This window comes from Chlorocebus sabaeus, chromosome 10 (genome assembly GCF_047675955.1).
Source record: "Chlorocebus sabaeus isolate Y175 chromosome 10, mChlSab1.0.hap1, whole genome shotgun sequence".
In the NCBI taxonomy this organism is placed as follows: Eukaryota; Metazoa; Chordata; class Mammalia; order Primates; family Cercopithecidae; genus Chlorocebus; species Chlorocebus sabaeus.
The window spans coordinates 108,869,952-109,158,309 of NC_132913.1; the positions used below are offsets into that span (position 1 = coordinate 108,869,952).

The window sequence follows — 288,358 nt, forward strand, 5'->3', positions numbered from 1 at the left end:
AGACCTGTTTATAGGAAGAGTCAGGCATTTTATTAATAGTAGAGAGAAGTGTGGCAGGCGCCAAGGGTATTGGGGGACATTGAAAAGATCAGTCTGGACGTGTAAGTTCATGAGCAGTGGAGAATAATGCTGGATAAACCAAGGAGATAGGTTGATCATAAAGAACCTTGAATACCAGATATAGGACATTGAAGCCCTGCCATGTAGGCAGTGGTAAGCTGCGAAAATTTTAGACCAACTCTGTGATGTGATCTGAAAACTAATGTCATCATCAGATTCACAGAAAAAGACGATAAGGTGCCGACTACTCACTGGCTCCCACGTCAAGGCGCATAACTTGTATTTCTGAGGCAAAGCATTTACTCTGTTCTAGAAGAAATTTAGGGAGGGGAGTGAAAGGAGAGGTTCTGTTTTGTCTCTTTTTCTGGCAAATAAACAACCTTCTGATGGAGGAAGGGACTCAGTGAACTATTTTTAGCCGCCTGCCAGTGGACCCCCGTGATAGAAGACACGGACGTGTTCTAATAAAAGATTCAGATATTCTTCTCAGCCAGCTCTGCACGCTGTTTAAGTAAACATTCTAAAAATAATACAATAAACATATACAACCAGGATAGACAAGCTGTGAATTGCAAAGTGATTTAAAGTGCTTTCTGGTTCATTTTGGAGATTTCTTTGAATTTCAGCCAAGAAAAAGTCACCATCGTATGTAAGGGAAAGAGGCTTGAGAGAAGTTTGGAGGGACTTCTTCTTGAGTATATTTATACAAATTGGATTATGACACTCAGAGTCTTCCCTTGCTCATCAGGAGCTGTTCCCTAAGAAAGAGCAGAGCAGGGTGGCCAGGAGCAGCCTGTCACAGGTCCTCCACATCCACGTCACACATCCTTACTCCACCCGACCCAGAGAGGCATTTCAGCACATGACTTTGAAGTTGAGGAATGGAGATGGAAATGGAGCAGAGAAAAAAAGCTGTAGAGTGACTGGCCCTGCCTCATCCACACCCCAGCCTCATCCTTCCTCCTGCTCCATCACCAGTTGGCCCCACCTACCATCTGCTTTCCCTGCTCCCCGCCCCCCAGACGGGTCTCACTCTGTCACCCAGACTAGAGTGAAGTGATGCAACCATGGCACACTGCAGTCTCGACCTCCTGGGCTCAAGTGATCCTCCCACCTCAGCCTCCTGAGTAGCTGAGACTACAGGCACACACCATGACATCCCACCTTTTTTTTTGTAGATAGAGAGTCTCAGTATGTCATCCAGGCTGACCCCAATCTCCTGGGCTCAAGCAATCCTCCCACCTTGGCCTCCCATAATGCTGGGATTACAGGTGTAAGCCACTGTACCCAGCCCCTGCCATCTGTTGATTGATACTATAGGACCATGGTCTAAGGCGTTCTCTGTGCCACAAGACTTTCTTAGGTGAGGGGGTGAGGGAAAGAAGCCAGCTATGGTGCCAATGCCTTACTCTTAGGTCTAAATCTCTGTTACTAATTCAACTATATTTGCAAGAGTTACATGAAAAAACAATTTTTTTTCCTATGACTGTCCCAAAGTATTATACCATCATTGCTTCCAGTGAAAATACTATGCATCTATACGGACAATTTTTTTTTTCCTTTTCAAAATATATTCAAATTTTGAAGGTCTGGACTCCCTTCATGCTTTAGTTAACCTAAGACTGAGGTGATCATTCTGCTGACAAGTCTGGTTAGTAAAAAAAGAAACAACAAAGAACCGCAATGGCTAGAAAAGTAAAATATCAGACATTCCAAAATTATTTTCCAGGCTCTTCTGCTGACCTCCTGGAAAAACCTCCGGTTTCCTTGGAGTGCTAGTTAAAAACCACTGCTGCGCTGGCCTCCAAATACTCTTTCTTACATATGTAGCCAGCCTCCCACCCACGGAGCCCAGCCATCCCGGCAGGTGCAAGCACTCGGCATTGCAAATGAATGCAATTGGATGGAACAATAAGTAAAAATAAAGTTCATCTAGAACAGACATGAGACAAATCTTCTGGTGTCACACCCCCCTTTTTAAATGAAATTGCTTTCCGCTCCCCCCTTTTGAAAGAAAAGTCTGAAAATCAAGCACTTTGCTTTTTTGGGGTTTTGCTTACTCTAAATGATGCAATCAATCCAGCCCTGCCTCAGATGACAGCGTGGAGTGACAATATCCAATCCCATCACTGGTCCTGCCAGCTCTATCCCACCAGAAGCCCGAACCTCCCCTGAAAACTCATTTACGGAAAAATACAATCAAGCAGTCTCCAAGGGGCTGCCTCCTAGGGAACTTTTGTGTCATTGCCTTGAGGAGAAAGAACTTCACCTTGAGCTGGAATAAACTGACATTCCCTACATGGTGTCATGTGCCTGATTGAATGCAGAGAAAAATAAATCCAGGCTGCCCAGCATCTCTCCAGTGAAGGTTATGTCGGAGCAAGGAGGCAGGCAGGAAGACGTTGTATAGTTACCGCACATGGCATTCATCTTTCTATGATGATGGATCAAGAGACAAAATATTCACTCTGTTAGAAACAAATTGACAAACCCAGGGTAGAAAGCCAGCAGCTCATTATCATTTCAAAAACTGAGCAGGGGTTTGTGCAGGGAATAGAAGAAGCAGAGATGAGAACGCAAGGACACGTGTTCTCCCTGTAAGGGCTTGACAGAGCGAAATAAATCAGCCCCATTGAAGACACAAAGCAGCCCCCAATGGGCAAGTGAGTAGGGGACTGTAGTTACTCTCCCTGAAGTTTGCAATGTGCTTTTGAGGCTAGTCAACTGTGGAAGAACCCAGAGGAAAGACGGTAAGGATTGGAGGGGCTGCTGGGAAACAAGGAGCTGCCCTCGCCAGAGTGTGTGGGCAGAGTGCCAGCTGCATGTTGAGCAGAGCAGGGCAATGGATCCTGAAACCCCATCCTGGCACCTCACAGTGGTCTCTGACCACAGCTAGTCCATGAGCTCGCTGCAAGGTGGATTAGCAGGGCAGATGATCCGGAAGCTCGTAAGAGTCAGCTGCCACCTGCAAGAGCCAATGTGTTAGAGCAGAGAGAGCAAGCTGCTGAAGGAGAAGGAGGAAGAAAGCTGCGAGTAAAGCCAGCAAAGCGGCCATCAGCCATACTGCACAGCAATGGACAGGGCAACCACGTGACTTCTTCTCAATCCAGGGATCTTTCTGTTAATAATTAGACTGGGCATGGTGGCTCATGCCTGTAATCCCAGCAATTTGGGAGCTGAGGAGGGCAGATCACTTGAGGCCAGGAGTTCAAGACCAGCCTGGCCAACATAGCAAAGCCCCATCTGTATTAAAAATGCAAAAACATTACTGGGCATGGTGGTGCGCGCCTGTAGTCCCAGCTACATGGGAAGTGAAGTATGAGAACCACTTGAACCCAGGAGGCGAAGATTGCAGTGAGCAGAGATCACACCACTGCACTTCAGCCTGGGTTACAGAGCAAGAATCTGTCTAAGTAAATAAATAAGGCTGTATAATTAGAGTAGACTGGGACTGTCCTGGCAAATCAGGATGGAGGCATCACTCTAGTTATGGACAATGTCAGGAGAGAAAATGGGAGTGGCATCATTTTAGCCCTTCTTTCCCTAAAACATATCTAGGCTTCTTTTCCCATCCAACCCTGTGGTCTACAAAAGGAACAGAAGATTCTACCCCAACTGGGCAGCATCTGAGATCAAAGTCAGCCCACAAAGATGGAGGCTCCTCTCCCAAGTGGTGTGACACTGAAGCCACTTCCAAATAGAGACAGAAGGGTGGTTATTGGGTTAGACAGATTTAGGTTTGGGTCCAGACCATGGCATTTACTTAACCTCTCTGAGCCCATTTTGTCACATCTAAAATGAGAAGTCGAGATTTGTGTGGGGCAATTGTGAGGATTCAAGAGAGAGTGTATGCTTACAAATACCCGTGTGGCTTGCCCAACGTCATGCTCTCTTCCAGTCCCAGGTATGCATTTACATGTATCATTTCTGTCAAGGCAGAGTGCCTGGCATCAAGCAAGTTTTCAAAATGTGTCATTAGCCAGTATGATCTTCCCTCTCCAGCTACATTTTTGGTTCATTATTTGCACTACTATGAGAAACATGGAGGACAGTTATGAGCCAAATACTGTCACTGTGGCTGTCCTAGAGGTCTTGTGATCAAATTATTTCACAATTAGATACATAGATACAAACTCTGATACATTATGTGGAGAAAAACAATGCGGGGTAGTGTGAGAGGGAATCCCAGGGTGAGTCTCCTTAGACTAGGCATTTGGAGAAGGCCTCAGAGTAGACAGCACCTAAGCACTGTGTCCCGACCCCCCAGGAGGAGACAGCCCTGGAGAAGTGGGTAAGGACCCTCCAGGATAAGGGGAAGTGCGGATGTAAATATCCTGACCCAGGCAAGGACTGCACACATTGGAGGACCCTGGGGAATGATGAAAGCAGAAGGAGAGAGGAAGAAAGGGAGAGAGGGCACAGGATGGCCCCAAAGTGAGTCCCAGCAGTGGGTAGTAGCCACACCATGGAGAGCCTTGATAATTACTGACTCGATGCATTTTTGTTGTGTGCCTTCTATATGCTTTTTTTTTCTTTTCTTTTTTTCCTTTTTTTTTGGGACAGAGTGTGGCTCTCGCCCAGGCTGGAGTGCAGTAGTGCCATCTCGGCTCACTGCAAGCTCCGCCTCCCAGGTTCCTGCCATTCTCCTACCTCAGCCTCCCAAGTAGTTGGGATTACAGGCTCCCGCCACCACGCCCGGCTGATGTTTTATATTTTTATTAGAGACTGGGTTTCACCGTGTTCGCCAGGATGGTCTCAATCTCCTGACCTCGTGATCCACCCGTCTCGGCCTCTCAAAGTGCTGGGATTACAGGTGTGAGCCATCACGCCAGCTTTTCTAGGCACCAAGTGTTCAAATTTAATAAAGCAGAATGCAAAGCCATTGAAGAGTTTGAAGCTCTGAAGAAACATGAAGCATGATCTATTTACTTTTTAAAGTGTCCATTCTAGCTACTGAGTGGCAAATCAGGGAGGTGGGGGAAAAGGAGGTGTAGGAACCGAATAGGAAACTCTAGCTGTAGTTTGAGGAAGAGTCTGTAGTGATTCCGACCAGGGTTATCTTGGTGGAGCTAAAGAGAAATGAATGGATGTATTTGGATGTAAGGGTGTATTTGGAGATGATGACAATGGGTCTTGCTGATGTTGAGTGTGAGGAGGAAGAAAGGGAGGTATCAAAAGTAATTCAATACTCTAAGATTTGGACTCCTGAATACATAAAGACTGGGAGAGACTTAAGCTTGAGAAGATTAAAAGTGCTTCCTGGTAGTAAAATTTCAGATATTTGTCAGATAATAAAGTGGCTAACTCAAGTGGGCAGATGTGTATATAGATCAGAGGCCCAAAGGAAAGAGGTGGCCTAAATGTGCATCACTGGGAGCAGTGGGAATATACATGTTATTCAAACATGAGGACAGATGCAACTATATGGAAACCCTGTAGAAAGAAAGAGATCAAAACATGCTACAAATTCTCATTTCTTCATCCCATCACTGACCTCAGAGTTATTACAAAATAATAATATTTGTCATTTATCTTTTAAAATTCTTGTAAGAGTGAGTTTGTATCCTTCCTTCTTTGAGTAGTATGTGTTTTGTTTTGTAAAGAAATTTAGGCTTTTCCTTCGTAATTTTGCTTTTGGTACAAGTTTAGAAAGTCCTTGCCCACTACCAAGGTTTTAGAACAAAATCCTAGCAACCCAGAAGTTTATTACAGCATTATTTATAATAGTAATTTTTATAAAAACTAGAAATAGCCTGGGCATATATCAATAATTGATTCGTTAAATATGTAACTTTACATAATAGAATGCTCTGCAGCCATTAAAAATATGCCTCTATTTACCGACATTGAACCACCTCTATTATACATTTAGTGACAAAATAATATAAAATATAATTACAGAAAAATTTCCTTTCTGGAAAACTGTTTCCATATTAACAACTATATTTTTATCTATTGCTGTTTCTTTCTGTAATAAAAGAGTAAACATTTTATTTATGTGTATCTTATCTCCCAATTAACTCTTAAGCGTTTATATTCTCTTCATATATTACCTATTCAAGAAATTAATTAAATTTTATAAACATTAATAAGTGATCACTTATGATTTTTAAAATGTGTACTACAAATAATGACGACTAACATTTGTTTAGTACATACTGTATGCCAGAATTTGTCACAAGCATACATCAATACAAAAGAGTAGAGAACTGGCAACATGTATTTCAACAGATACATAATAAAGTTATCACTGCCCTTCATCTAATTGGCAAGTCAGAAATTTGGCTGTTGACTGCCTTTTATAAAACTGTTCAGCTCTCTTCCTGGAGGCTATCAGGCTAGGAGCTTTCCTCCCTTTCATGGCCAGGGGCAAACATTTAAACAACTCAGTATTGACTTTGACAGCCTTCCTCTTGCCTTTTTGCTCCATTCTTCATACTGTAAATATCCAGAAACAGCTAACCTCTCTCAACCTCAGATGCTGTTACTCAATAGACCCCCTTCTCCTCCCCAATCCAGAGTTCTCATCAACAAATCCCCTCTCTACCAGCAGTGAGAAGTCTTATTTCCTTTGTGCAGCTAGTCTAATCTAGAAATTATGGGAAAGGCAATTGGATTCAATTAATTTATTCTAAAGTATTAATAACTGACAGTCCTCTGACCTTCCTAGAGCTATGTGCATTGAAAATAAAATTAAGATGTAAAGGGTAGAAAACTCCAAAACCCAAATGGCTGTCATTGGTGGAATGTTAACTAGTATGCCAACTGAAGTGAGCTGATCCATGCAGATATCCTTGGATAGTCCTGCTCTGCCTAATGGTCTACCTGGAGGTGGAGGCAGGAAGGCGGGTATCCGGACAAGGAAGGTGAGAGAAGATAAATTCCTTTTGTTTGTGATGCTCTTGATTTTCATAGCTTTATCCTTTTCTAAAACCTCAAAACCCACAGATCCTCTAAAATCCTCCCATTTTGTCCTGTTTTGTTTTGAGCCCATTTTCCCATGTTGATGACAGTGAAGTTCTGTCGGTAGAAGAGCATTAGCAAGAGGATTGGGCTCCTTGTGCCTGAAAGTGCCTGTCCGTACGGAAGGTCAGGATGATGTGCAGCGCAGAGCAACCCCAAACCATTTTACCCATTTCTTCTCTACATCCAACCTCCCATTTCCTGTCTCCAAAGAGTCTCACCAGATCCTAAGTTGGCCAGGCCTTGAGAAAACTGAGAAACCACACTGTTTTGGTCAAAAAAAACAGATACAGAGAGCTTACATTTTTCTCTTCCATTAACATTCAAGTATTTTAATGAACACCAGATTTTACCATTTGTTCCTAGGGGAGGATATTTGAGTTTTCTGTGGCTTATTTTATTTTTAATATTTAAAAATCTTTTCCCTCGATGAGGTATAACCATAATTGCATTTTGAAAAGTGGGCAGCATTTGGTTACTGGAATTATTTTACGAATATGGTGACAAAAAATTAACTCCATGTGTCTTTTGTAAGGTGCTTTATAATTTTTTTTAATTTATCAAGACCAGAAGGTTTTTAAACCAACCTGGATTCTGTAACGTGTGAATACCAACGCACAATGACTTATAAGAAGTCATTTAAGCAGATATATAGAGAGAAAAACTCATGTGCAATATAAAGGGTATTCAAATTGTTTCATCTAACCACAGAGAAGAACAAATCATCCCCAAAGTATAAAGTGGTTTAAAGACAGGGAATTGAGAACTAAATTTGAAGCTGACATCTTGACAGCCTCATGACCTAGTTTCAGGCACAGAGCTATACACGAGTGACAAACGAGGAAGAAAGAGAGATAGACTTAAGGATCCAGAGTAAAAGAAGAAAAAGAGAAAGAGGGTGATGTGGTGGAATGAGGAGAACAAAAGGCATCAGGAAAGAGTTAAGAATAAAATACTATAACAGAAGATGGCAGGTAGACTGATAGTCTTCAAGTTGTTCTTTGGTTGGTGGGATCAGTGCATAGAGAATGAATAGTATACATTTGAATATTATTACATTTGTAAATATAAACTTACATTTTGTAATGCAAGAGTGACTAATGCGCTGTCCACTAAAATGACAAGCTGGTGAAAACTGCAAGAGGGGAGATAAGTTTTATGTTAATTTTTTCAGTTAAAATAGCTAACACTAGGCACCACCAACATCTGTAGATTACTTTCAACTTCTGTGTTCCTGTATGGGTAGACATCACATTGGAGAAGATGAATTTCCCAGGACTCCAATCTGGAGTTTGTGGTCAGTGGATCTTCCTTTTTTTTTTTTTTTTTTTTCTTGAGACAGAGTCTCGCTGTGTCGCCTAGGCCGGAATGCAGTGGCGCAATCTCGGCTCCCTGGAACCTCTGCCTCCCGAATTCAAGCGATTCTCCTGCCTCAGCCTCCCGAGTAGCTGGAATTACAGGCACACACCACCGTGTCTGGCTAATTTTGTATTTTTAGTAGAGACGGGGTTTCACCATGTTGGTCAGACTGGTCTCGAACTCCTGACCTCAGGTGATCCACCTGCCTCGGCCTCCCAAAGTGTTGGGATTACAGGCGTGAGTCACCGCGCCTGGCCTCAGTGGATCTTCTTAAATCTGTGTCTTTCCTTTTGACATGGAGATGGTCTCAAATTTTGCTTTTTCATCTGTGTCTTTGGGTTTAAGAGACAACATCAGGGACCCCCAAAAAACTAGAGGAAAGAGAAAGTAGACTGTGGTATTACCCGGGGTTAGTAGCTAGTTTGTATTGCAGCTTTCAGCCGGACCCAGAGTCCCACTAGTTTTAAAAAGTGGTTCAGCAGAAAAGTACTATTTGAAGTTTTGTTTACTATTATAGGCAATCTTTCTGTGTGTGGGTGAGCCTCGTACACAGTGTCTACGGGACATCAACCAGTCAGATAAAATGTGAAGAATGCACTCCCTTAGGTAGGTATTTTTAAAGCATTTTGGTATTTTTCGAGATATGTGTGTGTGCGTGTGTGTGTGTGTGTGTGTGTGTGTGTGTATGGTTGTGGTCTTCAATTTAAAATACTCCTTTTGATATGAATTTTGCTAAAAAGAAATGCTTCCAGAAGGTTAATTAAGGTCAGAAGAGACCCCTTAGGATCATCGTTTCATAGATAACTAAAGGATTGGTTAAAAAGTATCAGGCCGATCCTATAGGATGAACTATGTACAGTTTTCTAGCAAACATGCATATGTATAGAAAATTGTTAATAATACATAGTCATCCCTCAGTATTCTCAGGGCATTGGTTTCAGGATCCTCTGATATGCCAAGATCCATGAATGATCAAGTCTCTTATATAAAGTGATGTAGTATTTTCATATGACCTAAGCACATCCTCCTGTGTACTTTACATCATCTCTAGATTAGTTATAATATTTAATACAGTGTAAATGCTATGTCGTTGTTCTACTGGGCTTTTAATTTACATTATTTATTCTTTTTAATATTTCTGATCTATAATTGAAGTCTACAGATGGAAATACCAACTTTATAGATACATCTTTCTGTTTAGTACCACACTTTCTCATTTCCAGGCCCCACCCTGGGTTGCTGGGGGAAAAGGCAGAGATTAGAATGCCCTGGTGATTTTCCTATAGATAGCCTGAGAGTACATTTTTGAGGTAGCCCTCAGCTTTGATCACTGCAAATTTCAAAAATGAGTAAAGTTTTTCTGCCTCCACTAACTAGAGTTCAACAGCGTAATTTTTACTCCACTCATGCTTAGGTAGAGAGGATCATGGGGCTTAAACATGGTGGTCAAAGGCCCTAATAACAACAGCTCCTCCTCGAAGAATCCACTGGTGTTTAAGGTTTAGATTTTGATGACAGCAGAATCGGTTAGGTCTTTCCTGTTAAGAATCTAACTGCTTCTAAATTTACCCAGATGTAAAGGAGTCCCGCTTGGGAAAAACAAGACTACATTCTGTTTCTGCTAGAGATTCAAATATGCATTCCTGAGTTTTTAGAAGAACTTGGATGTGGGTAGATTCTAGGAAAGACAAGAGTGGCTCTGGGAGTGAGCTCACCACAAGCAGGGAGACTGTACACTAGTCCGATACAACATCCAGTTCTAAGGACCATAGCAAGAGAGAACTGAGATGCTGCTGGTACAGCATGCAGCGGGTCCTGGGATCCAGCCTGGCACAACCAATCAGGCAGCACATGCACCACAGGATGGGAGAGAAAGCAGCAGCAGCCACTCTCCTATAAGCCACAGTGGTGGGACTCCCAAACATCGCCGTGTAACAGCAACAGCAACAAGATGAAAGGAGGTTAAGCCCCGCCGCAATGAGGCAAGTTCATAACATGAGCCAGGTTTGAGCTCTAAGGAGCCGGCACTGGGTATTGCAGCTTAGTGGGGACTCTATAAACAAACCTAGGAAAACTCCACGATGTTAGGAGAATGGGAGGCTTAAACAGACTGTACCTCCTGACATCAATCAGGCGAGGTGTTTAAAGCCAAAGAAATTGTACATTAAGGTAAATGTAACCCATTTGTACTCCCAAATAGGGAAGGATAGGTGGACTGGTTCCATTTGCAGGGTTTTCTTTTTTTCCTGTTGACTATGACCCAAAGTCACTCAACAAAGGAAAGTCTGAAGACTTAACTCCTCTGAGCGACTACCTTTAAATGCTCAAAATTCCTTTCATTAATAATCTCCATCTCTGCCTCAGAGACAGAAGGGCTGTTTCTTTTAAAGACATGCTAGGATTGAGGGTGAAAAAAATATAAACATCTTCCAGGTAACGTTTTACCCAGCACACTCTCTCATTACTCAAATGCCCATTCCTGTGGCTGGGCCTTTCCTACCACTTAGCAAGGCTTTGATGTCTAACAGCTTTGTGGATGTTACATGTGTATTTCATTGTGGAGGCCCAGCCCTAGCCTTCCCACATTCAGGTTTTGACAAGCAGAACCTCAATGGATTTTGTCCAGTGCTTTATTTCAAATTCCGTTTAATGTCCCTTCAAGGTGGTTTCAGAGTAAATGAATGAACTGAGGTTTTATTTAAATATAACTTGAGTGTTATATTTACTTATTAAATATAACATATATTTATTATATTATATATTTATATATTATATTTATTATTATAATATATTACCTATATTAAATATAACTCAAGTTATATTTAAATAAATATATTTAAGATAAAATTTGGCATAACACAAATGAAGTATTTGTGAGATAAGTATTCTGGCTAGGGCTTGGCAAACACTCTTTTAACAAGTCAGAGAGTCAATATTTTTGGATTTGTGCGCCATAGAGGCTCTGTCACTAGTAAATTCTGCTACAGAACCATGAAAGCAGCGTAAATAAAACATAAACAAATGGATGTGGCTGTATTTCAATAAAACTTTATTTGCAAAAGCAGGCAGATGGCCCATAGACTCTGGTTTATTCACACCTGTTTCAGGCCCTTACATTCTTTTTTTTTTTTTTTTTTTTTTTTTTTGAGACGGAGTCTTGCTGTATCGCCCAGGCTGGAGTGCAGTGGCCGGATCTCAGCTCACTGCAAGCTCCGCCTCCCGGGTTTTTACGCCATTCTCCTGCCTCAGCCTCCCGAGTAGCCGGGACTACAGGCGCCCGCCACCTCGCCCAGCTAGTTTTTTTTTTTTTTGTATTTTTTTTTTTTTAGTAGAGACGGGGTTTCACCGTGTTAGCCAGGATGGTCTCGAACTCCTGACCTCGTGATCCGCCCGTCTCGGCCTCCCAAAGTGCTGGGATTACAGGCTTGAGCCACCGCGCCCGGCCCAGGCCCTTACATTCTGACACAGCTGCCTCTGTTTTGTTTTGTTTTGTTGTGCCTTTAACAAAGGTAGCTGTCTTTGAAATTATAAGTGACCCATGAGTAGTGACAATAGATTTCAGAAGATGAGCGTGCAGTCATTAGAACTGTGGAATTAGCATGAGATTGCTAAACAACAACAGCAAAAAACTAAATTTAGGAAACAAATATTTCCTCATGTCAAAATCACAAAAGTGAAAATCTATACTAACGTAAATTCTTGGTATTAGAAATATAAAATAAAGATCTGGTAAATATGTAGCTTAATTATAAAATCACACACAGACACACAGTGAAAAGGGTGATGCTGTACAGAAACAATAAAGGAAGTACATTATGTGAATTGATGAATATTTGAAATGCATAGCTACAATAAAGTCGCGTTTCCACATGTAAGCAACAAATCTGTGTCTCTTGATTGCTGATTAAGTCCATACATTTTGAAAATGATAGACATAAACAAGTAAAGCCAAAGAGAGAAAAAAATAAAACAAAAAGTGGAACTCACCTCATTTTGCCGTGATCTCTGTCTGTGACAACCACCCTCAAAGCCTTACGAGTTGGAGAGAAAAACTTGGCTATTAAAGAAGCCAGTGGGCCGGGAGCGGTGGCTCAAGCCTGTAATCCCAGCACTTCGGGAGGTCAAGACGGGGGGATCACGAGGTCAGGATATGGAGACCACCCTGGCTGACACGGTGACATGGTGAAACTCCGTCTCTACTAAAAAAAATACAAAAAACTAGCCAGGCGAGGTGGCGGCCGCCTGTAGTTCCAGCTACTCGGGAGGCTGAGGCAGGAGAATGGTTCAGGATAGAAAAAGGTTCTCTCCCCCAAATTCTTCCTGTTGCCTCTTTATAGCCCACTTCCTCCAACCCTAACCCATGGCAACCTCTGATCTGTTCTCTATTACTCTAGTTTTGTCTTTTGAGACTTTCATTTAAATAGAAGCATGCAGTATGCAATATTTTGAAACTGCCTTTTTTCACTCAGAGTAATACCTTTGAGATCCAACCAAGAAATTCCACATATTAATAGTTTATTCCTTTCTATTGGTGAGTAGTTTTCCATTATATTGCTGTAGCATGGTTTATAATCTTATCACCACTGACAGACATTTGTTTTTCTTGCAGTTTCTGATGATGATAAATAGAACTGCTGTCAACACTCATGCACAGGTTTTTGTGTGAACATAAGTTTTAATTTCACTTGAGTAAATATCTAAAAATGGGATACCTAGTTATATGGCAAGTGTATATTTAGCTTTACAGGAAACTGCAAAAACAGTTTTCTAGAGCGGCTATACCATTTTACACTCCCAGCAGCAATGGACAAGAGTTTCGGTTGCTCCACATTCCACATCTTAACCACCATCTGGTATTGGCAGTATTTTTTTAAGTCATCCCTAGTAAGTATAGTAGGAATTCATCATCATCTTTAAAAAACAAACATTTATTTTTTATTGTCTTCCTCTGAGAATCTATTTTATAGTTTTCTAGAAATTTCTTCTGACTCCCCACTCTGTTCTAAGTGCTAGAGAATCTATGCCCTAAAGAAGGTCAAATTCACTCCTTCAACATGTTTCTTTTCCCCTCATTTTTGGTGATCCCAATCTAATTGTAGACACGATTTCTCTTTCAGAAGGAGCAAACTCATTTGGGTGGGTAGTGCTGGAGAGGAAGCTGTTAATGGGCAGTGAATCACCCACTTTGAAGCAACACCCCTGTTTGCCAGGGATCAGTCATGTTCATGCAGGTGTGTGTGTGGTGTTTTTGAAGAAGTAGAACTGGATTATCCCAGCATGGTAGTGTACCTACAAATTATAGTACAAACCCAGGCTTGCTGTCTAAAGGAGATTTGTAACAAATACAATGTATCTTAATATATGTTGACAATCTGTACCATAATGGGATTACACAAGTAGCTAAACTTGAAAGTCAAATTGGTATTTGCATATCTAATTCTTGGGCTGAACCGTCTGTGGGCTAATTAACAACGATAATGAAAAGAGGGTATAATTTGGGATTTCAATGCAAGGGATATATTCTGAAAATTGCCAAGGCAGAGAGCGTGGAGCGGAGAAAAGTGCGGAGGGAGATGGTGCTGAGAGACCAGCGAGATATTAAATCTGGCTGCGGATCCAGTACGTTGTTTTCCATTCTCTTAAAGTGAATTTTGCAGTAGCCTAAAAGTAAACATAGGAAAAATGGGGAAGAGGTGAGCTTTGCAGAAGTGTGGAGGTGAAAATGAGGAAACTGCTGTCATGACAATGTGCATGGTGTATTGTACAGAAAGTGTTTACATTTTATTCATTGGAGGCTTTCAAGTTTATAATATACAGTTTAAAAATAGTCTTGAAGAAGGACAATTTGACGGGATTGTATAGGATAACTTAAGGGGAACTAGTTGGGAGGCTCTTGAAATAATCTTCAACTAACCTTCATTCAGACTCTACTTTGTCCCTCATATCCAGTCAATCTCAACTCCTTTCTCTCACAGTCACATCCTTCTTACCTTAACTAACACTTTGGAGCTTCAATCCTGGGTTATTCACGGTTCTAAATTTCCTAAATTATTCTCTACTAAAGAATGTGTGAAAAAATTATCTCATGTAGACACCATGCATGCAGACAGTGAAGGGAAGTGCCATAAAATGTTTTTCTCAATAATATTTTCAATGTAAACCTTGGTTCCTACACTATTATTTCCCATAAAAACAAGGATTCAAGTTCAGTGTGAATGTGAATCAGTGAAGCCACTCAAGCACTGCTCACTGCTAGGGAGGCAAGCCATTGCTTTTCTCAACACAGCCCAGCAGTCGTCCAAAACCCTTCGTACAGACTAAGTACCTTTCTCAGGGCTAGTTTCTCTTGATGGATTTGAAGAGAGGGAGCTACTAGAATCTAGACATTCCCAGGATCAGGACTCTGAGAAATACATCAACAAAGTCTATGAAAATGACTGGACTCAAAATTCCTGAATGTAGCACAGGGCCTGTTCATAGTTATTTAAGGTGTACTTAATAACTTGAATTGGATCTCACCAACTAATTTGAGGTAACAGTTTTTCCTGCTCTATTTTCTTCTTTGCTATCAAAACAAGTAAAAATGAAAAATTATAAGAAAAAAGGTTTTTTAAAAGAGAAAAGCACTAACAAACCAGATGTAGAACTTTGAAATAGCTATAAAATGCTTGGTTCATGCAGACACAGTTGTCACAGGGCCACATGATGATGCCGCACATGGTATGTGTATAAATCTCTGTGGGTGGTCAGTTTGTTGATACATAATCAAATCTACCTTTATTTAGAGTTCAGAGGAAAATTTTCCAACAGAAATCTACTGATTGGCCGCCAAGATCAATTTTTCATTCACCCTTATTTTCTACCTTTAAGTAGCTAGAAACAATACAGAAGAAACATTTGGGAACAAATCTTTGACCCACCTTGTCTTCATCAGGCCCTCTGTAATGACACACACTTGGTCAACAATCTCATAATAACATGAAAAACTCCAAAAGTCAGACATTGTTAATGCCCCTTTTTAGTATTATTTGACGTTACCAACCCTCACCCAGCCAGTGACCCCCATCAATCAATAACTCAGCTATTCTACATTTTCTGAATGAATCTACCCATCTGACTGATTAAAAATGAATAAACCAAAATCGATGTATTAGTATCAGATAAAAACTGTGTTAGCATGGTCTTTTCAAAATATCCAAATGTAAAACTAACCCCATCATTTTGGAGGTAGAATGGCAGGCTCAACTTTAAAAATGAAAAAATAAAATGGGGTAAGATGAGTGAGCGAGATACCACATTAAGAAATACATTCTATGCCTTCACAGTTCATCTCTCTATCTAAAGCGGATATCACATCCAGTGCTGCTACACAAGGTAACCTAACCAGTACCAGATTGACCTGACCAATCCACATTAGTAATGATATCTAATTTTCCTACTCACTCAAGAGTATGTTTTTAACTGGCTACATTTTTAAAAGCTTTTACAGAATCAATTCTATTATCTTCAGTGTTTTGGCTACAAGACTGAGGAGGGAAAAACAAAACCCTCCTTTTTGAAAAATTGGAGCATTTCTCATTATGTTTCCATTGTCAAAAACTGAGTTTGAAATTTTAGAAAAGTTGCAAAGAATTACACCAGTCTCATGCATTTCCTCCTTTTATTTAATCTCATTTGTCTCATATAATCATGTATCTGTATATAATTCATCAACAGTGTTATCAAATGGAACCCTGATGACACCAGGGTAACTATACACTCACAAATATTTCCAGTCTTTGTGTCTGAGGCTACGTGTGTAGACGTTTACCATTTCCATTTGCACCAAGTCTTAGTGTATCTGGATTATTGGATTCTAAAAGGAAAATTAAAGAGGGATGAGTTCGGAGTCTGCTACTCATTTGGTACAAAACCTTGGGCAGGACACATCTTGAATCACAGCTTCTACTTCTATAAATGTTGAGATAAGAGGAAGCTAACTATGCTAGGTAATCTTCAATGCTCCTTCCACCACCAGCAGTCAAGACCCCAAAGATAAGTTTCTTTTCTGTTGTCACCAATCACCTGTAGTTATTTACATGCTTAGCAAAAAAGTCAAAAGACGGTTAATTTCACGGCCCCATTCTCTTACTTGTGCTCCAGCTCCTGGTATCTCTGAATGATTTCCACACATAGTTCATCAACCCTACGATGGTTCCCTAAACAAAATGTCACACTTAGCTCTTTGAGATTGTTGAATTCATCTTTTTTTTTTTTTTTTTTTTTTTTAACCACCCCTCTGCTCCGATTTCATAACCTTGAAAATAGCCAGGCGGCCTCCTTGCAATCACTTCAGATTAATTGGCTGCTGTTTATTTGTGAGCGTCAGGCCTCCCTACTACCGCCATCTGCTTCTCGTACTCAATGTTTCACTGTCTATCACTGCTCAGTGTTACCCCTGATGGGGGTGTCTGGCCACCGGGGCAAGGTTTCAGCCAAACTTTAGGTCAGGTTTCTTCATGTTGACGCTCTGAACAAATATTTGTTGGAAAAAAGACCGCATTTTTTGAGAGAGGAATAAAAGTATAGACTCACGTAGAGTTTATGGTTTCTATTAAATTTAATAGAAATTAAATTTTACCTGTTTATATTAACTACCATTGCATTGACATAATAAAGATTAATATAGCATTTATAGTTCTTTTACTATCAGCTGCAGTGAATGACTGTTCATAATTGGGCCAAACTTTTACCTTCTTGTCTCCAACTGGCCTTTGTAAATCTGAGAGGAAATTGTGAAATTGACTCTCAAAAGACTTCTTTTACTAGGAGAACACCCCTCAGCCTCTCCAAAGAGTTCCTGAGTGGCCTTTGAGGTGAAAGACCCAGCATAGTGGCTGCACGCTGGAGGGGAAGGGTCTGTCCGGTGTTCTCAGAACAGTTTCAAGTATCCTCTAAGAGGTGCATGGAAGGATGAACCTCAGGAAATGTTAGTCCTGCCCATCCTTAACGTGGCTCATGGTGTCAGTCCAAAAGAACTGCCTTTTCTACTCTCAAGAAACATGAAGCTAGAGTCCTCCCTGAGGGAGAAAGAGGCAGAGAGAAGAAATACTACATCTATTTCTAACATTACGCTTTTAAAAATACTTGATGGCTGAATATCTTCTCCCCAGCCACTGCCCCACAGATTATAAAACCATTCTGCCCAAAGTGGAAGGACTTAATATTTGCTCCATGTTTTGAGGTATTAGAAAGAAGTTTTCTCTGTAAAGAATCAGGCCTCAACTAGCAGCCAATAGTGATTTTATGCTGCCTTCCAGAGAGCCTCAGCTGCAGCCCAGGAATTCAAACACAAGTGGAAGTGGGAACTCAGCTTGTCTCAATATCAATAAATTGTCCTTATAATAAAAGACAAGACTTGTTTGCCAGACCTATGAGGCAAACATATCTGTTTTGTGTACTGAAGAAAACCGGTCCATGGACAGTGTCACTAAATGAAGGCAGAAGCCTTTCATGCTGGAAAGGCCTAATGAGAACCGAGGGTTGCCTGATTTTACCAAATGCTCTCAGATGCCTGCCTTCAAAAGATTAACTGTTTTGTATCCACCAGCAGATTGCCCCTTTTTAGCTGGTCCTGAAACCTTTTTAAGCCTTGCCAGTCCCCTTGCCGGGGCTTGATACCAAATCGAGACAAGCTGATTGACGCTGATTTGGGGTTTATGCAAACAAAGCAGGAAGAGTGCATTTCCACCTGATTTTTTTTTTTTATGGAAAAACATCGGACCCTGGATAAGCTCATTTATAAGTGGAATCTTGAGGTTTATTTATGTTAGTCAGTTCCTTAAAGAGAAAGAGAGGGAGAAGTTGATTGTCTTTGCTGCACAGTTTCATAAAACCACTCTGAAATGGAGCAAAATGAGTTGTTTCCAGAACAAAAACAAAAACAAAACAAAAAAATGTTTAAGTCTCTATAGGATCTTGGTAAGTTTGGTTGGCTGGCACAAAGAAAATAATTTAATTAGGAAAAGGAACTAGGAAATTGCATTAATTTAGTGACTTAAGTATGAAAATTAAAGAGAAACCTGCACATTCTGCACATGTATCCCAGAACTTAAAGAATAATACAAAAAAATTTTTAAAAAGAGAAAAAACATACATCAGCTAGATAAATGTTTTTTATTCATAAAATATACAATTTTCTCATTTTCTCTTTTGAAATCTGGAGAGTTTACAAGGGTTAAGCAGGAAGGGCTGACCTTGTTAAAAGTGAGGGTCTAAGTTCGCTGTGATAGGTTTATTCTCTTTGCCCACTTGCCTAAGACATTCTCTTTAAAATTCAACTCTTCTGTATTTCTTCTCTTTTATTAGAGGCATAAAAAGCAGACACCAGATCCCTGAAGTTAAGATCATGATCGTTTAGAAGTCCCATCTTGTGAAAGGGCTCCAGTTGGCTAGTGCAGTGGAGTGTCACAGATAGAGCATAGGCTTTGGAAGCAAAAGCCCTAATTTAAATTCGGACTAAGGCATTACTTTCTGGTTGACTGCAGGAAAGTGTGTTCAGCTGCAAAATGGGAATAATCATTCTCATCTCAGAAAGCCATTGGGAAGACTAAATGAGGTTTGATTTCATCATTTGTGAGCTGTTACATGGTGCCTGATACAGGCGCCTTCTCTAGGCTCTGAGTTCAGAGACAACAGTGAGGCATGTATTGTTTTCTGTTATTTCACATGGGAGCAAATTAGAGATTCTCCTCTAATCCTCTTTTCCATAAAACTAGTCCATAGATCTTGTGCTCCTCTTCCAGCTATTGTTTAGAAGCAAATAGAGGGGATTTGTCCCCTTAAGTCATAAAAAAAAAAAATGTTATTGGAGGTGCCCGAGAGACACAATAAGAATATAGTAAATACAGTAGAGTATTAGCTGAAATACAAGACACCAAAACAATAATATTTTCAGTTTTTCCTTTGTCCCACCTTAAAATAAGAAAAACAAAATGCTAGGAGCAAATTTCTCATGAATACAAAGATACTCAAGTTTCTAAACCCTCACTTCCTAGACTCCTCTAAATCAGTACTTACTTTCAGGCTTAAGCGTATATTATTTTCCCTGAAGGCGGGTCCTCAAAATCATATAAGCTTCAAGTCAACACCAAGATCCACCCTGCAAAAAATTATCTCTAATTAAGTAACCTCATCTTATTTCTGTTCCCTTCCCATACTGAAGTTTTGGTTCAAATTTTGAATGTGGAATCTGGAATCTGATGTGCAAAGCAAACAAAAGAAATGAGATTGCCTGATGAACTGGCAAACCCTTTGCACTCCAGAAACGCGGTGCACTCAGGGGAATAACAATAGATGATATTTAGGTATTCCTCGCTCAATTATAAAGCACTATTTTAAAACATTCTAATTGACAAATAGCATATACGCAAAAGAGTACACAAACCATATGTGAATAGCTAAGTGGATTATTACAAATTGAAGACATCCTTGTAACTCCCACTCATGTCTAAATCTAGATCATTACCAACTCCCCAGAAAGCCCCGCTGTGCTGTCATTTGTGTATCTTCTCAAATGTTTTATTTGAAAAACGTCAACCCTTCAAAAAAGTTGAAATAGCACAAAACACCTGCACACCTTTTAGTTAGAGTCATCAATTACTAATAGTTGGCCACAGTTGCTAGCTCTTGTGCTCCCCTTTCCTGCTGTCTCTTATTGAAGTACTTGAAAAGTATCATAATGAGACAGGAGAATAGGATCTGGAGGCAGAGAACCTAAGGCTGACTGACACTGACTTCCTGGAACTAAGTCAAAAGGAAAACCCCAACTTTCCATGCCCAAGTAACAAAATGACTGGAGGCTCCTCCCTTTGCAACCCACCCCTTTTGTGCGTGACAGATGAAAAATTGAAAGTACCTCTAATTGGTCTCCTCCCATAACAAATCAGGGTGGTTGTGGGCCAAGTCTTTGTATAGGAGACTATACGTAGGAGTATAACTTTGCATAGAGTATAACTTTGCATAGGAGTAATTTCAGCCCCTCATTGGTCACTTTCCACAACCAATCCGATGTTTCCATAGGGTGTGACTTTGTAACTTCACTTCAGCCTCTGATTGGTCACTATCCGCATTCTATCAGACTGATTGTGGGTCACTACTTCATTTACATAGGGTGCACACCAAGTAACCAATGGGAAACCTCTAGAGGGTCAGGAAATTCTGTAACCAGGCCCTTGAGCCACTTGCTCAGCCCACTGCCACTCTGTAGAGTGTGCTTTTGTTTTCAATAAATCTCTGCTTTTGTTGCTTCATTCTTTCCTTTCTTTGTGCATTTTGTTCAATTCTTTGTTCAAAGCACCAAGAACCTGGACACCTTCCACCGGTAACAATAACCTTACTCCTAACCTCATTCCTAAAAATTACATATATTTCCAAAAAGCAGGCCATTCTCCTATATAATCATTATTATGATAAATGTTGATTCAGTGACATTGTCTAATATCAAATCTATATTTGCATTTCCCTGATTGTCCCCAAAACTTGCTTTATAGTTTTCTCCCTATCCAGGACCCAATTAGTATTTCTGTATTACTTCTGGTTTTTATGTGTCTTTAGTCTTCTTTATTTCTGAAACAGTCTCGCCACCGTTTTCACCTTCAGGGCAGTGAAAACATAAACGGTCTTACCGAATGTCCCAGAACTGGGTTTCAAAAGTGGATCTTCTGTTTTTCTTTGTTATTGCTTGTGTTTATTTCTATACCTGAGGATGGCTACTTCAAATGTTACAGGCAAGACAAGCCATATAATTTATGGGAGCTGTGCAAAACGAAAAGACAAGGCCTCTTGCTCAAAAGGCAGGTGGAAATTGTTACTTAGGATCCTAAAATAGGCAGGGCACAATGGCTCACACTTGTAATCCTAGCACTTTGGGAGGCTGAGGTAGAAGAATCATGTGAGCTCAGAAGTTCAAGACAAGCCTGGGCAATATGGCAAGACCCCATATATATACAAAATTTAAAAGAAATTAGCCAAGCATGGTGTCACATGCTTGTGGTCCCAGCAACTTGGGAGACTGAGGCAGGAGAATTACTTGAGCCCAGGAGGTTGAGGCTGCAGTGAGCTATCATTGTGCCACTGCACTCCAGCCTGGGTGATGGGCAAGACCCTGTCTTAAAAGAAAAAAAAAATAGGCCGGGCGCGGTGGCTCAAGCCTGTAATCCCAGCACTTTGGGAGGCCGAGACGGGCGGATCACGAGGTCAGGAGATCGAGACCATCCTGGCTAACCCGGTGAAACCCTGTCTCTACTAAAAAATACAAAAAACTAGCCGGGCGAGGTGGCAGGTGCCTGTAGTCCCAGCTACTCAGGGAGGCTGAGGCAGGAGAAGGGCATAAACCCGGGAGGCGGGGCTTGCAGTGAGCTGAGATCCGGCCACTGCACTCCAGTCTGGGCGACAGAGCGAGACTCCGTCTCAAAAAAAAAAGAAAGAGAAGAAAATATATTAACATATAAGGCTTCACCTTTAAAAATGTTTTCTTACTATAAAACATAATAGGCTGGTGGTACTATATGAGTACTACTGTAAACTTAAGAAATTGTGAAAAAAAATCTGCTATTGTAATTTCAGGCAATACAATAAATACTAATAAACTCAATACTTTATTAATAATAAAGCTAATATGATAACTTGATTGGTCGTAAAATTTTTCTGGCTATATTTTCTGCCTATTCCCTTATTAGGCCAATTAAATGTATGCTTTTAGCAACCTCATCTTCAATAAAATTGACAGCAGTCTTTCTTGGCAAATGAAAGATCATAAATTATTTTTGATAATTTTTAATTTTCAGAAGGATATTTCTGAAGCAACTGTTACTAGAGTTATTGAGTATTTTATGGACTATGAGAACATTAGGAGAAATCTTTAATAAATTATTTTGAAATACAAATTTTGGTATATCTATAGCTGATGATTCTTGAGATATAATTTTTCTAAAATGTTTAACTCACAATGTTTTACACAAAGCAGTTTTGTGTAAATGTGAATTTGATTTTAAGTATACATTTATATAATGGCATTGTAATGTTTCCTCTGACAATTTTTGTAATTCATGGAGGTCATATAAGAAACCAAAAGTAGCTTCATGATTCATGTATAATTCAAACACCTGTTTACAGGTTATATCACTGTAGCTTCAATTACAAGAAAATATTCACCTTAAAATTGTTTTCTTGTTAATAGTTGGTTCACCCCAAACTTCATATGAAAATAGGATTATTTTCCATCAAATGTGATGATCTTTAAATTTAATTTCGGTTTGTAAGATGGTGGAGATTTGGTTTGCAATGGTGCAGAGGTTTTCAAACCCAGTACTATATGCACACACACACACACACACACACACACGTAAAAATTGTGTCAGAGAAACAATTGTCTTATTTTATTTTATGTTATGGGCTACATATGCAGGATGTGCAGGTTTGTTCCATCGGTAAACGTGTGCCATGGTGGTTTGCACGCATTAGCTCTTTTTCCTGATGCTCTCCTCCCTGACAGGTCCCAGGGTGTGTTGTTCCCCTCCCTGTGTCTGTGTGTGGAGAAAGAATTTGTAAAAATCCATAGACAGTAGAAGTTGACTGCATTATTTATCCTATTAGATAAAACTGATATCATATTTCCCTGTACTCCATTAAAAAAACAAGAATTATGATGAATATATACATGGATATATTCATACTTACATTGTCAAATAAAAAGAAAAACATCTCACAAAACAGGTCAATGAATTTCCCACTGTGGATAGGAGCTATGAGGCCAAATGCAGATATATTTTCTTAGCCCAATTTTTGTTTGCAATATGAAGTACTTCTTTCACATTAAGACATCTGTCTCCAACACCTTCTCCTTCCTTTCCTTCCAACTCACAAACTTCCATTTAGCACAAATACTGTACAATTGGCTGCACAAATTCAATATTCAACAGCTATAATTAGGATCAGGAGAAAGAAATGAAGGCATATTTTTCTTAAAGTAAAAAACTACAGCTGAATTCATTTTACTTAGCAGCAATTAAAACACATTTGTGAATTTATAAATATTTTGTAGCATGGTTCTACAAGTGTTTCTAATTTGAGCAATGACAGGTGCTTGTTGTTTAAAATAAATAGCAATCCTGGGGTCTTTTACTTAGGATTCAAAAATGTGGAATAACTAAATTGAGTGCCAGCTACATTTAAAAAATAAATTGTGCTACTTCCTGCTCAGTGAACTCTGACATGAATCAGAGTAGCAGGTGAAGAAGTGCCTACTATGTGCCAGGGGCTATGTTATTTAGTTGCATTTCATCATCAGAAAAATTCTGAATCTTAGTTGTTAGTAGCCTCATGTTATAAGAAAGGAAACTGAGCTTAGAACGGATAAATGGCTTAGCCAAGATCAGATTGCCAAGAAGTGGTAGAGATGAAGTTTGAGCACAAAGTCAGACCCTTTCCCACAGAAGTAGTCACTGGTGTTGATCCTTGTCTTTGCCAACCACAGCTCAGCTGAATACCCGCAGGAGCTATCACAGTACAGCAATACCAGTCTTACATGCAGTTTAGGAAGAGGAAGAATTGTGGGTTTCCAGTAAACGGTGATCCAAATGTCTTTCTGTGTTCATTTTTAGGAAGCAATTGAAAGATTAAATGTTAAGCTCTGAAGTCAGGCTGTTTGCATTTGAATCCCACCTCAGCCACTTCTTAGATTATGAATTTGGGTAGGTTTCTTAGCTACTCAAAGCCTTGGTTTCCCCTTGATAAAATGAGGATGCAATCATCATCTACCCTATAGGACTGTGTTGCAGATAAAATTAGATGGTGAGTAGAATTCACTCAGCACACTGCCTGGCACATTATGAAAGCTCAATAAAATTTAGATATTATGATGCTGTTCAATTTAAAGGGATCTTTGGGAGCATGCCCTGCTTCCAAATATTATATCTACTCAAGAGCCACACCTGAAGCCACAACAGGACAAATTCAGTCTTAGAATCACTAAGTCCTACAGCCTTTTAAAGAATCAGTTCAAGCATCATTTCTCCCGAGAATATTTCCTTGGTATTCCATACATGTTTGTCTAGCATTCTGCTTATCGGAATATACACAATATTTAAATAAACTTCATTCTGTCACAATGTATTATGATGTTTACTTATGTGACTTTTGCCTTACCTAGACTGTGTGCTTTCTGAGGGCAGAAATTCTTTCTGTCTTACCCATCTCTGGACACGGTTAAGACTTTTGGCCCTTGCCCTAACTTGCTGGCACAGGGTCTTACCTCTGCAGAGCTGTTCCTCTCCCTGCAGAGAATTTCTGAGAGTCCCCAAAGTACTGTTCTGTCTGCTCGGCACCATGGCCTTGCTAAGGACTGTGGGACATGGCTACCTCTCTTTCTGGATATCATTTCCTTTTTCTATCACTGGGATCTCCTCCCAAGTGCTGCTAGAATAGCTCTTGGCATCCAAATTGCGCAGTATCCTGTGAAAAAGTGTGGAAGAATCTTGTCTGTTTGTGTTATGCTTTGTTCTTGGGTTTCCCAAAGCAGTAGTGGAGTACAAATGGTGGGAAAATGGGAGTGGTCCACCCTAGGTGAAGGTAATAGAGGGTATGTGTCTGCAGAGAATTTGAAAATAATAAAACTAACTTAAAGTCAGTCTGCTTTTTAATACCACTATGTGCCAATCAATCAATCAAACAGTGATGGTAATAAACTACCCCTCCCTGGAAAAAAGAAAACCTTTAGTTGATCCAATTTCTAAACAATTGCTGTGATTATTGAGCTTTTAATAATAACAACAGCAGCAGTCATATATGCTTCAAATGATCAAGCTTTGTTACTTATACCTTAATATACATGGCATTCTACATGGAAGTTAACTCAGAGAACTCTCGGTCGTACAGTCAGTTTCCAGACATACAGGCTCAGCTATATAATTTCCTTTGAAGAGAAAGGAATGGTTTGGAATCGGTCCAACTCATCTTGGGTGGAGTTTATGTCCCTAATCCCTTGAATACTGCATATTACTCAGTGTAAACAGTAGATTCAAAATAATGATGGCATGTTGATTGTAAAGATGAAGAGACAGAACCTGACTTATTTCAACTCTGTCATTCTGTATGATCTCTTAGAGGTTTTGTGTTTGAAATTTTAAAACAGCAAAGCATACTATACATTTTGAGTCAGTTCAGTAAGCGCAAATTTTAGTTCATACATTAAATATCTTACTGAATTTTAATATTAAATTGAAATTGTAAAATTCTTTTTAAACTAAAGAATGAATCAATAAAATAATGATTATTAGTACATGATAATGACTAGCAATAATTTTTAGAATAGGAAGGAAGAATCTTAAAAAGTAATCTGCTCTGTGCTCTGAGTATCAAATATATTATATATGCCACGACAAGCATGATCTCTGGGCCACCAAATTTTACAAATTTAGAGTAATCTTGTAGATACCAAAAACCCCAGTTGTGATTATTAATTTTATGCATCAACTTGGCTAAAGAATGTGCAGACAGCTGGTAGGTGTGTATGTATGTGAGGTTGTTTATGGAAGAGACTTGCATTTGATTCAGTAGATCTAGTAAAGAAAATTGCCCTCACCAATGGGGTTTGGCATCAACCAATCTGTTGAGAGCATGGATAGAAGATAAAGGCAGAGAACACATGGATTCTGTCTGCTTTATTGAGTTGACACATCCATCTTCTGCTCTCAAACATCAGAGCTCCTGATTCTTAAGCCTTCTGATTAACACACCAAAATTCAGAGCAGAAACAGTGAAATGTAAACTGGAGACAGAGAACAAAACCCTTGCTTCTAAATCAAGCTTGCCCTGCTCCCCATATTCCTCCATTCTCAAGGCTTTTTAAGATCTAGCACAAAGATTCTTGAGGGGCCTGTTCCACTGTTGCTCCCACATGCACAGATATATAAACACATGGCCATTTATGCCACTTAGACTCTTAGACTCAAGCTGGGACTCTTCCATTTTTGTAATACCAGGTCAGGTACTGAGCCCAAACAGAGCAGATATACAATGATTGTGAAATGGATAAGTGAAGGGATAAAATGTGTGACATTAAACTACACCAGCAAGATGGTGTTTAATCTGGTCTATTCTTGACTGGATGAGGAAAGGCAAAAGAGAAGGATGAGCATCAGGGAGGTAGCAGAAAAGTCAAGGAAAGGATCAGTAGGTATGGTGCAAAGACGGGGGAGGTTTAGACCATGTCTCAGGCTGACCAGACTGGAGCCTGAGTGGAGTTTAATTCCAGATACTGTTCCTCCAAATGCTGGAGTTGAGCAACATGGGAAGTCCCTTTATTGTTGCTTTTCTATTCCCATAGCTTCGGGTTTTATGCTTTGCAACCATTAATGATTTTTTCCTCAAGGCACTCTGGTGAGATCTCACAAACTAGGAAGCACACAGAACAAGATCAAGTGCCTTGCCAGGCCTGTGGAGCACTTCTGGGAGTGTAAAAGTAACTGGCCTCATAGTTTACTCTCCTGTGCTCAGGTCCCCATGGCCCTCTGTTAAGCCTTTCCTGTTAGAGGTAAAGAAGCACTGTGTGGCCTCCAGGAGTCATCAAACATGCGAATCTACTCACTTGTGCTTAATAATAATTGAAGAACTTCTGGAAAATGAGTTTAGCTTTTTGAAAGTAATGTAAGAGAAAAGAGAAAAGAAGATTTAAATACAAAATGTTGAGTCCTGACTTAATTTTTCCTTTCTAATGAAGTGGTAACTGGGGATTAGGCAAGATGGTATTGAATCCATCATTTTGAACCTGAGGATATTTGGTTCTTTAATCTATCAATAGGGCAAACAGTTAATACTCAGCAAAAAGGAACTTAAGACTTCCAGAATTCTATGGAGACTGCCAACCATGAGCCTCCCTGTGGTTTGAGCTATGGCATCACTCACTACCTCCAGAGTCCCTCCTACAACCCTGATGCCACCCTCAGGGGCATTCAGGAAGGCACAGGCAGCTCCATGTGCCCCTGTAGGATTACCATGTCTGTAGCCAGAGCCCCACCCACTTCACTCCTACAAACAGACCTAAAATAATCCCCAGAAATGCTATAATCAGAATTTATGATATACCTTTATCTAAAAGGCCATCACAGCTAATGTGATCATGCTTTAATATCTCTGTTTATGTTAGCTACTTCCAGGAGTTCAAGATTCAAGGTTATCTTACTACTTGAGTTTTTGTTCTTCAGTGGCCCTGTAGTCTCCTAATCCTACCTCATCTTCTATCCCTCCCTGGCCTCCCAAACCCATTTGCTCTTTTATCTGGAGTTAAATCAATTATTGACCAAATTCTTTAACCTCAACATTTCCTCCAGGTGGAATCTGACTACTGAGGGCACTACTTCTCCAACAGCCCTCACCAGCAATGATGTTTTCTACTGCTCCTATGTTCCCTGGGGCCTGGACATGAGGTAGCATTTTCCTTGCTTCTCTTGGCCACTTCCACCCAATTCCCCATTTCTCCTTTCTCAAACTCGCAGGCTTCTCTGAGTCCCATCTATCAGGCAAGCACCATTCACTACCCCTCCTTGTGGTGCTTATCTAACAAGTGTCCAATTAGACCTCCATATTTATTGAAAATGTTAGGACCCAGATCACTGCCTTTCTTACTAAAACGAATCCTGTTCCTGTCATCATTCTTCGCAGCTTCAACATCTGACAAAAGGATTCACCTATTACCCTGGCCTATCACTTTTAGCTACAGTTCCTTTAGTTCACTTTAGCCATCAACTCACATAATCTTAACAGCTTGGCTCACATAATTATCCATAAATGTATCACCTCCTTTATCTTGATTTCAAGTATTGTACTATCTGACCATCAGCTGTATCTTTCCACCTCACATATCCTAATATGTCTCCCATTCTAACATTTCTTTGATCTTCATTGGGACTCCAAATCTATTGACTTTGACATACCTGTCAGTCCTCCTAGTGTCCTCATATCTTTCCTTACCTAACTTAGATTCCATAGATCACATAGTTTTTAATGGGTCAGGAATTGGAGACAGGTTGGATAGTTCTCCTTTTGGTCTCTCATGAAGTTGTAGAAAAGATGCCAGTGAGAACAACAGTCATCTGAAGTTTGAACTGGGACTGGAGGATGTTTGCAAGTTGGCTCAGTCACATGGCTGTTGGCAGGAGTCTTCATTTTCTCACCATGTGGACCTCTTCATGATGCTACTTGAGTGTCTCCACAAAAGGGCAGTTGACCTGCCCCAGAGTGAGTGATCCAAGAGGAAGAGAAGCAGGAAACCACAATGCCTTTTATGACCTAGTCTTGGAAGTCACACACCACCACATCTACCATATTCTGTTTGTTAGAAAGCAAGTCATTAAGGCTGGGCGTGGTGGCTCACACCTGTAATCCCAGCACTTTGGGAGGCTAAGGCAGGTGGATGATTTGAGGTCAGGGGTTTCAGACCAGCCTGTCCAACATGGTCTGAGATGGGATCAGACCCCATCTCTACTAAAAATACAAAAATTAGCAAGGCATGGTGGTGAGTGCTTATAATCTCGCTACTCAGGAGACTGAGGCAGAAGGAGGAGTCACTTGAACCTATAAGGCAGAGGTTGCAGTGAGCTGAGATTGTGCCACTGCACTCCAGCCAGGGCGAGCTAGACTATGTAAAAAAAAAAAAAAAAAAAAAAAAAAGAAGAAGAAGAAGAAGAAGAAAGAAAGGCATTAAGTTCAGTGTACACTCAAAAGGAGAAAAATTAGTCTCCACCTTTCGAAGACAGGAGTGCCAGGGAGTCTGTGTACATATATAGAAGAACCACACCATTATACACACCATTTTATAGATAAGAAAATTTATGTACCTGGGGGTCAAATAACTTGGCGACGGTCACATGGTCTCAAACACGAAAGAATTTTTTATCTTGCTATGTAAAGTCCTGATCAGTGGATACTTCAAGTAGCAGCTCAAGGACCCAATATGCTTCCATTTTTTGGTTCTACCATCTTCAGTCCATGGCTTTCAAGGTTGAAATTTTTGTCTGCATCAAGCCCTGGAAGGGAAAAATATGAAGAATTGAACATGTGAAGTTTTTATGGGTCAGGCTTTGGAGCGACAAAATATTATTTCTGCTCAAATTCCACTGGCTAGAGCTCAGTCACATGGCTACACTACTTGCAAGGAACGTTAGAAAATGTAGTCTAGCAGTGTGCTTAAGGAGAAGAGGAAATTGGTTTGGTGGGAAGTTAGTAGTCTCAGGCCACACGCAAATCCCATGCTCGTGCTAATAGCCACTGTGATGTGAAAGTATGAATATTTATGTGTTGGTGAGGACAGTGTGTCAGATGAACGTACAGGTAGGATCACCAGTAGCTTTCACAAATAGAAGCTTTGTGACTTTTTAAGATAAAATGGCAAAACAGTATCATACATTCAGATTGTTTCTATGCTTTTTATTGTTTAGTCACCTGTTTGTTGATTGAAACCACTACTGAATACACATATTGATTCCATTATATGTCTAAAGATTTGTTTTCTAGGGCATCCTATATATAAACATATATATACAGCACATCCACCGTATTCTATTTGTTAGAAAGCAAGTCATTAAGGCCGGGGGTGGTGGCTCATGCCTGTATTCCCAGCACTTTGGGAGGTCGAGGCTGGTGGATTACTTGCGGTCAGGGGTTTGAGACCAGTCTGGCCAACATGGTGAAACCCCATCTCTACTAAAAATACAGAAATTAGCAAGGCATGGTGGTGAGTGCTTATACTAGGATTTTTCATCATAACATGGAAATTAGGTTCATTTGGAGCTTTACTTTAGAATTACCTGGAAAATGAATCCAATCTCCCACTTCGTCTTACAAATAACAATGTCCAAAACCTCTGGATACAAATTAATCCGTGCTAGTTCTCCTGTTTGCTCTGGAGTTGAGCACCCTGCAAAGTCTCCCCCAGGTATCTCTTAGGTTCTCAGGGGTGGTAGCATCTCGCTGTGCTTAGCAACAAGTACATTCCCACTCCACTGACGCAGCCTCTCACCAAGGTACCAGGCCACTGACTGTAAGCACGCGACCTCTGGAGGAATGCGGCTCCACTGTGCTCATCAGTTCTCACTGACAACTACCCTCATCCCTGAGAATGCCAAAGCATTCTAGTCACAGGTCTACTATTTGGACTCTCAAACTCATGAAGTATTTCATGAATACACGTACTTTTTTTTTCTGGTTTCAGCACTTTGCGTAGATAACAATACTGTTCAGGAAATCTTAACTCCTCCCTCCCTCCTGAGGGAAGAATATGTTCTCACTCATTGATGTTGGTCTTAGACATGTGACTTGCTTTGACCTCATGGTGGGCAGAATGTACCTCCTTCACCCCTTGAACTTGAGCATGACCCTTGACTTCTTTTCACCAATAGGACATTAGTGGCTATGACACACACAGGAGCTAGAAATGTGCACGTGTGTTTCAGCTTAGTCTATTGCTCGGCTACTTTTGCCATGAGACGAACACGCCTCATAGAGCATCTGGTCGAAAAAGGTTAGGAAGCACATGATATACACCTGGATTTAACCTGCAGAGCTAAGTCAGACAAACCCAGCCTAGATCACCTAAACTCCCGCCAAGCCATGGGTGTGTGAGAGAAACATAAACGCTTATTGCTGTATGCACTCCATTTTAGGGTGGTTTGTATGAAGTGTTTATGTGGCAATATCTGACTGTTATACTCTCCCTTGGTCTCAAAAACAGTCCCTCAGGCTGAGACATGGGAGTAAACATCAGTCCCTCCATTCCAATGCTTTTCCTTCCCCTCTGTGCCAGTCAGACACTCCAGGACCAAACCAATCGAAATGAAACAATGACCTGAACCACTGTGGAACTCATCTAGGATATCTTGGCGTATTTGACTAATAGTGACCAGCTCATATTCCACGTGAGTCCTCTTGTAGAATTTCTTTAAAAACAGCATTTGGAAATTAAGCTTCAGAGCAAGTTTTCACTACCACCCAAAGACGCAGGCTTAACATTTCCTTTTAGAGAGAAGTTTACTAAAGTTTTTTTGTTTTTTTTTTTTTTTTTTTCCTATTTAATTAGGCTCTCATGAATCACAAATCTTTCACATAAGTGAACTTACCCTGCAGGGTTAGTGGTATCTTTTCTGGCAAATATTTTACAAAGAAGGCGTTTGTTTCAGAAATAAATGTTTAATTTGGATGAATTTTCATAGCCACAGTGCTTGATTCTGATGAAAATGTTTGCTAGCAGAATTTCTGCTTTAGAACCATTTGTTTCTATTATGTTGACAGAAAGAAAATTTGGTTGGTGGTTGTTTGGGATGTGAAATGGTTTTGTAAGCATTTCAGCTTGATGCCCAGGCAGGCAGTCACAATAATTCTTCTTCAAATAAATGGGAGCCACCATTTTTATATTCATTACTTCAATAAGAAAAGTTTAGCCAGTGAAAGGATTGGCAAAATACTGCATCATAAAAATCCTGAAGTAAATTGCAACAAAACTTAGTACACTGTAAATATTTTTGCAAAGATTTGGGCAATCTTTTCTTTCTATAAATACTTGTCTGCACAACAAAGGAAACGAAAAGTCAAAGGAGAAAATTGTGTTGTCTCATTTATAGTTGGGGGCAGCAAATGTTATTGAATTCAGCAGAACCATATTGTGTGCTTCATGCGTTATACATAAGCTGGAAAAGTGGAGTCGAATTTCATGCAAACATATTAAGCAACATAGAAGTGACTTCTGTAATTAAATCATATTTTTAATCATCAAAATTGAAAATAAGAGAAAACAACTTCTGAAGAAGTCCAGGGTCAATCAGCTAAATAAACTAAAGTCATTCAGTCAACTAGCATTGATTAGATTTTAGCAAGATGGAATTGACTTTGCTCCAACTCCACCCACTTCACAAACTAATTAAAAAAGCACATCAGAGACATCTTCAATCAGCTCAGGAAGATAAGTGGGCTTCAAAGCAATCAACTACAAAACTCTGTCAAGAATAGCAATAGATTCTCAAAGAACTTCAGAGAGCTTTCCCAAAGTTACTCATGTCAATCAGGAGAACAAAACCCTCAGGACAATATGCTTATAATTTTGGGGAACATTTTTGGACAATGTGTCTGACTGATAAGAAAGGGAAACAGACACCAGCAGAGCATATATTGGCATCCAACATCTCACCCGACTTCAGTCCACCTAAATTCGCATTAAGCCAGAGTAATAACAATGCTTGGATCAAAGGGCTTGAAGGGTCATTGGACAAATCATTTTAAATGTCTAGAAATGTACGATCACATATAGTCCTTAAATAGAAGAGAGGATTATTAGATTACCTTTTGCAAGGACCACCATCTGCAGATCAGTAAAAGGCCTTGCATCGTGAGTGCTTCGTTCTCTTTGTTGTCCAAAGCACCAGAGAACATTTTGTTCGTTTTTGAATAGAGTGAGGAATAAAAAACTTTGAGTTCATTCAGCGGCACTAGAAACGCTTTCTTTCAATGTATTTTCATTTCCAAAGTACTGTAAGTCTAATTTCTCTTTTTTGTAAAATAAAAATTTCTGAAGTATATGATAATCATACAAATGTATGACAATAAACAAGATATGAAAGCACTCAGTGCCCCATTATGTTTGTTATTTTTTGTTTGTTTCTTGTTTTTTATCTGACTGTATTTTGTACCCCTTAACCAACTTCTCTTCATTCCCCACTCTTCCATCTCCTTCCCAGTCTCTGGTAACCATCATTCCACTCCCTACCTCCATGAGATCCACTTTTTCAACTCCCATATACAAGTGAGAACATGCAATATTTGTCACAGAAAGACTGATTTATTTCACTTAACATAATGACCTCCCTTTCTATCTGTGACAGGATTTTTTTCTTTTTATGGCTGAATAATATTCTACTGTGTATAGATATACACCACATTTTCTTTATCTGTTCATTCATTGATGGACACAGGTTAAATCCACATTTTGGATATTGTTAATACTATGGTCTTAAACATGAAAGTGCAGATATCTCTTTGATATATTGATTGATTTTCCTTGGATGTATACCCAGTAGTAGAATTGTTGAATCATGTGTAGTTCTATTTTTAGTTTTTTGAGGCCTCTCCATACTATTTTTCATAATGGCTCTGCTAATTTACATTCCCACACAGTATGTACGAGTTTCTCCTTCTCTGCATCCTCACCAGCAGTTGTTGTTTTTTATCCTTTTGATAATGGCCATTGTAACTGCGGTGAGATGACACCTCATTGGGGTTTTGATTTGCATTTTCCTCATGATTAGTAATGTAGAGCATGCATTCATATACCTGTTGGCCATTTGTATGTCTTCTTTTGAGAAATGTCTATTTAGGACTTTTGTTCATTTTATAATTGGGATCTTTCTTTTAGCTATTGAGTTGCTTGAGTTTCTTACATATTCTGATTATTAAGTTCTTGTCAGAGGGACGTTTGCACAATATTTTCTCCCATTCTGTACGTTGTCTTTTCACTCTGTTGATGATTTTGTTTTGTTCTGCTTTTTTGCTGTGCAGGCACTCTTTAGCTTGACATAATCACATTTATCTATTTTTACTTTTGTTGCCAGTGCTTTTGAGATCTTACCCAATGAATCTTCGCCCAGACCAATGTCTTGTAACATTTCTCCAGTGTTTTCTTTTAGTAGTTTTCTAGCTTCAGGTCTTACATGTAAGTCTCTACTCCATTTTGTGTTCATTTTGCATTTGATGAAAGAAGAAATCTAGTTTCATTTTTCTACATATAGATATCCAGTTTTCCCAGCACCATTTATTAAAGAGACTGTCCTTTCTCCAGTGTATGTTCTTGGCACCTCTGTCAACAATGAGTTAGTTGTAAGTGAATGAATTTATTTCTCAGTTCTCTATTCTGTGCCATTATTCTATGTCACTATGTCTGCTTTATGCCAGTACCATGCTGTTTTGACTACTATAACTTTATAATATAATTTCAAATAAGGTAATGTGATGCCTCCACTTTTGCTGTTTTTGCTCAGGATTGCTTTAGCTATTTGGGGTGTTTTGTGGTTCCATACAAACTTTAGTATTTTTTTTTTCTAGTTTTGTGAAATGACAGATCTCTACAAGGAAAACTATACAACACTGATGAAAAAAAAATTGAAGAAGAAACACACAAAAAATGAAAAGCTATCCCATACTCATGAATTGCAAAACTTAATATTGTTAAAATATCTATCCTACCCAAGGTGACCTACAAATTCAAGGCAAACCCTATCAAAATACCAATGACATTCTTCACTGGGAGTCTAATTTTTTAATGAAAATATCTACCTACTCAAAGCTCTATTCTGCTGACAGTCTTAGGTAATAGATTCAGGAAAAACCTGAAAACAGAACTTTCTTTCCTTTAACCCTTAGATAAAAACAGTAAGAAGAGGAAGAAGAAGAAGAAGAAGAAGAAGAAGAAGAAGAAGAAGAAGAAGAAGAAGAAGAAGAAGAAGAGGAAGAGGAAGAGGAAGAGGAAGAGGAAGAGGAAGAGGAAGAGGAAGAGGAAGAGGAAGAGGAAGAAGAAGAAGGAGAAGAAGAAGGAGGAGGAGGAGGAGGAGGAGAAGGAGGAAAGGAAGGAAGACAAAAAGAGAGAAAAGATACAGAATAACATAGGAGGTTACTTTATTTTTATTTATTTATTTATTTAGAGGTGTAGTCTTGCTCTGTTGCCAGGCTGGAGTGCAGTGGTACAATCTTGGCTCACTGCAACCTCTGCCTCCTGGGTTCAAGTGATTCTCCTGCGTCAGCCTCCCGAGTAGCTAGGACTACAGCCTCGTGCCACCAGGCCCAGCTAATTTTTGTATTTTTAGTAGAGACAGGATTTCACCATATTGGCCAGGATGGCCTCGATCTCTTGACCTCGTGATCCGCCCCCCTCGGCCTCCCAAAGTGCTGGGATTACAGGCGTAAGACAAGGTGCCTGACCAGGAGGTGACTTTGTATATTTATATGGTGATGGTTTCATGCTGGCTTGCTGCTTTCCAGTGGCAGTCATTTCTTCTTTCTTCTGCTTCCTCACACACTTTGCCTCATTGTATTTTTTTCTTCTCTCTCTCATTTCTATCTTCAATGTCTCTTTATTTGCAGATCAAGTCTTTACTCAGGATTATAGTTGCTTTATATGTGTGAAAATAGTTTTAAACCACTCCAAAAATAATAAATACACTTCTATCAAATACCGTGACTCAGTGATTATGAGGCCACATCCGGAAATAGTTAGAAAGGTGGGGTAATGGGAGCCACTCAGGATGCTTCAGGACCACAGCCATTTACCAGCTATCATGGAATTACTTAGATATTGTAACAACAGCTACAGCAGTACCAGTGTGTGTCTCCCAAGTATCAGTGTTGCCTTTCTTTTCTGTGTCCATGTATAAACATTCTTGCATTCAGAAACTCATACCTAGGAACAAAAAAATTTAGAGTATATGTTGAATTTGAGAGCTAAAAAAATTTACAGATTACAAAGTCCAAGTCCTTGTTTTAGAATAAAGAGTTATGCGTGACATACACTCACAAAGCCTTGTGCAGCAGAGTTCAGGCCAGATCCAATGTCTTCTAAATGTGCCATATTCTTTTTCAACAACATCAAGCTGAGAGTGCCTATTACACTAAGTAGATTTTCCATCACACCGGTCTTCAGTTGGAGGAAAATCAATTTCAGGCTATCGACCAGAGAATTAAAAGTCTTACTTAAGATGTTAAATGTTACTGGTTCTCATGAAAACACAAATCTTCTCTATATCCCTCTCCTCCATCAAGACATTTGGACAGAAAGCAGTAATGATAGGCAACTTATACAAAAAGGACTGCTGAAACTTATGGAAAGCAATGATTTCACAGGTCTAGTTTGTGGAAACGCCACAGGAAATTAACTAGTGGACCACATTTCTCTCCAGTTCTATATTCACTGCACTTTAGAGGCATCGTGTTATTCTAGAAAGTGCATCATCTTTGGTAGCAGACAAATATGGCACAAATCTCAGCCTGGAGATTTTGCCAGCAGTGAAAACTTGGGCAAGTGCTTAATCTATGTATTTCTCATTTCCTAGATTTACAGAATAGGCCTAATAATACTTACAACCTGGTTGTTAGGATAAATAAGATGAGAAATCTATGTGTCACCCATAAGTCACAAACTTCACCTGCCTGTGGCTACAAAATAATGTTACATTTTCTTTTCAGGTCCAAACTATCATCATTCAAATCCACTCCAGCCAACTTGTGGCGACTCTCCTCCTCAAAGTTTTCCAAGAGTTTTCCAGCACTCCAGCCTCCCAGCTTCCTGCCTCCCATGTAGTCCAGAACAAATCTGTCAGTTTCTTCCCCTTGCCTCTCCTATGCTGTGGACCATCATCATGATAGCATTGGTCTTCTGAACAGCCATTTTTAGAACAGCCCTCCCGCTGCCACCCCACTGCCTTCTCCCTGGGCTTTTTCTGACTTTGCTGCTTAACCCGATTTCCCTAATCACAACTGGGAAATGACTATGGAGGATGTGGTTTGCCCCAAACTTGACTGAGGCTTAGAAATTCAGAGAGTACTTTATAGCTGCTTCCAGCCCAGATACCCAAATTCTACCTTAAATGTCAGCAGGTGAATGCCCTGCCTGTCTCCCAGCCTGCCTGCTTGCACAGGGGCCCACTAACTCTTACCTCTGGAGGACTCCTAACACTCTCATGCCTAGAGGCTGGGACTGGCTCTGTTTCCCTACTTGGGACCCAAGAGAAGAAAATTGTCTTTCTCTTCAGCGATCCAAGGTCCAGATGTGTAGCCCCTTCCTTCTAGGATGATTGACAGTGATTTATCTTCCATTCAGGGCAAAATCATACCCCATTGCTCATGGTCTGGCCCAATGGCTCAAATATAACAACTACCAGAGCCAATGTGAAATTTCCTGAAGTCTAGTTTATTCAATATTCAATTATGTCTTATGTAGGACAAGGGTAGCTCAGTCCACATCACTAAGACCAGCCCAATATTTTATTTAGTTTTCATCAAAGTGATTTTTCTGGAATGAAATACAAAAACATGACAAAATATGCATTGCCCTTGCCATGGTCTGGTCTCCTATTTTGGTCTCGTTTGAACAAAGGGTCAGTCCCCCCCCCACACACACACATGCATTTGTATACATACAAACATTCAAGCATAAACATGTGCACATGCAAGAGATCTAAGAGAAAAAAATGGAAGAGGTCCAAAGACAAAAGATAACATAACCCCCCAAATCAGAAACTTTCTAGAAATGCACAGTCGATGTGGTTTCAGCTTAAAACACTTTTTGACCTTCATCCCACCCAAGGCATATAGTAATATTTATGGCTATTGTAATTTATTATTATTATTTGGATAAGTAGGACACAGTAGTAGTAATTTGTAATAACCAAACTAAGTAAATGGAGATCAGATACTAAATCTTATGTGGTAGTCCTCAGGAAAAAAAAAGCAAAATATGGCTAAAGTTGCAGAGCATGAAGATACAGAGTTACCATTTCTTACCTAATTATCACCACACACCATGGCCACTTTGCCAACTATTTACTTTACACAGTAACCTTAAATGTTAGACATTATCCCCACTTTATGAATGAGGAAATGAAGCAATTTGCCTAAAATGACCCAGCCAGTAATTTGTGGAACTACAGTCCATGCCTAATCTATTTGACACAAAGGTCAGTGACCTTTCTAATATCGCTCAATGAATTCTTCCATCTGCCTCATACCTGGACTAACAGTACATGATGATGAAGAAGATGGTGATGTTGAAGACAAGAAATAAAAAGAAAGAAGACAAGGACTTCCGATAGTTTATAACGATTCACATATTTAATGTAAGAATACTTGTCAAGGGGAATGACAGCTTTATTCTTTTTTTAAAATTATTATTATTTGAGATAGGATCTTGCTCTGTCACCCAGGCTAGAGTGCAGTGGCATGATATCAGCTCATTGCAATCTCTGCCTTCCAGGCCCAAACGATCTTCCCACCTCAGCCCCCTGAGTAGCTGGGACTACAGGCATATGCCATCTGGCTAATTTTCGTGGGTTTTTTCATAGAGATAGGTCACATGCTATGTTGCCCAGGCTGGTCTCGAACTCCTGAGATCAAGTGATCTACCCTCCTGGGCCTCCCAAAGTGTTGGAATGACAGGTGTGACCCACCATTCCCGGCCTCAGCATTAATTTTTTTTATTGAGTTTCAATGTAATAAAAACAAATCACAAGGATGAATTCATTCATTCATTCATTCATTCACATAATTCAGCCAACACTGACTGAAGCAGCTACCATGTGGTTTATCATCTTAGGCATGGAGATATGCAAAAGAGAAGATTCTTACTTTTGTTAATCTTGCAGTCTAATGGTGGAAGCCAGCAATAAAATCACTAAGTACTCTACATTGTTGAAAGCACTCTAAATAAGGTAAGGGCAAGGTGATATGAGTAGTCACCCAGCTCAGAGAATGAAGAAAACCTCCATGAGGCATTGACTCAGGATCCTGAAGGAGGAGTAGGTACTAACTAGGTGGACACAGTCTATAAAAAGAGGAAACAGCATGGGTCAGGCACTGAGATGTGAAAAGGCTTTATGCCTTTGGAAAATTCTAAGTAGGTCTCTTTGAAGCTGGGATAAGTGATGTTTGCACTTGTATTAGTCTGTTTTCACATTGCTATAAAGAACTTCCTGAGATTGGGTAATTTATACAGGAAAGAGGATTAATTGACTTACAGTTCTGAATGGCTGGGGAGGCCTCAGGAAACTTGCAACCATGGCGGAAGGCGGAGAAGAAGCAAGTACCTTCTTTAGAAGGTGGCAGGAGAGAGAGAGCGCACACAGGGGAAACTGCCACTTTTAAACCATCACATCTCATGAGAACTCCCTCACTATCATGAGAAAAGCATGGGGGACACCACCGCCATGATCCAATCACCTCCTGTGAGGTCCCTCCCTCAACACATGGGGATTACAATTGAAGATGAGGTTTGGGTGGGGACACAGAGCCAAACCATATCAGCATTCTAAGGCTTCGTTTCTTCATCTTTGAGTTAGAAATTATAAAGTACCTTCTTTGTAGAGGTGAATGGTTTGTTTGAACTAAAGTGACTTAGTTCTTGGCACAGTTCTTGGTCCTTGTTAAAAGGTTCTATGAAGGTTAACTGTTACAATTATGTAGAACACTGTTGGCCCTGGTGGCTTCACTTTTGGTTAACAGTAACAGAAATACAGAAAGTCTCAGTCAATTTGACTTAAACAATAGTTTCTGGATTTCTAATGTGAAAGGTGAATGAATAAGCCAAGCTTCAGGCATGGCTCTCTGAGAGACACATCCTGAGGTAAGCTGGTAAATAGTTAACAACCAGCTCTGTGAGGACAGGAAGAGGAGAAGGAAAAGAGAAGGAGAAAGGAGAGGAGAAAAAGAAATAGCAGCTCTGATTTTTAGTTTTTGCAAAATTCTGTGGTGTAAATACTCCTACCATGGCCAACTTTGAGCTGCCAAGATGACCTTAATAGGCTCATAAAACTCCTGAAATCTTAATATTCAGCTCTCATGAGGTGGAACAAGGTGGCTCCAGTATCCCTATCCCACTGGGTCCAGCTGTTTCCTCGAGATTATCCTCACCTCCATGTCACCTTCATCCTGGGAATGGCTTTTCACATGATCCCAAAATGGTTGCTGGAGGAAATGGAGTCATGTTTTAATGGGAATGAGGAAAGGGGCACACACATACGCACACGCGTGCGCGCACACACACACACAAATGCTTGTCACATCATGGAAAAGAAGACTCAAGTTTCACTCTGATTGGACCACCTCTGAGCCAGTCACTTGATCAAGGGCTTACTACGGTTCAGACCCTTTAGGGTAACTTACAGTTGGGGATGGGCCAGTCTCACTCAAATGAAATAAAGCGAGAACATGGGTTCTCAAAATCTGCTAGCTGCCATTAGGAAGAGAATCAAAGGGGAGCGAATACTGGGTGAGTTACCAGCAAAAACCCGAGATCCCACCTAGAGAGTTTATGCCTTACTGGGAAGATAACACAAGGATTTTGGGCATGTACATCCTTGGAAAATCACGCTCCCTGTATGAGATGCCAACCCTCACTTTAAAAGCAAGCACTATTTCAGCTGGGCATGGTTTCTCATGCCTGTAATCCCAGCACTTTTGGAGGCTGAGATGGGCAGATCACAAGGTCAGGAAATCGAGACCATTCTGGCTAACATGGTGAAACTCCACCACTACTAAAAATACAAAAAAAATTAGCCAGTCATGGTGGTGGGCACCTGTAGTCCCAGCTGCTCAGGAGGCTGAGGCAGGAGAATGGCGTGAACCCAGGAGGAGGAGCTTGCAGTGAGCCAAGATTGCACCACTGCACTCCAGCCTGGATGACAAAGCAAGACTCTGTCTTAAAAAAAAAAAAAAAGGAAAAAAAAAGCACTATTTTTAAGATCATGAGAGTTTACATCAAGGAAAAATGTTTATTATGCTAGCTCAGTTTTTAACTTCAGCAATTTTATAAATAAGACCTAACTTATAAAGAGGCAATTTATGAAGATCTTCTTATTTTACAAACGAAAATGTATTTTGATTCTCTAAGTTCCTGGGATATTTTGAGGGGGAAAAAGATGAACTCAATTAAACCTTAACTGAATGGTAAATGAGGTGGTGATTTCATTATGTCATCCACAAGATAATACATAAGCAAGAAGAACCTGGGGGCAATTAGCCCGTTGAGAGATTCTAATATTTCAATAAGTCACCGAAATAAATTCTGAGCAATTTAAAGAAGAACTCTATTAATTGCGGTATTCTCTTTCCCATATTAAAAAAAAATGGTTGCACGAGTTTCTTCTTGCCTTTTCCTATCAAGTATTTCTTGAACTTCTTTGCAACTTTTTAGCCCCCTCACATTTGCCTCTGGCTGATTTTAAATTATGCTAATCGGAAGAGAAGAAAATGCTGGTAATGGAATAAAATGGAATACTATTTCTTATAGCATCTGGTGCAATCTGAGCCATTTAAAAGTGCATCTTATGGAACAGAGCTCTGAATAAGCAGTGCCAGTCTGATTACAAACAACATGGGTCTCATTAGAATATGTCAATCTGATTGCTAGGTAGTGATACACTGCAGATTACTAGGCCGTAATTGCCTCTTACATATTATGTGTATAATATATAGTTTCTCTGGGTGTATGTTAAAGCCACTTTCTCTCATGGCTATCTTTTCCAGCTCTATACAAAGAAATGCCTATGTTCCACTAAGCTGATTTTAACTGGGGTCCGTGGGTCCTAATTCTATTTTCTTCTGAGTATTCATCAAGTTTTCTACAGCAGTGCAATAAACAAAGAATTATGTCCAGAGCAATTGCCAGAAATAAGATATGTCAGGGGTCTATTACCCACTCAACTGGGAGCCGTCAGTGGCTCAAGGCACTTCCTCCAAAAGGAAAGGGTAAAATAACTGAGGCTAAAGCCCACTGTAGCTCCATGTCTTAATTTGCTTGTTGATTTGTGTCATGCATTTTTTCATTGTCAAAATCCATAACTGGAAGAATGCAAACATCTCAGCCCAGGTCATGACTTTGGTGCAAACTGTGCCCTTCATGGATGTAAAATCACCTATGTGAGCTCTGAAAGCAGGACTTCAACATTCCCACTTTCCAGGAGCACAATCTCTCCAACACTTGCTCTACACGGTACATACCCTATCCCTGCCGGTACTACAGCCACCTAGCCCAGCAATGTAAAAAAGCCAGTCTCCACTCAGCTGCAAACCTTACTGAATACTTGGAATATGCCTTGGGGTGTAGAGGTAGAGGATTCAAGAGACTTGAACTTTTGTATCGACTGTAAAGCTCTAAGTGGTGCAACATGGGGTGCGTCTGATTGCTGCTCTTTCAGATTTTTCATCGGACACTCCAAAGAATAGATTTCCAAAATGTATTTTAGAGAATTTTTATTCCATGGGGATGTTAAAAGGGATTCATTTCCAAATAGATTTGCAAAAGATTAGGTTAAATTGGCAAAAATTGGTTTCTTTACGACAGGGCTTCTCAGAGTCTGTAATATACCAATGTGCCTTATGAATCTACAGAAAAGGGTTGTGAAATACATCATTGTTACTCAATCTTATTAGGCCATGGAGACTTCCGTGCCCTAACCTATCTTCCGCTGAACAATGCTCATTGACATCTTATCAGCCTAATGTCATATCTAAATACCCACTCTCTGTTGTGCTACATTTGGACAGAATCTCCGGCCAATGGACTCATTCACACAGCCTGACTGGTCCGTACAGACATCCGTGTTTGTAGCTCCTGCTTTCTATAGTAGTTTTCCATAGAATTGATTACACTGAATTCTCAGTGTAATCTCAGACATCCTGACAAAGTAGGGAGCACTTTCTCACATTTTAAAAGTGAGTAAACAGAGTTTCAGGGAGGTTAAGTGATTTGCCCAAGGTCACACAGCCAAAAAGTAGCCAAAGTGGAATTCACATGAAGTTTTTTATTACATCATGCTCAGTTTCTACCTCAGTTAATTTTCCTCTTGTCTTGGGATCCATTTTTGCTTCTATTTAGTTAATAACTAGTCTCTCTTTGTCACAGGCCACCATCAAAGTGAAGAATGGCATTTGACAAGTGCTATCCATGGCTTTTATGCTTAGAACACCAAAATGATAATTAAGGAAAATCACTACCTTCTCCCCAGTTATATATCAGATGTTTGTATCTTAGTGATAACAGAGTATACTCTGCTTTTAGCAAAAAGTAGAATATGGAGATGAATTCTTACAAAACGTAGTGTGTTAGATGAACATTGTATTTATGTTACAGTTCTTTTCCACTAGAGCTTACCAAAAACAAGCAACATGACAAATCAGTAAAACAATAAGCTATTCGGCAACAGAATAGTCAAGCAGCGTTTAGGGAAGAGTGCAATGACATATAAACCCGCTCACAATGGCATATAGCACTTCCATCAAACTGAAACATACCCACCTGCTAAACTGTTTGATGAGATAGGATGGAGCAACTTGGACTCATCACTGAGTATGCCAGGATGATACAGATGTTAGGAGCAAATAGCTGGAGTCCAGCAGCTTGTGTTTAAATCACAAACTCTAATCCTTATTAGCAGCGTAGCCTTGGACTTGCTGTATGCCTTACTGTTCTCACCTATAAAATGGGGATAAGAGTACTTTTAACATAGGCTGTTGTGAGAATTTAGAGTTTAGTACCATGTCTGGTATTCGGTGAGTGTTCAAATACGTTAAAAAGAATGAAATCTTGTAAGTGTGGGCACTAACTCCAATTCTTATGAAGCCTTAGATCAAGGTTTTAAGGTCTAGCTCAGCTGACAGATGTCAAGGGGCTAGGGTGATGTGTTCTTGCACATTTTAGTTGTATTTTTATTTTCAAAGGAAAAAGAATGTTTTACATCTCTTGCCTGGTATTAGGGTTTATTTTATGCTCCCCACCCACCTCCTTCCTCCTAGGGAGACTGAGTGGCTAAGGGAATTTAAACCACGAAAGGCAGGCACTTTCATGTATAAACAAAAGATTGTGCCTAGAGAAAGTATAGAGATCTGCAATGCAGAAGGGCAAATGCAATTTCTAAAGCATCTGGATAAATGAGGATGTGAACGCAAATGTTAGAGCAAGTCTGAATGTTATTCGTGCTTCTCGGCATCTCGGGGAAATGACCATTTGACACTTGTGGGAGATCAAACTCAACGCTTGTAGATGCATTCACTTCTCCCAAACACTTTCCCTTTCTCTAGGTGCATGCTTTTCCTTTGTACTTGTAGAGACTCTCCAGCCACTCAACAGTTTCAGTTCCTCTTCCTATGCTGACAAGAAAACAGATTTCCCACCCCCCAGGAGGTTATGTTTGGTTTGCATGATTGGGTTCTGGCCAATGAGATAAAAGGAGTCAAAATAGAAGCCCTTTCTAAGCCTGGTCATAAAGGTTTCAAGACAATTGTCCACACTCTCTTCCCCTTATGTGATGCCCTTGGTCAAGTAATGAACGTGGCAGCATCACAGTTGGGAAGGAGCTTGGATCCATGAGTCACTGCATGGAAAACAGTTGCCAGGAAAATTCTCTGGATCTTCATCACACTGTGAAGTAGGTTAGAAATAAATTTCGTCTGTGAAACCATTAAGAATATGGGGTCATTTATTAGAAGCTTGCATTCATTAGCACAAATGATACGAAATGTGACGTTATACTACACTAAAATCAATTTCAAAATTACTACTAAGTTTACATGTGGCTGGACATTGAGTGTGGAAAAATAGACATTGGAGACTTTGAAAGGTAGGAGGGTGAGAAGGGGCTGAGGGATGAGAAACTACTTAATAGGTACAATGTACATTATTTGGGTGATGGTTAAACTAAAAGCTCAAACTTCACCACTATGCAATATATCTATGTAACAAAACTGCACTGTACTCCTTACATTTATACATTTAGGCAGGGCGTGGTGGCTCATGCCTGTAATCCCAGCACTTTGGGAAGATGTGGCGGGTGGATCACCTGAGGTCAGGAGCTTGAGAACAGCCTGGCCAACATGGTGAGACACTGTCTCTACTAAAAATAAAAAAAATTAGCAGGGTGTGGTGATGTGCACCTGTAGTTCCAGCTACTCGGGAGGCTGAGGCAGGAGAATCACCTGGACCCGGGAGGTGGAGGTTGCAGTGAACTGAGATCATGCCAGTGCACTCCAGCCTGGGCAACAGAATGAGACTCCATCTCAAATAATAATAATAATAATAATAATATATTTAAAAAATTACATGTGGCAATTTTGATACCACCCTACCAGCTCATTTTAGAACATGTAGGGAAAAATACTTTGTGGGTTGACATTCTGTCTTGCTAAACAAGTGAGGGAGAAAATGCTGAACCTAATCCCTTTCAAATCACAAATATGCCACCAACTACCATACATATTAATATAGTTAATTCTAGAGAGCAGCTTAAGTAAGGCATAAACACAAAGTAACCAGACATGACCCAGGTTCTGAATTCTTTTTAAGACCCATGTTTTACAATGCTGCTGGTAACACTGAAGGCACACCCCTGCCCTTTGAAGCCAGATGCTCTTAGGGGCTTTAGCTGAGATACTAAAATAAAACTTAAACCTGATGTTCAATCATAGGGACTTTGCCAATTGATAATTTAATGAAATAGCGTCACGAGGAGAGCATTAATCCTTAAAACTGTGGTCCTTAATATTTTTATATCCCATAGCAATTTAGAATTTGATGAAATTTTGAAAACCTCCCCATCAAAACACATATACAAATGTAAAAACTGGCAATTGCTCAGCTTCTGGGATGCTGCTGGACCTGCTGGAGCACCAATGTACCCTCAAGGATCCATGGATCCTAGGTTGAAAGCACCTGGCAAGGATGGGTAGCTGGTTGTTTGAATCAGTGACAAGGATGTAAGAGAGGAAACTAGGGATATTGAAGAAGAAAGTTTATATCATCAAAAAAGCTACCGAGAATCACCACCATTTGTTGAGTTCTGGCTGGATGTCAGACACTGTGCTAAATGTTTCAATATATTTAATCTTTTTAAAGCTCTTGCATTGTAATTATCATACAAGCAAGGAAATGGGCAGAGAGAAGTTAAGAGACTTGCCCTAGACTGTATAATTAGTAAGTGGCGAAGCCTGAATGCCAACCAAAGTCTATAGTCTTAATTACAATGGTCTAAGTCAGATTTTCAAATGCATTGTTCTCAAGGGTGAAGAATCTTTAGAAGATAGTAAGTTTTAACCTCTAAGTATGGTCAATTGGAATTTAAGATTTTTTTTTTGTTTTAATTAAATGACAACAAATAATTAATTCATTTAGGCACGTCGTATATATAGCAAAAGTTATTGAAAAGAGACAACCAGATTGCAGGGTTGTATACGGCAACTACTTTATTATTTTCAAATGCAAACTCTCTGCATTTAGTTTGCTATTTTACAATTTTACAAACTAGGTATAAAAGACCATAAATAAATGACATAAGTTATGTGTACCTAAAGTTCATGAAGGGAAGAAAAATACCTTGACAAATTAAAACAAAATAGAAAATCTATGTCTAACTCAAGAAATCACTCAAATTTTGGAACGTGTGAACCGAACAATGTTCTGTTAATTTCTTTTTCAGTATGAACTAAATTATAATATGCCTTATACATTCTAATTTTAACCACAGTCCTTGCATATTCCAACATACTTAGAGTGATACAAAAAATAAATGCACTCTTCAGTGTGTATCAATGCTTGATGTTGTTTGGAGAATGTTAAATAAGTGAAAATATTGCTTCTAGAACTTTCCTTTACAGGTCAGAATTTAAGTGTCTTCAGACAAATATTGAGGCTATACGGGTGTACGGATTAATACACATATCCTTCACAGATTGAATACAAGAGGTCTCAGAACGCACACACCAGCAGTGTAGTGAGCACAGCCTTTCTTTAAAATAAGAACGTTTTCAACACACCAGAACATTTCACTCGTAAGATTGCTAAAAAATAACTTGGGGCCTGCATACACAAGGTGAAGCTACTTGATTTGGTGCAGTGGGGTAGTTTCCCGCTGCTCTAGAGATCGGCACATGAGTTAGCATTGGAGCTCACTCAGCCACGGCTTGCTCATGGCTAGACCCAGACCCTGAAGTTGGCCTCCTACCTTTACCTCTGGAAAAGATGATCTGTTCAGAGATTCAACCTCATTTCTTTATACATATTTTTCAGGCATCAATGCATAGGCACATCCCTTAAAAAACATATTAAGGTCCCCACAAAGGGGTGAATTAACTTTGTCACTCTGGCATAGAATACAATGCCACACACCCTGTCAGAATGTAATAAATATTTATTGATGATTTTCTCTACTTATTCAACAATAAATGGTTCAGAATCTATTTTTTTTCCTCATTTTTCCCTGATTTGATGTTATAGCTTATATAAATGGCCACAGTTTCTGCAACCATAGCTTAGGATTAGCAAGGCAGCCACTCAGATTATGAAAAATGGCAGTAAGTTGGCTGGAGTTTGGTATACACTATCTCATATCAATACTGAATCTTCACACTCTGGAGCTCTGATCCTAGAAGGCTGATGCTCTTGTGAGGGCAATAGGAGTTAGCTGCATATTAATTACTGTAGAACTTTCCTGGTAATTAGGGAATCTGAAATTGCCTGAGGCCATTTCATCCCAACGACCTTAACCTCAGGAATCACTGGCATGTATTTTTCTGTGATATTGGGAGACAAAGTATTAATCCAGGACACACCATCTCAAAGCTGACACACATATCTACGTTCATCTCCAAAAGTATATGAATTGCATATATTTGTTCGCATTCAACAAGTCCATTTATGCAGGAAAACAAAGGCTACTTGTACTCCATTTGGGGTTACCAGACACATTCCATCTCCTTCTCTCTCTCCGTCAAGGAACTGATGATTCAGATGAGTTCAATCAGAATGTGTAATTTTGACGATGGGTTGTCACCTGAATGGATTTATATTTTAAATTACTTCACCATTAAGGTGAAAATGCCTCTGTCCAAAGCTGTAGAATTCTTATTAAGGTTAGTGTGACGGCTACAAAATACACGTATAGATCCAGGATGCTGAACATCTCTGGGTTGTCTTTCCAAGGGGACGGTCTCCAGGTCCACTGCATCATGTGGTTCTTCATCTTGAAACTGGTGGAAAACCAGAACTCTCCAGGTGTAGCATTCCACAACATTCACGGGTAGTCCTAAGCATGAGGCCACACATACACACATCCACACACAGACACGCACGCATACACACACACTCACACCTATGTACACACATCAAAAGAGATAGTCAGCTCATATTTAGTCTAAGAAAAAAATATATTTATATCACTGCAATGGCACACCCTGGGTAAAATGTTACTTCCGCAATGCATATCATAGGCAGCTCATGGAACTGGCTTTGTTTTGTGTGGTTGCACCTGACCTGGTGTCCATAGTAAGACCTGTAGCATTTGGTCACTTGCTGCCACACCAGTGCAGCAGTGACATACAGGAATGAAATATGGAAATACATATAAATAAAACCGCAAAGAGTCCGGGGGCAAGGGCTCTGCAGAGCTGGTGCTGTGAGACAGTGCATTCCTCAGTGCAACTGGAGAACAGATGCTGAATCTTAAGTGTTTGCTGTTTCTTTCACTGGGAAAGGGGATTTGAAAGTCACACATTTATTCTTTTCAGGTATAGGTGTTGTTTCATCAGTGTCTTTGCCCCAGAACTGGCGTAACTGAAGCAGAAGAAACACATTTAGACGGAACTGAGAAGGGTGTGTTCTGTTTTCTTCCATGGGTTTTGTAATCAACAGGAAGGGCTGTGAGGCCAAGATAGCAGAATCCACTCCCTGTAGATAAAAGAGCAAGACTTTAGACAAAACGTCAACCAACATTGTGAGCCAATTGTCAACCACTATTGTAAGAAGGAATATATAGGTTCACAGAAGTTGGTATTCTTCAGTAAAAGTAGTTCAGTGGGGAGATCAGGAACTATACTTTCCTTTTCTGAAAAATAGCAATTAGAAAAACAAAAAGAATGTTTACTAACAGCTTAATTACAACTCTGAGATAGGCACTATTCTTATCTCCATTATAGGGATGAGGACATTGAGCATAAGGAGGCTAAGTACCCTGCCTAATGCCATACCCTCTGGAGTGGCAAGGCTGGGATTAGACCCCACAAAGTTCTAGTCGATATTTATGCTTTAACCGCTGTTGAACAGCCTGTCTATGAAATGAAAATCCTGACTTGTTTCAGTTCACAATCTACCCATAGTCAACAATAATGATTGAAAAATGCAAACTAAGAAGTTAAAACAAGAGAGTAACTCCTGATAAACTGAAGTATCTAACGCAGCGAAAGAGCTGTACTCTCTACATGTAAACAGGCGGGAGAGAGGGAACACGGGACACAGGGAGAGACTTGCTCTGTCAATGACACAGGTCTTCTAGGCTCAAGCCTCCTTCCGCATACCAAGAACTAATCCGCCTCAGGCTGGAATTCTAGACATCAGCCTGGAATCGAACAAGGCTGGCACGCAGCAATGGAATCATCATGGCTCCTCATTGTCCATATATTTGTCAAATGATCAACTCAAACCAAAGGAAGTTCCCTTCTTTCATTTATAACAACCAACTATCCAGATTACTTATTGGACTATACCTCCCACCGCAGTGACCATGTTTAGCAGCTGGTGGCCCCAATCAAAGTGCAGTAATTTAGACCAACATGCACTTTTATAGATTACTTTGCCTATTTTATCAAATCACTTGTTTGTTTTGCATATATGTACATTTATCATGTAGAGAATAAAATTTATTTTTTTGTGGTAAATGACCATATTTAAAATTGTAGAAAACACTTTAGTCTATTTAAAGAGAGATAAATAGTTTTCTGGCCAGGTGCTGTAGCTCATACCTGTAATTCCAGCACTTTGGGAGACCAAGGAGGGAGGACTACTTGAGTTCAAGAGTTTGAGACCAGCCTGGGCAAAAGAGCAAGATCCCGTCTTTACAAAAAAAAAAAAAAAATTAGCCAGACATGGTTGTGCACACCTGTGGTCCCAGCTACTCAGGAGGCTGAGGTGGGAGGATTGCTTTGGCTTGGAAGACACAGGCTGCAGGTGCCATGATTGTGCCACCGCACTCCAGTGGCGACTGAGTGAGGCCCTGTCTAAAGAAAGAAAGAAAAGAAAGAAAGGAAGAAAGGAAAGGAAGAAAGAAAGAAAGAAAGAAAGGAAGGAAGGAAGGAAGGAAGGAAGGAAGGAAGGAAGGAAGGAAGGAAGGAAGGAAGGAAGGGGAAGGAAGGAAGGAAGGAAGGAAGGAAGGAAGGAAGGAAGGAAGGAAGGAAGGAAGGAAGGAAGGAGAGAAAGGAGAGAAAGGAGAGAAAGGAAAGAAAGGAAAGAAAGAAAGGAAAGAAAGGAAAGAAAGGAAAGAAAGGAAAGAAAGGAAGAAAGGAAGAAAGAAAGAAAGGAAGAAAGAAACAAAGAAACAAAGAAAGAAAGAAAGGAGGGAGGGAGAGAGGGAGGGAGGGAGGGAAGGAAGGAAGGAAGGAAGGAAGGAAGGAAGGAAGGAAGGAAGGAAGGAAGGAAAGTTTGCTCATAAGTTATCCAGAAACAAATTTTATTTAAGCAATTTAAAATTATAAATGTGGGTTAGGGTATTACTACCCACATCTTGAAGAAGCCATTTGTTAGCCACTAAGGCTGTTCATTTTGACAATTATGTAAAAACGACAGAAAAGTCATCAAATCTACTTTCTACCTGTTTCCTCTCTGGAAATCAGTCAAGTCCATCAAATGTAGTTTTTGAAACCTGAATGTGCAGGGATTTCATCAGGCAGGCAGGTATTTGAAGTATAAGGAGAACATGAATATGATCTTAAAACTCTAGAGTGTGTTCCACATCCTATGGACACACAAGGTTGATGATGGTTTCTTTTACTACTAGAAATTCTTAGAGGAGAAGGAATGGTCTCATAAACACGTGTTGCCTTTCAGTCTGCCAATTCCTTCTCCACTTAACATCTGGATATCAATAGATATTACTTAAACATATTTGTAATATTAAGTGGACAATTTGGGGACTTGTGTGTATGCAAAAATGATTGGACATTTGAAGTGAGACGTACGGGAATGTGAAGACTTGTATCTACTTAATGCCAGGATAACAGTTGAGTGAAACGAGCCTTCTCCTCACCATTGAATTCAGGCAACTCCTTTAACATGGGAAATTTCTTAAACAGAGACCAGACAAAGCATGTGGTCTATGTAGGGTCATGAGTTAAAGATAATTCATTGTGACTAAATAAACAAAGGCTTGTTCCTTTGAGTCAGTCGTGACGACATCCAAATGTCTTTACCATCCAGTTCTTTTCATTGCAACAGAATTTTACTTGTGTGTATCACTGTCTTTCCCATTACAAAACAATAATTTTATAAATGTCAAGGCTAAATAATGCCTGTTTATCCTGCCAGCATAACTTGAAAGGTCTACCACCATTGTATAAATATGTATTTACCTCCAAACTCTCATAAATCCATTTAAGTGAAGAAGCTTCACTGCATGACCCCGCCCCCCACCACTGAACTTCATTTCACCCCACTCTGGCATGTTGTAATAAAACAATTGGGGTCACAAGTGAAAGACAGATGAATAATACTTGGACAATGTTGGAGGAAGAAGTGCACCTTTCTTCTGTGGAACTCACCGCGTTTCACTTAAGAATATTTCATACACACTTGCAACACCACCATGCATTAGGAAAGGTGTTATTATTAAGGTATCATTATCTCTCTAATTTCCAGGTGGAGGAACTGAGTTATAAAGAAAAGTGGAGCGAATTTCCCAGTGTCAACATTTCAGTTGGCTTCAGAATCCATAGCTGTCCGGATGCCAGAGTCTGGCTCTGCGCCCTGGGAAACAATGCATCATTCCTATTGTTCTCACAGTTCTCTTCTGAAACTTCATGGAGGCAGTGGAGAGAGTTAACACTTTTACTGTTGCTGGATATTATTTAAGGCACTTGGAAAGTCCTTTTCTGGCCTTTGCATTGGCCTTGACTCTAATATATGCATATGTTGAAATTTTTAAGATACAGAAGGCGACCTTTGAATAAAATAAGATTTCATACTTCACCTCTCTTTTGATCCTTCCCTGATTACTTCATTTACAGAAATACCTGCTGAGCAGGAACAAAACAACACCAGCATAGTATATAATGTTAATTTGTTAGGCTATTTCAGAATGGACTTGTTCTCTTTTGAAATGGTCTGCTTTTAATATGTTCAGTGTTTAGAAAACACCTTGTCTTAAGTTGTTGACTTTAAGAAAAAAAAAAAACTTTTAATTATTCCATGTATGCAAGGTAACATTCTGTTGTAGTTAAAATATAATGCCAGCTGGGCGCAGTGGCTGATGCTCTGGGAGGCCGAGGCAGGTGGACTATCTGAGGTCAAGAGTTCGAGACCAGCTGGGTCAATGTGGTGAAACCCTGTTTCTACCAAAAATACAAAAATTAGCCAGGCATGGGTGGTGGGTGCCTGTAATCCCAGCTACTCAGGAGGCTGAGGCAGAATTGTTTGAACCCCGGAGGCCAACGTTGCAGTGAGCCAAGACTGCACCACCGCACTCCATCCTGGGCAACAGAGTGAAACTCTGTCTTAAATAATAATAATTATTATTATTATTATATTTTTTACCAACCAAGCAAAAAAAAAAAAAAAGTCCTATATTTTTCAGCTTTTAACATGAATATCCAGAACTCCTAGACTTCTGCAAAAGTAGTGATAAAACAAAAATTGTTGGAGTAGTTTTAAAAACAAATTTCACATTCCTTCTGAACAGAAAAGCTTTTACAACTCATGTTGCAAAAAAGGTTTTTACTAAACTGTCATGATTTGACAGCATCAAATTTAACATTCCTTGCTCTATAAGAAATAGCTTTCAGGATACAACCAAGGGGAAAAAAAGGTCGTTAAAATCAGCAACTCTTGTTTAAAAGTGATAAAAATGAAATAAAAAAAAAAAAGAAAAGTTAAAATGTGTCCAGTCCAAAGTTATGTCCTTTGCTTCTAAGAATGAACAAACTCAATGCCGGGATGTAAAAATAGAAGCATTGCAAGCTAATAGGTTCATGATGTGCAGTGCATTTTTCAGTAGGTCAACTTTCTGATCATGAGGAAGCCGAGGCGAGTTCCAAGTCTTACCACTGGCATCTTGTTAAATCCTCTTTGGCCCTGTGTGGGGACAGAGTTTCCTGGAGCAGGACAGAAAATGAGGCTAATGGAAAAGTCTCCCCAGTACTTCTCCATTGAGGTAAACTCTCCAAAGGAGAGAGAAAGACTCCTGTGCTTGCTGCCTGGTGCCCAGAAGATACTCAATAAATATGTGTGCCACGAATGAATGGCACCAAAGGACAGGAGGAGCCCATTGTGATGGAAAGCACACAGCCAACAGCCAGCGAGTGTCTAGGACCATCCCTCAGAGCCTGACCTCATCTGGTTCATATGTCACTTCTCCCCGGAAGAATAGCAGGGAAACCATACTGTGTTTAGTCTCCTCTTTCACTCTCGTAAAAGGACTGAAATCCCAAAAAACGTCGACACAACCTGAGAGACGTGAGAGAGTATTTTTCTGTTTTCAGTATTTTGAATGAGATCGAGTTTAAAACACAAAAGAAGTTTTCACTGGAGAAAAATTCATTCTCAGTTTTTGGACTTACCTTGCAGATCTGGGGTCCCTCCTTTAAAGGAGCGAAGTGTGAACGTTCTCTATTCCAGATTGTCACAGCCCATTATCCATAAGATAGTTAGGACAAGTTTGTAGAGTCCTAAAATAAGACTTTATATGGCACAGCCTCAGGCCCAAAGAGACAGACCTCATTTGTCCAGTTAGGGATTATGGGGCTTGGTTTTTTGTATATATATATTTTTTAAATCCACTTTCCCTTTCTTTCCAGCCCCCTGCGTCATAGGAATTCACCAGGTGGCTTGAGCACTGAAGAGGCAACACTAATGAGTCACGTCGCTTTCTCCTAGGATTTTTTTTTCCCCCATGTTATGAACCAAGCCCTAAAAGCCACAGCTGAGTCCTTAAAAAATGTTCCTGGGCATGGTCTTCATTCCAGTGAAAGAGAGATGACTGTAATTTATGCCACAAACAAAATACAACGGTTGTAATTCCACATGGAGAGAGAATCAGGGATGTCTCAGAAGCTCAGTGTCCGGCAGCAGATACAGCATCAAAACTCGGAGGCAGTGTTCTATTTCTATAGGTACATGTATTTTACAGACTGGTGATGAACAGAAAAGTACTTCTGAGAAACGATTTGTTCCAGGTCTAATTCAGATGACCGGCAGTCATTTCTGTAAGCCCCACAGGTTCAGCAATCTGTACACCAAGCAACGCTGCAGACATTTTTTTAAATTTCTTTAATTTCAGAGGGCGAAGACGAAGTAAAAAAAGTGCAGTTCTTCAATTAAAGTGCATGGATGAGGTAAACTAATTTCAAGAGTTTTGAGTTTATTCAGTACTGGCTCAGACAGGAACCATTCTGCCGTGCATCTGCTGCATTTGGGTTCGCATTGCCTGGACGCTGCTCAAAATCTTATTCTGGTGTGTGATGGCTGTGATACCAATTCTTGCCAGGTCCCTGTACATAGGGCGACAAAAGAGGGACAGAAAAAGTCATGGGGGCTGACAGTCTCTTTTCTAGGGCTTCATGCAGACACACATTTGAATCAGCCACAATTAATACAGCACAACAAGGCAGGTGTATTAAAATGTTTCATTAAGCAATTTAATGCAACAATGCAGCTACTTTATAGAGGCTGTGTAAAATTACACTCAATCAAAACGAGAGGCATTCTAGTTTGTTTTTGCTTTTTTTAAAATGAGTAGGATGATTATGCAGCTCAAAGCAAAAAAAAAGAAAATACTATTAAATCTAGATTTACCCTTTTGTGTTACATCGTTGAGTACTTACTCCTGGTTCACGTGCACCACAGCCTCTAGTGTGGTATAACCAGCAGCTGTGAAGTTATCCTTATACCGGTCCATTTTAATGGCCTGGAGCCAATCGCCCACTGATACCACAGCAGAGAATTCAGGGGAGCTTGGATCCAACAAGGCAGTGTTAGGTCTAGAAACAGAACAAGAAAATATAAGCAGAATGGAGCTACCAGAGAGACAAGAAGACTGAAATCTGATTGCCTCAAATTAGGCAAGGAGAACCAAAAAGCTAAGAGAAGGTTTTAAATGGAACAACTGTTGTTAAATGTAACCATGCGATATTTTGCTCTTAACTTCACAAAGCTGCTAAAGCATATATCAATCATCCTATTTGTTCTTAATTCTATTTCCTGCGCTTGTTTTATGTGGCCCTCTGAGGGCATTCATGCTCATAGCAGGTCTTTTAACACCCAAGCCTGGGGTGAAGACTGGGAGAGCCCTCATGGCTGAAACCTGTTCAGTCTTTGCAGAAAGAGTCCAATCCCTGCCAGCACTGAATATTACAGACTTTCGTTCAGCAACTATGGAAACCCTAGTGAAGTATGAGTAAGGAAAACTGCGAGCTTGCAACCTGCCAGACTGGATGGAAGCAGAGAAAACAGCAAGAATTCAAGTCCAGCATGCTCCCAGCCAGGTCTGCAGGCAGACTTGGGGCATTCAAACAAACTTGGGACAGCAGGGAGTTAATCCCCTCTTTAATCAACCCATGCCTGACCAGCACGAGTGCCAAGGCTGGCAGAAGAATGGCCACTTTGATCACTGTTTGGATTGCGGAATGTGCTTCTCGTATTCCCTTGCTGGGGTTCCTGAATAATGATTTCAACAAATTCAAAGCACTTCTTATTAACTTATTTATTAGTTTACTCATTTCTTAGGCCAGGTGTTTTCTATTAGGTCACTGTCACAAGCAATTACAGGTAGGAATTCTACCTTTCCTAATGATATTGACACATAAAAAATCATTTACTAATAAAAACTATTAAGAGAATTATAGTTAGTCATCCTCATCATCCAATTGCTTAATAATCAGAGTTGGGCTTCATGGGGGTATTTTATACTACCTTTACTATAATAACCTGTAGAAAAATACTGCTACTTGTTAAGTCATAGTTTTTGAACTTCTGTTTTCCCTAAAAATTACAGAATGTGTTTGATCTTAACACTTTGACCTGATTTTCAATGTGATACTATATTTAAGTACGAACATTTAAATCAGAATTATATCATTACTACTAAATTTTCAACCAAAAAACCCTTTCCTTGTAAAAACAAAATTAAGTCAATATAATGCTTTAATTTTCTACATAGCAGAATTAATCCAATCCAATTTTTTACATTTTAATTTTCATCTAAATCGACTTGATTTGTATTTTTTATATAAATATTTTAACGAAGACGTGTTTTATCAATCAGTTTCATGTCCAAATAACACCTTGGCATTGTAACCCTTCTTTTGTGTCCATTATTTCAATATAAATTTGATTTTCTAAGTATAATTCTGTAAATGTTCATAGCAAAAATAATCAAAATGTAATTATTCTTTCAATTTTGAGTCAATAACAAATGTTACCACATAGAATTTTGGACATTTAATTGAGTGTCACTATAAAGCAATAATATTTGTTATTAGACAAAAGCCAATAGTTTGCATTTACTTCTGACTTTAAGTCAAAAGCGTTAATGAGGAAAATGTAGGCTCTGAGCAGTGACAAGGTCAAAATGACCTTACAATGAAAATATCTTCACTCAATGTCAATAATTTTAAGGGTTGTTCTTAAGCTTGTTCTGGAAGCCTTTGTGTTCTTGGTGGCACACCATGACATTAGCCTAATTTTGTGCTGAGTCACATACCATGTTATACTACGTCTCATTATAGGTAAGCCATAATAAGCTTCAAAGCTATTTAAGTACCATCAGCGAAAAGAATTTAAAACTGATAATAGTGTATCTAATACCTCAACTTGTTTTGTACCTTGGGGCAAAGCAGATGCTATGTGGTAAGAGTGGTTGAATGACTTATGCTAACAGAAGAAGTACCAAACACCATAAAACTGGCCTTGAATGGACCCTCAGAAAAAATACATGGGCTCTGGTGCTGAAGATCTAACAGGTGGAAGAGAAGTCAGCTAGATCTGGAAAGGAGGCCTTATAGTCATCTATTTCACCCTCTTGGAGAACAGAAGAACAAGAAATAGCTTCACAATAGTAGGAGACTTTTTTTATTTTTTAGTTCACATAGTGACCAAGTGGCAGAGGTGAAATGTTAATTCAATCCTTTTCAGTTTTCTCTGAAAAGAGCTAGACCATTGAGGATTTTGTGTAGTGGCTAATGACAGGGATTTGAAAACCTGGAGGAGAATATCGGGTATCTCTATCTATTCCACAGTTCTCTCTCTTTTTTTTTTTTTTTTTTTTTTTTCATGTAATGTGTACTCCTTCTCTTCTAGGATCTTTAGTCTACGTTTTCAGGAGAAAGATGAGAGGAGAACACCACAGGGCCTGCAAAGATTGGAAGGGCTTAAATACTGTGGGAGAAAATGTCCTATTTTTAACACAGGATCATGATGAAACAGAAGCCTGTGAGGAGCCCAGATTTGGAGATGAGTGAGTGTCTCACCTCTCGCAGGCCTGAGTCACCTGGTCTATTATGCCTGTATTCTAAAATTATTTAACTGATAAAGATGGTCGACACCCTTTCAGAAGAGACTACTGATATGTAGATATCCCGAATCTTATACCAGTAAAGTCCATTCTCCATATAGAAAGTCCTCACTGAACTTGTAGGACTTACAGTATCTTTATGTTCTCTACAGACTGATATGCTTCTTCATTTTGCTCATTCCAAGAAGATAAGTACCTCTTTTAGGTGGTCCAATCATTTTGGTCTTTAAAATCATTCCCAAACATTCATCTGCATGCTTTGTAACTCAATCATTTCCTATCTTGGCCCTGTTTCCTCCTACTCTGAAAGACTCAGAAAAGGGAAACCAGAAGAACTGAAAATTAATGAATCTCTTTCTTACAATTAACACTTTATAAGTCAACTTAAAATTGCTGTGCTTAGAGACTTGTCTTCTAATCTTTATTTCTTACTATTCCAATGTTTCGGCCCCATTTCAAAATATAGCTGATCTGAACATCTTCTAAAAGTACATTTCATCCCTCTTCCTAAATTTCAGGTCTGGCATCCTAAAATAGGCACTTCAGTTATTTCTTTGCTATTATTACTTTTTAAAGCTTTTTCCTTATAACTATTTGATGCCTGACAGGTATTAGGTTATTCAAAATGCTGAACAGAACTACCTTAAATACTGTACTAATTGAGAAAGAAGCCACCCAGGTTGCAGAGAGCCGTGAAGTGGCCTCTGATGAAAAGGCAGGAATTTAAGTGAGTCACCACTTGTCTGCCTCCTCTAACGTGTTCTTTCATACATCACTATTAAGTAAGCATGGCTGACCTGGAGCTCTCCGTCCCTGTCCTCTTCAAGCTGTTGGGGTTGCGGATGAGTTTGTCCAACATGTTGACAATCTGCCCAAATTTAGGCCTGTCGCTTCTCTCCTTCTGCCAGCAGTCTAGCATCAGCTGGTGGAGTGCAATGGGGCAGTCCATTGGAGGGGGTAACCGATAGCCTTCCTCAATGGCTTTAATCACCTATGGAAGACAACAGGATCGTACGTTAAGCTGCCAGGCAAAGCTGCTGTCAAGGTTCACCCTTCTGACTGGCATGTTTCTTGTGCATGAAGCTGCCAGCAAGCTGGAGCCTGGGAACAGCTCCAACTCCTTCACATGAGCCAAAGCTAGACCTGAGTATCACTGGCAACAGGAGAGGGAAGCCAGCTGTTGCTATGAGATGTACTCTAAAGGGAAGACGCATCAATCATCAATGTTCCCAAGTGGCTAGACCCCAATCAGATCTGCAATGTGGTGTCAGTTTTGGTGATGGCCCTCAGAGATCACATGGCCCTGCCCCCTGCCTCCAGTCCCCTGCCCCGCTCCATTCTGCTCTTCAACATTAGCACACCTAAACACTCTTAGCAAAAGAGACTCTGACATAGTGCTAAAGACCTCCCTTGGGAAGCAATTAATAGCTGTCTCCAAAATGGAATTTTCTTTCCATCCTTTTAAGCCCCCATCCTCTTACATAGACAGCTAGTGGGTCAACACCAGAGTCCAAGTCCAGATGCCCAGCCATTTTTTCTTTTGGATTATTTTACCCCTAGACACCAATTCTGAATTTCTTTCTTGGTCTCAGTTGGCTGTCAGTCAACCCTGTTAAAGGTGTTAGTAGATTTTTTTAAAAAAAGTAAAAAACAATTTAAAAAATTCCTTCTTTTGGGGCATTTACATTTTGAAGGAGACCCTCTCACATCTAAGGAAGGAAGCTACAATGGTAGATGATAATTGTCTTATTGGCCAAGACCATCGAAAGTGCCCAGAGCAGTCTACTTGCCTAGTAAGTCATCAATAACTCATTCAACAGTCTCTTTGCTGATTCTAATTTTTCTCATCTGTCTTAACAGGCATTAAATTATTTTCTTATAGACTTTTCTCTAACATCCTCCCCCCACTTTGGGGTATAAATTCCAATAAAGTAATATGGTAGGACATACCAAATTTATAGAGAATTACTTCACAGCTTTTTGGCTACTCATTATCTTTGTTTATGGATATCCTCTGAGGTGCTTTTATTTGTTTGGGAGTCTAAAATTTTATTTGCTTTAAATCACTCCATTTATTTTTCTTTCTATCAACATGATAGCTGCCAGGGAAATAACCAGTGGTTGAGCCATCCCAATGACTTCATTGGACTCACCCTGTGGTGGGTCTATTGACTGCTCAGAAATTGGCCTTCGACAGAAAACAGTCTGTTGGGTCCAGTGTCTTTCAATTAGTATGACTGTGGTCTTCCTAATAAGAGCACTGTTTCAGTTTAACAAATCATCTTGTGATTTATTGAGCCCTCTGATCCTTTTTCTCCTATGTATTTTGCCAATATCATGTATCAGTATCACCTACTTTTCTTTGTAAAGCAGACTTCTCTATGCTGTCTTATTGAACCTTATTCTATTTGTTTCTAGCAATTACACTACGTCAGTTTGATCACCTGGGTTTCTTTTATCTTTCCAGGTGCATGGTGTTGACTCTAGACTTGATGAGAACATTTTGCACTGAATTGAGGAGAATGAAAGCAGTATTGGGCTGACGCCAGGGGAACATAAATTGTTATAACCCCTCAGACTGATTAATGCTCTTTCATAAGCTCCCTATCCACTGCCAGCTTGGAAGATGGCTCACAGGTTAGCAAAGCATATTTTCTCAGTTTACTGCTAAATATTTTGGGGGGCAGAGGATTAAACCAAACAAAAAACTTGCTAAGTTTGACATATTTTCAACAGTTACTTTCACTCCATTTACCATATGCCAAATTAATTCTACACATCAAAGTAATTCTCCAGATACACTTCCTATTGATTCCTGTTCTACATAGAATCCAACACAGAGACAAATAATAGATCAATATTATTTGTGAGCAAGAAATGGCTTCAGATGCCTTTTCATGGATAAAGCCAGAGAACTGAAAGTTCAAAACAAAAGAACTGTTTTAATATATATGTATATAGAAACTGCCAAAATTACAGATCTGAACATATTTAGGGTGGAAAAACTGACATCTTTAGATTCTCTGTTCTTACGAACATTTGGTCATGACTTCAGTAAAGAAAAATAAAGCCTAAGTATCAAATAATTACAGTAACTACATTTACTATTTGCTCATTTAGGTTTTTTGTCTTTGTCCCTCTGAGAGTCTGTAACCTGAATCCAAACGTGGCTACAAGAAGCTACTAGAAGCTGTCTGCATAACATAATCATATAAGCAATAGATTACATGCTATTCACACCTCCATAGTCTTTTTCCAGCCTGTAATTACTATGACTTAGGCTAGCTGCTTTCTTCCTACCTGCTATGAATCTTCTGTTATAATTCACAGATAATACACTGTGAACACTACCATTCCCCTTAATCTGGCTGGTCAGCATAGAGAATTCTTTTTGCCCCACCAGACACGGAGTGCATCATTTTCTCTATTGCTCCAAACATTCTTTAATTGATAAGGCAGCCTGCATGCTATTTCTTAAGTGCACCTGGCTGTAACCGTCAAGGCTGCACAACTTCCTGTTGTTGGAGGAAGACAAAGCAGATGGATAGGTAACATTCCACCACAAAGATAATTTTTGAAAAGAAGTTTCCAAAATATAATTCAAACTGATAAACTGAATACCTTGCATTTGTAAACCCTCTCTGATAATGGCCTACCACATACATAAAAATTTAGGCAAGTTCAAAAAGTATAGGTAGCCATTTAATTTTAATACGATTCCCAATCTTTCCAGCACTAACGTAAACTTTTCCAGGATTAGCTAAAACGTGTTCTAGGAAGACCCCCTTGATCTAGGGCTTTCATTTACTTTTTTTTTTTTTTCTTTCTTTCTCACTGGAGATGTTTGTAATTAAATTCTATTACTCTGGAATCTTATTAGTGTCATTATTGAATCCTTTTCTGAAATTGCAGTCATCGTGGATACTCCCTTACGAAGTAGTCCAGATGGTACATTTAAAGGGATGTGCATAATTTACCAAGGGTCATTGAGTGAAGCTTTATTTTAGAGTCCTCAAGGGGCGAGCTCTAATTACAATGATGCCAGCTTTAAAATATTCACTAGTTTTCTTTCAATAAACCTTTCATGTCTGTTTTATCATATGTGAAATTTAGTTTTTCATAATCTTTGCATTTTCTTAAAATTCAGTTTCATTTTGTTTTACTTTGGTTTTGAAAGTTCACCAAGTAAAAATACCATCCCATATTTTTTATCTATGCATCTATGTGTGTATCTATCTCCCATACTGTACCATGTAGGCCATTTAATTCTTGTCCTTGAAATCAATAGTCATTGGTTATAATGTTGAACTAGCTTGCTAGATATATCTGTATTAAGAAATTTGAGTTTAATGTGTCATTTCAAACCCTGTGCTCACTCCATCATACAGTAATGCAGAACTTCCTGAATCTCAATGTGAAAAAATATATTTCAGAACATAGAGACTTACATCTTGATTGGACATATCCCAGTAGGGCCTCTCCCCGTACGACATCACTTCCCACATAACGATTCCATAGCTCCATACATCACTTGCTGATGTGAATTTACGATAGGCAATTGCTTCTGGCGCAGTCCACCGGATAGGAATCTTGCCACCCTGTGAACATTTGAGCCGTAAGTTATTCCTTAAGTACATCACTGATGTGCCATTTTAGATTCTGAATGTAGTTCCTGCTAGCCAAGCAGGACAACAGCATTCTTGAGATAGCTCTCAAAACAAAAGACACTTGTTCATTTTAACGCAAGTCTTCCAGGTTAAGACAGTTCTCATATGTTTTCTTTACTCACAGGGAAGTGACTAAGTAATCTAATTATGTTTTTAAAACCTACCTATTATCTGAGCTCTGCTTAAGGCAATATTCTAGAAAACAAGAAATCTCAGGTTTTACAAAATACATGTTATCCACGGGGTATCAGTGATATGTAGCTGACATTTGTTTGATTTTTTGTTGGATTCTTTCACCCAGGAGCACAAAGGAAGGCAATGCTTCATACTGCTTCAAAAATCACGAATGAAGGAATCTAAATATGAACATTTCTATCCAACACAAGTTTACCTCCCCTTATACAGCATGAGAAACATGCCCAATAGCTAGGGGATGATATGATAAATAGGCCTTTAGAGAAAGCCAAATAATACCAGACACAAGAGCTATTACTGACTTTAATGGAGTAAGGACAGGATTTTAGTTGTTATTAAATTAAAAAAAAAAAAAGACTTGTAAAATGGTAAAGCAAGTGAATATTACCCAGGAAAAGTTTCAAAATGTACTTTCTTTTTTCTGCCTCAAATGTCTTGTTTGTTTATGCTTATGTTTAAGGTATTTTCAGTCAGGTTTTCAATGTCCTAGGGTTCCACCTGGGGAAATTAATTCAAGTCTAATTCAGACCCTTGAGGTATCCCCAGGGCCATCATTTAAAAGTTTTCTTTGCTTTATTAGGTAGGGCTAGGAAACAGGACAATAAATTGTACTGGAAATTGCTTTGATACATTGCAGTGAACTCTGAAAACCCAGTGTATTGCAGTCATCCTTGTTACACACAGGACACTTGTACTGCATTCCCCCCTGCTTAAATATTTGTCTAAGGTTTTATCTATGTAAATGTATCATTCTAGAAGCCTCCTTTAACTTTTCTTTCTCCAACTACTGGGAAAAAATAAAAGATCTTCAACATTCACAAAGATGTATTCTTTTCTAAATGAATGGACTTGGAATTCAAAAGAGGACAAGCATAAGAATCAGAACTGGCGCCAAAGAAATAGAACTATACCCCTGATCCCCCGACAAAATAAAAGGCTCAGCCAGCCAACCAACCAAACAACAACAAAAAACCCCCATTGCTTGGGATTGCAGATGCAAAATGAGGAGTGCTAAAAGGAGAAAATGGCTGGTAACTGTCAGCTTCGTGTTGATTTTAACAGTGTCAGTGTTAATGGCCAATAACTGTTTTATGATTCTGTGTTTATTCCATTAGTATTTTATATTCAGATAGTGGAGCTAAGATAGCACAGCCATTAACTGTGTACTTAAAACTCTTAACTGTGTCTTAATCCCCGCTTATCTACCAGTGGTAAAATGAAGTCCATTAGATACTAGAAAACCTTGCATGGTATAAATGTTTTATAAATCCTGTATATACATTCTGAGATTTGGTAGCCAACCAACTAGAAACATTGCTTTGTCTCATTTAGAATAAGGATTTTTTTTAAAGAATACAAAAAAGGCAAATACAAAATCTAAAACAAAAACAAAAACCAAAAAAAAAGGAAGAAAGATGCAGGAAGACAGCAGGCAAGTACAAGTGCAAAAAAATAAATAAGCAAAGCTACCTCCTGATTTTCTCAGTAATTGATCATTTATTATATAAACTGATCCTTAATGCTTGCTTCTCAGTTAGCTCATTTTTATTTAAGACACCGCCTTATTGTTCATTAACACTTTCTCCCCACTGCCCCCCCAAAAAAACAAAGAGGGAAAGATAATTCATTTTGCTTCTAGTTTGTGGCTGTTAATATTGTCATACATCTAGGGTCAGCTTCGAAATCCCTCTTTTCTTGGAAACATGGTTTAAAAATGGACGCAGGAATACGAGGAGCCTTTGAGGCACGAGAAAACGTAAGAAATAAAAGAATTACAAAGGGCTTCAATCTCAAAGTGAGAAGAGAGGAACAGTTTCACCAGAGTGAAAGCCCAGATGTCACCAATCTTTCTTACCCTGGTAGTGTAAGCTGCTTCCGGATCATCCTCAAGCACTCGGGACATGCCAAAATCAGACACTTTGCAGACCAAGTTGCTGTTCACCAGGATGTTCCGTGCGGCCAGATCACGATGCACATAGCTCATATCAGATAAATACTTCATCCCAGACCCAATGCCACGAAGCATGCCCACCAGCTGAATGACTGTAAATCTGCCATCATTTTTCTGCATAGAAAAGGAGTGAAGAACAATCCCATTACCATTAGGCCAAATTAATTCTCATCAAGCATTTATTACTTGGATCTTTTTGGATATCTGTATCCGGTATGCAGTGAAACTCAACATGATTTCCAGGCCCTTCTGACCAAAGTCACTAATTCAGTAGCAGACTGTACCCTAGGAGCTGGGTTTGCTTCCTGTGACAGATGGAAATTATCCAACTATAATGAATCTATGGCTCAAACAGCTCCACATTACAGGAATAAATCAAAAACTACCCTCGTTGAACATGGATTATTTAACAGCCTTAAAAATCACATCATTCTTGATTTTTCCTCTTCTTTCTTTGCCCCATAAAAAAAAATCCACGAATACCACCGAACAGAACGAATACAAGGACTCTGTTAGGAGTCTTCCAAATACCAACATTCTTGGGTCTAATATAAAGTAGTCACATACCCTGAGGAATGCATCCAAGGAGCCATTCTCCATGTACTCTGTTATGATCATTACTGGTTTACCTAGAGTTTTCAGAAAGAAAAACACAAACCTTTGATGAGCACTGCAGTTAATGAGATAAAAATGGGCTGTGCACAATTTTACTGCCAAGACACCTGTCTTGTGTGATCTAATTTAATTAAAACAAGCCAAGCTTATGCCTCAGCTGTGGGGAGCTAGGAATGAAATATTAAAAGGACGAGTAGGTTTAAAATTCCATCTGGATAGTTAACCCTTTGGGTGGCTTGTTGACAAGGTCTTTAACTAAAGTGGCCTCTCGTATCCAGGGAGCAATATGAATGGATAATTGCTCTCTCAAGCAAAAGGGGAAAATGATAAATGGGAGGGCCTGTTTCAATGCAAAAATAATCTTTAGGATAATTAATTTATTTTGTCCCCAGAAGAGCCACTTGTAAGAAGCTAAGGACATCAATAGGCAGATCAACTTCTTTTCTTTATTTAGAGAAATCCATGTTTCAGGGAGCAGTAGCTATGTTGAATCCTTCCTTATCCAGACACATCTTAAAACCAGGCATGCAGCCGGGTTCGGTAGCTCATGCCTGTAATCCCAGCACTTTGGGAGGCCAAGGCCGGAGGATCGTCTGAGGCCAGGAGTTCGAGACCAGCCTGGCCAACATGGTGAAACCCCATTTCTACTAAAAATACAAAAAAAAAAAAAAAAATAGCTGGGCGTGGTGGCAGGAGACTGTAATGCCGCTACTCAGGAGGCAGAGGCAGGAGAATTGCTTGAACCCAGGAGGCGGAGGTTGCAGTGAGCCAAGATGGCGTCAATACACTCCAGCCTGGGCAACGATACCAAGACTCTGTCTCAAACAACAACAACAACAACAACAACAACAAACAAGCATGCGACTTCTCTCCACTGTCTTGCTCAGCTCAGGGGCTCTGTCCTTTCTCTTCACTTTCCCTAGCTATGAATAAACTTGCTTTGGTCTGATTCCTTAAACTGCCTACCTCAAAAAACAAACAAAAAAACCCAGAACAGTCAAAGGAAAGGTTCAGTAAATTATTTCATCTGAGACAGGAATTTAAATTCAGTACTAGAACATCCTGGTTCCCCCCATTCTGCAAAGAAATCAAAACGATTTTAAGCTCTGAGCAGAATGAGGTGGAAACAAGATTTTCACTGAACTCCTCTTTCTGAGGATTTTAGGACATAAGAATCATTCTTTACTTTCTTGCACAGGCAATGAGCTCAAGGTCTGAAATTCCTTCTTTCTAAAGGGTATTATTGCAGAGTGGAGGGTGGGAATCATGAATTTTTTTTTTTTTTTCCCTAAGAGAAGGATAAAATAGGTCCCTAAAATATTCCTTTGGGAGAAAATGAAATGTCAGTTTGATACACCAAAAAATATTCACGCTGGCAGGGCACAGTGGCTCACACCTGCAATTGCAGGACTTTGGGAGGCTGAGGCAGGTGGATCACTTGAGGCAAGGAGTTTGAGACCAGCCTGGCCAACGTGGTGAAACCCCGTCTCTACTAAAAATACAAAAATTAGCCGGGTGCAGTGGCACGCACCTGTAGTCCCAGCTACTCAGGAGGCTGAGAGAGGAGAATCACTTGGGCCCAGGAGGCGGAGGTTGCAGTGAGCCAAGATCGTGCCACTGCACTCACGCCTGGGTGACAGAGCGAGACTCTAAAAAAATTAAAATTTAAATTTAAAAAATCATACTTTTTATTGCTGCATCTGCTGATTATTTAGACTTCAGTCTAGAAAAATGGGCTGAAATATTTCACCGCTGAAAAGCATCCATGATTATTCTAACGAAATATATTTTCCACCCAGTGATTCCATCAGCTTATAATTTCTGGCATATAGGGAATGGGGAAATTTTTCACTTTAGGGGCAAAAGTGTTGAAGAGTGGGTTTTTAATTCCATGAAGTCCAATATATCAATTTGTGATATTTCTTGATTCCTTGAGTTTTTGATGTTGTGTCTAAGAAATCACTCAGAGGCGAACACTTTTGTATTAGAAAATAGTACCATGGACATGTTATTTTTAAGTGAGGAAAGAAGGCTGGTAGAAAAAGTGGGAATCTTGGTGCAGACCAAAGGTGAATAGAACCGCTTTTAAGTCTTTTCTCTTTGCCATCAGGGGTGTGCTTGCCGATCCTCTATCAATAGAAATAGGAAATACTTAGTTCTCAGATTCATTTACCCTCTACATGTGTGACCACGGTTTTCTACTTGAAAAAAAAAAAAAAAAGAAAGAAAGAATTTTTTTTTTTTTTTTTTTTTTTTTTTTTTAAAGAGACAGAGTCTGGCTCTGTGGCCCAAGCTAGAGTGCAGTGACATGATCATAGCTCACTGCAGCCTTGAACTCCTGGGCTCAAGGGATCCTCCTGCCACAGCCTCTTGAGTAGCTGGGATTCCAGGCACTAGTCACCGAGTTCAGCTTGTGACCATAGTCTTCTGACAGAACAAATGTGCCTAAATGAGTTTTAATCAACCTGCCTCAATCAAAAGATACTTTGTCAACTAATGAGAAAGGGCAGCCTCTCATGGCTGTGCATTAACACCTCCTTGCATTTCACCAGATCCCTCTGGAGCTGTGGAGACTACAGGAGAGGATCCAAAAGCAAGGGTCATGCGGAGAATTTATGGTCCTCCTGCCAATTTCAAAAGTTACTCAAGTAACTGCTGGTAATGAATTCACACGCTTCCACTCTACCCTTTCACCCTCACACCTCCCTAGTCGGACGCTTGGCACCATCTTCACAATTTTTCTGCATTCCTTTTTCTGTTTATTAAAAGTATCCATTTGTCAGAACGTTTATGAGCTCTACAAGAGAAATAAAGACCAATGTCTCCATAAGCAGAGGGGCTTATAAAATAGGCCTGGGCTGGGCTCTTGGATAGAGGAGTCTCCTTCCCTCCACTAGGCAGGGATGCAGTGGGGAGGAGAGGGGTGGGGGAAGGGAATAGCTTCTCCAGTAGAAATTTTAAATCATTTTAATTCAGTGACAACTGCATTATGCAAATGCATCCAGTCGTTTATAACAGTTACAGCTGTAATAGCTATGCGTTTTAGAGGCGCGGTGGGACTTTAATACAAAGATCCCCTGTTTCTTCTCTCTTCTGCAGAGGTGCTAGGAAAATCACTGTCTGCGACAGGAAAAACACCCTAAGCTGAACAGAGCCTCCTTTTTAGAAAACGGACCTGCAAAAGTATTTAAAGGGAATGTTATCTTTTAATTAAAGTAGTGAAGGACTCTGGGCAGCCCTGAAGGCCACAGGCAACAGTAAAATATCCTGTTTGTAAAACTAATCTCAAAAAGCAAATAGAGCTATTCTATGCTAATTATAGCCTTCACCTCAGGCAGAAAATTATATATCCTTCGCATCAAGGTTCCTTTTTGTTTTTTTTTTTTGTTTGGTTGGTTTTTTTTTGAAAGATTCTGAAGATGGGGAAAGATGTACCTGCTTCTTAAGACATAATAGCACCATTGAACACATATGAGGTTTTTTTCTGAAAAAATTTGCTATTGTGCTACCACCCAAAATATTCTATTTCATCCCCAAAATAACCTTATAAGGCAAATGCTCTTTTTACCTCCATTTTACAGATGAGAAAACTGAAACAGAAAGATTGAACAAGCAGTCCAAGGTCACAAGCTGTAGTAGCAGCAGAGCTGGTATGCGGTCGTTTGTCCCCAGTCCAGTGGTTCTCAAAGTGCGATTCCCATACTAGCAGCATTGGCTTCACCTGTGGTGAGCTCTCTAGCCCTCCAAACTTACGGGCCGCACACCACCTGCTGAATCAAACCTCTTAGGAAGAGGCCCAAGAAACTGTCCTAACAAGCTTTCCAGAAGATTCTCACTTATGTTTGAGGACCTCTGAACTGAATAGTGTATACTTTCTCTCCCATTTTAGTTAACCACCTCTTTTCTTCTTCCTAAGGATTTTGTACTTTGTGTCCTACTAGCCACTTGCCCTAGGTCTAATGTCTCATTTTTTCTTTTCTTTTTCCTTTTCTTTCTTTCTTTCTTTTTTTAAGTAGAGACAGGTTTCTATTAAAAAATAGGTTCAGGTGCCTCTGTCACCTGGACTGGGGTGCAGTGGCACTATCACAGCTCACTAGGAATGATATGGACAGGAGGTAGGGAAATACTGGGTAGAAAACGGTGGTTCCCTGCAAAGGCCCCACCTTCAACCCTGGAAACCATGGGCATTCGGTTGGCACAGCTAAACTCCATGGGAAGATTATCTTCCTATTCCTATTCCTATTCCTTCCCCTTTCCAGCTCCCCATTCTGCTGAGAGCCACCTCCATCACACAATAAAGCTTATACATTCACCATCCTTCAAGTCCATGTGACCTGATTCTTCCTGGATGCCAGACAGGAACCCAGGTACCAAGAGGGGAGGGTGAAAAAGGCTGTCAACCTGACTCTCCACTAAGCTGGTTAACACTTAGCCATTTGCAGATGGCAACTGCTAAAAGAGCATTGTTTGTAACATACACCTTCTGGGGCTCCAGAGATCACTGGTGACCACTCGCCTGGGCTCCTGCAGGTGCTAACCTGTGTGCTTCCCCTCCCACAAAAAGTTTGAGCTCGGTGGCCAAGCAAAACAAGCCACACCCCATTGCAAGTCCCACAACGAGTTCAGGAAACTTACCCATCTCAACTGTAGCCTTGAACTCCTGGGCTCAAGTGATCCTCCTGCCTCAGTCTCCTAAGTAACTAGGACTACAGGTGTGAGAGATTGTTTTTCTCTTTAACCTACCCTCCTCCGACTGCTTCACCCCACTGGGGTGGCTATATTGCCGTTACTCTGCACACGCTGAGTGAAGATGCTTTCCACAGATACCTTGAATCAAAGAAGAAAAGCCTTGGCCTTCCAGGAGACATAGCCCCAGGCTTACCAGATCCTTGACTTGTAGGGTATATGAGGGCTCCTGGAACAGAGCCACCTTAAACAGGGACTGCCTCAGCTGTACTGTCTATGTGGCACTTTATAAGTTGGTCTTAGCCAGCCTTACAGACGTATTCAGGGTTTGCTTCACAAAATGCATCTGTTGAGCTGTGTCGCATTTTAACTGAAGCGTGGTTCACAGGCTCAGTGAATGCTAATGGACTAAAAAAGGAAAGTTCAACCAGGTGTTACTGTAAATAGGTGCTGAACTGCAACAGCCATAAATCAGGCAGAGCAGACAAGCAAATCCCCCAATATATTAAAGATTCCCAAGCTTCACCCTCTGCATCTGGAACCAAAGATTCCAGCACAAGGTGTGGCCAGGTTTTGTTGTGCTTTATAGGAAAAGTCCTTAAATTTTATTTTGCTTACCATCTGCTTGTGCCTATCCTATGACAATCAGTTTGGCCTAGCAAACATCTGAAAGATGGCATGGCATACCAAAAATCTGCTATATTAATTTCTCTAAAATCTCACACAAGCTGCCTTGGAGATTGGGTATCAGCCGAAACCATAGACCCATTTAGAGCTGACTACAAGATTAATGACTTGTCCTGCACTGATTTCCTCCTATTAGCAATCAGTGGGTCTGCGCCATCTGTCATTTCCCTGGAAAGAAAATGTGTGTTTAATTTCCCAGTAACTTCTAACTTGGCTTTGTAAAGGGGGTGACCCACGTACATTTAGTGACCACGCCTTCCAAGTGAATGATGTTCGGATGGTCAAACTGTCCCATGATGCTGGCCTCACTCAGGAAGTCTCTCCTCTGTTTGTCTGTATAACCAGCTTTCAGCGTCTTGATAGCCACACAGATCTCTCTCTTGCCAGGCACTTTGAGACGCCCGCTGCATACCTCACCAAATTCACCTTTGGGAGAGAAAAAGAATCTATGATGGACCAGAAACACATTCAAGATGAAAGAATAATAGCTAACATTCCTTGAGTGCTTCTTACATGCCAGGCCTTGCGCTAGTGCTTTGCATAGCAGATTATTTCACAAAATCCTCCGTGCAACCCTGAAGTAGATGCTATTAGCCCCATTTTATTAGAGAAAACGAAGCCTTAATTAAAAAACCCTACACAAAATCTTACAGTTAGTAAGAAATAGAGTAAAACTTTTGAATGCAATCAATCTGATTTCAGATCGCATTAAGTTTCTCTCTAAGAATAAAATCAAAATCTGTACTAGAGTTCTTTATAACACATGATATTTTATACTCAAGAAAAGGAAATTTCATGTATATACACACATAATATACTCACAAATACATTTACATAATCCACACACGTATTTAACATCCACCAAGAAAACAGACTCATTAGCAGACAGACACTCAAACACTTACCAACTCCTATAACTTTTTCAATCTTAATGCAGGATGCGTCAATTTCTTTGGCAAATTCTCGAACTGCTTGGTTGGGATCTTCATACGTAAAGGGGTCCACATATGTTCTCACACCTAAGTAATAAACACGATAAGTTGGCTGAATACTTCTCAGGAACCACTAAAAAACATGAGTAGTCTGGGTCTAAAATTACAAAACATAGGAAAAGTCAAGTTAGCTGTACGGTCTTGACATACGAAAATGGTTAAACTCTTGCTCTGGTTTTCATTAGTGGGTAAACAAAATATTGTTAGCTACTTAAGAGGCTGCAGCTTTACTGACTTCCTGGAATGTCTTCACACTTCAAGGACAAGATTTTTAAAACCACCCATCCAATGGAGGAAATTTGGATTGTGTTAGCTGAATACTACTGTCCCAAGCAGTTGCTCATAGCTCCCTTGCCTTTGCATGAAGTCCTGCCCACTGCTTTCAGTTATCTTCCCTTAGGGAAGAAAATAGAAGCTTTTTAATTTCAATCAGCTCTTTCCACATGGTGTCACATTTTGCCCAATATCTGGATGAATTAAATATGTGACCGACAATTAACAAAATTAGATTAAATCTAAGTTAAAGTAGACAATAAGGTTAACATCAGCTAGTTGATTTGAGAATACAGACTCTGTAGTGAACCTCCACTTCTTTTCTGTTTTGGAAAGAAGGTGTCATAAGCAAAGATATTCAACATTGCCAGAAAGCTTCAGCTGGAGATAACCATTGTAGCCTAACTGTGAATGGTCTGGACATCAGGAAGTACGATTCAGTCATATCTCATACTACTCATAAACTAAATTTAGATGTGTTTGGAGGCAGCCCAGTGACAGATATCTGGGCCAAGAGGCAGAAGTCATTGTAAAAAGCTTTGTCCTGGCATTTGCTCCTCTCCCTCCTGGAGCTGCTGGGACACTAGGACACAGAAGGTATGCAGGACACCAGTTGGCCCAGTCCCTTTGACTTTCCAAGCCTGTAGGTCTTGTCCTCATTCCAGCACCCTTGGTTAGGAATAAGGTCCTTAAACTGGCAATTTCTTGCTACTTCTTTTTAATAGATCAGCTTTAAAAAAAACATATATCCCACGTAAAAATTGAAAAAATATGATTTTAGGAGGAAACGAGGTGAACAAATGGAAAGTTGTTAGACACTCCATATCCCTCATCACTTTATATGCTATAGCCAAGAAAATCTTCAAGATGAGTCTTGTTATTCCCAGTCCCTCTCCTTCTTCTATCTGTTTTTTTTTTGGAGACAGAATCTGGCTGTGTCACTCAGGCTGGAGTGCAGTGATAGGATCTTGGCTCACTGCAACTTCTGACTCCTGGATTCAAGCAATTCTCATGCTTCAGTCTCCTGAGTATCTGGGATTATAGGCGTGCATCATCATGCTTGACTAATTTAGGTATTTTTTGTAGAGACGGAGTTTTGCCATGTTGGCCAGGCTAGTCTCGAATGCCTGATCTCAAGTGATCTGCCTGTCTTGGTCTACCAAAGTGCTGGGATTACAGGCATGAGGCACTGTGCCCGGTCAATCTTTCTTCTATCTTTCTGCACTAATATATGAGTGACTTGTTACTTGTGGCTATCTAAATATAAATAAATTAAATTAAAAAGATCCCTTTCTCAGTCATATTAGCTACATTTCAAATATTCAACAGCATGTGTGGCTATTGGCTTACATATTAGACAGTGCAGATATAGAACAATGTTATCTCAGAAAGTTCTAGTGGACAGCTCTCCTGGATAGTCACCAACCACTGTCCATTTAAAAGTCTTCTACCGGCTGGGCGCCGTGGCTCACACCTGTAATCCCAGCGCTTTGGGAGGCTGAGGTGGGCAGATCACGAGGTCAGCTGAGGTGAGGCTGACACGGTGAAACCCTGTCTCTACTAAAAATACAAAAATATCAGCCGGGCATGGTGGCGGGCACCTGTAGTCCCAGCTACTCGGGAGGCTGAGGCAGAAGAATGGCGCGAACCTGGGAGGCAGAGCTTGCAGTGAGCCAAGATTGCGACACTGCACTCCAGCCTGGGCGACAAAGGGAGACTCCGTCTCAAAAAAAAAAAAAAAAAAAAGTCTTCTACCTTGCTTAGGTCACTCTAGAGCCACTTCTTTGAATGTCTTCTTTGACCTCTTTGGAATATCAAAATTAGAATCCACTAAAAATTTATTGATAGTCACTAATTCTATATCACATATAGCCATTCCCTGGGAAGTAGCAATTACTGTTACATTTCTTATTCTTTTCCTCATCCTCAAATTTCCAGCTTATATGAAAAAGCTACCCATTTTAATTTTGCCACCCAGCTACAAGAATGAGCCAGCTAGACTGGTAACTTGCTCAGAGTAGAGGATAAACTACGGAAAAGTAAAAATCTGAAGAAACATCTCTACCTCATCCCACATCTTTCATCTCACCATCCACATCGCCCATTTCAGTCTGATACTCAGGAAGTACATTATTGGGATAAGGAATATATTATAGAACGTTAATAGTCACATAAATATTATTCGGACATGTTTAAACTAGAAAACGTGAGACATGCTCTAAAAATAAAAATTTTTAATCCAATTTTTTTGTACCTTGATTCAAGTGTTTCTCTTCATCCGCTTCTTGTTTGGCTTTACTGTATTTACTCCGTCTATTAAAGTTTTTTAAAACAGAGAATTATTTTCCTCAAACACCTAAGCTTTAACACATGCCATAAGACAAATTCGTTGCTACCGTAAGTCAGGCAGGTATGCTATGTACATTTCAGAGATGAGAAAACTGAGACTTACAAGAGATGAAATACTTGTCACCTGGGTAGTGAGTCATGGTTTTAAACTCAAGCAGCCAGAGACACCTCTGAACCACAGTTTTAAACTGAGGTGTCTTACAATAGCTTAAAGCAAATGTTTTATAATATAATCATAATTTAAAATCTCTCAGAGAAAATTTATCTTACTGAAGATAAGTTTATTGGCTATTTTTCCATTTACATAAATGCACGTGTGTGTATATATATGTACGTGCGTGTGTATATATGTATATATATTTTTTAAATTTCCATGGGTAATTCTGCGTAAATCAAATGGCAATAATGTTCAGTATGTGATGGGTAATAGTAAATATTATTGCTATAACCAGATAACTACTACCACAAAAATTCATTATCATATTACATGATACTCTTGAAACAATACTTTTGTGGTTACTGGTTTCAGCTGCTGCATACAAATTCCCAACTTATTAACGAAAAGTTTAAAAGTAAGCATTTGCTTTGTACTGAATTATGTTCCCTAATTTGTAAAAAATGAGCAAGGGTAAAAATGAGAAGCTTTGTTTTGCTTTGCCTGATTCACTTTCAGTAAAATGGTGCATTATCTTAAACTTGGCATTCTGCTCCTACAACTTTTAATAGTGTAAATCTGGTTTTGTTATAAAACTTTGTGGATTAGAAATCTTTAGTACACATAAATCTTCAATCAGGAATGTATATATCTCTCTTATACAAACTGGAAAATCAACTCAAGCCTTGGAAACCAAAAATATATATACATTGTGAATCAGGAGAATATATATCACTTAAAGGAATCAGAAAATCAACTCAGTTGATATTACAGCTGTCTAAAACTTGGGGAGTTGAGACCAAATTAGTAAATAAAATGTATGCATTTATGTTTCTGTCAGAAATGTAAAATTTATACTGGAATTTACATCTTAGGTTTTCTTAGAGCTTCAAACACAAGGTAAGGCAAGACTCTTACAGAAAAAGAAACAGTGTCTGAGATGAGGAAGAATTCCCCCAAAGCCACATTGTCTTGGCAGTGTGATCCTGTCAAAATCCTATACCCCAAACTCTTAAACTTTGAATAGGTAGAAAGGCAGATGATTATGACAAAGAGAGAACAACAGAGAACCTAAAGGAGCCAGGCAGTGCAACCAGAGAGGCAGCGGATCCTGGTCACATGCTCCAAGCTTCCCTCCCACATTCCTCTCCTAATTGTCAGCAGCCCAGGAACCAGCTCAGCAATCAGACCCTCAGAGCCTACAGATGTTTCTCCGTGTGGATAATTCCCTGGCAAATAATAATACCTTGCATTTTTACACTGCATTTAACTTTTCAAAGTGCTTTCATCTCATGTACTATCTCCTCCCCTAACTGTTTGCAAAGCAGGAACCAACTTAGCAAAACAGAGACTCCAGTGACGAGAGCTAACTGTGAAGTACGGTATTTCAGTCCCAAATCATAAGCTTGCATTTTCCTTTGCATTTGACTTTTCAAAGGGTCTATTGTTTTTATTTATTTATTTTTTATTTTTTGAGAGGGAGTCACTCTGTTGCTCAGGCTGAAGTACAGTGGCATGATCTCAGCTCACTGCAAGCTCCACCTCTAGGGCTCAAGTGCTTCTCCTGCCTCAGCCTCCTGAGTAGCTGGGATTATAGGCACCCGCCACCACACTCAGGTAATTTTGTATTCTTAGTAGAGATGGGGTTTCACCACGTTGGCCAAGCTCGTCTCAAACTCTTGACCTCAAGTGATCCGCTCACAGAGGCCTCCCAAAGTGCTAGGATTATAGGCATGAACCACCACACCCAGCCAGAGTCTATTATTTAATTGCATCTTCATGACAACCCTATGAAAGCAACCAGGCAGACAGACACACGCTCAGTTCCCCTGTGGATGAGGATATGGAGCTGGGTGGGGTGGGGGGTGGGGAGCAAGAGGATCACCATGTGTTCTCCTAGCAAGTACAGGACTTTGTGGAAACCCTGATCCAGCCCACGACTTCACAGGGCCTCTCTTACTGGAAACTAGTTACCTAAGGATACCTGGTGAGAGTTAATTATAAGCAGTGTTACATTTTATATCAGTACATTCACTTAAAATGAATTCAACTGCTCTTAAAATCCATTGCTTCATCGAAGTAACTAAACAGGTTTAAATACCCTGAAGCCAAACAACTTTCTATAAAAGATGAAGTCTCCTCCAATCTTCTTCCCCTCCCTCCACCCCCGTCCTTTCCCTTCTTTTAAAGGAAATATAAGAGTGTGAGGTTAGGGACTACTAAAAAGACATTTTATGTCAGGAAAATGCCATAGATTGGTCCCAAGGGTGTGATAGGGTCCTGCCAGCCTGAAGGATTTTGTCTTATCAGAGCTCCTAAAAGCATTATCTAAAATTACAAGTATATCTTTTAAACCACTTAAGATTTCGAATACTGATTTGAATTTCTTTCCTTTGAAGAAGGAAAAACATGCATAGAATGAGAAAGCTTTGGTACCAACTTAAAATTGTCAATGAAACAAAACCTGGCATATACCATAGAAAACCATGGCCCGAAGCTGCCCGGGAAAGTGTTTATCTGTTTTACATCAAGCACATTCATTAAATATGTGCAAAGCCAGAGGAAATACAAAATGACAGGGGTCATTAATTATAAGGTTGACACACCCATCCCTTCCTCAGACTTCTAAACATAGAAGGAGGAATTAAATTAGTGGTGAAGGTGTGTTTTTAACCGAGAATTTTTTACGTGGAGTGTTATTTGGAGGAGAGGAACCTTAAGACTGCAGGAAATGGCTGAAAACAAAACAAAACAAAACAAAAAACAAGGATTACTGTTCAAAGGCTAACAGTAGTCTGTTTGCTTTTTTAAAATATCTGGAAAACGAAAATGCCTGTGTCCTGTTCTACCTTTAACACCTGATGGCCCTTTTGCCTTGGCTCAGGGTAGGACAATGTGGCCCATTATCATCCCAGGAAAGGAAGCCCATTGAAGTTCCCCACTGGGGCAGCCAGCCTGCAGGAAGCCACACTGCCTGAAGAAGTCCTAACTCGAAACTGACATCAGAGGCTGATCACCTGAATGGCAGAAGGAAAACTTTGTTGAAGGTTTTCTAATTACAGAGATGTGGACAAGCTGATTAAAATTGGGAAGGAGTGGAGTGTTTTATTAGCAAATGCTCCAGAAGGAAACATGGACCCTTTCAGCCACAGGAGTTAGAGAAAAGGGCCCACGCTGCAGGTGAAACTTTGAAAGAGTGTGAACTAAGCTCTCCTGCAGTCCAAGGGACACGGTAATAAGGGTATTAACAGACATTGTTGCAGAACAGCGTGAGTCCTCTCAACTAACGTGCTGTTCCTCGCACCTTAAGTATTCAATAAAGCAAACAAAATAGAGAGGGGGAGCAAGGCAGAGGCCCAGCATAAACCGTGCTTTTACTAAATTACTAACTTTTCTGGTCAAGTGGACAGATTTGACTGATGTGGTTCACGGTTCCAAAACTAATTAGCAAAAGGTAAGTAATTTACTCAGCTAAAGTGCATATTAAAGATAAAGCAATGTAACTAGCATGGCTCCAGGAGGTCCCTTTCCAGCACTGAATGGCATCACCCATGAAGATTCACAGAAGCCATTCTTCTTTTTCCCCTTCTTTAAGCTGTCATTGTTCTTGCACCAAATGATGTCTAATTGTTGTTCACGAGGCGCATGTTGAAATGGCTGCACACAAGTTGTTTAGAAATGATCCCAAGGTATCATCTGTCCCCAGTTGTGTGAATTTACATGACTTCCTCAGAGCTGAATAAGGCTAACACTTAAGTATTTTCATTTTCACATGATCATAATACTCCAGGGAAGGAAATTAGGGCCCAGGCGTACCACCTGAGGTCACGGGTTCACGACCAGCCTGGCCAACATGGTGAAATCCCATCTCTACTAAAAATACGAAAATTAGCTGGGTGTGGTAGCACAGGCCAAACGATAACTCTTTTAGCATTACGTGAACTCTTAGCTCCGAAGTGGAGAACCTTAACCTTCAATAGGAGGAGAAAATTAACTTGTAAACTCTGACTTTATATTGTGTAATAGACTTGCACATTAATTCACAGATTACAAATCTTACCAACATCACCAGCAGACTCTTGAAGCTTTGGTTCCATAGAACTGCCAATGTCAGTGTTTTTATGTAGGTCAACTTTGTCAGTTAAGAAGATATTAAAATAATATATCTGTCCCAGTATTGGAAGTTATAAGAGCTGAATTCCTGTCCTGATCAGCAACTAACTGGCCATGTGACCTTCGCTTATTTGTTTAATCTCTTTAGGCCTCCAGTACCTAATACATAAATAAATTTTGCCATAACCACTTCAGTTTTTTTCTTAAAATCAATTCACTTCTTTTTCCTTATCCAGGTAAAGGGGGTACTTTATAACCCTAACATAAACGGAAACCCAGGGTCACTAGCAATCATTAGAAGGTTAGCATAAAAACAGCATGTGCCTGGTCATCGGTAAGACTTTCCCTCACTACCAAGTTGTCGGTTAAGAATTAGGGGCTATTCTTGTATTCTAGTCCTTTCTTAAAATTGTTTTTTCGCATCTGAAAAATAAAACACTGCTTTGGGGCCAGGTGTGGTGGCTCACGCCTGTAATCCCAGCACTTTGGGAGGCCAAGGTGGGCAGATCACCTGAGGTCAGGGGTTCGAGACCAGCCTGGCCAACATGGTGAAACCCCGTCTCTACTAAAAATACAAAAATTAGCTGGGCGTGGTAGTACATGCCTGTAATCCCAGCTACTCGTGAGGCTGAGGCATGAGAATCACTTGAACCCATGAGGCAGAGGTCGCAGTGAGCTGAGATTGTGCTATTGCACGCCAGCCTGGGTAACAGAGTGAGACTGTCTCAATAAATAAATAAATACTGTAATACTGTTTTGGAAAAAACACTACCCTAAAACAATCTGAATTAATACTAGTTTGTGATGCTTTTGAAGATAACTTGATGAAATCATTACTATAAAAGGGAGGAGGGTATCAGAGAAATTTAACATAGATTCAGTCATTGGTCCTGGAGGTTACGACCTTATATTTGTATTTTAGGATGTCATTGTTAACAGAGTTTTTAAAGATCACATTAAAAAAACAATATAGAAAAGTGGTTATGTTGTGGAGATCACAAATATATAAATATATAAATGTGGAAATGGTGACTTGCTGCTAGAGAATGTACAAATAGAGATTTGTTTGTGGTTTGAAATAAAATTTATAGGGACAGCATCACATAGGTACAAGAAGGGTTGTGTCTTAAAATAACCTAGATAACAAGTACAATTATGTGCTCTGGAAAGCTGAAAGAATTCTGAAATTATATCTTGAGTGATGAGAAAGACACAGATCAAAAAGATGCCTACAGAAAATATAAAATTAAGTTGCTTAACATAAATGTGGGTGGTAAAAATATACAATATAGCTAAATCAATGTGCTTAGTATAACATCTCATTTTAGGTATTTTATAAATTTAGTAGTTTGATTCTTTCACCGCAATCCCTAAATGCTTACATGTTCCAGTTGGCCAAAAGAAAAAAGTAGATCTCACTGAAAAAAGTGTAGATTATTCTGGCTTGCCTTAGGCTCAGGCTTCTCTAAGCTGAATGTGTACAATGAAATAGATGAAACAATTGCTATAAAAAAAATCCTGCAAGATATCAACTGTGGGCCTGAGGCTGCTTCCTCTTTCTTAAATGACAAACGAGCACCAAGCCGATTTTCTCTCTGAGGTCATCCGAAGGATTGAAACTTTTCTCACTACGTGAGTTTCTGTCCATCGACTTCCTTAGAAATCTTGCATGCCATCAGCAGAGCGGGAGTCACTTCAAGAGGACCCCGCAACCGATCTGTCTGTAGCATCCTTTCCAGCACAAACATTCGGTGATTGTAAGAAGCACAAAGCAGCCCCATCGTCAAAGGACATGACTCAGATTTTATAGGCTAGGGTGTTTAATCTTCTGCTTTCTCATACTACCGGCTGAAGTCTGGCAAGATTATTTCGCCAGTACCATGTACTACCTTTCATTTGTCCTCTCACAAAAAGCCTGGGCCAGGCTTTCATCCCTACTACCTGTCTCCTCTCTGTTCACCTGTTCTTGTCCCATTTGAACATTTATAGTCCAAGATAACACAGCAGACAACCTGCGTGAGGAGAAGAATTGGCTGAGTGTGCATGAGCCACTGCAAACCTGTCAGCTACCTGGCTCCAGGCGGCCTTTCCCATGACAGCTTTACGGCCAACACTAAAGAAGAATCAATATGAGGGCAAGGGGTTGACATTTCATTTTCTAAAAAGTGATCCATTGAGGACCAATCACCAAGCACTGTTTATCAGCCTTGGGAAGTGACATTTTTTTTTTAATGGGGGAGAAGAGACAGGAATCATCGCTAGGTAACTCGACAGGCTCAATTCTCTAAGGTGGGGACTCATAATTGGAAATCCGATGCATCCTGCTATCAATCCTGCCTTATGTAATAAAGTGATCAATAAAGGCAGAGAGGAAATTAAGTCATCAAGCTTAAGGATGCTATTTTCCGTAGTCATGGCTTTTAATAAACTTGTCTCCCCGATTACATGTTCACGCGTTTTTCCTTTCTTTTCATCAAAGCCAATGTTTTCAGTAGAACATCCAAAGGGAACTCATAATGAGGTAACTTATTTCTCATTACTCCAGTTTGACTGCTGTACTTAGGGCCACTTATACCAAAAAACAAAAAAGCAAAGTAAATGTAAAGCAAAGCTGGACTACAACTAGAGAATGTTTCCAGTAAAGTCAAAGAGATGGTCAAGACACAAGGTCAAGACCTACTTTCTGCAGAGAAGTGCTCTGAGCATCCTATGATGCTGAATTTTTATCAAATATTTTTAGAAGTGGAGGTATTTAATGAATTGTATCTGTTTTTAAACCATTAAACATCTTTATTTTCTAATAACAAAGATTATTTGTGGATACTGTGAAAATTTCAGACACAGAAATATGTAAGTATAAAATAAAAAAAGCACATGTAATTCCTATACACTCCCCGACATGCTCCTTGCTTCCCACCATCAGATGGATATATACTAATGCATACATTTCCCGGTGGTTATATGCACAGCATGTGTACATATACAAAACTAAATGGCAATGTACAAGAAAGAGGGCCATCTTGATTGGCTTTCAAAATCAAATACCAGGGAAGGAAAGAACAGTGGGAATTCAAATTCTATGCAGGTCAACCTTAAGTTTCTGAAGGCCAAGATATACTGCTGTTTAGAATATAGTAGGCATGCCAGTGTCTATATGTTTTTGTATGTGTGTATATTAAAGAAATAGAAATGAGAATTTATTGTGGATTTAACATCTCAAGATTTGACTCATCACTCTAATCCAACATACCTATTCATAGATTTTGCATCAAAAGCAATGGACACAATGTAAAATAGATGCCTGTACAGAATGTGTTGTTCTATACTGTGTTATATTAGAGTGAACATAATTGGCCCCTGTATACCAGGACACTTTGGAGAGTGAGGGTGAGGGCATGATATTAAGAAATACATGGCCATGCACGGTGGCTCATGCCTGTAATCCTAGCACTTTGGGAGGCTGAGGCAGGCAGATCACACTTGAGGTCAGGAGTTTGAGACCAACATGGCCAACATGGTGAAACCCTGTCTCTGCTAAAAATACAAAAATTAGCTGCCAGGTGTGGTGGCAGATGCCTGTAATCCCAGCTACTCAGGAGGATGAGACAGAAGAATTGATTGAACCCAGGAGGCAGAAGTTGCAGTGACCCGAGATCATGCCATTGCACTTCCAGCCTGGGCGACAGAGCAAGACTCCATCTCAGAAAAAAAAATAATAATAATAAAAGAAAAGAAAAGAAATACAAGCACCAACTGGGACTATCCAGGCAAACTAGATTATATGGTCATCACTCTAATTATAATGTATATCAGAAGAAAGTAAAAGCATAGTGGCTTGCTCAGGCCAGTGGAAATAGCCAAAGGCATTGCTATGACATTGGTGAGATCATCAGTAGGCAGAGAGGGATAATGCAACAGATACTGGCCTGAGAGCCAAGCACAGCTACTGGTGGGGCCAGTAGTAGCTCAGCCTACCACTATGGCAATGTGACGACCTTGGGCAAGAATTACTTCTTTCCTAAGACTACTTCCCTCTTCTAGATAATGAAAAGCTTTACGTTTAAGAGGATCCTTTTGACATCCCCAGGTTTAGCCCTTTTTTTCACCAACAGCCCTATCTTGTGAAACAGTTGATGGTATATGGGGATGCAGATCAGGGAAGAGGCAGATTCTTACACATAAAAGACAAAGAAGGTCCAGGTGCGTGGCACATATCAATGACCACTCCTCTGGAGCCTCTAGGCAGGCGACAGGAGTCAGTAAATGGAGACGAAAAGAGTAAGAAAAACTGGTTCCAAAGAAGATGCTGCTAATCTGTTGCTATTTCTCTCTCCTTTTTAGATTATTTTTTAGTAACAAGTCAGATTGTAAGTACTTAGGCGATAAGGACTCAGATGTTTTAGGTTCATTTCCAAGAGCAATGTCATGCCCACGATTTGCTCAAGGGATAATCTCTGGAAATCCATTGATTCTCTGGAAACGCTGATGGCCTTTCCTGGGGGGAAGACTGAATGTGCAGTACCCATTTATTTGCTTTAGTGACCATTACTGTTAACCAAAATCATGTTGAAGCACCTCCTATGTGCTGTATTATCTATTTTGCATATCAAAATTCTACTGTCAATAACCCTTTGAGGCAGATAATAATTATCTCTATTTTACAGAATAGAAATACTCAAAAAGGTTTACGTAGTAGTAGCTGGCAAATGACAGAGCTCAATGTTGGGGCCCAAGTTTTATAGGGCTTTTTCTTGCCTTTGGCAGTGAGTCCAGGCTTAAGAGAGGGATAAACGTAACACCTGGCAGCTTAAAGTATCTAGAAATCTCCCACTGGCTTGCTCTTCAGCTTTGTTTCCTACAATTAGCTGGGTCCTTCCGGACCTCTCAGCCTGCCACCAGGGTACGGCTAGCAGCTTTAGCGGGGGTGTGGGAAGATCAAAGCAACAAGGAGGAAGCTTGGGATGCAGATGCCATGTTTATGATGCAATCAAAAGCCTTAGCTTTGTGTGGAGGAGAAAAAAAACCATCATAAACACTAGGAAGGTGGGGGGCTGCACAGTGAGCGGCTTCAGTGCTTACCTCCGGCTGATGACAAAAGCTGCAATGAGAATTACCACCAGCACCACACTGCCTGAGACAGAGACCAGAAGGACTGTGGAGTTGGCCCCATCTCCAATGATCCGGGAAGGCACTGGGAAGGACAATTACATAAGGGTCACCTTTGGGAAAGTCTTAGGAGGCAGAACTTCTGAATGGGTCACAGTTTTCAATGTTCTGAAGCCACTTGGAGAGAGAAAGACACTTGAACATTTCAGAAAGGGCAGCAGTTTTGAATGTACCTCCTTCCCCCAGAGCTATCAAAAACCTGCCTCTTTTTGCCTAGTTCAAAAGCCACTTCCTCCTTGTACCCTTGCTGGATAATTTCAAAAGATGTCAATCCCTTTCAGATTCAACTCTACTTTCTCTTCTGCTTTCTATTCTTATTTAATAATTTGTGAACAAAGTTTCTTTCTTGAAGTCAAAAATTCTGCCCTATCATCTTTTTATCAAATACGCCCAATATGGGTTCATTAATTACTGGGGATGGAGGTATCTTACACCAACTGCTTGTTCATGGGTACGCCCCTCTTAAGCACTTTAAATTTAGTCAACCAATCAATCCAACTCACAATGTTTAAAGATTTGATATGTTTGTTCAAAGGGTCTTAAAAAAAAAAAAAAAAGCTTATCTGACTTGATTTAAATGATTCTTAGAAATAAGTAGGGAAAAAATATTTGTGGTGCCGTCTTTAATCGTCTCAGGGAGAAAATTCCCTATATTAATGTTGGGTAGCTATGCAAACCTCAATTTGTCAGTTTAGTAATCCCATTTTTCATGGTTTATAGAAGGCTCAAAACAAGAGAAAAATAGGCAACATTTTTCATTCATAGGAAAAGACAAATCAGATAGTACTTCGAAAATGCCTTTCTCTAAATCACATGAAGTTTTCTAAGTTACAGACATTGGCTAACTTATTTCAAGCCATGCTCATTGCAGCAAAATGTTTGCCTAACAAAAAAATATAGACAAGTCCTTAGATTTCACTGTAATGGGATTCACCTGTATTATAAAAATAGCCTCAGAAGTGACTGAGTCCGGGTGGTCCTTGTTACCTGTGTTGGTTGTGACCTCCAAGGGCTCACTGAAGTCTCCATAGCCAGCTGCTGTCCTGGCTCGCACGTGGAAAACATAGGAAGTGAGAGGGTTCAGGCCTTTGATATCTGTGTTCCTGGCAGCTGTCCGAACTATACGATAGCTTCGCTCATTTTGATCCTACATCATGGGAAGATAAAATTGGGGAAGGTAGCAAAATAAATCTTCTGCTTACTCTAGGTGCAATATTAAAGGAGTCAAGCCAGTCGACTCAGAAGCTGAAAGTAAATGGAGATGAATAAACTCTCTGGAGCCTATATTCTCTTGGATGTTATAAGTACTATTGTTACTTCTTACTTGTTGAAAGAAATGCGGAATTCAGGTATGACTTATTGACGCTGACCATATCCAGATCTTTCCTCCTACTCTTTTTTTTTTTTTTTGAAAGGAACATTAAATGATGGTTGGTGGCTTTTCTAGCTCCACACCCAGCAATTTAAAAGAAATAACTGTGAGAAGGTCCCTTGTCTTTTTCCATTTTCTGTTTCTAGAAAATGTAAAATGTGTTGTAACATGGTTTCAGTGGAAAAGTCCTGTCCCTTTTCTACTTTTAATAAGAAAGCCAATAAGTGATTATCTTTAAAAAGAAAAAGAAGACAATTGTTCATTTTCTAGACAACCTCGAATGCAAATAGCTCTCTTCAAAATTCTGTCCTTTAAGAGAGACAAGTTATTTGTAAAAATAATGCCTTTCTATTACTTTAAGAGGCTGAAGAATGTGATTTTCCTTCCCTGACTTTCTATTAAAAGTCATCAAAACCCACATCTTTATTCTGAATAGCAGTGATCTACTTAAACAGATCATTATTTCAACTGTTATGAGTCACTCTCCTGATATAAGGTTCATAGATTAGAACTTCTTAGCTATCTTGATTTCCATTACTAGATAGTAAAGATATAGTTATATTACAATACAGTATATTATTGTTATTGTTATTTTCTGCTTTTCAGGATAACTAAGTAAATGATAAATTTCATAATCATACTTAATTGGGAAGCAAAATGCATTTGATCGGGGATTCACTGGTATTCCATGACTTACAACTGGTTAACACTTAAACAGAAGGGAGGGAGCAAAGGAGGATGGGAAGGAATTGAGGAAAGAAGGAAGAAAAGAAGGAGGGAGGGAGGGAGAAAGGAAAGAAGGAAACAAAGAAGGAATGAAGGAAGGGAGGGAGGGAGGGAGGGAAGGAAGGAAGGAAGGAAGGAAGGAAGGAAGGAAGGAAGGAAGGAAGGAAGGAAGGAAGGAAGGAAGGAAGGGAGGAAGGGAGGAAAGAAGGAAGGAGTATTGTTCACTCAAGTAATACCTTCTCATAATACTTGACTTCATATTCCAGGATTACACCATTGGGCCGATCTGGTTCCAACCAAGCCAGTGCCACACTGTATCTTGTGACTTCTTTAGCCTGGACCAAAGCAATGGATGATGGTGCTGTTAGAAAAAACAAAAGACAAAGGACATTTTCTTTAGGAAAAGAAATGGTTTTGGTGGTATCCAGAAATAATTTCATGTTATTTAAGAAAAGTGTGAAAGATTGTCTTGTCTTCCCCTTGATCATTTTACTCTTCAGTATAAAATCATACCATTTTTATCCTTCTCTCCAGTATATTTTTGTATGTGTTTGTCTTAAAAAGAGAATCTCTGAAGTAAAAGCCTGGTGGGCTCATAGGCTTGTAGTACCATTTCCACAGCATGTAGCAACATTTCTCATAAAAAGGCTGTAGCTACAGAGAAGGCTGTCTTGTTTTTAACCTTTTGTAAGCCATGACAGCCTTTGGAAGACCTCATTTTAAGCTCGGTAAAGCTACATCTAATCCTACCTCCCAGTATTATGAGTGCCATCTTACTGGACTTTAATTTCATATGAGCAAGAGAATGTACAAGTCTTCCATAAGTATTGTAGGGAATGCCAAAGGGCAAACAATTTACAGACTTTCCAATATAAATAAAAGTACTGCTTAATTACAGTAAGAGTTCAGTCTGAACGCGACCATGTAAATAATGAATACAAATCAAGCAGTGTTAGTCTCTCTGAACACACGTGGCATTTTGCAGCTATTTTACGAGAGCTGACATGTTGCCTTTGCCTCCTCTTTCCACTGCGAAGGACACAAAGGCAGCCCTCTAGTGGGTGTGTTATGGGGTGGAAGGAGGGCCCACTTGAGATTTATACACCCAGGCTGCCTGATGCTCACTTCTCCACTGTGGTGGTCGCATCTCCAGCCAGACGTTATCAGGCTCTGCTGACACCGACAATGGCTGGTACCCATGCGCAATCTCCAGGGAGAAGGGAAAGTATTCATGAAATCCTTAATCTTATCTAACAAAGCTGCCCTGGAGAGCCAGAGATTAGAGAGCTCCCTAACTCCAATGTATATATTCTTTTGTTCCCAAACTGGGGAAACCAATGTCAAAAACTGGCCACTGAGGAAGAATAAATTAGTGCTGGGTCATCCTCCTGCCCTTTTACAATACATGCGTATGACTGCCAACCCCTAACTCCAAAGAACAAAGATAAAAAGTAAAATACATTGTCACTGAAAATGGTATGGGAAAAGCTTCAGACCTGCTTGAGCATGTCTGACGGGTGTACTGATGGCAGGGAAACCAAGCAGACACACCATAGTCAAACAAGGGAGTTTTCCAGCTGAATCCAGTACAGTAGAGACTGTCTTCTGGAGGGGATTATTTGACAGCCTGGGATCTCTATTAGGATGGTAACAGGCATACATGCACACACGCACACACACACATACACACACACACCCCCCTATTTTTTTTTTCCTCTCTCTCAGTCCCAAAGCTATTCCAGATTGCATCTCAGGCAAAAACACAAGAGAAAGATACAGCAGATACACATGTCCTCCATCAAAGGCAATCCCAAGGTTAGTAATACCAAACCCAGTGAACAAAGCTGCACGCGGCAGACATATGGAAGCCACTGAACATCTGAGGAAAATGAACAACGGAAATGTGCTCATTACATTCATTAAGGCTCCCTTCTCCCAACACACACACAGGCACACACACACATACACACACGCTCACATTTTCTCTTTCTTTCCTGGTTGACACAAAGCCATTGTCCAACAACATGCAAAAAGTGACTCTGAAAAATATAGAGGTAGCAAGGAGCCTAAGAAAACTGCCTGGCTGTGGAGGTCATTTCACTCCAGGTAATAAATACATTGCCTAACAGACCACTGTAGCATACACTCCACAAAAGGCGCTCTTTAAACTCTCATGTTCAGGATTGAGAAATGAAACAGAAAAGTGAGGTCACGAGAAAGCAAGTGGGAGGGAGAAAAATCATAAAATTATAAAATGAACTTTTTCTCGGAAACGGTCTGGGTCAGATCCTGATAATCGACAGATTCCTTGGGAAATAACTGCCTGCCTGCCCTTGGAATGTACTGATGAACTAAGACAGCTTCTCTCTGGTTGGGTTATCATTAAACTGCTGCATATGGGAAATGAGCTTGATTTCTATTTTAGAAGTTTGAGCAGCAGTGTTCCTGTGACCATTCAAAGGGAATATGGACTCAACTAAGGTGCTCAAAAAATCTCACGCAGGGAGTTGGCAATACAATCATGTTAACTCATAGAGTATTTCTAATACAGCCCTGCTTGGGAAGCTGATACGCATACATGTGAAAATAAACCAACACAGTGTACCTTGACACAGCTGCCATAAAAATGGAGAATAAGGAGCTATTGAAAGAGAAATGCAAGCAAGAATGAAGGACTGAATGAAAATAGAATGCTAGGCTGAGGACAGTCAGAAAACTGCTGAGTTGACATTTGTCTTTTGTACCTACTAGACAAATAAATGCAACCAAGGAAAAGCAGAATACATAGATCGAATTCACAAAGAGCATTATGTTGTATGGTTGTAAAGTCTAAATTCTTTATTGATCAGATGTTCTTCAGAAGAGCATGTTATCAGGGCACAATGACACAAGCAATCCATGAACAAGTGAGGTTGGGAAATGTACCTGAAATATACAACTGCACTGAAGTATAAGATGCCAGTCATTTTCCACCTGTGGAGAGCTTATCTTCTCTAGTAAGAAGGAGTTTGAGAAAATCTGGGCTTTGCCATACTGCCACTTTGGAAAGGAGGCAGCTTGAATGTTCTCTACATCATAAGCCACATATGGGCTTTTCCCTCACCTTTTCTACCCCATTTCCAAAACAGGCTTCAACTTTACATCGGGAAGGCATCACCCTACTATATGTGCCTGCCTGTGGGTCATTTCCCTAGATGAGGCATTTGCCAACGACATTTTGCAATTTTCCCCTACCGCGGTGTTTCCCAAGCATCAGACTTCCACGCCACACATTTGCTGCCACATCCCTCTGCAGCTTGTAAGATGATTTAAGTAATATTTTCTTTAATAAATGCAGTATCTTTAATTTCAACAGTTGTATTTAAAAAGAAATTTCTCATTTACTGGTATCAATGAAACCCTGTAATCAGTTGAAATTAATGACAAGTAACCATAAAAATGAACATTGCATGTAAATGAAACAATGTTATCAATGTTTGCTGGACACTCTTACTTCTCCAAGGATTGTTAAAAATGGAGATTAGCCAGTGCTAGAGAAGCAAAGGATATCTGGGCACCGACTTGAGATTCTGACCTTGGAGTACTCAGAATTACTGAGAAAGAATTGAAAATGAACTACATTGTACACAGGGCAATTCAGTATTATATAACATCTCATCAGTGTGTTCCCGAAAATCATCTCTGATGCCACCATAGGTATGTTTCCACACTTTGGTAAACCATGCCCAACCCAAAGGTCTTGAATCCTGATTTGCAATATTCCAGGGCTCTGCCCTTTGCTTACAGAATTAGAAGAGATAATAGAATTTTTTTAAAAAAGATTGTCCATCCCACCCTTAAATATATAGTTAAATAAGAGCTTTGACCAATCAATGCCTAAGTTCAAAAGAGAGCTTCTAATTATAGTAGAAAATTTGGTCACCATAAAAAGACCAAGCAGAAAAAAAAGATTCTCAGTGGCCACTCAGTTCTTTGATTTACATTCTGAAATCTCGTAGAGACAAGGTTCTTCCTCACCATCAACTCAGCCACTAGACACATACTTAAAGAGCACCTATGGAGCAAGGCCAAGACGGGGAATGGGTAAGCATGGCCAGATAAAAAACAATTCTTGGTATCAGACTAAGTACCACCAAATACTTTCGCCTCTTCTTAACTAGAAGAAGGTTTGGGAAATTTTTGTAATAGTCTTACGTAGAAAACACTTTCCAATGTCAAGTCAGAGGACCCATTTTTCAAGAATTTAAGAGGAGATGATTCCTACTGCCCCTCTTCTTATTCAAGTTCTCTCATGGATGATGGAGAGGAGTTAAGTAGGGGACACTTTCTCACACATTCTATCTGTAGACACTCAATACACCGCTGAGTGTCAGAAGCAAAGCCAGGAAGAAGCTGGGGGGCTGATGAACACATTCTCACTACAAGAAAGAGATGCGTCATAGATTGAAAAGCATTCCTATCTACCCACGGATGTCTTTCATAAAGGAGGTTCTTGTTTTAAGGACAGTTTTGTGCCTCCGGACAAATGCAGGCATTCTTTAATGGCTGGAATTTAGTCATGACACATAGCAATGAGAGCTGGTCATGTCAGTTGACAGTAGTATGGTTAAAGAAAGATGATGATGTAAAAATCACAAGGCAAGCACTCCGAAAGGGTAGCTCTTTAAAAAAGATGTGTGATTTAATTCAATGGAGTCCTTAATTTTCAAACCTTTACAGCAAAATTTCCAATGACTCATAGATGTCAATTTTGCTGGTTTAAGGTACCTATCCTGAGACCTTCATTTTTTTATTACTCACAAGGAGATTTCAGCAGTTTTTAACCCAAAACATGTCTCTCATTTCTTGTTCTTTTTAACTTACAAATCATGGTGACACATGCATTCAATGGTGCTCAACAAATTTGTCAAATTTTTATATATTAAAATTCCTCTAAAAAAATCTTTACTGTAGACAGCAAAAATTTTCTAAACATAAAGTACCAGAAGTAAGCCATCCTTAAAACAACTTTCCACCTGCACCTGTTTCAGAAGACCTTTTGTGGGGTTGGTTGTACTATTTAGGTTAACTGAGATATTGACAATTGGGGTGAAGCAAATGACAACTCTAATTGTAAATGGAGTCTCTGTTTCTAAGGTCTGTGTGATGCTTCTGAACATTTTTCAAACACACAGCCTGTAAAATGTCATTCAAATGTAAGTTAACATTAAAACTAGGCATCACTGCACCTGCTCCAGACAGCATTTTGAGGTTCTGCTCTTTAGGCTGAGGAAGGTGTTGACAATTTGCTCCACATTTCTTCTCTGTATCTGTAGGGCATATGCAAATAGTTCTCCTGACTTCCTAACTGCCAAGGTGGAGTGGTGGTAAGACTCCTAAGTCATAACTAAATCCAAAAAGGATCATAAGCCTCCAAAGATGGACTAGGGCAAAGTCAGTCACTGCCAGCAGAAGCCATTAGTTACTACATATGCAACAGCCACCAACGGATATAAAGTTGAAATATGGGGTTAATAGGGTGGAGAGCCCTTTGCAGTCTTAATGTAAGCAAGCAGGATTATTGGGAACAGACTCTGTTTATCCACATACCCAATGGACACAAGCGAAATTGTAGCAAAATACCATTTTTTAAAAATGATGAAGCAAAAACCAAAAGAGGATGAAAGGAAAAATTTACCAAAGCTTTCCAGTTGAAAGATCTGAGCTTTCTAATAGAGCTCCAAGATAAATTTCACTCCCAAAGAATGTTGTATCCACAGTTCTACAAATCCCCAAGAAACTGAGAATTTCTAATTCTAAATAGAACCCCCATTTGCTGTGTACCTGTGGTTACATTTGGTTTGAGAGCACACCACAATGCGTTCAGAAGGTACACGTGGGTTTTATCTCTGTGTGTGTTTTTGATAAACAGAAACAGCACAGATTAGGGGCTCTATCATGACTCTCTAACAGTGGTGCATTTCACAAGGAGAAATTACAGGAGATGCTTTGATGTCAAACAGAGGTGGCTGCCTTTAAGAAAATGGTAAATTTAACTTTCTTTGGTTCAAAGCTCAGCAGTTCTCCTTGCTCCCCACTCATGTGAATGCTGCAATTTTCTTGTATTCACTTCCTCAATGACTTGCCATTAAACACCTACAAGTCATTTTACTGCAGCAGTTTGGTACTTGTGACACCCAAATGGGATGGAGAAGAGAAGAGGAGATATGGAGAAAAGAAAGAGAAGAAAGCTTCACATGGTTCCTGAGCTAAAAATTGTTTTCTTGAGTCCAGTATCACAAGCAATGAATTAAAAACACTTTGAGGGGAACTTGGGAGGAAAAAGAAAACAGCTGAAGTACGCAGACTGCATTTCATTACTGGTTCAAATTAGAGGGTGGAGAGGGTGAGCCAGGAAATAAACAGATGCAATGAAAGGTCTCCAGCCTGTGGGCAAGGGAGAGTGAAAATAGCCCTTTATGAAAGTCAAGACACCTGAAGCCATGGATATCAGCGGTACACAATGGCCAGTGTTTGGAGGAGAGATGGCTTCTTAACCACGGCAGGGTTACCTTTCCCCTCCCCAGGATCTGGATTTAAATAGATGATATTTACTCAAGGGGTCTTTCATTGATAGAAAAATATAAACCCACCATTTATACATATCTCTGCCTAATGCAAATAGCATATTTAAATTTAATTACTTGGAGCTTAAGGTGATTTTGTTCCCATTTCTTTCTCAATTCAACACCCCAGCTCTGATTTGCTCCTTATCAAAGGTTTGTGCATTTTAAAATGCTGTCAAGCATCAAAATGAAATGCTTCAGAGCACTAATGATATCCTTGTGATTAAGGGTTTTGCGTCTCTGAGATGCTAGGAGCTCTGGTGCTAACATTAATTGTTTTCTTCTACACTCCAGATGGAGAGAAGGATTTCTCCTCTCATGCTAGGCAATACCTATGGCATCAAACATAACTCAGCAATATGTATACGTTCTTTTTCTTACTATTATCATTACATTATTTTATAGTGCAACAGTTTACAAAGTGCTTTCACATATACATGATTTTGTTTGCAGTGCATTCAATCAGCTGGGTCAACTCCTCTGCTATCTTTTAGGTAAAATCATTAAAATCCCCAACCACCCTCACTCGATGCATCATCAAAGTAAAAAGTCAGCTCCACCCCACCTCCTCCAGCTTTTAGTTGCTACATCATGCATTCATACAAGCACAGTTTCTCATAGTCAAAAAGTGAAACTGTTTTTAAAGCAAACTTGCAAAAAGTATAGAAAAAAAACCTTGATTATTCCAAAATCGATATAGGATTTTTTCCCATATTTGACAAAAAAAAAAAACAAAAAACAAAAAACCAAAAACCATAGAACCAAATTTTCAGCCAAAATCTTTAGAAGACTGTGAATTCAATGAAATTCATTTATATTTAGATGTGGAAGTATTCATATTTATTAAGCTTAAAGTTAGAATGTATGAGAGATGCATTTTTTCCATAAAGTGATTTCCAAGGTCAGAGCAGAGTCTGTTTTAAACACATATTAGGAAATAAAGCAGTGCACAGCCACATTATCCTTCAGCAACATTTACTGAAGGATACAGTTGACCCACGCTGCCAATGATTTTAAGAGTCTGATTTTGGAGCACTGTAAATACTTGAACTAAATGATTCCAGAGTAAGACTTTGCAAAGTCTGTGATTCGGTTTTTACTTTTGGTTTAATAGAAGACGAAAATTTTGCAACCCTTTTTTATTTCCCAGATAGATGGGACGGCACGTCATTTTCTTTGTGCCAGAGAGATGGGCAACAGATTATTTTCGACAAATCCTTTACAGAGAGGTATTGGTTAAATTTTATTTTATTTTATTTTATTTTATTTTATTTATTTATTTTTTTTTTTGAGACGGAGTCTTGCTCTGTCGCCCAGGCTGGAGTGCAGTGGCCGGATCTCAGCTCACTGCAAGCTCCGCCTCCCGGGTTCCCGCCATTCTCCTGCCTCAGCCTCCCGAGTAGCTGGGACTACAGGCGCCGCCACCTTGCCCGGCTAGTTTTTTGTATTTTTTAGTAGAGACGGGGTTTCACCGTGTTAGCCAGGATGGTCTCGATCTCCTGACCTCGTGATCCGCCCGTCTTGGCCTCCTAAAGTGCTGGGATTACAGGCTTGAGCCACCGCGCCCGGCCTGGTTAAATTTTAAATGATAGAATGTGATGCTATTCTTAGCCTTCACATTAATTGTTTGCATAAGGAAGTTGAAGGTGTTGAGTTGGCCTCTTCGGCTAAGGCATCCAAAACTGTGAGATCCCTTCCCTTCTAGATAGAGCTTCCCAGCCAAAGACTACCTTCCTAGATTCCTTTGTATCAAAGGTAGTTCATGTGACTGAGTTTGGGGTAATGGAATGTGGGTTGAAGTGATTTCTCCTCTTCTAGATCTGACCCATAAATAGCTCCCTGTGACTCTCCATTTTCTTGAACCCACAAGCCAGAGGGAGGTTAATGCCCCAGGCCCATCTTGGAAGCTCTACACCCAACAACCCCTCATCACCACCGACTGGATGCAATTTCAGCAAGAAATAATTTTCTATTGCACTAACCCATTGAACTGGCATTTGGGGTTAAAACAGGTAGTCATTCAAGTGAAGTGGAGCCTTTTGGCAAAAAAGAGGTATTTGCATATCACAACTAACTCAGATAAACTATAGAAGTACTGTGGCCCACGGAAGATTGGTCTGTGGTTTTGCAGCCTCCTGAAAGGCCTTTGGGTTCCCTCCTGGAAACTCCAGCTCCTGGTCATGCACGATGAGCAGATATCCACCCATTTGTGAGAAACTGGAGCGCGCTGCCCCAAGGTCAGCAAAGTCAGTGACAGAGGCTGCGTGGCTTCCCAGGGACAAAATCACGGGCACCAGTCTTCTAACAGGGAATGAAATCGGCAGAATCGCAAAACACTGGGCCAAAAGATTCAGCTGATCTTGTGTTAATGCTAAATGGGAAAAGACAGTGGGGTTCTCAAAATGGTTTAGTTGAGTTTTCTTTGTAGAAAAGAGTTAATTTAGTTTTCACTGCATTATTAACTGCTTAAGCAGATGAAGACTTAGGCCCTTTGAATTGCCACAAGACAAAGAATGGAGAAAGGAGCAAATCAGATGCCAGTAAACTCCTGGGCAAGGCACGTGCACATACACGCACACCTGACATCATTTCATCCCTACAACTCTCTGAAGTAGTTATAATGATCACCCTTACATTTCAGATTTGGAAACTCAGGCACAAAGAAATTAAATAATTTGACCGAAGCTATAAAATGAGATTTAAAACTCAAGTTCACCTGGCTCAAAAGTATGTGATCCTCCCTCTACACCACATGTCTGTAATAACATACACACTAAACTAGCATTTACTGAGTAATTATGATGTGCTGAGCATTGTTCTAAATCTCTTGCAGGAGTTAATTCATGTAAACCTCACAAAAACTCTATGAGACAGGTACCATTATTATCCTCATTTTATAGATCAGGAAGATAAGGTACAGAGAGTTTGAATAACTTGCTCCAAGTTATGGCTTATATGTGGTCATAATTCAAAAGTCTGGTCCTAGAGCCCTCATTCTCAACCACTGATCTATAGAAAGTGGCTGGTCTCTGCCCCTCCTTTCTCTGGTAAGAAATAGGAGACTTGAAGGTTTAAGTGACTGTTTTCCCACAGCAGTAGTGGCAGCAGCAATAGAGTAAATCTTTCTAAAGTCTGCTCTGTTAGCTACAGGGGTATCTATGTACATTGCGGGCTGTCAGAAACGCAGGGGTAAGTTAGATACGATCCCTGCTCACAGACAAACCTTAAAACTTTTGGTGCAGAATGAATTCACATTTGAACTAACCTAAAGAGCTGAGGCAAGAATAAAACAAAACAAATTCAATTACCAAATAAAAGAGTAAGTCTTTGGAACTAGGGAAAGGGTAAGGATACAAGACAAGCTTCTGGAAGACTGGCAATGTTCTATTTTTCTGTTCCTTGGCCTGGGTGATGGTCACATAGGTGTTTACTTTGCTATAATTCAATGACTATACATTCGAGTCTTGCTCACTTTTCCATATGTGTATATTTCACAATAGAAAGGTATAAAACAAACACAAATGTTAGGAGTATTAAAAAGGAAGTATCATATTTATTACTAGAAAGATCCATACACAACATTTAGTATACCTCCTGGGTTAAGCCCTAAAGATGTCATGAAAGATGTAAGGTTTTGCAAATTAGAGCTTTTGCAACTTTTTAATCATTATGCTGAAACATACAGCAATCCTTGTTCTTCATAGTAAATAAAATGCACTACTTAAATGTCTGTTTTACTTTTTTAAGTTAGCTAGTGTCTTGAATTAGCATTATTACAGGTACAGTCATAGGATCAGATATAAAATTATAAGTGGGTAACAGCTCAACTGGAAACCAAGGCCTGTGTCCACCAGAAGTAACAGGGAATTAACCTCAGGGGCACCCAAGTGTGTTTGCTGCAGTTCAAGTGTATCCTATGTTTCGTCTGGGAGCTGCTTGTTTTACTTTCTATTGCTTACTAAGAAATTTGTTGGCAGGTTCTGACAAGGATAGCTCAACACTTGCCAACAGAAACATGGCAGGATTCAATGTGTGTGTTTCCTGTTATAAGTAAGAATGCCAGTTTGAGGCAAACAGGAAAACAATCTTTCCACTGGAAGGCAATTTAGAAGAATTTGCCTGAGCAAGATAATTGTTTTAAGGTAAGAAAATGGGGTGAAGCTAGCAACAACAACAACAATAAATATATATATTTTTTTCTCTGAATGCTTCAAGTGAGGTGAATCTTCTCACTGGGTCTTAATGTGGTGTTGAAAGTTATCTAACGTTTCCACTCTTAGTTAAAATTATTTTATGTGTAACTTGGTGACACAGGATGTGAGCCCTCACCAAATGGAGGCCTCCATGACCTACAATGCCCTCCAATCACTTCCTAGGGAAGATCAGGAAAAAAAGGTCAAAAAAATTATTTTTTAAACAAACAAACAACAAAAAATGCTCTCCAAAATTAATTTGGAATATGGAGAACAATGTAAGGAAAAGGTTCATTTTTACTGAGCAGAATACAGAAAAGAGAAAGGAAAGGATTAGCTGTTGTGAATCAAGGCTTCTGTTCCTTTTGCTGTCAACTCCACCAGGGAGCTTCAAGCATTCCAAGTCTGGAAAATAAAAAGCTATGCTGCAGGCTTCAGGTTCTCTTTGTTACTCAGACAGCTGCTAATCGTCCTGCTGCGTTAGGAACCCACGAGACAATGCTGTAACATTTAGCTTTCTGACATCCAAAGAATCTAGATCAGTCCCCAATTAAACAGGTATTAATCACAAAGACTCTAAAAGCCAGGATGACAGATGCACCCAGTAAATCTTTGCTGTTGCCTTTACTTTTCACACTCAGATTTCTACATTTACAGGCAGAAATACTTAAAAGCCTGCTCCTGAAACTTGACCAGTCAAAAACCTGGTTCATTACTTTATATCAGATGCTTGATGATTTCCTACCTCTGAAAAGCCTTTCAGAAAGAGGTAAGACATTGATCATTCTGCTAAAAGAGCCTGTCTGCTTCAATAAATAGATCCACTATGGTTGTTGTCATCTTGACTTTTTAAGTGTGATAACTAATTCAGAAGTGTTGTGGCTTTGCCACTTGTTATAGGGAAATCCAAATCATCTGTGAAGTTAAAAAAAAAAAAAAAAAAAGTCAGTGGATGAACCCAGAAAACATCAATGGGCAAAATATTAATACACTAGTAATACCAACGATCTCTTCCAACTCGGGCCAAATCATCTTCAGGTCATGAACCTGATTAGAGTGAATGAATGAAGTATTTTAAACCAGATAATAGAAAAGAGTATGTGTTGGATGAATCCTTCTGAATTCCACGTTTTGAAATTTATGTTGATAAAAGGGACTCAGTGTTACTTTTTCATCAATTTCCATTTCACAAGAGCATGAAGATAGCCTTATTTAACTCTGTCAAAGAATATCATTTACAGCTTTTGTTATAAATAAGTGACTAGGTAATCAACCCCCAAACACACAAACAAATAAAAGTAATAATTTTCATAGCCAATATCTAATCACTATAATACACAATGAAGAGAAAAGCAGCAACACGAGAGGCTCACATGACCTCAGAGGAAACCAACATTAGCTATTCTGAGTTATTAGAAATCTTTTTAAATTAGATTTCTATTTTTTATTTCTCAAGCTAACGGAACCCATGAGACAAGTACAATATTTGCAAGGTGCCAGCTCAAGGGGCTGAATTCCTTGACTTTCAATGGAGCCTGAATATATTATAAATTACTCCGTCCTCATCACTATCTCAGTGGTGGTCCACTGTCTTCCAAGTTGAAAGAGTTGGAAGTCAATAAATGTCACTTATGATATGAACACCTGTCGACTAAGACCTGGACTGAGACCAATTCCATTAACATAGTCATTCTATGGCTGCCAAATGGCCGGGCCTTGGACCACTTATGATATAGTCCCCATTCAAGGAGGTGACCTAAAGACAGAAAGGTCCAGAGTCCCATTAGTCATCTTCCAAGCCATCCAATTCTCCATCAGATATACTGTTGGAATGGGATACCTAGTTTTTTAATCGTCATTTAAAAAGATCACGTGAGCTGCTCAAAAAAATGTCATGGTGACCATAAACTGAAGAAAGATGCTCTTTAGCATTGTTACCAGCCACTGTCCTTTAGACCTAAGAAATTATTTTTTAGCAACTTCTATTTCTTTCTCTTGTTGCACTTAAAACACATAGGCAGAACAGAGGAAAAAATGAAAAATATTTGACAGAGTATAAATCATAGCATGAAATTATAGGCTACCAATGATTCCTGACAAGGCCAGATAGCCATGGTGGTAAAAACTCAGTTGCAAATCAATGTGTTCTGTGCTATTTGGAATTCTTCCAAGTCCAAATGTTGCTTGGTTTAAAGCACAATGAGAAGTGATGATCACGGACAGTAAACTAGAATGTTACAAGTAGGGGAGAGAGACAGAAAGAGAAAGAGACAGCGAGAGAGAAACAGGAAGAAGGCCACTGGGGTGAAGTTCCGAGACTCCTCATCTTTCTTATTGCCAGTTTGGTTCTGCTGCATGGAAGTGTGGGGAAGTTCCAAACACAGGGGATCAAAATATTCTGAGGACAATATTCATGATCCATAGAATGCTGAGAAGGTGGGTTTCAGTATTACCTCAGGGAACCTCTGCTTTATGTGTAGCCAAATCTTTCCTGCCCTGTTTCTTGCTTGCTATGTAGACAAGTGTAAGGAAGCACCTGGTGAGTGGAAAGAAGTGGGATAAAGACTTTTGGGTTAAATTACAGTCAGAACATATTCAGAACGCATCCTACACAAATGGTCACCACATGGTATACTCTCTGAAAATGTGGCCATGAAATTATATTCTTGCAGCCCTCATATTTGAAAATCTGTCTTTTTGGCAATTTTCTTAAAGGCTATGATACAGGTTAAGAACAGGATAATCATTTAGGAGAAGAGGTTTTAAGCTTGGAAATCTGCAACCCTAGAATTGTATTTTTATTTTACTTTTTATTTTTAGAGTATCAGCCAGAAGCTAAGTTCTATGTGCTAGATAGTTTAAATACCTATAGGCATTATAAGAATGAGGCAGAAACAACTGAGCTATTAAATTTTAAAATGTTATTAAGGTCAATAGATATCTTCAACCGGATCTGTGCTTGAGAATTCAAGATGACTTTTGTAGTCATAAGAAACAACAAAGAATGTAGTAGGAAAGCCATTACTGTTTTAGGACCTGTTTTTTGTTTTTGTTTTTTTTAAAAAAAAGAAAGAGAGAAAACCAGGGGGTTCACAGCATCTCACAGGGACCTCCCTCATGAACACAATTTGCTGAAGTGTGAAATTCAGCATAACCGGCTCTGCCCACGGAAGTCAGTATTTAGTCCATTCCTCTATACTGGAGGAGCTTATCAGAACTGCATCTCACCTAGAAATAGTTTTACAGCGTGATGTCTAAGAAAGACACTGGAGCAAGGCTCCTGCACACTATGGAGGAAGTTAATGGAAGTTATTTTTTGTTTTCTGAAATAGGGAGAGGAAAAAGAAGTGGAGGGAAAGAGAAAATGCTACTCTCCAACAAACACGTACGGTTAAGGCGAATCCTTGAAGAGTTTACAGTGAGATTGAAAGGGCTTCTCATTGATATTTCTCCCCATCATCATATTTCTCTATCACCTTTACATGATACTAGGATTTCTTAAATATATTACCAGCCTCTTAGAGCCACACCTGAATTAGTTGACTGTTCTGCACTGGAGTGTACAATGAAGGCCGTAAACACAATATATGCTTCTTAAAATTACTGTCCACTGCTCGTGGCTACAAAATGACACTTTCAGAGGGTAAGGTTCTGCTAAAGTTGTTCTCCTTGCTTCTAATATAAAACAAAACAATAAGAACCTTTATCACAAACCTTAATAATAACCCTATTCCTACTGTAAATGGAGAGAAATGAGATGATGTTAGCTCCAAGAATTTTCAAATCTCCAAAAGCATTCTCCTAAAAAGTTTCCTAAAATCACACCCTCCTGGGAACCCTATAGGATTGGGATTAGATTCAGTGGGTTTCAACATGAGCCTCATTAATAATTTTCAGATAAAATAAAAGTCTTTGGTTATCTTATTTCTTTATTTATCTTTAGATAAAAAGAAGTCTTTGATTATACTTGAGAGTATAGCGAACACTTGATCAAGCTTTCTGCTGGTTACATATTAAACATCCCTGGCTTGTGTATACGTGTGGTCCTAGCTTTGAAAAAGAAACATGAACGAAGTTGTGCTCCTATTTAACTTCACATTTATGCTCAAAATATGCACTTATTTTACCAAAAAAAAAAAAAAAAAAAAGGATTAATTCAAGAGGCAGATTTCCAGCTTGCAGTATGTCATCTAGAAAAACACAAACTCTCCAGGAAGTCGTTGTAAGCTACCCCCTTTGCAGTGTTTGTACTAATGGATGGATCTTACCCAAGCTTGCAACACACTGTGAGCCTGTTGGTGGCAGGTCACTATTTAGCACCCACTGAGAAGTTGAAGCTACGTATTTAAGTCTTGTTTGTATGCCCATGTCACAGACAAAAGATTCCTGGATAAGAATTTTTTTAAAACTTTTCTGTCCCACAGCCTTTATGAAAAGGATTTTTTTTGAAAGTGATAGCCAAACTGCCTGAAAAATTTGTGTACTGGAAGATAAGAATCAAAAAGGGGTGGACCATGTTCTTTATCTTTTCTCCACTTTTCCCTCCCAAGGTAACGGCAAGAACAGAATAGTAATAGAAAAAATATTTCATGTCTCTATCATTTTACCCATAAAGTATTTTAGATAGATATCAGGGAGTGGCCCCTGTACTTTTTCATAACAAAACAAAACCCAAAAGATGGTCAGAGGAGAACCATAGTACAGTTCGTTTAGATCAGGCCTACCAACTTATCAGAATAGAGAAAGAAGAAATAGAATCTAAGAGTGATTTCTTCAGCTCTGTGTCTATATAGGCAGACATTTTGATGACCGTTCAGCCAGATTCCCACAGTGCTCTGGGTGCCAGCCCTCACCTACGGAACCAAATCATTAGTGACATTTCCCAATGAGGAAGCCAATGGGTTCACTAGGCAAGCGACCACACTGACTGGCACCATCTCTCGTTTTTATCATTGCATTTTTAGGGGAGCCTGGGGAACCTCCTTCATTTCTAATTTTGGCAGAAGCAAAGAATGAGAAAGCATGAGTGCAGGTTGTGGAGGGAGTGGGGGGTAGAAAGGTGGACACTATAAGAAGGCCCATTAAATAAGAGAGATATTTTTAATACTGACAGATAGACCAAAAGTTTGCTTATCTTGATAGATTAAAAGGTAAACCCTAAAAATATCCTCACCAGTCTTTACCTGAAGACAACATACAGCATATCCTCTTACTGTACACCCACATCACAAAAATGCCACAGGGATGCTGAGACTCAGAGGAATTCTCTACGTATTTGGATGACATGGACAGGCATTTCCATTAGGCCCTGTAGATTTAAGATGTCTTAATGCAAGATTAGTCCTGCAGCCTGGCTTTGGGTTTTCAAGGTGTTTAAAGGCCGGGGGGTGGGGGGGGACTATTTAAAGACATCAGCAGGGGGTTAATAGAAGCTTTGATAAAATTTCTCTGGATCTTTTCATTGATGTTCAATTGCAGACTGGTTTCTGGAGACCTGTCTGGCTCCTCTGGGGAGACAGTAATTAATTGAGCCAGTTGGAGTGGCAACTAGATAATTTAGAAGCCCACCGGAAACGCTTGCTAGCCCTGCACTGCCCATTTCTCATCTCAGCCAGGCACTTATTTTTTAAATCTCTTGATGGCTTCTCCAGAGGGTATAAAAGTCGGTGGTTAGCGTTCGATGGAACAAGCACAACACTGAGAGATGAGAAACAAATCAGAATTAGGCTGTCAAGTGATTGCTGGTGAATGAATTTCCCTTCTTACAAACGAACATGCATATATCTTTCTGTAGGAGCAGAGGGAAAGGACTCAGGAAAAAATAGCGTTCTCAGTCCTGGGTGTATCAATAAAGACTTCATTTTCTGAGAGTGGAATATTCACATCTTTTTAGAAAAAATGCAATCTAACTTTTACTTATATGCAATAATTACCACTACGCTCTATAGACATACTATTTGTTCAGTCAACCTTGAAAAGTCGGATAATTTAGTAGGCTCATTCGCGAGGCTTTTATTTTTTTTCCTCCTCACCAGGGCTTGTGGCACCCACCCTGAATACAAATTCACAGACACTGGTGCCACACACAAGGGGCTGCGCCATTGTATATCTGCTGGTTTATTTTATTTTAAATTACGATCATAATGAGTGAGTATGCTTATTAATTACAGTAGTAGCAACAGTACTCTGGAAATGAAATTCTTTTCAGTATAAGGTTAGAATCAAGAGACTGTTTCTTAAAAAAATAAACAAATAAATGTACCGCATTTTTAAAAAAATGTGCATTTCATAGGCCTTATGAAGTAAACCAGGATCCCATGGCTAGACCAGAGCTGTTAATGGGAAAACCACAGCCTGGCTCCTCTGAAGCTCACTGTGTGCTTGCTTGGGCCTATAATTACCTATAATAGGCACAGAAAGGACTCTCCGACCGGCTACCATTCCCCACTAACAACTGAGGATGTGCAAACGACGTTTCAGCAAAATCTCTCAGTGGAATTGCTTTGCTGTCTGTTCGAAGGATTTTAAAATGAGTCTTTAGAAGGAGTTCTTCATTTTATAGATTTCACTAGTGCCATCATTTGTTTTTCCTTTAAATTTCTTAGGGGTGAGGAAAAATTACATGATTTACTGGAGATCAAAGGCAAGCATGAAATCATCTCGGAGAGAAGATAAGGCACAGGAGCAGAGCATAGAATTATTATTATTATTATTTTTTTGAGATAGAGTTTCACTCTGTCGTCCAGGCTAGAATGCAGTGGCAAGATCTTGGCTCACTGCAGCCTCCGTTTCCCAGGTTCAAGCAATTCTTGCGTGCCGCAGCCTCCTGAGTAGCTGGGATTACAGGCATGCACCACAACACCCATCTAATTTTGGTATTTTTAGTAGAGATGGGTTTTCGCCATGTTGGTTAGGCTGGTCTTGAACTCTTGGGCTCAAGTGATCCACTTGCCTCAGCCTCCCAAAGTGCTGGAGCCACTGCACCAGGCTAACATAGAATTATTTTAAAAGAAAATTGCTGTCAGCAACGATAGGACCTAGGCAACAGTGTGAAGAATGCATACTTTAAAGAGAACCAGAATATCAGTGAAGCATGTCCCACATAATCCATTTAAATCTGAGTGCCAATGGGAAAAGATTTATGGCTCAAGAAAGCAAAGTTATGACTGAAATCCTAATTATTTTAGTTAATTTTTTTTTTCTGAGTCAAAAACTTTACAAAATAAGGTGTCTTGCCAAATGGAAAGATTGTTTCAAATGTGAGATTTACCTAAATGTTACCCATTGCATCTTATGCCAAAACAATTTTCCACAAACGATACCAGTATTTCAATATCTTCTCAACCTGGTTTCTTATTGGTCTCCTTTCTTGATTTAGTACTCCAGAGCTCAGATGAGCAACCATTTTGTGTCAGCAGTGAGACAGTGCCTATGTTCGCTTGGCCGGACATTTGCTCTCTGTTGCACCTACTCAACTATGCCACTGTCACATGAAAACACTCTTACACAATATATGAACACATGAGTGGGAATTTGTTCCAGTAAAACGTTATTTATGAATGCCAATACTTGAATTTTATATAATTTCCAAATGTCACAAAATATTATTCCTTTTTTTATTATGTTGAACCCATTAGAAATATAAAAGCCAATATTCGTGGGCTGTCCCAATCTGAAGGACTGGATTTGGCCCTTGGGCCATAGCTTGCTGACCCCTGCTTTAGGGCACTAAAAGAAGCAAACATTTGTGCCTTAAAAATACCATCATTTGGCCAGGCGAGGTGGCTTACACCTGTAATCCCAGAATTTTGGGAGGCTGTAGCAGGCAGATCACTTGAGGTCAGGTATTTGAGACCAGCCTGGGCAACATGGAAAACCCCATCTCTACTAAAAAATACAAAACTTAGCTGTATGTGGTGGCACTCGCCTGTAATCCCAGCTACTCAGGAAGCTGAGGCATGAGAATCACAGGAACCTAGGAGGCAGTGGTTGCAGTGAGCCGAGATCACATCATCTCATTTAGGTTTAGTATTCCAATACAATTCTCAGAATCAGCAGGAATGTGCTTTCTGGTTGTGCCTTTGATCTCAGACCACATCTCAGGTCCACTCCAGAGGTGCCCCTCATACCTAACCATGGGCCAGAACCACTCACTGTCACAATTTGTCTTTCAACACCTTCATTTCAGGCCAAACTGGACTTTCCAACATCTCATCTTTCTCCCTTGTCCTTTCTGCTTTTAGAGATAATTATGAAATAGTCCTGTTATCTGACAATTACATTGATCTCAACATAGTCAGAGGCAGAATTTTATATACCGAAGCTGAAGAAGTTTGTATGGGCCCTTTCTGAAGCTCTGCTCCTGGTCTGATATTTGGAATTTTGTAGGGTTTTATTGTTTCACCCTTAATCACACAAAAGTTGTTTAAGTTTTAAACTCCACAAAGTCTGGCTCCGCCATGCCTACAGCATATTACCTACATCGATTGCTGTAAGATTTTCCCCTTTCTCCCACCATTTTCTTGAAGCTTTCCTCTTACTATCTAGAAGACAGGTAGCAATTATACCCAGTGGGGATGAGAATTCCCACTGTTCTCCATTATCCCACTCAAATCACATAATACGTCTAATTAAAAGATGGCAGAGAGAGAAAGAATGGGAACTTACCAGTTGAGTAATAAAAGACAGTGTGCCTCTTATACTTAGTTATTATCTTTTCCTTATTCATTATTTTGGTTTTATTAAATTTATCATTACTTGACAAAGAGTTAACTGATTTGTTTTTACTGTAAATAACGTTAGTCAACAAACAGATGGAACTGTATGACTACATGTTGCAGAGTGGCATTATGATGAGGTATAATGCCACTTTATGGCTGTTTTTTGTTTTTATTTATTTTTATTTTTTTGCATTCAGTGCTTAATTGTCAAACCCTAGAGAACAAGGCCAACCTAACAAGCAGCACCAGTTCATCTGATGGCAAAACAGCTACAACAGGATTCATGAGGGGTCTTGAAATGCCCTTTATAACTGCCTGTTCTCTGAGAACTGTAATGGGAGCATCATGCTCTCAGCATGGGGCAGTGAAGCCAGAGAAATGCGGAATCTTCCCTATGTGTTGAACCATAGGCCAGCTCAAGCAAAGGCCAGTTGGCTATGGAACCCTGAAGTGGTGGGCACTGCTATGAAGTCTGTTCTTAAAAACTATTGCTAGAACAGAGTTTTTCAGCCTTAGCACTATGGACATTTTGGACCAGAAAATTCTTCATTGCAGGGGTAGGGGATGCTGTGTTGTGAATTGTAAGATGTTTATCAGCATGCCTGGTTTCTACCCACTAGATGCAATAGCACCAAAAAATTGTCTCTAGACATTGCCCATTAGGGGTAGGAGCAGAAACCACCCCCAACAACTGTTCACTATCTTAGTGTTTTTCCCCGACAACGTAAATATCTTGGCAGGGCAAGGAATTGGAGAGATAGAAGGCAGACAGAATTCAGGTGATAATTCTGCTGAAGCATTTTTAGAGTGTTTTCCCACTCTTAGGATTGCATTGAGAGACCATTTCTAAACATGTTAGAAAAATAAGCCTTACTTCTTCAGGTTCATAGCTCAAGGTTACATACTTAGAATCACAGAATTTTGAAACAGAAAAGATCTCAGAGATTAGCTAGTTTAAATAATTATGTAATTCATCAAATATTTTAAATCCTCCAAACTAAGCATGCTACAGATGTTTGTGTCACCAGGACACCATGGCTATGCTAGAGAGAGGTGACCAGATCTTTCCATTATGAAGTATCTAGAATAGCATCACACGCAAAGTAAAAATCAAAAATGGACATTACTGCCTCTGGGTGCAATTTCGGGTGAGGAGAGAACACCATTCATGGGGGTTGGGTCTATAATGATTTAAAACACCAGTATATGGTCCAGCCTCATAGCTAGAAAACCAAGCAAAGGCGATGGGAGATGAATGGCAAGAAACGATTCAGAGATATTAAGGTACTGCTGGCTGCCATCGCAGCCTTTTTAACAACAACAACAACAACGAAAATTCACAGGTCTGTTGCTTGGTCAGAAAACCATGTTTCATTTACACAGCATTTCTCCCTCCTGGTGACACATCCTGTATTCATTTGCCTGATGGTCCACTTAAGTAAAAGTAAACCAAAGAAAAGCCATCCAGAAAACAAATCACCCAGCAGTCTGCTTATCCATTTTTCATAAACATCAGGACTATCTGCTTCTAAACAGAAGACAAAACAGTTGCTACAGGATGAAAGGATGAAGGAAAGTGGAATCTCATTTTGTTCCTTTCGGCCTGTAATGTAGAAAAGTAACTTTTGGGGGAGCTCCAAGAGCTTCCTCTTCTCCAGTTTTACTGGGTACAACTTCAGATGGAATAAGTAATACCCCCACCCTTACTCTTTTCCCACCTCTTCCCTTCATTGTTTCTGGCATGGGGTGAGGCTGGGAGTGACTCATCTCATTAGAGAATTTGGGAGAGGTACTGTGCCCTCAGCTCCACCCACTCTCAGACCTGCCTATCTGCCTATCTGCCTACCTGCCTGCCTGCACAGAGTGACCTTCCAACAACCTTAGCAGGGCAGGCAGGGAGCCTGCAGTTAGCCAGCTGGGCTGCAAGTGTCACTAAAGCAAGCCTTTTTGGCCACAGATAGAAAGCTCATATCCTTCCATCAGCTTATCAGCAAAAAGCTGACAGACATTCAGATTTCCTTTGTCTTCTGTGTCAACTGGTTTTCAGCCCAGAAGCAGAGGGAAAGGGTGTTTATTAACCCCCTAAGACCCCAGGAGTAAGATTTGGGTTAGGATTGTTTAAATAACCTTGTGAGAACACAGGCCCATTCACACCACATTCTACAATTAAATGATCAAAGCCCAGTTAAATCTCCATCTCCATGCCCAGATACTCACATAATCTGGTCTCATAAATGGGGAGAATGCCAAGCTGAACACATGAATGCTATTCATTATCTCCTAATTTTAAAGGAAAGCAACTTTCTACTTTCAGGAGTAGGATTCTCCCTGGTTTTTAGTACTGGCTCTGACATTAGCATGGATGAGTCACCTCACCTTCATGGAGCTGCTCCTCAACTCTTAAAGTCTCAAGGGCAGTGAACATAGGACTCAAAAATTCTAGCAGATTTTGAGTGATCGACTTGATTTATTATTTTTAACATGTTACTGATGAGAGAAAGAACCCTGTGAAAACAGAGCAAAGATGGAGAACCACTAACTTTTGGGGCCTCCAGGTGCTAAATGCTAACACTCATTAATTCTATGTATTCCTTATAGAGTAAGACATCATTGCCTATAGTGGTCCTCAAGGAATTTAACTTAATGAAATGATAGGAGCAATTGCAATTAGAATATAATTGTGTGTATGTAAATATACTTAGGGGAGCTTTGATAGAGTTTACGGTTGCTACATTCACCCAGAATTTTGGCCTACATTATTAATTGGCACTACTACGAAGAAAGGGTTTGTTAAGCAAAGGTAAACTATCCTGATGATTTGAATTAGAGAACTTCAAATTATGGTAGGATAATGAAGCAGTGCTCCGCACGTATACAATTCTCTCCTAAGTGAAAGCTTTCTGGCTGGCCACATAGGAGGTCTCCTTATTGAAAGATTTATTTTTAATTTTGAACAGCTTCCCAGCATTACCCTTCATGAAAATTAAAATAAGGAGCTGGAATTTTGTCCTGTTCAGCAAACCTCCTGGCAGGACTACATGCCATGGCAAAGAAAACCTTATTGTGTCAGAGTCATTCTCTGTCCGCTTTCCTACTAAATCTAGAAGAATTATACCTACATTTAAAATAAAACTTCACCCCACCCCACTCTGGCCCCGGAAATGTTTTTGCACATTTTCTTCTTTTGGAGGATTTTAGTGTGTCTTCTTTGGGCTCTCTGGACCTTTTGCCCAGGTAGGTGTTGACATAACTTCTTGGCTCAAATCTCTAGGTGTACAGGGAGTCACAGAAATCTCCTGTCCTCAGTATGGCTCCCACAGGCTTTTCTCTGCCAAGGAGAATGACTTCACCTTTTACAGATGAGGCTCCAAAAGTCCATTCCTAATTTTAATTTGGTTAAGAACATGCAGTGCTTACGAATGAATAGCCAAAAAGGTAGAAGGGGGCTGCACGTAAGAATACTGATCGGATCATCAACCAGATTCTCCAGATGGTGCCAAAATCATTCTGCTCTGCATCAGCTCCTAATTCAGAGAGACCAGTGGCACCGATGCGTGTTCCCAGGATCTGTGTGTAATATTTCCATTGCGTTCTTCCAAAAGAGAACTAATAAAACGTTGGCAATCACAGAGTACTCATATTTCTATCAAAAACTCCTAAATCATACTAGTCTTTGTAGAAAAATGAAACTAATGACCACTAACAGTGTTCACAACCTAAAAATACAGAATTACAAGACAAAGGCCTAGCTGGATGACCCGTTCACATTAGGTATTTTAAAAGACTGTTCACGTCTGTAGAGCTGAAGATACATTCCGGTAAGACTCGCCATTCTAGCCCCTGCTCAAAACCTTCCCCAAGTCTTAACTTTTTTTTTTATTCCAAAGAGTTCAGGGCAAAATGAAAAAATAATGGCTTTGGATTGGGACACTGGAATCGTTTTCACTTATAGGATCAATTAGTATAGATATTTTACTAAACTATTGAGTGCACTTACTGAAACATTCATTTAAAAGAAAAGCGCAGTTAGAGGTGATAGGATTGTTGGCAATTTATAATCCTTTTCCGGCAATGTTTTCTATCCCAAGAGCCTCACAAAGAATAAGCCACAGTTCTGTTTCCCTTCTCCTCTCTAACTCTCTAGAAATAAAAAAAGCCGGCAATGTAAAACTCCTGGAGGGGTGGTAACTTTCAGGGAAGGAATACAGATGAGTAAGTCAGAAGCGAAAGCCTAGAAACCTAGATTTTCAAAATATTTTATATTCAGGATTTCATGACAGTTCTGTGATTAACTCAGTAGAAACACTTCATGAACAGGAAATGTTTTCTAGTCATCTGTATTAGCAGAAAGTGATATAGGAATTGGAGGAGACCGGCCGCCCCACCCTCCCAGCCCCCACGGCAATCATGAAATCAACTATAAAGGTAGCTGCAATCACGCCTGTAATCCCAGCACTTTGGGAGGCCGAGGTGGACGGATCATGAGGTTGGGAGTTCGAGACCAGCCTGGTCAATATGGTGAAAACCTGTCTCTACTAAAAATACAAATAAAAATTAGCTGGGCATGGTGGCACGCGTCTGTCGTCCCAGCTACTCAGGAGGCTGAGGCAGAAGACTTGGTTGAACTTGGGAGACAGAGGTTGCAGTGAGCCGAGATCACGCCCCTGCACTCCAGCTTGGGCAACAGAGTGAGACTCTGTCTCAAAAAGAAAAAAAGAAAAAAGTAGCTGCAAAACTATTAAGTGTCTTAAACTTCATTAACTACAGACATAAAGATGTACATGGAGGTTCTAGTATAGGTCCATCTAGATCATTTATAATATTTTACATTAAAGCATAAGCTCAAAACTATTGCTGCTAATGCTTTTGTTAGAAAATATAACAAATGCCAATAGAGCACTCTGTATTGGTAAAAGTAAATTTTATAATTGTACATAATCTGTAAGTGCTCCGATGTCCAGCCATGGACATTATAATTAAAATGACCGAGATGAATCCCATCCAGCATGGAGTGACTCAGCTCACTGCAACCTCTGACTGCTGGACTCAAGCAATCCTCCCACCTGAGCCTCCTGAGTAGCTGAGACTACAGGTTTGCACCGCCGTGACTAGCTAATTTTTGTATTTTTTTGTAGAGATGGAGTTTCATCGTGTCACCCAGTCTGGTCTTGATCAAACTCTCAGGCTCAGGTGATCCACCTGCCTGCCCTGGCCTCCCAAAGTGCTGGGATTACAGGTGTAAGCCACCGTGCCCAGCCCCTAAGTATCTTTTACATTATAACACAACTCCCAGGCTTACTTGGTTCTACTTCAATCATAGCAATTTATTATAATTCATTATTTTAAGCCTTTTCTCTATATACATTCAGATCATACAATAAAGTAGATTCAATTCCTACCTGCTTGGTTGGTTGTCACAGTGACAGAAACTGATTGGTCTGGGCTAGGGTTATATTTGGACACTCCATTCACAGCCCAGATTTCAAAGGTGTAATTGGTATGAGCTAGGAGGTCAGTGATGGAGACTTTGGTGGTCTTCAAGCCATTCTGCTGTGGGGTATAGTGGACCCCACTTCCACAGGGTCGGCACTTGCTGGGGTCACCAGCTCCACATTTCTTGCATACCACATTGTAGGAAATGTCCTGGCGGCCACCTGTATTCTGAGGGCTACTCCATTCCAAGTTCACAGATGTCTCGTTGACATTTGAAATCAAGTTCAGGGGAGCAGATGGTGGACCTGGAGAAAGAAAACCACATCATCACACCAAGAACCGAAATATTCTTTTGGAATCTCTCAGAGCTTGTATTATTTTCTGCAGCTCTCCAAAGTAAGCCAAACCCACTTGGAAAGCAAAAAGCAAAACAAGCCAGCATAAAAGATCTTTTAAAAGAACAATATAATGGAAGGCTGTTACGTAAGTGTCATTCTCTTTCCTGCGCAAACAAACAAGGCATCGGTTGTCACTTTGAGACGTGAAGCAACTCTCCAGCAAATGGGCTCCAAGCCCAGGCTTTCCCTCTGAAGTGGCAGAAAAACATCATAATTTATCTAGTTTCCATCTTATCATCTAAAAAAGCGAAAGTGATTCTAGTTCCCAGGGCTGTTGTGAGACTCTGATAAATTAATAGTTATACACCACTTCTGAAGATAAATTATAATTCCTAAGTACAGCATGTCATCAATAGCAAATAAAATAAACAGAACGGTAGAGATGTGCCTCTGCAGTTCAACATGGCAGTGGAGGGTTAAGCTGTTTATGGGTAATTAGTAGGAACTGGTTTAATGCAGTTGCAGAGATGTTGAAGATAGAGCTGTGGAGAGATGGCAGGGGTTTTGTTCAAGGCTCCCAGACCCCTCCTCCTGCCCTTTAACTTATGCATTCCCACCAACATCAAAGAGTTTCTGAAATATGGGTGATGACAGTGGTTGTTATGAAACAGAACTGATCATCAACAACATAATGGATGGTTAAAAAATAATATTAATAATAAAAAATAAGACTATAGGTCATGATGAAACTCTTATTTCTTGATGTAGATTCATAGATTCCTTTTTTTTTTTTGGTGATGGAGTCTCGCTCTGTCACCCAGACTGGAGTGCAGTGGCGTGATCTCAGCTCACTGCAACCTCCACCTCCTAGGTTCAAGCGATTCTCATGACTCAGCCTCCCAAGTAGCTGAAAATATAGGTGTGTACCACCACACCCACTACCTTTGGCAGGGTTTGGCCATGTTGGCCAGGCCAGTCTTGAACTACTGATCTGAAGTGATCAGCCCACCTTGTCCTCCCAAAGTGCTGGGATTACACATGTGAGCCACTGTGCCCGGCAATGATTGGTCTTAATATGGCAAAAAAATTGTGACACAAACTGCCTTCAAGTGGAAGAATCAGGCTGGGAGAAGGGAGAGGGAATTTTCTTGGTCTGAACCAGTTCCAAAGGTTTAAAAGGTAGCTGCCACATTCAAATGAGACATATCTACTCAGTTTGACAGTTGGAAAGCTATTTCTTTCTCATTTCAGTCTTCCAAGAGATGAGCAAAATTAGATTTTTGTTTGTTTTTTTTTTTTAAGACAGAGTTTTGCTTTTGTCACCCAGGCTGGAGTGCAATGGCACAATCTCGACTCACTGCAACCTCTGTCTCCCGGGTTCAAGCGATTCTCCTGCCTCAGCCTCCCAAGTAGCTGGGATTACAGGCACATGCCACCATGCTCAGCTAATTTTTGTATTTTTAGTAGAGATGGGGTTTCACCTTGTTGGCCAGGCTGGTCTTGAACTCCTGACCTCATGTGATCTACCCACTTCGGCCTCCCAAAGTGCTGGCATTACAGGCATGAGCCACCGTGCCCGGCTGCAAAATGAGTTTTAAGAAAACTTTGAGGTTTCTTGATCACTGTTATCTATACTACTTCTAATGTAATTGGAATGACTACTTTGCAGGAAATTAGTACAAGTTTCTCAGGAAAAGAAAGTTAACAGGAGGCTTGCATGAACTTGGATGAGCTTTACCTAGTCTACCACAATGAAACATACTGTTCCAAAACGGCTGTTGAGATAGAATTGGAAGAGGTAACCTATAAATAAGGAATTATATTTACTATTTATTACTTAGCTTGCAGTAATTAATGGCCAATTATTTTTTAGTGGTAACATTTAATAAGGGTAATTCACTCTCCTTCTCTCTTTATACCACTTATTGAAGACTTTATCTTAACAAGGTAAGCAGGTCTTCCCAAACTCCCCTCGGGACTAATTACCAACAACCTCTTTAAGCATTAAGATCAGCTCCCCATCCTTGCAACTTAAAAACATGCAAACCTTTAAAACATTTCACAAAAGTATTGTCAAATTTGTATTAAAGGAAGATTAGTTCACAGAAGTCCTCAGAGAGAAAATACAAATTTCTTTCTTGTTTAGATTTCAAAACTGCATTTACAGTTTTTAGCATGGTAACTGGAATATAATGACAAATGAATGCTTCTTGAATAAAGGAAGTATATAAAATCACCGACTCTAAGAGCCACATAGGATGTTAAAATCATTTGGATAAATACCCTTATTTTAAAGAGGAGGAAGCTGGGACCTGGAAAGTAAATCTAATAATACTAAAAGTTCATGAAATCTAATTAGTGACAGAATTTGACTGAAATCCAAAAGTACTATCTGCCATTTGCAGTTATTTTTATTCCACCATGTGTTCCTCACTAAAGGTATAATGATAACAAAATGAAAAATTTCAGCCACAGTTTGAGAAGGCAAACATGGAGAAGGCAGTGCGCTATCTTCAGCCCTGTTTTAATTCTGTAATGCTTGCCACCATAGTGAAATCCATTACCAGTCTGCAGCTGAAGCTGACCATGGCTTGGTTTATAAAATGGGTCAGTCATTGGTTCTTCTTTTGCTGTGACTTCCAGGGTTAAATAAGAGTGACTCTGAAATCCATTAACCTCCTTGCCAAGGTTCCTGGTCCACTTTCACATGGGAAAATGTGACACAATGAATCAAGCACCACAGAAGCAAAAAGTCAGTAATTAGTATGTAGGACGGGGCATGGAAGTGTCTAAACAGAGAAGAAATGGAGCAGAAAACTAAATGGTTACAGGACTCAGAGATACAGCACTGCCACGTGGAAAAAAATTTATAAAGATGCTGCAGGATTTCAAAATGGAGGGCTGGCACAAAAACACATGCTAACCTAGGGCAGCCTTCTTCCTATGGGCAGCGATTCTGAAAGAAGGCTCTGGAGTGGATACTGAAGACTAAGAATCAGGCAAACTCAAGTTCAATGCTGGTGAATGGTACTGCGTATGTTTTATGATCTGCTATCACAGAGAGTGACAGTTTTGTGGGGACATCATCGCTGCCTCAAAATTGGAGTATAACGAAGTCATATGATAGAGGGGAAAACAAAGTATAGAAAATCCATCCAACATGACGACGATGTTGGTCTGGAAAAAAACCTGGGAGAGGACACATGCTTTACAAATTATAATCATAATGGTGGTATGCTGTGCTTGTAGGATTGTGGTTTCTGTTTTTTTAAACTCCTGCCAATTAAAAGATGATAAATATATAAGTGTGTTTCTCATTTAAAGGGAGGGCCCATCTCCTCTTTAGGAATAAAAGTATTCTATTCTCAAGACAATGAGAAACAAATATGGACTTGAATACAGCCAAAAGCCAATCTGAGCCTGTAGTTATACTGAACGGCAACATCTTAGTAAACAATTACCTACAGAGATAGTTAAAAAGAAGAGAAAACTGGTATTCTGAGTAACCTGAGCTCTCTTTTAATAAATACAAGGCATCCAGAAGTAAAAAACTTAACTCCGATTATTTTCTCTTTCATTTATGTAAGTATTGTGTCTGGCTATTTAGAAGCAATTAAATTTCTGACACAGTGATTGCCTTTGTCATCAGAAATATGTCCACCTGCGAGTAAGTCTCCAATTACAAATATGAGGTTTATAACAAAAAGGGCTAACTGTTCTACTTGTTCTAATTTCCTAGTCTCCACATCTGAATCAACCCTATTGCGTACATACACACACATCGGGTAGCTTGAGGGTCACTGTGAATGGCAAGATTTTATTGTTTTCAAAACTACCCACTACTAGCCTCAGCATAGGACTGGCATAACACCAGTCCTTATGCTTATGGCATTGTTTGACATTTCAGTTCCTTATTTCCTTGCCCGCTTTGTTTGTAACATATAATAGTGTCTTGCTACTTACACACCATTCCATGTCTGTTTCTATCAACAGTACACGTGCTCCTCAAGAATTGATGTCTTGGCTGGGCGCAATGACTCATGCCTATAATCCCAGCACTTTGAGAGGCCAAAGCAGATTACCTGAGGTCAGGAGTTTAAGACCACCAGGCTGGCCAACATGGTGAAACCCTCGTCTCTACTAAAAAATACATAAAAAAAGAAAAAAATAGCCTGGAGTGGTGGTACATGTCTGTAGTCCCAGCTACTTGGAAGGCTGAGGCAGGAGAATTGCTTGAACCTGGGAGACAGAGGTTGCAGTGAGCCGAGATTGTGCCATTGCACTCCAGCCCGGGTGACAGAGCAAGACTCTGTCTCAAAATAATAATAGTGATGATAATAATAATAATAATTGATGTCTTTACCACTTCCCATTTTCTACCACGGTTCTTCATTCAGAAATCTCAGAACACGTTTGATAAGTCAATGAATGAATGAATGAAAAACTAACGAAGTCCTTTAATGAATCTTATACCCACCTACCCGCAGTGTTATGAAGTGTGTAAATCATGCAACCTTCTCTGAGCCAAAGCTGTACTAGTCAGCTTTTCACATACAGATTCATTAGTTTTATACCTGTGAAGTAGTAACTTGGTGTAACTAGTTTATTTCCATTTCCTCTTTTTTTTTCATGGTTTAGAATTACCTTGGAAAAAGTAGAAAGGGCTATATATAAAATATTAGTGGTTACTTCTGCTGGGAGGGATTGTGAATCATTCATTTATTCAAAAAACATTTATTGTGCATCTAGTGTTTATCACCTGCTTTAGAGGAGAGAGGAAAAACATTCTTATTTTGATAACTTCCTGATAGTTGCCTAGATAGTTGCAGGAATGGATAAGGAACCTAGGGGAAAAGGCAGAGACTCAAGGACACTAAATAGGGATTATATGTGCAGTGGATGTCAGAGCAAGCACCTGCCTTGTCTTGTTTTTACAGCTGTGTAACCAGCGACGGCTGGGAATTTGAAATGTGGGTTCTACCAAATAAGGTTTTATCAAATTGGGATTGGTTATTACACTTTTCTTCCTCCACTGCGATTTCAGGTGGTGATTTACTCAGACAAGAAAACTTTATCTCTGGGGAAAACCTTATCTCTGAAGAAGCTTAATTTTAACATTTCTAAAAGTAGACAGGTATTTTCCTTATTAGTCTTAATGGAACTACAGCTTTTGCCTTTAATTTTAATTTTTTCACCCAAATTAAGACATTCTGAAATATTAGATTGGTGCAAAGTAATGGTGGTTTTTGTCATTACTTTTAAAGGCAACTACTTTTGTGCCAACCTAATATGAATTAATCAAATGCGGAAGTGTATTTAAGGGAACATAAACATCCTTCCTTTACATTTTTGGTTGTATTTGTAAATTTCCCATGAAATTCACATATGAAATTCACATATAAGCCCGGGATTCTCTCTGTGCCTCCACCCAAAAATGAAAATAGCATGTTCAACTATTTTAAAGTTTTCATATTTAGTATGCCCTTTACATTTGTAATATAATTTAGTGGCACAGATATTAATGGTAATCCCAGAAACAGAAGTCAAATGCAGTAATCTTTAGTTTATAAATCTGTTGCACAGGGGCCAGCATAATTTCTCTGTAAAGAAATTTTACGATCTGGCCAGAAAGTAAATATTTTAGGCTTTATGGGCCATCTGCTCCCTGTAGCAACTACTCAACTCTGTTATTCTATCTCCAAAGAAGCCATAGACAATACCTTAACAAATGAGCATGACTGTGCTCCAAGAAAACTTTCTTGCAAAAATAGGTGGCAGTTAAAATTGACCTTCAGAGCATTTCATGCTATTGAAAATATGATGAAAGCAAGGCATCTTCTTTCTAAGAAGATGCTCTCTGGCACCGTCAGAATTCTGCACATAATTCTAGGAACTAAAAGCATACCCTGAGCCTATCTAAAAAGCTCAGTCCAGGAACCCCTATTTATATAGCCCAGGTAACAACTCTGGCTGCTAAAGCCCAAGTTAGACCTACCTTTATTGACTAAGGAAGGAATAAAAATGAGACATATGGCTTATTTCTTGAGTTTCTCATTGCTTTGAAAGAATTGGGCACTGAATGTCTTGCCATTGTAGATACAGTTAATGAACATCCATTCACTTTACTGGTGTGAAATACTTCCTGCATCACACAGCAGGTACTGGAGAAAGGTGCTACAATGGGTAATTATTTTCTAGTGGGATGTCACCTCATATTCAGTTTACAGGAGTTTGACAGCATTTAGCCCCAAAGAAACTATAGCCACATTATAGTAGATACCTAGGACTATCGTATCATATTATAAAATATCACATCATATCATGTTATATTATAAAAGGAATCTTGATCTTCCTTTACCAACCATGTGTTCTTCTCTGGGAAAAAAACAAGCTTCTGGAAATGAACCACATACTGTCAATGTGACATTTAAGAAGGGCAATATTCCAAGCATAAAAGAAAATTCCAGTAATCCCACATATCTTACTACTTTCCTCTCATGAATTAGACTAAAATTTAATTCTTGAGTAGTTTAGAGAACACAGTTGTTGGCTTATGTCAGGATTTAAAGTAGCCGCTTTAGGACAAGCCAGTATTTACATATCCACATGAAATCTGCGTGAGCCTTAATAACGTCATTTAGAAGCCACCAGCCAACACTGAACCTAAAGTCATAAATGTCTCCAGTGTGACTACAAGTTTGGTATGAACCATTCTATGGAAAGTCCAGGCACCCCGTGTACTCTACCTCACACCCAAAGTCCCCAAGAGAAAATGCATTTCTTTATTCTTACAGGAAGCAACTGTAACTTTAGTAAAAGATGAAAACCTGCCATGATAATTGTATTTCGAAATGGGTTTGGCAGAAATGGGTTCTGTCAAAGGGCTTAAATATATGTGGATATACGGTATAACGTGCCATATAAACCTAAAAATTCTATTTCTCATAAGAACTAGAATTAAAGTGCCAACAGAATGCAAAACTGTGGAAAAAAGCAAGTCAACTCTAAAACTCACATTGTTAGCAAAATTTTGCACATGTAACTCAAAATACCTTGGAGCTGGTAGCTCTCCTTGGAATTCCCACTCCCGGCCCTTTGACTAATTGACTTCTTATCCCTGGAATAGTTCTCATTCCTGACTACTCCATACAAACTGAAATCCTCGCTTTCCCTGTCCCAATGTACCCAATTGCACCACATTTTAAGAAATGTCCTTCTTATGAGAACCTTCAATTATCTTGTTTATTCATTTGTTTGTTGTTTATAGTCCCATTAGAACATAAGCTCTAGGAGAAGAGGAATCTTTTCTTTTTCAGGTTTATGAGAATATCTACAGCCTTCAGAGTAATTCCTGACATCTAGTAGATACTCAATAAGGATCTGCTAAATGAACAAATGAATGAATGATGATGCTTTAGCCCAGTCCAGCTCACTAATCAGAAGCATCACTACCATAGCACCATGGCTGAGCACAGTGGCTCATAACTGTAATCCCAGAACTTTGGGAGGCCATGGAAGGTGGATGGCTTGACAAGCCCAAGAGTTCAAGATCCGCCTGGGAAACATGGTGAAACCCTGTCTCTACAAAAAAATATAAAAATTAGCCAGGTGTAGTGGCATGTGCCTGTAGTCCCAGCTACTTGGGAAGCTGAGGTGGGAGGATTGCTTGAACTTGGCAGGTAGAGGTTGCAATGAGCTGGGATTGTGCCACTGTACTCTAGCCTGAGTGATGAACTGAGATCCTATCTCAAAAAACAAACAAACAAATAAACAAACAAAAAAACCCACTGCCATAGCACTTTTGTATGTCACAAAAGCTAAGCAAAATAATAATCATGATGACAAAGAAAGAAAAGAAATGACAATCACATGCCAAAATGTAAAAAAAAGAAAAGAAAGAAAGAAAATCAAGTCTGCAACCAAGGCAAGAGGATAGCTAATAGAAAAACCAAAGTCTCTGTTCTCATGTGATACAGTGGCTCCCAGAGCTATCACAGACATTTAATACTTAACTGATTTTTAATCGCCATTTTAAAATTCAATGCCTGGGCTATGAAATTCATTCTGGATGGGAAATGGAGCACCCCAATTAGCATGGGTAGAAAGGTAACTCTCCCATGATCAATGTATTTAAGCCCTACTGTCACCTCACTAAAATGCCAAGGCAACCAGTCCAACACATATCTTAGAGGAAGCACCTTGGGTCTGTAGTTCCATTTCCTAAGGCTTCATTAATCATGTACAACTTTTGGTTTGTCAATAGCACTTCAGCGTCTTAGCTGTAAAACCCTTCAACCCTTCAGATAAGCCTTTGTTGTTAATCTCTCTCCGGCTGAAAGACAGGTTATAAGGCAGAGTCAACAGTTGGGGTGCACTACGTTTTGACTCTGAAATAAAGCCCATGCTTCCCCCGACATTTGTATATGTTGCCACCACTAATTGCTTTCTCCCAGTGCTATCTGCTGTGGGTTAGTTTACATAAAGATGGCTGTTTTAAAGACATCCCTCCTGACATATATGAACAGTGCATAACCTCTTATCTTGGTGGTTTATGTGTTTTAACAATGAAGACAGCCAAGCAGGGCTGTCCATGATTAAACCAGAACCTTTTGGATGCATCAATCACTGTTGCTGTCATGAAAAATTCTTGGCTTCCTATAGAGGTTCATTTCTTGTTGTGAGACTTTCCCATAACCTATTTTTCTGGTTATATCTCTTTTCCCATTCTCCTTTCCAGGAATCTTTGTCTTTTCTTTACTGGGTTAATTAATGGTTTGGTTTCTTTTTATTAGGATGACTTGTTTATGGCTGAAGTGCCTTATAAATTCTCAGTTGAACATAAGAAAGCTACAATGCCAAAGACCAAGAAAAGTAGAATTGAGTATTTCATTTTTAAAATTATCTAGCCTGTGCATTACTTTACTTTTCTTGCAAAGCACTTTTTGGTATCTTATCTTATTTAATAGGCGCAATCAAATCTGACAAAAAAGTATTTATTGTTCACACCAATCTGATTACCAAAAACTAAGATAAGAAAAGTTAAGCAAATCACCAAAATTAAGACAGCCAATATGTGCAAAGCTGTGATCAGAAACCCTGACTCCAAGGCTAAACAACCCTGCTTCCCTTTCATAGAGACATAAATAATATAAAGAAAATACTAACCCATAATTACAAATTCTTTTTGAGAATTGGGTAGAAAGTTTCCAGCTTTCTCAATTCACCCTAGAGTTCAAGTTCACCTCACTTCCCTGCCCTTCATGATGATGACGGCTAGCTAGTATTAATTCTCAAATGACCCTATTTTATCATTTTCATGGGGATGATCTTTTCTGCCTTGTTCCTACTTTCTGTGCAGGAGAGCAGTCAGGAATTTCTATTAAAGGTTCTTTTTCTAGGTGGAAGATCACAGGAATAGGGCGAGGGGCAATTATATCTCTATAGCAGAATCTCTCATAAATCTAAATGTTGATAGCAAAGAAGATACCCTGGGCTGAGTGTGGTGGCTCATTTCTCTAATCCTAGCACTCCGGGAGGTTGAGGTGAGAGAATTGCTTGAGCTGGGAGGCGGAAGTTGCAGAGAGCTGAGACCGCACCACTGGGAGACAGAGTGAGACTCCATCTTAAGAAAAGAAAAAAGAAGCTATCCCGTTCTCACCCCAGGGGATCTCAGAAAAATGTGTAATTAACCCTGTTTCATAGAAGCATGTGGTGAATAACCACTGTATGACTTCCATGCATAGTGTCAAAAATAGCATCCAGAAATGACAGGACTCCGTCAATGACAAGCCACTCTTAATTATTCATGGTGGTAGAAAAATTGTAATAACCTGGCTAAATGGCATTGGCAGATTATTCAAGCCTTTCACTTGGGCATATATTACTGTCCCTCGAATCTTTGCATTTTCCAGTGGAATCCACAATGGGCTGTTTATGACTATAAAATGAGGAGTATGTGGGGGGAAAAAAAAACAGGAGGCTAAAACAGCATTGTTCTTTTTAAAAGAATTCAATGAGATGATACCTGATCTTTATGAAATATCATGAAGCTCTTGAAATTTTGGAAACAGCCAAATGGCAAATGATCATTCTAGAATCTATCTAGTGCCTTCGTTGAAGCTCACCTGGTGATCTTTCTCCTTCTATCTTTGATTTTCTTCAAACAAAAACCATCCACTTTGTTGTCTAGAGGTACTTTTTCCTATTAGTAGCTAAAAAGCTGAAAGGCAATCCGAAAGGAAGAAACAAGAATGTGGTATACTCACTAGGTAATGTCAGATGTTGAACTCCTAAGATCTAACTGGAGCAGCAGCATACGTTGACGGCTGCATCTGAATCGTCCAAATGTCTTTGGTTGCTTTGATCAGTTTGTACAGTCCATGGGACAGACACATTAGCTGGCTTACCAACTAACAGGCAGCAGGACCATATGTTCTGAACTAAAAACCAACTATGTAATCTGGCAGTGTGGGGGAGTTGCTGTCTCAATTTGAGTTTCTGTCCTATGACAAATGGAATGCAGTATGAAACTACACTATTACATTGCAAATTTGATAAATGACATGGAATGAGAAATTCCCCTGGAAAACTTGGATTTGGAGATTTTTCATAAAAATATGTTCATAAAAATGATTGATTGCATGAATGATAAAATGGCTAGAGATCAACCAATGAATCTTCTGAAACACTTTCATGAATGACACTTTGGGAATCTTTGGCCTTTGTTCTCACTTTTCTAACGAGTCTTTCACTAGAGCTAACTGCACCCTTACTGACCTATTTCATAGAATGTATCCCTCCCCCGTCATTATATGATTAGTTACTTGCAGCTCTAAAGCAAAAAGAAATATGCTTTCGGGTGGATAAAAAAAAAAATGTAGTTTACTTGAAACTGAAGGCTGCCTTTTATCCTATGGTTTATACATCAAAGCTTTGCTCTAGACGTCCCTCCCCAAATCCCTTAGCCAGACTGCTAAGCATGTAAATCTTTGGGGTAGTGAATTGAACAGAATATCAGGGGCACCTTCAAGAGCTTGTTTGAAAATGGATGTGAGACTCCCAAAATTAAAGCATTAAAAAAAAATAAAAAATAAAAAAATAAAAAAGGAAAAGAGTCCTCCCTTCTCCTGACCTTGGAAACAAGTAAGGACGATGTTATTTTAATTTGCATTCAAATTTTAACACAGTCACATAGCACCAGTGGAATCGACATTGGGTTTCCACCGAAGATTGCTCATCATTTCATTATGGTTCATTATGTTGATAACTGTCAGAAAGCATTAGCAGCGAGGGCTTTGAGTAATAGAACTGAAATGGTAATTTTAAAACAATACACTTTCTGGAGGAAATACAGCAGCGCACTAAATTCAATTAGAAAAGGCAAATGTAGAGACAAAGTAAGTGATGTTTGTTGTTTGGAACTTGGCTGTTTCAATTTCTTGATAACGTAAACCTGGAGAAAGCTTTTTCAAATCAGGACCTCTGGTCATAGATCTTAGTAAATCTGCCCTCATTAGCTCTGAGCTCTCCTACTATAAATTGTCTTAAAAGCTGCAATTTTGGAATATTTTCGGCCACGTCTAAGTATCAATCAATCACTCTTTGTTTGTTTGGCACAGCTGATTGAATTATTCAAGGCCGTTTACTTGGAGACAGATTTGTGAAGGTCCTTCAAGTTGGCAATCTAAAATAATAATCTCTCATTTACGAAGTGTTCCCAATCACCAGGCTCCAATAAGTTTCATCAAACAAGTTAAATAAGGAGCACCTGAAAGCACGAAGACAGCTTTCCAATAGAAAAATACGAAAAACTACTCTGGTAATAGCACTCAGAAGTCAAGGGGGCAAAATGACAGATGAGCTACGTTTTTCTAGATGTGCAAAGCCAATTTACTACCTTTACAAGGTACTTTTCTAGCACATTTTGAAACACAATAAGGGGTTGGAAAAGAAAGTTACCTTAAGGCCGGGTGCAGTGACTCACGTCTGTAAATCCCAGCATTTAGGAGGCCCAAGCGGGTAGATCACTTGAGGTCAGGAGTTTGAGAGCAGCCTGGACAACACAGTGAAACCCAGGCTCTACTAAAAATACAAAAATATTAGCTGGGCGTGGTGGTGTATGTCTGTAAATCCCAGCTACTCGAGAGGCTGAGGCAGGAAAATTGCTTTAACTTGGGAGGTGGCGGTTGCAGTGAGCTGAGATAGCGCCACTGCACTCCAGCCTGGGCAACAGAGTGAGACTCTGTCTTAAAAAAAAAAAAGAAAACAAAAAAAGAAAGTTACTTTAAATATAATATTGATTTAGCTTCCCAGTGGGGGAAAAGAAGATCTTTCTCACTACAATCACTGAACAAGCTAGTACACGACTAACAAGTCTTCCTGTAGGGGTGTGCGGCTGACCACGCCCAGCCCTGCTGATAACCAGACTGCATTCCAGAAGAAAGGGGAAGGGAAACAAGGAGAAAGAGATCTGGAGAAGGGAAAGAGCTACTTATCTGAAGAGTTAAAGGACATTAATTTCATTAATAAAAATCACATCAAAATCCCTGTTAAGAAATGATTCATAAAATAAAAATCCTGCCATCAGCTTTAACAGCAGCCCTGAATGTGCAGAAATAATGGTGCCTGTCCTGGCAATGTTGCCAAAAAAAAAGCCTGTTACCTCTCTTGACTGATACAGGTGTCTAAGATGAACATTTACATTTCTACTCTCTGGCAATAACTTAGTGAGGATTCTGGAAGAAACAAACAGCAAAATTAAAAAGAAAAATAATTCCACAGTGAGTGCATTTGGTCATGTGATTCTGCTCAGGTTGGATTTTCTTCATACAGGAGACAAATGAAGTATTCCATTTCCATTAATGGAGAATGATCAGAATCCATGAAATATGTTTCTAGAGTCACCACTGAGCTGAAGAACAGGTCTGAAAGTTACAGGCATCAAAACAGAATCTCCCGTCTCCTAACAGCCGTGGGGCAGGAAATGTAAATCCTTGCTGCCTAAAGATGGTTTTACAGATCAGTAGCTTCAGCCTCACCTGGGAACTTGTCAGAAACAGAATCCCAGGCTTAACCTCGTTACTTCTAATCCCCAGGTGATTTCCATGTGATTTTTGTGCATGTGGATGTTTAAAAAGCTCTGTTCTAAACTCCCTGTTCTAAATAGTTATGGGCTATTTTCTAGAAAATGTTCAGATGGTGCTTCCATAGAAACATCTCAGTACATCTCACAGGCAGCCATTTATGTTAACCTAACCAGAGACTCCATCAAAAGTATTCCCAAAGGTAAAGTTTGTTTACGATTAAATTCTCTTAAGCTCTCCAGCAGTGTCAATGGTGCAAACTTCCTAGGCAGTTTCCTTCTAAATTAGCCAATGCTACTTGTATTCACCTGGTCTAATCGTTCTCCAAGTGAACAAAAACCTGATTTTACAAGCCAGTGGAGCACAGTCTCTCTTTGGCTAGAAGAATGAGTCTCAGATAGTGTGTTTTATTTCTTCATTAGTGTGCCGTCACAGTGAGCGATCACTAAATGCAGGGCTGCATAAGAATGCTGGGGTTAAAGACAGCATAATGAACAAAGAAGGTGCCTGATTATCATGGCTGTCAGCACAAGGGAATTGGGTTTGTCACCTGGCTTAACCAACTGGTAAGAACTGATTAGAGGCTGGAATCAGTTTGAAAGGCTCCCTGATGTTAGGCTCCTTCCCATCCCCACATCTTGTCAAGAGAATCCGATAAAGCTGGGGGCAGGGTGCGAGTGGGGAGAGTTACTCTGTGGGTCATGTGAACAAGAGGGGTCTTTGAGAAGATCCCACTGTCTTCTCTATGGGAATGTCTCCTACAGTATTGTCCAGTAGAATTTTCTGTGGTGATAGGAACATTCTCTGGGTCTTCTGTCCAGCACAGTCTCCACTAGCCACAAATGGCTACTGAGTTCTCAAAATGTGCCAAGTTTAAATAAGAACCTGAATCTTAATTTAATGGCTTTAAGGTTAAATAGCCTCATGTGTCAAGTGTCTACTGTTCTAGACAATACAGGTCCACTATATTCACTGAGAAGGGAGATGTCGAGAGGAAGAGCCATAGGCTAAGAACTAGAATCCAGTTCTGCTACCTGACTTACGACTATATCTATTATCAGCAAAGTATAGTCACTTCCATGATTATCCCTATCTCAGAGGAAGTTGTCAGAAGCTTATGCAGTTAATGTTTAAGTTTAAAAAAATATTTATAAGTTTAGTTCTGTTGGCCGGGTGTGGTGGCTCATGCCTGTAATCCAGCACTTTGGGAGGCCGAGGCAGGCAGATCACCTGAGGTCCGGAGTTCAAGACCAGCCTGGCAACATGGTGAAACCCTGTCTCTACTAAAAATACAACAAATTAGCTGGGTGTGGTGGCGTGTGCCTGTAATCCCAGCTACTTGGGAGGCTGAGGCAGGAGAATCACTTGAACCCGGGAGGCAGAGGTTGCAGTGAGCCAAGATTGTGCCATTGCACTCCAGCCAGGGTGACAAGAGCAAAACTCAGTCTCCAAATTAAAAAAAAAAACAAAAATTAGTTCCGTTGGAGAGGTCTGAACCTTAACTGTACAATAAATTAACAGGCCGATTTTTGAAAATACTGATGTCTGAGTCCTACCCACCCCCCTAGAAATCCTGGGGTACAGGGCAGCCATCAAGTAATTTAATTATGCACTCAAGGGTGAAAATCACTGATAGAGAGGCAGTGAGATACGCTGTCAACCTGCTGTGGAGGTAGTTTGGGGAAGGAAATGACCAGCTAGAAATAAAAGAGAAAGAGAACAACATTTATTAGATCCCTACCAGGTGCCAGACCTTTGCAAATATTTTCCTATTTCATTCTTAAAACAGTCCCAGAGGTAGATGGTGAGAATTCCAACTTACAGATGAGGAAATTGGGGCCTGGGGAGGGTAAACCTTCTCTCAATATCACAGTGTTGGTCAGTGGTTAGAGCCAAGGCGATCTGATCAGCAAGTTGATGGCGTCGCCATCAGGACTTTGTTTCCTCTTAACTGAAGTGTTGCATATAAAGTAAGTGGGATGTGATCACCATTAACATAATGCACAAGGCGGTGCAGTGGCTCACACTTGTAATCACAGCACTTCGAGAGGCTAAGGTCCATGGATCACATGAGGTGAGGAGTTCAAGACCAATCTGGTCAATAGAGTGAAACTCCATCTCCGCTAAAAAGCAAACAAACAAAACAAATGGGTGTTGTGGTGGGTGCCTGTAGTCCCAGCTACTCCGGAGGCTGAGGCAGGAGAATCACTTGAACCTGGGAGGTGGAGGTTGCAGTGAGCCGAGATCACACCACTGCACTCCAGCCTGGGTGAGAGAGTGAGATTCCATCTCAAAAAAAATGAATAAATAAGTAAGTAAAGTAACGCACAAGACCTTGAAGTAGTGAAGTGTAGCAGAAGGAGTTCCAAGAGCAGGTATTTTCATGGACCTTTTAACAATGACACAAAAAGCCACCAGTCTTCCTTCCCTTCACCTTGTAGAAAATGACTTCTGAAACATGCAAATGTTACTTTAATTTTTAGATTTTTTAGTCCATCCATATGCTAAAATCAAATTTTTTCCTTTTCCCCTTTGCATCCTTAAGATAAAGCTAACAGCTTTTCCTACAGAAAAACACAATTCCAAGGGCTTAACTACCACACCCTTATTACACATACATCAAATGTTCTAGCAGCACAGACGTGGCCATCTTTGGAGGTTTCCTAAACTCCCAAGTAGCAATACTTGGTAATAAAGTGATGGGCACACATTCCCCTTAAATGCTAAACAGGTCGGCATCATAAGACTGAAAAATACCTGGGAGAAAGAGCCAGGCCCTCCTGCCATCAGAAATAAATTTCATGACACTCAAAATACAATCAAATCTCAGCCTAGAGAAGGCTTTATCTGCATGGAAAGTAAGTGGGGAAGTACATGATGCAAACTGAGGGCAATCATCAAAATGTCAGTCCCAAACACTTCCCCTTGAGTTTACTATTGTGCCCCAGATTCCCACAAGAAAATTGTTGGTAGCAGGTGTGGATAAAGATGGGGAATTTATTATTAAACTAATCACACAAATGGAACATAGCATGAAAATATTTACATTGGAAAAGAAAAAGGTTGGGACTTAAGAGTTCAAACAAAAGCAGCCACCCAGAGAAAGTACTTAGTCTATGGAGGAACAGGAAAGGGAGAAAGCAGAAACAATCCTTGCCCATTTACAGTTTTTCTGGTTTTTTTTTTTTGTTTGTCTGTTTTTGTCTTTTTTTTTTTTTAAAAAAAGAGGGTCTTTTTTTGTCACCCAGGCTGGAGTGCAGTGATGTGAACGCAGCTCACTGTAGCCTTGACCTCCTGGGCTCAAGCGATCCTCCTGCCTCAGCCTCCCAAGTAGCTGGAACCACAGGTGAAAGGCACCAGTCCTGGCTATTTTTTTTTTTCTTTTGTCTTTTTTTCTTTTCTTTATTTCCCTGAGACAACAGTCTCCTCTATCACCCAGGGTGGAGCACAGTGTTGCAATGTCAGCTCACTGCAACCTCTGCCTTCCGGTTCAAGCGATTCTGTTCTTCAGCCTCCTGAGCAGCTGGGATTACAGGCTCACACCACCACGCCTGGCTAATTTTTGTATTTTTAGTAGAGATGGGGTTTCGCTATGTTGCCAGGCTGGTCTTGAACTCCTGACCTCAAATAACCCGCGCGTCTTGGCCTCCCAAAGTGCTGGAATTATAGGCGTGAGCTACTGCATCTAAACTTTTTAACAGTTACATCTGAGGCTGACCCTAGGATTCTCCTTAACTCTGAATGTTTCTGCTTGACTTGGGACAGCCAGCAAGAGAATCTCCCAGCAAATAGAAACTGTGTGAGTCTTCAGGTTGTACAACTCTATCCAAGGTAGGGTGTGATCTTGGGCATGTTCCTTAACATCTCTGAGCTTGCAGTTACCTTTTCTATAAGATGAAGATTACATCTACCTTACAGATTTCTTATATTGTGAACCAAGTATTAAGATTTTTTCAAGTACCTATTACATTACCTGGGCATAATTATAAAATTGTCATCATCATTATTATCTCTCATTATGAAAGAAACTCTGGAGGTTATAGCAATTTGAATATAAAGTCAGAGAGACCTGGAGTCTCACTCCAGTCACTTTAAAGATAGGACTTGATTTCCCAGTGGCCCAAAGTGCTCGAATACCCAAGAAACTTTTATTTGCAGGGTTGTTAGCTCCAGATTGGCCAAAATACAGTTTGTAGTAGTTAGGAAACAAAATAATAATACTGATAATGGTAACTGAAGCTAATATGTGTGTGTGTGTGTGTGTGTGTATGTGTGTGTGTATATATATATTTTTTTTGAGACACAGTTTTGCTCTTGTCACCCAGGCTGGAGTGTAATGGTGCGATCTCACCTCACTGCAACCTCTGCCTCTGCCTCCTGGGTTCAAGTGATTCTCCAGCCTCGGTCTCCCAAGCAGCTGGGATTATAGGTGCCAGACACCATGCCAATTAATTTTTGTATTTTTAGTAGAGACGGGGTTTCACCATGTTGACCAGGCTAGTCTCGAACTCCTGACCTCAGGTGATCCGTCCACCTCAGCCTCCCAAAGTGCTGGGATTACATGCGTGAGCCACTGCTCCCAGTCAAAGCTAAAATGTATGAAAGTGGCATCATCCTATGCGATTTACATAGCACATAAACAACATAAGGCTGTTTAACACCAACAACCATTAGGAGGTACTGTTATTAACTCCATTCTCCAGATGAGAAAACAGACTGAAGAGACTCAACAGTCACCCAGCTACACAACAGGCTGGGAAACAAACTCAAAGTCTGTGGAAGGTCTCTGAGCTGAGCCAGAGGCTATCCCTCCAAGCACAGATTCACCTCATGGAAATTCATGGACCCAGTGCTCCCTGTTCCGATCAAGGTCACAGTCATTGTAGGGTCTGTGAAGCCCCAAGGGTACATGAAAGGAATGGTAATACCTAGGAACACTGTCCATATAAAGTGTGAGAAAAGATTTCTTCACTCCTGCTCTTCATACCAAGTTTCCCAGCCTCATTCATTCATTAACCCAGCATTTATTAAATGCGATCATTAAACAAGCATTTATTAGGATTTGGGCCTAAGTGCTGTGAATACAAAACTATGAGTAGAGAAGGAAGAGGTGTAATGACAACATAAGCAATGATCTCAGTGCACACTGAGCTGTCCTTTACAGACTGAAACTACATTTCCAAACCCTACTGTCTACCTGTTTCTTCTGCCAGTTGTCAACCTTCCCCGAGTCCTCAGTGCAATGGCAAAGCCACTTATAACTTCCAACCTCAGCTCTAACCACACTGTCAGACAACCTCTAAACAGTCAATCTCTTCTCCACCAAGTAGTCTGTAGGCAGCTGTGCACACTGAAGGCAACCAGAAACAGTGAGAAAGACCCTTTCTTTTTACAAGCATTTCCTAGGCTATGATTGAGAAAGGATGCATGTTTGATCTCAAGTGGCCCCGGCATGATTATCCCAGGAGAAGATCTGGCAGTGCCTTGCTAGGTGTGAATGAAAGCTGTTGGCATCACAGGAATGAGAGACGAGCATACAACTTACGGGTGCAGGGCATAGAGGCAGCATCGTTGTCAGCTCTGAAAAAGCCTCGGTCACAAGTGCACGAGGTGGCTCCTTCCCAGACAGAGTAGCTGTGGGGTGGGCACTTGGCACAGGTGGCATCCGTGGAGAGAGCCTTGTAATATCCAATTTTGCAAGCTGCAGGGAAGAAGAAAAAAACAAACAAATATAAACCCCTGCAAATACAGCAATGCAAAAATGCAAAGCCACCTCCTTGATTCAGAAGAAGGGAGACATTCTTGCTGACCATTAGCGATCATGTGGCTTGAAATGCAGGTAATGCCACCAAAAACATTCATTGAGTATAGTCGTTCTTTAAGGGCCATTAACATTCCTGGTCAGGTGACAAGAAGTCCAAGGGAAGAAATTTTCTTAAACCTGGCAGAATCAAGTAAAAGCACAGCAAAGTTTACTGAACTCCTTTCTATGTGCCAGATACCCTTTATACACATTATGCTGCTTAATTCTTACAGCACCCCTTTTCTACAGGCATTATCTCTACCTTAGAAGTGAGGAATTTCAGCTCTGAGCAGTTAATTGCGGGCACAAGACCATACATCTGGTAAGTGTCAGCACCCAGCTTTGACCCCAAGTGTTCTGCCCTCAAAGCCTGTATGCTTAGTCACATGCTATGGAATTTCAGAGTGTAGCCTTTAGCCAACCAGTGGGAAGTGTATCCAAGAGCTAACAAAAAAAAAAAAAACAAAACAGTTTCTGATTATTTCCTAATTACAGCTACAGAAAGAACCAAATCGAAAGATCAACAAAGGCAACCAAGTAAAAAAGACGAGTTTGTAAGGCACGGGTCACAGTTTCAGGGTGAAATAATAAAGACTATCAACTGTAGATTTTGGAATATAGTATGCTAAGATGTGTTTTTTGATCAGTGAATATTTTGTGTCTATTTTCGAGTTCATAAAACCCTCCTGCTTTTCCCTCTTTCCATTTTTCCAGCACCCTTCCCCCTCCATGCACATACCCCCCAAGAGCCTGGTGTAAAGAACACGGGCCATATAGTTTTTTATACACCTGACATGCTTTCCATGACTTCATCTTCATAAACATCATACTGACACTGTCATCATACTGACACTAAGGACTACTTTTACTAGTGTGGAAAAACTCACTAATTCTGGAGAAACTCATATTAAAAAATAATGACTACTTGCTCCCCATTCTTTTTTCTTCCCCTAAGGCTTTCATGATCACCTCTCAAATCTGTCTCAGTCCCACATAAAAATTGACCAACACCATCAGCACTAAACCCACAGAGACAAAGCCATTAAGAATAAAGCTATTTCATAACACCCGAGGTTCAAAGAAAATGTGCCAGTAACCCACAATCTTTCCAGCATAATTCACTCTCATTGCTTTTCATTCATCATGTCCTTAGGACGTGTCTATACTGTCAGAAACAGCAGTGGGGAGAAGGACCTATCAGACGTTGGCCTGGCAGCCAAAACAGAACAGCCATGCTAGCAACACAGCAGAACTTATTGAAATGAGTACTAGAAAGAGATCCATGCAACTGCTTGATTCTCTCTGGAGATAGGGCCATCATCTCACTGTCGCTACTCATCCATCAAGCATCTGTACGGCTTCCAGCTGAAGTCTGTTCCACCCACTCACATATCCTGTTGGCATTTTCTTAATCATACTCTTGTAATGGCAAGCGGAAAGGGAATTTAGCAGGGTCTCAGGAAGGCACACGGTTACTTCACTCTTACTAACTGAAGTTGTTTATGGAATTTCCTTTAACAAGCCAAAACTTTATGACGTGTGGAGCACCGACAATAAAAGCAAGCGCTGGGAGATCAATCTCTCCCTTATTTGCTTTCGTCTTTCACTGGACCGGAGCATCTTAGAAAAACAAGTTGCTCCAATGACTGAGATTTATGTGTCTCAAGTTTATACACATTGCATAATTAGATAAGGTTCAACTTGCAAGGTGCTTTTTTGGTCATGCTTAAGATGGCCCTAGGGTTTTGATTAAAATCAGAAACCCTGACTTTGGCAGGAAGAAGGACTGGGGGTCAAGCCCAGCTTGCCCACATCAAACACAACGAGCCTCTGAACAGGAACACAAACCCGCTGGGTCCCACCTGTCACTCAGTCAGTCGCAGTCGACAAAAGCAACTCGTGGCAACTCAGGACTGCAAAGAAGGCACAAAATGCCTTCATTTTTTTTTTTCACATCTGAATGTTGGCAGAAAACTGCATATTACTGACTGATTCTCATGCACCCCTCAATTTCAACAAGCATCAAAATGGAAAAACTCACAGCGGGAGTGGAAGATCGACAAGGACAAAAATCTGTCCAGTGACTGATCATCACAAAGTCCAAACGGCATATTTGAAAAGCTATTCTGATAAGACTACTTCCAGTTAAAAAATTAAACTCATCTTTTGCAAAAATCACAATGGAAAATGTTTCCTTCAATTTCATTAAATTTCTTACAGTGCAAAAACTTGTTGTATATATTATGTGAATAAGAAAAAAGTGCATATGCAAGTTTCTATTTTTTCCTATTTTTCCTCAAAGCTGGTATTAATATGTCACCAGGAATAAATATATGTGAATTCATTTGGGAAATACAGTTTTATACCAATTTGGAAAATTGAAGGCTGCTGTTCTTTAAACACACACTGCTTTTCCTTTTGCTTTTATAAGCACAGGCAGAAAATACAAAATTGTCATTGTGCTGTTCTCGGCAGCCCTTGCTACCCTTAACACATTCTTTTGTCTCCAACTACATTAAGACCATGTTATTAATATTTCAGGATTCTTAGAAAGGCTCTCTCAAAATATAGTAGTGGCTTTTCACGCAGACGGCCATTTTGCTGCCTACATTTAAAATGACCTAGTAAATTGATGGTTTAGTACATTTCTTTGCTCTACGTGGTGCACAGCCTTCCAGCATTTGGTACATAAATGTGTAAGTACATTCTGCATTTATTCACTACTTACTAGCATCTTAAAACTTTCACTATCTCTTTCATTCTAAACAAAACCCCTGTGAAAGATGTACTTGGCATAATAAGCATTGACTGTTAGTATTTTTCATCCTTCTATTTTACGTGAGAACCGCTGGACTGTATTTTTGAATACTAACGACTTTGTGAGCAAGCAACTACTTCCTCCTGCCCTATTTCCACTGAAGTTTCACTAGTTAATGAACCATATGAATGGGTGTCTTACTTGATCTTCTAGATATGCCATGGAGAAAAGATTAGTTCACATGTATGATGCAAACTTTGCATTCAATTCCTTTAGCTTTGCTTTAATTATTTCTTTCTGTGGGCTTTAAACAAAAAAAGATGAAGGAGGAGAAGGAGGAGGAGGAGGAGGAGGAGGAGGAGGAGGAGGAAAAAGAAGAACCAACTCTTCTTTCAAATTGGCTCACCTACCATAACAACGTTGAATTTTAAGATAGTCTTGGTAATGTAGTACCTTCTGGGTTTTTGGTGCATTGATGTGTGTACATGACAGTATAATGCCCAATTTAATGAGCTGATTACACCTACTATTTGAAAAAATTTCTATATATATATGGCTATGTCATTTTTCTGCTTTTTAGAAATTTAGAATAATTGATAGTATCTGATTGTCTTTATAGTTCATTTTAAAACTAATTTAGTGCCTAAGAGAAGTTAATAATAGCAATTGTGAAAATAAATATCAAGTAGTCATTGAGTATTCGTTGTTTTTATGCTCACTGGTCATTTAATTGTCACAATAATTCTGTGAGCTTGAGGCATTATCACTGCTCCCATTTTGCAGATGAAGAAACAGGGTTTTCAGTAACTTGTCCAAGGTCATACAGCTAAGTGGTAAAGCCAAGCATCTAACTCCAGTGCTTATGTTTTTCCAAAAGTTTTTATGTAAACAAGGTTAAGTTACCTAGAGTTAGGTCTGACCTTTAGCAAAAATATGACTTGGATGAAAGGGTGAAGATCTGGGCTGGTCTCAACTTCTATTTGTGCCCCCAGCCCATCCCCTTGCTGCCTTTATCAGCCACGAAGGCAGCCACACTTTGCTCTCTGTGACCCACTTTCCAGTTCAAGGCCCTTCTGAGCTGTACCGTCCATTAAAATAACTGCTCACCCCATGTGGTTACTGAGCATTTGAGATGTGGCTGGTCAATGAATACTGGCTGTGTGTATTTTAAAATACATATCAGATACCAAACACTTAGTATCCCAAAAGTAAAACATCACTAATAATTTTTATTTGGATTACATGTTGAAAGCAATAATGTTTTAAATGTATACTTAAATTATTAAATTTAATTTCACCTTTAAAATTTATTTATTTTTTAATTTTTTTTGAGACGGAGTTTTGCTCTCGTTGCCCAGTTGGAGTGCAATGGTGCAGTCTCAGCTCACTGCAACCTCTGCCTCCCAGGTTCAAGCAATTGCCCTGCCTCAGCCTCTCGAGTAGCTGGGATTACAGGCGCCTGCCACCATGCCTGGCTAATTTTTAAATTTTTAGAAGGAGAGTTTCACCATGTTGGTCAGGCTGGTTTCGAACTCCTGACCTCGTGATCTGTCTGCCTCAGCCTCCCAAAGTGCTGGGATTACAGGAGTGAGCCATTACGCCTGGCCTAAAATTTATTTTTCAATGTGGCTACTAAAACACTTAAAATCATCTATGTGGCTTGCATTATATATCACTATCAGACAATGCTGCTCTAGAAGCTAGAGTATTAAGTCTTGCGTGTGTGCTCCCATGTGCACACAGATGCATTCTTGCCAATGCAGGGTGCTGAAAGTGAAGGAGGATGTAATCACAATCACCCAAGGACTTATTTTCAAAACTTACCCTGAACCTACTTAGAAGAATCTGATTCACTTCCTCAAGTACTGCTCTCAGCCAGCTAGCTAATTTTAAAAACCTAATTTGGGCTAAAGTACTAACAAATGGACATTAATGGGGAGTTAAAAATTACCTTCCCAGGTAACAAATTTGCACCTTAATTTAGAGACGCCTGAAGGTCTGGAAATTCCAACGTTGATTCTCTAAGGAGAATCTGAACCATTATGCGAGCTGGTCCCCATACAATATTTGGCAAAGAGAGGCTTATAGGGTCTCTCCAACCCTATCTTGTGGGCATGATATTAGGCACACATGACCAAAATGGTTCCATGGGGAACTCTGCCTTTTGTGTACTGGATACATAGTATATCCAGTATGCTTAGGAATCTATGTCAGAAATATCAAAGTCACTTAATGACCGTTATTAAATTAGTTCTTTGATAAATTTTTCATTTGTTAAACTATTTCTTAGGTTAATAATGTAAGAAAAAATGATGGGAAAGAAAAAATATCTGCCAAAAAGCATTACAACTTTTGAAGTTTTTGTGAATATGTACAAGCCCCAGCCATCTTTGGGGAAGGTGTGAACATTAACCAATTAATTCTCCATAGTACAGATGGAATATTAAGGCACAAAGGTTGAGGATTTGCCCAAGGTAGGGTGGATTTTTCTAACACAGCCAATATGGCTTAAACTAATATGCTATAGATCTCTTCTCTTTCTTTTCAAACATGTAGGGTGAAGATGGACAATTGAGACTGTTAGTGGACCCATCTGACTCTCTTCCATTCATGAACAGCCAAATGCTGGCAAATCCATATTGTCCAAATCGCCTGCATTCTACAAGTGGTTTGACTGCTATCTGTCGAGAATAGTTAAAAATTAGATTGTTGAAGGGACCTTAAAAATCATCTCATCCAGGGATGGGCAAACATTTCTGTAAAGAGCCAGAGGTCAAGAGGAAGACCAAGGATATGATGAAGGTATTTATGTAACAAGGTAGAAAACAAATTTTTACAATATTCTTTTTTAGTGATAGAATTCAAAATATAATAGTAAACCATTAAGTACTTTTTTGCAATACAGATTTATTAGTGAGGAGAATGGAATTCTTTGTTGGAGAGAGAACATTTCACTTAATTTGGTTTCAAAGAAAATGTTCATTATTACCAAATCAATTCCAAATGTCATCTATTAAAAAACATCCTTAGCTCTCAGATCATACAAAAACTGGTGGCAGGCCAGATTTTGCCCAGGTGTCATACTTTGCCAACCAGTGGTCTTGTAGGACATGTTCATTTTTGAGATGAATAACTTGTCCACGGGTCCTTTCTGGAGCATGCCAGGATTGAGCCTCTACGCCATGGTTCCTCTGTTACTCTGCAGTGCCTCCCTAAGTTTTGAATCACAAAGTATAACAAAGTGCATGTTCTTGCCATCGCTGCAATGAGTAAACTTTTCATCAACTATCTTACTGGAAAAGCTGATTTTACTCAATACCATTATAAGTAAAACCACTTTTCACATGATTTTCTTTTTTTGATTAAATGGTATGGCCTGATTTGGGAGCTATTCCTATACCATTCTGGGGACAATTTATTTTAGTCAGTTCAAATTTCTGCAATTATAAATTATGATTAATTTTATATTTACATTGTTTTAGGGTTTTTCTTTCCTGAGGATCCTGAGCTTAAACTGTTTTCATCTATGAAATGAAAGAATGATACTGATTATTTTTTTTTTTATTTCTGAGCCACTAAGTTCACGAAACAACTACGATAGCAATTGAAATGCTTTGTGTTGATGACTGATATAGACAAACAATGTCTTAATCTTTTGCCTGTGAAGATGGGTTTACTCTCAACCCCAAGTCTGAGATAAAGACAGAGGCAACAAAAAGCGTTCAAGAGCTTTGAAAGATGTAACACGTCTCTCAGGTGTGGCCTAAGCTCTAGTTTGGGACATTAGTTAACTAAGGAAAAGTTTTTAAACTGGAGATGACCTGAATCCAAATTCAGCATGAATGCCAAACTTCTCATCTCAGAAGCTTCTAATCTCAGAAGATCAGTAGTTTCTAATCTTCCTTCTCAGAGTCTAGCATGTATCAGAATGACTTGAAGAAAGGATTTGTTAAAAGACCAATTGCTGGTCCTCATTCCTAGTTTATGATTGTCTGGTGAGTACTGAGAATTTGCATTTTTTCTATGCTCACAGGCAAAATGTGTCCCTGGACCTGATGACAACATTGCTGGTCCAGAGACACATTTTGAGAACCACTGCTTAACTGTAAATAGACCCGAGTCTAAGTAAAAACTTAACAATGCAGTTCATCTCAAATAGGTTCAGACCACCTCATCCTTTCTCAAATACCCAAATGCTAAAGGGACAAATCATTATCAGGAGAAGAACAATTGGTTTTTGAATTCACTGTGGAGTGGGGAGAGGGCATGACAGAAATCTGACATGTTTGAGGCCAGGCGTGATGGCTCATGCCTGTAATCCCAGTACTTTGGGAGGTCAAGGCAGGCTGATCACCTGAGGTCAGAAACTTGAGATTAGCCTGTCCAACATGGTGAACCCTGTCTCTACTGAAAAATACAAACATTAGCCAGGCGGCGTGGCCCACACCTGTAATTCCAGCTACTCCGGAGGCTGAGGCAGGAGAATCACTTGAACCCGCGAGACTGAGATTGCAGGGAGCCAAGATCGTGCCACTGCACTCCAGCCTGGGCAACAGAGTGAGACTCTGTCTCAAAACAACAACAACAACAAAAAAAAAAAAAAAAAAAAAAGAAAGAAAAGAAATCTGACATGTTTGAAATATGAAATTTAAATTATTTCTCATGTTTGAAATATAAAATTTAAATTATTTCTCAAATCAATATGAATGTGCCCTGTAATGCCCCCCAAATTATGGGACAGAGCCTGGAGTGAAATATCCTTATAGAAATGGTTTGCCACCAAAGAGAAAGGAAAAGAGATGAAACTCACACACAGAACTCTGCTATGCTAAAGATTACACCATGAAATTCAAAGGAAACTTACCAAACTAATACTGTCTCAAGTAAGTAGTTATCCTCTGACATCAACATTGTGAACTGATCATTGCTGGTTTTTGACATTGTGTTTCACAAGTATTAAATGATACATTTAATTCTTACTTATTTGATTTCAAGTGTTTATTTGATACTCTTCTGTTTTCTGGATAGTAAAATCAGAATAGTACAACCTGATTGTTGTTAAAAATTACTAAATAATTAAGTCCGGGCCCAGTGCCTCATACCTGTAATCCCAGCACTTTGGGAGGCCTAGATGGACGGATCACCTGAGGTCAGGAGTTCGAGACCAGCCTGACCAACATGGAGAAACCCTGTCTTTACTAAAATTTCAAAATTAGCCAGGTGTGCTGGCGCATGGCTGTAATCCCAGCTATTCATGAGGCTGAGGTAGGAGAATCGCTTGAACCCGGGAGGTGGAGGTTGCGGTGAGCCGAGATCGCGCCATTGCACTCCAGCCTGGGCAACAAGAGCAAAACTCCACCTCAAACAACAGACAACAACAACAACAACAATTACTAAATACTCAGACTTAGTTATTTCGAGATTTTTTGTGCACTCTGAGGAGACTAAATTCCAAAACACGATTGTATCACCAGAAATTCAAGTTTATCTCATTCATACAAAGTTTTACTTTCTCTAGTAAACCTCTGAGAATTCAGAAAAGATATACTGAGTTCTTTGGCTCTGACTTAATCCTGGTCTTCAGTCGCTTCAGAATATTATTTTACAATGGCTGTAGGGGAGACAGTAGAGATGTAAAAGTTGAAATAAAATTGAAATGTTTAATTTTGGTTACCTTAATCAAGTTTATAAAGGAATATACCAGACATCCATTTAGAAAGGTTAAAATATTTAGGACAGAGATGTTTCACAGCCAACAACAGCAAGAATATAAGTAAAGAATGACAAAAGCACAAAATAAACTACAGACAAATCAATGGTTATTTTTCTGTGTGACATACATACTCACTGTCTGGTGGTCTCTTTTTGCCCTGCAGAATAATTGATAGCAAGGGCAGTGGGAGACTTAATGGGAAAGACCTGAACTTGGTTTTTAGCTTTGCCCCTTATTAGATGTGTGAACTTGAACAAACTATTTAACTTCTCTTAACTTCAATGTTTTCATCTGTAGGGCTGAAATGGCGATGAAATGAGATAATACACAGGAGGATAGAAGACAGTGCATGCTGCGTATAAGCTACGCACTAAGAGTAACTCATTATTCCTATAGCACAGTGCATGGCTGCAAGAGAGGAAGATGGGAATGACCAATGGATTTTCAGAAAACTTCAAGATTTTTGTTTTGTTTTTAAATAAGACTGGATATAATTTCTAAAACACTATGGGATAACTTCTCCATTATTGTTTTTATTTCTTCTGTTATTAACATGCAGTAGAAAACCCAAGATTGAAGTCTAACTCACAGCATCTGCAGTTTAGTAACTATAGACAAGATTGGCAGTATGTAAAAAAAATTTTTTTTTTTCCTTTGAGACGGAGTCTCACTCTGTCGTCCAGGCTGGAGTGCAGTGGCGCAATCTCGGCTCACTGCAAACTCTGCCTCCCAGGTTCACGCCATTCTCCTGCCTCAGCCTCCCGAGTAGCTAGGACTACAGGTGCCTGCCACCTCACCCGGCTAGTTTTTTTGTATTTTTTAGTAGAGACGGGGTTTCAACACGTTAGCCAGGATGGTCTCGATCTCCTGACCTCGTGATCCAGCCGTCTTGGCCTCCCAAAGTGCTGGGATTACAGGCTTGAGCCACCATGCCCAGCCAAAAAGTTATCTTTATTTAGACAATTTAAACACACTCCTAAAGTTAAAATAAATTATTGTGTTGGCTTTGGAGGTTTCTTCTTTCAACCAATAGTTTATAATTCAGATCATCTCCTCTGGCAAGGCACAGTTCTATCCTATTTTCTACGTTCCATCTCCTTCCATTTTTCCCCTCTTACCTTGGAGGTAGTTTTCAGAAAAACAGACAATGAAAAAAAGTGACAGAAAAAAATCTATGCTGAAAATTGATTTGCTCTTTCAAGAACAGAATGCAGTATAATCCCATAAATAGATGAGTAATTCTAAAATGTCAGATGAAGATGGTTTTCACAAAAGATTCAGTAAATCTTCCAGAAGAAACTTTACATAAAGCCTGCTAACTCTAACACTATAAAAAATATTAAACACAAACAAAAAGAACGCAATGGGGAAGATAACTCATTATTTTCCCGTCTTGCCATTAGAACAGATCATCTGATTATTTGAGGAGCTATTTCTCTTTGGTGAGTTTGGAGGGAGTGAGCTTAAACAGTAAAAGTTCCAAAGTAAGTAAACTAAACACATTCAACCAAACTCTCTAATTTACTTCTCTGAAGAGTAAATTCCACTGTCATAAACTGTACTTAAAAGTAGCTCTGCTTCATGTATGTATAAAGGTAATGGGAATCAAGATTGCTCGCTCCGATCTCTAGTTGATAATCCTGGGGTTCTCTCTCTTCAGGGCTCCATACAAAAGCAATGAGGCCACCGAATTTCCATGGAAGTAACTGGTAAGACAAGTGATAGGCTTCTGTATTTTTGAAAAAAACCATACTGCATTCTGTTTTAAAGCATAGACGTTGCTACCAGGTTTGACAAAAATACCCTTGGAAATTTTACTTAGTTTTATCATTGCAGTTTTCCCTGTTAAAGTGAACTCAAAATGGCCTCAGAATAACTCTGTACTTCTATATTTGAGTCCTTGTGGAAGAACTATAATCTAACTTAATAGGTAGACAAAATTGACAATCTAATTTAGGGGTATGCACCTATAACAATCGCCAAGTCTTGACCAATCCCAGCAGCCGTGCTTCAACCTCTCATACACTGCTGACTGTACAAACTGTGTTCAAATAAGGCAAACGCCAACCTGTAGCCAATCCAGCTGTTTCTGTACCTCACTTCCAAAGTCTGTATGTCACTTCCGTTTTTTGTCTATAAATCCTTCCAACACATGTCTGCGCGGGAGTCTATCTGAATCTGCTGTGATTCTGGGAGCCGCCAATTCACCAGTCATTCATTGCTCAGTTAAGCTCCTTTAAATTTAATTTGGCCGAAGTTTTTCTTTGAACTTCCCTCAGGTGGAAGCTAATATGAATTTTTGATTAATCACAATAGAGCATTGTTAGAAACAAACAAATACATTATTTCAATTCGATAAGAGATGACAACTTAAAAATAGAAGGCAGTACAGCAACCTGTAATCACAATAATTCCTCTTTAAAAAATGTTATTTCCTTAAAGATCCCTTATTCTTACTCTAATCTTTGCTCTAATTCATCTACTTAGAGCACTGAAAATTAGCTATCTGAAAAAAAAAATTATGGATTTCAATATTGCCTTATAAAACAGCTCAATGAAACAGATTTTTAGGGTATTTTCCTTTTTTTCCCTTATGCCTGAATTTCACATAAGAATGATTATGACTTTCTTTAGTAAATTTTGAGATGAAAGAAATATTAATTTGATTTTCAATAAATTTATATTAGAGATATGAATTCAAGTAGATTAAGCAGAACTTAATTGAATGACTCTATAATAATATTTTTAAGTCATAAAAGCCAAGTAAACTTGTTTACCCAATATGCTGAAGTTTACATTAGGTACGGAAAGAAATGGATGCTAAAAGTTAAAATGACCACCATGTAAGAAAAAATATCAAGAAAATCATATATTGTAGATGAACTAAATGCAGAAAGTATATAATCATATTTTGTAAGAAAAGCCCTGCCTTTAATTTGAACTAAATTACTGAAAATATCTGGAAATACTTTTGAAAGATTTAAATAAGTGGTACCATATAAACTATCAATCCTCACCACAGCTAGCACATCAATCACAGCCCTGAAATGCAAATCAGGAGACACTAACACCTAACTTGATTGCCCACGACATTTCACAGAGGACCAAGCTTTTTGATGAGTTGCTATTGTCTTCTTTACCCTTTGATATTTGGGTTACATAAAGATGAGTGGCTCATTATACATCCCCTGATTACAGATAACAGGTCAGGGCACTGAATAAAGGAAGCAGCTGTTCTTTTCTTCTTCCTCTCCTCACACTAGCCCATCTGAATTTAATACATGGGTCTATGCAGATTAGAGTCATTATGTAGAAATTTCATCCATTATTAGGTATGTGCATTTATTCATTCATTGGGCCATTTACGTTTTAGCAAACATTTATTAAGCCTTTACATAATAATAGTAATGGCAATAATGAGAGCAACTATTTATTGAGCACATAGTAAGAGTGAAAAGACTGGGAATATGAGGCTGTTCTCTTCAGGAAGGAAGCAGACCACTGCTTCCTCTTGCATCTTAAGGAGGGATCTCTGGCAGAGGTGCTTTGAGACTTTCCTGGGGACCTCACCCATGCACCTAACCTAGGCTCTCTGATTGCAGAGGTAACGGAATAGAAAAACCACCTGAAAGAAAAGGTGACCCCTGAGTATCACCTGGAGAAAAAGAGTTTAACCAGAAAGCTGGCTTCACCCAGAAGAAGCTAAAATAATAGTGACTGCTAGCCTGGAACAAAACACTGCAGTGGGTACTGCGGGTATCACCCAAACTAATTTAGACAAGAATCCTCTTTTGAGGAGAGCACAGTCCAATAGGAGACATAAGTGATTGTGTCATTAACTTTATGCATATCTTATACTTGCTCAGTTTCTCTATTTATTTCAAAGCAAAGGCTGTACAGAGGCCTGGGAACGAATGAAATATGTTCTGAAGCCAGGGTCAGACCAAGAGAAACACATGTTAAATAATTATTTGATTAACTCTGGCAGCGTTGCTAGTCATTGTCATCCAAACGACTTTACAGCCTGAGCTGTCAGGAATCATGATTTATGCAGCTGAAATGACTGCAGTCATAAGTGCTCAGTGTGCCTCTTCTTTTTTGTTATGTTGATGGGGCTTGAGAATCACACACACACACAAAGCAGAACCTTTAAAAGACTGAATTCCGCAATGCTACAGTTATTAGCAATGTATTGTGATTCTCTGCTGAGGTTTTTAATCCTGGCTCCTCTGATGGGTCACCTTTCAAAAATGAGTATACGTATGAAAATGTTTCTGAAACTTTTTGAGCACACAAGATATTTAAAAAGTGATTTATATTTAACAGATATGATCAGGTTAAACATCTATTTTTGGTATTGCATGTAGTGGACTAATGATTTTATACAACTTTCTGCCAGCATTTAATATCATATGTGTTTGACTCTTTCAACATTGCTTATGTCTAAGGAGCACAAAATAAAAATTCTCAAGGTGCTCTCTGAAGAGACCTAGTCTAGACTAAGTGAAATTTATGGAGAATTTGCACTGTCTGTTTTTGGTGCGGTACAGGGAAGTCCCAGGGATGGTAGCAAAGATGGGAGCCCCAAACGCTTGGGATAACAGACGATGATCTTGCTCTTATACAAAAGGGTGCTGGCAACCACCCACCCTTTCCCAGTGACTCAGTTATACTCCTGTAAGCTGGGGGAGTTTGAAAATCTACCTCAATGCATTTCAAACTCTTCAGCTTCGGTCAACAATTCTTGGGTCATTGTCCCAAGAAATTGGTTTGAATCGGTAGCAGAAACACACAGTGTGACAGTGGACGGTCCTCTGCACCCGGTTTGACAAGGACAACTTGGCAGTTTGTCCGGGCTTACAGGTGAGCCTTTCACAGGACCACATCCACGAAAGGCAACAGAGGGGAACTGCACATCCCCAGACCTGAATCCCAAAGCAAGCGGACCATTTTCTTGTTTTTGTGTGATCCACTCTTGTAGGGCACAAAAGGTTGGTGTCTAGTCCTTCTCACAGCATGGCAAGTGGAGCTGGTCCCAACCTCGGGGGTTTTGGGAGGTTCTGTGGGAAGCGTTTTGGCAGCCTCAGCATTCTCCGTCAACAGTTCAAATTCATGGGAAAAGGCATGAAGCCAAAAGCGCTTGCAGGTGAATTATTTGTCCTTTTCAAATGCATTTTACTTACCCTGATGATGTGTAAGTGTGTTTATCTTTGTTGGGAGGGACTATCAGGTAGGTCAGTAAATCCTTCCATGTATAAATTATAAATCACAAACGGCATGCAGGAGAAATACCAAGTCAGAATCTGCTCATTTGTTTGTCCATTTCTCATCCCAAATATTAAACACAAGTGATGGGTGAAAAATTGATATTAATCATAATAAAAACAAGATCATGATGTTGACATGTTCCTAAAGTGTTTGGTCATGAGAGAAGAAAAAGTGGAACAACTGTTCTTTGTAAAATATGGATGAGCTGGAAGCCAGAACTGACCCATTTAAAGAAAGCAAGAGAAACAGATCAGGCTTATTATCAAATACAAAAGAACAGCATGTCACTAACAACCTAAATTTATCTCAGATGTACAAAAAAATCTAACTCATCCCAAACAGATCTCTAGACCAACATTCAAAAATGACTATAAAAGGCATGGGAAGTTGAAAACTTTTTCTAGGATTCTATTTACATGATGCTACCTCAATTTTGTTTTTGTTGTTTTTGTTTGTTTATTTAAGATGGAGTTTCACTCTTGTTGCCCAGGCTGGAGTGCAATGGCACGATCTCGGCTCATCGCAATCTCCGCCTCCCGGGTTCAAGCTGGGATTACAGGCATGCACCACCATGCATGGCTAATTTTGTATTTTCAGTAGAGACGGGGTTTCTCTCCATGTTTATCAGGCTGGTCTCGAACTCCCAACCTCAGGTGATCTGCCCACCTCAGCCTCCCAAAGTGCTGGAATTACAGGCATGAGCCACCGCGCCCGGCCGAGCTACCTCAATTTAAGAAACATTGTTTGATATCTCCTTGCTAATTAGTCTTCCTTTTCATACATCATAAAACAGTAGAAAATTACTTTAAAAAGTACTCCTAATCAACAATCAAAAGTAGATCCCGGCCACGCCAGGCACAGTGGGTGGCTTACCACACCTGTAATCCCAACACTCTGGCAGGCTGAGACAGGAACATTGCTTACGTCCAGGAGTTTGAGACCAGCCTGGGCAACATAGTGAGACTCTTGTCTCCAAGAGAAATTTTTAAAAATTAGCTGGGCATAGTGGCATGCACCTGTAGTTCCAGCTACTGGGGAGGCTGAGGTGCGAAGATCCTTTGAGCCCGGGAGGTCAAGGCCACAGTGAGCCGTGATTGTGCCACTGCACTAGAGCACTGGCAGTGGCAGTGCTGGGCAACAAAGCAAGACCCTGTCTCAAAAATAATAATAATAATAAAAGACAGAGATCTCTTTTGTGCCTGGAAAGCAGACCATAGGAAGATCTATGTTTTATTTATTAAAACAGGAATTTTTCCCCCCTAGTCTTGAGGCAGGATCATTTCTAAAGTGGCTCAGATTTGAAGGGGGAGGGGGGGAAGGATGAAGTCATAAATCCTTCCCCCAGGAAAAGAAAAAACAAAACAAAACATAGCATTAAAAATTTTGGCAGATGGATGATCACCTTCATGAACAAAATGAAGCTGTTTTTCTCAAGGCTGTGTTAAGGTTACACTTCTCCTGTCAAAAGCACACCCAGGAATCCGTTCCCTGCTATGCAGAAATGGAGGAAGTGAATGACTGAAATACAAGGACTGAGAAGAGGCCAGGCTCTGTGAAAAGGGGACCTGGATTCCATTCCTGACATTTAACAATTTAAGGTTTCTAGGCATCAGTTTCCTCTAAGAGTACCAGACTAAGTAATTTAAAATATCTCTTTTTAATCCTCAAAAATCCCAAGTCTATACTGTTCCCATGATCTGACAGATTCAATGTTTTTTTGTTTTGTTTTGTTTTGTTTTGTTTTTTGAGACATAGTCTTGCTCTGTCCCTCAGGCTGGAGTGCAGAGGCACGATCTCGGCTCACTGCAACCTTCTCCTCTCAGGTTCAAGCGATTCTCTTGCCTCTGCCTCCCAAGTAGCTGGGATTACAGGCGTCTGCTGCGACGCCTGGTTAATTTTTGTATTTTTAGTAGAGACGGGGTTGCACCATATTGGCCAGGCTGGTCTTGAACTCCTGACCTCAGGTGATCGGTCCGCCTCGGCCCAAAGTGCTTGGATCACAGGGGTGAGCCACCGTGCACAACCTAGATTCAATGATTCTGAAATAACCTACGATGCTTTGATAAACTCCAAAGTCACTTACAATTCAGTTCAAATGCCATTTAGCACATTAGTCCAGTATGCTTATCTTTCCTTCCATGACTGGTGCAGATTCATTTATGGAACTCAGGACCTGAGCTCCACCACTTTTCCAGCCCTAGGACTGTCAACAAGGTACTTTTTTTTCTCCAAATAAATCCACCCCTCCAAACTGTTTACTGAAACTTCTCTTACCTGTCTTAGCCGAGATCCCCAAGCACTCCTGTGCTCTTTCTGTTACTAACTAAAAATCAGATCAGAAAAGAGAGGGAAGGAAGGTTCAAGGGAAACAAATGTCTTTGCTCTATGGTGTGGAGGTTCTTTTTTTTTTTTTCTTTTTTTTTTTGAGATGGAGTCTCGCTCTGTCGCCCAGGCTGGACAGCAGTGGCGCGATCTCGGCTCCCTGCAAGCTCCGCCTCCCGGGTTCATTCATTCTCCTGCCTCAGCCTCCTGAGTAGCTGGGACTACAGGCGCCTGCCACCACATCCGGCTAATTTTTTTGTATTTTTTAGTAGAGATGAGGGTTCACCGTGCTAGCCAGGATGGTCTTGATCTCCTGACCTCGTGATCCACCCACCTCGGCCTCCCAAAGTGCTGGGATTACAGGCGTGAGTCACCGCGCCCGGCCAGTGTGGAGGTTCTTTCATCCGCATGTATCGACCAGCACCTACCTGTGCCTGACATAGGGAAGAGATGACTGGCACTGCCTGTGTTTCCACAGAGCACACATTCTACTGGCAGGGATAGAACTGTAGAGCAGAATAAACCTGGTGATATGAGAGACTGACGATGGGGCTGGGAAGGTGGTTCATAGAGGATCCCGATTAATAAAGGGCCAGCAATTGTGAAGATTACATGGGAAAGCATGCCAGGAAGAAGAGAAAGTTGCAGAAGGCGGTAAGCATGTATTAGACAGACAGAAGATTACTGTTGCTAGGAAATGTTGCAAGAGGCACGCTAAGATTGAGATCGGAGTGGCTATCCTGGGCCACATCGCAGGCCCTTAACTCAGTGAGGAGTTTAGTTTTCATTCTCAGTATGGCAATACGATTTGATAGAAATTTTCAAAAGATTCATTTGGCTGCTGGTGGAATGTGGATGACAGGAAGTGTGATTAGAAGCAGCGGACCTGTAAGGAGGCCGTTGAGATCCAGCACAGAGGGCATGGCCACCTGGACCAGGGTGGAGGAGGGCGAGTCGGGAGTTCCAAGTAAGTGACATAGAGGACTAATTCTGCTCTTCCTCACGGTTGCAGGATTTTTTGTTGTTTTTTTTTTTAAGTGGACTTAAGATTCCAAACATGTGACATACAAAGCAAATTTTGATTTTCCCCTTGGCTGTATCCTTCCAAATGAGTCATGTCTACATCTACTTAAGCAGACTGGGCCACCACTTCCCAGCTCAAGAATGCCACCCGCATGTGCTATCACAACAGCTCTGATGAGGCTTGGTCACCAGGCCCTGGGTCCTGACCACTTACAGGTAGGCCACACCTTGATAGCAGCTGCATGACAGCACTCACTGACTCGAGGAAGCCAGCCAAGGGGCCAGCTTCCTGAGCGTGATTCAAACCGGAACCAAGGGTGCAGCTGACAAGAGCTTGTCAACAGCCATTGAAGTGAATGAGTTATGAGGCTTCAGGTTGACATTAGGTAGCTCCTGGTGTGGGCAGCGCAGTGTTGTTTTTCAAATGAGGTCTTTACTTTCCTGTTTCCTCCCAGAACAGAATGTCATCTAATTGGGAGGCAGAAAATAGGTAGCTGGTTTTCAGGAAAACTGAGAAGTTGAGTGGATTTATTCAGATCTGAAACTGTTTATGCTTCCCCCTCCCCTCTCCATTGCTTTCTGTGAAGAGCTCAGTCCTTATCCTCCAATGCAAAATGGTCCTCACCCCCAGCTTGTAAGGAAGAAGAATCCTCTCCTGGTGCCTGTAGTCTAGGTTAGGAAATCTCTCTTCCCTAGACCCCGTTCTTTACCTGCTTCTTCTGCACAACTGTAATTCAGTCATGAACTGGGGTGTTTTGAGGTTTCTTGTCTATCTCCCATTGCAGAACACACTCTTAGCTCCATAGCAGTTGCAAATACGCCCATCCTGTTTACTACGACATCTCTAACATTTAGTACAGGGACCTGTAACGATGGCTGCTCACCACAAATATGTAGACTAAGTACACAGATGAATGAATGAATGATGACACAGTTGCCTTTAGCATCTAAATGTCTACACACAGAGAGCAACTCAGACCACTCCTTGCTGTGAACCAAGCTGTACAAAGACCATTTCAGATTTACTTTTCTTTTTCTGCTCCTGTGTTTTCTGTTTCTATGTTTCTTGCCATTGTGACTTACATTTCCCTTCAAACAGCCTTGCAACATTATGGGCTTGGCTGAAAGTTGCCAAAAAGGAAACAGCACAATCCTAACTGGGGTAAGCAAGCAGGTCTGCTGATAATACTTAAAAGGTGGGAGGAGCAGGGGAGGCAGAACTGTAATGCTCTCTTGCTTGGGAGCACTTGTCTCCCAGGGGAAGGTTTAGATCACTTAACAAACACAGAGAGCAGAGTAGGTTTGAAAAGTTAAAATATTTAGATACGAATAATTTTCAGAGGAAAGATAGCAGTAAAGGTTGGAGGGGTGGGGCTGGTGGGAGAAGAAATAAATCTTATCAAAGGCAGCCTTGGGAGCTCAGGCAGATAGGATAAGAGATAAGTCCCTTTGCAGAGTTAGTCACACCCTCCCACATACAATTCACTTGGCAAAGATTCCTTTACTAACAAAGCAGGTGCATGTTTTAACCAAAAAACAGTGCAGTGCAACAGCTAGGGTGGCTATAAATGTAGTTTTCAACATTTTTTTTTAAAGCACTCAAGTAGGCAGGATATAACAAAACCTAATCTACAGGAAATCTGAGAATGCTAGGGTCTTATGGCCGCAAAGCAAGTCCAAGTTTTCTCGTCGAACTTTAGATGATGGACAGTTTCTGAAAAGGGGCATTTGGACCTTAAGTCGGAGACAACAGAGCTGACATTCCTCCCAAAGCTCTGTGGAGTGGAAAACAGATGGTGATTCCAAAGCAAGAATCTGAGGAAAGGAGCCAGGTTGAGATGAGAAAGGGGCAATTAACAGTGAGAAAACCTAGTTCCTTTCCTTCAGCTCTTCAGATGAATCCAACAGAACTTCTTTTCCTCTGCTCCAGCTATTAGGTTGCTGCAAAAGTCATTGCGATCTTTGCCATTACTTTCAGTGGCAAAAACGGCAATGACTTTTGCACCAACCAACCTAATGTAAGGACATGCTTCCTGGGAGACTCTGCTCGTGGATGATATTAATGCTTCTGCCTCTGCCACTCAAAGTCAGCCCTACAACTATCCCCTAGCAGGGGAGCTACTCAGGGTTTAGAAACAAAGAACATTAAAAAGGCCTATACATAGTGGTAGAATAACCAAATCAGCCTTTCAAAGAAGCATTCTATACTCACAGCCCAAATAAACAAAAGCAGTTTACCTCCAATGCAAAGTAGAGTCCTAGCCTCGCCCTTTCTCTCCCTCTGGACTAAGATCTCTTTACTTCCTCTGTAGTTTCTCGGTGTCTTTTCTTTTCTCTTTTGCTTCCTCTCTCATTTTGTTTACTGACCATTATCAAAATGTAAAATTCACTTTTAAACACCCATTTTGTGTAATTTTTAAAAAGTATGATGTTCATGCTGATCTTGTCATTCTGTGTTGAAAATCTTTCAATGACCCCCACTGTATACACCACAGGATTCAACTAGAAGAACAAAGAAGCTCAAGGCCTCTCACAGCCAGCCCCAATTTGTCCCTCAAACATTCTGCACTTCAGTCAAACCAGACAGACTGCCAGTTGTTCTCACTTGGATTGTTCTTTAAACACCTCTCATCACCTACAAATAATGAAATTTTATCCTCTTTTCACAGCCTAAAATCAGCCACTACCTTTTCCATCAAGCATTACTACATTTGGGAATTAGAATTCAAACGTTTTTTGTATACACAGCACTTCTGTATACAAATACACATATGTTTATTTGAACATGTATTTACTTTATTATCCAGTAGGCAACTGGTAGACCCAGAATGTAAGACTTATTTCCTCTAACCACACACATACAAACACACACACACACAGAGAAAGAGAGAGAGAGAGAGAGAGAGGGAAGGGGGGGCTGGAGAGAGAAAGAGAGAGAGAGACAAACACAGACAGTGCCTATTATCTTATCTTAAATATAATAGATGTATCTTTAGGAAGTAGCAGTTTTAAACTTAGTAGCCAAGTGTTTTGAGACTTTCAGTTTTACTTTCTCTTCCCCTACATCTTATTTTTGAAAATTCACGTAATCTCTGATTTTGTTTTCTATGAGCTGGTGATGCTGAACAAATGAAAATCATCAATCATTCTTGAAATTCATGTTTCATAATGTAACATCACAAAAGTTTCATGAAACCCCCTTGACAGTTGCACTTTTAGCATGAATTTTTAGTAAAAGTATAGAATGACAAAAGGCTACTACACATTCAATAAGTCTTTAAAATATATTTGCATTTTGTTAACCACAGTAGATCTGCATGCATTTGAAATTGGCTATGACTTATGTTATATTGCACCCCCTTTGACGCTTTTTAGAAAACAACATTTAAAACTACTTTTTGAAGAAACAGAAATTACGAAATTCTGATTATTTCATACACAACAAGGCTTGGATCACATAGTGTTAACCCAAGGAAAATTCTTGTAAGAATTCTTCCCTACTGTCAACCCTCAGACTCTATTACCTACTGTTGTGAATGTCAATGAACTAATTATTGCTTGGCCTAACTTCTAGAATCCAACTTCATTCCAAACCTGCCCTTGAGTAAGGAAAGGAAGAAAGCTCTATCCAAGACCAGTGCAACAGGAGGATCTCATTTCCATTTAGATGTTACAGGATACTTTAAAAAGTAGAATTGAAACTGGACTTAAGTTTCCCAGACCAAATGCCAGAGACAGCAGAGATGCTATAACCAAAATAGGGAAGACAGGAAGACATGTCAGTTTCAAAAGGAAGGGCATGAGGTCAGCTGGGGGTCATGATATGTTTGAGTTGAGATGTTCAGGAAGCAATTGGAGAGACAGGTCTGGAGGTCAGCACTACTAGAGGCAGAGATTTGGAAAATATCTGCCAAAAGTGTAAGAGTCACAGGAGCGTGTGAACTGTAGATTCAGGAAAAAGTTTAAGAAAGAATCTTGGAAATACCATATGTCAGAGGTAATTGGAGAATACGGAATTAAAAAAACAAAACAAACAAACAAACAAACCAAGCCAGGAGCAATGACTCACACCTGTAATCCCAGTATTTTGGGAGGCCGAGGCAGGCGGATCACCTGAGATCAAGAGTTCGACACCAGCCTGGCCAACATGGCAAAGCCCCGTCTTTATTAAAAACAGAAAAAATTTAGGTGGGCATGATGTCACATGCCTGTAGTCCCAGCTACTCGGGAGGCTAAAGCATGAGAATCGCTTGAACCCAGGTGGCAGAGGTTGCAGTGAGCCAAGACCATGCCACTGCATTCCAGCCTGGGCGACAGAACAAGAGTCCATCTCAATAAAAAAACAAAAACAAATAAACAAACCAAAAAGCCCAAAGAGACCAGAAATACAGAGTAAAAAGGAACTAGCATTTACTGAGCACTGCCCGGGACTAGGCCAGGCACCTGAATATGCATTCTCATTTAATTCTCACCATTTTCTCTTGACATAGACATTGGCAGTTATGCCCATTGTACATGTGAGGCGCCAGAGAAATCTGAGGCCCAATGTTACAGATAATGCTACATTCATCGTCGAAGAACTGGGAAGGTACATGAAGAAACCCAAGAGAAAGCAGAATTTCCAAACATCAGGTAGGGTATCAAGGAAAATGAGGCTTGGAAAAAGACTTCTGGGTTGTCAATATCACATATGTTTGAATTCTTTGAGAGCTGCACAAGGGAAGTGACAAAGATAGAAGTTAAGCTGTAGGATTGGTCCAGTGTATAAAGGCACAGTGAATCAAAAACTTAGCTAAAAACACCTGTGCAATGACCAACCTAGGCAACAGATTTTTGACACGCCACCACTCATTATTATAGGGATTTGAACACTGGGTGAAACTGGGGTCTCTGAAACCGAACTGGCTTACCTAATAAATTCCCACTCTCACCCCAAAACGTGTTTCAACAAGGTTTCCCACACTTCATTTACTTATGCTTCATTTTTATGAGTTTTACCTTCTGAGAGTTCAATTATGATGTTCTTGATATGTCAAAAGCAACTTGCCATAAAGCAAAGGCAACAATAAAAATAAAATCCTATTATTACTTTTTGTTTTGTTTTGTTTTGTTTTGTTTTGTTTTGAGACAGAGTCTCCCTCTGTTGCCCAGGCTGGAGTGCAGTGGTGTGATCTTGGCTCACAGCAACCCAACCTCTGCCTCCCAGGTTCAAGCGATTCTTTTGCCTCAGCCTCCTGAGTAGATGGGATTACAGGTGTGCTCCACCGTCTGCCTAATTTTTGTACTTTTAGTAGAGACGGGGTTTCACCATGTTGGCCAGGCTGGTCTCGAACTCCTGACCTCAGGTGATCCGCCTGCGTCAGCCCCCCAAAGTGCTGGGATTACAGGCGTGAGCCACTGCTCCCAGCCAAAAAATTTTTTTAAACTGTTTGTCATCATGCAGCATTTGAAAACCCCAGAACTGCCAATATACCTTCCTCACAGAAGACAACACTGGCGATAGGCTGGGTAATAAGAATAGCAAGTAGTTACTGGGGCTCTCTATGTGCACCTTCATTAATTCCTTTGATCCCCCCAACAACGCTAAGAAATAGGGGCTATTTTTAATTGGCTAATATATTTAGTCAATAATTTTTTTTTGAGATGCAGTTTCCTTCTTGTTGCCCAGGCTGGAGTACAAAGGCGTGATCTCGGCTCACGGCAACCTCTGCCTCCCAAGTTCAAGCAATTCTCCTGCCTCAGCCTCCCGAGTAGCTGGGATTACAGGCATGTGCCACCACGCCTGGCTAATTTTGTATTTTTAGTAGTGATGGGGTTTCTCCATGTTTGTCAGGCTGGTCTCAAACTCCCGACCTCAGGTGATCTGCCCATCTCTGCCTCCCAAAGTGTTGGGATTACAGGCGTGAGCCACTGTGCCTGGCCAGAATATTTTTTATTAACTTTTTTTGAGACAGAGCCTCCCTCTGTCACCCAGGCTGGAGTGCAGTAGTGTGATCCCAGCTCACTGCAACCGCCACCTCTCAGGTTCCAGCAATTCTCCTGCTTCAGCCTCCCAAGTAGCTGAGATTACAGATGTGCCACCACGCCTGGCTAATTTTTTTTGCATTTTTAAGAGAGGCGAGGTTTCACCATGTTGATCAGGCTGGTCTCAAACTCCTGACCTCAAATACAGCCTCCCAAAGTGCTGGGATTACAGGCATGAGCCACCGTGCCCGGCCCTCAGTAGAATAGTTTTTGAGCACCTGGTATGTGTCAGACAATGCCCTAGGTGCTGGGATAAATTCAAACCCCTTTTGTTAAATTGATGGAAGAAGAGGGGAGTGGAAAGAAACAAAGCAAAACAAATATATATAAAATGCCTTGTGGTGAGAAATGTTCTGAAGGAAAGGAAAAAAATGAGATACATCCCAATGGAGAAAACTGAGGCACCCAAATCATGCTGGACTTGCAGAGGGCAATGCAAACTTCATGAAGTAGCGGAACAGAAGTCAGATGCCAAGAGAAAACTCCAGAGCAAAGATGTCCAGCCACTTGTGTGTGCTGCCTCCTCTCCCGCCAGATGCTAACTCCACTTCTTAGCACCAGTAGCAAACCCATCAGATACTGCCTGAGTACCCTTTAATGCTAGGCTTCGGGGTAAAAGAAAGAACAAGCGAAACTTGAGAAAGCATAATCATCTATGTACAGTCAAGAGGGAAAGTGGCAAATTACATGTCTCCATGGTTCCTCCAGTGTTTGCCTATCTTTTCAGGACTTTTCGCTGAAATGAGAATGAGGATGTAGGCAGTGATTGGGCCACGTTAAATCTTAGTAGAAGTCATTAGAACCCACCCAGTTAGACTTACTACATGGGGATGAGTGTCACCTGGGAAGAGCGGCTGTAATTTCCTAGCAAAGCCTATGTCAAATGAAAAGGCAAATTAGGAAAAACAAGGAAGTACATTGTACTTAGTGACCTTTCAGAATTTACCAAATGCTTAACCATCTACATAAGGTGCAAATGTGCTTTAATGGCTTTACTTAACCTGGGAAGATACAACATATAAAAACATCTCACGTGTCAATTCACATTACTAAGCACCAGCTGGATTAGTTGCCACAAAATTGATGCTTATTAGCACCCAAAACCTTGATGTGATGGCTACAGCACGGCTGCTGCTCATGAATTAAAGTAAACATGCTCATACTTAAGGTATGTGTTTCCCAATTCAGAGATTTAAAACGAAGTTTTCGAAGTAACAATTATATTTTTATAACTCCTAAGTTCTCAAAAGTACCCTATTATTTACCTGGAATGAGTGCTGGAGAGAGAAAAAAAGAGGCAACTTTTATAAATCTATAAATATGTAATTTTATAGCCTTTTGAAAGAGTTTACTATTTTCAATGCTCACCAAATTACATGCCCATGATAGAAATTTCTATTTCATAAAAGAATGTGATAAAAATTGACGATGTAAACTAGACCAATCTGTCAAGGACCACGGTGTTCACAATGGCCTCAGGGTAGAGCAGCTGCAAGTCATCTGTCTCCGTCAATGTGAGCACAGAGAGGACACCCATCATGCTGCGTGAAACTCCCCATTTAGGCAGATGAAAACGGGCGTGAGACTCAATGCAAAACATACAGATTAAGTTAAAAGGTTAATTTTCTGACTCGTGGTCTGGATAGTAGAGCTGTGGAGGAAAATCAGTTATCATATGCTCCATAAATTTCCTTTCGGTTAAAAAAGATAAGGGAGGGAGAGATGGATACGTCCTTGATTCAGCGTCATTAGTTCCGGCAGTGGGGACGCTCACTGTCACGCCTTTCCCAGGTTTGATCCGATGGAGGACAAACGACTCAGTGGTTAGACACGGGCTCGACAGTCAGACAAACACACTGAATGATGTTGCTGGCCACTTGAGAGAGCGGCGAGAGGTGGCTCTTATTTCTCAGCTGTGGCTTCCTCAGCAAAATGGGGTTGATACTAAGTGAGGAATAATAAGAAGAAACTGCCCACAAAGTACTTGGCACCAGCACTCAATACACCACTACCTGAGTCCTCTCCAGGAAACAGAAAGTTGGACCCTATATCCCTTACAGGGAAGAATTGAGATTCTCTGAAAAAAAGAAAACGTTGCCAAGAAAAGAAGCTGGGAGGAGAGGAAAGGGTCTACTGAGTACTTTTAGGGACCGTGTATCCAGAGTGATAGAAATACTCTATAATTCTTTGATAACTCTGAATTAGATACTGTGTTTCCCACTTTATTTTCTAGATTAAAAAATTGAGGTTTAGCAAAGGTTCCAACTGGTTACATGGCCAAAGCAGGAGTCCAATTGAGGTGTATTGCATTTCAAAAATAATTATAACTAATATTTATTGAAGAATTATGGCTCAGCACTTTATATACATAATCATACTAAATACATAAGACACTCTTGTGAATAAGGAAACACATTATCCCCGTTTTAAGCTAAGGAAACTGAGGCATATACAGTTAGACAGTTGCTTGAGTAAATACAGCTAATAAGTGTCAGGATTTGAAGCAAGACAGTGTAATTCCAGGGTCGCCGGCATGACGCATACATGTCTCGAAGGTTGCAGGCAGGATACATGTGTGCCTCGAAGGTCATGAGCATGATACACACATGTCTCAAAGGTCTCCACCTTTCTCCTGTGTACTTAGGAAACAACACGACCTAGTGTAAAAAAAAAAAAATCATGGCTGGGTGCAGTGGTTCACACCTGTAATTCCAGCACTTTGGGAGGCCGAGGTGGGCGGGTCTCTTGAGGTGAGGAGTTCAGACCAGCCTAACCAACTTGGTGAAACCCCCTCTCTACTAAAAATACAAAAATTAGCCAGGCGCAGTGGTGAGCGCCTACAAACCCCAACTACTCCAGAGGCTGAGGCAGGAGAATCACTTGAACCCGGGAGGCAGAGGTTGAGGTGAGCTGAGATCACGCCATTGCACTCCAGCCTGGGGGATATAGCGAGACTAAGTATCAAATAAATAAATAAATAAAATTTAAAAATTGACACACAAACATATGTTTAAAATGAGCAGTACTAAAATCTGAATCTACCCCCGTCTGTACTAAAAATACCAAAAAATAAGCCAGGCATGGTGGCGGGCACCTGTAGTCCCAGCTATTGGGAGGCTGAGGCAGGAGAATGGTGTGAACTCGGCAGGCGGAACTTGCAATGAGCCGAGATTGCACCGCTGCACTCCAGCCTGGGCAACACAGTGAGACTCTGTCTTAAAAAAAAAAAAATCTAAATCTACTACTTTGTCATTACAACAACATAGGAATAAACTAGAACACTGTGGAAATTGGATAAATTCAACATGCTCCATGTTCTCTTGGTTTAGAGGATTCTTTAATAACCCTCTTCGACTCTTGAGACCTCTTCAGAATGACAAGTGCCTCTGATTAATGTCCACGTGCACATATCCACCTGCCGAGTCTCATCAGAAAATATTAAGAGGAAGGGAAGAGAAAAGGAGAAATAAAATACTAAAGAGGTAGCTGAAATAGATACACACAGTCCCTCAAAAGATGCCCTGGGCAGACCTTCACAATCTCCAGATACAGAACAATGATTCAGCCCCATACAACAGAGGCTCCTGTGAGAAGCCCATTGAGAGTCCACTCTCATTATCACTTGGTCATTTACAGCTGAGTATGGAGGCCCCGGCCCCAGCAACTGGGGAGGTCCACCGGGGTCTGCCCGACACTGGGCAGTTACAGACAATGGGGCAAGTGAGGGTGTCAGGGCCACCTTCTCAAATCCTTCATAAAGATTCAACATAACGTTGGGCTGGATCAGTTCTGAAGATAGCAACGGTTTATATTTATCTCACAATAGCCTGATGAGGTGCATTGTATTATTATTACCATTTTACAGAAGAGGAAATTGAGGAACAAAGAGATGAGGGAACTTTATTATTATTACCATTTTACAGAAGAGGAAATTGAGGAACAAAGAGATGAGGGAACTTATCTGTCACATGGTTAAGGAACCGGAGGAGCAGGGTGGAGTCCAAAGCAATCTGACTCCAGAGCTCAGAAGCTGCCCTGCAAACCCCTCCTTTTAATATTTCCCCAATTTCTGAGGCTCATGAGCAGGGACAAAGACATTCTTTCACAAGTTAGAAGTGTTTATACATCTTTCCCAGGCCCCACCCCTACCTAACCACCCCCCAACCTGCTGTTTCCCCTCCCCTCCCTTCTCTGTGCACACAGCAGACAAACCTTATCTGTTGTTTAAAACACAGTTATGCCTGTCTCATTCTCTCTTGTGTAAATGCAGCAAGATTCCTGATACAGAGGCCTGTAATCCATAGTAAAAGTCTGATAAGCGTCTCTTAGGTGAAAGAGCAAACATATTAGCATTACGGGAGAATGTACTCATTGAGTAAAAAATACACAGACTCAAGAAGACAGGGTGACCAGCATAAAATAGCAAATAATAGCCTCGCTAAGCTGCCTCCCTAGTAATAATCCAGGCTCGGCAACCATTTAAACAGAAAGTGTACATTAACCATTAGATGCATCATCAACAACAATAGCAACAAAATTTGAGCAGCCAATTTGTTTTCTCTGCTCATGTACATAAGGCTAAAAATCCCAACTACCAACTTGCTCACCTTAACCTTATTCCCTTTGAATCACCACACCATGTCTGAACAACTTTTTCATTATAATATTATTATCTGAGTCTTGCAGTGCTTGTTTATAAAGCATTTTCCTAAACAGTACCTCATTTAATTAGCTGAATCATCAATACAACCCGGTAAGGTAGGAGTTCTCCTTTTTCCCAGATTAGGAAACTGAGTTTCAGGGAAATTACCCAGCCAGCAGGGGCAGAAACTGGCTTTTCTGATTCTAGATCCTACGCTGCTTCCATAACACCATTTTCCCATCCTCTGATGCCATTTCTATACATTTTTTTAGCCTTGGCTTCTGGCTTCCATGCTCTCCTGTGCCATCACCGAATAGGCTACACTCCAGATTTCAAATAAATAAACAGCCCGCACAACTAAAGGCATCCTCTTATCCTCCGTCCGACATACTCTCTGACACAACCAGATAAAGATCGAAGTGGCATTTATAGGTCTCAAATACATCAGATGCATGGATCATTAAAAAAAAAAAAATCTATGTATATACCAAAAAAAGCTTTAAAGAAAAATTTTTAAAAACACTCCAAGAGTACATACAATACAGTAACAAATGTTTTCCATGAGTAAGAGGATTGTGGATGGTTTCCTTTACTGCAAGAGTCTATTCTTTCTAAATTTTCTGTAATTTATACACATGACACTGTTGCTTGCTATCAGAAAAAAAAAAGATTTCAAAAATGTTCAGGAATGAAAGCACTGAAAAATTCCAGGTCTCCAGAGGAAGGAAGGAAAGGGACTTTGCGGCAGGGGACTGATTTTGCCCCACCTTGAGGAAGGCTGGAGAGGCTGGGAGAAGGGGCAGTCACCATTCACATAGCGCAGGAGGGAAACTGAGTAGACGGCTTCCTCTCTCCACCAGGAATTGTGACTTCTGGGAAACAGCCACCCCTCCCTGCAGGCTGCCAACTCTCTCCACACCTAAACACACTGACTTGTACCCATGGAAAACGCCTAGCTTTTAAAACCAGTTTACAAATCTGTTGCATCCAGGCAGAGAGGGAGTTGATTATTCTGCAGACAGAGTTAATTATTTTGACCTAATGCTTTGAGATCCTCCGATATCCAATCTGTGACTCCAAATAAATGGAGAGGTCATCATCACATGTTATCTTTACGCCTGGACTTAAAAACAAATTTGAGACAGTGCTGAAGGGCATAAGCTCGTTCACTGTAGTAGCCTTAGTACAACACTCTGCAACATTGCTGACAATGGAGTATGAAGCACCAGCCTGCAACACTGAGGGTTTCTAGGTGTGACACCATGGAGCTTTTAGACACAAAACAAACAACTTTTTTTTTCCCCTACATTTGAGGATATTTTCCTGGACGTGAAGACAGAACACTGATAACAGAAAAAGGACTCTCATGTCAGTATTTTCATCTGAGGATGTCCGACCTACCACAAAACCACCCACGAAAAAGGGAGAAAATCAGATTCAGAAACCGAAATTATTTCAAGTGTTATGTTAACCGAATATCTAAATAATAAACACCCAACGCAAACAGTCCAGTAGGGGTAGGTAATAAATCATAATACTTGTGGGGATCAGACCTCATTAGATTTGAAAAAAGGAACATTGTTGCACAAACTGGCTTTTAGAACAAGGTTCTCTCTCCCTGCTCTTTTTTTTTTCTCTTAAAAAAAAAAAAATTGGGACAAAGCCCAAATCTTTTACGATGTAATTTCTTTCCTTATTGTACATGTCTCAGCAAGTCGCCATCAGCTGTTATTTGTTATTAAGGATTTGTATAAACATTAAGGCAAGGAGACTGACTCATGCCTCAGAACAGGAAGAGAAAGGATGTGATCACACTGTTACTTTCATCTGCAGTCATGTTCAGCATTATCCATTATAGAGATGGCAGTCACTATTCTCTAACATGAAACATTCGCGCGCAGTAGGAAGCAAATTCTAGAATGGAGCAAACCAGCAACGGGCTGGAGGACTTACAGATGGATGAATCCCTACACCAGGCATGAAGCTAGAGGTGGCTTTGCCACAGGGCAGCACCCTGCAAGAAGTGGCGGAACTGGGGGCCCATGGACCCCCTGGACATCCTTCTTGGGAGCAAAGAAACCACCCGAAAAAGCCACTAGGCTAGGAATTCTTAAATCTGAGGGCTGAGGGCTTTGGGTAGATGATTTGGGTATGGGGGTCACAGGAAATTCTGTTCTCTGGCTCCATGGGGGTGTATCTGTAGCCCTGCCTCAAACAAGAGAAGAATCACAGCAGGCCATTGTGATCTGCAGGAGGTCAGCGCTTTTTTAGTCCAAAAATCAGCACATCCTACACTCAGCCCAGATTGCACTATTCCACTGTGCTGTGGGCAAATGGGATTCTTTAAGTACCACCACCTCCCCCCTCCAAGTACCCTGGAAGTCCTTCAAATATTAGTTCTAAGTGGCTGAGGACAGAGTTGACACCTCAAAGGCCTGGGAATTAACTTATAACAGCTAATTTAGAGAGTCACATGATCAGCCAAGTGTACCCAGTTACAATCAAGTTAAGAAAATAATCAGACTACAGCTGCTTTAATTGCAGCAAACAAATATGCTCTAAGACTACTCAGGAAAGCAAGGACAAGTCAGATCTACAACAACAACAACAAAAATCTAACCCATGCTTAGTATTGAAACTGCAGAATTAGGTTAAACTTTCTCTCTAAGGTAAGCTGAGAACTCCAAATTCTAGTTAGCAGATGTTTATACTGGTAGGTTTATTACCCTAGTTTAGATTAATAGATTAACCACTTCAATGCCTCCAAAATACTGATTATATTTTACATTCTTCAAAGCATTAGGACCTGCTTCTGCTTGCAAAAGCCGTGCGTACTTTTTGAGCTTAAAAAGTCAGCATGCCTGGGACTCAAAATCCTCTTTCAAAGAATTTTGCATTGTTTAATTTTTACAAAATTCCTGGCATCCCTTAGGGAGGAATTTCATAGTAATCACAAATGGAAGTAGAAAAATAAAAGACATTCTAATTCAAGATTGAACCATAACAGAAAGGAAAAATATGCAAAGCTACTTCCTGTATAAATAAGCGCACTTGTTTTTCATCTCAGGGCTGCTTCTAGATGATACCTTTTTCTTCATTGGTATAGTATCTAAAAAACTATTTTTTTTCTCTTTGAAGAGCAAAGCCAATATAAATAGGATAAAAACAGTTATACCGGCTGGGCGCGGTGGCTCAAGCCTGTAATCCCAGCACTTTGGGAGGCCGAAACGGGCGGATCACGAGGTCAGAACACCGAGACCATCCTGGCTAACACGGTGAAACCTCGTCTGTACTAAAAAATACAAAAAAACTAGCTGGACGTGGTGGTGGGTGCCCGTAGTCCCAGCTACTCTGGAGGCTGAGGCAGGAGAATGGCACAAACCTGGAAGGCAGAGATTGCAGTGAGCCAAGATTGGGCCACTGCACTCCAGCCTGGGTGACAGAGCAGGACTCTGTCTCAAAAACAAAAAACAAACAAAAAAAAAACAGGCCCATCTTTCTGTCTCATACATATATTCAGCCTAAATAATTTCTATGTATCTAGATATAGATAAAATACTTTATCTATGGTAGGATGTTTGAAAAGGGAAATTTCAAACACTAGGCAATTGTCACACAGATATTTCAATTTATTATTATTATTATTTTTTTTTTTTTTTTGAGACAGGGTCTCACTCTGTCACCCAGGCTGGAGTGCAGTGGCATGATCTCGGCTCACTGCAACCTCTGCCTCCGGGGTTCAAGCAATCCTCCTTCCTCAGCCTCCTGAGTAGCTGGGATTATAGGCGCATGCTGCCATGCATGACTAATTTTTGTATTTTTAGTAGAGACAGGGTTTCACCATGATGGCCAGGCTGGTATCAAACTCCTGAACTCAGGTAATCTGACCACCTTGGCCTCCCAAACTGCTGGGATGACAGGTGTGAGCCACTGTGCCCGGCCAGATAATTCAATTTATTCTATCAAAAGACAAGAAAAACTCAGATTTAACCTTCTAGTTCTGATTACTGGCCCTTTTAATTTGCTAAGCAGGCACATGAATTAACCAAATTCCTAGTCATCACAAGGGCAGATATTAACTTTTAGTTCCTGCTTAAGGAACCAACATTTTAGAACCCAGAAGACCAGAGTGAAAGTCAAAGCGGTCATGTCAGAATTGGCTGTTATAGATCCACACAGCCTTGGCCGGGCCAGGGGCTGCATTCTGCCATCTGGGCACCTTGTCTGTAGCTGGTGCCTTAGACTTGGCCTCGTAAGGGGTACACACCACTCAGTTCCTGGATGCTTACTGGAAAGAGCTGTTTGACATGGTCACCGTTCACCACTTCTCACACAGCCTAGCCCTTTTGAGGGGCCTCCATTGCAGAAGCCCCTCTGGGCTGGGTGACTGTCTCTGAAACTACCTTATTCTCAGCAGCCTTTACTACCAGGCTCTGAGTGAAGACCCCAGTTGACAGACTTGGGCTTCTGTAGGGGGAGTCGGCCACTCTTGGGCAGACTTGCCTTGGCTCTTTGAATTCACTTGTGTTTAATGACTGGCTTTGGGGGGTGATTTGTTGAGAGTTGGAACAGGGAGACGATTAAAAGAGAAAGGTAAATAAAGAACAACAACAATGAAAAATTGCCAGTTACATTTCATCTGAGCTGTACATATGGCCTTGGCATAAAAACGATGGGAAAGTTACATTGAACAATGTACATGCATTATGATAAACCCAGTATTTATCCTACCATCAGGCAGCTCCATAGCTCCAAAAACTTTTTGTTGTTATTGATCAAAATATGTCACAGCCCACCATAAGTACAATCTGTTTTCTTTAATCCGGTTTCTCCATTTCTGTTTGTGGACCTTTGCTAATATTTGAATGAGAAAACAGAGACAGTGGCAGTAACCGCCCTCACCCCTGCCCCCATATGTATCAATAAAGGATGCAGATGTGCAATTCACTGAGGTGGCTGATGACTCGGAGGGAGGAGGAAGCTGATATGTTCCAAGCAGAATTTCAAAGGTGTGTCCCTGAAAGAAAAATGTTGAAACACGGGTCTACACCCATCTGTGTGACTCCTAAAGTCAATACGGCTTCTAAACACACAGATTACAGCATGCTGAATGAGTTCCAGTCTATGGAGTTTCAAAACATATATAATAATGATGGTACCGGGGGCTGTGCCTCCTCCAGGGAAATTGTTCTGATTTCAAAAGCATCCTTACTGTTAACTTTGTGACTAGTGTCAAAAAAAAAAAAAAAAAAAAAAAAAATCCTGTGAGGGTAGGATTCAGATTATAAAGATCAGAGAGAGCATCTCTCCTTTATGAAAATCCAAACAACCTTCTCCAGGGCTATCCCACTCTCACTTCCGGATAACACTGACCAGCAGACTCTTTGCCACCTTGGGGGCATACTGGAAGAGCCAGTAGCACCCTGTCAGAAGAGTTCTGGGCAAAAGATCCTTGTGAGTTACCTCTTCCCACATCTGCGTGACACAACATGTGCTTCACACTTAAGGAAATAAAATATACATATAAGAACAGCCCTAGGTAATTATCCACTGATAATTCATATTTAATCTGTTGAATCTAGGTAGGCAGGGACTCAATTTCAAAAACCATGCCAACTACTTCTCTTGAAGGATAACAGATGGGATTTTTAACTGATGTCTTTATAAGGATACCCAAAAGAATGATTTAAGAATGGCCTGCAAGTAGCATAAAGTAGATCTTGTTTACTAAAAAATGAATTTGTGCAAAAACATGCCTGTAATTAGTAAATCATTGGTGTTACAGTTACCCATAAGTGGCTCTGGAAAATTTGTCTGCTCTGTTTCTGGCCCAGATTCTATTTTGATCTGCGGATCTTCTTGGCTAATCCACATCCAGTGCTGCCCTAAATAGACTTTTCTTGTATTAGAATGCTTTGTTATTACCTGCAAGTGCTCCAAGTTCTAATGTGGGCACCTAGAAAGGCTTTTACCCCTCAAATGAAAAATTGCATCTTGCACATGCTGGTAACAGCCTAAATTGGCCTCCTTCCCTGGCCTGGCTACAGTGGCTGTGGTTGTATGAATTTCCCTACCTTTCAGAAGAAAGAGAATAAGCAACTTCCAGGCTGTGATTATCCCTGGAACTCATGGTCAATTTGTTAGCTCTGTCTAAAAGTCTCAATAGTCAATAACTTTTTGATTGGGTCTTCTTTGTTCTACTAGGACTGTCACATTTAGCTGAAAATTTAATTTTATGCTCATAATCAAACTGAATAGCCTTTCAGTTCTGTGTAGTTGTACTTCCAGTTGCTTTTCCACCTCAAGAACCAGTTTCTAGGGGAAAAAAGGTAAATAACTCACCCCTTTCCAGTAGACAGAAGTGCTCTTCACTTGAGCATCTACATGATTTAACTTTTTATTGACCAGAAAGCATATATTCACAGCATCCAATCTAAGCATGTGTGCTACTGGTTAATTTCTAGCTGTGTGGGATTAACTTCATCGGCAATTTGGGGTGCAGGTTCTGCACTTTCTCCATCGCTACTGGATCCACAGACCTTTTCAATCTTATCAAGTTAAAAAGAAATAAGTAGCACTATTATCTCTCTTGGATCCTTTACTTAGCAAGGGGATCTGGAAATCACTTTCAGCTCGGTGTCATCCAGAGTCAGCCTTAGTGGTATGGGCAACACACGAGTTTACCTGTGGCTTCCAAAATGCTATTCCTAAATGCTAAATTAATCAGAACCACCTAGGAGCTTGTGAAAAATTCAGATCACAGACTCCAAACTCCAAAGTCTTGGGGCTTGATGTTAAAAGTGTACATTTGTAATCAGTACCTCAAATGATTCTAATGTATAAACTCATTTTTGCAACCACTAGGGTTCATCGTCAGACAGAAAAGCTCAGAAAGCACTCACCTTCCACTAAGTTATCTTATGCCATTCTTATAGCTACGAAAAGTAACAACCATGTATTGACTTTCTAGAACAGTCCCAAATCCCAAATCTAAATAAACATTATCATGTCTTGTCCACTGCCCTAAACCACCTCTCTACAAGGCAATAAAGCATCAGTCATGCCAAATCAAAGGCATTCCCTTTTTTCTTTTTTTTCTCTTCAAACAACTGATTTGTTACTTTCTCCTTTTGTTCAAATAAAGCAAATCATCCTTTAAATATAACCTGCAAGTCAACTTTACTCTAAGGCTTTTCTTATCTTCTTCTTCTATGCCTAAAGTGGTAGAACAAAGATTTTTTGGTAAACATTACGAATCTTCATATCAAGGGCGCATTCCCTTTGATTGGATGAAGTATCTTTCCCAACTCCAGTAGCGAAAGAATCTTACATGATCAGTGGCTCTCAGTGGCTGAAAGATAGCTGGCAATCAAGAAATATCTGGGCCGGTTGCTGTGGCTCACACCTGTAATCCCAGCACTTTGGGAGACTGAGGCGGGTGGATCACCTGAGGTCAGGAGTTTGAGACCAGCCTGACCAACATGGAGAAACCCCATCTCTACTAAAAATACAACATTAGCCAGGCATGGTGGCATGTGCCTGTAATTCCAGCTACTCGGGAGGCTGAGGCAGGAGAATTGCTTGAACTCGGGAGGCGGAGGTTGCGGTGAGCTGAGATCGCGCCACTGCATTCCAGCCTGGGCAACAAGAGTGGAACTCCGTCTCAAAAAAAAAAAGAAAAAGAAAAAGAAAAAAAAAGAGAAATATCCGATGAACGAGCCAGGGGAAGAGACCAAACTCCTCTCCTGCTCTTCAAAAATATTTAAAAACTCAGCCCTACCTACCTACCCAGTCTCTTCAACCCCAAGGTGTGGCAGCTAACTCCTCTTCTTGGCTCAAAGGATATTCATTCCTCTTTTACCATCTTTATTTAGCTACAGTTTACCAAGTTCCTTTTCTCCTTGGAAGCCTTTCCAGATAACCGGCAACAAAGATAGTCCTTCTTATCTTTGGCAAAAGAGCACTTTATCGTATCACTCGTGTTGACACTTAATAGCTACTGGGCACCCTGTGAATGACCTGGTCCAGTTAACTATTTTCTGGATGAGGAAACTAACGTGGCAGCCTAAGGAAGTTGTCCATGATCAGATTAGATAATTATTTGGAATAAAAATTTGAAACAGTCTCCCACCCTCTTGCATTGTATTCCTTTGAAGATTATAGGCCTTTTGGAAATGTGGGCTTTTTTTTTTTTTTTTTTTCCTGAGACAGAGTCTCGCTCTGTCACCCAGGCTGGAGTGCAGTGGCGTGATCTTGGCTCACTGCAAGCCCTGCCTCCCAGGTTCACACCATTCTCCTGCCTCAGCCTCCCAAGTAGCTGGGACTACAGATGCCCACCACCACGCCCAGCTAATTTTTTGTATTTTTCAGTAGAGATGGGGTTTCACCGTGTTAGCCAGGATGGTGTCGATCTCCTGACCTCGTGATCTGCCTGCCTCGGCCTCCCAAAGTGCTGGGATTACAGGCGTGAGCCACCGCACCCAGCCCTGAAACGTGGGCTTTGAATGAGAAATGGTTTTTAATCCCTGTACTAGAGTGCGTACTCACTCACTGAAGGCTGCCCTCCAGATTACCTGCCTTACGATGCTCTGCACTAGACCCTGACATTTTTGAAAGACGTTTCCCCAAATCCTCATTAATTCCCGATAATTAAGCCCTAACCCCCAATGTGATTACATTTGGAGACAGAGGCTGTAAGGAGGTAATAATGAGTCCATGCTTCATCCATGAAGTCATTCTTTAGAAAATCCCTCTAAACAATATACTTTGGTCAATTCCCTTATCTCTCAAAGGGGGTTATTATATCCCCAGTTTAGAATGATTGAAACATAATGTGAGAATATGACCAAATCAGGACAACAAAGATGTGCTGAAAAGCAGCCCAGATTTGTAGTTAAGGGTGAAGGCTTGGTGAGTGGCCAGACTTTGCAGGTTGAATCCAGACTCCTCGCCTATTAGCTGTGTGACTTTGGGCAAGCTGCTTAGCTTTTCTGGGCTTTAGTTTCCTCATCTATGAAAACAGGATAATGACAGTCACTATTTCACTAAGTTGTGGTGACACAACGAAATACTGAAAATAAAGTGCTTAGCACAAAGCCAAGTTCTCATCAGGTAAATACACAGCAACCATAACATAAATTATTTAAAATTAATGCCATGAAGGCAAAAAGAGAAAGAGAGAAATCTCTATGCCATGGCACTCTGAATGTGTTTGTGAACTGTTGCATTTAATCCATTCATTCATTCACTCCTTTCAATAACAACTATGTGTCAGGCTCAGTTTTAGGCTCTGAGAGTCCTGCAAAAAGCAAGCAAGGCCCAACAAACAAAGCCTTCTCTCATGGAAGTAGCATTGTGATTGACAGCTAAATCCAAGAATGCTGGAGATCTTCCACATTCTTCTTCCACTTATGTTCTCCATGCTCCAAATACTTCTCTTGAAGGTACACTGAAAGCAAGTTAAAAGTCACTCCTAAAAATAGTCTGTTACTTCGCAATCACTCATTGTTCTTGAGTAAAACCCAATATTACCCAGTATGGCTGATCTCCTTTATGAATAGCCTGGTCTGTGAATTATTTGATTTCCAAAAATTAAATCCACCTTAAGGGACAAAATTGTTCAGAACTAAGCACGTTTAAAAAGAAGGCCCCAGGCCTGGCACAGTGGCTCACACCTGTAATGCGAGCACTTTGGGAGGCCAAGGGAGGGAGATTGCTTGAAGCCAGGAGTTCAGGACTAGCCAGGGGCACAAAGTTAGACCACCCATCTCTACAAAAAATTAAAAATTTAGCAAGGTGCAGTGGTGCACACTTGTAGTCCTAGCTACTCAGGAGGCTGAGGCAGGAGGATTATTTGAACCTAAGAGTTCAAGGCTGCAATGAGCTATGATGGTGCCACTGCACTCTAACCTAGGCAATAGAGTGAGACTCCATCAAAAAGAAGAAGAAGGAAGAAGGAAGACAAAGATGATGGCAACGAAGAAGGAGGAGGAGGAGATCATCAATAAAAAGAAAGCCACAGACATTTTGAAGAAGATAGTTCTAGAACATTTCCACAAAAGTTGTGGCAGCCTTACAGTTATCCAGACTGTCCTTTTCAAAGATTCATTTGCATGAAAGTCTCTGTATTTGTTTGCTAAAAAAAAAAGAGGGGTCATACTTTAGAATTATACCGACTCTTTTGTGTAAGTATACTGCCCAGCAAAACTGACACAGTGCTGTGTGTGTAGCAAAATGAGTAATTTATTGAATTGAACTAAGAGCCTAAAACATACTGGGATGAAATAGATGTATGAGTAGAGTTATAAGTCTTCTGTTATAGGACACAAATGAAAATCTCCTTAAGGATACTGCTCTACCTGTAATTTATTTCTACATTATTCTTGTGTGTAATATTATTTTTGGCATGTTAATGTATTGTCAAAGAATTCCAATCTAGTGACATGACAAAAGTTGTATTTCATTTTGGAATGTAAAAAGTGTGAAAATCAATTGAATTATATATCAATGACATGCAGCAAGAGTAACTAGCATATTCTGGGTAATGTCACTTTTCTGGAATGATTAGCAGCCTAGAGCTATTAGATTAATTGCTAGAGTTTTATTGTTACTATTATAATCAGTTGGATTTGCTAAAATGAGATAAAAACTCAAAGCTCTCTCTTTTTTTCTCCCCCAAAAGAAAGAGAATTTGCCAGAATCTGCATAATTTAGATTACTAACTTATTTTCTTGGCATTTGACCGAACCCGTAAGTTTATGCTGGCAAATAAAATAAGCACTGAAAGTTGAAGTCACTCTTTGATCTAGTAAATAAACCTGCAGAAAATTCAGACTCAATTACTCTTTACATTTATGACATTTCTAGTGTTGTAACAAGATGGTGACACATACTGCTTTCTCACTGAAAATACATGATGTATTCGGTGAGTATGCTTCAAAAATCAACGGGCTGCTTACAAATAAAACCATACAGACATTTTTACATTTGTTTCTTCGTTCATTTCAATGATCACATGTGGCGTGCAAGGACTGAATAGGACTCTATGTACTGTATTGTTTTAGGTGCTATAGTGAATGCAAAGATAAATATAGACTTAGCCTGGGAAGCGCATAGATTCTGGTACAGAAATGCCATGTATGGTTGTACAGGTTGTTCACTAAACAAGAGTATCCAGCTGAAGGGGAAAGTGGGGTCTAGAGCCCAGCCTACACTCCTTTTACCAAGTTCAAGGCCCTGACACAGGGCCATGACAATCCAGGAGTAGCAGCAGCAGAAGCAGGAGCAGGAGTAAATGCTAATATTTATTGCGTGATTCCTACGTCCCAGCCACGATTCATGTGTGTTTCATGTATTCACTTATCACAACAAGCTGATGTTGTAGGTACTATTACTACTTGCATTTTATATATGAGAAAACCAAGGACAAAGAAAAATAATTAATCTGCCTGAAGTCAAACAGCTAATAAGTGGCAGAACATTTACTCACTGAGGAATACTGTACTCTGTGCCCTGAAAAGTCCGATAAAATGGCATTACACAGTATAAGCGACATGAATGAATGCGATCAAAATGCTGGTGGGAGTTAGAAGAGAGAAGAAAAAAATGATGCTTCTGCAGAACCATGTGGAATGTGCAAAATTGTGACCAGCAAGAAGGCCTTTGGGGCAGGGCAAATTGTGTGGAAAAAAGCACAGCAGCTAGATCCTTACAGCAGCGAAGGAGAATTGAAGAAAGAGCTTGGAGATCTACCCTAAAATACAGCGTAAACTCTCACCGACGTTAGAGCTTTGACACAGCGTCCCAGTAACCTCAGAGTAGTCACAGGAGTAGTAGTGATAGAAGTAAGAGCTAATATTTAAAAGCCAATGGTGGGCTGGGTGTGGTGGCTCACAACTGTAATCCCAGCACTTTGGGAGGCCGAGGCGGGTGGATCACGAGGTCAGGCGGGTGGATCACGAGGCCATCCTGGCTAACACGGTGAAACCCCATTTCTACTAAAAAACACAAAAAATTAGCCAGGCGTGGCGGTGGGTGCCTGTAGTCCCAGCTACTTGGGAGGCTAAGGCAGGAGAATGGCATAAACCCAGGAGGTGGAGCTTGCAGTGGTCGAGATGGCGCCACTGCACTCCGGCCCGGGTGACAGAGCGAGACTCTGTCTCAAAAAATAAATAAATAAATAAGTGCCAGTGGTGGTTTCAGAGTAGGAGTGATCACAGGATTAACACTCAGATTTAGGAAGACTTACAATCCCCCAACACAATGAAGGCTGGAAGGGTGTGGAGGAGGGGAGCAGATAGAAGAAGGGAGATGTGTTGGTATACTCATTTATTATTGGCACTTGGCACTTGGGCATCTTTACAAGCCAGTTTTCTTTTTTCTTTATTTTTTGAGATGGAGTCTCACTCTGTTGCCGAGGCTGGGGTGCAATATACCACAATCTCCACTCACTGCAACCTCCGCCTCCTGGGTTCAAGCAATCCTTTCACCACAGACTCCCGAGTAGCTGGAATTACAGGTGTGTGCCACCATGCCCAGCTATCTTTTGTATTTTTAGTAGAGATGGAGTTTCATCATGTTGGCCTGGCTGGTCTCGACCTCAAGTGATCTGCCCACCTCGTCCTCCCAAAATGCTGGGATTACAGGCGGGAGCCACTGCACCCAGCCCAGTTTTCTCATTTAGTTCAATGAATTCTCTCTATTCAAAGCAAAATATCCAGTTGCTGCTCTTGTGGTTACTCAAATTTCCACACGCAAAACAAAACAAATGAACACCCAACTAGTCTGCACTGCAGCCAGTGAATCAAAGCATGTCCTCAGTTGTCATACCATCTCACAGAAGGAAACAGGATTACTATGTAACTTAAATAATTTGGACAATACAACTTAAATGATCAAATATGCCAATTTTGATCAACTCATTTTTTTGCCCTCTTTTTGTACTGATATAACCTTTTCCAAATGATGAATGCACCACAAAACCTGTGTACCAAGTCATGCTCTGCACAGGACTGGGAACATAGCAAGAGACTTTTCCTTGCCTGTGAAGTAGGAAGGGCAATCACTGTTGAACCGTAATAACCTCAGAATTATAAGGGACCAGAAGTTATTCCAGTTCCTGCAACTGGATAACCAGCCAGGGGTAACAGCTGAAACTTCTTTTATGAAGGACTCCCTCTATTAAGGACCCCCTTTTATTAAGGACTCATCTTTCCATGGATAGACCTTACTTCTTATCTTTGATGGGATAGCTGTACAGGCATGTCAAAACCTCACTGACATAGGCAACAGAGGGAGATGGGAAGAAGCTGGAATTTTGGGGATTACATTTAAAAGAACTGATGTAGGGCCAAGTCAGTGTCCAAAATATTGTGGAAAACTGTCTTTTTTTTTTTTTTTTTTTTTTTTTTTTTTTTTTTTTTTTGAGGATGTGACGGGGAGAGGGTCTTACTCTCTCTTCCAAGCTGGAGTGCAGTGACACAATCATAGCTCACTGCAACCTCAAATCCTGGGTTCAGGTGAGCCTCCCGCCTCAGCCTCCTGAGTAGCTGGGACCACAGGTATGCACTACCACGCATCACTAATTACTTTTTTATTTGCAGTAGAGACGAGATCTTGCTATGTTGCTTAGGGTGGCTTTGAACTACTGGATTTAAGCAACCATCACATCTCAGCCTCTCAAAGTGCTGGGATTACAGGCATAAGCCACCTTGCCTGGACTGAGAACTAAGTCTTGATGTGGGACAACATGAAACTCTCAGGACATCTAGGCAGAGGACAGAGCATCTGTGGGGATCCCCTAAGGTACCATATTAGAGTGAAGCAGCTAGGGGATCCCCTAAGAAGGTACCATATTAGAGTGAGATCAGTAAGCCAAATTCAAGCTCCTGGTGATTCAGAACAAGATTCTGTGGGATTGAGAAACAGGGTGCAGCACCCTCAGGGAAGGGAATGGCAAGAGCTCATTCATAGAGGATTTCAGTTACAGCCGAAGGTGCCAGTCCTAATGGGGAACTGGAATGTTGAGCCGGAGAGGCAGACAGATGTAGCTGTAGTTTGTGGGCCAATAAAGTGTGTGGGAAGTTGTAACTCCACAGGCATATAGATGACAGTACTCATCCCAAGCAAAACAGAAATGCAATCTAAAACAGCAAACGAATGTTGTACCCAGCGAGGTAGGTGATTCTGACGTTACCAACAAACCACTTTCCTTGGTCTGGACCAGCAGTAGAGAAGAAAAGGCGAGCACCACCACCCAAACAGAGGAATACTCTTTATTCTTTGTACATTGCATGTACAGGAATGAGACAGGGAATAGGCACCCAGATGTTACCAAATGTGATTTCAGGTTTACTTTGTATGTGGCAGCATTTCTTTCTCTGTATTTTCCAAACTTTCTACAATAAACAGTATTTGTTCCATAAATAAAATAAATAGAAAAAAAGTACAAAAAATAATATGATTTTATACTCTTATTGATGAAGGGAAGAGTTACAGAAAGCAGAATGAATGCTTTAGTTTGAAGAAAATACATCCCTGATTTCACTGTCCTTGGGAAGTCTACCCTGTTTCTAAATGACAAGGTCCTCCAGATCACAGCCAGGCTATGCAGGAGAGAAGGGAGAGGCAAAAGGACTAGGAAAAGGTGGCAAAGAAAGAGTGAAGTATTTTTCAACAATCTGTGCAAACAATTGGAAAAATAACTTGCCAAAAAAAAATTTTTAAGAAGAAGGTGCAAAACTTGGTGGTATATAAGTAACAGCTGGGAAAAAAGTGTATGGACTGCTAGTACAGGCATTTAGATGACCCACTTTCAAGGTGATAGAGCTCAGGAGTCTAACAAGATGAATTTCAAGGTCACAGAAACAATTGATTACCCAGCAATCAATGCATTGGACTCATAAAGAAAGGGAATTAGGCAACTGTACAGGGATTTGAACTTCTGGTTCTGTATGGGGAAATATTTTAAAGTCCATACTTCATCCATGAAGTCATTTTCCTTTCCAGTTGATGAAACCCTAAAGGCATTCTGTAAAATTGTAAGACAACAGTGTCCAAGCCATTATATAAAAACAATCAGCCTCATCAAGCTCGCTTTAACAATGCCTTTTTGAAAGGGAGTTTTTCTTTGGGTTTCAAAAGCAATGATGTTCCTGAAATACTGGGAAGGAAAACTTGCAGTAGAGTTAGAGGCGATAATTTGCATCAGGAGACTAAAATATATAACCCTTTATATTAAAGGGTAGCTGCCAACAGATGTCACAGGTAGCCAAAGAATCCTACATTTGTTTAAAACAAGCGTTAAACTTAATTGATTTTTTAGAATGAAAAGAAAGGCTTTGATTGCAAAAAACCTTGAGAAAGTAAATCTTTAAAAGAAGTTTTCTCACATGCAAGTACTAATGAGTAAAACTACCTTCACTTTGGAGTTCATTTCATTAATGAGTATTGCATGGAAATTAACATATAATGATCTTATATGTATGCTCTTTCTCGTTATGTTTGTTCCAAGCTCAAGAAACATTTTTCTCAAAACTGAGACTTTTTCAGTATATACTGAAACTTTTTTTAAAAATGCCTATTTTTCAACTTGGCAATTATTTCAAAATAATTAAGGCTACATTTTAAAACTTTAGCTGAGGATATTAAGGGCAACATTATTGAAAGCATCAAACTGAAAGCATCTTAAATGTCCAACAATAGAGGAGAGTTGAAGAAATTGTGGTATATTCAAGCAAAAGAAAACTCTGTAGCCATTAAAAATAATGTTATAAAGTTATATTTATCAATCTGAAAAGATTTTATGATCACGCTGCATGATCATTAACTCATTTTGTGCTGTGTGTGTGTGTGTGTGTACATCAAAGAAAGTCTGGAAGCATAAAAAGCAAAATAATAAGTGTGGCTCTCATTATGTGGTAAGATTATAGATGATTTTGCCTATCTTTATATTTGCCTGTATTCTACATTTTTATACATACAAAATTAATTTGCAATTTTTTACTAAACTTGATAACCTTATGATTAATAGGTTCCCTTCAACATGGCTTTAATCCATATTTAGATACCTTAGTAAGAAAGGTTTTCTATGCTATACTTAGCAGCTATGCACACAATAAAACCACGGTACAATTAATAATAAATCTGATTATGTTAAAGTCTAGTGAAATATTAATCAGCTAAAACACATAGATGATTGATAGATATAATATGATCTCCATGTCACAAACAAGGAATACAAGGGTTTAGAAGGATAAAGTGACTTCTACAAGATTCCCACATCCAGAAAAGTCCTGGTCATGTGGGTGGAAGCTTTAGGATGCCACGTGTCTTCAACTGTTCGGGCTGGGTAACTTATAAATAACAGAAATTTATTTTTCACGGTTCTGGAGGCTGGGAAGTGCGAGATCAAAGCAAAGTCACTGTCTGATGAGGGCTCGATTTCTGTCTCCTAGACAGTGCCTTCTTGCTATATCCTGACATGGTAAAGGGAACTAGCTAGCTCTCTGGGGTCCCCTTTATAAGGACATTAATCATATTCATAAGGGCTCCACTCTCACGATCTAATCGCCAACCAAAGGCCCTACTTCCTAATACCATCACCTTGGTGGTTAGGATTTCAACACATACATTTGAGGGGGGCATAAATATTCAGATCATAGTACCAAACTACACTGTCATCACAAGAAACCCACACAGGTATGAACACAGGAACTTTGATAAAAAGGCTAAGTCTTACAGATCTGCCTCATGTTCACAACCTTTCATTTTCGTTTTTTATTTATTTACTTTTTTTAGATGGAGGCTCACTCTATTGCCCAGGAGTGCACTGGCACTACCTCGGCTCACTGCAACCTCCACCTCCCAGATTCAAGCAATTCTCCTGCCTCAGCCTCCCAAGTAGCTAGAATTACAGGCGTGCACCACCACGCCCTGCTAAGTTTTGTATTTTTAGTAGAGTTGGGGGTTTCACCATATTGGCCAGACTGATCTTGAACTCCTGACCTCAGGTGATCCACCCGTCTTGGCCTCCCAAAGTGCTGGGATTACAGGCGTGAGCCACCACGCCAGGCTTGTTCACAGCCTTTTATGAAAACAGAAGAAATACATGAATGTGGGGGGAATGAATTGGATCCCCCCTCCAAAATGTATATGTTGAAGCCCTAAGCCCACAATGTGACTATATTTGGAGACAGAGCCTATGAGGAGTGAATAAAAGTTAAGTGAAAACATAAAGGTGAGGTCTTATTCTGATAAGGCTAGTACCCTTACAAGAAAAGGAAGAGACCCCAGAGATTGCTCTCTCTCGACTCTACCCTAAAGAAAAAAGACCCTGTGAGGACAGAGAGAGAAGGCAGCCTGCTACAAGCCATGAAAGAGGCCTCACTAACAACCAACCCTGTTGAACCCTTGATCATGAACCTTCAGCCTCCAGAACTGTGAGAAAATAAATTGCCGTTGTTTAAGCCTCCCAGTCTTTAGTATTGTGTTTTCTGTGATGCCAGCCTCAGCTGACTGATACGACTCCCAAAGGTATCAATCTAAAGCCTCTCAAAACTTGCTTTTCTACAAAGTCAAATTCAGAATTGCAAAGCAAATAAAAAGGTGACCACCCTCCTTTCCTGGATCAGTACTCTCACTCATTTATATATTCTACTTTCAGCAAGTATAAATTAAACTGACCTTCTATCCTGCCATGTCAAACTCCCATCCCTTAAAAATTACCTCCTCCTCAAGGATTTTCTGAAACTAAGAATGGAATAACCATGCACAAATAGATCAAGCCTAAAACTTAGAAGTTACAGCTTTCCCTTTCACTCATCCCCTAAACCCCAATGGCCATTGTATCCATTGGTGGGCTCCCCACAGTACACACATTCACATACACACACCACCCGCACACAACGTGTCCCTATTCTGTTGATCTGGAATGCACTTGCTTAATCCATAAGATTCTACACTTGAAGGCCACGTCAGGCATTTATCCCTTCCCATTGTCTGAGCAGATGCTTAGGAAATGTCTATAGTTGAAAGTCAACTGCTGTTCAACATTGTTTATTTTTCCAAAAACCTTTCTTTATACCTCATCCCCAGCAGGACTCAGCATTTCCCTCCCCCAGGGCTTTACCTGAACTTAGTTATAACATATTACAATCATTTTTCTAGGCCGGCCTACCACCTTAGACTGTGAACTCTTGCAAAGCAACAGTTCAGGGAAAGGCATGGAGACCTCAGAATGTACTGGCAAAACCACGATATATCCAGGCATTCAAGCCTACATGAGGATGGGGGAGGGGGCAGCTGAAACCCCAATGATTGTGGTGAAGGAACAAGTTTGATCTAATTCCGAAGGCTTAAGTTGGGAGTAGGTTTGGGTATATGGGACTTCACTCCTCAAGGCCTCCTTCAAAGATACACAGAGGCATAAACTTTGCCTTAGGCTGCCCATGTGTTTTCTGAGCTTATCCTACCTTTAACACTACCAAGAAGGCAAGACTCAAAAAATCCAGAATTAAAGCACCAGTCTTTAATATTTATTATGTACTTTTTTCTTTTTTACTTATTTTTATCATTTTTATTTTATTTCCTTTTTTCCCCTCCGCCTCTTCCCATCTGATATTTATTATATACTTTATTAATTTGAGCCTCAGTTTCCTCATCTGTAAAGTGAGAAGCATGAACTAACTAAAGGATTTCTAAGGTCCTTGCCACTTAAATATTCTCCAAGGCTATAAAGAGAGATTTTTTGCTTCACTAAGCCACGGTTTGGAAGAGGCTTTCCCTCTGCTTCTGTGAGTGACTCAACCTATTCCATCTTACCATAAGGCTGAGAAAAGCGGATAAAGAACTATTTAAGATGTCCCCATTGTTTATACTATTATAAAGAAACCTTTTGGAAAAAGAACTACTCACCCTGGGCAAACATCATGTTTCATATGTGAAATACTTACATATAGATAACTAGTCTGCATGTTACAATAATGCTGCCTGACCTCCTGTATTAATTAGGGTTGTGTTACAAGAAACAGAAAACCTGACCCTGAATAGCTAAGGGGCAAAAAAAAAAAAAAAAAAAAAAGGAAAATTTTTGTGGCTAACATAATTCAGGATATACCAGCTCTACTGAGCTGAAAGGTGAGTCATTTCCACTGAAGCCACAGGTAGCAATACAACAGGCGAAGGCGAGAAAGTACTTGTGGATGCTACAGGAAGTGACAAGTACCTCCAATAGCAATTGCTTATTCCATCTTTTTTCCCTTTTCTTCTTATTACATCGATGGATTGCTTTCCAAATAGATTCATTGCCATTGTTTTTTTCTGTAAACATTTAACAAATATTCTGCCTGAATAAGCTTAAAATCACACACCCAACATTTAGATTATTAAAAGTTCACTCTCATTTTAAGACTGATTTTCCTTCTAAATCTCTAGATTTATTACAGAAGCATTTGAGAAATCAAAAACTTCTCATTTGGTTAAGCTGTCCTCGTGCTAAGATGAGATGATGTTCTGTCTTTTCTCAAGTTGGGTCTATGCTTATAACTTCCCAATAACTTAAGTTGAAAAGAAAAGGGATCATCTGTTTCTGCTGTGATACAGAATCAAAATAAGAATAATTTGCTCAGTAATATACTGTTTGACAAGGTCTCCAGCCTTGCAGCTGCATTTTGCTCTTTGTAAGGCCATTCAAAATAACACAAGGGCCACCCATTGGCAGGTGAATATCTGAAAACTTTTAGAATAATTACAGGGCACTCTTAACAAGTCTATCACACAGGCATTTTTAAATACTCTTCTTACCTTATATAAGAATGCCAGGCACAGGGGGAAAAGTTTCTTTCTAACAGTTCTCAAGTGTGTAAGCTGGAGCCAGTCTATCTGGGTTCAAATTGTCAAGTAGTATACATGGCCAAACACATCCATCTTTTTGTGCCCCGGCCTTTCCATGTGTGAAATGGGGATAATAACAGTACCTGACTTACAAGGCAGTTTAAGGATGAAATAAATTAAAACTGGTAGAGCACTTGGCTGATAGGCATCATTACAGATGCTTTTGTGAAACGTTAGTAATTTCTTCCAAAAGATACTTCCTATCTTCTTCAATTCATGTTTATTGAGTGATGTGGTTTGGATGTTTCTCCCCCTCCAAATCTCATGTTGAAATGTGATTCCCATGTTGAAATGTGATTCCCAGTGGGGCTTGGTGGGAAGTTATTGGATCATGGGGGCAGATCTTTCACAAATGGGTTAGCATCATCCCTTTGGTGATGACTGAGTTCTCCCTCAGTTAGTTTACACAGATCTGGTTGTTTAAAAGGATCTGGGACAAATTAGCCAGGCGTGGTGCCATATGCCTGTAGTCACAGCTACTTGGGAGGCTGAGGCAGGGGAATCACTTGAATCCGGGAGGCGGAGGTTGCAGTGAGCCAAGATCGGACCACTGCACTCCAGCCTGGTGACAGAGCAAGAGTCCATCTTAAAAAAAAAAAAAAAAAAAAAAAGGTCTGGGACGTTGTCCTTCTCTCTCTCTCTCACTCCCACGTGAATGCCTGTTCGCCTTTGCTTTGGGACATGAGTAAAAGCTTCCTGAGGCCTCACCAGAAGCCAAGCAGATGCTAAGGCCATGCTTTCTGTACAGCCTGCAGAACTATGAGACAATTAAACCACTTTTTTTTTTTTTTAAATAAATTACCCAGTCTCAGGTCTTTCTTCGTAGCAATACAAGAACAGACTAATACATGGAGGAAACATGATATTGATTTTGAAATGTTATGATGTACTCTTAGATTTATGGAAAATAAAAATAAGCTGGGATTGTTGGAAGAGCTTCTCCATCTTTTCCATATTACAAGATCTTAGACCTAGATTGTCTACCCAAGGATATGTGAAATACCTAGAGTACTCAACACTCTATCTTAGAATCTTAGTAACCTCATAGTAATCTCATAGTCTAGAAGCTTATAATTGAGATTAGCATCCATCCCAGGACATTTCAAAATGCAAGGGCAGGTTTTGGACTGTCCAAATGACTGAGGACGACACCAGGATTTAGTGTTCAGGGACTACTAGGGCTACTAAATTCTCTATACCTCCTGTAGTCCCAGCCACTTGGGAGTCCTGTAAAACTCCATTCTTCATGGAGTTTTACTTAAGGAAGAATCATCCTGCCCAAAATGGCAGTGTTGTCCCTTTTAAGAAACATACGACCTCCAATTTTTCACTGTTAGGTGCCCTGGGGTCACACAGCCAGTGTGAACACATCCAAAAACTATGCCTCAAAAAGCGTCACACTCTACTCTTGTCTAGTTCAAAATGTTAAATAATTCTTCCTTACACTGAGTCAGTCAATGTTTGTCCTCTGGTCTTCATCCTGCCCGCTGTGACCCACGGAATTTGTCTGGTTATGAGAAAAATGAAACTTGCCAATCCCCAAAACCAATGTAAAGTATTTACAAATTGCTATGTCAAAGTTGCTGATCTAAGGAGCACCAGAAGTGTCTCCAAACAGTTCTTTCTTGGTCTCTCTCTCTCACTCTTGCTCTCACTTTCATGCTCCCCTCTCTCTCTGGCTCTTGGTCTCTCAGTAAAAAGGAGAGTAAAGCACCACAGCTCAGAGGGGCTGCATCCACATTCACTCTGCAGTGAAAAGTAGCTTCCCCTAATGGGATATTAAGTATTTTCTCAACCAGAATTCTCATGAGCAGCCAGGGTTCCTGATTAAGGAGTAGCTCTACCATGCCTATGAACTAACTGTGTTTAACAAACCCATTACCTTTAATTCACAAGTTTAAGATCTACACAAGGCCGGGCGCAGTGGCTCACGTAGCTCACACCTGTAAGACCAGCACTTTGGGAGGCTGAGGCAGGCAGATTGCCTGAAGTCAAGAGTTCGAGACCAGCCTGGTCAACATGGTGAAACCCCATCTCTACTAAAAATACGAAAAAAAAAAAAAAAAAAAAATTTAGCCAGGCATGGTGGTGTGTGCCTGCAATCCCAGCTACTCAGGAGGCTGAGGCAGGGGAATTCCTTCAACCAGGGAGGTGGAGGTTGCAGTGAGCCGAGATAGCACCACTGCACTCCAGCCTGGGCAACAGAGTGAGGCTCCATCTCACAAAAACAAACAAACAAGCAAACAAACAAAAACAAGTAATGAGAAATTTCAATAATGTAATTATGGATGAGAGCAATGTGTCATCTTTGCTGTTCACCCTAAAGGCAACTGAGGCTGAAAAGACACCAAATCAAAGAACTTATCCACTACGTTGGGCTGGAAAATCTGCATATGTGATTTGAAAAGCAAGTGAACAAGGTCTGAGAGATAGTTTCTTTGTTGTGGCTATTGTACTTTTTATTAAAGTCTAGCAAATATAGAGAAAAGTGCCCAAATTCAAAGTGCACACTGCAGAGCCAGTGTTAATGGTGGAATCTTTCAAACTTGCAAAGAAAAGATAGTTCTCATGCATATTAACATTCTACAGTGCTAATTTTTTAATGTAAAACTATTTTAATTTTATGAATCAACTATAGTACCAAAACCTGATGAGGAAAGGAAAGAGAGAGGAGAGAGAGAATGTAGACTAATATTACATAGATATTTATTAGAAATTCAAAATAAACAATAAAAATTGTGACACTTACTGAACAGTTAATAGACACCACTTCCTTGTTGAGACTTAGATATATTATCTTATTTAACACTAAGTATACTCACGCAATAGGTATCACTATTTCCATTTTATAGAAGAGAAAGCCAAATTACTAAAGTTCACTAACTAACCCATAGTCACCTAGTGAGTGTCAGAGCTGAGATTAAAATTCAGTTGGTATTTCAAAGTTCTGCCTCCTAATGACTTTCAATTAACAAATTGAATTCAAAAGCCTTTGTCAAAATTCACTGCTATCTAATAAGGCTCTTTTTTTCTACAAATGCAAAGAGAGTTTATGGTTTATCACCAGAAAAAATCTACTAATATATTAGATCTCATAAATACAAAATACAACAAATCAAAAAAGCAACATAACCAAGATAAATATGTAAACTTCACAAAATTCAACATTCACTCTCTCTGAGAAGTGTTTTAAAATTATTAATATGATATTAAGAAAATAGATCTGATATTATAGTTAAGTTGTATCCACTAAAATTGGTGATAAGGATGCTCACAATCTACCCTATTATTTATTACTGGTCTGAAAATTCTGACCAATGTTGTAACATGAAAGTTAGAAATAAGAGGCTTAATTTTTTAAATAAGAGAAAAATACATATATAATTGTTGGCAATGGAAACTATTTGCTCTCTAGAAAATCCCAGAGAATTAACTGAAAATTTATTAGTATTCACAAGATACTTCAATAAGAAGATTGGATGTAAGATAAACATACAAAAATCAATAGTTTTCCTATAGATCAGTGATAACCAGCTAGAAGATATAATTGAAAGTATTGGAAAAACTCAGTGGGTTGTGTTTTCTAATCACTATCTCTTGTAGAAGTCAACAATCCTTTTTGGGGAGGAGTTCTTTTTAGTATATCTAGTTTTTAAAGTTGCAATAAAAGTTATGATTTTTATACAGTAAAACATTACTTATCTTCAGTAAAAGATTTTATGTTCCTCTAGAAGAAAGATCTAACAATGCTTTTTAAAAAGTTTTAGTGCAATTGTTGAAATTATAATGTAGGATTCTTGTCATATTCAGTAACCATTTAAAATTACTGAAATAGTTGTAGCTCCAACATGTTGTAAAAGAGAATTCCAGAATCATGTATTAGGCTAGAATAAATTAGGTACTTGGGCTTACTTTAGTTAAGTACACTAACCATTCTTTGTCCTATGGAGGAAAGCTTCCAAAAGTAAGATCATTTGAGACCATTCAGTGGTTGATTCCAAATCTTTTAAAAATGCTTTGCATTCATGCAAAGATAATGTTTTTATTTTTCCATCAACATGAGTTTTTTTTTTTCTTACAAAAACAACCACCCTCTTACCTTGTTTTAGTGTATCAGTGCTAATTTTAAAATCTAGGATACAAACAGAAAGGCAGTTCTAAAAGAAAGAGTTTGAAAAGGAAACCTGAATATTCAAATATTACTTTCAACTGCACTTCTTTGCTGGCACCTCCTTAAAGAACAGAGTAATGAAATCTCAATCTCTCCCATTAGTTAATTAGTACCTTTGCACCTTAAGGACTGGAAACACTACGTTGTTAATTATCTACAAGTCCTCGCTCAAAAACCAGTGGCTGCTTATGTCTTCTTTTTCTTATGCATAGGTTTACACAACCCCTAAAAAAAAAAACAAGCCTGTCAAACATTCTTCTCTAAGCACAGGCTAAATATTATAAAATGGAGTGCCCTAACAGCTAAAGGTGAATTCAGTCAACTAGCGCCCTTGTATTGATCTCTTATTTCACCCAACGCTTTTCTTCTAATCCTCTCCATAATTACATGAACTGCTAAAGCTTTCCTGAAGTTGTCAATTCCTCTTGCATCCATTTTCAAATGGCCAGCAGAGAAGCAGTCTGGGCAGTAGATCAAGCTGTCAATGTTGCCCACTTGGGCTACTGACAGTCCTCTTGAAGCCTCCTGGCACCTCTGTCAAGGGCCTCCTAGGGTTCTTCAAAACTCTTCTCCCTTGGAAGAGAGCGAGGAGGGTAAAGGAGCCAGAAAGGTATTGATCCATTCTTTTAACATGCTAATTTGCCTGGGGCTGCTTCAGCCATTGCCAAGCTGGAAACTGCTAAAGGAAACTGGTTTTCAAAGTGGAGATGTCTTTTTCAAACACTTAAATCTGAAAACAAAAGAATCCAAGCCTCAAGTTCACAGTGCAAAGCAAGAGAAGTCAGCCAAACACAAACAGGATAGCTCATGTGTAAAAAGATGTCCTAAAATTAATTGATGAATTTTGATCGAGAAATTTGAAAGTTTGAAATGTATTTTAAATGTCTAAAGTCTGTGAATGCATCGTAACCAATCAGGATGCAACCTATTGAGTAACATTAATCTATGGGAGAAAAATTAAGGCTGATATAATTAAACTGATGTAAAACATTAATAACATTGATACTGATGAATACTTGGGCCTCTCCATAAGTGATGAAAATGGAAAATAAAACTGATTGTTCCTTTAATTGCACCTCTAACTGGCAAACACATCATGAGGCTAGACAAGAAAAAGGAGGGGTTGGGGCATTGCCACATTATGAAAGTATCTTTGTTTACTGCCTTTGTTATCGGTTTATTATTTCATCAATGAAACATACAGTAGAGATAAGACCACAAGACATAATTAAGAGCCTAAAGATTGCAAAGTATTATCATCTTCAGTTTGTAAAATTAATTCATCAAAAGCAATGATTTGCTCGTATTTTTCAGGTCAGGTATTTCTGGGGACATACTGCTAGTTGTGAACGGTTATTAAAGGAAGAAGTCACATAAAAGAGATGGCTGCAATCCTAATGAAGAATCCACTGTGGAAAGCAATAGCTGGGAAAGGTGAAGTCTTAAATCAGGGAAGTTCTTAAGGACAAAAGCCCAAGAGAAAAAGCATTCCTAACTGAGCTGAGTCTTAACTGATCATGAGGTTGGCCCATATTTACCTGCCATGGTATTATGGGAGGAAATCAGTATTCTGTTAACCTCTGACCTCTCAGCTCTGAAGCAGACAAAGGCCCAATCTGGAGCCCTGGGAGAACACAGCCAAATGTCAAACAGCAGGGAAGCGATTGTTACAGAAACATTTGGCTTGGGCACAGGCAGCTTCATTGGGGCAAACTGCTATTCACAGAAACAAGCCATGAAGAGATAACGCCATAAAATATGAACAACATGGAACCTTTTTCGCCTTGCTTCTAAATTGTTAGCTTTATGGGACTTCATGCTGAACAGTATGAAAAAAATCCAATTTGCTTTGAAGCGCATTAGTCTGTCTAACATCCTAATTATTGTTTACATTGCCATTTGCCTTCTATTAAGAATTGAATAATTACCCAGCACTTCATAGTTTAAAAATACAAGCAAACAGGATTATCTGGGTAATTAAGAAACTGTACCACAGCTTTGTACTGGTGCAGAAAATATCTGTAAATGGAAGGGAAATGATAATTATCAATCAACTTACTTCAAATGGTATTTTAAGGATTTTGAGCAATTTGAGATCTGTAACTTATTAAGAAGAGGTTAGTAAGATCACCTTTGAGAAGTGTGGGTCTGTTTAAATCCACCCTGAGAAACAAGAGCCAGATAAGCAGCTGAATTTTCTCATCCACTAATGACACCAGGGAACACACCACGTACAGAGCATTCTGCTGCTCTTTAATCCTAATAATCCATCCCAAATGGACTTTGAACAGCATCATCAAACTTTGTCAGACCATGTGGAGCAAAACCAAAGCTCTTCCACATTTAGATGTTGTTTTAACTGACTTTGCTTTTACTTAATTACACTGCAAGGTCTAGCTATGCCCGTTTTCTGCTCTGAAATTAGTTTGAACTCAAGTCCAATTGAACTTCAAAAACATTTCATGCAAAGTCCTCTTCTTCTAGTTTATAGAATGCCTATGTGATCACGGCCTTTCGGAAGATAGTGCTGGTTTCAACCAGAGTTAAGTTTGTTGGGTAAAATATGCAGTACGCTTGCCTTCCCTTTCTAAAAGGAATAAAGCTAAGGTTAAAAAATAAGTAAATTTGGAGACAGTTGGGGGGAGTGGGGAGGAGGGAGACAGAAACAAAAGACAATATTCAACCAAAAGTTAATCCACAAATATAATAAGGAACAGAATTATAGTCTATACACATTGTAAAGAATTTTATCTGGGGACATAAGTGAAAATATGAAATTTTAATTGTGATTCTAGGTATGAAGATTGATGTATTCGTTCATAGATGAAGAAACACAGATGAAAATCTCAGTGGTGATTTGTACATCATAGATTTTAAATATCTACTCATTGATGGCATGAATGGACTCCAGCCCATGAGTGGCCGAAAGCCTATTTTCAGAACTTCCTGAGCTCTGACGATTCTTTTTCAAAGAATTGTATCTTCTTACTTTACAATTTTTTAAAGCGCTTTGTTGGGACACTTCTGAACATTCCTAGCATAATCTGAATAGTGCCATCCCCTCCCACCTCAGAAAGAACAGCAAGATTCCAGCTGAAGCTGTCACTAAACAGGCAAACCAAGGGATTCACCCAGGCTGGGTTCCTTTTCCAAAGGTCAGAATGAAATGAGCAGCAGGGACTTGGGTTATTGAGCATGGGGCAGGGGGGCCGGAGAGTGACAACCAGCCACGCTGGGGGCAGAGGGTGCATAAAAAGAGCACTGTGCATAGTCTCCTCTCTGCCTCCCACCCCTGATCTCTGGAAGCATTCAAATCAAAACCGAATTCATTTGCATGGTGTCTAAATCACTGGGCTCTGCATAAACAGAAGGAGATTTTGGCTGGGGTTTCCAAAGGAAGCCCTCATTGCCTTTGTGAAAGGGGGAAATGGGTGCGCTGTTTTGCATAAGGGCGAATACAGAATACGCAAATGAAGAATCTGCTGCCTGGAACTGCAGGGCTGGGCAGACAGCTGACGACCTGCATTCACCCAGAAAAGGCTGGGGTCTCCAAAGGGAGTTGTAAGCAGTACCAACATGTGTGTTTCCCAGGAAAAAGAAATAGACCCTGAATATTCATAAAATGTTCATTTAGTCATGGGATTCTTAATTACCCTATAGATCATGGAACCAAGTGACCTCACCTGTTCTCCTCCCCCGAAACAGCTCAGGGGTACCAGCTGTAATGGGATTCAGGGAGAAAGCTTTTATGCCTTAAGTGAAAAAGATACAGTCTCTCAGGGTCCAGGGGACAGCTGAGGCCTTCTTTAATCATTCCTTCTCACAGGCACAGTAAAACTGAAGGGAGCACTGAGCCATGCTATTGGACACAGATAACCACTTTTTAAAAAGCCAAGAGCTATAAATTGCTGCCTAATTTTATAGAAACGTCTAAAGGGTTGAGTAAATAAAATGTCATTCTTCTAAACTACCTGAGTGTCCCAGATTATGAAAAAGTTTTCAGAGCTTTCTTATTTCGTTTTCATTTTGAAAGCCTCTGCATGACCTGCAGAAGTGCAGTCTATGTTACCTTCCAAAGAAACGAAAAGGTGATGGACCAGATGCAGTGGTTCTCATTCTTTTTAGCCTCAGAACCTCCTTACCTTACACTCTCAAAAATTATCAATAATGTTGTCGTGTGTGTGAGTTATAACTACTAATATTTACCAATACAAATAGAAACTGAAAAATGAGGTTTTAAATTATTTCAAATTCTTTGAAAAATAACAATAATTAACTCATTACATGTTAACACAAATAGCATATTTTAAACACTGTTGCCCAAAACAAAAGTAAACTTAGTGAGAAAAGTGGCATTGTTTTACTTCTTTCTCCCCTCCCTTCCTTCCTTCCTTCTTCTTCTTTTTTTTTTTTTTTTTTTGACAGTCTCGCTGTATGGCCCAGGCTGGACTGAAGTGGTGAGACCTTAGTTCACTACAACCTCCACTTCCCAGGTTCAAATGATTCTCCTGGCTCAGCCTCCGGAGTAGCTGGGACTACAAGCTCACGCCACCACGCCCAGCTAATTTTTTTCTTTTTTTTTTCAGTAGAGATGGGGTTTTACCATATTGGTCAGGCTGGTCTTAAACTCCTGACCTCGGATCCACCTGCCTCGGCCTCCCAAAGTGCTGGGATTACAGGCGTGAGCCACTGCGCCCAGCCACTACTTTTTTTTTTTTCCATGTTTCTTGAATGTCTGGCTTAATAGAGGACAACTAGATTCTTTCACAGTAGTCTCATAATTCCCATGATTTGGCTCTCTGTGGTTTTGCCTACCAAAGGTACAGTACAGTAAGATATTTTTGAGATAGGGATAGAAAAAAACGATAGAGGCCATATGCACATAATTTTTATTAAAATATATTGTTATAACTGTTCTATTTTATTATTGTTGTTGGCATTCTCTTACTGTGCTTAATTTATAGCTTAAACTTTAGCAGAGGTACATATGTATAGGAAAAAACATAGTGTGTAAGGGTTTGGTACTATTTGAGCTTTCAGCGTCTATTGAGGGTCTTGGAAATATCCCCCAAAGTTAAAGGGGATCACTATATTTGCTTCTGTATTCAACTTAATAACATTACCATACATCAGTTAGCTTCTAGAAAACTCCACTGTTCACTCACGAGAGAATTAGAAAAAAAAGGCAAATAACATCTTAGTGTTATTAAGAAAGTTTTGACCTTGCAGAGCACATGAAAGGGTCTTGGGGAACATAGCTGGACCACATGGAGAACCACAGTGACTTGGGGCACAGAGGATTGGATCAGTGTAGACAAGACCAGCCATTTGGTACCATCCCTTCACTCTTCCCTGTATTTGTCACCATTGCCTCCTCAAAAGATCAAAACCAAACAAACAAACTTTCTATTCTGGAACCTAAATGAAATGGTTTCTTTGTTGGATTGATCAAACAGCCCATATTGTCACCATATTTCTATCTAACAACAATCAAAATAAGAGTAACAATTTTCACTTTCTAAGCATTTTAATGATTCTAAGCACTGTGCCAGGCCCTTCACACATTCATGCATATACGTTTGCCATATATAATAATAGACTATTGCCACCAATTTGCAAATATGAACTCAAGGTGAGGGAAGCTAAGTTAGTGTCTACAATTGCACATCTGATTAAGTGGCTCAACTCCAAAGGCAGTTACTGGCCATTTTGTGCTAACTGTATGTTAACTTCACGTGCTGCAGAGAATTTTGAAGGTTTAGATGTAAAGAAGATTCATAAACATGATTTAAAAAGGACCAAATTGAGTAGAAATCATCAACAAGGACCTCATTAATACATTAGTCGCATGCAAAGATTTTAATATATCATGTTGACTCCATGAAACATAACTCCACCAAATAATTGTTATATGTGAAACAGGCTGCTATTTATTATACATTCAGTCATTCATTCATTCAATGGACATTTAATGAAACACCATATGTTCCATACTCATCACTGATGTTACTACTCTGGTTACGCCTAATGCTCCCCCCACTGACATTCTCATAAGGAAGTTCTCCTCAATTCATATGTCCAAGATAAAGGCAGAAAAATAACAAAGCAAAGTTAATCATTCAATGTTTTCACAAAAACATACATATATGATTACAAATTAAAGTGTTAGTTTAAAAATATTACCAGGAAATACTGAAACAACCTAGATATCTACCAATAAGGAAAAGATTAAATAAAGCATGGCATACTTATACTACAGAATATTAATCTTCAATGAAGGAGAATTAAGAAAAGCTATATTCTCTAATATACAGTGATATCTATGACAGTCAAGCATCATAAAAACAGGATGACAATTACAAGGATGATTCCATCTATTATTTTAAAAATACATGTATATGGCTATATTTGAGTTGCCTGCCAAATTGTGAAAAATGGTAACTTGTAAAATGTAAGCTTTTGAAAACTGTGTGTGTGTATGTGTGGTGGGTGTGGGGGGGGTGTGGGGGGGGCGGGAGTGGAAGACTTACAATTTTTACTTCATGTAATTCTGTACGAGAAGTTTATCTGACAAGCATGCAGCCCTTTGCCAATGTTAAATTTACCAATTATCCTTCCCCCCGCATTAAGTAGTAAAGTTCAGTTATGTGAAAGTCAAACTTATATTATGACCACCTCTGCTTTGCACAGCAGTAACTGAAAAACCACTTAATAAGGCTTTTTCTTAGAGGCTCAAATCTTAATAGAATAATTATGTCTTAATTCATTTCTGAAAGATACAAAGAAGCTCCGTTAGACTAAAATAAGTCATCAACTCTTGAATACCATATTCAAAAATCCCTAACTGAGATAATTCCTATGCGATGCTTTGGTGAACCCCAAATAGAGACTATTGCGTGATTCACACTCACAAAGGCAGCCTGGACACACAAAGAGGAAAAAAGAAAAGCATAACAGAAAAAGGACAATAATTAAATGCTGCTCTTCTTATAGATAAAGAATTACATTTTTCAAAGATCACAGCCATGCTTCAAAGACAGAGATAAAAGCAGCCATGTGATTCAAGCAATTGATTCTTAATGACATGATTCAAAGGTAGAGGAAAAATTTCAACAGTGCAAAGGATATGAAGCAGCATCTCTGTGAACTAGATTTTAAATACTTCCTTTCCATTACTTCTTTCTCCTAAGCTCCCTCTATAGCATATTTGAGAAAAAAAAAGTAATCAGTTTTTTGACATAGCTCTCTTCCTCTTTTCAGAGCACAAGTCTGTTTATTTTAAAACCATTAGAACATTTCTATCTTGTTCTTTCTTTTAAAAGCTTTTATTATGATACCTTTAGTTGATATGAACACATTTTAATATTGATGACTTCAATATACAACAAAATTGTATGCTTCAGCAAGGCTTGATTCTTACCTAGCTTAATTTTGTCACAGTTGTAATTATTTGGTCTTAAGAGTGACTCCAAAAGAATGTTTTCTTTTTATTGGTATTTTTTTACAGGTATGCTCTGAAAAGTGCTGATTAATATTTCCCAAAGAGAAAATCTGGAGCCGTCCTTTCATTTTTCAGCTTTTTAATTAGGCAAAAAATAAGCTAATAGAGAATCTTTTTGGCCGGGTGTGGTGGCTCACACCTTGTAATCCCAGCACTTTGAGACGCTGAGGTAGGAGGATCACTTGAGGCCAGGAGTTCAAGACCAGCCTAGGAAACATAGTGAGACCTCATCTCTTATATTAAAAAACAAATAATAAAAATAAATTTTAAAAATTTAATAGAATATTTTCCTCTCTTCCTTCTGCTTAATATTTCTAAAGTAATGAAAACAGTCCTGTAAAACATCTGGAACACTGCTTCATTAGGGGTGTGTCTGTCCGGAAGGAGATGTCTGAAGCGGATTTTGTTTCCTTTCTCCAACAGTCTGATGTGGCCTGGAAGCAGGACTAACTAGAATAATTATATTATCCTCTGCATCCAATCACTAGGCAAGTTCAAAGGGCTGCTAACTCCTGGGATACATTCTCCTTGAGAAGATGGGTAAGGAGCTCACACACATTGTTGTTCTACTGAGACCAAGCCAAATCATTTCAGATAATGTTATTCAAGAGAAGAATGAACTTGCAGCTGCTTCAGAGGGCAAACCCACCATCCCCCTGCCCTCATCCTTCCTCTCCATTAGCATGTACTGCTGGGGGTAGGAACTGCAAGAGGAAGTGTAGTTCTGTCCCCAAGGTCCTTTGACGACTCCAGTGGATGATCAGGGTTAGAGTCAAACAACAGCACACCCCAGGCCCCCGCCCGCCCTGCCCATTTTTGCCCAAGGATCCTTTGTCAAACATTTAAGATCTTAATCAATCTTCGCTCTGACCTCCCGGACCCCAAGGAAGATGGATGAGGAAGTAGGTGACCTTTCACCTGTTCTTCTATTTGTCCTGCCACAGTAGAACCATTGAAAAGACAATTGGGGAGGAACCTGCTGCCAGAGTTCTGAAGACTTGGCCAGTTTTCCTTTATATTCCTTCTTAAGCTTTCTTTACACCCTCTTTCTTGTCCTAGCCACAAGTCACTTTTCTCTTGCTCAAAGGAAAGTTCTCTTTCATACCAAGGAGGAAAAAAAAATGACATCCTCCAAATAATATTTGCAATACGAAGTGTGAAAAAGTATATTATTATTTGTCAGGGCAAAGGAGGGAGATGATTCCTATATTTAGCCTTGACGTCAAGGAGTGGTCAGGGATTTTCCTTTCACTATTTCAACTCAACACTCTTAAAAGTCAACAGCTATGCCTTGGGAAGAGCACAATGACAACGGAAATGCTAGTATCAAGTTGTTGCATGATCTGTGAGGTGACTTTTACCAATCTTACAACCCCAAGTCCTCATCGCAAGTCTGTAAACTAAATATAACTATTATCATCCCATTTTATGGATGAACAAACCAAGGTTCACAGGGCTTAAGAAACATGCTCAAGGTCATCTAGCTAAGACCAAATTCATACATCTTTCCTTGTCTCTATATTCTTTCCATTGTGCCTGGGTGCTACCTCTTGATGCCTGTCACGATATCAAGGATAGGGCCAACCATTTTTATTACTCCCAAGACTTTTAGTGTCTCAAGTCATCTTTTAAAAGTCCCACTCAAGCTTGGAATCCTTTGTCATTCAAGTTTTTTCTTACCTAACTTCATCAGAAATTTTCACATGGCAATAATAGAAACAAACAACCAAAGTGCAGGGTCTTGTGCAAAAAGTGTCTTGAAAGAGTTAATCATTTTATTAACAGGGAAAAAAATCAAAATAACAAAAACAAAAATAAAAGCAAAACAAAAACAAACTTGGTCAACACGCCTGAAAACACTGAAGTTTCTCAAAAACGACTCAATCCACCTTCTTCTTCTGTTAAATATCTGGCCAGGAACAGGATAGGAACAGCTAGCTCGGAAGGAACAAATAGGAACAGCTAGCTCGGAAGTAGACTGGATTTGAAACCCTGAATTCCTCCCCTTCGAGGAACCACGTGATTAACTGGATCCCCAAGACTATTTCCATAAAGCAAACCAGAAAAATGTTCAATTGCCTTTATGTTCACTTTCCCCACCATCTTCTTCTCTTTTCTTTCTAATTTTGGTTGTAAAAATGTCAAGGAGTTTCACAATGTAGCAATGTATGAGTTACCAGGCTCTGTGACAATTGAAAATCAATGACATTAGATACACGAAGATGTGCTAACCCTGAGAGTGAACATTTTAGCAGGAAATGGAAGCCAGTGTTGTTTTACTTAAAATATATATAAGAATCTTGACATGTGAAGATGTGCAGGTCCTGTCTTACAAAACGGAAAAGGCAGAATAATTTACTCTAAAATGTGACGGCATGTCATTGCCCTGCTCATTTCACTGTTCCTGCTATGATCATAGTAATTTAGGTGCCAGCAACAATGCACTCACATATTTTCTTATATTAATACCGGAATATACTTTGGGGTATCAATTCGGTACAGCTTATCTAGCAGTTGCTAAGTCGAGAGCAAACAAAAAATCGAGGCATTAATCTTTATTTTAAAAATCCTTGAATTCCAACTTGTAAACTTTTAAATTTACATATTTTCCTTTTTTAAAAAAATTTTTAACTCTGAATCAACAGAAAAGACAGCCACTCTTTATTCTATTTACAACAAAATGAAAGAACATTGACTGTTAGTTACTCCTAGAAATACTATAGCTAAGCAGGAATGCCACTTCAGAAAAGTATAAACTATGAAAGGAGTAACGCGCAACTTTATGACACCAAATCACCAAAAACGCAATTCTCTTCAGGTCATAACTGGATTTTCAGTCAATCAAGTGAATTACCCCATAGTTAATCCCACCCTGTCATTAAGATGGTTGAAATGCCAGACAAATTGTTTGGCAGTCAGTTATTTCAGGCTGTTTAATCACCAAATCAGATGAACCATGTGGCAATGCCATCTACAGCTCAACAATTACCCAGAGAAAAGATAAATCTGATTGTTTCATAGATGAGACCAGAATTACATTCTAACTATTTAGTAGTAACCATAACAGCATTGGCAGCCGCAGACTATTGATAACTACTATTATAAAAACAAATACCAAGCAAGACAAAAACTTAGAATAAAAGACATTCTTAAGTCTTATTAAATACATGACAAACAATCCGTATAAATAGGAATTACTCTCATCTCTTACTCAGATACAAAGCTTCTGTAAAGCAAGGGACTTTATACACTCCCCAGCATTCTGTCAGGAAGGGGTAAAAGGGAAGAATAAATTGCATACATTGAACCTTAGATGAGAAAAAAAAATTCACTTAGTAATACGGTAAGTAGTAATTAACATGATAAAAATACATAGATTTCTTCAAAAACTCAATAACTGAAATCAATAGCAAATCGTGACCCAATTTGCTATTGCTTCTGACCACGGATCAAATAAGAAGACTCTTGCTTGCTTTATTATCACCTCCTAAGAGAAATAAAGAGGTCTTTCATCAAGATTGATTTCATTTAGAGAACCCATCAGTGGGTGCTCAGAGAACAGAATGTACTTGAAGCAATGCCTCCACTTCGTTGGGTCGCATCTCCACCGGTCCACAAGGCAGAAAGAAAAAATGGACTTTCTTCACTCGATTTTAATCAGTGGGCGGGAACTGGAACAACTTAATCCTAATTTCACATTTAGATCATTCACGCACATATGCAGAAGATGGGAGATATTTACAATCTTTGTCATTTTACCAAGTCCGTAGACAGGAAAACTATGGCTCAAAAATGTGTCCGCCCTCCTTAAGTAAGGATCAATCAAGGCTGTTTCTTCAGCTTGTTCATTTACATTTCAGAGGGCGCATCAAGCCAGTTCAGATCTGAGTGCCTGTTAGCAAATGTGTTTGGCTTTCTGCTGATTACACCAGCATCATTTATTTTGTCAGTATTAGAAACGTCTTAGCTTTGCCACCTGGAGCTATAGCACTTACTCATTAGACCCCTATGTCCCACCACATCCCACAGGGGCTGCTAATTACTGGCTTTACTCCATTTAGTCTCATCTCTGATTTAATTACTTGCACTAAGCCCCAATGAAAAAACTACAATATGGACCCTCTTACCTTGGCATTCTCCGCTCCGCTCCTCATGCCCAGCGTTGCATAGACAGTTGCCAATGGGTACCAGCCATTCACCATCTGCCCCACAGTACATTTTTGGCACATCCTTCTCTTCTGAGTTGTTGACACAGGAGCCTCGAACTTCCACCAGGGAAGACGTATCAGCCCCTGTGATGGTGTCGGGAAACTGGGCCAGATTGCGGACTGTGAGTGGACACTTTTTATAGAACACACGGACTGATACCAGGGCAATGCAGGCCCCCACATCCTGAAAAGCCAGGTAAAACCCCTTTTTGCTTAATGGCCCTACATCCCGGATCTCGGTGTTCAGCTTCATGATTCTGTCACCAATGTCCACTTGGGTGAAGCTCTCATCAGCAGCAATGGTGTCAATTTTGACAAACTGGTTCTCTCTGATGAAACGCTCTTTGTCGTTGTCTGATTCATAGTAGTACAGGTTAAACGTCTCCTTGCAAGTCCCCATGACGCCCGGAAGACTGTTGCAGTCCCTCAAGGTGAATTTAATCTCAATATATACCCTCTGAGCCCCTTCTCGGGTGATCCAATCAGTTCGTAGCCAGTTATTCTGGCTGGGTTCCATCACATTGCACACTTGGTAGGTTCGGATTGGTGTATTTTTTTCATCCATGATACTCACTTCCTCCCACTGCAAAGATCCAAAGCAGATGTATCAACTACAAAGTTTCATCATGCAGTGATTTGTCAATCCCATTTTATTCTCATAGGACACCTGATTATTTTCCTTTCAATAATGAAGCAAACTACTGAGCACCCATCATCACTAATAAAGGATCTTATGGGAGATAAGATAATATTTTATTGAGGAAGTGTTTTTTTGTTTGTTTTTTTTTAATTGTTTCAATCTTTTGCCTGAAATCCAGAGGCAATGGTGGATTTACTGCTTGTGAGTTCTCAGCGGTTCCTTGTGGTGGTCCAACAACCTCAAATTCACCTATTACAACAGCTACAATTTCAAGTGGCAACAGTTCAAATTTACTCATAAATGAAAAACTAGTATGTGTATTGTTTCAACCACTGAGCAGAGACCTGCAAATTAAGGGCAGGAAGAGTAGAGCTTGCCAAAGGAAGACAATTATCAGTTAATTAGTAGTGCTCCTGTCAGAACTTTGCTCTCTAATACCTTAAAAAAAAAAAAAAAAAAAAGCAATTGATTTTTTTGGCACCCTCGCTACTCTTTAAAGGGGAAAAGAAAATCCCACCATTCTGGTTTCAGTAATCCTAGGAAGACAGGGAGTAAATTTTATGGCTGGATTTCTCAAATATGCTATCATTTATAATAGTAGACAGCTTTTCAAGAGTGTGTATTCAATTTAAAAATGTGTACATGTTCTCATTTTTAAAACATAGACAAATAACAAAACTAGAAAACAGACATGCTTTGCTTCTAACTCTTCCACCAACATTAAAAATAAAATAGCAAGTGGTATTTATGACTGAAGGCCCAAGAAAATGAAAGGAGATAGTACCATTTTCTTTGCATTCTACTTCCTAACACAAAGAATCTAATGGTAGGACAACTTGAATTCAGCAGAATTCACTGTGACTAAAGTAATCATTTCACTCTCATTATAGCTTTTAAAAATAAGCCTAAAAGCAGCAAAACTTTTGGGGATCCTACTAGACTGCTAGGCAGCCTCAAATTTTTCATTAACATCTATAGTAACGCATTGACATAGATCTGTTATAAATCAGCTGAAGTATCTAACAAACATATGAATATAATTAGAAGGAACAAAAGATAGTTTTTTAAAAATTTGTATTCTGTGATAGCTCCACTTAAAGCTCCATGCAGTCCAATGAAGTACATAGAATCATTAATGCATCTTTTAACGGGTTTCCCAACTATGCACTGGAAAACTCTTAATGGATGGAAATGTTACTATGTGAAGGACCATAAGCCATAAAATTCTGTATCCTTTTCATTTGCTACCATTATAAAAGTTGAAACTAGGAGGAGTAAGTGCCCTGTGGTGATGAAAATTTCTTTTTATCCAGTAAGCAATAAAATCACCAGTAATTTACTTATTTTAGGAAATTCATGTAAATCCAAAAATAGATTCCCATCTTCAAAAAAACCTACTCAGCATGCTTCCCTTCTCAGAACAATGGGAATATGGAAAAACACATTTATCAATGAAGGCACATAGACCATCTCTACAGAGTTCATGCAGGTAATTCAGGTCTAATATGAACTTTTCAGTCTGAACTTAATTGTCTAACCACATTGATCAATTCACCGGAATAGTGACAAATCCTCCCTTAGTTTTATATTTCACAATCAGTGTCAGCAACTCAATGTACTCTTGTAAGTGAATATTACCAAGAAAGTAGCTTTTTGCTACAACGATGTTATCAGGAGCCATCACTTTCCCTAACTCTCATGTCTTGCTTAGTTGTTCTTATAGACAAACAATGGATTGTCTCTGATTCTAATTTATATTTTCCTGGGTGATATTGTCAAATCAAGTTTGTTTTTTACTTTTTAAACATAACAACAACAAGAAATAAATGTCATTATCAGACCAAATTACTATCTCAAGTTAACAGTGAATAAAGACATTAAATGTCCTAACTGCAAGCAGAGATTTTAGAATGATCAAGACTCTATATGCTTTTACTCTCAGCTAGAAAGAACTTTCTAAAGACAATCAATCTATTCCTCACTGATAGATATCCAATTCATCCCTTTGCTCTATGCCTGAAAAAGTTCTCATCAATTATAAAATCTAGAGATTAATTAAACTTTATAACTTGACACAATTTCTCAATGGCTACTATGTATTTTGCAACGACTAATTCTTTTATATACAAATAAAATTTCATTTATCTTACAATAATGCTTAAAATGTTACATGCCTAATATTTGAGAAAAAGAAAAAACCTGCCTATATCCAGCCCATGAAAAGTACTTGGTTGTATACAATCAGCTCTGCATAGTTTTAAATAGACTTGAAGACAACCAAAATAAGTTTTGTGTCTAGAAAAAGTGACCAGGTGCTCTTTCAGCAGCTCTGGAGAAGAAGAAGAAGAAGAAAAAAAAGATGTCTGCAGCATATTAAATTGCAATAAAAGCTTTCTAGAAACTAGACAGACTATGGACTGTACCCTAAAATGTGTCAGTCCCTGCTTTCATATAGCTCACACATATATTTAGTGAAACAAGTCAGGTTCAAAATTTCATTAGATGTATATTCTCTTCAAACTTAAAAGCAGCCAGTAAGAAAAATGAGGCTGATTAAATTTATTACTACAAGTACTGATACTTTCCATCCTCAATTTTACCAGCAGTTCTAATACATTTTAACCTACCAAGCAATATCCCTGGTACATATAGCCTGGGAAAGCATCGCCTGAATCAGTGACCTTTCCAGGGTATAGGATTAACAATGAGTCTGACTCTCACCAAGATAAAGCTGTACCTTTCTTCACATTCAAAGGATGAGGGCAATTGCCTGCAATCAGTGGTGAATACAGCCTGTCTACACGGCCAGAGGCCTGCCAATCACTCCTCCCTCCTTTAAAAAGATGGTTTTAAGGGCAGACTGGAATTTTTCAGCAGAGAACAAACCAATGACAGTCAAGTTCAGGCAGAAAAATAGGAAGACAGGACAATCTGTTTTATTTCAGGTGGATTACAAAATTTGTTTGCAACAAGACAGCCTAAAATTCTCCATTTTCATGACTATTTTCTTGCTTGGTCTTAGTTCTGAAATATGTCCTTGATAACAGACTCTATGAATCTTTATTTTAAAATCCTTCATTCTTTATTCAATGGACCCGTGTGGAGCCCATGCCAGGTTCTAGAGTTACAGTTTTTGCCTAGTAAAGACTCCTAATCTTTCACCCCCATTGTTTTTAATCAATTGACTCGGCCAAAAACTCTCAAGCCTGTGAAGGTAGGATGATTTGTTTAATTTTTAAAGGATTCGAGAGTTATTTCAGTTTGGCAGAAGTCAGTAACATGTTGTACTGTTTTCTTTCCAAAACTGATTCATTCTGACTGGTGATTTAGGGGGAGTAGGAGAATGTGGCCATTGACCTGGTAAGATGGAGGCAGTAATGACAAGTGTTATAAATTTGAAAAGAAATGAAGTGATGCTTTCTTCAGACTTTATAATCCAGCCTACTCAATCCCCAAAGATTCTTCAAGATTATAGACACTTAAACTTTTCATATTTAGCACCATGAATGCACAAGCGTGGGGTTTTTCTGACACAACTTCACATGACTGTCTCTCAGTGTGCAAGAGAACAGCAGCTGACTTAAGAGTGAGAACAAGGTACAGAGCTTTCCTGCAGTCCATGCAGGTACAATTAGAAATGTCTTCTCTCTCGTATCTTTATTTATTCTTTTTTTTCATCTGGAAGCAGGACAATTGCTCTTAAATTAACCCTGTCAGGACTTCACGGCCATCACAGTAATAGGCATAAATTCTAATTTGGTCCCCGGATCATATTTCCTGTCGGTATTTTAGTTTTAAATAGGCATCTAAGTCTATGCCTCCACCAGTCTCCTAATTTTGAAACCCCTTTCTGCCCTTTTGGCTTCTAGTTCTTCCATGACAGAGCTATCCAAAGGGAGTATAGGATTTCTCCAACAAAGCGTAATTCACTTCATAGGCCACAGTGGAAATCTGACCCCCTCACCACAATCAACAAGAATCAAGCCATTAGGACTCTCAGAAAGTTACTAATCACTCCTTTTTTACCCTTTGGATCAGAGAGCAACTTAGGACTTACCCCTCCTTCCAGAGGGCTTGCTATCCACCCAAGTTCTCCCTGAACAGATCTGGAATCCAGTAAGGTAACTGCAAAAAACAAAACAAAACAAAACAAAAGAAAAATAGATTAATTTCCAATTGCAAAAAGCCAATAACACAAAAACCATTTGCTTGAGCGTTTCCATATGTGCTGAGGGCGCGCATATCCAACACTGATCAAAACGTAAACTTGGGCTCACTTATGTAAATAATCATTACTCATTTGATCTTCTCCCCCTCTTCAAATCTGCAGGTTCTTATTTATTTAACTTGCTTAGCATTTAAAATTCCATCCTAGGACCCACTTGATTCATTTTTCTAAAAAGGATGAATAGAGAATCTGAAGTACAATTCAAAAAGATAAATACATCTATGTAGAGCAGTTGCACTCCAGAGCAAAATCTGCATTCATCTCTGTCTGGTGTCTACTAGAATTATTTGTTTTTGCAAGTTTCAGATGACCACATAACTCATCAGGGTGACAGAGTCACAAGTGAATTCTCTCTTCTATCAGAGAGTATCCTATCCAAAGGGTCAGGCAAAGGCTCTCCCTAACATTTTCCCTTCCACAACCAAGTAAATAGTCCATGAATATGGTATCCGCTGTTTTTCTAAGTATCAAAGTTTCAGAAAGAGGGAATGCCAGAGGTGCGGAATCAGAATGCAAATGTACCTCAAGTATTCTCTCTTTCTCAAGATGTGTCAGGGACAATCAGAGACTCGTCTTCCACCCCTAGGAACTTACTGGCTTGAATTTTAGGTATGGAGTGCTGCCTAACGGCTTTAGTGTGCTTGTGCTACACCTAAGAGTGCGTCAAAGCTTGGGGGGAAGGGAGGACAGCCTACCGAGCTGCGGTACCCCGCTCAGGCTAGAACAGCGCTAGGTAAGGGGAACATCCAAAAGGACGCAATGAATTCAAAACCTCTCTTTCCCACCGAGATCTGCAGTCCTGGGTGTCGAAAGGCCCACCTCAAAGGAAAACACTGGGTTATTAATTTGATCAGCCAGGCTGGCTCCTCAGGCTGGGGGAGGGGTGGGAATGGGAGGCCTTCCTCCGTGCTCATGCGCACCTCAACTCTCAAGCTTACCCCCAGGCCCCTGGATTCTGCCCACTTTCCCTCTCATGACACCTCAAAGTCAATGGAGTTAAAAATCAGTCTCTTTCCCCTAGTTTTCCCGGGGAGTCTGAATTCCTGGGGTCTGTTAATGATTTTAAAATATAGAGCCTTCCCTGGGTCGCTCCCGCCTGGAGTTCCCACCCCCTTCCCTCCCCCACCCCCACCACCGCAACCCACCCCCTTTCCTCCTCCACCCCCACCACCGCAACCATTCTCTCCTCTCTGTCCCTAGAGAAAGGCCCATCCATTTGGATTTATGTAAGGTGGATTAGGGACACAAAGGAAACAATAAGACCCAATTTACAAAAAAAGGGAGGGAGTAGAAAGGGAGGGTAAAAGGGAGAAAAGGAAACGTGATGGGAATAGAAAGCAACAAAGTGAATTAATTTTTAAGGGGGAGATGGGGGAGGGGAGGGGAACAGATATCCCTCCCTCCCCTTCAACAGGAGCCTAGGGCTCTCAGCGCCTTTTTGTCTTGGGCTCCCAAGTTTTTCTCCTAAAAGAAAAAAAAAGCGGGGGGGGGGGGGGTGTTAAAAAAAAAAGAAAGAAAGCAAACAGTCTCTACATCTGGGGCGAGAGAGGTCTCAGGGGACGTCCTAACAAGTGTGTGAAGTGGCCAGGAGAACGCGGGATCAACGATTCCGCTCAGGGGAATGAATAAGCTTAGGGACCGAGGGGCGGCGGCGGCTGAGATGGCACCAGAACCACCAGAAGCCACGTCGGAAGGATAGGGGAGACCCAGAGGGTGAGAGAGCGCCCCTTTCCTCTCAAGCAACGTCTGTGGGCAGGTGTATAAATCTCTCAGAGCCTCCGTCTGGAGAGCTCCGGGTACCGGCTGAGCTAAGTTGGTTTTTGGCTCCCTCCTTCGGAACAGAGAAAACGACAGATTGCACAGGGATGGTTGGACGGATGTCTGGAGAGATGGTAAGATGAATGCATGGATGGATGGGTGGATGGATGGATGGATGGATGGATGGAGGGACGGATGGACGGACGGACGGATACATGGCTGGATGCATTATGGATGGATGCATGGACAGATGGACGGATGGATGCACGGAGAGACGGATGGATGCAGAGATGGATGGATAGACGGATGGACGTACGGATGGATAGATGGATGCCGGAAAGGAGAATGAGAGACCGATGCAAGACTAGATGCACGCAGGCGGATGTACGAGCATACTCTGGAACACAGCACGAGCATACACTCGAACACATGCGCACACACTCAGGACATTTGCGAACAGACATACAATCCTCCGCGTCCGCTTCCACGCAGGCATTCGCGCACCTACATACACACAGTTGCACGCGCGCGCACACACACACAGGCACACACACGCAGACATGCACACACACGCAGACATGCACACACACATACATGCATGCGCGCGCGCGCGCGCACACACACACACACACACACACACACACACACACCGTTCGCCTCTCCCTGGGTTTCTCAGTAACTAAATGATCACCGCCCCCGGCCCCCGCCGCCCCATCTCCCGACACAGACACACAGGCACATACAATCCTCCCAGCACGTCCGAACGGATGCACAGAAAACTGAGCACCCAGACGGGTCCCGTCGATTCCGCACGTTAGCTTTAAACAGTGTGCAATTCTGGGGCGAAAAGCTAAAACTCGACTGCGTTCAACTTGCCGGCGGGTTCCCCAAGTCTGCGGGGTGAAGAGCCCAGGCCCCTCAGGCCCGCAATGGCACCCTCGGGGCGCTGGGCTTGGTGAGGAGAAAGGTGTCTGACTCTGGGTGCTAGAAACCAGGTCACTGGCGCCTAACGAGCGGCGCCACGACCGCTGCGCTGCGGAGCAGGCCCCGCAGCCCGGTCCCGAGAAGCGCAGGGCTCGGGAAACTTTGCAGAAACCAGAGCTCGAAAGGCTTTCGCTAGAACCCGGGAGCACCAAGCCTTCAGTGTGCTCCGGGCTGCGTTTTCCCCTCGCCCCGGGCTGGCTCCGGAGAGGACGTGGTTCTTGTAATTTTTTTTTTTTTTCCCCAAATCCTGGTGTTGTCTCCCGTGCATCCCCTCGGGGCGCCTCGAGCGGGCCTCGCCGGCGGATGCTGATAAACTTTGGCCTTTCGTTACAAACTTGGACAGACCAGCCGCGTGCACGGGTCACGGCCTCGGGGCAAGCTGCCCGGCAGTTCCCCGCTGCCCCTTCGCCGAGCCCCTTGCCCCGGCCCTCTTCTCCCGAATCGGGACGCACTGCTCACGCCGGGCTCCCCCCGCACCACCTGGCCCTGCGCTCCTGAGGATCCCTCACCCGTGATGGCCTCTCGCTGTCCCCTACCACAGAAAGGCCGTCCCGCTCTTACCTTCATTCGCGGGGTACACCCTGGAACCGGTGACAGCGTCGCAAATCCCGAAGAGACACGAAAAGAGGGCGAAATAGAAAATCCCAGCCATGGTTCGCCGGTGCCAACGCTGCTCCTGCCGCTTCTATCCCAGTGGAATAAATGCTTAAGTTAGGAGAGCAGCGGGCTGAAGACATTGCCAAGGGGGCGGGCCCGGCCGGTGACGTAAGCCCGCCAGTCCGGGGCCCGCGGCCAATGGCGGCGCAGACGGGACAACCGAGGCCCCGCCTTCAGCGCGTAGGGTCCGCCCCAGGGTTCCGCCCCCTCCGGGCTCTGCGGGGCGAGAGGTCTCCCGGGGCTCGAGGGGGCGAGCACCGCTTGGTCCCCGCCCCCGCCTGCCGGAGGGAGCCAGCGGGATCCCCCACGTCACCTCGAAGGTCAAGCCCCTGGACGGCGGAGGGAGCTTCGAAAAGCTTGGAATTGACCGAGGGGAGCCAGAGAAGAAGTTGGCAACCTTTTCTCCCACCACGGGCGGTTTGAAATGGAGGAAAACGCTCTTTTATTGAAATAAAAGAAGTCTAACTTGACCTGTCCCTCTGCGGTTGCTTCTTTAGGAGGGTCGACTTGTCTGCGTCCAGCGCGCCCGGGCTGAGCTGCACGCGCGCGCCTGCCACCGCCACCCTCTGCCGCCTTGCCCTGTTTTTGTCTTTATGGCGCTTCCCCCTCTGAAATGCTCTTTTGGGGGAGTTTTGTGGCTTCATGACTTGCTTCTTCCCTGGCTCCCCAGATGCCTGGAAAGCGGAAACCTACTCGGTCCCCAACTTCCAGCCCGCAGCAGGGCTCCGTCACTGTCTCCAAAGACTGAACGAATGACTTTCTAGCAGTAAGGAAGTCCCCGCTGGCCCCGTCCCCTGTGCACACGCCGTGGACCTCGCCCAGGGCCCAGGACGCCCCGACAGGGCCTTGGGCTGCAGGAACCAGTTGCGGATTTCCCGGGGGCAGCGTTGCGGGGAGTCCCTGGAATCGGGCCTGGGCTGTCCGGGAGCGGTGGGGGTAGAAGCGAAAGGCTTAAGTGTGGGTGCGGGGACCTGCAGCTGCACGGACAAGGCAGATAGGGACTGGGAAGCTGCCCGGAGCGGCTGCTGCGACTCTCCGCTCCGACCTAGCCGGGACAGCCCTCCCTGCCCCGGGAGACGACGGCGAGCAGGAGGACCCGCAGAGCCCCTCCCGGCTGCTCCAGCCCCGGGGGCACTGGCACCATCGGGCTGTGGTCTGTCCTCCGATGCCCGGGCCGTGGACTCAGCCACCTAAGAGCGATCCGGCGATGGCAGCGCAGCCAGTGTCCCAGGGACCAGTCCCCAACGCCACTCGGTGCATTTCCTCAGGCGTTGGCAGGAGCACTGATTCCTAGCGATGAGGCCTCCCTTCCTCTTCCCAGGCTGCCCCTGCTCTGACTCCCTCCACAGCAGGGCCGGGTTTTCCCGGGGAGCCTGGGTCCCGGCGGCCGGGCGGCCGCGGGGAGGTGGAGGCCCCTCTCCAACCCGGGCCGCAGCTCATCGTGAGCCAACCGCGCCACCTGCCGGCCAGATGCGGGAGTGTGCGGCCCCGGAGGAAGGGCGAGCGGACAAAGACCGCAACCCGCAACCCGCAACCCGCAACCCGCAACCCCGCAGAGAGGTGGTACGTGCGGTTGGGCGAGCTTTCCAGCCACCGCCAAGTCGCCTGCACTACTCCTACCGTGGGCCTGCGGGCAGCGCTCAAGAGGTCCCGGAGTCTGTCGTGACTCTCACCTGCTGGATTTCAAAAGATGGAATCGGAAAGCGTTTCAAGGAGAAACTCCTAACAAACCTTCCGGGGGTTGCTTGAGTGGCTGCTCTCGGAAAAGCGGATCCTAAATAAAGCGGGAGGGGTGTAGGTCGGCGTGGAGGAGAGGACAGGTCTCGAGTCACTGCTACGGTTTCAGGTCATTGGGCTCCTCAGCAGATCGTGTTTTCCCCCGTGGCTCGAGAGCTGCGCTGGTTTCTCATGCAAACTCAGAGCCGAGCTAATGACATGAGTAACTTTTACTTTTACATAAGATGAGCGCGCGTGCCGAGGCGCTGGGCGGCGGCTGTGTGAGTTGGTGGCCCAGAGGAACAGCTTGTGCGAGACTCTGGGCATTTCGGTTTCTAGATACAAGATTTGCTTAAATGTCACAGTCCAAAGAAGTGGATTTCAGTTATTGTAGTTACTGATTGCACGCAAGTAAAAAGGGGAAAAAAATGTACTCGGGGGATATATGTATGTGTGTGTGCGTGCATAAATTATTTAAAACAATTGCACTAAATCCCTTTAAGAAATGTGTTCCTAGGTTCTTTCATGTCTTTCTGAGTTTTACAGAAAAAGAAGACGAATATTGGTCCCTGTCATTTGGCACAGAGATTCAAAAGAGAAAAGAGCAATCCGAATTCTTTTTGAAACCTTTTTAAACAATAGATGCTGGTTGCCTCTCTGCAGGAGCTCGAGTGTTGCATGTATCTGTGGTTGAAATGGGAAACTGACTGCCTGCATTGTTATAAACAGTAAAATTTCTAAAACATGTACCATTTTTTTCCCCCAGGATATGCACATTGAATATTAAACAAAGTCTTTCCAGACACAGCTGCCTTAAAGCAAGGCAGCATTTGCTAGAGTACATTCACTGACTTCCCCTTTTTTCTTCCTATGTTTTAGTTCAGGCCCCAAAGCAGCCCGATAATCAGGAGAACCAAGAAGCAGGAAACGCTTACTTGGAAAAACTGAACTATAACTTCCTCTTTAAATCACTTCTGGGCTGCAGATCAGAAATGAGCTGCTGAAAATTCCTCTGTCCATTGTGACTACCTAGAGAAAAGGTGTTCTAACCCAGCAGATACGATTCCTTGAAGAGTAAGGCACAATTTTAAAAATGATAGTAGCCTTTGTCCATCATCGATGCAGAAAACCCCCACATTATGGGAAAACATACTGGAGTTTTCAAATGTTGGACACTGTTTACAACACATCAACGGAGTCATAAGGATACAACGGAATATCACACCTTTAAAAAGTACCTAAAATCACCTAATTTTACAATAAAATTGCTTTACTCTTGAGTAAAACAAGTCTTTTACTACTGTAAAATTTGGGGGTTATTTTGAATCCACTAAGAAATATGTCAAAACATATCTGCTTACACACTTAATAAAAATAGTAATTGAATAATCCAAAAACAATAATATACTTTTTTTTTGCACAGTGCCTACCACAAACATTTGAGCTACAAAGTACCTTGTAAATGCTGAATTGAAGTAAGATTGAATTCCAAAGGTGTTTTTAATCTGTAAAACACATTTGTAAATAGCACCAAGCATCCTAGGGTTTCCACCTCTGCGTGGAGGGTCAATTTCACCAAAGTAAAGAGAAAGGAGCCTTTGACCTGTAGACAAATAGGCAGTGATAAGGAGGGTTTGTGAATGACTGGACAGACAGAGAGAATAAGATGAATCCACTCTACTTTTTCTAGGCATCCTGGTGGACTTTTTGTGAATAAAATGGAACCTGCCTATAATGCTCCAATGACTCCCTGAGTTATCTTTAGAGAACCAGAACTTTCAATTCAGACAACCCTGATTTGATATTTTAGCAGGGCTTTTTCTAGCTGTGTGTCTTTAAGTTACTTGACCTCTCTGAGATATGCTTTTCTCATCTACAAATCATAGATAATTAACATTATATGATTCTTCCAAATACTGAATGAACGTTACAGAGCTTCTGGTATAGTACCTGGTGTGTGGTAGCCAGCTGTTATTACTCATTTTTATTTTTATTTTTTATTTTTATGAGACAGCGTCTCACTCAGATCACCCAGGCTGGATCGCAGTGGTGTGATTATGGCTCATCACAGCTTCACCCTCTCCAGGCTCAGGTGGTACTCTCACCTCAGCCTCCTGGATACCTAGAACTACAGATGTGTGCCACAACACCTGGCTAATTTTTTGTATTTTTAGTAGAGATAGGGTTTCACCATGTCACCCAGGCTGGTCTCAGAATCCTGGGCTCAAGCAATCCTCCTGCCTTATCCTCCTAAAGTGCTGGGATTATAGTCATGAGCCACCATGCCTGGCTATTATTTCTCTAAAATAATATTTAATTAATAAGCATTCACATTTTGAAATGGGAAATCATTTGTTCGGCTTGAATTTTTCCTTCCACAAGGAAACCAAGCACTGTGATTTACCTTTTGTGCTCCATGAGAAAAAGATGTCTTATTTTATCAATTCCTGAGTAGGGAAGAGAAATAAATTCTAAATTCTTCTCTTCTTTTATGGTTGATTTATGACAGCTGACATCCAACTCTTATATTCCTAGGTAATTCCACTGGATTGGGACCTAGAGGCTATACTTGTCTTCAAATAGAATGGTGTAAAAAATGAGTGAAAGAAGGTGTGAGGAATCCAAAGTCCCACAACCCAGTGATAATGAATAACCAAAGCTCTACCTAATGAAATTCCCACCTTCCCACCGTTGTTAGAAAACGCTTCTACCACCAGCTACTGCATCTTAAATATACTAATTTGACACAACAATTGGTGGGCTTCCGGAAGCCCCCAGGAAACCTAACTGGAGAGTTCATCCTTTGATGTCAAGGCTTTGATGCTATTTCTTATGCAAATAAGAAGTAGGACACTTCTGAGCCCTTTACACCTGAGTGGGAAAAAAAAATGGCTGCAGAGCTCAGGTCTTCATGGATCAAGAGGATGAGAGAGCAAGCCAAAGCAAGAGGCCTTTTGTGTTCGTTTGTTTTAAATTTTTTATAAGTGGTTGGGGTAAAGGTGATATTTGACTACATGAGTAAGTTCTTTAGTGGAGGTTTGTGAGACCGTGGTGCACCCATCACCGGCGCAGTATACGTGGCACCATATTTGTTGTCTTTTATCCCTCACCCCTTCCCATCTTCCCCGCAAGTCCCCAAAGACCATTGTATTTTCTTAGACCTTTGCATCCTCATAGCTTAGTTCCCACGTATCAGTGAGAACTTACGCTGTTTGGTGTTCCATTCCTGAGTTACTTCACTTAGAATAGTAGGCTCTCTTGCATCACTGAGGTGAGGAGGGGCAGACAAGAAGGCTGCAGTTCTCAAGGCAGCAAGACTTTTCTAAACCTTCATTTGATGCCGTCCTTGAATTTTATTCCATTCTAACAAACATTTCTTCAATGTCTGCTATGTACCAAATCCCACATGAGGAAGACGTCAGAAGATCGAGACCATCCTGGCCAACATGATGAGACCCTGTCTCTACTAAAAATACAAAAATGAGCAGGGCATGGTGGTGGGCACCTGTAATCCCAGCTACTCGGGAGGCCGAGGCAGGAGATTCACTTGAACCCGGGAGGCGGACATTGCAGAGAGCCAAGATCGCACCACTGCACTCCAACTTGATGACAGAGTGAGACTCTGTCTCAAAAAACAACAACAACAACAAAAAGATTTCTTTCTAGTCGTAACCATATGCGTGATATCCACCACACAGGGTTGTGGGGGCCAGAAACCATCAGGGACCTATCACCTCCTGGGGCCCAAGATGGAGGAGGAGAGACAGAGAAGGCATGTGCCAAGATGCTCAGTTCAGTTCTGTAATAACTCTAGATCCCTCTCAGGAGCATTTTGCAGAGACAATGTGTCCTTCTGGAGGAGAAATTAGAGGAGATAATTTGCATCTCTTTTTGGCTGCATTGAGAAAATGAGTTAAACATCAGAACAATTTTATGTTTTAGGCATGAAAGCCATTCCCCAAAAGAAGTGTAAAATGCTTTTTACTTGAAACCTTTCAGTATAACGCCTCTGAACTGAGGTTCACTCATTCTAACTCAAAATGCCAACATAAAGCTGCAAGCCCCAGCTATTAAATATTTTACCTATTAATCACTTTAATATTTAATAGCCATGTGACGTTGCGGTTATCAAAAGAGCTTTGGAATTATAGCTATCTTAGGATGAAAAACAAATAATATATGTGGCATATGTGTGATATATGTGTGAATAAAATAAAGCTGACACAATTTTTTTAGCCACTTTTATTTTTTAGACAGAGTCTCACTGTGTCACCCAGGTTGACTGGATTGCAGTGGTGCAATCTTGGCTCACTGCAACCTCTACCTCCAGGGCTTACGAGATCCTCCTATCTCAGGCTCCTGAGTAACTGGGACCACAAGCACATGCCACCATGCCCAGCTCATTTTTAATATTTTTTTTTTGTAAAGATAGGGGTCTTACTGTGTTGCCCAGGCTACTCTTCAACTCCTGGTCCCAAGCAATCCTCCTGCCTCGGCCTCTCAAAGTGTTGGGATTACAGGCCTGAGCCACTAGCCATTTTAGCCACTCTTAAGAGAGAAATAATTGTCCAATCAGAGCACCAATTTATAGAGGTATTGCAATAGTGTTCTGACAAACGATGTGTAATTACAATACAATGTTGTCAGAAAGAAAATAATATGACTATGAACAGAATTTATGATTTGTTACATAATGACAATGTAAGTATGGAAACCTAACTTTTCCTTCCGCCATCATAATCTAAATCATTTACAAAGCACTTATGTTCCAAACATATATTTTGTAATTTTAAAGATCTCTGAATATTCTAAGGATATCTAAAATGACAGCTAATGCATTTCTTTATGTATAGTACAAATCCTTTAAATGCTTGCTTAGATAATGCAATAAGTGCACTTATAAAGAAAATGTTACTTTTGAAATCAAATTTATATCTTATTTCTCTAATCTAACCATTTATACCAGTTAGTAAATAAGAATAGCCTTTTCCCTGCTAAAGATTATGCCTTCTGACCATTTATTCAAGTGGACTAAAGAGGGAACTCAGTCAAAACTCCAAGAAACATAGTATAGGCTTTTTTCCTAAATTTTATAGTACTTGGCTCCACTGAAAATTAGTGAAACCTTATTAAAATCAGTTGCACATAAACTCTCTAAATACAGAAATACCAAAGTGACATTTATAAATATGGTCTGGTTAAAACTGACATTTTGGGGGGACTTTCTGGACATACTACATTTAAAAACAATGAAGAATTTATCTAAAATAAGTGTTAACTCAGGAGTCTACAAAGATATGTCATACAACTTTACAGTGTAAAGTGATATGTGGAATCACTTTCTCTTCGACTTTGACTATCTCTGCACAAATAAATGGGCTTAATTCAGACAAACAATGTGTTGTTTGAAGTAAGAAGGTAAAAAGAAATTCAGTTAGTAATGGATCATTTGATTCAAACTGACATTTAAAGTATCTCCATTCAACCATTTGTTTTTCTTCATATTCAACTCCATACATATATGCACCCCAGGTTTTTCTTTCGCAGGAGTTAAAAATAAGGCATTAAAATATAGAGGATGATATTTCCACACTATTGATTATTTAAATCTGTGGCTCTATATAAAAGTAGTTTCTTTTGGTTTTTTTTTTTTTTTTTTTGGAGACGAAATCTCACTCTTGTTCCCCAGGCTGGAGTGCAATGGTGCGATCTCAGCTCACTGCCACCTCTGCCTCCCAGGTTCAAGAGATTATCCTGCCTCAGCCTCCCAAGTAGCTGGGATTACAGGCACCTGCCACCACACTCAGATAATTTTTGTATTTTAGTTTCACTTGGCCAGGCTGGTCCCGAACTCCTGACCTCAGGTGATCTGCCCACCTCAGCCTCCCAAGGTGCTGGGATTACAGGCCTAAGCCACCGTGCCCAGCTTAAAAGTAGCTTTTTAAGAAAGATCATCCTTAGCCATCTCTGGCTGAATTGGAGATTATGTTGTCCCAGTTTAGTATAAATTTTTCTGCAATATAACATATTTGTACATTATAAATATTACAGGATTTATCTCCTGAAATTTAATGCTTCTCTTTGACACTCAGGATTAACATGTATAGAACCACCCTTTATGTCTCTATCACCTTTCTCTCCTGCAGCTCTGATTTAAAATAAATTGGAACCAAAACATACACAGGTGATTATGAGAGCGATTCCAACATACATTAAGAGTAAGGTCCCATGGCTGCAACTTCAACCTGCCTATTTATATTACATTAGACACCTATCAGAGGTAATTGAACATTGGCAGGAAATTAATCAAGTCTGTTCCATTAAATGGTCAGTTTGCTGCAGCTCAGGAAAGCTGGCCCCATTTCCTCTGTGTCTCATTATGTTCTCATCTGAAACTTGTATAGTTTTCATTCACATTGTTGCAATTTAAAATACTCTGATAAATGCCTAGTTGTGTCCGTATTATTTACAGGTTACCCTGGTTAACATAATGAGTGAACTAAATTTGCAATGCAGAAATCATTGCACAGGTAGAAATCATAACGAATTGCAAAAGTAGTGAGGATTTTCAGGGTGCTTTGGGTCTTCCCCCCTCTAGCTTTCTTTAGCAATACACTTCTTTTGGCACTTTACAATATGTGTATGCATGGGTTATAGATAACCATCTATTTATAAAATAGGGAACTTGTTTTAAAAATCTGACTTAGATTAAGATTAGCCGGCTTTAAACCTCTTATACATAAGTACTTCACATGGTTAACAATTCCTGTGGGCTAGCTCTAAGAGAACCTTCCTCTTGCTGTATTCTGACTTAATCTGTTCAGTTCTTTACTTTTTCCATGTCCACCTACACACCACTGTCCATTTTCCTGCAACCTTTTTGCTGTCAGTCAAGTGACAGCCTTGGATAGAATCTTTGTGTGTCAAGACCTCCTGAGGCCCAGCACCACATTTAGAGGGAAAAAGGGAAGGGTGGCAGAAACACAAGGGATTCTTCAAAAGCTGGGGGTGGGAGACTATTAGTGGGAGGGTTTTGGTGCATAGCTCCTTCAGAAACTGCTTTCTCAAACACACACAAAAATGCAAACACATATACCAAACCCCCACATCTGCAGCCTAGCACCAATGTAATGTAAAATCATCCTGGAAGCCAAACATTCCAAGACTTGTTGAGGCAAAGAATAAAGCATCCTTGCTGTACTTTAGCAGGGGTTGGAGCCCAAGAATAGCCCTAGTTTCTCTCCTAATGTGAGTGATCAGATGTGTCTAGCTTTCCCTTTCTTGGATTGACTGACTCTTAGCTGACCTGTAAGTACTAACATCTCTTCCTAAAATTACTCGGGAACATTTGTTTTTGCTAATTGGAGAGAAGCAGGAGGAATGTTCTGCTTATTACTTTGTACAGATTTTGCCCTGTATAATGTAACGTCTTAATATTGGAGGGAGGTTGCATCTTATAATACGAAGTCACAGTTTTAAGACCTTTTTATTTGTAACAGTACATTACTTCCTGAAAAGTCAGATAGGTCATCAATACAAATTAGGTTCTGATCTCTAGAAAAAGAGCCTGAATTGAGACATAGGCCTTACTTTAATTACTTTGCTTTTAGTTGGTGCCATCTGCATTCTGATTATAGAGCCTCTTAAAATTTGACTTCATATTCCTGATCAGCTAACGTTACAGGATCTTTATACAAAATGTTCCAAGTTTTCACTAAAACCACCAGCAACCTGATATTCTCTAAAAAAAAAAAAAAAAAAAAAAGAAGAGATTATTTTCACTTTTTCACTAGAAACAAAATATATTTGCTTCTGTCTCAATTAAGGCACATGTCACCTAAAATATTTAATATATTATAAGATAATAATATACTAAAATGAACTTTTTACATTAGCCAGACTCAAGTTTGACTTTTCTTGTGTTTCTATTTCTATGTTTCTTTTATTGGAGGTAAGAAGGTATGAAAGTAAAAACTGTGAATGATATAAATTTGAATATTATGGTTTATCTACCTATATAAATTGTCTGTTTGGTCATCTGTGTCTTGCAACAATTGAGTTTCTCATCTAGCAAGGCAAAAGGCAAGCAGCAGTAGTTATTCAGGGGCAAGAATATAACCAATAAACCTGAGCAAATAACTTTATAACCCTGGAGCTTATTTGGGATGTTAACACAGATGCTTGGCAAATCCATGGGGAATGTTTGGCAAATGTTTGAATCATCAATGCCTTAAACTTGTTAAGCGTAAAGCTAATAATTACCAAGAAAATAATTTTGTGATTTTTTTCCTGAACATAATCTCTAAAAACAGTGCTTCTTTTTAATACGTAGTATAAAAATAGAAAAAGTCTATGAAATGCAAAGAAGGCAAGAAGGCTAGGAAATTATGTGCGCGTGCACACACACACACACACGACTGAAGTGTTGCAAAGATAGTAAAGCTTTTAACGTTTAAAATTAAAGCCATATTATTGATTATTCTCAGTTTACATAGATTCTTCTTCAAAGATAATTTACCTATTTATAATTCTGTAATATGTTTTGCTATTCGTATTCTGATAAAACACATGCATAATTGAAATCTAGTATCATTTACAGTTCAACTTTTTTGACGGTTAATTTTCAAAATGATGAAATTGTTGAGAATAAATGAAATAGTATTTGGAATTAGTATTTTAAAGCTCTGGAAACTCCCAATAAATTATACTCGGCTATGGATAGATATAGGCTTTTAGTAAGTTGTCTTCTTTAGTAAGATAATGCCAAGAATAATATTGGTCTTTAGAATTCAATTTGGGTTGTTTTGGTGTATTTCAATACAAAGTGTACCCGGAGATTATCTGTACAAATATCACACATGTGCACACACGGGCACAAACTCACACAAACCCAGAAATACTCTGTAAGCCACAGAGGTTCATTATTTCCAAAGAATATGCCTGCTAAGTAATACTTCTTAACTTCTAACTCAGAATAAAAGCAATTTATATAAAGGAGGGGGAAGGATGTTGGTTATTAAAGAAAAAATAGACTTCTTAAAAGTCAGCACCTGTATAAAATTGCCTCTTTAAGCCTCAAGATAAGTTATTGATTTTCCTTTTTAAATCCATATTATTAAATTTCTCTTTAATTCTTTCTTTACTGTGGAATACATATATTTTTTCCATATACGTTCAGTGTATTTCATTTGGGAAATAATAACCATAAAAATAAGTTTTGGAATGTATACAGTATAGAGGGATATTTCGCTACATATATTTTCATAAATGATTAGGCTGTAACTAATCCATGAAATAAAATTTAAGTAGCTGATGGTGAAAAATTTCCCAAAACTTTGGGAGGTTTACTTTTTATCTGTGCTCGCATAGAATTTGCATAGACTTTCTTTATGGGGGCCCATTCATTATAGCCATTGAAGAAACAAATTTAAATTTTCATGAAGTTACTTGCTTGCTGCCACACGAAAATGAATGGACTTGTGTTATATTATATTGGACAAATGTGCCCACTTCTGTAAACAGAATATCGCATTACATTTCCTATTGTTGCTGCAGTCAGCTTTGGATTTCAGGAGCTTGAAGACTGTTTTCCAAAGCTGCAGACATTTTCTGCTTCTTCTAGCTGGTTATTTGCCCATGACAAAGAGAGGAAAGGCATAAATCCCCAAACAAACACGAATAGCTTAGCTGATTGTTAGCAACTGTGCTTAAAAGTTTGATGGTTTTGAATAGCCAGTTGATGGTTAAAATGAGGTTTAGAGAAACTAGCGCTTTTTCCCATTTTTACCTTTGTTCTCACTTTTTCCAGGAGTCAAAGATAATTTAGAATCGGCTGACCTCAAAAAATGTTGTCAGAATTAAGCATTACCTAAAAACTGATTTCTTCTTGGAGATGGCATAGAAGACTCACAAACAAATGTAATGTTGGCGGTTTTGATCATTTGACAGTAGCTTTGCTTGCCCGTGACATGTGATTTGTAACTTTATGGAGACACATTTTACTTCAGTGCTTTAAGGACAAAATAGGGGAGGGAGTCATTTGGAAGACCCTCGTTGACTATTTGAATTCAGTTCATCTCAACTCTCACGTTCTCTGCTTCTCATCTCGCACACGGTAATTCTCTTAACCTTTATTACGTTCTAGGAGGGAAACGTATGTTTACGTGAGAGCTTCAGTTTCTTCGTCTGTAAAATGGGGCTAACAATAGTGACAAACTCAGGATTGTTATAAGAACTAAGTGAGACACTATATAAAGTCGTAAACAGAGTGCTTGACACAAAATAATTGTTTGCAGTTAATATTTTTGCACCTTAATTTGTGGTTCAATGGGTGAAGTCATAGGTAATTTCAGTAAATCATTTAAAAAAGTACCATACATTTTTATTATTTAATATAATTGAAAGATTTTTAAAAGAGTCTCACAAGTACTTTTCTACTGAAGAGTACTGTTTCCATTTGTTGTTAGTCCTTTTCCTTTGTTCTTTTATTATAAATTGACAATTCATAATTGTATATATTTACGGGATACAAAGTGATGTTATGACTTATGAATACAATGTGGAATAATTAAGTTAATTAACATATCTATCACCTCAAATACTTATCATTTTTTGGGATGAAAACATTTGAAATTTACTCTTGTCATAATTTTGAAATGTACAATACATGATTATTAATTATATTAACCAAGCTATGCAATTAAAAAAAAACCCACTTATTCCTCCTGTCTAACTGAGATTTTGTACCCTTTGTCAAACAGTTTCTTTCTTTTTTTTTTTTGATACAGAATCTTGCTCTGTCACCCAGGCTGGAGTGCAGTGGCATGACCTTGGCTCGCTGCAACATCTGGCTCCCAGGTTCAAGCGATTCCCCTGCCTCAACCTCCCGAGTAGCTGGGATCCCAGGCATACACTACCACACCTGGCTAATTTTTGTATTTTTAGGAGAGATGGGGTTTCACCATGTTGGCCAGGCTGGTCTCAATCTCCTGGCCTCAAGTGATCCATCTGCCTTGGCCTCCCAAAGTGCTGGGATTACAGGCATGAGCCCCCACACCTGGCCTCAATATTTTCTTATTCTCCCCACCCCGAGGCTCTGTAACCACCTTATTACTCTTTGCTTCTATGAGTTTGATTGTTTTAGATTTCACATATAAGTGAAAATATTCAGTATTTGTTTTTCTGTGCCTGGCTTATTTCACTTAGCGTAATGTTCTCCAATTCCATCCACATAGTTGCAAATGACAGAATTTTCGTCTTTTTAAGGGCTGAATAGTATTTCATTCTGAATAGATGCCACATTTTCTTTATCCATTTATCTGTTGATGGACACTTAGGTTGATTCTATAACGTGGGTATTGTGAATAATGTTGCAATGAAGACAGGAGTGCATACATACTGAGTTCAAGCCTTTTGGATAAATACCCAGAAGTGGGATTTCTGGATAACATGGTAATTCTAATTGTAGTTTGTGAGGAATTTCCATACGGTTTTCTATAATGGCTATACTAATTTATATTCCCACCAACAGTGTAAAAAGGTTCCATTTTCTCCACATAGTTATTAGTCTTATCAGAGATGACCGTACTGTTAGTCCACAGGGAATCATCTCCTTCCCATGCACTGTCTCTTGCAGAGATTAATTTGTTTTTATATTTAGATATTTTATGTTAGATTTTACTTGTTGCAGAATGCATGTGTGTATGTGTGTACATGTCTGCAAGCTGTCTCTTTGCCTGGCTAGCAGCGTGAACCACAGATTCTTTTCACATCTTTTCACATCTGAAATTTACATTGAAATACAGACATCAGTCAAAATTGCTCTCTTCCAAACAAAGACAATACAATGTTAATTAACAGAAAGTGTATTATGCTTAAAATATAACAAAGCAGAACATGGAAATCAAACAAGTTAGCTCAAGATACTACAAAAATATGTTAAATAATGAAAGGAATATCACATTAGAAGGCAAGAGCCCTAGATTCTGTATTGTTTGATGTTGGACAAGTAGATGCATCTCTTTAAGCTTTAAGTTCTAATCTAGATCATCTTGATGGTCCCTTTCAACTCTAATAAAATAACATAATCTTAGCTCTTTCGATTTCCACATATTTTCCTTGGGGAAGAATCAAGTTTCATATTCAATCACTTCAAGGTAACTTTCTACTATTTATAAAGAAAGCAAAAATCGAACCAGGTCATATACAACTTGATGTTTTTGTATGTAAATCCCTTATTTTCTGTAAAAATTCTATAAGGCGAATAGCTGAATCCTATTTTATATTTTATATAAAAAGGTCTGTTTTCCAAAGTTACTTGTCTGAAAACTCAAATTTATTAAAAAACACAAACTACTCTGTGTATTTAACTTTTATTATAATGTTAACCTTTATTATGTTTAAGAATGCAAGCTGTGGATCCATAGCTCTCACAACTACAGGGTCTTCATAAATAAAGCAAACCACTTAGATCTGCATATTTCAAATAGCAAGACAATAAGCAAACCAGCAGATGGATGCATTTTTAATTAGTCAACCCATTGCTATCTTTTGGTAAGAAAATTCTCTTGCAGGTTGTAACAAAATCCTTCACTGGGTGGAAAAAGAAGAACAATCTCAGAATCACATGTTTTCTAAGAGAATTATATATTTCAGTACTTTGATAACCTATTCAGATTTTGTATAGTGATAAATTAAACTAAATGATTGGTGTAAAAACAAATAAAGCAAAATAATTTAAGGTTATTGTAAATTTGAGAGATGAATAAAATTGCCATCAGTATCTAGTTTCTTTTATGTTTTAACTGAGTTAAGTAAGCCAGTATGATCCAATTCAATTCAAGGCTGTTTTTGAAATATTGTGAGAAAAGATTCTACAATATTATGCTTCAATTTTTAATTTGTATTATACTGACAAATAAGTTTGGGAAAAGATGCTCTTTGCTTTGGAAAAACTGCTATAAAAATGAGAAGATAATATTTATCAAAAGAAGCCAGATGCAAAACTGTGAAAGGTTTTCAGAGATTATATTGGGTAGTTCCCAATATTAAATGAGTATCTTTTTCTAAAAAGAAAAAAAATATAGTCTATCAGATTATCTCTTCATATGCACCGAGTAAAGGGAATGGATAAATGAAGTAATTATTTTGATAATCCAGGCACTTAAAACTTTTCTCTGAAATATCCACATGATTGATATGATAATTTTGACTGAATTAGTCAAATTGCTCTTTCACAGTTTGCCTTCTCATTACATGAGTAGATACAATCTAAGTGTGGTTGTAACATTTATAAATGCAGAACACTAAACACATAGCTTACAGTACCTTTCAAGAGTCAACCAATTGCATACAATCACTTAGTCACAATTTATCATCCTCTTCTTCAAAAGCACATACTTAGGACTTTTCCTCTGGGACCCCATAGCAGCGCCATAGAAAACATTTCAATGTATGACACTCGACCATTCTAACCACTCAGTTATTGCCAACTACTGTGGCATATACATATATGAAATATAGGTAACAGTGCAAACCCTGAGCAAATAGTTAAATCAATAATGTTTTCCATGATAATTAGTCCATTTAATAAAATGTGTTAATATAAAAATAGTATATACTTCTGCAGAAGCCACAAAAAAGGCATCAGTCCTAAATTGAAAATTTAACGGGATGTTTCCATAGCAAATCTGATAACAGTTTGCTAAAATTTTTATTTAATATGACTACATTTTTATTTTTTTTCAGTTGGAAATACAGAGTAGAGGGGAGTAGAGGGAAATACAAAGGCTCCAAGTGATCTATTAATATTAGCAAACTCACTGTAAGAAACCGAAAGTGCCTCCTTGAATCTAGTTTCATCATCTCAATGAAAATTATGTATATAAAACTAGATTTACCTTTTGTCTTCAGAAAATGAAGGAGGAACAGATTTGTTGATTATGGCTAGAAAGATGAGAAAGATGCTTTAATATTAACATTAAATGAGAGAAGGCAGAAGACCTATATAACCTCATTTTTCTTCTTTTTCATTGAGATGAAGAGATGGACTTTCAAACTGAAAAGAAACAGGAAGGAAAAAAGATTGAAAACTTAAGCAGCCAGTAATTGGGTACTGTGTTAGATGCCAGGCAATGGTATTGACTAAAGCAGAAACAATTTCTCCAGGATGAAAGGAAAAAAAGAAAATAAAGAGAAATCTTAAATGACTATAAATCTTTGAGTACAATCCAACTCCCTCTCAAGAAAATAAGGCAACTTACATGTGCAATTGTGGATATGGTTGATAGTCTTTAAAACACATTGAGAATGAAAGAGATATTGAAAAACTAGCGAGTGACAAATGGCATCTTGGTATTTGAAGAGTGAAAAGGCTGGGTTATAGAAACTACAAACTGGTAAGATTAATGATTATCTCTGGGAAAACGTCCTAACAATCCTAACAGATTATTAAACAGATAGCTTGGCAACAGGTAGAGAAGGAAAAGGTAATTATGAGACATCAGAATTGTTCGTTTTTTTTTTTTTTAATTTTGACATGGAGTCTCGCTCTGTCACCCAGGCTGGAGTGCGGTGCCGTGATCTCAGCTCACTGCAACCTCCATCTCCCTGGTTCAAGTGATTCTCCTGCCTCAGCCTCTAGAGCAGCTGGGATTACAAGCATGCACGACCATGCCAGGCTAATTTTTGTATTTTTAGTGGAGACAGGGTTTTACAATGTTGGCCAGGCTGGTCTCCAACTCCTGCCCTCAAATTATCTGTGCACCTTGGCCTCCCAAAGTGCTGAAATTACAGGCGTGAGCCACGGCGCCTGTCCGGGCATCAGAATTGTTACACTAAATTCAACTCGTACCTTGGTACCAAAAAAAAAAAAAAAAAAACCCAAAAAATTGGCCCACATAGTAGGCCCATAAAGAGTTGTTAACTGCTATTATCTTCTGGTGGAATAATTTGGTCAGATAACATCATCATCTATCTTGATTTTAGAAAGACAGTTGACAAAATCTCTCATATCTTAATGGGCAACACGGTTTTGTCTAGTTCAACACACTTATCAGTGACTAAGAGGACATCAAAAGCATGTTTATCGTATCTTTGGTACACAACTGAGAAGAATAGCTAATTCACTGAGCAAGAACCAGACTTAAAATTCTCTTCATGCACCGGAAGAGCAGAATAAAGTCCCAGAGTGAAATTTTACTAAGATAAACATAAAGTCCTGGGTTTATATTTTTAGAAGATTAATTACGTAAGTCTGTGATAAAGAAGCTACGACTTTATATCAGCTGATGTGAGAAAAGATCTGTTAAGTTTAGCCAATGAAAAGTTCAACGTGTTTCAACAACAGGATGGAGAAGATGATAAGTCAAACGCAGTTTTAGGTTCACTAAACCAAACCCTAGTGTCCAGATGGAGAGAGGGGATGGTCCACTGCAGCTTTGCAACTGTCGCTGGGGCTCTACTTCCGGAGTCCACATTTTTACAGGACATTGACAAATGACAAAAATCTAGGGGAGGGCCACAAGAAAGGTTGAGCCTCGAGGCCATGTCTTACAAGAAACTGTTGAGGGGAGTGGGTAATGTTTAACAGAGAGAAGCAAAGCTTGGCAGACCATGACGGCAGTCCCCCAGTAAAGGGAGAGTTGTCATCCGGAAGAGGAGTACCCTCACTTGATTTTGTTCCAAGGGCAGAACTAAAAACAGCAGGTGGCTTTTTTTAAAAAAAAAATTGTTTATGTATTCATGTTTTGAGACAGGGTCTCACTCTGTTGTCCAAGGTGGTCCTGAACTCCTGGGCTCAAGTGATCCTCTTGTTTCCGGAGTAGCTGAGACTACAGGCATGTGCCACCACACCCAGCCAGCTGGTAACTTTATAGAAACAGCAGATTTCTTATCAATATAAGGAAAAACTGTCTTAGAATTTGAGGTTTTTCTGTATCTGCTATTCTGTTAAGTAGTGGCCCCCAAGTCTGGTTAACCATCTATCAGCACCATTGTACGAGGGAATTCCTGTGTTGATAGGAAAATTGAATTTCGTAACCTCTAAGAGTCTTTATGAAATGATGGCTGAAACAAGCAAATTGCAAGGCAATCCGGAAAGAATGAGCTCTGCAGGCTCTGCAGAGGATGACAGCTATTGAAAACGTCCATGTGGATTAAGATGGGAGTACTGATCAGAGGAGAGATTCAGAAGGGGAATTAATGATCTAGGACAGTGTTGCCTGTAAAAATATAATGTGTAACATAGATGTAAGCCACATTTATAAGCTTAAACATTTTAGCACCCATATTTAAAAAGTAAAAATAACTAGGAGAAATTAACTTTAATAATATATTTTATTTTACCCCATATATCTGAAATATTCCCATTTTAACGAAGACTTAAAATTAATGAAGGTATTAATGATATATTTTACATTTTTTATATTAAGTCTTTGAGGACCTTTGCTTATATTACACTTCTAGGACATCTGAATTCAAACTAATCCTATTTTGAGTGCTCAGTAACCACATGTGGTAAGTTGCTACCATATTGGACAGCAAAGATTAGGAAAAAAGTCTCTGAGCATGGCTAGTTAAAATAAAGGGTTATTGGCAAAATCAAGCTGAACTGTACAGGTTACCAAGAAATTCTGGAGACACGGCCAACATAAAGAGGGTAACTGCGGAATGTTTTCCTTTTGGCAGCCGCAAGAGTGATAAGAGCCAGGAATACAGGTGGAGTTTGACCAAACCGAGCCGAGAATCCAATTGAGGCTGAACTGCACCTGCCCCACTCCTGGTTGCTCTGGCAACCAGACTCCCTCCCCATGCTAATGACATTATAATGAGAACATCCACATGCAAATGAATTAAGCAGTAATTACAGACAGATCCTCACTTGTTCTACTAGCTCGGCTTAAGAGGGTGGTGGTTGAGAGAGGAGTTGGGGAGAATTTGATACTACACAGGGGAGACTGGGAAAGGCAAGAATTTGAGTTACAAAATAAAACGGTTATCTGGAACCTATATAACAGGCAATAAAGTCATGTGGTTACATATTCACATTGTTACATCCATGGCTTTTCTTGCTCTTACCATTACTCACGGGAGAGAGACCACCCAGGAGGAAAAGGGGAAAGAACAGAGAAACAAAAACAACTCCATAGGAAAGGCACAGGTTTTGGGAGAAATGCCGTCTTCCTCCCCTCCTTGGTCCTCCCATTTCAGAAGAAATTACTTATGGTTCGCTCCACCTTCTAACTCATCCATGTGGAGCTACATGGAAAACATCGAAACTCTGGAAAGAGAGAAAAAGAAGAAAGAAAGCTTGTCTTTTATTCTTGGTTCTGGTTTTTCCTTAATTGTTTTTTGTAGTTTTCCCCAAGTTGATCAGAGTCATGTTGTAATTAATGATGAACAAGTTGAATACTGAACTTCAGAAACTTGATAATCCTGGCCACATGGAGACCTTTACTGATGTGGGAATACTGTGTATACTGAAGTTTTGCATCTTGTAGGAATTTTTAGGTTTCCAGAATCATGCTAGATCTCTCATTAAATATGTGTGTGTGTGTGTGTGTGTGTACATATACACACACCTACACATATATATAAAATACATAAAGGAAAAATCATTAATGATATGCTCAGAAAATATTCAGATCAAACAATTAGACATGCATTGGGGGTACGTCACTTTGGCTAGCATACCAATAGACCTAATCACATTATTTACACTATACATCACTATATGGCCTTTACTTTCCATGGTTCAAGATGTTGAAGTGGGCCAGGCGCAATGGCTCAAGCCTGTAATCCCAGCACTTTGGGAGGCTGAGGTGGGTGGACCACCTAAGGTCAGGAGTTCGGGACCAGCCTGGCCTACGTGGTGAAACCCCGTCTTTACTAAAATACAAAAAAAAAAAAAGAAAGAAAGAAAAAAAGCTGGGCATGGTAGCAGGCACCTATAATCCTAGCTTTGGGAGGCTGAGGCAGGAGAATTGTTTGAACAGGGGAGGTGGAGGTTGCAGTAAGCCGAGATCATGCCATTATATTCCAGCCTGGGCAACAAGAGTGAAAATCCATCTCAAAAAAAAAAAAAAAAAAAAAAAAAGACAGATGTCGAAGCGAGGATGTGGTGGGTCCTCTGGTGTGAAGTTTCTAATTTCTCTGGGTCTTCCAGCAGGAGCTGTGATCAACTACGCTGACAGCGCAGGAGACAAAAGTCTGTGTATCATCTCCAGGAAGGGGATCAATGGACAGCTGAACACACTTCCCGCTGCTGATGTGGGTTACATGGTGATGACCATAGTCAAGAAACGGCAAACCAGAGCTCAGAAAAAAGGTACCTCCAGCAGTGGTCATTTGACAACAGAAGTCATACCAGAGAAAAGATGGCATGTTTCTTTATTTTAAAGACAATGCAGGGGTCATAGTAAATAATAACAGTGAGATGAAAAGTTCTGCCATTACAGGACCAGTAGCAAAGAAGCATGGAGACTTGAGATCCCGGATTGTGTTCAATGCTAGAAGCATTGCATGATTCTCCAGGATATTTGTTTTTGCTTTTTTCTTGTTTTTGTTTTTGTTTGTTTTGTTTTATTAATAAAAATAAAAATAAACTTTAAGCCAATTAAAAAGTATTTGTTCCCAAAACAAAACAAAAAACCCCTAAAAATATACGGCCTTTAAATGTGCATTCATTAAGGGAATGAAAATAGCCTAATTACCTAGTGCTTACTATATTCCAGGGACTATTGTAAGTTGCACAGCAACCCTGTGAGATAAGCATTATTGTCAGCCCATTTTACAGATAGGGAAACGAGGCAACTTGCCCAAGTTCCTAAGTGGCAGATCCAAGAACTTAACCCAGTTAGCTTGGCTCCAGAATCCACAGATGTGTATCATGAGATATCAAGGATAGATCCTTCAAAAAGAGAAACCAATCTCTGTTAATGGTTCACTAATCAACGGTTTTGCTATCTAGTAGAACTGCTAATACAGTATTGTAAAAATTATTTATTATGACTATTACATTTAGAATAAAAAATGGAACGAGTAGGCCAGTTTGCCTGGAATGGAAAGTTCACTTAGGACATAAGAGGAAGGTGTCAATAAGGGCCTAACTGTCAAGGAATCCTAAATAAGAAAGGCTCTAGAGGATGCCACTGAAAGTTTTTGATGTGAGGAAAACAGTATTTGAGGAAATGTAATTTAACAGTAGAGTGCAAATATAGGAGGGAAAAGAGATGAGCTATTGGGATCAGGTAAACTATATTTTTTACCCAAGTGCAGGCATGTAATAATGATAACAGTAGGGATGAAAATAATCAATGAACAGAAACTTTCAAGGCAAAAGCCCAAGTGAAACTCTGGATATTGGCTAGAGTGAGATAATTGAGGAAAATTGAAAATAACGATTTAGGATTAAATCTCAGACTTTCTGCCAAAGTGATGAGGTGACAGATAAGGGGAAGTTTCTTTCTTTCTTTTCTTTTCCTTTGTTTCCCTGAGATAGAGTCTTGCTCTGTCACCCAGGCTGGAGTGGTGTAGTGGCGCGATCTAAGCTCACTGCAACCTCTGCCTTGGGTTCAAGTGATTCTCCTGTCTCAGCCTCCTGAGTAGCTGGGATTCCGTGTGGGTGCCACCACATCTGGCTATTTTTTTTTTTTTTTTTTTTTTGTATTTTTCAGTAGAGAGGGCATTTCACTATGTTGACCAGGCTGGTCTCGAACTCCTGACCTCAAGTGATCCACCTATCTCAGCCTCCCAAAATGCTGGGATTACAGGTGTGAGTGGGGATTTAGAACAACATCAACAAAAGAGCATAGAACTCTGGAATAAACAAACTCAAAGGAAGAAAACCTACCCATGAAGGAAACAGAGGCAGTGTCCCGAGGAGAGAAGCCAAGGCTTGGCAATGTGATCAATCCCAAAGGTGAGAGCTGTGCGAAGGAGGGAAGCCTGCAGTTCTCCAGGAGTGACAGAGAGGCCATTTGGATAGACACTGGTTAGAGCCAGGCATGGTGCCTCACGCCTGTAATCCCAGCACTTTGGGAGGCCAAGGCAGGTGGATCACTTGAGGTCAAGAGTTCAAGAATAGCCCGGCCAACATGGTGAAACTCTGCTTCTACCAAAAATAAGAAAATTACCTTGGCTTGGTGGTACATGCCTATAATCCTAGCTACCTGGGACTGAGGCATGAGAATCGCTTGAACCAGGGATGGAGAGGTTGCAGTGAGTCTAGATTGCACCACTGCACTCCAGCCTGGGCAACAGAGCGAGACCGCATCTCAAAACAAAAACAAAAACAAAACGACAACAACAACAAAACCAAAACTGTTGGTTAGGATGATGAGCAGGTCCCCAGGAAAGATAAATTACATTGAGGTCTCTGTGGTGGTGGTAGGGTGATGGTGTTGAAACTAGACTTCAAAAATGTAAAGAGTGAGTGGATGGTGAAGAAGAGAGGGTGGCTGGATTATTCTCTGAGGGACCTTTGGCACTGACAATTAGAAAATGGTAAGGTCAATTAAACAGGAAGAATTTGCCTTTTAAAGAGATAGAATGACATGGGGAGTTTTATGAAAAGCAGTCAGGGAGAAATCTCTGACAGACCAGGGTCTTAAAGAAAATTCAACGGCCTTGTTTGTTTGTTTGTTTGTTTTTGTTTTTTGAGACAGGGTCTCACTCTGTCACCCAGGCTGGAGTGCAGTGGCGCCATCTCGGCTCACTGCAACCTCTGCCTCCTAGGCTCAAGTGATCCTCCCACCTCCCAGGCTCAAGCGATCTTCCAGCCTCAGCCTCCCTAGTAACTGGGACTAAAGGCACATGCCACCATGCCTGGCTAATTTTTGTATTTTTTGTAGAGACGGGTTTTCACCATGCTACCAGGCTGGTCTTAAATTCCTGAGCTCAAACAATCTGCCTGCTCCAGCCTCCCAAAGTGCTGGGATGACAGGCATGAGCCACTGCATCAGGCTAAAGGCCCTGGTTTGATCTTCAAACAAGAAGGCAAACTTTTGGGATGAACATAGTGCTGTAAGCACTTCTTCTTAGAAATCTCAAGAGCAAAACATGGAACAGAAAATAAAGATGCCAATTTACTTCTTGGTGAAACAGGAAAGCCAACTTAAAAAAGAACTTTGGGTGGGGCACGGTGGCTCATGCCTGTAATCCCAGCACTTTGGGAGGCCAAGGCAGTCGGATCACCTAGGTCAGGAGTTTGAGACCAGCCTGGCCAACATGGTAAAACTCTGTCTCTACTAAAAATACAAAATTAGCTGGGTGTGGTGGCGCATGCCTGTAATCCCAGCTACTCGGGAGGCTAAGGTAAGACAACTGCTTGGACCCGGGAGGTGGAGGTTGCTGTGAACTGAGATTGCACCATTGCCCTCCAGCCTGGGCAACAAGAGCAAAATTCTGTCTCAAAACAAAACAAACTTTGTAAGGAAACGGGGTCATGATACGCCTTTAGTATTTTTTGATGTTTGAATCATATAAATGTGTATTACTTTTTGCAAAACAATTAATAAATTTTATCCAAGGAAAGGCAAGATCTGGAAAATAAAATGTCACACTATTTTGGTCTTCTCTCAAAAAAAGAATTCCAGAATTACATAGTGCAGAATTTTAAAAACGCATCACTCATGGGTGTGGGACTGTATAACATTGGCCTTTTGCCAATTGCCTGTGTCAGTTGTTAGGTTATTGAAGCCAGAGGACTGTAGTAGTCTTAAGTAAGTGCAGCTGAGGGGGAATATCTTAGACAATTTGTATGAAAAGTATATTTTAATACACTAAAAGTCTATGGAATCATCCACTTTTTAAAGTTTGTTTGATGTATAATCTTGAGTCCCTTAGAGGAAAGACTTTTCAACAACTAAAATCCTTCATTTTTGAATTTACTTTGCATTTTTATCAACACGTCCATCTGTCTATGCATTTAGGGTTTACTAGAATCAGAGATAATTACCAGGTACAAAAATTTCAGATTGTTAATTTATTCTAAATTTGATTATAAAATTTTATTTCTTAAATTTGTATTCTAAAATTACACACATTCATTGCAACTTTTATTCTAAAAGTTTTACATGCTACTCTCTTGATCACAGAGAGGAGCATATATCCTGTTTTTTGTTTGTTTGTTTTTGAGATGGAGTCTCGCTCTCGTTGCCCAGGCTGGAGGACAATGGCGGGATCTCGGTTCACCACAACCTCCACCTCCCACGTTCAAGCGATTCTCCTGCCTCAGCCTCCCAAGTAGCTGGGATTACAGGCATGCAGTGCCATGCCCAGCTAATTTTGTATTTTTAGTAGAGATGGAGTTTCTCCATGTTTGTCAGGCTGGTCTCAAATTCCTGACCTCAGGTGATCTGCCCACCTCGGCCTCCCAAAGTGCTGGGATTACAGGTGTGAGCCATCATGCCTGGCTATATACTATTTTAAAAGTTTCAGTGAATGGGTGTAATTTTAGAATAAAATGTAATTCTATTCTAAAGTATTCTAAAATCTTTTAAAATTATTTTATTCTAAAATTACACCCATTCACTGAAAATTTTAAAACGGTATATATGCTACTGTCTGTAATCAAGAAAATCTCCCCTTTCATTATTGTAGTTGCTTACCATAAGCAAATTTAATGCAGGCATAAATAATACATCCATTTTGGCAAACGAACTTTATATAAAATTCAGAAAATCTAAGTGTTGAATACAACATGCTGAACTTGGTTTCATTTAATTGATTTTATAGACCTTTATTTTGTGAGTCATAGAATAATACCTTGAGGATTTCAGAAATTTTAATGGTAAAGCTTTATTGTGGTTTATCTAAACCTCCTTTCACGTTGCCTTTTCAGTTGCTCTATGGAAAAGTATTTATTGAAAAGGATTCACTGAAAAAAGATTATTTGTGCAATGCATACTAAAATGTCTCGTGAAAAGCATTTCATTTGAATGAAATATTTTACATTGTTACTGACATTATAAGATCACAGGTACACATATGCAAAGTCTTCTTGGTGTTCTTTTTATCTTTTCAAAAAAGAGCATGTGCATTCCATATATATTAAAACATTCATATGTAGCTTTTGAGTGCCATGCATTGTGTTATGTGCTAGGAATGCTGTAAGGACCAAAGCACTTAACACAATGTTGTAAGGACCAGAGCAACAAAGTCTCTGTCTCCTTAGAGGTAAACTTCTGAGTGAGAGAGGAAGGAAAACACAAATGAACAAATCACATAATGTAATAAATAAGATGGGTGGTTTCTGTTACAAGAATAGGGTGTCAGACAAGGCCATTTGAGGATGAGGTGGTATATCATATACATCACGTGCTCTGTGGTGCGCCCTTGGTGTTTACATATGTAATATATACATTACATTGCCATGGATATTTTTATCCTGAGTTCAAACAAAACTTGACTCTTCAAAATTAGAATTTCAGTTTCTAAGTGCCCAACTAAAAAGGAACAGATATTCAAAACACAAATTAAGGCCAGGTGCAGTGGCTCATGCTATAATCCCAGCACTTTGGGAAGCCAAGGCGGGCATATTACGAAGTCAAGAGTTCAACAGCAGCCTTGCCTGCATGGTGAAACCCCGTCTCTACTGAAAATACAACAATTAGCCGGGCGTGGTGGTGCACACCTGTAATCCCAGCTACTCAGGAGGCTGAGGTAGGAGAATCGCTTGACCCCAGGAGGCAGAGGTTACAGTGAGCCAAGATCACGCTACTGCACTCCAGCCTGGGTGACAGAGCGAGACTCTGTCTCAAACAACAAAAACAACACCACAAATTAATTTGTTTTAATATAATTTATTGCCTGCATTTAATCTAGTTATTTAAATCATAGTTTAATTCTAACATGTAAACTTTGTTTATTGGAAACACACATTCAATAAATTCTTATTGTCCTTAGGTTCATATTTTTTGTTTGACTTAGAGTTTAAGAACCAGGTTTGGATATACTATATTTACCATGTCTTAAATAGCTCCAAATTTGTTCTTAGTAATCACTAACAATCATATACTTGACTTTGTTTTTGTTCCCTTTCACCACCCACACTTTGGTCCACAATTTATACATACAAACTAAATGTAAACTTTCCATCAAAAAGAGTAAGAATCTGTTACATCCATCATGACATCTCTCTACCATTTGTATACATAGTAAATATGAAATATTTTTATTGCATACATGTCCCAAATAAATGTTTCAAATGCAATATGATATTAAAATTATAGTAATGTATAGAACTCAAACACGAGGTTATATTCAGGAATGGATATAACTTGACCACAATATAGTTTAACTCTTTTTATGTGTGTGATTAAGATTCATAAAATGCTAGAAAAAACAACAATAATAAGATGTAAAAAGTAATTAATATGCACAAATACAAAGGACATCAGACTAGACATTAAAACAGTTCACTATACCTAGATAACATGGATTTTTCCAGATCGTCTTGAAGTGCCAGCTTCAGGACATGGCTGGCATTTTTCTAGGGTTGTGTCTAAACACAACAGTTTGTTCATTCAGCAAGGGTTCCAATTATTTTACACTCGATGAAGTTACTGCTCTGGAGAAGTATCTTTTATTTGCAGATTTTATAGATTTCTATGAGTTAGTAACCAATACCCCTAGATGCACCTGCAAGTGACTCTTTATACTGTGGTTCTAAACAAGATTGGATCATGAAATGTTGGCACAATTTTTAGGATATTAACTTGAAAACTCATTCTGAACATGCACAGGAATTTCAGACTCCTGATATCCTCAATTTGAGGGATCACATCTAACTGCTTGGTCTTATAATTTTTAGTATGGTCCAGGCCAGCCATTTCCAACCTTGGTTTTCTCACTCTGTAAGTTGTCTTCAGTTTTCTTATATGGCCTTTGAAAATATTTTTAAACACAAGAACCAACCAGCTAAACAAAAATAAACTGATCAGTCATCAAGCAACCAGTGTGTGTTTAGTATTGTATTAGGCGTTGTGAGGGCCAAAGGGGAACCACTGCCCATGGTACCTGCATTTGGAGATTGTCATTTCATTGAGAAGATAAGATAAAGACAAATAGTATGCAGAAGTTAAAGCAGGCAAATAGAATCCAAATTTAACTATAACACATCCTAATGTTAAATGGGTGAGTGCTTGTGTATGTGTGTGTATATGTGCCATGGGGTTCTTTGAAATCAAAGGAATAACACTTGGATATAAGTTACAGGTTGTTAATGCACAGTGATGTGAAAACAGCTTATATTTTTGTTCTTGCTTCTCTTAACCCAATCTGCCTTCCATTTTTTTGAGATAATTACTTAAAAGGGAGGCTTCTAAGGAAAACTAAAAGGAAGGGGATGGACGGCTTGGCCCATTCTCTGCGTCTCTCAGCAGCTGCCCACATGAGAGCGTCCAACAAGCCATCGCCTTTTCTGGGCTGCATTGTTCTGACCCTCTCAAACCAGTGTAGTTGTGCTAACCCAATTTATGAGATGCAGCAACATCTGGCGGCGTTGGCATCCTTGTTCAGCGCCAATTGTCAATCCGTGTCACCGGATGAATGTGTACTCAGTGCCTGTTGGGGTGTGTGATAATAAAGCCTGCATTAGCAAATGTTGGGGGCAGGGTCAAGCGGGGGCATTCTTGAGACCCCCATGCAGTGCAGTGGAGTGGGCAACAAAGAGGAGGTGGCAAGATGCACAGAAGTGCTGATGCAGAAGGCCTGACACGCCGCAGGCGGTACGTGACATGTCGCGGCTTCTGGCTGTTGTTGGGTGTGATGAATGTCACAGACATGATGGATGACTTTCAGATCTTTCCCATTATATCATATCTGTAAGAAATTCCCTCTTCCTCAAATGTCTTTTTGTTTCCCCACCCCTGAGCTGCAGATGGCATCTGCCCACGCATTCCCATTGTGTGAAGCTTACAGAGAACCTCTCCATTCTTCTGGGATCCTGCTCATGGTTGAATTGCTAGCATTCAATTAAGACTTGAAATTATGGCTTTGGGCAGTTTAACCTCTTTTAACACAGAGTAATGGTAGTTGGTCTGGACATTTAGGAATTTCCTGAGGTGCCCCTGATATATTTCATTAAGATCGGAAAGGATAGAATCAGTAAATAAGATAAAGGCAATTGTTTTCTTTTACCTGCTTCGGAATTAAATTTTTTTAAAAAAAGAAAAAATATTCTTTGTGAATAAAGCCATTTGTATATACACAAGAATTCCTAACAAAACGTGAAGTGATGTCTCAGTTGCAAAATGCAGCCCGACAATGTAAGAATTCCTATTAGGTGTAGAGGTTAAATATATGTGAATTGATAGCCAAAGTCACAGCTTCTCCTTTATTTTCTCCCTTTAGCTCAATGGCATAGATTTTACATGTCTGATTTATGAAGTAAATGTTTTTCTCTTCGGAAGAACTGCAGTGATGAGTCATGTGGAAAAGAGCAGATTGGTTATACACAGCCTTTCCTGATCCTTTCTGATGATTGTTCCAAACATTATGCTCAAAGAGAACAGAAGCTGCAGTTACAGATAAGCCAGTGAATGGGCACAGGGATTTTCTTCTGAATTAGAGGAAAATGCAATATGCCATTCAGGTACTCCCCGGTTCAACATATGCTCCATGATATTTGCGGCATGTAGGTGATTTAGACTACTCAAATGAAACACTCCAAGCTAATGTTTAAACATTTATGGATTGAAGCAACACTAGTTATAGAGGGTAAAAGTCAGACAAACCCTTAGAAGTCTCGGGTTAATTGTAAATAATCAATCTCACACTCCAGGTTACAGAAAAATTGGGCTTAGAAGGTAGGATCAAGGCGCATACCTTGATGATTATCAGTGGAATGTTGGAATTCCCAGGAAGGACTCCTTGTGTGCAGGTAAAGAATGAAAAGACTCTTGGAATTAGAAGAATGAAAAGACTTGTGGAAAACTCAGTATCAGGAGGAACACTCAGCTAACAAGAGAGATAAGAAAGCAACTAAAACCAGGGGAGTTAGTGAAAAAGAGACAGGAATTAGAAAAAGCACCTGAGGAAAAGGACAAAAGGAGTTATGGACCCAATAAACACAGGTCTTTCGGCCATTGACTGAGAAGAGCTAGTGGTTTTTGAAGGTTGACTTAGGGAAGTGACAACCCTAATCTATACTGAGGCATGACAAGGGAAAACAATAATATCCAACACTTATTAAGAGCTTACTATGTGCCAGACACTTTTCTAAGTGCTCTGTATGTATCCAACAACTTTTCAAAGAACAGATGCCGAATCCACTGATAGTTTAAAATGGTGTCTGTTCAAAGTCTTCTATATACATGCACTCCCTCCGGGCATTCTCAACCTAGCAAGCCACATGAATCCCTGGGTCCTGTGCCCCAAACCACCATGGCACATGGATACCTATGTAACAAACCTGCACGTTCAGCACATGTATCCCAGAACTGTAAGTAAAATAAAATAAAATAAAATAAAAAATACAGATTTCCAAGACCCTCCCACAGAGGTCTAGGGCTACAGACCCTTTTCTTTTAATAAGCCATCCAGATAATTCTTTATGCTCAGGACATTTTGGCAAACACTGACTTAAGAAAAAATAAAAGGCTTCCAAGAATTTTTGCTTTATAGATCACATTGCCATATTCAGAAGTATGCAGAGGAAAAATATATATATATGTTATATATATATATTAGGCAGTGTACACTCAATACTTATTTTGAATGACAGCATGACAGCTTTGGATTATAGAATATTATTAAAGAAACATAGCCTGAAGTTCCAGAGTAGTCTGACAATAGATAAAAGAAATTATCAAGTAAAAGTAGTGCCTAATTTGTCTTAATTAGAATTCTTAGAAGTAAATAACTTACAATTAGTACATTGCATGTTACTAAACTATTTGTGAATTACTGCACAATAAATTTTGTTGAAGTGTGAGGACCACGAATGGACTCTGTGGCCATGATACTGTCTGGTGCATTTCTTTCATTGGACTATAAACATCTGAAAGAGGATATCGTGTCCTAATGGGACGCCCTGTGAAACTGCACAGGCAAAACTCAACAGCCTCCTTCTCTGTCCGTTCCTAATCATGCAGAATTCTGACCTCAGTTAACACAACTCTATGAGTCAAAAAGACTCCAAAAGAGGACATTCTTTTTTGGAAATTCCTACCATAGCAAGTGTCTTATTCAAAAAAGATATTTGAGCTTTCTGAGAAAATTGTCAGTCTGCTTTTGTGTTATAGCAGAAAATAGGCTACAAAGGTGGTAGAAATTATTCCTTTTTTTTTTTGTAAAAGCCATAATTTGTGAAAATCAAATAATTTCCAAAGTACAAATGCTATCTGTAGTAAGGCTGGCTTTCAAAAAGTCCCCACACAAAGGAAAATGTGGGAGTCGGGGCTGCAGAGCTGCCAAGCCCTTTCTGGGCACCAGACCCCAATTCACGATAGGAACGCAGAAGTGAAGCGGTGTGGAGAACTACCTCATCACAACAAAAGGTTTGGGCTTAGGTCCAGTCACTAAATCATGAGTCCAAAAATCAGCTGAATATTTATAAAACTTTGAATTTTTTAACACATGAATTAGAGGCACCATAAGCATCATTGCTGTGAATGGATTATGAATATGTGGTAGACACCTAAGCAAAGTTGCAAAAACACAAATTGTTTTTTGTTTTTGGTTCTTTTTAGACGGGGTCTCTCTCCATCTGTCAGGCTGGAGTGCAGTTGTGTGATCCTGGCCCAGTGCAGCCTCGACCTCCCAGGCTCAAGCAATTCTCCCACCTCAGCCCCCCAAGTAGTTGCAACTACAGCCACACACCACCACGCCTGGCTCGTTTTTGCATTTTTTGTAGACATGGGGTTTCACCATGTTGCCTAGGCTGGTCTCGATCTCTTGGGCTCAAGTAGTCCTCCTGCTTCAGCCTCACAAAGTGCTTAGGATTACAGACATGAGCCACTCTGCTTGACCAAATCAACAAAAAAACTTTATCTCTTGCTTAAAAAAAAAAAAAAAAAAAAAAAAAAAAAAAAAAAAAAAATTCTTCCATGAAATGAAAGAGTGAGTAGTGGGAAAATGGAAGGGATTCTCAATTTCAACACTGCTAACGTTTGGGTACAATAATTCTTTCTTGGAGGTAGCAGGCTCTGTCCTGTGTGTTGCAGGATGTTGAGCAGCGTCTCTCATCTCTACCTAGTAGATGCCAGCAGCCCTCCCTACCCAGTTGTGTCTATGAAAAATGTCTTCAGACACTGTCACAAGTCCTGTGGTGGGGCGCGGAGGGGAGGTTCACCTCGGGTTGAGAAACAGAACTCCAATGTGGGCACTGCTCACAAGAATGCAATTCCATTTTACCAGACCTATTTTACTGGTTTGTCAAGGAAATGGTCCCAAGGTGTTAGTGTTCAATGTTAGTAAAACACTGTCTTTTTTGGCTGTGGAGAAGTGTTCATTTTTTTTCTTATACTGACATTTCTAAACTTCCAGAAAATACAAAGCAGCCTGCTCATTGTAATGTTAACATGAACAGATGGATTAGGGAAAAGAGTGTTTCCCTTAGAAACTCTAGAAGCTGAAGGAGGTGGAATCACTTCATCCATAGTCCACGCTTATTCTTCCAATCAAAATTACAAGGATATTGCCAGTGGGAGATGGCTTCCTTCCTCTGGGCAAATGTGTTTGTCTCAAAATGCTTAGGGCTAAGGAGGCACAAGCCCCAGTGTCTCTCAGGGCTTGCTTACCACATCCTGGGCTTATTTATAACGTTTTCTATTCTCCTTCCACTTTATATTGTCTCTTGCAATACGTGAGATGTAGCAATAGTTTTCTTCTGATTTCACACTGCAATGGAAATTGCTGTGGTCAGGAATCCTGTGTCCCTGATTAGTGCTTTGTTTCATGCAAGTGAAGGCTGAATTCTGCTTTCAGGTGAAGTGAGTCTAGGAAATTAGCTCATTAAACATGTAAATACCTTGGGCCAAAATAAAAGTCAGATAAGACTCAGGACCTAAAATGGCATAAAAATACCACTTTCCATAATAATACTACAATATAAGAAATAGTCTCAAAATGAATGTAAGTACATTGGTTGGAGACATTACCCTCATAGGGATAGATTGCCCCAAATGTGTATTTTTTTAAAACCCCATTTGCAATGATAATACCTATATTTGAAGAGTAAAAAAATATGTGTATGTTAATGTAGATATTTAAGGCTAAGTACTACTAGGAAGTGCATTATTTAGACTCCCTAAATGTTTTTTGCTTTAAAAACAAAATTCAGAACATTTACTTTCAGAGTTGACATCTGATCAAACTTTACCGGAGTTATAAGTTTGTCTTCCCCTAGATGGCTACGTGAAATCGTAGAGTATTAATTTACTATTCCTCCTCTTTCTGCAGAAATGAGCTTGCATTCCTGATCAGCACCTGTTCTCATATGTTGTCTCTCTGTTTCTGTTTCCTGCTCGCTCTCCCTCTCCCTCTCCTCCTTCCTGCATCCTGCTGCTGTTGAGTGGGTAGAAGAGAGTTAGGTTCATTGACTTGAATGGGATGAAAGTTCTATAAGGTCAGAGACAGAGGCACATTTTTAAAAGACTGAATTACTTAAAATTAAGTACATGCAGTAAGGCACTATGAAAGAACAGGGTCTAAGAATCTCAAGAACATTTTTTCCCAAGAAATCAGCAATCGTTATTTAGTGTAAAGCACTACTTAATATTCACTTCAATCAATGTCCCATCTCTAACGACTGCTTCTCTGAGTGGCATCCACCCAAGGCTCCAGTGATAAATATTTAATAAAGGAAACTCCCTCTACTTTTTTTTTTTATTTCTCCCATAAGCATTAAATTAATTACTTCATTTTAACAAGCAAAGCTGCTCTCTCAAATGCCACCTCAACATTTCACATACTTGAAAACTGTCTCTGTACCAGGTTGATTTACAGAGAAACATTTAGAAAAATAAAAAAATTGGGGGATGGATTTTTGGCAGGAAAAAAAAACATAAAAAGATACTTAGCCTACAAAATGGCAGCATTCTGATATGCTTCTCTCTTTTGGATATGGTAAGCATTCTCCCATATTTGGTCATTTTAGTGGGATGGCATAGACATTTTGCTTACTGCTAAGGGGAAAATAAAGACATTTTACTTGATTTGTGGAGGGTTTGATTTCCCCAAGACTTTTTTCCCCCCTCCTTTTGTTCTTTTTCTTTTTTGGGTATAATTCTCTGTGCACTGAAGACATTCTGTTCTGGTGAGTTCTGTACTTCTTATTCATGGCAATTACTTTCACATCTTTGATCTTGGATGAGATCTCTTGTGCATATTTTGTTCTATTTATGTCTTTGATCTGGTTTCTTGTGATTTTTCTTAAGGTTGTGTTTTTATTCGAAAGACGTTCAGCCTACAATATTTAAAAAGGAAAAAAAAGGTGACATTTAGTTTATCCATATGACATTGTCTTTTTAGGCATATGGATAAATTAGACTGTCTTTATACTCCTCAGTTCCTTCTTCCAGTATACTGAGAATTTGTTTTTAGCTGTCATAACAGTGGAAAATTCAACAATCAGATGGATTACAGCATGGTCGATCAAACTCAGTGCAATGGTTTTTAAATCGCGTTATTACATTTGTCTTAAAAGAATCAAACCAGTCTTCCAATGAACTGGGTAGTGATATAGCTATAAAATAGTAAGGGAGTAAGTTCATAGAGCTCCTCCTCATGGAAGGTTAAGGAGTCTAATTTTTTGTCATTCCTATTACCATTTTATTTAGTATACATTTTTTTGTTTGTTTGTCTAACATATCATTTATACTCGGGATTCAAGGATTCACCTTAAAGGTGACCTGTATTACTAAGGGGAGATTAAATAATAAGATAACAGCTAGCGGTCGCTGTCGTGATGGCAAAGTGCTCTGAAGAAGGGGGCTGCATGGGACCTAGGAATGTACATGACAAAAACTGGTCACCATGGCAACATTTGAGCAGTTGGAGACAAGGAGCTGAACTGAGCAACACAGAACCGCAGTGGCCTGATGGAAAAGAACTGCCTATAATTTAGCTTGACTGACTTCTTATGTAATATGTTTTTTGTACTATGCAAATGACTATAGAGATGTGAGAATCCAAAACAGTCTATAAATCCAGACTGCAATCACTAACATACACCTTCCTTTGAAGGTGCGATTAGGAATTCCAGTGTGTAGCAAGCTAGAGGGTTCTCTGTTCTAATGATCTTAGACTGTGAGCATTATTTCAGGTGTTTCTGTATTAAGCCATGTCTGTAAACAAGATTTTTATATTTTAGAAGCCTATTTAGGCAACCACTGCATATCATTTTGTAATAGCAAGAAAACCAAAATAAGAAGAAAAAACTATAAGAAATTGGTAGTTGAACAGTTCCACGGTGAGCCTCATCATAGAAAATATAATTCAATAAAGTTTTTTTCTTCTTTGTTTTTTGTTTGTTTGTTTTTTGCTCCTTGAATTATCTGAATAATTATCCTTGGTTTCTTTTTCAATTGGTTTGTATTGCATACAGAAGGGAGCTCAAACGACTCTGTAAGCTGATGGACAAAGGCTAAATGGCTTTTTTGTTTTATATTTGCATAGTAGGACAGGGGACCTCTGAGGATAACTCACTTCATGTGAATGAATAAGAACAACTAGAATATAACTTATTTAAAATGCCATAAGAACAACGATGCCTCAGCTAATAAATCTTCTAAACATTAAATCTCTTCCTAAGATTCAGTACTGTTGATCATGCAAGTACTTTATATATCATGTTGAGTAGAAGTATAATGAATCATGTAGCTTAATGGCAATATCCCTGATAAATTATGCAGATGATAATAATAAGAAGAATAAAATTAGTAGTAACTATAGAAATTATTATAGCCTAAATTTACTGAGTACCATGTCTATTCCTTTTTATCCGCACAAAATTGCTGCAAGATAGAAATAATCATTCTCCCTATTTGCCAGATAGAGGATCAGAGAGGTCAAGTAATTTGCCCAAGGTTACACAGATAGTAAATTACACAGCCCTGAGTAAAACCTAGAGCCATCTGGCTCCAAAGTTTTGTTTTTATAAGCATGTTTTTTTCTGGCTTTGTGTACTCAGAGAACTTTTTAAATAAGACTTTTCTTCTCTGCTTGTATGACCAACACTTTTGTCTGCCCAAGTCATCTCTTATCAATCAGTTGCAGCCTTTTCTTGCTAGGTCTCAGCTTCCAGCCACACACAGACACTGGAAACTTACTTGAGCTAAAACTCATTACCTTGCCTCTTATAAATATGCTATGTAAAGTTTTCTTTCCTTATGATAATGTGTCATTGAGCCTTTCTTTCTTTTTTTTTTTTTTTTTTTTGAGACCCAGGCTGGAGTGTAGTGGCATGATCTTGGCTCACCGCAACCTCAGCCTCCTGGTTTCAAGCAATTCTCCTGCCTCAGCCTCCCAAGTAGCTGGGATTACAGGCGCCTGCTACCATGCCTGGCTAATTTTGTATTTTTAGTAGAGATGGGGTTTCCCCATGTTGGTCAGGCTGGTCTCGAACTCCTGAGCTCAGAAGATCCGCCCGCCTGGGCCTCCCCAAGTGCTGGGATTACAGGCCTGAGCCACCACGCCCAGCCTACCTTTCCTTCTATTTTATTTGGCTATAACAGATTAGGAAGGATAATTCGTCTTTCTTTGAGTCTCGAAGGTCCTCATTCACGAAGCATACGTGCGTGTTGCTATCATGAAAGGATCAGGCAACAAAGGGAGCCACTGGCCAGGATTTACTAGAACCCAGAAGTTACCTGCGCTGGAAGAGCTACCTGGCACAATGAGTCAGGAAGTTTCTCTTCTCTTTTGTGTCTGGTTTCTGTTGTTCAGCACTCCATTTGTGAGATTCATTTATGTTGTTTTGTGTGACTGTGTCGTTTCTATATAGTATTGCACCGTATAAACATTGCACAATCTGTTCATCTACTCTATTACCGGTGGACATTTGGATGTTTTCAGTTAGGGTTAGTATGAATAATGCTGTTTAAAACATTCTAGTGTATGCCTTTCGGGAAATATAGGCATACATTTGTTTAGGTGTCACAACTGGTAGGGCAGACTATCTGCATATAATCAGCTCTTGGCAGTAGACAGTGCCAAAGAGCTTTCAAACATGATTATACCATTCACCTTCCCACCAGCAAAGAGTGTAGGAAAACTCCACTCACTTCACATTTGTGACAACACCCTAGGGGTTTTGGGGTTGTATTGTGGTCATGTGATAACCAATGAGATTGTGTTCCTTTTCCTATGTTTCAGTTTCATGTAGATGTTTTGTTTGTGTGAAGGGCCTTTTTAAGCATCTTGCCCATTTTTTGATCATTTGGCTTTCCCTTGATTTGTAAAAAAGCGTTGATTTTAAGTGATAAATCAGTGCATTGATAAATGATATATATAGGAAATGTTTCATGCTTTTTCTTTTTTTTTCCTGTCCAGATTCTTATCTATTTTTTTTTTAAATTTCACAGCACTCGAGTATTAGTTAGGAAACAATCTAGTCTGCTATAATAAGAAACCCACAATGCAATGACTTAAATAAGGAAGAAATTCATATCATTCTCATGGAACAATCTAAGGAGCCCTGAATATCAAGAAGCTCAGCTATGCTGGGACTGAGTCTCCTTCCTTCTCAATATATGAAATTCTGAAGGCAATACTCTTGTCCTAAAGGCAGGTCATCACCATTTCTGCATTGAGACTCAGGGGTAAGAGGAAAGAAGAGAGGGGCATGCTTTTGTTTGTTCATGCATATTTCTTGAAAGTTGTACACTTCTGCTCACTTCCCAGTAGCTAAATCCTAGTCTTATTGCTGAGCCTCTATTAGTGAGGTTCAGGGAAACAGCAAGGGGAGCAAGGACTAGGATGAAGGGGGAGGCTGGGAAATATACTGTTGATTTGGTGCCCATTTTGCTTAGCTAAGTCTTCTGCTACAGTGGAGGAATGGAAGAAAAAATTGCCAATGGATTACACTCCACACCCTAACTGTCAGATTTCTACACCCTGAATTTATTTCCCCCCATTTATTTATTTATTTAGTTATTTATTTATTTATTTATTTAGATGAGGGTCTCACTCTGTCACCCAGGCTGGTGTGCAGCAACTGTAACCTCAAACTCCTGGGCTCAAGTAACCCCTCGCCTCAGTCTTCCAAGCAGCTGGGATTACAGACGTGCACAGCCACACTTGACTAAACTCTGAATTTAGAGATCAGAAAGATTTCTCAGGTAGGTACCTCCCGTGTATTTCTGTTAGATTACAAAACTGGTGTCTGAAAAACATTTGAAACCCCTTCTAGGTATCAGTGTCCAACAGGGATGGCATTTCAAAAGTTTCTTTTTGTCTAATGAATTAAGAGCTTGCATAAGATTTTCACATGAAAACAAAGGCAGGCATATTTAAACTGCCAATGAGGGTCATCTTATTTATACGCCAGTGACAGTGTTTAGGGCTATTGTGTTAGTTTTCTAGAGCTTCTGTAACAAATATCACAGACTATGTGGCCTAGACAACAGAAATTTATATTCTCACAATTCTGCAGGTTTCAGGGAGGTTTGCTCCTTCAGCGGTCTCTCTCCCTGATTTCTAAGTGGTTGCTTTCCCCTTGTGAACTTCACATGGTCTTCCCTCTGTGCGTCGGTGTCATAATCTCCCCTTCTTATAAGGACACAGGACATATTGGATTATGGCCCACTCTAGTGACCTCCTTTTAACTTAATTGCCACTTTAACGACCCTATCTTCAAATACAGTCATATTATGAGGTACTGGGGATTGGGATTTCAGCATATGAATTTAGGGCAAGGGAGGAGGACATAATTCAGATGTAGAAGGCAGATGAGTTGACTGTACTGGTGTACGTTTCTCCAAGAATGAGCCTTGAATGAAGAAAAAGGAAGTTTGGTGAGAAATTTCAACCTAGCAGTTTTCACCTGGGACATTTATTCCTGACAACTTGGAGGGTTTCCCACAGTTGTGAAGGTTTTTCCTTTCCTTGTGAAGTTGAAGTATGACAGTAGGGATTATTCTCCCTTCCCCACCTCCCACCTATTCATGGAGGGTGTTTCTGTGTATGTTACTGCATGTTCCGCTCTCCAAGCATAACACGTTCCTATGGGGAGGAGCACCGCCAATGCCAAGGTCAATACCAGGAAGATGCACGCCCTTTGCTGCAGGTCCTTGAGTGAGAGCAGAGCAGAGGTTTTCTTTTTTTTTTTTTTTTCTTTTTTTTGAGATGCCAGTCAGCCGGCTCCATGTTGGTTGTCAGCTTGAAGCTACTGGTGGGATTTCCTACGGCTAGACAAAGAAGATCTTGGGCTTGGAATTAGGGCTTTGTATGCTGTGAATATAGAAACCAGGATAGACACTCTGGAGTGAGGAGTGTCCTATGAGGGCGCGTCGAGGCCCTGGGACCAGAGCAGGGACACTGCAAGGGAGCAGGCACTGGGGTGAGGAGGAGCTGCAGTACTGGAGAGGGAGGGCTGGGAAGGAGGCAGTAGCTCATGGAAACAGGACAGGCTGTGCCCCACCCTGGCCTTTGTCATTTGGACTCACCTCTCCAACCATCACTGACAAGTTGATAAGAAGGGTATTTGGGGCAGTGGAGGGGATATAAGAACCGGGAAAGAAAGAAGGAAAGAGAACTGTGAGATCTGCAGCAGCTGGCAGAAAAGGAGCTGCTATTGTAGCAGGGAAAACTGTTGAGTTTCTGTAGCCATGCGGCAGGGGCTGCCACCCCAGCCATAGCTGAGTGGATGTTTTAGTGCCACCCTGGCCGTAGTACACTCACAGAATTTCTTAATTGTTTATACTTTTGTGTTGTTTATTTTTTTTTCATCAGGAACCATGGTAATATGGTTATTTTTTCTCCAATTGAAAAATAAATATCTGAATAATAAATAACAGGTGAATTAGTTGAATTACATTTAAATTTATTTAGAAATTATGAGATAAGAAGCTGTTTCTGGAAATTCTACATCTTATGTTTAAATCTGGAAAAGTACATTCATTTGGTATAAAAATAAAAAGTTACAAAATTGGATGATAAGTTTTCCTGTGAATATTTGGTGCGTACTAGATGTTACAAAAAAAGACTGTGAAATCACAGAGATATAAAAGTCTTTGAGTTCCTTCTGTGCACACACCTTTCTTCGAATTGGCATCTCTCTGTATATTTATTGCACATGTTGCCAAAACAGGTCCTGTGCACCTGGGCCACACCCCTACTAGAGCCATCACCTGTGTTTGGTAATGACATAGTTCTAGAAAAATAACTAAGCCGTGCCCATATTTCTCTTCTGTTTCCTCATTTCCACTGTGTGTCAACATCTCTGCACTGAACGCTTACTGGGAGAAAACCATCACGCCAGCTACTGTGAGGTTTTACCAGGTCGGAAGAAATGCTCTTTTGCCCTTCAGCCATTTAGGAACTAAGTGGGGTGACAGTCATCCTAATTCCCAGCCCATATGTCAGGAGAGAGGACTGTCATATGGCTATATAATGATGATCACTCTGAAGAGGTTCTCTCCTCGGTAATCACAGAGCACTGTGACTTGTTCAGACTCTACGTGTATTAGATTTGCTCTCTGGAAGATCTGTGCCATCTGGGACCTGGTGGAGACAGGCCAAGAGGACCACCCGTAGTTTAGCTCCTGCGGTTTTTCAGGCAGCTGGGCAGCAATGCCACACGGGCTTCAGGAGTCCGTTGTAATAAGGGTCTTAATGCAGATGAAGTTTGAGATGGGAGGAGACTTTCTATTTAATTAGAAATGACATCAGAGGGAGGGTGAGATGAAGCAGGTGGAACAGGAGGCACAATAGGGGTAGGTGGGGAAGAAGCACCCTTTTGTAAATTAGCCATTGTTTGTGCATATTTACAATGTGGAGTCATGAGGAAAAGAAAGTGAGTGACGGTGAGTCTGTTTCTTGCTCATAGGTTTTGGAAGTCATTCATTCTGGAAATATTCAAGGAGTGCTTGATGTGTATCAGCCAGGGACTGACATCCCAGGAAGACAACAATGAAGAAAACAGATTTCCAGCTTTTGTGCAGTTTATATGCTAATAGGGAGAGCTATAATGCAACAAAAATAAATGGGTATGGCATATATTATCTTAGAAGGTGATGTGCTATGGGAACAGAATAAAGTAGATTTAAGAGGATGAAGGGTTGTGAGGAAGTGCGACATTTGAAATGGACATTTGAGCAGAGGTTGAAAGAAACAAGCACCATAGGCTGTGGGTATCGTGAGGCAGAAGAAACAGGAAGTGCGAAGGCTGTGAGGTGGCAGAAGGAGGACAGCGAGAGAGGAGGCCAGCAGGCCTGGAGCACAGCGAGGAGACTGGAGACGCAGAGGAGAGAAGGGCAGAGAGGTAATGGGAGCCAGGCCATGTTGGGCCTTTGGGGCCCTAGTGAGAGCTTTGGCTTTTACTCTTAGTAAAGCGAGCAGGCGGGGCATGGTGGCTCACTCCTGTAATCCCAGCACTTCGGGAGGCCGAGGCAGGTGGATTGCCTGAGGTCAGGAGTTCAAGACCAGCCTGGCCAATGTGGTGAAACCCCCGTCTCTACTAAAAATACAAAAATTAGCCGGGCATGGTGGCAGGTGCCTGTAATCCCAGCTACTCAGGAGGCTGAGGCAGGAGAATCACTTGAACCTGGGAAAGAGAGGTTGCAGTGAGCCGAGATTGTGCCATGGCACTCCAGCCTGGGTGACAACAGAGAGACTTCATCTCAGAAAACAAAACAAAAAAGCAGCCACTCGGGCATCATGCAAAGTGGAATATGCTCAGGTATTTCAATATTTCACGAGCCTGTGTTTCAGACCTGATGTTGTACTGAGTACTGAGGATATAGTGGTGACTGTGAAAGCAGCCTTTGCCCTCAAGGAATTTATTTTACTGGAGGATTTATTTTACTGGAGGATTTATTTTACTGGAGGATTTATTTTACTGGAGGATTTATTTTACTGGACCACCTAAGGAAGGGATGTGTCAGATTGGGAGCAGGCATAGCAGAGAAAGGACACAATTGGCCATTAGGTCTAAGACGTGAGCAGTGCTTGGTCAAATGCTTTGACTGGCACCAGGAAGGCAACCTAAGACATCCTCAGTGACCCACCCCAACTCTACAGCCTCACCTCTGGACAACAGCATTCCCCAGGGTGGATTTTCCACTCTTGGAAGTCTGAAGTGTGGACAGGTGCATTTGATGTGCCTAATCTCCTGAAATAAAATTAAATGCCTGGCCGGGCGCCGTGGCTGATGCCTGTAATCACTGAACTTTGGGAGGCCGAGGAGGGCGGATCACCTGAGGTCAGGGGTTTGAGACCAGCCTGGCCAAGATGATGAAACCCCATCTCTACTAAAAATACAAAAATTAGCTGGGCATAGTGGCAGGCGCCTGTAATCCCAGCTACTCGGGAGGCTGAGACAGGAGAATCGCTTGAACCTGGGAAGTGGAGGTTGCAGTGAGCTGAGACTGTGCCATTGCACTCCAGCCTGGGACAAAAAGAGAGAGACTCCGTCTCAAAAAATTAAAATGATAATAATAAAAAAAAACCCTAATGCTTTCGGAGGAAAGGAGTGTGGCCTCAGTCTTATCAGTCACCACACCGTGGGAAAGGAGTCCGAAGCCTCTCCTGCATGTTTTGAGGGGGAAAAAGGAGGAGCTCCTGAAATGACTAAATCTTTGAGGTGGGAATGGGGGAAGGGAAAAGGTGGAGGAAGTGCCTGAGAATCATAGGGTTGGTGACACCAAAGGTAAACCCAGTCTGAAGGACAGCACGGGAGGACATGGACTATGTGAACAAGTGGAGCTCATCGAGTTAAACGGATGTAAAGGAGGTCAGCCAGGTAGTGACAAAAAGCTATGGACATAATTGGCAGAGAAATGAGGGAATCTAGGCAATATGTAGAAGTGAAAGCATTACTGGTTGGTAATAAATTGAATTAAAAATGTGAAGACAGGGTCTCTTATTTGTTATAGTCTTTTCTTTTTCTTTTTTCGAGATGGAGTCTCTCTCTGTCACTCGGGCTGGAGTGCAGTGACACGATCTTGGCTCATTGCAACTGCTTTTTCTCGGGTTCAAGCTATTCTCCTGCCTCAGCCTCCCAAGTAGCTGGGACTACAGGTGCCTGCCACCTTGTCTGGCTAATTTTTGTATTTTTAGTAGAGATGGGCTTTCACCATATTGGCCAGGCTGGTCTCCAGCTCCTGACCTTGTGATCTACCCTCCTCAGCCTCCCAAAGTGCTGGGATTACAGGTGTGAGCCACCATACCCAGTCTGTTATAGTGTTTTCTGAGTATCTGAATAACTGAATACATCAGCAAGTTTATTTCTTAAGGGATGCTCCAAAGTCTCAGTTTTTCTTTAGGTTTTATTTTTCTTCTTCTTCTTCTTCTTCCTCTTCCTCTTCTTCTTCTTCCTCTTCTTCTTCTTCCTCTTCTTCTTCTTCCTCCTTCTTCTTCTTCCTCCTTCTTCTTCTTCCTCCTTCTTTCTTCTTCCTTCTTCTTTCTTCTTCTTCTTTCTTCTTTCTTCTTCTTCTTCTTTTTTTTTCTCCCAGGCTGATATGCAGTGGCATGATCATGGCCCAGTACAACCACAAACTCACGGACTCAGTTGATCCTCCTGCCTCCGCCTCCTGAGTAGCTGGGACTACAGAGCATACCACCGCCACTCAGCTAATTATTTAACTTTTTGTAGAGACAAGATTTTGCTATGTTGCCAGGCTGGTCTCAAACTCCTGGACTCAAGTCACCCTTGATCCTCTTGCCTCAGCCTCCCAAAGTGCTAGGATTACAGGTGTGAGCCACCGTGCCCAGCCTCCTGTAGGTTTTGATTCTCTTTGGAATGCTCTTTTCAAAACAATCCATTATCTTAAGTCAGTATTATTTTCCTGAACATTTGACTAGTTTTAGTGTCCCCTCCCCTTCAAAAAAAGATCAAAGGAAATTGCATCTTATTTCTGCTTCTTTTAAAGGTAGAAAATATCTAAATATTTTATGCTTTATACCATGTATTTGCAAACATTTTCTGTAAACAGCTCTAAAATAAACATTTTAGGCTTTGCAGGCGATACATTCCCTGCTGCATCTACTCAGGTCTGCTGCTATAGCATGAAAACAGCCATAGATAGTGTGTAAAGGAATGAATGTGTCTGTGTTCCAGTGAAACTTTATTTGTAAAAACAGGCAGTGGGCCAGATTTGGACCTTGAGCCAGAGTTGGCCAATTTCACCATTACATTATCATCTTCAAAATATGCCTTTGTTGAAGATTATTTTACTTGTGACTATGTTCTGTTGAGTTGATGCAATTTATTATCATTCCTATTGTATATCACATTTTACACCAAAATCTTGTGGTTTTAATAGCAGCGGTTTTAAAAGGCTAAAACTTTCCACATTTTAACTTTTTTTCCCCCAAATTTCAGTCTTTTGTGGACCTTTAGAATGGATCCAAGCAGTGTTAAAGCTTTTAATTGTCCACTTTCTTTTCACTGGAGGAAATAACATTTATAATTTCTTGTGTCATTTTAATTCTACACCACCGATGCCATCAGTAGTTTTCTATTGCAAATGTAATAAAAAAGTAAAAATTAATTTTCTATCATTTGAATCAAAATGTCCCAATGCCTCGATATAGTGCTAAAGTAAAACTGTAAAGTTAATGGAATATTATAATCTGCAAGATGCTCTTTTGTTGAGGAAGGAAAATTGGCTCATATTCCATGGTATGAAAGGTTTATAGCAACACGACCAACTAAATCAGCAATTAACAGTGAAAACACCAGATAAAACTGGATCGATCCCATCTTCTTTTACTGAGAGAATAGAAATTTCCTATCAGAATACGCAAAGGTTCTCTTCTGTCTCATTTTTAATGCTTAGGCAAACAGATGCCCTGGCTTCCAAATCTTGCATTAGGAAAAAAAAAAAGTAGCAGTATTAAAAAAGAGCAACATTTACTCTTTGCCTGTATAGGAGTGATTAAAATGTTGACGGCATACTGGCATATTCTCGAGCTTTGTGACAGCTGCAATGGCTATGGCACCCAGCCGTAGAGCCAGGGCAGGCTTTATTGGTAAACTGCTCTGCTGGGCCACAGACACTCTGCCTCCATTTCACACTAGCATCTGTTGCCGTATTTTAATACTTCATTCCACAAACTTTGACGAAGGCAAAGATTCCGTACCATATGTATTTGCTTCTTCAATAGAGCAGGTCGGTTTACTAGGACCACAACCTAAGCTTTTATTTCCAGAAATTAACGCTGCATTTTGCCCCTGATTTTGTTAGTAGCAAAAAGATTTTCACTTTTTTGTGCAATCTACATTTAGAAAATGGAAATAATGTTGAGTTAGATTTTCTTTTTCTGTGAGGAGGGAGAATGAAGGCTTCTAACAAGCCTCACCAAGTAAGACTGGCAGCATGCATCTTTTAGGCATTTTCAAGCTTGTTTCAATTTGTGGGGACGGCAACCACGTCATTCTCTGATGACAACAGCTTCAAATGTGGCTGTACCAGTGCTACCAAGACATCCATTTAAAAAGAGAAGCGTGTAAAATCCAGATTTGAAATTCAATAAGGAATCCAAAGACAAGTCTAGCTTTCAGGCCATCTCCTAGCTAAATGAATAAATGAATAGGCAAACTATTGCATAAAAAAAGAAAAAAATCTAGAGGGCAACTAAAGGAAGCCTTGCTCACTACTGTCTGAAAATGGCCTCGTCTGGAAAGGTATGCTTTTAGACTAAGAAAGCAGAAAAAACTAATTAGACAAGAAGCAACCGTGAACAAACATGTTAGCAGAATCAATAACTGGAACTGATCAGCTATTTCGTTAATTGTGCCAGCTGGACGTCTGTGATGTGCTTAGCAGAGCATAATTACCCGCTTCTATCCCATAGCAAAGATCTTTTCTTTTTTCTTCCTTTTACATAAATAACTGGGCATATGCCATTTAATAATAATGATGATAATAATAATATTTTTTAAAATGTAAAAAGTAGTGGAAAATGAGGTATCTCATGTAAGATGATATTTTATGAATAATTATAAGGAGGCCGAGTAAGTATGCCAATTGTGCTAATAAGAATGTGAGCTATCAAGGAAATGTAACTAATTTCTTAATTCAAAGGCCATTATGTGCTCTGTGTGCAAAACTGCATTATTAAAAGTAGGGACCATTTGCTTTGCCGTTTTAGTATGGGTTGTGTAGCTTGTTCCTGTTTGTACAGCCATAACTGATCTGGGCCCAGAGCACTTTGCCTACTGCAACTTGAAGGACCATGCAATACAGTTGTCTGGTACCATTAGGAGGAATTAAGATGGACTTTTTGAGTTGTGTAAGTAAAAGGAATAGAGAAGAGAAAGGTTTCACTAGTTAATTCAAAGGAAAAAAAGTCCTAGCCCAATTGATTTGTACACTTTTTTCCCCCAAGTGACAGCAAAACAAAGGTTTGCAAGCATGTAATAGACTGGAAGGACCAGTGTTTAAAAGCCCAAGTTTAGCTGTGTGTAACCAAAGAAAGCTTATCGTTTCTGACATATTGCTGTGGGAAACTGGCCTCTTTAGGGCAGTTGTCACCTGGAAAAGTGACATGTTAAAGGAAATATGTACATAGGGAGTGAAGGGCAAACCAGAAAATACTGGAAGATTCTGATAAAAGTAAGGATTTACTAATGCTCATTCAAAACTTACCTAAGATGTTGTTTCTAGAAGGAAAATATTTCTTCAATTTGTTTGGAACGACAAACATTATTGTTATGGGGAAGAAATCGTAATAATAAATGTTTTGACACGTTTGCTTCTAGATAGAGAAAAAACTTATGGAAGATGGAGTAAAATACATATTCAAGTGACAATGGTCTGCTTTTATTTTTCTGAGTTCATTGTTCCACATTAAAATAGAAAGATGACTGTTTTATTCAGCAGGCATAACTCGTCACAGCTGAAAAGACTATAGCTACACTGGGGTTGTTGATGCCTGGGTTCTACCAGCCCTGGAGAACAGTTCCTGTTTCTTCTGTGATGTTCAGAAAAGGCAGTCACTGCACTCTCTCTCTTCATTACCAGCAACTCAGTTCAACTTTGTTGAATTTGGTTTGCAATTCACCCAACCTTTATTGTGCAATTGCAAAGCACTGGTCTGTCGATGTATCGTAAGGCACCAGATCTTAGAGAAGCCCATCACCTTCCAGTCCCAGAGGGAACTGTATATTTCCTTTTATTCAGGCTGTCTAAAGGCAGTCAAGCCAAACTACTTGGCAGCATGGTGACTCATGCCTGTAATCCTAAAACACTGGGCGGCCAAGGCAGGTGCATCATCTGAGGTCAGGAGTTCAAGGCCAGTCTGGCCAACATGGCAAAACCCCGTCTCTACTGAAAATGCAAAAAAATTAGCCGGGTGTGGTGGTGCACACCTGCAGTCCCACCTACTCAGAAGGCTGAGGCAGAAGAATCTCTTGAACACAAGAGGCGGAGGTCGCAGTGAGCCGAGATCGCGCCACTGCACTCCAGCCTGGGCAACAGAGCGAGACTGTCACAAAACAAAACAAAACAAAACAAAACACCAGGAAGAAGTAAATTGCTGCCTGTAAGAGATTTCTACCTTGAAGTTGCCAGAGAGTTCTATTTGAATGAGGATGGAAGGCGAGCCCATTTCTCCCATCAGTAATTTGCTTTCTGACTTTGGCTAGGTTATTTGACCTCTCTGGAGCCTTATGAGTTTTATCTATAAAATGGGGAATGCAACATGTATTTGTCTTTTTTGCATGGGGGAAATTAAAATGTTACAGAATAATACTAAAAATAAGACATCCAAGTTCTCAATATCCAGAATTTACAGAAGTTTATATTTTATAATATTTGTTTCTAATAGTGTTTGTTAACATTTTTTTCAAACCTAATGAGTCGTGTGTGTAAACAACAGCTATAAAACAGGAGAAAAGCAATTGTTGGTATATTAGGTGCTTTCAGGTTGAAAGCAAGAAATATCTCAGGTTATCAGGTGCTGATACTTTATCCTAAAACACAGGAAGTGATAAGTTTAGCTACCGCACAACCCCTCTGGGTCCCCAGGCTCAGGTCTCTTCATGGAGAAATGGCCTTTGTAATCAAATCATGCAGATGTTGCATAGTTAATTTCATTAGTCTATATGGTGAAGCATAGAAAGAAGTATGGGGTCTAGAGGACCATATAAACGTTTGCTGTACAGCACCGAATTTTAGAAAAGAAAAGCCCACCTGTATCCAGTCTTTTGCAGGGCAAAGGGAGTATTAACTGAAGTTCAGATTTAACCTTCTCATTGATGATGTATTATTTACTACTTTAATAACTCATGCCCCCCTTTCCTGATTTTATTCTTGTCCCCATAACACTTACCACTTTTTAGCTTTTTTATTGTGTATTTTTTTAAAAAAATCTCTGTCTGCCTATAGAATATTAGCTCACATTGGCTATTACCTATTCCTATAAGTTAGCCACAGTGTGAGGACAAAGGACAAGCTGATTCTAATAGTAACAACGCCGCTTCACAAAATAAGGACTGGCCAGTATCACCAGCGCATGGCACCTAGACTAGGTAGAACACGATTTCCCCTTTTCTTCCTTTATACAGCACCTTCAAAAGGTAACATTTAATGTATTAGCAAAATGGTTAACTGTAAATCATTTTCCCCATTTATTTGTGGTAAAATACACACAACGTAAAACTTACCATCTTCCTTGTACAGTTCAGTGGTATTAAGTATGTTAGTATTGTTGTACACCCATCACTACCATCCATCTCTAGAATGCTTTTCATCTTGCAAAACTAAAACTCTGTACCCATTAAACAATAACTCCCCATTTCCCCCTCCCACCAGCACCTAGCAAACACCACTTTACTTTCTCTCTACAATTTGTGCTACTCTAAGTACTTCATATAAATGGAATCATACAGTATTGGTGTTTTTGTGACTAGCTTATTTCATTTAATAAAATGACGTTAAGGCTCATCTATGTTGTGGCATGTGTCGGGAGTTCCTCCCTATTCTCTGTCTTGTTTGTCTCAGCTCCAATCTTTATTATTTCCTTCCTTCTGCTAGCTTTGTGCTTATTCTAATTTTTGTAGTTCCTTAAGTTGTAAAGTTAAGTTTTTCATTTGATATATATCCTGGTTTTTAATATATGCATTTGTAGCTACAAACTTCTCCCTTAGTACTAATTTCACTACATCCCATACATTTTGGTATATTGTGTTTTGTTTCCATTCATCTCTAAGTATTTTCTAATGTCCTGTGATTTCTTCTTTGATCATGGGTTATTTACAAGTTGTTGTTTAATATCCATAAATTTGTGAATTTTCCATTTTGATTTCCAATTTTATCTTGTTGTGGTCAGAGAAGATATTTTGTATTATACCTATTTTTTAAAGTTGATTGAGACTTAACATATGGTCTATCCTGGAAAATGTCCCAAGTATTCTTGAGATGAATGTATATGCTATTGTTATTGGGTAGAGTTCTATTAGGTCTAATTTGTTTATTGTGTTGTTTCAGTCATCCACTTCCTAACTTATCTTCTGTCTGTTTTATTAGTTATTATTATTATTTTTTGAGACAGAGTTTTGCTCTCTCATCCAGGCTGGTGTGCAGTGGCGTGATCTCAGATCACTGCAACCTTCACCTCCTGGGTTCAGGCAATTTCCCTGCCTCAGCCTCCCAAATAGCTAGGACTGCAGGTGCCTGCCACCATGCTCGGCTAATTTTTGTCTTTCTAACAGAGATGAGATTTCACCATATGGGCCATGCTGGTCCCAAACTCCTGACCTCAGGTGATCTGACCACCTTGGCCTCCCAAAGTGCTGGGTTTACAGGTGTGAACCACTGTGCCTGGCTGGTTGTTCTATTTATTATTAAGAAAGATATTGAGATTGCCAATCATTATTGTAGAACTTTCAATTTCTCTCTTCAGTTCTGTCAATTTTTGTTTCATATATTTTGATGGTTTGTTATTAAATGTGCAATGTTTATAACTATTGTATTTTCTTGTTGTATTAAATTCTTTATTAATATTTAACATCCTTCTTTTAATTCAAAGTATACATTGTCCAATATTAATATAATCAACCTACTCTCTTTTAGTAAGTGTTTTCATGGAATTCCTTTTATCATCCTTTCACTTTCTTTTTTTTAAAAAAAATTGTTATATTTTTAAGTTGAATACAACGATGTTTGATATACATATACATAGCGAAATGGTTACTGTAGTCAAGCAAATTAACACGTCCATCATCTCACATAGTTATACATTTTGTGTGTGTGCAGTAGGAGGCCCTAAAATTTAATCTTTTAGCAAAACTCCCAAGTACAATAAAATACTATTAAGTATACTCCTAATGTTATACATTAGATCTCTAAATGTGCTCATTCTACATATTTGATAATTTGTATCCTTTGACCTATCTCTCCATTCTTCCCATAATTCCCGCACCTCACCTGGGGTAACTGCTGTTTTATTCTCTATCTCTGTGTATTTGACATTTTTTTTCTTTTAGATTCCTCATATAAGCAAGATCATGCAGAAGTTTTCTTTCTGTGTCTGGCTTATTTCATTTAACATAATGTCCTCCAGATTCATCCATGTTGTGACAAACAAGAGCTCCCTCTTTTTATAAAGTTGAATAATATATAAATTGTGTGTATATATCTACAGCTATACACACACATATACACATATGCTATAGTTTCTTTATCCATTTATTTGTCAACTGACACTTTGGGGCTTTGGTTGTTTCCATATCATGGTCACTTCGAATAATGCTGCAATGAACATGGTAGTGCAGATATCTTTATGAGGTCATTTTATTTCCTTTATATATAATATGTTCAAAAGAGGAATTGCCAGGTTATATGGTAGTTCTATTTTTAATTTCCTTACATTTTTTCACTTTCAATGTATTTGTGTCTTTAGATGTAAAGCAAGTCTCTTGTAAACAGCATATAGCTGGATCATGTTTTTGTTTTCCGTATGCCTGAGAAATTTTGTCTTTCATTTCCTGCATTACTGTCTGCTTTTGTGTTTAGTTAAAAAAAAAAATGTTTTTTTTTTTTTTTGAGACAGAGTCTCACTCTGTCACCCAGGCTGGAGTGCAGTGGCGCAATCTCAGCTCATTGCAAGCTCTGCCTCCTGGGTTCACGCCATTCTGCCTCAGCCTCCAGAGTAGCTGGGACTACAGGTGCTCACCACCATGCCTGGCTAATTTTTTTGTGTTTTTAGTAGAGACCGGGTTTCACCGTGTTAGCCAGGATGGTCTCGATCTCCTGACCTTGTGATCCGCCCACCTCGGCCTCTCAAAGCACTGGGATGACAGGCGTGAGCCACAGCACCCGGCCGTCTAGTTAATTTTTAAAGAGTGAAACATTTTAATTATCTTTGTATTTCCTTTTGTGTATATTCTATACCTATTTTCTTTGTGGTTACCATGGGGATTATATTTAACATCCTAGAATTATAGCACTCCAAGTTGAATTTTTACCATATTAACTTTTTCTTATTATTATACTTTAAGTTCTAGGGTACATGTGCACAACGTATTAACTTTAACAACACACAAAACTGCTCCTTTACAGCCCCGTCCACACTGCTTTTAGTTGTTGATGTCACAAAATTATATCTTTATACATTAAAGTTTATATACATTAATGTAAACATCCAAATTTAGGTTAATGTATAGTGTAAATAAGTATGATGCATGCATAAAATTAAGATACATTAATATATCATATTAAAGATATTAAAGTTTATGTCCAACAACATAAACTAACAATTTTTCTTTCTGAGACCCTCAGGCTGGAGTATAGTGGCATGATCATGGCTCACTGCAGCCTCAACCTCCTAGGCTCAATCAGTCCTCCCACCTCAGCCTCCAAAGCATTTGGAACTACAGGTGCACACTACTACACCTGGCTAACTTTAAAAAAAACATTATGTAGAGATGGGGGTCTCTGGCCTCTAACTCCTGGCCTCAAGTAATCCTCCCACCTTAGCCTTTCAAAGTGCTGAAATTACAAGCATGAGCTACCGCACCCAGGCAACTAATAATTTGTTAATGCATTAGTCACTTACATAGAAAACAAAATGTAGAATTACAAACCTGAATTACAATAATACTAACTTTTATAATTGCTTTCCAGATTTTGCCTTTGGCTGGAAGTGACCCAAATTAAGTGCAACTTAACTTCTAGGCCTTTCCCAGTGTTGCTGTCTGGGTGGAGAAAAGGATTTCTGGTGCTCTGTACTCCGTTATATTCCCAGAATTCTCTGACTTCTTATATTTAAAAAGGACATTATTAATTACAGAGAAACTGAAGCTCTCCTTAACCACCATCCATGATTCCTTTTCTCTCCCTGAGATCGTGGGTGTTCTCCCAGCCTATCCTTTGTATTTTTCCATACAAATATATAGAATCATGAACAACATGTAGTATTGCTTTCTGTGGTTAAAGTACACGCACTGCTGGCCGTGGTGGCTCACGCCTGTAATCCCAGCACTTCGGGAGGCAGAGGTGGGTGGATGACCTGAGGTCAGGAATTCGAGGCCAGCCTGGCTAACATGGTGAAACCCCATCTCTACTAAAAATGCAAAAACTTAGCCAAGCGTGGTGGCATCTGCCTGCAGTCAGTCCCAGCTGTTCAGGAGGCTGAGGCAGGAGAATCGCTTGAACCAGGGAGGTGGATGTTGCAGTGAGCCAAGATCACGCCACTGCACTCCAGCCTGGGTAACAGAGTGAGATTTCCTCAAAAAAAAAAAAAAACAAACAAAAAAAACCAAACACACACACACTCTCTCACACACACAACACTTTAGCTATTAACATAGACATATTCTGCAACTTTTTCTCTTAACAATTTATGTTTCTGTTGTACTTTATACATGTTATATATGACATGTAGTATATACATGTTATTCTTTTTAACATTTAATTTTATGCATGCATCACATTTATTTACACTATACTTAACCTAAATTTGAGTATGTATACAGTTTTTAATTTTTCACCCTTGAAAACAATTCTCCCTTTAAAAATATTCAAGTCATCCACCTGTATAAGAGCTTTTCTAAGAATGACATATCTAGAAGATTTGCTGGACTGGATTGTCGAACTTATTGCTGTTTTTGATCTTGTATTCAAGTTAACTGTTCCCTTGGTATTTGTTTAATACTCTGTACATATCTTTGATTTAAACCCTTAGTACATGTGGCTTAGTCACTTCTTGGCTGAAGTGAGAACATGCCTGTGGAAGACAAGTCTGTGGCTAGGTGAGCCTGTGTGGCCAGCAGTCTCTGATCTGTGCAGGGTATTAATGTGTCAGAACTGAGTGCTCTGGGAATTCTCTAGAGGCTGGCAAGGGCTCCAAACCAGTTGTAGCTCCTGTCTTGTCAGTCCAAACCATAAGACCCAGCTTTTTTTCTTACCTGTGTTTTCCTGCCAGAGCACCCTGGGCTGTTACTTGCCTCGAGTTGGAAACAGTTTGCATTTACACCTGTACATTTATTCATCCTTTTAATTTAAGTAAGGTTTTTTTTTTTTCTTTTTTTTTTTGGTATGCAATTCTTGATTCTTTAAGAGGTGACAACAGATTTTGGTTTTCTACTGTTACATGAGAACGTTAGGCCCAAGCAACCAGTCATTGTGTAAGAAAACATAAAGTGCTGCTGCTGTAAAAAGAAAAAAAAAAAGTTTCTGGGTTGGGGGATACATGCATATATATATATATATATATATATATATATTTTTTTTTTTTTTAAATTGGAGACAGAGTCTTGTTCTATTGCCCAGGCTGGAGTGCAGTGCTGTGATCTCAGCTCACTGCAACCTCTGCCTCCTGGGTTGAAGTGTTCCTTCTGTTTCAGCCTCCTGAGTAGCTGGGATTATAGGCACGCACCACCATGCCCAGCTAATTTTTGTATTTTTAGTAGATATGGGGTTTAACCATGTTGGCCATGCTGGTCTTGAACTCCTTACCTCAGGTGATCCTCCTGCCTCAGCCTCCCGATGTATTGGGATTACAGGCGTGAGCCACCATGCTTGGCCACATTTTCAATTTAACAAGATTTTGCCAAATTTCTCTTCAAAGTGGCTGTACTAATTTACATTTCTAGAGCAGCTTGTGAATATTTCTATTTCCCTACATTCCTACTGTAACTTAAAATGTCATACTTCTTTATTTTTACTAACTTGACAAATAAAAAAAATTGTATTACTTATTCAATTTAAATTTTCTTAATTTATTTGTCTAACTAAGCCAATAGGATTCTCTCTCAGAACCTTGAATTTTGAGTGGAGTTTTAACAGGGCAAGGAAAAACAGAAGTTCGTCTAAGAACAGCACCTTGATAAGGCTGTGGCATTGCTGACAAGAGTAGGGGCTCTGCGGGCAGCATTGCCACACAGAACTTTCTACATAATGGAAATGGTCTCTATCTGTGCTTTCCACTGCGGTAAAGCACAAATCACGCATGGTTGTTGAACACTTGAACAGAGACCAATGTGACTGAGGAACTAAACGTTTTTATTTAATTTAATTTTAATTAATGTAAATGTAAACTTAAATAGTCACATGCCGCTCATGGCTACCATATTGGGCAGCACAGCTCTAGGCTAGTCATTCAAACCCCAACTCTGCTATTTGATATTTGACCTGGGGCAAGTTACTTAATCTCTTCATTACTCTGTTCCATTTCCTGTAAATGAGTTTTTTTAAATTTTATTTTATTTTTTACTTTTTCCCCTCAAAATGATTTAATGAGTTCAGATGAAATAAAGTGCTTAGAGTGATGCCTGGCATATAGTAAATACTATACAAATGTTTGTTCTTGTTTTACTAACAGGAGTGAACATTTTTATGTTTATTTGGCTTTTAGATTTCTTCCTTGATTCCTTGCATGCAACCTTTGCCCATTTCACTATCGGTCATTTGTCTTTATCTTTGATTCAGTCCAAATAAAATTAATTTTAAGGAACTATCTGATAAAGACTTTAAAGTATATTTAAGATACTCAAAGAGAGAAAAATGACATCCACCAAAAGTTTAGAATAAAGACCTTTTAAATGACAAATTTCTAGTATGCCTCTAATAAAAGTTCTGAAAGAAGAAAATGTAGAAATGTAAGAAATGAGAATTTTCCAGAATTTTAAAAAGAAATGAATCTCAGCACAAAAGCATACTTTGAATATTTAAGTAGGAAAAATAAAGATAAAGCCACATCTACAAACATGGTAATAAAACTGAAGAATAAGAACAAAACCCCAATCTACAAATCTGTTATTGGTTTTTGCTTCCTATGTCTTACCCTGGCTTTATTTTTTTCCTCGAAGAATTAACTTAATAATCTATAGGTGGTAAACTCTCTTAGCCTTTGTATATTAAAAATTCTTGCTCCCTTTCTATTTTCCTTTCTCTTTCTCCCTTGAATTACAGTGTAGCAGAATATTAAATTCTAAATTGGTCTTTTTTTTCCCTTCAGCACTCTACAGGTATGAATTCATTGTCTCCTGGCCTCTATTATGGCTCATGAGAAGTCCTTTGCCAATATAATTGCCACTCATTTAAGGTAAAGTATGCAGTAGTTATAATTAATTTAAAAAGTTACTTGAATGTCTCATTCACAATGGTAACAAAAACTATAAGTTATGAACCATAAAATACAAAGATGTGTAAGACCTTTGTAGAGAAAATTACAAAACATTTACAGGAAGACGTGTATAACCTTACAGATGGACCATGTTCATGGATATGTAGAACCATACATGTCTTTGGGTGTGTATAATAATAAACATTCTTTGTAAATTCCATTCAATTCTAATAAATATTCCAACATTTTTAACAGATGTGGCAACCTTATCTTAGGTTTTTGACAGAATGTGGCAAGCTTATCTTAGATTTATGATGAAATCACCAAAGGCCAAAAAGAAGACAATTCTGAAGAAAACTAGTAAGGGAGTGAGAGCTTGTTCTATGTGGTAAAACGTATATGGCAAAGCATATAATTAAGTGAGTGTGCTATCAGTAAAGATATAGACTGAGAAACTCAGAACAGAATAGACTTAAGTTAATTTTATTGTCTGCCTTTCTTAGCATTGGTTTTTTTCTGTTTGAAAGTTTGCTTTGCACATTCCTTTTGAGAGAAGTTTCTGATTATGTTTTATTTTTCTCTTTCTTTGTCTCTAGCAGTTTTGTAATTTTGAGTTTCCCCCACCAAGGCCTTTTGCTTCCAATTTAGAACTAGGTTCTAAAATGCAATTTTAGAATACCTGTTCTGCAGCAATGTTGAGAATATCACAGATCCAGGGCAGGGAGCTGCTTGATTTCTGGTCATAAGAATGTCAGAGCATAGCTTCTTTGAAAGCTCCAATTCCACAACTCAGTTGGGCAGTCTTTTCCCTCATTCTTTCTTTACAAGCAAGCAAGCTTTACTCAGCTCCAATCTTCAGGCACTCCATTTTGAAATTTTGAAATTTTAGTTCCCCTTATCCTTCAGAAATTGTACTCTCAGCCATCACTATTGGTTTTCGGCAACAGTACAGCAGACCAGAGGTTTCAGCTCTATTCTGTTTCTCCAGCCCTCTGTCTGCTTTTCATCAGTCTTTTCAAAAGTGTTTGGATCAGGAGGTTGGGGAGCATTACAGATCATAAATTTATGGAGCCATCTTCAGTCTATGTCCCTTGGGTTACAATGAATTACATTTGAAATTTACTTCCAGTGAAATGAGAGAGCACGAATTTATGCCTGTGTTATAAAAAATCTCTAATTTGAGTAGGAACAAAATAAATGCCTAAGTGGTAGGCCGGGCACAGGGGCTCATGACTGTAATCCCAGCTCTTTCAGAGGCTGAGGTGGGCAGATCACTTGGGCCAGGAGTTCAGGGCCAGCATGGCCAACATGGCAAAACCCTGTATCTACTAAAAATGCAAAAAAAGTAGTTGGGTGTGGTGGCATGCACCTGTAATCCCAGCTATTCAGGAGGCTGAGGTAGGAGAGAATCACTTGAACCTGGGAGGCGGAGGTTGCAGTGAGCTGAGATGGTGCCACTGCACTCCAGCCTGGTGACTGGAGGGTGACTGTTTCAAAAACTAAGACTAAAAATAAAATAAAATCCCTCAGTGGCAATCTAAGTTGCATTCTAAGCAAATTCAAACAAATTCTGCTTTTGGCATCTTTGTGTATGGAAATATTCCATGAAAATAAAAAGTACATGCTCATGAAGCCATGAAATACGAAGCACGTGCCCACCTCCAGCTCCTGCCTGGCCCCTGCCTGACAACACTGAAAACAGGTAGCCCTTCCTGACCTACAGAAGTGGATTTCTGACTGCTCTGTAAGTTCTATAGAGGCCAGATCAAGGAGCCTTTATTTGCTTTATATTTTGGGGCTTCCTCTAACATTTAATTGTAGAGAAATTCCACTGCTATAAATGTATTTCAACATTCATGATCTATCATAATATCAATCTATAAGTTGTCAACTATCGTAAAACCTTGATATTCTCCAGGATTATATTCTGAGACTTTCACAGTTCTCCAAAGTAGCATTTGCAAATAACCACTACACAGTTAGTTTTCTTAGCTTTCTCATCTGCAAAGTGGTCATAATAATGTTTATATCATAGGGTGCTGGGGGTGTTACATGAGACCGGATGTTGAATAAAGAGACCAATGAAGTTGCATCAAGAGGAAAGTTGGCTGATGAGCATGTCTTTCTCTAGTTAACTGACTTTCACTCATATATCAGCCTTGGAACACATGGGACTCTAGTTCATGCTAAGGGAAAATAAATTAAAATTTGTGGAATATGGTTCATCAATAGATAATCAGAACCACAAATGCCCACTTGAATACAGCAGGGCATCCTAAAAGTAGAGGTCCCAAAACCCTCAAAATACCTTGGCCTGTGGTCTGTTCACCTTTCCAGGAGATGCCTGTGATGCTGGACCAGCAAATTGCCCCGGGCAAAACACATCTCAAGAAGACACTTTTATTTTTAGTAAATAAAATATTCAGAGTTGAACTCCAAGAACGACAAGGATCAATGTAGAAGTCAGTACCTAGGTACCTACCACAGTGCTGGGTGTGTGCCCTCCCCACAAAATGTAGAGAGTAAGTAGATTATAGCATACATCTGAAATGCTATTTAACAATGCAAGAATCCTCAGTGCAAGTCAGGGGAACTGGATAAATGCTATAGAAGTTTCATGTTAGAAGATCTCATGGCGCTTTCTCAGGGTGAGCCAAGGCTGCTGTACAGGGGCTATGAGACTTCCGTATTTCCCTTTCGTGGCGAGGGATGCTGGTGGAGGTGGCACACGGACAGAAGAGCTTCGTGGGTAAGAGTTTGGGCTCTGATTCAGGCTTCTGGAATGCCAATCCCCATCCTGACTTTTCCTATTTCTGTGATCTTGGGCAAATTACTTAATCCTCTGTGTCTCAGTTTTCTCATCTGTAAAACGGATTTTAGTAATAACACCTGCCCACATAGAACTATTGTGAAGATTAAATATGTTAATGTTTGTCAAGTGCTTAGAGCTGTGCCTGGCATCTAGTAAGCACTGTGCTAGTGTTTGTTAAATAAAACAAAGATCTGAGACCAAATGAACCTGTTTTTTTTGGAACTCTATGCAAAATTCTGAGTGTTTTGAGGGTAAAGGAAGCTTTTTCAAGTCTCCAAAACAGATGGGCTTAATTTTTTCCCCTGCTAAGATTGTTGGACTATTTCTAGACCTATATAAAAACAGTGAACTACAGAATGGTCTTGAAAGTCATATTGCTTGCTCAGTGGTTTATTGCAAGTTAAATTCTTCTAGATGGAACAGAAAGCAAGTTTCAATTAAATGCACTATTCTAAAAAGCTCAACTCTGCTCTGTATCTGGTCCTGTGTGGTAAGAGCTAAGAATGCTGGCCTTTGAGAATAATTGCTCCTTCTGAAGAGATGAATTAGATCTTTCAGAGTCCTAGGGTATTGCTGAATATGTTACCTTTTCCAATTAGGAGCTCTAAAAGAAGTTGAGTTTTTTTTTTTTTTTTTTATTCTGTGATTTAAAATGTTCTGCTCTCCTGTACTGAACATAATTTGGCATAAGTAGAATTAGACGAGCTACTTTGTCTGCCTAAGTTGTTATCATCTAAGCACTGATTTGAAATAGCACCTAAAGAGAAAAAGAATATAAATCTGCCATGTATGTGTGAGTAACGAAGTTCAGAGGTAGAGCAGCTTAAGTTGTGTAATTGTCAGCTAAGACAACACAGCTATTCTAAGGGTTTTCTTCTAGCACCAAATTACAGTCTGTCCAAACAGAAAATTAAATCAGACTGCTTATAAATTAAACCTCTTCCACTAGCAAGATTGTTCTGCCCTAGAAGAAGTGTTGCTCTCAGGCAATATATAGCTTCAATAACATGTCATCTGGATCTGCCGCAGAACTTACAAAGCCATTCCAAAAGGTCGTCCTCTTCTCTCTTCTTGGCTCCTACCTTCCTTGGAGAAAACAAAATTGGCACCAACAGGTTGTTTCAAATTAGAATTGGTAGCAGACCTATCTGGGTGTCAGATGTTTGGCATGTTCATCGTTTTAAAGCAGTGTTTATGAAGTTGGTCTCCCATATTTGTCAGAGGCACATTAATGGCATGGTATTAGCACCATCCAAAAGTTACCAAGCTCCAAATGTCTTCTCTTCTGCTCTTCTTTCAGGTTTGAAGTGCTCTCACTGGAGCCTTGTTCTTGTGGGTTAGGTTAGGAATGTGGTTCAAAAACCTTTTCTATAAAGGACCAGGTAGTAAATATTGCAGGTCATACAGTCCCTGTTGTAACTATACAACTCTGCAGGGTAGCAGGTGGAAGCAGTCATAGACAATATGTAAATGATTGCCATGGCTGTGGCCCAATAAAACTTTATTTACAGAAAGAAGCAGCCAGCTATATTAGACCTGTGGGAGTAGTTTGAAGACAGAAAAAGCAAAACAACAAAATGGTTATTTACATAAAAAAGAACATCAGAAAAGTGTCAGTTTTCTTTTCTTTTTGTAAACCTGAAAGCTAGGAAGACAGTGGAACAATATGCACATACTAGTAAATCCCAAATTTCTATAACCAATGAAGGTATCTTTCACCTGTGGGAGAAAAGAAGAACATGTTCAGATATGGAGAAATTCAGAAAGTGCATCACCAAAAACACTCGTAAACCCTAAGAAATTACTTCAGCCTAAAGAAAATGAAGTCAGATCAAGAACTCAAGATGGGGAAAGACAATATAAGAAACAGTGATGAATAATGACTTACAAAATGTAGAGTGGCATTTAAATGGTTAGTGATAAATTATAATATGTGCTATAATATGTGGGAAAATATGTGCTAATACATTTGTTAAAAGCAAATTTTTGTAAAAGAATAGCTATATGTTAAGAAAAAAATTACAGAAAGCCCTGGATTAAAAGCAACTATAATTAGAAGAGCTGATGCTGGTAGAAGATTAGCAAAATATAACACTGAAGTCTAGATATCATTAGATATCACAGAAATCTACACTACAGAAATAAAGCCAAGTTTATATGGAGACCTACATGATAAAGGTGGCACTAGAAGCCAATGGAAAATTGATGGATTATTCATTATAACATCAGAACAACTGACTAGCTCTCTGAGAGAAACTAATAAAGAACTACTATCTCATAATATATACAACAATAACTTGCAGAAAGATTGAATATCCATGTAAATTTAAAATAACAGAGGAATATACAGGCAAGTACTTGTTACACTTTGAGGTAGAGGGAGCCCTTACTTAGCCAGACAAGAAATTTATTATTTTTTCATTAAAAAAATTGATAGACATGAATCCATAATAATAAAGGTAATGTATAAATAAAGCACAATGAGAGAGAATGTAATAAAATATTCAGAAGAGGGCCCCAGTTGACTTCAGAATGCAAAAAAAAAAAAAAAAAACCAAAAACAAAAACAAAAAACAAAAAACCAAGAATAAAAAACTTTTTTTGTACAAGTCTTAGGATGTCTGTCTATGTCTATAGCACAATTTAATCCCCATATACAACTTGAACTCTGATATGCGGAAGTAATTGTATACAAAAACAAACAAGTAAACAAAAAATGCAAAACCAAATGACAGCACATAATACAAATGTAGTTTCCTTTTCTTCTTAACTGAGCATAAACAGGGTTTCTATAGGGTCTTACAAAATCAATGAAAGCAATAATCTAAACTCCTAGAACTGTATGTATAGATACCCTCGCCCCACACACTCACATGTATATACTCATACACACTCTTCCATCCATAAATTAAGAATATAGAAACAAATCAAGAGTCATCTGAAAAGACTTAAGGTCAAAATAAAAAGACCAATCTGAGAAGTGAGATGGTTTACTTTTGTGTGAAAATAATCTGTAAAAACACGAAAGAAAATATTTATAAATTATTAAATGTATATTATCAATATAATTTTTAGGACAATGAGTAATAAAGGGGAAAAGAAGTAAAATCAGAGAAGGCTGGGTTTCCGTAAAACTATGATTACTGAATTTTAAAATCAAGTGGAGATAGTGAATAACTGATTGGCTAGTGCAGAAAACCAATTTGGGTATTTGAAGATCAAATTAAGAAATTCTTTTATTCTGAAACAAGAAATCACTCAGAAAATATAGCATTTGCATATTTTTCTAATTAAATTATATGATAATTACTACTTAATTGACTTAGCTACTAAAGCTAAGTCAATAAAAAAATGCACTAAACATAAGGTATCTAAAATGTCAAATAAAATCAGTAAATCATAATTGTATGTAAATAGCATTTGGAAACGTGGTTATAAAACTTAATGGAATGTTAAAATTCTTGCAATTTTACATTTTCTTGGAATTCTCAAGCAAGGAAGAATCGAATGTGTCTATCCATAATGATCTGTATTTAAACAGTTTATTTCTATAAAATATGGTAGTTTCAGGGGTAGCAGAACTAATTTTTGGTTTAAATTTATTAGCCCATATGAAGGACACCAAAAGATGGTACTTTTATTTGTTAGAAAAATGTAGATTTTTTCTTTTACTTTAAAGGTAATTAGCAAAAAATTGGAATGTATTATTTCCAAATCAGAGATTGTATTACTTCAAAATAAAACTTGAATGATAAAACAAATAAGCTAAAAGGGAAAATGATAACCAAGGAAGCAGAGAAAGCAGCAAAAAAGTAGGCAGGGCAGTTTCTACAAGATGGCCGAATAGGAACAGCTCCAGTCTACAGCTCCCAGCATGAGTGAGGCAGAAGATGGGTGATTCCTGCATTTCCAACTGAGGAACCGGGTTTATCTCACTGGGGCTTGTCGGACAGTGGGTGCAGGACAGTAGGTGCAGCCCACCGAGCGTGAGACAAAGAAGGGCAAGGCATCGCCTCACCTGGGAAGCACAAGGGGTCAAGGAATTCCCTTTCCTAGCCAAGGGAAGCTGTGACAGATGGCACCTGGAAAATTGGGTCACTCCCATCCTAATACTTACTGCACTTTTCCAATGGTCTTAGCAAATGGCACCAGGAGATTATATCCCACGCCTGCCTCAGAGGGTCCCACGCCCACAGAGACTTGCTCATTGCTAGCACAGCAGTCTGAGATTGAACTGCCAGGTGGCAGCGAGGCTGGGTGAGGGGCACCCGCCATTGCTGAGGCTTCAGTAGGTAAACAAAGCGTCTGGGAAGCTCGAACTGGGTGGAGCCCACTGCAGCTCAAGAAGGCTTGCCTGCCTCTGCAGAATCCACCTCTGGGGGCAGGGCATAGCTAAACAAAAGGCAGCAGAAACCTTTGTAGACTTAAATGTTCCTGTCTGACAGCTTTGAAGAGAGTAATGGTTTTCCCAGCATGGAGTTCGAGATCTGAGAACGGACAGACTGCCTCCTCAAGTGGGTCCCTGACCCCTTGAGTAGCCTAACTTGGAGACAACCCCCAGTAGGGACAGACTGACACCCCACCAGCCAGGTACCCCTCTGAGATGAAGCTTCCAGAGGAATGATCAGGCAGCAACATTTGCTGTTCAGCAATGTTTACTGTTCTGCAGCCTCCACTGCTGATACCCAGGCAAACAGGTTCTGGAGTGGACCTCCAGCAAACTCCAACAGACCTGCAGCTGAGGGTCCTGACTGTTGGAAGGAAAACTAACAAACAGAAAGGACATCCACACCAAAACCCCTTCTGTACATCACCATCATCAAAGACCAAAGGTAGATAAAACCATGAACATGGGGAAAAAACAGAGCACGAAATCTGAAAATTCTAAAAATCAGAGCGTCTCTCCTCCTTCAAAGGAATGCAGCTCCTTGCCAGCAATGGAACAAAGCTGGACGGAGAATGACTTTGACAAGTTAAGAGAAGAAGGCTTCAGACGATCAAATTTCTCCAAGCTAAAGGAAGAAGTTTGAACCCATTGCAAAGAAGCTACCTTGAAAAAAGATTAGATGAATGGCTAACTAAAATAACCAGGGTAGAGAAGTCCTTAAATGACCTGATGGAGCTGAAAACCATGGCACAAGAACTACATGACAAATGCACAAACTTCAGTAGCTGATTCGATCAACTGAAAGAAAGGGAATCAGTGATTGAAGATCAAGTGAATGAAATGAAGCAAGAAGAGAAGTTTAGAGAAAAAAGAGTAAAAAGTAATGAACACAGCCTCCAAGAAACATGGGACTATGTGAAAATACCAAATCTACATCTGATTGGTGTACCTGAAAGTGATGGGGAGAATGGAACCAACTTGGAAAACACTCTGCAGGATATTATCCAGGAGAACTTCCCCAACCTAGCAAGGCAGGCCAAGATTCAAATTCAGGAAATACAGAGACCACCACAAAGATACTCCTCGAGAAGTGCAACTCTAAGGCATATAATAGTCAGATTCACCAAAGTTGAAATGAAGGAAAAAATGTTAAGGGCAGCCAGAGAGAAAGGTCGGGTTACCCACAAAGGGAAGCCCATCAGACTAACAGCAGATCTCTCGGCAGAAACTCTACAAGCCAGAAGACAGTGGGGGTCAATATTCAACGTTCTTAAAGAAAAGAATTTTCAACCCAGAATTTCATATCCAGCCAAACTAAGGCTTCATAAGTGAAGGAGAAATAAAATCCTTTACAGAAAAGCAAATGCTTAGAGATTTTGTCACCACCAGGCCTACCCTACAAGAGCTCCTGAAGGAAGCACTAAACATGGAAAGGAACAACTGATACCAGCCACTGCAAAAACGTGCCAAATTGTAAAGACCATCGATGCTAGGAAGAAACTGCATCAACTAATGAGCAAAATAACCAGCTAACATCATAATGACAGGATCAAATTCACACATAACAATATTAACCTTAAATGTAAATGGGCTAAATGCTCCAATTAAAAGACACAGACCAGCAAATTGGATAAAGAGTCAAGACCCATAGGTGTGCTGTACTCAGGAGACCCATCTCACATGCAAAGAAACATATAGGCTCAAAATAAAGGGATGGAGGAAGGACCTACCAAGCAAATGGAAAACAAAAAAAGGCAGGGGTTGCAATGCTAGTCTCTGATAAAACAGACATTAAACCAACAAAGTTCAAAAGAGACAAAGAAGGTCATTACATAATGGTAAAGGGATCAATTCAAAAAGAAGAGCTAACTATCCTAAATACATATGCACCCAATACAGGAGCACTCAGATCCATAAAGCAAATCCTTAGAGACCTACAAAGAGACTTAGACTCCCACACAATAATAATGGGAGACTTTAACACCCCACTGTCAACATTAGACAGATCGACGAGACAGAAAGTTAACAAGGATATTCAGGAATTGAACTCAGCTCTGCACCAAGCAGACTAATAGACACCTACAGAACTCTCCACCTCAAATCAACAGAATATATATTCTTCTCAGCACCACATCGCACTTATTCCAAAATTGACCACATAGTTGGACGTAAAGCACTCTTCAGCAAATGTAAAAGAACAGAAATTATAACAAACTGTCTCTCAGACTACAGTGCAATCAAACTAGAACTCAGGACTAAGAAACTCACTCAAAATCGCTCAACTACATGGAAACTGAACAACCTGCTCCTCAATGACTACTAGGTACATAATGAAACGAAGGCAGAAATAAAGATGTTCTTTGAAACCAATGACAACAAAGACACAACATACCAGAACCTCTGGGACACATTTAAAGCAGTGTATAGAGGGAAATTTATAGCACGAAATGCCATAAAGTAGAAAGCAGGAAAGATCTAAAATCGACACCATAACATCACAATTAAAAGAACTAGAGAAGCAAGAGCAAACACATTCAAAAACTAGAATAAGGCAAGAAATAACTAAGATCAGAGCAGAACTGAAAGAGATAGAGACACAAAAAACCCTTCAAAAAATCAATGAATCCAGGAGCTGGTTTTTTGAAAAGATCAACAAAATTGATAGACTACTAGTGAGACTAATAAAGAAGAAAAGATACAAGAATCGAATAGATGCAGTAAAAAATGATAAAGGAGATATCACCGCCAATCCCACAGAAATACAAACTACCATCAGAGAGTACTATAAACATCTCTATGCAAATAAACTAGAAAATTTAATAGAAATGGATAAATTCCTGGACACATACATTCTCCCAAGACTAAACTAGGAAGAAGTTGAATCCCAGAATAGACCAATAACAGGCTCTGAAATTGAGGCAATAATTAATAGCCCACCAACTAAAAAAAGTCCAGGACCAGATGGATTCACACCCAAATTCTACCAGAGGTACAAGGAGGAGCTGGTACCATTCCTTCTGAAACTATTCCAATCAATAGAAAAAGAGGGAATCCTCCCTAACTCATTTTATGAGGCCAGCATCATCGTGATACCAAAGCATGGCAGAGAAACAACAAAAAAAGAGAATTTTAGACCAATATCCATGACGAACATCAATGCAAAAATCCTCAATAAAATACTGGCAAACTGAATCCAGCAGCACATCAAAAAGCTTATCCACCATGATCAAGTGGGCTTCATCCCCGGGATGCAAGACTGGTTTAACATATGCAAATCTATAAATGTAATCCATCACATAAACAGAAACAAAGACAAAAAACACATGATTATCTCAATAGATGCAGAAAAGGCTTTTGACAAAATTCAACAGCCCTTCATGCTAAAAACCTTCAATATAGTAGGTATTGATGGGACATATCTCAAAATAGTAAGAGCTATTTATGACAAACCCACAGCCAATATCATACTGAATGGGCAAAAACAGGAAGCATTCTCTTTGAAAACTGGCACAAGATAGGGATGCCCTCTCTCACCACTCTTATTCAACATAGTGTTGGAAGTTCTGACCAGGGCAATCAGGCAGGAGAAAGAAATAAAGGGTATTCAATTAGGAAAAGAGGGAGTCAGACTGTCACTGTTTGCAAATGACATTATTGTATATTTAGAAAACCCCATCATCTCAGCCCAAAATCTCCTTAAGCTGATAAGCAACTTCAGCAAAGTCTCAGGATACAAAATCAATGTACAAAAATCACAAGCCTTCCTGAACACTAATAACAGACAGATAGAGAGCCAAATCATGAGTGAACTCCCATTCACAATTGCTTCAAAGAGAATAAAATACCTAGGAATCCGACTTACAAGGGATGTGAAGGACCTCTTCAAGGAGAACTATAAACCGCTGCTCAATGAAATAGAAGAGGACACAAACAAAGGGAAGAACATTCCACGCTCATGGATAGGAAGAATCTATATCAGGAAAATGGTCATACTGCCCAAGGTAATTTATAGTTTCAATGTCATGCCCACCAAGCTACCAATGACTTTCTTCACAGGATTAGAGAAAACTACTTTAAAGTTCATATGGAACCAAAAAACAGCCCGCATTGCCAACACAATCCTAAGTCAAAAGAACAAAGCTGGAGGCATCACGCTACCTGATTTCAAACTATACTACAAGACTACAGTAACCAAAACAGCATGGTACTGGTATCAAAACAGAGATATAGACCAACAGAACAGAACAGAACCTCAGAAATAATACCACCCATCTACATCCATCTGATCTTTGACAATTCTGACAAAAACAAGAAATGGGGAAAGGATTCCCTATTTAATAAATGGTGCTGGGAAAACTGGCTAGCCATATGTAGAAAATCTGAAAATGGACCCCTTCCTTACACCTTATACAAAAATTAATTCAAGATGGATTAAAGACTTAAATGTTAGACCTAAAACCATAAAAACCCTAGAAGAAAACCTAGGCAATACCTTTCAGGACATAGGCATGGGCAAGGACTTCATGTCTAAAACACCAAAAGCAATGGCAACAAAAGCCAAAATTGACAAATGGGATCTAATTAAACTAAAGAGCTTCTGCACAGCAAAAGAAACTACCATCAGAGTGAACAGGCAACCTACAGAATGGGAGAAAATTTTTGCAATCTACTTATCTGACTAAGGGCTAATATGCAGAGTCTATAAAGAGCCCAAACAAATTTACAAGAAGCAAACAAACAACTCCATCAAAAAGTGGGTAAAGGATATGAGCAGACAATTCTCAAAAGAAGACATTTATGCAGCCAACAGACACATGAAAAAATGCTCATCACAGTCCATCAGGGAAATGCAAATCCAAATCACAATGAGACACCATTTCACACCAGTTAGAATGGCGATCATTAAAGTTAGGAAACAACAGGTGCTGAATAGGATGTGGAGAAATAGGAACACTTTTATACTGTTGATGGAACTGTAAACTAGTTCAACCATTGTGGAAGACAGTGTGGTGATTCCTCAAGGATCTAAAACTAGAAATACCACTTGACCCAGCCATCCCATTACTGGGTATATACCCAAAGGATTATAAATCATGCTGCTATAAAGACACATGCATACATATGTTTATTGTAGCACTATTCACAATAGCAAAGATTTGGAACCAACCAAAATGTACATCTTGGATTAAGAAAATGTGGCACATATATACAATGGAATATTATGCAGCCATAAAAAAGGATGAATTCATGTCCTTTATAGGGACATGGATGCAGCTGGAAACCATCATTCTCAGCAAACTATCGCAATGACAAAAAACCAAACACCGCATGTTCTCACTCATAGGTGGGAACTGAACAATGAGAACACTTAGACACAGGAAGGGGAACATCACACACCAGGGCCTGTCGTGGGGTGGGGGAAGGGGGGAGGGATAGCATTAGGAGATATACCTAAGGTAAATGACAAGTTAATGGGTGCAGCACACCAACATGACACCTGTATACATATGTAACAAACATGCACGTTGTGCACATGTATGCTAGAACTTAAAGTATAATAAAAAAAAAAAGAAAAAAAAAGCAGGCAGGAAATTGACAATGAATATTTGGTTATCAAAGTTAATGTGAATACATAAAGCTTTTCTATTAAAAAAACAACAACAAAGATTTCAGGTTGTTCTAAGATACACACCTAAAATAAAATTAATTACAAATGTTAAAATAAAATAGGCCAGTTGCAATGGCTCACACATGTAATCCTAACATTTTGGGAGGCCGAGGCGGGTGGATCACTTGGGGCCAGGAGTTCAAGAGCAGCCTGGCCAACATGGTGAAACCCTGTCTCTACCAAAAATACAAAACTTAGCCGGGTGTGGTGGTGCACGCCTGTAATCCCAGGTACTCAAGAGGTTAAGGCACAAGAATCGCTTAAACCCAGGAGGCGGACATTGCAATGAACTGAGATTGCACCACTGCACTACAGCCTGGGAGACAGAGTGAGACTCTGTCTCAAATAAAATAAAATAAAATAAAATAAAATAAAATAAAATAAAATAAAAGCAAATAAAACAGGTGGGCAAATACATGTTAGGATAGAAAGAAACCAAAAAGAATTTGTCTGCAATGGTTATCTTTATCATTTAAAATAATCTATAGCCCTAAATCAAAAGCAACCTGGTATCCAGCTACAGGAGACTGGCTACTTTATGGCACATTCACAGGGTGGAATGTTAAGAGTTAGGGTTGAAGATTCAGTGTTAAGGGAATAAAGTGGATTATAAAACAATGTTAAGAGTTAGGGTTGAAGATTCAGTGTTAAGGGAATAAAGTGGATTATAAAACAATGTTATACTGAAGAGATCATATAGCACAATGTGAATGACATTCTGAAAATATAGATCCTCCTTAGATCTTATACTTCAAGAATCTTGAAGTAGCTTGAAGTATATCTTTGCTTTGTAAATTGCCTGGTAGGAATAAAAACAGCGGATTGATGGTATTTGAACAAGAGCCCAAGGTAAATGTATAACGTCTGAGTATAAAGAAGGACAACAGCCTTGGAGGTGGCTTGTGATAACTCTATCCAAAAGTGATACGGAATGTTCCGTGTAGATTCTATATTGTAGAAGACAGCAAACAAACCCAATCCAATCTCTTCTTAGGGAAGTAAAAATGCTAAAAGCATGCAATGAACTAGGGTTAGATGTAAAAAGAGAAGATTTCAATCTGCTTCTGCATTTGGCCTAATGAAATCCCTGTCTTTGAAGCGTTTGGTTCCGGAGTGACTATACAGTTAATAGAACAGCTTCCCTTATTATTCCATGCTCCTATGCGCTCCTGATATAAATCTTCATTATTGATAGTACTCTGTGATGTTTCTTCTTGGAGACCTTATAGAACTTGATATATATGTATGTATAACTCTGAGTGGTGGAATTTCACATGCTTTTTATTCCATTCTTGTTACGTATCTGTATTGTTTAATTTTTCTGTAATGAATATGCACTATTTATACAATAGAAAAACAATAAATGGTACTTTAAAGTTAAATTTAATTTAAAGATAAATTAATTTTATAGATGAACAGCAATGCTTTCTAAGCAGTGGGGTAGTGTGCATATACTAGAAGCTTTCACATTATTCATATTCTTTTATTTTATTTTTTCCCGAGAGGGAGTCTTGCTCTGTTGCCCAGGTTGGAGAGAAATGGTGCGATCTCAGCTCACTGCAACCTCCGCTTCCTGGGCTCAGGCAATTCTCCTGCCTCAGCCTCCCGAGTAGCGGAGATGACAGGCGCCTGCCACCATGTCCTGCTAATTGTGTTTTTTGGTTTTTGCGTTTTTTTTTTTTTTTTTTTTTTTTTGTATTTTTAGTAGAGTCGGGTTTTCACCGTGTTGGCCAAGCTGGTCTTGAAATCCTGACCTTGTGCTCTGCCTACCTCAGCCTTCCAAAGTGCTGGGACAACAGGCATGAGCCACCACTCCTGACCACATTATTCATATTCTTTGATCTGCTCATTGTACTTCTGGGAATCTACACTAAAAATTACCTTTGATACAGAAAAAGCTTTATGTACAGAGTTATTAATTGAAGCATCACTTATGATAATTAAGAATTGGAGGCAATAGTCACTAAAGAAAGTTTGGAAATGCCATTTAATGGAACATTAATTGAACATTAAGGAGTAAAAGATAATGTATACCCAGGATTTGTAATAACATGGAAAATTGCTGATGAGTGAATAAAAAAATCACAACTAGGGAAAAGTATGCTTTTTGTAATGAAAAATTATATAAATTATATAAACTACATATTTAAAAAGGTAAAAATACAACCAAGTGGAAACAAAGCTTTTCCTCCCCCGCCTTGATGAGATTTGACTATAAATGTTCTCTTCTGTGCGACAATTAGATAAACCTTGGGTTATTTACTAACAGACCCAGCACTTGTTCAAGTGTCTGTACAGAGACTCAGAGCCTCTTGGCAAACACCAATCCTGCAATGCCCAATTCAGCCACTTTTGACTGGTGGGTGCTATTTTACCTGTATGTGCCCAGTACTCTCTGGGAATGGAAAAGAGAGGATGATGGGTGGAAAGAAAGTAAAGTCCCTAGAGACGAAAAGCACACTGTCATCCCTTTGTCTCACTTAGGGTGACAGCAGGGTGTAGTGGGGTTGGAAAGACAAAGCTTTGACACCTCTCCTTGCTCTGAGTTTGTTCCAATGCACCAACTTGCTCCAAGGGCCAAGAATGCCACCTGAAGAGAAGATTCGGTTCATGTGGGGTGAAGAAAGGAGTGGCAGCTTATTTAACTGGTTTTCTCTGCAATGTGTTCCCCAGGTATACTTGCACTCCTGTGTCCAGTTCAGCTTATAAATATTTATTAAACAACAGTTTATTTAGTCAGTCACTTACTCAGCTGTATTTATTATCAACTATGTGGCATGTACCGTATCAGGCTGATTGACCCTGTTCTCAGTGTTGTGGGAAGTCAGAATTAAAATTTTACACAGTATTTGATCACTGACAAGACATTCGATAATTTAAAAATGCTCATTAGTTTTTGGAAGTGTGATCGTGTGAAAATATTTTGGGAATTTTTTTTAAAGAAAGAGTCCTTATTGTTTAGAGATATAGGCTAAAGTATTTAAGGGTAAAATATAATATTTGGGAGGAAGTGAGATAGTATAAAGATACAAAAGATAAAATATCCATATGTTGTTGATTACTAAAACAACAAGAAGAAATGGGACTTTGTTATAGTCTCTGTACTTTGTGCATGTTTGGAGATTTCTGTAGTAAATAATTTATTTTGTGAACACACAACTAGATACTGTTGAATAAAAATCATTTCCCAGAAACATGAAACACTATGAACTGAGATGAGTATTTTGAAGGAAGACACTCATAGGAATGTAGAACTAGGAAGATGAATAGCAGGGGACTTGACCTAGATTGAGAAATCATGGAGGCTCCACCTAGCAGTTTTTGGACTGACATGAAGAGGAAGAGATGTTAATCCAGTGAAATGATGGAGGGGCTGAAGCGTTCATCTGTCTGTGTCCAGACCCTTAGGTGAGGAACTTGCATGGAGTCTTCTAGAATGAAAGAATGGCCGGAATATAAACAATGGCGCATATTTAGTGAGATTAGCTGTAGAGGTCAGACACAGTCAGACCTTGAAGAGGGGCTTTAGACCATCATTGAAGTTTGATTTCTTGTCCCAAGTACAATAAGAAGTGCTTATGGGTTGGTGGTGACATGATAATATCTTCATTTTGCAAAGATTACCGTGGCTACAATGAAGTAGGCAAATGGAGATGGTGGGTCGGGTGGGGGAATGGACTTTGGAAGGCCTGGTAAGAGGCTATTGTAATATTGCGGGTAGGAGATCATGAACCTCTGTGGCTTGAGTGGACGTGGAGAGAGGTGGATGGCTTTGACAAGCATTTAGAGGGTAACAGCCACATGACTTAGTGAAGAGTTAGATATGGGGGACCAGAGAGAGGGCTTAAAGGATGCCTGGCCTAGCTTTTTATGCTAAAAAGACAAAAAACAAAAGACCGCATTTTAATAGATGTTATAGTCAAGGAGATAAGCAGTTTCCACCAAATATGATGAGTACTAAGGTAAAAGTAAGCCCAGAGCTTCTACTGAAGCATGAAACATGTGAGTGAACTTATCAGCCTGGCGGTCAGGAACTGCTTCCTAGGAAATGCCAGTTAAGCCAAATCTACACCATGTGAATTAGAATGAGAAGGAAAAGGGTAGTAAAAAAGGTGTTTCAGCAAGGGCAACAGTATGAGCAAACTAGTGGAAGATACAAAAGAGCGTGAAGCACTGGGGACCAGAGTGAGACAAGCGGGGTGCATAAAGCATGCAATTTAAGTAGGCACACATTCTCAGGTGTGCTCTGTATAAACTAAAGAGTGAGTACTGCTTTAAATTTTGCACCCTAAACACCTTGTTTGCTTTGCTCTAATCCCTGCTCTGATGAAGTGACTACTTACTGGTGAATGGGTTTGAAGCTGAGACTTGTAGGAGATGAGGTAGCAAGGGTGAGATAATGGAAGGTCTTGCTTTTTGTACTAAGAAGCTTGGATTTTTATTCTACGGAAATAGGAAAACATCAAAGGCCATCACGCACAAAGAATTAAGGATCAGTTTTATATTTTGGATAAATCTTTGTGATGTAGAATGAACAGAGAGAGAAAGAGAAGATCCAGAGAAGACAGACAGATCCGTTAAGATGCTATTGCCTCATATTCCAGGGAGCAAATGGTGATGACTTGGGTAGGGTGACAGTATGACAGAGAAGGACAGAAGTTTATGTATTCAAGATATATATATATATAGGAAAATTTGGTAAAAGATGAGTCAAAGATAACTCATATTTTTCTCAGTTGGGTAACTGAGTTGATGATGCAATTTACTGATATTTCCTATATGCATACGTGTGTACCCAGACACACACACACGCACATGTTCATTTGCTTCAAAAGCCACTGTGCTATTTACAATAGTCAGCCACCATATTTTCTATTTATACTGTTCTACCTTGAAATAAACACACACAACAAACAAAAAGCAAAAACTCAACACATTGTCTAGTTTCTACACCACAGCTTTGTTCTTCAAATATTGCATAGAATTAAACATTCATGTGACCAGGAATGTTTTTTCAGAATTTAAATTTTCAAATCAGTAGAAGTTGGGTGGTGTAATGACTGGCTGTATAAAATAATCCTTTCTCTTTTTAACATAATGACAGACTCATGACTGTAAGCTCTGTTAGATCAAGTGGCACGTCCATTCGATTTATGATCATACCTCCAGCAGATAACACAGTTCTGGGTATGGAGTAGGTACTCATGTTTTTATGAAATAAAAGAATAATATTTTAGGTTGGGAGGATCTTTCTGTGAAACAAGCTGGCCCCAAATTCAATAGCTTAACAATCATTTATTCTTGCTCATGTTCCTGTAGGTCAGTGGAGTCTGTTGATTAAGGCTCCAAAACTGGGGTTGGCTCCAGGCCATGGCCAGCATTCAGGTGATTGCTGTAAACATATTTCAGGCCTCTGTATTATATTTGCTAATATCCCATTGGCTAAAGTAAGCCATATGGTAGAGGCTAAAGACAAGGTATAAGAGGAAACATTTGACTGTAGTGGAAAGAGCTACTAGGTCACATGGCAAAGGATGTGATTGCAGAGAATAGTGAAGAGCTAGGGACAATTATTTAACATACTACTGTCCACACTCTTAGGACAACTATGTATCTCCCTCCTACATGAAAAATAAACTTACCCCCATCCTAACATCTCCGAAGTCTTATCTAATCATGGTATCAAATTTGAAGCCCAGGATCTCAATATCTAAAGCAGTCTAGATTTGGTTTATCTTTTTAAAAAGTTTTTAATATAATTAATTTTTATTGATGCAGACTATAATAGATGTACATAGTTTTGGAGGTGCATAAAATAATTTAATACATTCATATAATTTATAAAGATCAGATAAGTTCTTGGGATATTCTAGTTTTAGGATATCTATCACCTTAAATATTTGTCTTTTCTTTCTGGAATAACCATCAAAATTTTTCTATTCTAGCTATTTTGAAATATACATTATTATAAACTATAGTCACCCTGCTAATTTATCTAGCACTAGGTCTTATTTTTTCTACCAAACCATATATTTGTGCCCATGAATCAACTTCTCTTCATCCCCTTCTACCGCCTATCCTTCCCAGCCTCTTGTAACCACCAGTCTGCTCATTCTTCATTAGGTCCATTTTGTAGTTTCCACTTGTGAGTGAGAATGTGCGATATTGTCTTTCTGTGCTTGGCTTATTTCATCTAACATAATGATCTCCAGGTCCATCCATGTTCCTACAAATGATAGGATTTCATTCATTTTTATGGCTGAATAATATTCCGTTGTGTATATATACCACATTTTATTTATCCATTTGTCCACTGATGGACACTTAGGTTGATTCCATATCCTGGCTTTTGTGAACAGTGCTGAAATAAAAATGGAAGTGCAGGTGTCTTTTGAATCTATTGATTTGCTTTCTTTTGTGTATATACCCAGTAGTGGAACTGCTGGATCATATGGCAGTTCTAGTTTTAGTTTTTTGAGGAACCTCCATATTGTTCTCCATAGTGGTTGTACTAATTTAGATTTCCAGGAGCAGCGTACCAGGGTTCCTTTCTCCATATCCTCACCAGCATTCGTTATTGCCTGTTTTTTTTTGTAAAAGCTATTTTAACTGGGGTGAGAAAAAATATGCTACAATAGTAACCAAATCTGCATGATACTGACATAAAAACAGACACATAGACCAATGAAACAATAGAAAATCCAGATGTAAACCTAGATTTGGGTTCTCTCAATCTAGAGATGTATTTTTTTCACTTTCAAAAAACTAAATATTTTTAAAAAAGATATTTTGATGTATTTCATTATCTATGTATTTATTTATTTAGTTTTGAGGTTATGACAGTTAATCTTATTTGTCAATCTGCCTGGGCCATGGAATGCCCACATATTTTTTCAAACCTTATGTTGGGTGTTTCTTTGAGGGTACTTCATTCTGTTTCTCTGGAGAACTCTGACTAATACAGAGCTATTTTGTGATACAGTTGTAAGTATTAGTACAGATAGATCCCATGCACCTTGTCTTAGTCTATTTGTGCTGATGTCACAAAATTCCACAGACTAAGTAAGTCATAATCAGTAGAAATTCATTTCTCATGGTTGTGGAGACTGGGAAGTCCTGGATCAAGGCACTGTCTGATAAGGGTCCTGGTCTTTGCTTCCAAGATGGTGCTAGTTGCTGCATCCTCCAGTGGGGATGAACTCTGTGTCCTCACATGGTGGGAGGAATGGAAGGGCACGAAAGCACTCTCTTCAACCTCAAGCCCTGTTAGAGGAGTGCTAATCATATTTATGAGGAGGAGACCTCATGACTTACTCACCACCAAAGACCACACGTCTTAATACGGTTGCATCAGGGATTAAGTTTTGAAATAACTTTTGGAGGAGACACCACCCTAGCATATCTCTACTCCATTTCCTGTAGTGGTGAGGTCTTAAAAGCCTTACCCAACCCATACATCATCCCAACCAGGATATTGATGTTAACACAATCCATTGATCTCATTCAGATTTTCCCCATTTTTCTTGCACTCACTTCTGTGTGTGTCTGCACATTTAGTTCTATGCAATGTACAAGTTTGAGTCTCTGCCACCACAGACAAGATACAGAAGAGTTTCATTACCAGAAAGATCAGAGATGTACTTTTGAATGGATGAATAGTGCTTAAAAGAGAAATGAGTTTTGTGGTTAGCTACTTAAGTCCCATCCCCCGCTCCCTCATACCTTTAATATTGTGGAATTTATCACTGAAAACTTCCTTTCTTCTCAAATCAGGTAATGTGTACGGTGAAGTTAACCTCAATGTGATGTACCAAGGGCATGTGAAATCACAAGGAGAAAGTGCAGTATTTACTGTGTGAGCAGCTATTCCAGTCAATGGTAAGTGATTTTTTTTTTTTTTTTTTTTTTTTTTTTTTTTAACAGAGTCTCACTCTGTCATCCAGGCTGGAATGCAGTGGCACAATTCGGGCTCACTGCAACCTCTGCCTCCCGGGTTCAAGTGATTCTCCTGCCTCAGCCTCCCGAGTAGCTGGGACTACAGGTGCCTGCCACCAGGCCCGGCTAATTTTTGTGTATTTTTAGTAGAGATAGGGTTTCACCATGTTGGCCAGGATGGTCTCAATCTCTTGACCTCATGGTCCACCCACCTCGGCCTCCCAAAGTGCTGGCATTACAGGCATGAGCTACCACGCCCTGTGGGTAAGTGATTTTAAAATTTACTTTTACATGAAAATGGCATGCGTAGGTCAGGTGCAGTGACTCATGCCTGTAATCCGAGCACTTTGAAAGACCAAGGCAGGAAGATTGAGCCCAGGAGTTTGAGACAAGCATGGCAACATAATGAGACCCCATCTCTACCAAACTACAGGTGAGGCATAGTGGCCCTCACCTGTAGTCCCAGTTACTCTGGAGACTGAGGTGTAAGGATCACTTGGGCCCAGGAGGTTGAAGGCTGCAGTGAGCCAAGACTGCGCCACTGCACCCCAGCCTGGGTGACAGAGTGAGACCCTTATTCTCAAGAATAAAAACAAACAGATAAACAAAAAACCCAGCACTAGTGTATTATGGAGTAGAATGCAATATTTCTTTTTGTTGAAAACAAGACTTCAGAGATATGCCCTGCACATTGCAGTCATTTGTGGCTACACTTTCAGATCCTTCAAATTATGGAACCATCTTTACTGTCCTAAGAGGTACTTTGATACAAACTTTGAGAAACACTTCTAGTTAGCTTTTCATCTGCTATTTTCCACCTCCTTATTCAGGGTATTCCTTAAGGCCAGGGACTTGGCAGTTGCCACTTTGTTATTTCTGGCAGCAGCCAGCACAAGGCACACCACAGGAGAAGCATTCATTTGACGTGGCTTGAATGGCTTTGTGCCTTGCCTATTAGGGATACAGATGATCCTCTCTCTGTAACTCTGTTAAGAGGGTAGAGAAACCTCAGATTGAGTCTAGACTTTGACCTACATAGTCATGTGACCTAGCGCAAACTACTGAATGTCTCTGAGTTTCCTTGTCTGCAAAATCCAGAATACCCATTACGTGAGGTTATTTTAAGACTTAAACGAAATATTGTGCAAAGTATTAATCACAACTTATGATACAAAGTAGGTACTCAAGAAGCGAGAGCTGTTACTACAGTGATACGGTTTGGGTCTGTGTCCCTACCCAAATCTGAGGTCAAATTGTAATCCCTGTGTTGGATATGGGGCCTGGTGGGAGGTGATTAGATCACGGGGGTGAATTTCCCCTTTGATGATGTTCTCGCAATATTGTGAGAGTGAGTGAGTTATTGTGAGATCTGATTGCTAACAAGTGTGTGGCACTTCCCCACCCTCTCTTCCTTCTGCTCCAGCCATGTGAGGACTCCTGCTCCCACTTCGCCTTCTGCCATGAGTAAAAGTTTCCTGAGGCCTCCTTAGAAGCCAAGCAGATGCCAGGATCATGATTCCTGTACAACCTGCAGAATCATGAGCCAATTAAACATATTTTCTTTATAAATGACCTATTCTCAGGTATTTATAGCAGTGTAAGAATGGACTAATACATACACTGATGATGATGCTGGCATGTTGATGATATTAACTTAATCTTAATAACTAAAATAAATTATGAAAGAACTGCAAAATAAATTAACAAATAAACAAGGAAAGACATTTTCAAAAATATATATATATTTTTTTTGCTCAACATCAAATATCAATTTTACTCCAGCTAGTAAAGAAGATAAAAGTGATGTCTATTCTAAGTCTACTAAGACATCATAACATAAACAAACAAAATCATCAGTATTCTCTTCCCTGGATCTAAGCATTACATGAAAATCCCAAGTCTTACTCATATTTTCTAAGTTAATGAGGAATCAGATATAATCGATGATGTTATAGAGAAAACACTAAAAGTAAAACAAATATATCTTGGAGAAAGGCTTTAAACATAGCTTTGAGAAATGAAAGCCTCTAGCATCATTTTTCTCTGTCAATTTTGGTAAAAGCATTTTAGGAAGATGCTTTTTACAAGACTTATCATTATGGAAGAGTGATAATATGAAAAGATCTTCTCTCAGACCTAGAGCATCTAACGAAAATGTATAATCTTCCATTCTCAGTTCAGGAAGGAGGTCTGGGTGTCACAACCTAAAAAGGGATTTTTTTTTCTTTTTCTTTTTTTTTTTTTTTTTTTTTGCCATTCTCTGTATTTGTTCAGCCTGACAACATCACATTCTCCATAGCCTGTGATTTGGTGCCACACTGTCCATATTATCACACCTAGGTCAGTCTTAAATCAGAAGTCTTCATTTTCGAAGTGTCTCATGTCTATGAATCCACTGTCACATTAGTGGTGGCTGGATGGTGACTTCAAGGATATCTTTAGGTCCCATAAATCCTAATAATTTAGAGGCATTTTCCTGGTAGCATTAGTACATGCTTACATATCCATCCAGGCAGGACCTGCTCCTGGAAGTGACTATCTGCTCAGAAGAAATCCAGAACTCTCTGGGGTGAGAGCACAGGATGTTCCTAACGAAACAAATTTGCAGGCCTCAGTGAATGTCAAGAATAGCCTATTTGGGGGCCTGGGTGTCCATTAATGGCACTTATTTTCTCCATCCGAATTCCGAACCATGCAAGAGGTTTATCATATGCCTTAGGTGTGATGGGGTTATCTCCAGTGGAAAGAAAACCTAGGAAATGAAGGACATGTGTTCCCTCTAATAGCTTATGGCAGGGTTTATCAAGCTCAGCAGCATTCACAACTTGAACCAGAGAGTTCTTTGCTGTGGGGGCCATCCTGAGCATTGTACCACATGTAGTAGCCTCCTTAGCCCCTCCCTACTAGACATTAATAGCACATGCCCCCAAGTCATGACAACTGAAAATGTTTCCAGACATTGCCAAATGTCCCTCTGTGGGAAGGGGTAAAATTTTCCTAGGTTGAAAACCACTGGCCTAGACTCCAGTTCTTTTTGCTGTAAATTGGTTCATTCAGAAAAATTCTGTTGAGCATTTAACTATGCGCCAGGCTGGTGGGGAAATGTATTAGTTCATTCTCAATGCTGCTAATAAAGATGTACCAGAGACTGGGCAATTGATAAAAGAAAGAGCTTTAATGGACTCAGAGTTCCACATGGCTGGGGAGGACTCACAATCATGATGGAAGATGAAGAAAGAGAAAAAGAATGTCTTACATGGCGGCAGGCAAGTGAACTTGTGTAGGGAAACTCCCCTTTATAAAATCATCAGATCTTGTGAGGCTTATTCACTATCATGAGAACAGCATGGGAAAGACCCATCCCCATGATTCAATTAGCTACCAATGGGTACCTCCCATGACACATGGGAATTATGGGAGCTACAATTCAAGATGAGATTTGGGTGGGGACACAACCACACCATATCAGGAAATGTAAAAAAGATCTAGTTTTGATCTTAAATAGCTTGCATCTAGTGGACTCACAGAGATGCGTCAAAGGAGATACTTGGTACTACACATGAACCCTAATTGTTCCCCAGCAGTGGCCTTGACCCACAAAAGTCCCGTTTGACCATGTGGAGATAGATCTGTTGATCCTTCCATGACAAACTGCCTCTTACGGAAACAGACATTTTTCTACAGATCTTTCAATTTCTGTTTGGAGAATGACTATTGTATCCAGGCTTGACATTCAGAATGTATGCCTGCAGCCCATGAAATTTGTTTTCTCTCTGAGTAATGGGGCTTTTCCACCCAGTGTCTCCATGGCATCTGTGAGATCAAAGTCATTTATTTCACAACAAATATTAAGGCCCAAACAGCTTAATCTTGACAGAAGGCAGAAGCTCTAGGGAAAATGCAGAGTTTAAACAAAAATAACTCACTAAGGCCCTTATCCAGTACTTCTGAATTTTATACACCAAATATATTGAGCCATTCACTGATACGATTGTTATACTTTGGATATATGTCAAATAGTCATTTTTAAAGAAGTAGCATTCTATTTTCACCATCTAAATTTTATGGCAGATCGCGGTGGTCTAAATGTAATGACCTCACAGGGAAACATTTTCTATGGAACATTTTCCACAAAGGTGTCAGATATCTGGGGCACAAATCGTAGTGAAATTTTAGACTGACTTAAAAAAAATTATTTTAGCAGAATAGAAAGGAAAATAATGTATTTTTATAACAGTAGGTCTCACATTTTCTAGGGCATGGGCCATTTTCATGAAAGATGGCCTTTGAGCCTTCCTACTTTTCAAAACATAGAAACAGCACCAAGACAAATGGGAATACAGCTCTTGTTTTTAATAGGATGGTGAATTAGAGAGGAGGGAATAATCAGAAACTCAACAGGGGTCAGTATACCTGAGTTCTAGAACCAGGTCTACTTTGTGAGATGATCTTTTATGTCATTTTCCTTTTATTACATTAAGGTTAAGAAATGAGATTCGTTCTCTGAGTTTCCTAATATTAAAATAAAGGGCAAGATAAATGATATTATTACTAATATTGAACAACTTTATTTATTTAACATTTGTTGATAGCATACCCTGCACTAAGCTCCATTCCAGGCACTGGGGCTATGATATGGTTTGGTTCACCTTGAATGGTAAAAACCCCCATGTGTCAAGGGTGGGGCCAGGTGGAGATAATTGAATCATGAGGGCAGTTTCCCCCGTACTGTTCTTGTGGTAGTGAATAGGTCTTATGAGATCTGATGGTTTTATAACGGAGAGTTCCCCTACAGAAGCTCTCTTGCCTGCCACCATGTAAGATATGCCTTTGCTCCTCCTTCAACTTACCCACCACAATTATGAGGCCTCCCCAGCCACGTGAAACTGTGAGTCCATTAAACTTCTTTTTCTTCATAAATTACCCAGTCTCAGGTATGTCTTTATTAGCAGGGGGAAAACAGGCTAATACAGGCCATCACTAAAGGGGATTGCTAATTTAGACAAGAAAAATACATATTCTCATGACAAATATCAAAGTTTAAAAGACTTCATAATTGTGTCAGCATGATGTGTTAAGAAGCCCATATTTAAAGGAAAGTTTAGAAACCTATCCATAACTTTTAGGCATCTTGAAAAATGGAAATAGATCTCCTCCCCACCCTTAAAAGCAGAGGCACCAGAATGAGGGAGAATGAAGTCTGGACAGGTAAAGGGATAGAGCATGTACTGGTCTAGGATGCTCCAGCATTCACTTCCTCATCTTCTCCCCTCTTCTCCCATTGCTTATTCTGTGCATCTGGGGAATACTGACATTTACCCCACCAAACATACAGAAGCGTGCACACACACATACCCACCCACACACACAAACACACATACACGCTCAACATACGTATACACACATGGGCCTGAGCTCCTCAAAATGGCTAGCTAAATCCATGCAGCACGCTAAAGAGAGCTAAATCCATGCAACACTAAAGAGAGGGCATCACTTTTCTGAATTCAAAAGACTGGATTGCACTACATATAATGGGTAAACATTTGAAATTTCAGACACCAACAGCCTTAATAGACAGAGAAAGCATGGTGCACTTAGTATTAAAAATAGTAACAATTATTCCCAGTCAATGATAGTGAATCTTTCCAGGATATTTTGGTTGATACTTTGGCTGATTGGACAATCCTGGAATTTAAAATGTTATTCAGTATTGAGCATGTTTTTGGGTAATGACTGAAGCTGATCTTTTCTGTTTAAAGACAGGAGATTGGTGGTTAAGATGGCAGAAAAATTATTAGGGCTTAGTTTCACTTGCAATATAAATGAATCTCCTTTGAATGTTGAGATCCTTGAAAGTCGTCCTAAGTGGCATTTACTAATGTGCTTTATCATGTCCAGGAAATAGTAGTCGTCAGTGTGGGTGTTTCTCTTCAGAGGAATGAGAGTATAAGAGGGGGAAAAAAGACCTGCTCTTTCATGAATGTCTAAGAAGGGATTCTTAGAAATGCCACAATACTGGACTAACCCATTCATTTTATAATAAAGACTAGGTATAACTCATCTTTTGGAGTTTTGTTTAATTTCGAACCCCTAACTCTATTGTTAATCCTCGTCAGTTTCCCCTGTAATTACAATCTGTTAACTTTTCAAAGAGACAGGAGGTTGTAAACTTCTTTGAAATTCCGTCGGTAGGTACAGTTGATATTATTCAGACAGGATGAATTCCACCAAGGGGGAGAAATGTGGAGGAGAGGAAACAGTTGAGATACTGGGGTGAGAATGTAATGGGAATAAATCCACAGGTTCCAAATGGCACACGTGGAACATCCCTGCTACTGCTCCTCCAGCTTGTTCCCAGGTGATCCTCAGCACAGCCTTAGAATCTTTGGAAACCCAGGCAGCCAGGAACACTCAATTATCCTGTGCACTAGAGATGAAACCTATTTCTTATTTTTGGATAGGATTTGTGAGATAGAAAGGCAAGGAATCGCGGTCAACCGAATTAAAAAAAAAAAAAAAAAAAATCTCTGGATACTCACCAGGCTAGAAGGCCTAAAGAGCCTGACCTGAAAAACACCTTAGACATAAATTTTGCAAATGAGGAAGCTGAGTTTCAGAAGGCTGTTCCTTGACAAACACCAATATAATTGATGACAACCACAAATAGCATGTTTCAATGGCATCACCATGTATACTGTTCCACCCATCAATCAGAAGCATGCATCTGCATTTTAATATATGCCTATAATTGCTTATTATTCAAGTTTCCTATTGAAAACGCACCCTTGGTCATATATATTGTGAGTAATTGAGTCTCTACTGTATATTGGTAAATGATTTGCATGATCTGGACCCCACAGTCCTAACATGACATTTCCCTCTTTTCCTATTACTAGCCATTCACAGCATCCAAAGACAACAGAGGTGCTGGATCACTGCCAGGCCCCAGGCATTGAAGTCTTGCTTGCTGCAATTCTCTTTGGCTAAGTTAGGCACATACTAAAATGGATACAAGGATCCCATAGCAATTGCCTTGTAAGACACTTAAAGGCAACCGATCACAAGGTGGACAAGGGAAAGCTTTCAAGAACCCTGAAATTGAATTTGGAGTCACTAATACAGCTGGGGAATGATAGTGTGGAATGTCTCAAGGTCGCTTGCAACAGAGAAAGGGGGCCTTATTTCAAAGAAATTGCCCTGTCTGCCAAGATAAAAATGAGACACACACAGCAAAGAGAAAAGAGCAGCTGCTACCGAGCACTACCAAGGGAGAGACTGCAAAACAAATCATCAGTGGGAAAGAGAATGAGGAACACCATGAATTTCTTCCATCACTGGACAAGAAGCGCTCTCTCCTCTAATTCATAGGATAAAAAGAAGGCTGGCTCCAAATGGCCATTTAAACCCAGCAGGGCCCTTTGCAAGAATGGGAAAGAGAGAAGATAACATGATTTTCTCCACTGTGTCAAGATGCAATGGCTACGTACACCTCCTGCAGCCGAATCATAAAGGAGGGAGCGTGCTTGCGACCATTTGGACCACATGGTTCCCGCTGTCAGAAGGTACCCCCCAGAGACATCATTTTCCACTGCCTATGGATCAGACATCCAGCAGATACCAGGAAGCACAATGTTAATAGACTGAAATTGTCTTTGCTTCTGGAGGCAAAAGCAGAGACAGACAGGGCAAAGATTCTCTCCTGTGCTTTCTTCTAGAACTTTTATAGTTTTAGGTTTCACATTGTGTATGATCCCCTTTGAGTTAATTTTTTATACGATGCAAGATATGGATCAAGATTTGAATTTGAATATGGATAACCAATTGTTCCAGCACCATTTGCTGAAAAGACTATCTTTTCTTCACTAAATTGCTTTTTTAACTTTGAAAAGAATCAATTAACCCATGTATGTGTGTATCTATTTCTGGACTTTCTAGTCTGTTTCATTGATTTATATTGTCTATTCTTTTGCCATTACCACACTGGCTTGATTACTGTACCTTCATAGGAAGTCTTGAAATTAGGTAGTGTGATTCCTCCAACTTTGTTCTTTTTCAAAATTATGCTGGCTAGTACGGTTCCTCTGTCTTACTATATATATTTTAGAATCAGCTTGCTGATTTTTACATACACACGCACAAACACACAAACATGCTAGATTTTTCACTGGAACTATACTGAATTTATACATCTACATTATTATTTTTTTAAAATAAATTGCTTTATACATTTATTCTGATGCTTCTGGTTCAAACAGGGGTTTCTACTTTAACCTCTCCTCTGTTACACTTGTGCCTCTTTTCTTCCACACCAAATAAGCTAGTTCTCTAGGACACTGAAGATGATAGAATTGGAACATTTCATAATTGCTCATCTAGTTTATCCCATATTACACACACAGTCTCTGAATAATGCTCATATCATCACCAACAATATAATTACTAATATTAATTAAAAACTTTTTGCATATGTCTTTTTCTCCCATTTTTAAAATTGTACATCTACATTTTCTGAACATATAGTCATCCCATCACTATAAAAAATCTGCCTTGATATTTTTTTCTAAAAGACACACTTATCTATTTATTTAACTTATTTATTATCTGTCTCCTTCAAAAATGATTTTAAACTGCCTTAAAAAGAGGAAAATACAGTTGAGTAAAAAGGAGGAAGCAAATATGCTAACCATAATTTAAATATGTGTTATGATTAAGTGCAATATTTGGCTCAATGAATCCTAACAGTCAAATTAAAGATAAAAATGTGACAAATTATATAAAGTGGTATTTTTCAAACACAATTTTTATTTTTTCTTAAGATTAAAGGCAGAAAATTTTTTTACATTACATTACTAGGAGACAAAAATTGAGATGTGTGATAACATCCTCAATAAGAGTTTCACAGAAATGTAAAAAAAAATTCACATGAAAAAATGTTCAACATAATATTAAAGTGCAAATCAGTAAAACTGAGAGATCTTTTAGAGAAAGATCTTTATCTTAAACTGTTTCTTAATACTTTTTCTGGTACATCATGTAGCTATTTCTCTCTTTTTATTATAGTGTATGTTATTATAGAAATATTTTAAATATTTATATTTAAATATATTTATACATCTATTATATACGGTACATATGCATATATTTTTTGCTTTTCTAATTAGAAAGAATTTCCCTACTATCAACATTATCATTAAGAACTTTAGCTGACTCTTTGAGCCAAGAAAACACTTTGAAAATTCTACTCAGCCACACCTTAGAAACTGCCCAAAGTGTTTCACCATCAAGCTTAGGCTATGTTAAAGCAAACTTGGCATCAGCTTCAAGGGCAAGGCAGAGGAAGAAGACATTAGCTGCAGATATAATAAAATGGGAAAAGGGGGTCAAAGAATGGACATTTGACTAGTGGGGTGAACAGCAGGAGAAGAGTGTTAGTGACTATGAGATAGTGGATGTGGAAGGAAGGATCACAGTACCATTGACTGTCCATTGTAAAAGTCCAGTAAGACCTAAAGGGAATGAGTATGTCTTAGAGAAGTCTGAATTTGTTAACAGGAGACTAGCTTAATGGACAGTGAATAATAGGATTACTGGAAAAGGTAATCTAGATAGGAATAAGATATAGATAAATCAAAGATTGAAGTTTCCTGAATTCTCCCACAGAGAGTTACATACAAATTCTAATACCACAATATTTTCCATCTCGAGTCGTGCTTCATGAGTTTGCTTTATGAAAGAGCATTTCATTTACTTGAAGATGACAGCTTGCCCATTTTCAAGTGACTACATCCTTATCACCACTTAAGAGCCACTGGGCTCTTCTCAGAAAATCTTGGGCTTACAGAGACAAGATAGTCCACAGTTTTATGCCAAATTTCTCTATCTATCTCTTGCTACTCATTATCTTAAGACTGTGAGGGCATTCTGACCTCTTAATTCCTTGAGGGCCATAATTGACCAGAAAGACTCTTGACTGCATCAGGAATTGAGTGGGAACTCTTGATAGATCTTTGGTCAATCACTTAAGAAAATCCATTTCATTTAAGTCATTCCTGGAAATTTTTTCTATTACTTAATTATGTTGTGCACCCTTTTGCTTCCCTCTCATGATATAAGGACACACAGGTTAATGTGACAGAAGTATATGCAGTTACTAAAGAAATCAAGTTTTTCCACTGATAGGTATATGGGTTAGATTGAATATTAACACTGATTCCCCATGCTCTTTCCTTATGACACCTAAGTAACAAGTTATTTGCTTTCATAAATTTTTGAAATTTTATGTGATTAGTAATAAAAGGTTTTCATCAGAAAATAATATCCTTACCAACAGGAAGCAGCGTTTCACTTGACAAGCATGGAACATATATTTTCTTGGTAAAGCTGATAAGGTTTGGCTGTGTCCCCACCCAAATCTCATCTTGAACTGTAGCTCCAACAATTCCCACGTGTGGTGAGAGGTAATTGAATCATGGGGGCAGGGTTTTCTCATGCTGTTCTCGTGATAGTGAATAAGTCTCATGAGGTCTGATGGCTTTATGAGGGGGAGTTTCCCTGCACAAATTTTCTCTTGTCTGCTACCATGTAAGACGTGCCTTTTGACTTCCACCATTATTATGAGCCTCCCCAGCCATGTGAAACTGTGAGTCCATTAAACTTCTTTCTCTTTATAAATTACCCATTTTCAGGTATGTCTTTACAGCAGTGTGAAATAAAGTATAGAAAGTCTATTATATTAGAAAGAACACTGGGGCTCAGGCATTGGCTCAACCCTTAGGTCTGTACCTTATGGTCACATAATATTGGATAAGTCACTCAATATCTTTGGACTTTGATTTTCCCATGTTTAACAAAGAAATAATAATGACATCATCAGATTAGTCACGGTCAGATTAAATAACATGTGAAAAAGTTCCTGGTAAATGCTAATATATTCTGTAACTGTAGTCTATCAATATGCGTGGCTTTTTATAAAAGTCTAGGTCTGCTTTGTGATCCCAGAAATCCCCTTCATCCTATTCTGGTGTGGGGCCTGCATTCATGCTGCCTTATCTCCACAAACAGCTGGAATGAGTCATTAGGAGTTGTCATTCTTCCCACCTGGGGAGAGTAACTGGCTTGTGTCTGATCCCCCAACAAGCCCTCAAGGGAGGAGGAGTCAGGAAGCCGGATGGAAAGTGAGTGACATTGGGCCCACAGTCAGCACATCACATACCCCATCCCAGGCCATGACAGTTTCCAACTATGAAGAACGACAGCAAGCCAATGAGTCCTTTCACCTTCAGGGCAAAACGTTGGCTGCTTTAAGACGACGAATGTTATTTATTTGGTTGAGAGCAGAAATGATCATACACATTAATATAATTTCATCAGCTTCTGAAAGAGGCCCCTCCATCCACACCCTTCCCTCCCACCACTTAAACCCGCTGGTTATGTACCAAACATGCCATTAAAGAATATGTTTTTCTTTTTGCTGACAAACAAAATCAGATGCTAATCAATAGGAATTCAGTTGGCAGAGACATCTTGCTCATCAGTGAAATTACATCTGGATCTTGTTG

At 39.7% G+C, this 288,358-nt stretch overlaps 1 protein-coding gene and 1 pseudogene across 2 annotated transcripts; one reads left to right on the forward strand and one right to left on the reverse strand.

Moving 5' to 3' along the window:
• Window positions 1-48,338: 48,338 nt before the first annotated feature.
• On the reverse strand, window positions 48,339-201,664 carry EPHA4 (EPH receptor A4). Of its 2 annotated transcripts, XM_073020102.1 has the most exons (18): window positions 201,513-201,664; window positions 198,039-198,106; window positions 193,261-193,924; window positions 129,564-129,719; window positions 110,565-110,903; window positions 85,884-86,008; window positions 84,537-84,696; window positions 83,463-83,574; window positions 74,022-74,080; window positions 71,408-71,521; window positions 70,743-70,928; window positions 65,082-65,143; window positions 64,419-64,628; window positions 62,150-62,299; window positions 58,499-58,692; window positions 55,015-55,170; window positions 53,752-54,681; window positions 48,339-48,877 (listed from the first exon to the last, which is right to left on the reverse strand). In XM_073020102.1, the coding sequence occupies exons 1-17, from the start codon at window positions 201,601-201,603 to the stop codon at window positions 54,567-54,569; spliced, it is 2,961 nt and encodes a 986-aa protein (XP_072876203.1). In that variant the 5' UTR covers window positions 201,604-201,664; the 3' UTR covers window positions 48,339-48,877; window positions 53,752-54,566. The 2 variants fall into 2 exon arrangements, with proteins under 2 accessions (XP_072876203.1, XP_072876204.1); XM_073020103.1 differs by lacking the exon at window positions 48,339-48,877 and having other exon boundaries at window positions 54,582-54,681; window positions 54,986-55,170.
• A 19,759-nt stretch (window positions 201,665-221,423) lies between these two features.
• LOC103217929 (large ribosomal subunit protein uL14 pseudogene) lies at window positions 221,424-221,847 on the forward strand (annotated as a pseudogene).
• Window positions 221,848-288,358: the final 66,511 nt, after the last annotated feature.

Coding starts and splice junctions, on each gene's coding strand:
- EPHA4 (XM_073020102.1), bottom strand. CDS start 201,603: ATGGCTGGGATTTTCTATTTCGCCCTCTTTTCGTGTCTCTTCGGGATT. Junction 65,144..70,742: donor GGAAGGCGTGGTCACTAAAT/GTACGTGGGTCA, acceptor TGAAAACTCTAG/GTAAACCAGTAATGATCATA. Junction 64,629..65,081: donor CCTTGGATGCATTCCTCAGG/GTATGTGACTAC, acceptor TTTTCTATGCAG/AAAAATGATGGCAGATTTAC.